Here is a 288358-nt window from a genome sequence, read left to right on the forward strand (position 1 = left end):
ATTTGCTGATTAGGGAACCAAAATACAATACTTAGGCAGACAGAGCCCAAAACACTTAGTAAAAATGTGATCTGATAATAAAAGCAAATATAAAACGAGCGCAATGTGATATAGCGATACCCAATTAAAAACGTACATCACTGTTACAATATTCTTCAATTTCGGAAGCATACATCTGAAGATAGTAAAGATCATGAATAACCCTGTGGTAATTTCTTACTGATTTTTAATAAACAGGTGAATGTATCTTTAGAGTAGACGAAACACATATTGATTGTGTTTTTACTTGAAGTACATCCCTTGAAAATTGACTATTGTTTCTCGTTATACAGTTCTCATATATATATTTACGAAATCGTTATTTTATTTCATATGCCATACTACCAGACGCATTAATAGTTTTATGTTGTGTCAAATGACAAACGAATAACGTTCTAAGCAACGCTGGATAGCATATGAATAGATTGAAAAAACCCAGAGCAGATTGAGAAAAAAAGAGTAATTAGTTTAAGTCACCGCTTATTTATTGGTGGGGCTTGTCTAGCTGGGATCAGGACGATAGCTTGTCAATAGTTGGACATCTCAGATGACATGATTCAATATCGATCCCTGTGATTCCGAACAATTCACTCTTTGTTTTCAATTAAATTTTGAGTCCTCACATTATTCTACACTTCTTATTCTTAAAATTAGTTCCTTCACAAGCCACATTTCTTATATATGATCACTGTTATTTTAAATCTCTTGTCATTCATCTTATAATCTCTAATGAGCTATAATGATGTGTTGTGGGGACTTGGGTCGATACACACTGTGCCAGGTCCTATTCTCGTTTTGGCTATTAGTATGACTATAATTATTGTTGAGCATTATGAAATTACTGTACATAATATCATGTAGTTTGATGTTTAACCGATTAGTAACAGGAAAACTAGGACTTAACACAAATATGCATCACTTTATTTCTGCATAATTCGCATTAGCAAAGTACAAGAAAACCCAAACGTGGTGAAATAACAATGGCAACTGTATTGGAAAGATTGACATGTGAAATATAGTTAAAAATTAACGAATAAGATCAAGGGATAAGAAGTACGGAATGATATTAAGTTCATGAACTTAAGAAAGATATAAATTAATCTAACCGGGTCAATGATAACAAATTCTTAGTTATAGCACCTAAAGTTTACAACTATGGATTAAGGTTAGTGTATTGGCATCAACTAGAATGTCTAGATCTCTTCACGCTGCTAAATAAGGTCGTATAGATCATCCGGATAAATACTGACTAAATATGTATGACAGATATTCTAACTACAACGGATACTAGGCACATCCAGTAGCCGTAAACCAACCAGGAACGAATCGTTGTATTGTATCCTCACTCCTTGACAGATAAATGAACATGCTCTTAACTCCAATTGTTGCACAGCTAATTAGTGATCAATTAATTTGAATTATGTCTGTATTGGCATATCAGGGGTAAAACTATCCGGGTTGAGAGGAATCCCAGTAAAAGTGAGGTATCAAACCAACTTAAGTTCCCCATTAAGTATTAACACAGACCAATGCTGAAGCAATATATTTCAATGTACGGTGACAGACTTACATTTAATCTATTATGCCGTTGTTAAGCACTTTTTCCTTTAATAAAGTTCAACACAAAAGTCGCAAAAATTTAACTGCGTTCTTTATATTAAATGGTAATGTAAGTACACTTATTTATATTAGGAAATTTTGTATGTAATTAGAGCTATACGAAGTGATACGAAAATCGTAGGGTAGATTAAAAACGAGTAAGATCAATGTATTTCATAATCATTATAACTTCTGACCTTTAGAACATAATTTACTATAAATGGTTTCGTGATTCGATAAAGTAATTAAAAGTAATTAGATAATTTCTATCATTTATTAAAATTAAATCCGAAAATTTGATCTATTTAGTCCCATCCTTTAGTTGATTAAACAATTTAAACTAAATCGATTTGTCCTCTGAAGTTACGGTTCTATTATATACACAGATTTGTACAAAACACATAATTATTGAATCACAAATTTATGAATTTCTAAAAGAAACACAGACCTTTAATGTTTCAATAAGGAATCCCGTTCTATCAACAAACAATGCAACAGGACCAGCTGCTACTAAGCCTGCAACTATTGTGATTGATCCACAAAACCCAGCAAACTGGTTGGAGTAACCTTTTGTACACAGAATTTGCTGTAGAAGAGCCGACAAGACAGTAAAATATCCGATACAGCTACTGAATGTAATTGTAACAATCCAAAATCCATAGAGCTTAAGGGGTGGACCAAACGCTTTCAAAAAGTTGCATAAAGAATGAAGTGAAATAAAATGTCTGTTAGAGTTGACTCGACGATTAGCTATAGCCAAGGTCGCCACATATGAAGGGGGTGTGATTGGTTTACCTCTGCGGACTAAAAATATTGACAACAAGAACTGAACAGCAACCAATCCCAAGGATATGTAATTGAAACTAACAATATCGGAAGAACTCTTGACATAATTAGGGGCAAACGCACTGCCCAGCAATATGCCTACTGAATTTCCAAGAGACGCAATAGTGTTTGCGGTGGTACGCTGATTATCGGGAAACCAATCGCACGCAAGACTGGTTGTGCAGAACAAACAGAATGGTTGAGCAAAAGAAGCGATTACTTGTCCGAATACTATCAAAATGAGACGTCCAGAGGATGAAATATTTATATGTGGTGCGCTACTCAAAACGCGCATGCACCCACACAATAAGTTACAAATGGCTGTACACAAAACAATGAAACGAACCCCAAGACGATCTATGGCATACGCTATTGGGAGACCAAGTACTATCGTAGTCAAAGGGTAAATTAGAGAAATGAGATTGAGAACCGTGTTACTTGTTGAGTAAAACTCGACAAAGTAGTTAGCAATAGGGGAATAAGATATCCACAAATAAGCATTTGTACAACTCAATGACGCAAATGTAAAGACAATTATCCATCTTGTTCGATACACGCGATAATCAGTCTCTTTCAAATGATTAGGGATGTCTTCTTTAAAATCCTCTTGATCATGACTCAAGACGGGCTGCCTAAACGTCATAACAAAAGGTTGATATTCGTAGATTGTAGATGAGTCACTAATGTTCACTGGTCCCAAGTGGGAATCATATTCCACCAAAAGAAGCGAAACGTTGTCTGAAAAAAAGAAAGAAGTGATATTTGAAATATGTATTAATCAATCAAGCTGTTCGTCAGATTATTGATCATCAGGATAACTGACTCAATGATCAACAATACATGCCACATAAATCCTAAGTGGAATCAATGAAAGTGATCTCAGAAAAGGTTCTAAGTGGTCTGAAGGTTGGTAGTACGGAGTTATCTTTCTACACCGAAATAAACTTATAAGGCTGGATAATACTAAAATGTCGACGTTTGGACAAAGCAAGACAGAGTGAAAATCGGTACCAAGCCCTGAACTGCCTAGAGATTTCTATCATGTAGGTCATACCTCCACATATAACCTTCCAAGAATGCTGATCAGAAAACGCAATTATAAACAATGACATCGAGAGATTAAGTCTTGAATCCTAGACAATTTGTACACAGAAATAAGATAACAAGATGTGTTAGGTTCAAATGCAGTGTAAATTCGAAAGACAGACATCCAAGGACTCAAAAAGTACATAGAACTTGGGTCTATTCCGACGAGTTGATGTTGTTCCATCAGACTGAAATAAATACTAAGCACAAGAACTGAAGAGAGAAAAAAATAACAAACTGAAAACATACACATTCACAGTGGAAAAGAATTGTTAACAATAACAATGACAAAAAGCTGACAAAACGTGAACTGATAAGTAATTTTAAAAGTTAGGTATTCTAACTCGGTCGGATGTCTAACAACAGCTTACGAGTAGATAAGCTGATATGAAAATTTATTATGATTCGCGTCCAACTTAAGGGTACGTTTTATGCCTGTAAAACGTATGAGAAGAGATAAAAACAAGAGAAATGTAACAAACGTAACCTCATGATCCAATAAACACATCGTATGGACTTACAATTAGTAACGAATTGGAAAGACGGCCACTGACTATGTTGAATTTGCTTGATTAATTAGCCTTGAGAAACAATCTATATTGAAGTAGTAAAACACTATCGAGATTTATGACAGATATTTCCTTTAAATAGAACAGAGTTAACACTGTCTTTCAAATTAATCGTTTCTTATATTGAAATCATGTATTCTCGCAAGTGTGTCAAACCTTAAGTTATCAATGAAGAAATATCATGGTTGATACAATTATTAGGGCAAAACATTTGAAATTTTTGGGTTACTAGATGTTTGGTAGAGAGACAACTACCAGGCGTATTATTTTAGTATCCGGTCTTGGTGGGAATTAAGCTATGTTACTATATTTAAACGCCAAATAGAACCTAACGGTGATCATTATAGGTTCTGTAGTGGCATTGGACCATAACCACATAATCTTCAAAGCTGAACACAAGACTACTCAGAAAATAGATATTCAATATTTAACGCGGAGAAATACCTAACGATGGAGAAGGCGCGAATTAGGAGTTGAATCTACTGGAGTTGATCGAGTGGCATGGCTTGGCCATGCAGGCGTGGCCTCTGCTGAATGTTACCTTATATCTTCTATTCATATTAAATATATTGTTCTTTCTCTAGCCTAACCTTGTTCTACATCATGTATTGATAATTGATACGATACAGTGAGTTGGTGTAGTCGATGGTGTGACATCCACGTAAGATCTTATAGATTAGGCAGTTATATCATGACGAATCTACAAATTTAGGATTAGGTCTATTATTAGAGCAGTGCTAATATCGTAGTAGACCATAATTCTACATTGGTGAGCCCAACTAAAGAAGCGCAACCTATTATTGCTAATCCTTGGATCCACCTTAACCTTCTCAATCGATTTTTGTTTGTGTAAACCCATTATTCTAATAGTCCTCTGATTAATGCTTACATGCATTATCGTAATGTTATATTGATTAGTACTCATAACATACTAACTCAATCGATACTAATAACCGGTTATCCATATCAATTAGCTTCGATGGTTCATTAACAAGCTTTAATAGCATTTACATGCTTCTGCGGAATAAACTTGTTTAAACATCTAGCTCTATCTAAAAATATTGTGAATATACATCGACTAACAATGCAATCAAGGACTAGATAGTTATCTGGATCTAATTCTTATTGTTCCTTCACTTAACACCTCATCCTGTTTTTAAACTATGCACTATCCTGTAATATCTTTCTTCTGACCACTGCCTGCCTAATTTCATATTTTCGAGTTTCATTGCCAAACAACAAGGATGACACTTCTCCAAAAACACACGATGGCTCGTTCAATAACAACCACACAATTATCTGGATTCATTCGATTGTTCTGATCCGAGCAAGTGGCAAAAACGTCAACGGCATCAAGCACCCTGGAAGTGATTGCCATACTGCATGTTTTATTCTGGATACTTTGGATCATTACTACTCCTCACGAATGACGTTATATATGTCGTCCACTGAATAATATAATTTTCAAAAATAATCCAGGCGAGTTTAACTAATTTACTGGACGATTTTTTTGTACTTAACATGTATATGTTTTCCAGTTGCTTGTGCCATATATTTGTAAGTGTTTTTAGGCTAAATGCAGGAATTTCTCATGGAAAGTTTAGAACGCATCATATTCCTGCCTGAAGTTTCACAAACATCAATGTCGAATTTACCCCAACACTGACTAAGGTTCAAGCCATTATCATAGACATGAGTTGGGAGTGTACTCCCCTGGTTACAACTTATGTTCTCCCTGATAATCACATGAGCATCACTCACTATTAATCATCTTGTAAAAACTTATTTAGCCAAATACATCTTGCAGCACCACATCACTTCATAATATGACACAGGCCTAACTGATTTTAATAACTTATAACCACTATATCTCAATTAAATCGTATTCCGCCTTATGATAAACTGCATACTTGCAACTAACTTGTATGCCCAATCAGCCAGCAAGTATAAATATAAATAAATAGTCTGCCGCAGATCAGAACATTGAGTCCAGAGCATGTCTCTTACGAATACACTCATGTTTAACGATTTGTTCCTAGCTATCTGTCCAAAATTCATATAGTTATCACTCATGTATTTAAATTTTATTTTGATAACCATTCATGTGTATTAGTAGTATTACTAAATTCTATCATGGTCAAGTAAAAATGAGGTTGAGAAAATCTCCACGTAACTAAATAAACCGTATCAAACTAACTAGAACACTAGTTGGAATTCTTCTCCACGGTATACTTTTGTTCCTTCAGTTAGCCTACTAATACAGATGCAATTGGAATTCAACTCATGTGGACAACTTACCGGCATAATCGTTATTTGATTTCATAATTTAAACCAAAACTAATATCAATATTAACATTTCTACAATATTCATTACTTTAACATTTCTAAACACAAAATACTTACTACCTATACGTTAAGTTATTAGCCAACATCTATTAACACGCATCGTTTTATTATTATTATTATTATTGTAATCCCATTTTTTATAGCTCAAATAATGTTCACCCAAATTTTCATTTCAAGCATGTTAAGCATGAAAGCAGATATTTTAAAATTATTACATGTATTTCCCGACCAGATGCTGCCGCCTTCTTTTGATTTATCTTTCAGCTTACTAATACCCGGAGGATTCTTATTATCCTTGGTAACCTCCGGCGCGCGACGATCCCATCCAATTTGTTATCGAACCAACATCACGTTGATTCTGGTGGGAGAGTAGTGTACTGGCATTGGACCATAACCACATAATCTTCAAAGCTGAACACAAGACTACTCAGAAAATAGATATTCAATATTTAACGCGGAGAAATACCTAACGATGGAGAAGGCGCGAATTAGGAGTTGAATCTACTGGAGTTGATCGAGTGGCATGGCTTGGCCATGCAGGCGTGGCCTCTGCTGAATGTTACCTTATATCTTCTATTCATATTAAATATATTGTTCTTTCTCTAGCCTAACCTTGTTCTACATCATGTATTGGTAATTGATACGATACAGTGAGTTGGTGTAGTCGATGGTGTGACATCCACGTAAGATCTTATAGATTAGGCAGTTATATCATGACGAATCTACAAATTTAGGATTAGGTCTATTATTAGAGCAGTGCTAATATCGTAGTAGACCATAATTCTACATTGGTGAGCCCAACTAAAGAAGCGCAACCTATTATTGCTAATCCTTGGATCCACCTTAACCTTCTCAATCGATTTTTGTTTGTGTAAACCCATTATTCTAATAGTCCTCTGATTAATGCTTACATGCATTATCGTAATGTTATATTGATTAGTACTCATAACATACTAACTCAATCGATACTAATAACCGGTTATCCATATCAATTAGCTTCGATGGTTCATTAACAAGCTTTAATAGCATTTACATGCTTCTGCGGAATAAACTTGTTTAAACATCTAGCTCTATCTAAAAATATTGTGAATATACATCGACTAACAATGCAATCAAGGACTAGATAGTTATCTGGATCTAATTCTTATTGTTCCTTCACTTAACACCTCATCCTGTTTTTAAACTATGCACTATCCTGTAATATCTTTCTTCTGACCACTGCCTGCCTAATTTCATATTTTCGAGTTTCATTGCCAAACAACAAGGATGACACTTCTCCAAAAACACACGATGGCTCGTTCAATAACAACCACACAATTATCTGGATTCATTCGATTGTTCTGATCCGAGCAAGTGGCAAAAACGTCAACGGCATCAAGCACCCTGGAAGTGATTGCCATACTGCATGTTTTATTCTGGATACTTTGGATCATTACTACTCCTCACGAATGACGTTATATATGTCGTCCACTGAATAATATAATTTTCAAAAATAATCCAGGCGAGTTTAACTAATTTACTGGACGATTTTTTTTGTACTTAACATGTATATGTTTTCCAGTTGCTTGTGCCATATATTTGTAAGTGTCTTTAGGCTAAATGCAGGAATTTCTCATGGAAAGTTTAGAACGCATCATATTCCTGCCTGAAGTTTCACAAACATCAATGTCGAATTTACCCCAACACTGACTAAGGTTCAAGCCATTATCATAGACATGAGTTGGGAGTGTACTCCCCCTGGTTACAACTTATGTTCTCCCTGATAATCACATGAGCATCACTCACTATTAATCATCTTGTAAAAACTTATTTAGCCAAATACATCTTGCAGCACCACATCACTTCATAATATGACACAGGCCTAACTGATTTTAATAACTTATAACCACTATATCTCAATTAAATCGTATTCCGCCTTATGATAAACTGCATACTTGCAACTAACTTGTATGCCCAATCAGCCAGCAAGTATAAATATAAATAAATAGTCTGCCGCAGATCAGAACATTGAGTCCAGAGCATGTCTCTTACGAATACACTCATGTTTAACGATTTGTTCCTAGCTATCTGTCCAAAATTCATATAGTTATCACTCATGTATTTAAATTTTATTTTGATAACCATTCATGTGTATTAGTAGTATTACTAAATTCTATCATGGTCAAGTAAAAATGAGGTTGAGAAAATCTCCACGTAACTAAATAAACCGTATCAAACTAACTAGAACACTAGTTGGAATTCTTCTCCACGGTATACTTTTGTTCCTTCAGTTAGCCTACTAATACAGATGCAATTGGAATTCAACTCATGTGGACAACTTACCGGCATAATCGTTATTTGATTTCATAATTTAAACCAAAACTAATATCAATATTAACATTTCTACAATATTCATTACTTTAACATTTCTAAACACAAAATACTTACTACCTATACGTTAAGTTATTAACCAACATCTATTAACACGCATCGTTTTATTATTATTATTATTGTAATCCCATTTTTTATAGCTCAAATAATGTTCACCCAAATTTTCATTTCAAGCATGTTAAGCATGAAAGCAGATATTTTAAAATTATTACATGTATTTCCCGACCAGATGCTGCCGCCTTCTTTTGATTTATCTTTCAGCTTACTAATACCCGGAGGATTCTTATTATCCTTGGTAACCTCCGGCGCGCGACGATCCCATCCAATTTGTTATCGAACCAACATCACGTTGATTCTGGTGGGAGAGTAGTGTACTGGCATTGGACCATAACCACATAATCTTCAAAGCTGAACACAAGACTACTCAGAAAATAGATATTCAATATTTAACGCGGAGAAATACCTAACGATGGAGAAGGCGCGAATTAGGAGTTGAATCTACTGGAGTTGATCGAGTGGCATGGCTTGGCCATGCAGGCGTGGCCTCTGCTGAATGTTACCTTATATCTTCTATTCATATTAAATATATTGTTCTTTCTCTAGCCTAACCTTGTTCTACATCATGTATTGGTAATTGATACGATACAGTGAGTTGGTGTAGTCGATGGTGTGACATCCACGTAAGATCTTATAGATTAGGCAGTTATATCATGACGAATCTACAAATTTAGGATTAGGTCTATTATTAGAGCAGTGCTAATATCGTAGTAGACCATAATTCTACATTGGTGAGCCCAACTAAAGAAGCGCAACCTATTATTGCTAATCCTTGGATCCACCTTAACCTTCTCAATCGATTTTTGTTTGTGTAAACCCATTATTCTAATAGTCCTCTGATTAATGCTTACATGCATTATCGTAATGTTATATTGATTAGTACTCATAACATACTAACTCAATCGATACTAATAACCGGTTATCCATATCAATTAGCTTCGATGGTTCATTAACAAGCTTTAATAGCATTTACATGCTTCTGCGGAATAAACTTGTTTAAACATCTAGCTCTATCTAAAAATATTGTGAATATACATCGACTAACAATGCAATCAAGGACTAGATAGTTATCTGGATCTAATTCTTATTGTTCCTTCACTTAACACCTCATCCTGTTTTTAAACTATGCACTATCCTGTAATATCTTTCTTCTGACCACTGCCTGCCTAATTTCATATTTTCGAGTTTCATTGCCAAACAACAAGGATGACACTTCTCCAAAAACACACGATGGCTCGTTCAATAACAACCACACAATTATCTGGATTCATTCGATTGTTCTGATCCGAGCAAGTGGCAAAAACGTCAACGGCATCAAGCACCCTGGAAGTGATTGCCATACTGCATGTTTTATTCTGGATACTTTGGATCATTACTACTCCTCACGAATGACGTTATATATGTCGTCCACTGAATAATATAATTTTCAAAAATAATCCAGGCGAGTTTAACTAATTTACTGGACGATTTTTTTGTACTTAACATGTATATGTTTTCCAGTTGCTTGTGCCATATATTTGTAAGTGTCTTTAGGCTAAATGCAGGAATTTCTCATGGAAAGTTTAGAACGCATCATATTCCTGCCTGAAGTTTCACAAACATCAATGTCGAATTTACCCCAACACTGACTAAGGTTCAAGCCATTATCATAGACATGAGTTGGGAGTGTACTCCCCCTGGTTACAACTTATGTTCTCCCTGATAATCACATGAGCATCACTCACTATTAATCATCTTGTAAAAACTTATTTAGCCAAATACATCTTGCAGCACCACATCACTTCGTAATATGACACAGGCCTAACTGATTTTAATAACTTATAACCACTATATCTCAATTAAATCGTATTCCGCCTTATGATAAACTGCATACTTGCAACTAACTTGTATGCCCAATCAGCCAGCAAGTATAAATATAAATAAATAGTCTGCCGCAGATCAGAACATTGAGTCCAGAGCATGTCTCTTACGAATACACTCATGTTTAACGATTTGTTCCTAGCTATCTGTCCAAAATTCATATAGTTATCACTCATGTATTTAAATTTTATTTTGATAACCATTCATGTGTATTAGTAGTATTACTAAATTCTATCATGGTCAAGTAAAAATGAGGTTGAGAAAATCTCCACGTAACTAAATAAACCGTATCAAACTAACTAGAACACTAGTTGGAATTCTTCTCCACGGTATACTTTTGTTCCTTCAGTTAGCCTACTAATACAGATGCAATTGGAATTCAACTCATGTGGACAACTTACCGGCATAATCGTTATTTGATTTCATAATTTAAACCAAAACTAATATCAATATTAACATTTCTACAATATTCATTACTTTAACATTTCTAAACACAAAATACTTACTACCTATACGTTAAGTTATTAACCAACATCTATTAACACGCATCGTTTTATTATTATTATTATTGTAATCCCATTTTTTATAGCTCAAATAATGTTCACCCAAATTTTCATTTCAAGCATGTTAAGCATGAAAGCAGATATTTTAAAATTATTACATGTATTTCCCGACCAGATGCTGCCGCCTTCTTTTGATTTATCTTTCAGCTTACTAATACCCGGAGGATTCTTATTATCCTTGGTAACCTCCGGCGCGCGACGATCCCATCCAATTTGTTATCGAACCAACATCACGTTGATTCTGGTGGGAGAGTAGTGTACTGGCATTGGACCATAACCACATAATCTTCAAAGCTGAACACAAGACTACTCAGAAAATAGATATTCAATATTTAACGCGGAGAAATACCTAACGATGGAGAAGGCGCGAATTAGGAGTTGAATCTACTGGAGTTGATCGAGTGGCATGGCTTGGCCATGCAGGCGTGGCCTCTGCTGAATGTTACCTTATATCTTCTATTCATATTAAATATATTGTTCTTTCTCTAGCCTAACCTTGTTCTACATCATGTATTGGTAATTGATACGATACAGTGAGTTGGTGTAGTCGATGGTGTGACATCCACGTAAGATCTTATAGATTAGGCAGTTATATCATGACGAATCTACAAATTTAGGATTAGGTCTATTATTAGAGCAGTGCTAATATCGTAGTAGACCATAATTCTACATTGGTGAGCCCAACTAAAGAAGCGCAACCTATTATTGCTAATCCTTGGATCCACCTTAACCTTCTCAATCGATTTTTGTTTGTGTAAACCCATTATTCTAATAGTCCTCTGATTAATGCTTACATGCATTATCGTAATGTTATATTGATTAGTACTCATAACATACTAACTCAATCGATACTAATAACCGGTTATCCATATCAATTAGCTTCGATGGTTCATTAACAAGCTTTAATAGCATTTACATGCTTCTGCGGAATAAACTTGTTTAAACATCTAGCTCTATCTAAAAATATTGTGAATATACATCGACTAACAATGCAATCAAGGACTAGATAGTTATCTGGATCTAATTCTTATTGTTCCTTCACTTAACACCTCATCCTGTTTTTAAACTATGCACTATCCTGTAATATCTTTCTTCTGACCACTGCCTGCCTAATTTCATATTTTCGAGTTTCATTGCCAAACAACAAGGATGACACTTCTCCAAAAACACACGATGGCTCGTTCAATAACAACCACACAATTATCTGGATTCATTCGATTGTTCTGATCCGAGCAAGTGGCAAAAACGTCAACGGCATCAAGCACCCTGGAAGTGATTGCCATACTGCATGTTTTATTCTGGATACTTTGGATCATTACTACTCCTCACGAATGACGTTATATATGTCGTCCACTGAATAATATAATTTTCAAAAATAATCCAGGCGAGTTTAACTAATTTACTGGACGATTTTTTTGTACTTAACATGTATATGTTTTCCAGTTGCTTGTGCCATATATTTGTAAGTGTCTTTAGGCTAAATGCAGGAATTTCTCATGGAAAGTTTAGAACGCATCATATTCCTGCCTGAAGTTTCACAAACATCAATGTCGAATTTACCCCAACACTGACTAAGGTTCAAGCCATTATCATAGACATGAGTTGGGAGTGTACTCCCCTGGTTACAACTTATGTTCTCCCTGATAATCACATGAGCATCACTCACTATTAATCATCTTGTAAAAACTTATTTAGCCAAATACATCTTGCAGCACCACATCACTTCGTAATATGACACAGGCCTAACTGATTTTAATAACTTATAACCACTATATCTCAATTAAATCGTATTCCGCCTTATGATAAACTGCATACTTGCAACTAACTTGTATGCCCAATCAGCCAGCAAGTATAAATATAAATAAATAGTCTGCCGCAGATCAGAACATTGAGTCCAGAGCATGTCTCTTACGAATACACTCATGTTTAACGATTTGTTCCTAGCTATCTGTCCAAAATTCATATAGTTATCACTCATGTATTTAAATTTTATTTTGATAACCATTCATGTGTATTAGTAGTATTACTAAATTCTATCATGGTCAAGTAAAAATGAGGTTGAGAAAATCTCCACGTAACTAAATAAACCGTATCAAACTAACTAGAACACTAGTTGGAATTCTTCTCCACGGTATACTTTTGTTCCTTCAGTTAGCCTACTAATACAGATGCAATTGGAATTCAACTCATGTGGACAACTTACCGGCATAATCGTTATTTGATTTCATAATTTAAACCAAAACTAATATCAATATTAACATTTCTACAATATTCATTACTTTAACATTTCTAAACACAAAATACTTACTACCTATACGTTAAGTTATTAACCAACATCTATTAACACGCATCGTTTTATTATTATTATTATTGTAATCCCATTTTTTATAGCTCAAATAATGTTCACCCAAATTTTCATTTCAAGCATGTTAAGCATGAAAGCAGATATTTTAAAATTATTACATGTATTTCCCGACCAGATGCTGCCGCCTTCTTTTTGATTTATCTTTCAGCTTACTAATACCCGGAGGATTCTTATTATCCTTGGTAACCTCCGGCGCGCGACGATCCCATCCAATTTGTTATCGAACCAACATCACGTTGATTCTGGTGGGAGAGTAGTGTACTGGCATTGGACCATAACCACATAATCTTCAAAGCTGAACACAAGACTACTCAGAAAATAGATATTCAATATTTAACGCGGAGAAATACCTAACGATGGAGAAGGCGCGAATTAGGAGTTGAATCTACTGGAGTTGATCGAGTGGCATGGCTTGGCCATGCAGGCGTGGCCTCTGCTGAATGTTACCTTATATCTTCTATTCATATTAAATATATTGTTCTTTCTCTAGCCTAACCTTGTTCTACATCATGTATTGGTAATTGATACGATACAGTGAGTTGGTGTAGTCGATGGTGTGACATCCACGTAAGATCTTATAGATTAGGCAGTTATATCATGACGAATCTACAAATTTAGGATTAGGTCTATTATTAGAGCAGTGCTAATATCGTAGTAGACCATAATTCTACATTGGTGAGCCCAACTAAAGAAGCGCAACCTATTATTGCTAATCCTTGGATCCACCTTAACCTTCTCAATCGATTTTTGTTTGTGTAAACCCATTATTCTAATAGTCCTCTGATTAATGCTTACATGCATTATCGTAATGTTATATTGATTAGTACTCATAACATACTAACTCAATCGATACTAATAACCGGTTATCCATATCAATTAGCTTCGATGGTTCATTAACAAGCTTTAATAGCATTTACATGCTTCTGCGGAATAAACTTGTTTAAACATCTAGCTCTATCTAAAAATATTGTGAATATACATCGACTAACAATGCAATCAAGGACTAGATAGTTATCTGGATCTAATTCTTATTGTTCCTTCACTTGACACCTCATCCTGTTTTTAAACTATGCACTATCCTGTAATATCTTTCTTCTGACCACTGCCTGCCTAATTTCATATTTTCGAGTTTCATTGCCAAACAACAAGGATGACACTTCTCCAAAAACACACGATGGCTCGTTCAATAACAACCACACAATTATCTGGATTCATTCGATTGTTCTGATCCGAGCAAGTGGCAAAAACGTCAACGGCATCAAGCACCCTGGAAGTGATTGCCATACTGCATGTTTTATTCTGGATACTTTGGATCATTACTACTCCTCACGAATGACGTTATATATGTCGTCCACTGAATAATATAATTTTCAAAAATAATCCAGGCGAGTTTAACTAATTTACTGGACGATTTTTTTGTACTTAACATGTATATGTTTTCCAGTTGCTTGTGCCATATATTTGTAAGTGTCTTTAGGCTAAATGCAGGAATTTCTCATGGAAAGTTTAGAACGCATCATATTCCTGCCTGAAGTTTCACAAACATCAATGTCGAATTTACCCCAACACTGACTAAGGTTCAAGCCATTATCATAGACATGAGTTGGGAGTGTACTCCCCTGGTTACAACTTATGTTCTCCCTGATAATCACATGAGCATCACTCACTATTAATCATCTTGTAAAAACTTATTTAGCCAAATACATCTTGCAGCACCACATCACTTCGTAATATGACACAGGCCTAACTGATTTTAATAACTTATAACCACTATATCTCAATTAAATCGTATTCCGCCTTATGATAAACTGCATACTTGCAACTAACTTGTATGCCCAATCAGCCAGCAAGTATAAATATAAATAAATAGTCTGCCGCAGATCAGAACATTGAGTCCAGAGCATGTCTCTTACGAATACACTCATGTTTAACGATTTGTTCCTAGCTATCTGTCCAAAATTCATATAGTTATCACTCATGTATTTAAATTTTATTTTGATAACCATTCATGTGTATTAGTAGTATTACTAAATTCTATCATGGTCAAGTAAAAATGAGGTTGAGAAAATCTCCACGTAACTAAATAAACCGTATCAAACTAACTAGAACACTAGTTGGAATTCTTCTCCACGGTATACTTTTGTTCCTTCAGTTAGCCTACTAATACAGATGCAATTGGAATTCAACTCATGTGGACAACTTACCGGCATAATCGTTATTTGATTTCATAATTTAAACCAAAACTAATATCAATATTAACATTTCTACAATATTCATTACTTTAACATTTCTAAACACAAAATACTTACTACCTATACGTTAAGTTATTAACCAACATCTATTAACACGCATCGTTTTATTATTATTATTATTGTAATCCCATTTTTTATAGCTCAAATAATGTTCACCCAAATTTTCATTTCAAGCATGTTAAGCATGAAAGCAGATATTTTAAAATTATTACATGTATTTCCCGACCAGATGCTGCCGCCTTCTTTTGATTTATCTTTCAGCTTACTAATACCCGGAGGATTCTTATTATCCTTGGTAACCTCCGGCGCGCGACGATCCCATCCAATTTGTTATCGAACCAACATCACGTTGATTCTGGTGGGAGAGTAGTGTACTGGCATTGGACCATAACCACATAATCTTCAAAGCTGAACACAAGACTACTCAGAAAATAGATATTCAATATTTAACGCGGAGAAATACCTAACGATGGAGAAGGCGCGAATTAGGAGTTGAATCTACTGGAGTTGATCGAGTGGCATGGCTTGGCCATGCAGGCGTGGCCTCTGCTGAATGTTACCTTATATCTTCTATTCATATTAAATATATTGTTCTTTCTCTAGCCTAACCTTGTTCTACATCATGTATTGGTAATTGATACGATACAGTGAGTTGGTGTAGTCGATGGTGTGACATCCACGTAAGATCTTATAGATTAGGCAGTTATATCATGACGAATCTACAAATTTAGGATTAGGTCTATTATTAGAGCAGTGCTAATATCGTAGTAGACCATAATTCTACATTGGTGAGCCCAACTAAAGAAGCGCAACCTATTATTGCTAATCCTTGGATCCACCTTAACCTTCTCAATCGATTTTTGTTTGTGTAAACCCATTATTCTAATAGTCCTCTGATTAATGCTTACATGCATTATCGTAATGTTATATTGATTAGTACTCATAACATACTAACTCAATCGATACTAATAACCGGTTATCCATATCAATTAGCTTCGATGGTTCATTAACAAGCTTTAATAGCATTTACATGCTTCTGCGGAATAAACTTGTTTAAACATCTAGCTCTATCTAAAAATATTGTGAATATACATCGACTAACAATGCAATCAAGGACTAGATAGTTATCTGGATCTAATTCTTATTGTTCCTTCACTTAACACCTCATCCTGTTTTTAAACTATGCACTATCCTGTAATATCTTTCTTCTGACCACTGCCTGCCTAATTTCATATTTTCGAGTTTCATTGCCAAACAACAAGGATGACACTTCTCCAAAAACACACGATGGCTCGTTCAATAACAACCACACAATTATCTGGATTCATTCGATTGTTCTGATCCGAGCAAGTGGCAAAAACGTCAACGGCATCAAGCACCCTGGAAGTGATTGCCATACTGCATGTTTTATTCTGGATACTTTGGATCATTACTACTCCTCACGAATGACGTTATATATGTCGTCCACTGAATAATATAATTTTCAAAAATAATCCAGGCGAGTTTAACTAATTTACTGGACGATTTTTTTGTACTTAACATGTATATGTTTTCCAGTTGCTTGTGCCATATATTTGTAAGTGTCTTTAGGCTAAATGCAGGAATTTCTCATGGAAAGTTTAGAACGCATCATATTCCTGCCTGAAGTTTCACAAACATCAATGTCGAATTTACCCCAACACTGACTAAGGTTCAAGCCATTATCATAGACATGAGTTGGGAGTGTACTCCCCTGGTTACAACTTATGTTCTCCCTGATAATCACATGAGCATCACTCACTATTAATCATCTTGTAAAAACTTATTTAGCCAAATACATCTTGCAGCACCACATCACTTCGTAATATGACACAGGCCTAACTGATTTTAATAACTTATAACCACTATATCTCAATTAAATCGTATTCCGCCTTATGATAAACTGCATACTTGCAACTAACTTGTATGCCCAATCAGCCAGCAAGTATAAATATAAATAAATAGTCTGCCGCAGATCAGAACATTGAGTCCAGAGCATGTCTCTTACGAATACACTCATGTTTAACGATTTGTTCCTAGCTATCTGTCCAAAATTCATATAGTTATCACTCATGTATTTAAATTTTATTTTGATAACCATTCATGTGTATTAGTAGTATTACTAAATTCTATCATGGTCAAGTAAAAATGAGGTTGAGAAAATCTCCACGTAACTAAATAAACCGTATCAAACTAACTAGAACACTAGTTGGAATTCTTCTCCACGGTATACTTTTGTTCCTTCAGTTAGCCTACTAATACAGATGCAATTGGAATTCAACTCATGTGGACAACTTACCGGCATAATCGTTATTTGATTTCATAATTTAAACCAAAACTAATATCAATATTAACATTTCTACAATATTCATTACTTTAACATTTCTAAACACAAAATACTTACTACCTATACGTTAAGTTATTAACCAACATCTATTAACACGCATCGTTTTATTATTATTATTATTGTAATCCCATTTTTTATAGCTCAAATAATGTTCACCCAAATTTTCATTTCAAGCATGTTAAGCATGAAAGCAGATATTTTAAAATTATTACATGTATTTCCCGACCAGATGCTGCCGCCTTCTTTTTGATTTATCTTTCAGCTTACTAATACCCGGAGGATTCTTATTATCCTTGGTAACCTCCGGCGCGCGACGATCCCATCCAATTTGTTATCGAACCAACATCACGTTGATTCTGGTGGGAGAGTAGTGTACTGGCATTGGACCATAACCACATAATCTTCAAAGCTGAACACAAGACTACTCAGAAAATAGATATTCAATATTTAACGCGGAGAAATACCTAACGATGGAGAAGGCGCGAATTAGGAGTTGAATCTACTGGAGTTGATCGAGTGGCATGGCTTGGCCATGCAGGCGTGGCCTCTGCTGAATGTTACCTTATATCTTCTATTCATATTAAATATATTGTTCTTTCTCTAGCCTAACCTTGTTCTACATCATGTATTGGTAATTGATACGATACAGTGAGTTGGTGTAGTCGATGGTGTGACATCCACGTAAGATCTTATAGATTAGGCAGTTATATCATGACGAATCTACAAATTTAGGATTAGGTCTATTATTAGAGCAGTGCTAATATCGTAGTAGACCATAATTCTACATTGGTGAGCCCAACTAAAGAAGCGCAACCTATTATTGCTAATCCTTGGATCCACCTTAACCTTCTCAATCGATTTTTGTTTGTGTAAACCCATTATTCTAATAGTCCTCTGATTAATGCTTACATGCATTATCGTAATGTTATATTGATTAGTACTCATAACATACTAACTCAATCGATACTAATAACCGGTTATCCATATCAATTAGCTTCGATGGTTCATTAACAAGCTTTAATAGCATTTACATGCTTCTGCGGAATAAACTTGTTTAAACATCTAGCTCTATCTAAAAATATTGTGAATATACATCGACTAACAATGCAATCAAGGACTAGATAGTTATCTGGATCTAATTCTTATTGTTCCTTCACTTAACACCTCATCCTGTTTTTAAACTATGCACTATCCTGTAATATCTTTCTTCTGACCACTGCCTGCCTAATTTCATATTTTCGAGTTTCATTGCCAAACAACAAGGATGACACTTCTCCAAAAACACACGATGGCTCGTTCAATAACAACCACACAATTATCTGGATTCATTCGATTGTTCTGATCCGAGCAAGTGGCAAAAACGTCAACGGCATCAAGCACCCTGGAAGTGATTGCCATACTGCATGTTTTATTCTGGATACTTTGGATCATTACTACTCCTCACGAATGACGTTATATATGTCGTCCACTGAATAATATAATTTTCAAAAATAATCCAGGCGAGTTTAACTAATTTACTGGACGATTTTTTTGTACTTAACATGTATATGTTTTCCAGTTGCTTGTGCCATATATTTGTAAGTGTCTTTAGGCTAAATGCAGGAATTTCTCATGGAAAGTTTAGAACGCATCATATTCCTGCCTGAAGTTTCACAAACATCAATGTCGAATTTACCCCAACACTGACTAAGGTTCAAGCCATTATCATAGACATGAGTTGGGAGTGTACTCCCCTGGTTACAACTTATGTTCTCCCTGATAATCACATGAGCATCACTCACTATTAATCATCTTGTAAAAACTTATTTAGCCAAATACATCTTGCAGCACCACATCACTTCGTAATATGACACAGGCCTAACTGATTTTAATAACTTATAACCACTATATCTCAATTAAATCGTATTCCGCCTTATGATAAACTGCATACTTGCAACTAACTTGTATGCCCAATCAGCCAGCAAGTATAAATATAAATAAATAGTCTGCCGCAGATCAGAACATTGAGTCCAGAGCATGTCTCTTACGAATACACTCATGTTTAACGATTTGTTCCTAGCTATCTGTCCAAAATTCATATAGTTATCACTCATGTATTTAAATTTTATTTTGATAACCATTCATGTGTATTAGTAGTATTACTAAATTCTATCATGGTCAAGTAAAAATGAGGTTGAGAAAATCTCCACGTAACTAAATAAACCGTATCAAACTAACTAGAACACTAGTTGGAATTCTTCTCCACGGTATACTTTTGTTCCTTCAGTTAGCCTACTAATACAGATGCAATTGGAATTCAACTCATGTGGACAACTTACCGGCATAATCGTTATTTGATTTCATAATTTAAACCAAAACTAATATCAATATTAACATTTCTACAATATTCATTACTTTAACATTTCTGAACACAAAATACTTACTACCTATACGTTAAGTTATTAACCAACATCTATTAACACGCATCGTTTTATTATTATTATTATTGTAATCCCATTTTTTATAGCTCAAATAATGTTCACCCAAATTTTCATTTCAAGCATGTTAAGCATGAAAGCAGATATTTTAAAATTATTACATGTATTTCCCGACCAGATGCTGCCGCCTTCTTTTTGATTTATCTTTCAGCTTACTAATACCCGGAGGATTCTTATTATCCTTGGTAACCTCCGGCGCGCGACGATCCCATCCAATTTGTTATCGAACCAACATCACGTTGATTCTGGTGGGAGAGTAGTGTACTGGCATTGGACCATAACCACATAATCTTCAAAGCTGAACACAAGACTACTCAGAAAATAGATATTCAATATTTAACGCGGAGAAATACCTAACGATGGAGAAGGCGCGAATTAGGAGTTGAATCTACTGGAGTTGATCGAGTGGCATGGCTTGGCCATGCAGGCGTGGCCTCTGCTGAATGTTACCTTATATCTTCTATTCATATTAAATATATTGTTCTTTCTCTAGCCTAACCTTGTTCTACATCATGTATTGGTAATTGATACGATACAGTGAGTTGGTGTAGTCGATGGTGTGACATCCACGTAAGATCTTATAGATTAGGCAGTTATATCATGACGAATCTACAAATTTAGGATTAGGTCTATTATTAGAGCAGTGCTAATATCGTAGTAGACCATAATTCTACATTGGTGAGCCCAACTAAAGAAGCGCAACCTATTATTGCTAATCCTTGGATCCACCTTAACCTTCTCAATCGATTTTTGTTTGTGTAAACCCATTATTCTAATAGTCCTCTGATTAATGCTTACATGCATTATCGTAATGTTATATTGATTAGTACTCATAACATACTAACTCAATCGATACTAATAACCGGTTATCCATATCAATTAGCTTCGATGGTTCATTAACAAGCTTTAATAGCATTTACATGCTTCTGCGGAATAAACTTGTTTAAACATCTAGCTCTATCTAAAAATATTGTGAATATACATCGACTAACAATGCAATCAAGGACTAGATAGTTATCTGGATCTAATTCTTATTGTTCCTTCACTTGACACCTCATCCTGTTTTTAAACTATGCACTATCCTGTAATATCTTTCTTCTGACCACTGCCTGCCTAATTTCATATTTTCGAGTTTCATTGCCAAACAACAAGGATGACACTTCTCCAAAAACACACGATGGCTCGTTCAATAACAACCACACAATTATCTGGATTCATTCGATTGTTCTGATCCGAGCAAGTGGCAAAAACGTCAACGGCATCAAGCACCCTGGAAGTGATTGCCATACTGCATGTTTTATTCTGGATACTTTGGATCATTACTACTCCTCACGAATGACGTTATATATGTCGTCCACTGAATAATATAATTTTCAAAAATAATCCAGGCGAGTTTAACTAATTTACTGGACGATTTTTTTGTACTTAACATGTATATGTTTTCCAGTTGCTTGTGCCATATATTTGTAAGTGTCTTTAGGCTAAATGCAGGAATTTCTCATGGAAAGTTTAGAACGCATCATATTCCTGCCTGAAGTTTCACAAACATCAATGTCGAATTTACCCCAACACTGACTAAGGTTCAAGCCATTATCATAGACATGAGTTGGGAGTGTACTCCCCTGGTTACAACTTATGTTCTCCCTGATAATCACATGAGCATCACTCACTATTAATCATCTTGTAAAAACTTATTTAGCCAAATACATCTTGCAGCACCACATCACTTCGTAATATGACACAGGCCTAACTGATTTTAATAACTTATAACCACTATATCTCAATTAAATCGTATTCCGCCTTATGATAAACTGCATACTTGCAACTAACTTGTATGCCCAATCAGCCAGCAAGTATAAATATAAATAAATAGTCTGCCGCAGATCAGAACATTGAGTCCAGAGCATGTCTCTTACGAATACACTCATGTTTAACGATTTGTTCCTAGCTATCTGTCCAAAATTCATATAGTTATCACTCATGTATTTAAATTTTATTTTGATAACCATTCATGTGTATTAGTAGTATTACTAAATTCTATCATGGTCAAGTAAAAATGAGGTTGAGAAAATCTCCACGTAACTAAATAAACCGTATCAAACTAACTAGAACACTAGTTGGAATTCTTCTCCACGGTATACTTTTGTTCCTTCAGTTAGCCTACTAATACAGATGCAATTGGAATTCAACTCATGTGGACAACTTACCGGCATAATCGTTATTTGATTTCATAATTTAAACCAAAACTAATATCAATATTAACATTTCTACAATATTCATTACTTTAACATTTCTGAACACAAAATACTTACTACCTATACGTTAAGTTATTAACCAACATCTATTAACACGCATCGTTTTATTATTATTATTATTGTAATCCCATTTTTTATAGCTCAAATAATCTTCACCCAAATTTTCATTTCAAGCATGTTAAGCATGAAAGCAGATATTTTAAAATTATTACATGTATTTCCCGACCAGATGCTGCCGCCTTCTTTTGATTTATCTTTCAGCTTACTAATACCCGGAGGATTCTTATTATCCTTGGTAACCTCCGGCGCGCGACGATCCCATCCAATTTGTTATCGAACCAACATCACGTTGATTCTGGTGGGAGAGTAGTGTACTGGCATTGGACCATAACCACATAATCTTCAAAGCTGAACACAAGACTACTCAGAAAATAGATATTCAATATTTAACGCGGAGAAATACCTAACGATGGAGAAGGCGCGAATTAGGAGTTGAATCTACTGGAGTTGATCGAGTGGCATGGCTTGGCCATGCAGGCGTGGCCTCTGCTGAATGTTACCTTATATCTTCTATTCATATTAAATATATTGTTCTTTCTCTAGCCTAACCTTGTTCTACATCATGTATTGGTAATTGATACGATACAGTGAGTTGGTGTAGTCGATGGTGTGACATCCACGTAAGATCTTATAGATTAGGCAGTTATATCATGACGAATCTACAAATTTAGGATTAGGTCTATTATTAGAGCAGTGCTAATATCATAGTAGACCATAATTCTACATTGGTGAGCCCAACTAAAGAAGCGCAACCTATTATTGCTAATCCTTGGATCCACCTTAACCTTCTCAATCGATTTTTGTTTGTGTAAACCCATTATTCTAATAGTCCTCTGATTAATGCTTACATGCATTATCGTAATGTTATATTGATTAGTACTCATAACATACTAACTCAATCGATACTAATAACCGGTTATCCATATCAATTAGCTTCGATGGTTCATTAACAAGCTTTAATAGCATTTACATGCTTCTGCGGAATAAACTTGTTTAAACATCTAGCTCTATCTAAAAATATTGTGAATATACATCGACTAACAATGCAATCAAGGACTAGATAGTTATCTGGATCTAATTCTTATTGTTCCTTCACTTAACACCTCATCCTGTTTTTAAACTATGCACTATCCTGTAATATCTTTCTTCTGACCACTGCCTGCCTAATTTCATATTTTCGAGTTTCATTGCCAAACAACAAGGATGACACTTCATCAAAAACACACGATGGCTCGTTCAATAACAACCACACAATTATCTGGATTCATTCGATTGTTCTGATCCGAGCAAGTGGCAAAAACGTCAACGGCATCAAGCACCCTGGAAGTGATTGCCATACTGCATGTTTTATTCTGGATACTTTGGATCATTACTACTCCTCACGAATGACGTTATATATGTCGTCCACTGAATAATATAATTTTCAAAAATAATCCAGGCGAGTTTAACTAATTTACTGGACGATTTTTTTGTACTTAACATGTATATGTTTTCCAGTTGCTTGTGCCATATATTTGTAAGTGTCTTTAGGCTAAATGCAGGAATTTCTCATGGAAAGTTTAGAACGCATCATATTCCTGCCTGAAGTTTCACAAACATCAATGTCGAATTTACCCCAACACTGACTAAGGTTCAAGCCATTATCATAGACATGAGTTGGGAGTGTACTCCCCCTGGTTACAACTTATGTTCTCCCTGATAATCACATGAGCATCACTCACTATTAATCATCTTGTAAAAACTTATTTAGCCAAATACATCTTGCAGCACCACATCACTTCGTAATATGACACAGGCCTAACTGATTTTAATAACTTATAACCACTATATCTCAATTAAATCGTATTCCGCCTTATGATAAACTGCATACTTGCAACTAACTTGTATGCCCAATCAGCCAGCAAGTATAAATATAAATAAATAGTCTGCCGCAGATCAGAACATTGAGTCCAGAGCATGTCTCTTACGAATACACTCATGTTTAACGATTTGTTCCTAGCTATCTGTCCAAAATTCATATAGTTATCACTCATGTATTTAAATTTTATTTTGATAACCATTCATGTGTATTAGTAGTATTACTAAATTCTATCATGGTCAAGTAAAAATGAGGTTGAGAAAATCTCCACGTAACTAAATAAACCGTATCAAACTAACTAGAACACTAGTTGGAATTCTTCTCCACGGTATACTTTTGTTCCTTCAGTTAGCCTACTAATACAGATGCAATTGGAATTCAACTCATGTGGACAACTTACCGGCATAATCGTTATTTGATTTCATAATTTAAACCAAAACTAATATCAATATTAACATTTCTACAATATTCATTACTTTAACATTTCTGAACACAAAATACTTACTACCTATACGTTAAGTTATTAGCCAACATCTATTAACACGCATCGTTTTATTATTATTATTATTGTAATCCCATTTTTTATAGCTCAAATAATCTTCACCCAAATTTTCATTTCAAGCATGTTAAGCATGAAAGCAGATATTTTAAAATTATTACATGTATTTCCCGACCAGATGCTGCCGCCTTCTTTTGATTTATCTTTCAGCTTACTAATACCCGGAGGATTCTTATTATCCTTGGTAACCTCCGGCGCGCGACGATCCCATCCAATTTGTTATCGAACCAACATCACGTTGATTCTGGTGGGAGAGTAGTGTACTGGCATTGGACCATAACCACATAATCTTCAAAGCTGAACACAAGACTACTCAGAAAATAGATATTCAATATTTAACGCGGAGAAATACCTAACGATGGAGAAGGCGCGAATTAGGAGTTGAATCTACTGGAGTTGATCGAGTGGCATGGCTTGGCCATGCAGGCGTGGCCTCTGCTGAATGTTACCTTATATCTTCTATTCATATTAAATATATTGTTCTTTCTCTAGCCTAACCTTGTTCTACATCATGTATTGGTAATTGATACGATACAGTGAGTTGGTGTAGTCGATGGTGTGACATCCACGTAAGATCTTATAGATTAGGCAGTTATATCATGACGAATCTACAAATTTAGGATTAGGTCTATTATTAGAGCAGTGCTAATATCGTAGTAGACCATAATTCTACAGTTTCACGTGGAATATGTTAGTTAAGGAAGTATTAAAATTGTCAGATACTCATTAGACTCGTCATACGTTTGATTCCCGTATTAGCGCGATGGAGTACTTCATGTTCGAGGTCGAACAGGGACCATCCAACGGCAGGTATTGCATAACTCTTTAGTCACGTGGGAGATTGGTTCTGTCAACTAGACGAATTGATTTGGTATTCCCGTGTATATGCTAATCGTTCGTTTTGATAATTCCGCACCAAATATTTGCTCAGGACTATCAATTACCAGAATTATATTTGTGTGTATAGATGTACTGTGTTCTGTTCTTTATTTGCGACTAATAGTCCGTTATTATTTAAAGACTTTCTATTTCCCCGCTAATATTAGGCGATTCAAATACCTATTTTACTCTGCGACAATACAAGATCCGTTGCGAAGTACTTTCCTCATATGGTGTGAACCTTAGGTTCATTTACAACAAATGGTGCCATTTTTTGCAGCACTTCTGTGGTAGTGCTATAGATACGATGCCAGGAATTGCGTACAAAACCCCTATCATTTGCATAAAACCGGTGCACAACAATGTGACCAGTAACAGCTGTTGCTATAATTCTGTAATACCTATCTACATCTTTTTGCTGCCTGTTGTTCTGCGCATAGCATGCTCAAATGAGTTGTTCTGACCTTTGGATAAATCACTTTGTTTATTCTTTTAAAGAAGCTACTCACACATCATGGCCTCGTCACCCATTTGCCCATGACGTTGACTGTTTCCACACGAAAGTTTAGTTTTTCAGCACACTCTATTCGTCACATGACTTCTGCTCATTTTTCTGTTTCATTATAGGTGTTGAGTCACTGTTAATGCGACGGAAACTGCTGTTTCTACCACTCCAGTTTGCAAGTGTTCGTTTTGTCTCTCATTATTCATCCAAACTAACGACTAAGCGAAATACATATTCGGTGGCACTACAATTTGTGGACGAACCACTCAGATATAAGATAAAGTCTCGAATTGTTGGCGGGAATTTTGTTTGTCCACTCGGATAAATTATAGCTGATGTTAATGCATGATGAAAACCCAAAATTCAGTTCCTTACCTTAACCTTCGGCTGTAAATCATAATTTTAAGTCCCCACACTAGTTTTTAAGCCTAATTAAGTCGTAGTTATTAGGCGGACACGCTCAAGGTCAGTCTAGAGTTGCCCAAAGGTCGTTCATAAGTAATAGTCCTGTCACATACTCCTTAAATACTTTCTTATTCGTCTCCCATTCCTACGATTTCATTAACGGGATACGTCGACAGAACAAACAAGATATGTATCTCATTTGCATCAGTATTATCATGCGAAGTCAGATCTCCAGCCAGAAAACGTGAATGTTTATTAATTAATATCTAGCCTTGATGGAATCACCACGCTCTCTGGCCGGAATGATATCACACCCACGGAATATGTGTTCAATTAAACACATTGGCGGGTTTTTCGTCATTTCCTTATTTACATAGGCGCTGACGAATATGTTAAGTTATGGCCTATTTCGGTATTATTACTAACACAATTACAGACGTTACACCAAAACTGTAGACTTGTTGCGATTTGAGTGCTTAATTTATAGTATCATACGTGAAGATCTTAACATAGTCCACGCTAACTCATCTTATCATGATAATCAGCAAAATGATATTCAGCGATTCTGGCGAACACATTTCGGGCTGGGTAGAATGTAATATATTCAATGCATAAGCAAAATGTTACGTGAGATGACCATGCCTTCATGTCCGAGCCATGACATCTCGATCTCTTGTCCGTGCATTGGCATTCACCGTTCTCGTGACTGCAGGCCGTTTTGGAAGTTGTAACTCATGGTAGTGTAGACCCCTTAAAAGTGACAAGAGTATGGAACGTTCTCGTCACTCCGAAGTATTTTGTTTGTGATCACATAAAACATGGATAAACCATACCCGCTACTTCCTATTGGTGAGTAGACATGGAAATCCTCGACTAGATGCTCATCATAAATCTACAAATTATCCAACTTTGAAGACATTTTGTCCTAACGCCTTTTCTTGTCACCGCCCACGTATTCGGTCAGTCCCAAACCCTAAATGAATACGAGAAGCTGTTCACTAAACCACTCTAAATAGGTTGTATCCTGACTGATGAGATCCAGTAACCAATGTTAACCTATCAGATGTTTTTTAAACGCTTAAACTACTCGACGTTCGTTAATTATTACTCGTTTGTTTAGCAAAGAACTTCTTCGAAACGCTGACTGACGATAAATTCTCATTACATATTGTTAATACATGACGAATAACTTGATTGAATAAAACCTAGTGTTTTACTGAAATGAAGCAATTTGGAACCAACTCCAAATAAACACTGTGAAACCAGATAAACGGATATTGTCATGAGGAATCGGGCAAAATAAAGTCTTCTGTCTCCTACTTCTTCAATTCAGAATAAAACCGTTTTTCTCCGCAGGTGTCTTGAAGAGTAACAAATTTTAACGATGGTGCAAACTTCAAAGAGAAGCTAACAGTCATAATATTAAGCCGACACTTCCGGAATGTCTCGTTTGTTTTGACATGTTTGAACAGACGGCAACAAACTGGCTTTCGACTATGTAAAATTTAAAGTAGTCTTTGTGTAATACGATACGAACTATTCATAAGACCTACATAATTCTTTACCTGAAATGTACTTGATGGCAAAAGACTTATGTGTCCTTATTCTATATGACCTTAAATCAAATTTTTGAGTCAAATTTGAACTAGAAGTCAACTTGTCCGGTGAAAGTTTTCGCCTTGATAGTTTTATTATGCATACTCGAAATTTGATCATAATTGTTTCCCACCTTTCTGAAAGAACTAACAAACTTTTAAACATATTGAGAAATAATTCTCTAATTTATTCCTTAGACCTGGGTCCAGATCTTGCGAGCAACACTTTCAAGTACAGGAGATACAACTGCAGGGTATAAAAGACTTGAAAGCGACCTCAAAATAACCCCTCAACATTCTGTAAATGTTAGAGCATATATGAAACACACATTTAGGTGGCGTTTTGACACACACACACGCATGCGAGAGGGTATAACGAGAAGCTAAAAGTAAAACGTAAGAGGTAGAATCGCTGGCAGATATTCTACTCTTTTCAAGTAATCGAGTACCAGGACTTTATTTAGGGACACAAATAACCTTGACTAAGTCCTCCAAAAGGCGATGAAACTTTGAAAACACAGATTATCATCTCACCTTAATTTACCACTTTTTTTATTTCCTCACATTTCAACGACCTCTATCTCCACTAGAACAAACTTTTGGTATATTTAAAAGCTTGTTATATGGAGGTCCTAAAGATGCTACAAGTATTCAACACTTTAACCAGTAACACCTACCAATATGATTCGTACCCACCAAGTGAAATCAAAAGACAGAAGCGAGGAGGTTCGAAAATATATTTGACAGGCTACCGATATATCGTGGATCAACTGATCTAATCTGGCTAGCGATTGCAGGGGATTTTGAATACGGCGTTCCCACTCGTGATCTAGTGCGGATGCATGACCGAGTGCCTTAGGCTCGGTGAGTCGATTAAAACTAATGTGGTCAACATCCAATGTCGAAACCTCACAGAGCTATTTATTTTGGAGATTTATTTACCGCTTTACTCCATTTAATTCGGTTCACAGTTCACCTAATCGTCTGAACACTCATATTTTTCCTATGACGTCACAAAACGAGGGGCAGAAAAACAAATAAACGGAATTATTTTTCCAAAGTATCATAAATGAAGAATGTCGATCACCTTTTACAGCACTTTTGGAAGAAGAAGTATTGTGTATACAAACGTTTGTTTGTATTCACTGTCCCAGTCGGTTTTGACAATAGTGGCAATCTAAATGTGCAATGCGCCTTCCGTTGGTTATCTCAGTAATAGTTGATGTAGTAGTTTCGTCTGCACTTAATATAAAAGAAGTTGATGTGGATGGAAATTATTATGTGCAGTGGGGAGATAACTTGGCCCTTACCTGTGCACAGGATACTCCGCCATTCGGAAAAGCTAGCATTGATTGGTTTCTCCCTTCACAACTAAACAGACCTGTTGGATATGGAAATAAAGCTCATGTTTACCGACAAGACCAGTTGGATTCTATGGTATTGGTTTTAGTTGTCCGATCTGTGATTACAGATGATTCCGGAACGTATGTTTATTTTGCGTATTGTTTTTTCTAACACTTCGTTAAATCAACAGTAGTTTATAAACTAAACTAAAACCCTAATTTTTGTAAATAATGAAACGTTAGTAACTACTCTGTAGCTTTTGGCTCTGAATATAATAGGAAATGTTGGTACAATAACAATAATGATAGGATACGCATACGAGCCTGAATGTATATTTTCTCACTGTAAGAGAACTCACTCTTCATTATTAAATCAGGTGTGCTATATTAATCACTGAAACCTATATCGGTGCGGGGACCTGACTTTTACTTGGAAATTTCAATGGATGATATTCGATTAGTGTGCTATGATATAGATCTGTATTTGGTCATTTGTTTCCGAACTTGTCCCAGGTTTTGGAAATTTATGAGAATATCCTTCTCAATTATTAATATGAAAGAAAACACGTAAGTCGTTTATGGATAGTTCAACGTTTACTTGAATTCCATGTTGCAAACGAGATATGATATGCCTACTACATATTAGAATCGGAAAAAGCAATGAAAATAACCCACCAGACACAAAACTTTGGGAGCTTCTTATCTATATTTTACTGTTAGTTTAAAGTCAGTGTTGGCATGGGCCTGCACATTATTCGTTTAAACAAAAGGTATGGGCACATTATTATTAATGTTGATTTGAAACAAGATTGTAGATCACTCACGTAGATGATCAATGTCGAATAATCGGGGTCGTACTCGAGTTAGACAGGAATAGTGTGATCATCAGTCAAGTACGAAGCCACACCTCGTAGTCAGCACCTAACATGGTTTACCCGTTCGTCGTATTAAGGTACTATTGCTGCCTTGAAGACCGTATAACACAAAGGACGTTATTACAAAATATATTAGTTAGAGTAGGTACAAGTAAAACTGTGACCACCACCTCATGGGCCAGTCCATGGAGTATGATTTACTGATGCGCGTTGGTTGTCTCCGACTTTGACGGGGATCGATAAACTGTTCGAAATTCAGTGACCCAACTTCCGGATGATTTGGTTAAGGCTCAGTGAAATTTTACCGACCCTATAAGATGTCTTAATCAGTGTCCATCTTCAGTCTTCGTCTGTGGGATTATTTATCCACTACTCATGAAGTTTTTAAAGCTTTTATTGGATGCATATACGTACGTAAATTAACTGGGTTAAACTTATTTTTGTAAATACGAAGTTTTTATTTGACCTTATTAAGTAATTCCTCGTAACAGTGCAGAAAGTAACGGTAAAATATGGTTACTAAGCATGCTACAGTCTACTAGTTTCCACAAATACGATGACATAATTTTTCGTAAAGCGATTTGCAATCTATTTTGCTTGCAATCTCAACATTTTCTGTCTTAATCACGAGCAACATATCAAGTAATTTATTGAGAGATTATAAACACTGCTTTCGCATAGGAACAATTGATTTTACCTGCTGAGTAACCGTATTTTAATCAACAGTCTAGATCGATTGGGGTTTGAATTATATTAATTTGTTTCAAAAGTTTTCACCGAAGTAAAATTTAGTTTTGAAACATAATTCCACTCAAGATCCAACTTAAAAGAGTTGATTTTGTAGTTTAATTCCTAAACCATGTACAAACTTACATTTGTATACTACAGATATGTTTAGGACAACCAAGTTCCATGCTTACAATGACAGCGAATTTATTATATAGAACGATATATATATATATATATATATATATATAATATATATATATATATATATATATATATATATAATTCGTAATAAGTTCATCTAACTTGTCTTGTAGAGTCTCGATGGTCTTGTGATTCATAGTTAGGTGTCTTGCAAAAAATAGTTCTACGCAGATTCACCCATTAAACAATATGTATAGTGTGAGGTTTGCAATCCTGGTGTTTGCATTAGACAGTAAAAACTGGTTAAATGTGAGCACTTTGACAAAGCATATGAACTGTTTTCAACTAAAATGTTTCTTTTGTATGTTATGTACTGGTGATGAAATGCAATGGCTAGTTTCGTAGTAACTTCCTTTTTTTATGCAACACGTCACAAAATAATGTTTAGTAGTCTTGACAAATATTCTTTTGCTATCTTTCGGTGTTCTACTATATGTTCCACAGTCATGATGCAATCTAGATTGAGGTCAAGCTGTCGGTTTTTATTATGCTTTCTTCGACGGGGTTAGACCGGTTTCATCTACGTAGTGCTTTAAGATAACTGATTACTGTTTATAATTCGTGATCAAAAATTTTATATTTATAACTTACTATCGAAGGTATGTTTGCCGTACAGGAAGACAGGAGGGAAATCAGTTTATTGAAATGGGTCGTAAAAGTGTCAATGTCATAGTAAGGAAGAGCATCGTGGCTACAGACTGTCCGAGAGATCAATGGATTCCTGTATTAGAAGAGAATACAAATTGTTGGGGCAGCGGTACAGACTGTGGGGGACCTACTGCTACAGTTCGATGCATAGTCGAGGCCTTTCCTGCACCTACAATTCACTGGCGTTTCAAAGGTGTTCAGCTAACTACAGGTGCTAAATATATCATAACAACTTTTGGGATAACAATTATCAACCCAACAACTGAAGATTCTGGTATATATACGGTGATTGCCAGACAACCACAACAAACTGCTGTCTTCGATTTGCAAATTTCTGCATTCAGGTACTGTCAGATTTTGCTGGTAAAAGAATAAATGATCACTAAAATGAGTTCAATAACCCTTTTATGTATGATTGTAGCAAAACAGACGCTTTCCATTTTTACTTCAAATACTATCGTTCTTTCTAATCCAAAAGATTGAAAAACAGCTGTTTTCCTGTATAACTTCTTTGTGGAGTAAAAAGGTTCACACATTAGCATAGTAAATAAAGAGAGCAAACAAATAGTGTATTATTCAAATAACTAATTCGAAACGAATAACTATCTGCCAACTGTCATACTCGTTTAATCACAATATACTTATAGGTCACCCAGTAATAACTAATACTCACTTGTTATGGAACAGGTTTGATGATCAGGTTTGCCTTCAGTAAATCAACATCATCGTTCAATACATTCCGTCTGAAGTGACTGGAAAGATACTTGGGCTCTGAAAAATGGTAAATTGAAAGGTCTAAACATTTCGTGTACATTAGACAGTTTGAAGTTTTTCGAAAACGTACTTTTCTCCCTTGATATTTGTGAGTTTATTTTTAATTTTAAAAAATAAACTGACATGGTTCTAAGTATATGTATTTAACTCAATTGTATGCTTGACACGTTCACAACCTTATTTTGTACTGTTCACAATTGTCCAACTTTCCAGATTGGGAAGATAGCATCTATTGCTTGATAGGATTGTAGTTTACAAGATACCCATTCAATAGAATTAACTACAATAATTAAAGAAAGCCAAGAGCGTTTTTAAGAAAGACGTATATTTAGAAAATTTTACGTAGAAGTACAAGGTTTGCGCGCAAGCCGTTTATCTATTATTCACTATGAACACGAGATATATATGTATGTGTATGTATGATAAAACGGTTGTGCAACAATAGATGATGGTCCTGATAACTAGCTAGTTTTATCACTGGGACAGATGCGAGACACGCGTGTCTACAGTTCCTGGCCGACATGGTTGTCAGTAGACAACAATTTACCGACACAATTACGAGCATTTCGCACACTGTGAAACCCAGAGCAGAGATAACTAGTGTAATCAATTTATAATATTAGATGGTTTCGTAATACTTTCTATTAGCGGTTGTTTATTTTTGCTTGGTAGCTAACCAGATCTTACTTTCATTGGCAACATGTTAGTCTGGATAGGAAAGCAGTTTTTTGAGGCCCATAATTGTAAAAAATTTATGGGTGTCATTGAAAGTCGACTAGTTTATCTGAAGATATTTTCTGAGCCATGATGATGTTTATCTATTCAGACTTATATCTCATACTTCTACAACTGAGTTACCAGGTTACTCATAATTTTCTCAGAAATTGTTAAGTTTAAAGATATTATTTGCCTGGGGGACGATGAGAACAGACATCTCTCAATACGTCCAGCATGGAGAAAGTTAGAAGTGTTAAAATCTCCAGCCATTATCTAATCTTTTTCTTCGGAAACAATATTCGAACATCTTTTAAAGTGAAATATTCTAGTTAGAAATAAGGACTGACTCCGTTCTTGTATTTTCAACAATACAAGTTTATTTCATTCATTGAATGATGTAAATACTCTCATTTTTTCAAAATTATTATTAGCCGTCCACGTATAACTTCGGGTCCATCAATCGTTAGGACATACAACAATACTTTTGTATCTGGCAGAGAAGCATATCTTCAGTGTTTAGCGTCTGGTCAGCCCCCACCTACTATCCATTGGTATCATGAACGAGACCCGCAAACAGAATTACAAAAAGCAAATCCTAAAAGGTTTTCAGTGAATACAAATTTTCGTGTTGGTCTACTGTGGATTTCAGAGGTATCTTATCCTGAGGTAAATTGATTCTATTTATTTGGTATTACCATCATTTAAAACTTAAAAAACAACTTATGAGGTTCCATACAATTTAGGTTGAACAAATGAAACTGTAAGTGTCGCAAATGTTGTTCTTCTGATCTTTTTAATGGCGAACGTTGCAAAGCTTAGAATATGATACATATAAATTCCATCTTTAAATTTTTACAATTATTGGTTATGACATTTGAAATAATAGTTAACTTTGTTAAAATTCTTCACTTTAAGTTGTGTTTGAATACAATAATTAATGTAGCTCGTATATTAAACATCAACAGCATTGCATAGAAATATATTTTTGTTTGCATAATATTTATACAATTCACTGAAGATAATCACAATAATCATTATGTTTCCTCATAATACATAGGATTCAGGCATCTATATATGCCGAGCTGTTATTCCTGTTCCTGCAACGTATTCTGGTTCCACTTTAGTGACAATAACTGAAGCCCAGATACCTATCGAAGTTACACTTCCTCCCACATTAATACCACTCACAACTATGCATAGTTACGTAGAACTGGGTAAGTATTTCTGTTCCTTAGCTTCCATACAGAAAATATTCTTGATTTATATATTTTACATTAATAAGGCTGATGAATGAGTTAAAAATGTTAATTATTTTCAAGCTTGGATTGTTTACGGTAGGACCAACAAGATACAAAGATCTTACTGAACCTGGAGTTAATTTACAGAAAAATGATATGAAAATGAAGTTATAAAATACATACAGAACATAGAAACATTTAGATGTTTCTCCGGGTTTTTTTTCTTTTCTGAGCTCGGTAGTTTGATTGTAAAGCTTTTGTTGTTGTTCTGGATAATATAGTCGCCGCTGATTATGTTACCCAGAATGGCAATGAAAGCTTCACAATTAAACCATCAATTTCGGAAAATCCAACACAACCAAAAGTACTCAAATGAGCTACAAATCTTTTCAGTTATTTAAATAAGCATGTGAAAACAAAATACATGATCATTTAGGCTCCTTAAATGATCAAGTTCTCTTACAGATTGAATGATCGTGCTAGAGCTTCATAGTCAGTAATATTATTTAAAAAATGTTAATTGCTGTTTCTATATATCAGTATGTCTAATGCATTTTTTGAAAAATATTTGTTATCAAATAAAAGTGGTCAAAGAACGATCCCTCAAAAACAAAGTACTCAAATTAATAAATATTACTATTGTTAATAGGTTCAAGATTCAGCTTCAATAAAATTTGTAAACGAATTTTAAATAAAATTCATATTAAAATTCAAAACTCAAATACAGACAAAGAAATTACAAAATATTTTTTGTTCTTATTCTATCCCTTACTTAATTAGTAGTGTTTTATATCTACAAAAGGTTAATCTCTCAGTATTTTGCACATGAATTGAAGCTTTTAAAGATCTTAAAGTGTAGAGTAAGCAGTTCAACTGGTGTTTTTATGTTGCTATGTTGTCTCAATAAAATAAGAAAATTTAAAATCTTATCGTTGTCCACATGTCGTAAACTTACTTACGCCTGTCACTCCTCGTGAAGGAGCATAGGCCACTTACCAGCATTCGCCATCCAACCCTGTCCTGGGCAATCCTTCCCAGCTCTTTCCAATTGTTATTCATTTTTTTCATGTCTGCTTCTATTTCCCGACGTAATGTGTTCTGGGGTCGCTAACCCCATGCCCAACCCTCCTCCTTTACCCCGGGCTTGGGACCGGCAGTAACTCTGGAAGAGCTACAGGCGGAGTTACATGTCGTAAAGTTCTATATAATTTATTTTCTTTTTCTATATAATAATCTCGTGTTCAAAGTGACATAATAAAAAATATTTTAAGATTAATGACTTAGCGACCAGTGAAAACTGAAAAGACACAAATATTTTTTTAAAAATATCAAGGCTAATTCATCAGTTGTATTGTTCACGTTTAGGGAATTTATGTATTTCATTGTCTAAATTAGAAAACTCAAAGTAATGACATAATCAATCAAGCTGGATACAGATGTAAGATTAGTGTTTACTTTCCGATTAGATTGGCTTTTCGAAGTCACTTTTTATTGGATTCATTTCTACTTCATTTACATACAGGTACGTTAAAAAATCTAATGTTCACTTAAAACTACTTTGAAGTTTAATTTGATATCATAGTGAGCAATCCCATCTTCACGTATTCAGAAATAACCTTGTTTGAATTCTGAGTTTGACTATTTCCGTCAAGTCTCTTTTAGTCTAAAACTTACAAACGGCTTTTTTTTCAAAAATATTAGGAGGTACTGCTACCGTGCAATGCCGAGTACGTGCTACAACGCCATTGGAATTATATTTCAAGCGTTTTAATTCAAGCACGTCTTACATAAGCGGTGTCCAACCTGGTGATAAACGTATTCGTGTGTGGAGAGAAAATGATGTGAATGATCCATTGAATCATGACTTATTTTTAACAATTAAAAATACGACGTGAGTATTTACTTGAAAAATGTTAATTTTTGTATTTATTCACAAAATATTCGATTAATACTTGTGTGAATTTGTATTTTCTACACTTTTGATATTCATTCTCTTTTGAACAGATGCTTTGATGTTAATAACATGTACAGTGGATTGTCATTTGGCTAGTGAGACCTGTAGGTCATTTTTCAAGTCAAAGTTTTCGCTTCAGTTTTTTACCAGTGAATCTGTTTATATATAGTGTGATCCATAAATGAGGCATCCTTTTTATGTACTTAAGGAAGCCCATATAATCTTCTAGTGATAGAACAAGATAGTCTGTAATGTTTGAACAGGTCATCATTGTTGACCTATTCATCTTTCATCGTAGGTTTTCTATTTACTTTTTTCTGCAGTATCTTCTCCAAAAGTTTCTTCAAAAACTTGTTTGTGTATGATAGTATGTAAGATAATTTTGTAATGTAAACCTTACGATCAAATAAATATGCACTCTTAGCCAAGAGTGTTAGTAATAGAGTTTCCAACAACTTTTTAGCAATTGTCTACAATATGAATTCAGAATGAATTTAGATAGCTATGATCTGTCGATATTTACAAATATCTATTCTAATATTTTATTTTTTAAGAAGTAAACTTTCTTTTCTTTGAATAATTCACATTAGATAGTTTCCATTAAAATGAATAGCTGATTTTTCACGTAATTCTCTCTGATGTTTGAGATTGATTTCATTTGATGTGCACCATGATTAATAATCATATTATGGTAAGTTCTGCTTGAAGCCAATGTAAACTCAATAGTAAACTGGTATATTAGGTATAAGTATCGAATATGAACAAAATATTTATTGTTTCCTCTGAAACAATCATAAAAAGTTTTAAGAGCATAATCATACTACATCGTTAAGAAATGAATGCTGTCAAGTCACTATATGTAAATGTTACGTCATCTACCTAATTACTGCAGAATACGGCGGTACACAACTATCGGCACTCGAACGTGTAGAACACCACAGTTGCAAATCAAAAGACGGAGGAAACAGGGGGAGCGATTATTGCTTATGAGTCAAAAATGTACAGAAAAACAGTGGTATATATTGTTTTTAGTATAGGCTATAACATCATTATAATCCAGCCAATCAGCAAGTAGGAAATTTATACGATTCTTCAATCATAGCATGCGACGTCGATATTATATAGGGTACTATCAGGTTCTGATTGAATGGAATCTCTTTGGCTCCTTTAGTGTCTTCAGAGGCTTCGTCGTGCTTTTTGGAGGCGTCCCAAATCAGTCTACAAACCAAAACTATTCCAGATTTTTTAGTTACATTCCATGTGATCTAGTTTCAATTTTAACTTCTCTAAATTCTAACCCCATTAATGATGCGACCTAAAGTATTTATATTTTCTTAATTAGTTTAGACGATACATGGAACTATAGTTGTCATGCAGTTAATCAAGGTAATTCTTCTTGGTGGAATACAACAATTCAAGTGATGCAAACACCCCAAATCTTGTTACATTCAACTTTAAATACAGATAGTGAACTAAGTGGATTAAGATTTGGTTGGCGGTATCAAGGAACCAATGTAACTTGTATATCACGTGGAATGCCACATCCAACATGGTACGTTTGTTTTACTGGTGATTACTGAGAGAATTCATCCAATTTTAGTCTTCGTGAATGAATTATTTGGAATATTATCCAAAAAACCGATTTTATTCTAATAACTTGATGTAGTTTTTTTTATAGACAATGAGGAATGGTAGAGTATTTTAAGTATTACATATTACTTCATAGATATATACTGTCAGCATTTTAATTTTTTAAATCTCCATTCAGTAGTTTAGAGTATTGTGCTTACTATAGTAACTGAAAATTTTGAGTTAAATCCCATGTGGAATTAATAACAGACAATTCTGAAACTCTGAGAATCCCGGGAAAATGCTTTACATATATTAGTTCGTGAAGCAATTTACTTTTAAAACATTCATTCCAGCAAACACTTGTATAAATTGATTTTTCTATTATTTCATGCTTTAACTGAGAGATTTTAATAATCACTACTTTTCAATGTTAAGATAATCAACCATTCACTATGACTCATCATTCAGAAGTGATGATCCTACTAAATAGTTTTCATTGTGAAAAACTGATCTGATCAGCATTAGTCGATAATTTGCTTTTATCATACTTTTTATTTCCAAGTTAATCAGGTTAATTTATGTAATAAAACTTGAATTCAATAATTTTTAATTTAAAATGTTACAAATTATTATAAAATGTTTCCCAAATTGACTGTTGAAATTCAATAATATTATGGTTAAAGCTTACTCATTGAAATATTGTCTACTGTTGTCAACAGGAGCATCAACACGCGTGAATTGATCAAGATTTACATATGACCAATCAATAAACGGTAATCGCTTTTTCAGAGCATATATATATATATATATATATATATATATATATATATATATATATTAACATTTTGGACAGTGATCGTGAGAACTAGTAATATAATCGTCTATCTTGATATTTTATTGTCGAATTGGCCCAGTACACTTTCGTTATGTCAGAACATTTTACACATAACATTTCATTGTTTGGACTTATGTTGGAGTTTTTAGGTTTCGTTTCAGTCTAAAATTTAATGATTGATGTGAAATGAAAATTTAGTTGATGATTATGTTGTTCAATTCAATTTAGGTTTTATCCAGTTAACTTTATTTTAAACGAATATTCGTAAATCTATGTTGTGCTTTGGTTTTGATCACCGCTTAATTTCATAAAAAGAATTGCCACTTTATAATTTAGACATGATAACTAGGCAACTGCAATTATTTCATTCACATATAGAGAATACAATACACCAAACTACAGAACTGTCTTGTAATCGTTATAATTACTAATCAGTGTATTTTTTCAAATTTAGGACTTGGTATCGTCGTGGTGAGCAAATATTAAATGGACAAAATTCGACATTTGTAATAATTAGTTATGATTATTGGGATCATAGTCAATCATGGCTCCAAATTACACCTTGTTTATACACGGAACATTTCATATATGATAATTATGTATGCAAGGCGACAAATATCAAAGGGACAAACGAGAGTAAGGTGAGCTTTCGACGGGCTTCCGTACCTGGACAACCGAGAGTAAGTTTTACTTTGCTTAACTATTCATAAATTATATTAAATAATATTACTTTGCCTCTTCTCTCGCTGTGTGGATATGGGGTATGGTATCTTGAATTAATATATATCTTTGTATTAGAAGGGGCTTGTGTCCAGTTTCAGGTTATGACAAATTAACTATATGGTTCGAATTATCACTTGTATAAAAAAAATATATTGATTTTACCCAAAACTGTGTTGAACTCAAGAATTTAATCGATATACAAAAAAGTATCCATTTTTCAACTGTTATCTGAAATCAAGTTCACATACAGTTCTTTCAGTTTAGAACGTCAATTTGTTGCCATTTTAGTAAAAAATTCAGTCGATCAATATTAAGTGATGATTTTTCCCTTGTTCCTTAAGTATTTACATTAGGATTGTGTGAAGAAATTTCACAACCTTCAACTTATAATTTAGGTTTTTTCTAAAATCTTGACTGTGCTTCAGTTATCTGGGATTTTCTTAGCCGAAAGTGAAGAGTAATATAATACCAGAAAAGTGCTGAACAATCGCTTCGTTCTACAATGGGACTCTGTTGTGCTCATGGTTACGACGTTACGTTAAATCTAACGTAAGGCCCTCAGCTTTCATGATGAACGCCTCATCCTTGTAATATTAGTTTAGAGTCAAATGATCCACATGTCATGGAGATCAAATTCCGTAATGTCATATCGTTTTTGAAAAAAGATTTAATTAGATTTTGAAATTCTATATGCTTATTCTATGTGTTCATTTGATAGTAAAATCAATATGAATTCTGCTTTGATAATTAGGTGTGTTAATAAATAAACATAGTTTAATTCAAAAACTCCTTTTGCTTTTTTTCGACTTAGTTAGAAAGCTATTCAGTCACACAGTCAACGATATTTTTTAATGTTAGTCCTCCTATTAACACTGGAGGTATGGCGACTTTAGCATACGAATTAACTTATAGAGCTTTTGGTGGGCCTGAAGGATGGTATGGCCCTGTTACATATCCATTAGATGGGTCAAGAAGTTCTGGTAAGCCAAAGTTCGAATTGACTGGTTTACTTGGTGATACTAATTATCAGCTAAAGTTATTGGCACGTAGCATTGTTGGACAAGGTATACCGTACAGTTTTTCAATCACCACGGCTTCTAGTACTCGTCCAGGTCCTGTCGAGGTATGTTGTACAAACAATTCAGTGTTATGTATTTGATTACTTTGCATTTTATACCGTTTCTGAATTCGTTTTTAAGGCTGATTTTAAAATTTTCCTCCTAGAATTCGCACAATGGAATTTAAGATAAATGTGGTACTGAAAAAAGTCTTACCTATGTCTCATTGCAATCATGTACCGATCAGTGTCAGATCACCCCTGAACGCCCGGAAGCAGTGGACGGCCATTCCGTTCTAGGATGGAGCTACAGAGCAGCGTACATCCACGACCCTGCACGTAGGATTCGAACCCGAAACCTTCGGTCTCGCGCGAGAAGGTCTAATGCCCATACCGCCGAGTCGTCAACCGATAGTGTTAATGTCTAACTTTAACCAATACACGATGTTGCACGACCATCTTCCATTGTCTTTAGTGGGTAATTGCCTTACACTCGACACATTTGAACTCCACTTGTCATGGCTTCTTACTGTAACTCCAAGGATTACCTATCAAAGCTAGTTACGCGTGAGCACATGATAATTTTCAGTATATGGTTGTAGATTGTTGAACGTCATTGAAGTCACGAAGTGATCTTCACAACAACATGCTGAAAGGTATCAGAACAATACTAACACATTGATGTCAGAATAATGCATTATATTTCCAGCCATGAATATTTCAATTAATAATAATTATAAGTGATGAAATTAAAATTATTATTACTTAAGTAAGAGATATGCACAAATACTTGGGCAAATCTTTTGTTCACTCTAATTTCTCTAGAACTTTATACAATAATAACTCTACTATGCAAGGCTGTCAACCGCTATATAGATTAAACACTGACTAGTCAATAACCTTATTCTTAATGGCTTGTTTTTGATTAAAATAGTGATTGTTTCATAATCTCAATAAAAACTTAACAATCTCCACAAAATTAACTAAATCTGGTTTCTACGATACTATTTTAATGATCATATTTTTTATTAAAGGAATTAAATCCTTAATCTAATAACTAACAAACTCAAGTAGTTTATAAAAAGATTAAATGCCTATTTTTAAATTATTATTGAGTCAATAGTATTTAATTTTAATAGCAGTACACTTAAACAATATTGTTCAGTGAGTATGAAACTTCGTTAATCTTATATGTAGAGGTAAATCTTATCGTAAGTTTTTTTATACATTGTTATCTAAATTTATGTTAACAGGAAATTGAGTGTTTTATTATGTTTACCATTTTTTCTACTTTTATATATTTTAATTACTCAGGTTATTCACTCAGCAACTGGAATTTATTCATATGGACATGTAGTAAATTGGATTCCACCAATGAGTGGTGGCTCTCCTATTCTGGGCTATAGAATTCGTGTTCGATCTGTCGACAATGACTTGAATTTAATTAGTATGGTAGAAAATATTTCACCGTCTAGCTCGTGGAAAGTGTATACACCATCGTTCAATAATCCTTATATGAATTATTATCATTTGGCTCCATTGAAACCAGATCAAACATATCAAGTATGTGTAAAAGTTATGTGAACCAATGTAAATCAATCATAAGAAATTACATCTCTTGTTATGAAATCAAGAATTAATAGTTAATGCAACGACTATAGGAAAATGTTGATGTGTTTTTATTAACTAATTTAACGTTTTACTGATTTTATAAATGCCTACTTAAATGTAACTTTCAGTAGGCAAATATTTTATCGTAAACATTTTGTCTACATGAGTACTTTCTTCGTACTTTTTTTAACATGATCTGTGAAGAGGATTCGGTTTCTCTAAGTATTTGTTATTATTATTATTATTATTTTGTTTGTAACAGAGAACAAGATAAACATCAAGCGGGTGGATGATAGTAAATTTTCCACAGCACAGATAACTATTTTGAAGTTGAGTGCTTATCAGAATTATTTGTCCATGGATCTCAACCAAATAGTATTGATCCATTGTCTGTTACAGATGTAACAATTACATAGGTTCGATTACCATTCGTATTAACTACCTGGATGAATAATAATTTAGCGTGGAACGAATGTTTTGGAATAACCCGGAGTAGCTTGATATATAATAAAATGTTTATTAGCTAAGGATTCTCACATTGGTACGTAGAAAAAAAGCCACTGTCTTGTTTCCAAGTTAGAAGTCAAGAACTCTCTCCTATAACCCAGCTTGTTGAGATAAGTCTCTTCCTACGATTGAATATTCAGAAGTCGAACCCAGTTTTTTAAGTTGAAACTAAATTTGGTGAGACTATAATATATAGACGACATCCGAGCGACAGTTTATGTTTAAAAATAATTAACGATAGATTCTTCACAAAAAACATTTATCTAAAATAATTATTACTGATGCTCTGTACATTTCTTGAAGATCATACGTAATTAAAACTGAAATGGTGAATATTTTTAACTCTGGTGGATGATTTTGATATAGTTTTCTTCTCTGAGATGGATGATTTGGTTACGACTATCGTACACATTCCAAAAGTTGATCAGTAGACGTACTGGTTTATGTAATATTATCCCTACTTTTTTTATTTTTTAATTAATATTTTCCAACTACAATGACATTTTTATTTTGAAAATAAGAATATCATAGAATATTCTTCGTTACTATTACTTTTTCTTAAACATTTGCTCATTTGATTCAGTTTAGTTATTATAAATTGATTTAAATTGACCTAATTATTGAACTAGTTCAAGTGAAATTCACTGGTCAATAGATAATGTTCTGTATGAGTTCTTTGCAACTTTGATAAAAAAAATTCATTATGAAGCTGTCAAATTTCAGTGAAATAGTTTTTTGCTTATCCTTTTAATCGGATTGTATAAAAAAATATGTTTATTACTTGTCATTGTTTAAGTGACCATCAGTATAAGCATTGATCAATGATCACCAATAATTAGCAGTCCATCTAAAGAAGTCTTTGAAGAACAAAAACGCTCAAAATGGAAATTCGTCATTTTACTAGAGGAAACAACTTGAAAAGCATAGTACAGTTAAAAGTGTTGAAAAAAATGAAAAATATAACTGGTTATTAATTACTAACAAAGTTCTGCACGAAGTAGATCATTTATTAAGAATTCTACTTTCATTTTACTTACCAGTCAGAATCAGTTAAAGATAAGTTACTTGAAATTCGGGATTTACTAGTAAAAATTTATGATTCAATAACACTCGGGATTATATATCGATGGATTTAAAAGCTTTACTAGTGAGGAAAAGGTTATTCTTCAGAAGAAAGCACCAAATGTTATATACATGTATTTTTAGACATCACAAAGGATCATTTTCAACTATCATGAAGTCGTCATGACCCTCAACGTTGAGTTAAGACGAGGATATTGCGTTTTCTTAGATTTGTAGTAACCGTTTAACTGATAGTGTCATGTAACAAAAATAGACTTCAAACACAACTTCATATTAATTAATTTATTTTTTTGTGGGTTAATATTATAAAGTGTTAATTATTTTATAATTTTCTTCATGTTAGTTAATTGTAGAAGCTTATAATCGCCATGGTTACTCTCTAGATGGTGTTGATATTAAACAATATGGTTATTTAAATCGCACACCGACATCAACACCTCAACTTCAACAAATATTTCCCGGTGAAAGATTAAATTATCAAAATTCTGATATATTATTAAATCCTATTAATTCTTTAATGAATTTCAAACAGTCTGATCTTGTTCCTATATGGTATTTATTTGAGACACCACCAGCTGATGAATTAGATTCTCCATCGCTTATATTCAGCCAAAGTTCATCTATATATAACTCCCATCAAATTATTTTATTACTGGGAATTCATACTTTCATTGCATATATATTCTATTAAGCAATAAGTCACTTGTCATACATTATCCCAGTTGTTTATCAGTTGTGGTAAGGCAACTCAAACTGATGTACGTACGTACGAAGTCCTACGTTGTTACTGACTGACTGTTTATCAGTAATTTTTATTCAATATTTTGTATTCAGATAAAACTTTTTTGTTGAATAATTCTTTGGAATAACTATTTTATGGCAGCTTTTGCATACAGGTAACTAATTTTGGCATTTACAATTTAATTTACGCTTAATCTATTATCCTTATTTTGTTTTCTTTTTAAATGTATTTATCTTTACTGCATGTATTATATTCAGTACTTTTCTATGACGTTTAATCATTGATTGAAATAAATTTTTATTGCTCAAAAATATTTAATTGAATTTTAATAATTATCGTCATGATTCTTCATTGTTTTTTATTCATAATCTCTTGTTGAACAGATGGTTTCTAAGTTGATGGTGTGAATCAATGGTTTGCGTGATTTCCTTACAAGTTCTAATAATAATAATAATAATTATTATTATCATCATCATCATTATTTTCATCCCATTTTTCTTGTTTTTTTTTCAATTTTCTCTAATAATAATAATAATAATAATTTTCGTCAACGTTATTATTTAGTTCTATTCAATTTGTGTGTATTTGAAATTAGTTAGACAATAGTTGAATAATAAGGAGCACTAAAGAAACTGTTGACTAAGTACTACTATAAGGTTTGGAATAGGTATCACTTATAGGGGGAATATCTTGAATTGAATAATAGTGGCACTGTCAAGCAATAGGTCTTTAATTTGGTTATCTAAAAGAATCCATTCGCTGTTATATCTAAATGTCCTGGATTCAATCCCTGGAGTGGGGATAGTCCTTTCCTAGATCAAAAAAGCTGTTCACCGTTCTTTTTTTAGTAGTTGTTAGTTTTGTAAGCTATTCATTAAGTTCACTATTCTCCAGATCTCCACGGTGTTTATCTTGTTCGGAGTAATTTAGCAAGATTCTAGGTCAGAAAGATATCATTCAGAAGTGAAAAAACCAATAGTTATACAAATAAATAGCACTGGGAAATGGGTGTACAAAGCCGTGAATTTATACGAATAAAAACCATTGAATACCGACTTAGCAGTCCAAAGGTTTAACATTCACCGCGAAATATGAAAATCATGAGCTCACTTCTCGGTGGGGTAGTAGATCCGTAATGCTGAAGAGCTTCATTCTAGGGCAGAATAACTATCTAATGCTCCATAGTTGTCTAACTTAGTTGGCACCGCGATATAAAGTATGAAACTCAACAATCTCCACAACACAGCTTAAAGCCATACAAATTGAGTTAGCTAGTCAGCCGGTCACAAACTAGAATGAATGAGAGATGAATATAAATTAATCCAATTAATCAATTTATATTTATCTTCAGGAGAGGAAATTAGCAACTTATTAAACTGCATCGGAATAATAAGAGATGTCAACAGTAGTGAATGACTAAACATAATAAAATTTGAAAAGTATATGATGAATCATGTGGGAGATCTAAATAACACTAGAAATTAAGATTTAGACGAACAGTATGTTCGTTTCAACCGATTCCAAGCTGTGTAACAAAAGTCTCATATTTCATGTAAGTTGTATATAATGAGGAGTCATCAATAAGTAGTCTTAATTTCGTTTGCCCTTAATGGGTACTTCAAAAAGGATGAAATGTACCAATATCCATGCTAATGAGAAAAACCGAACATTATTCTTCACGTGGATCTCCCGTTAAATCCAATCGATTCTGTTTAGTATAGTAGACGAGTGAGTTGTTCATGAATACAAGAGATAGATCATTAAAGTAGGGTATTTAAGGAGATTGTAGACAACTATCGAGAACCTAGAAACACTGTATCGCTGTTTCGTCCTAGTATGGGACTCCCAAACGGTTCTCATCGGTGACCCTGCAAAGGAAAATCAAAAGTCGGACCTCCAGTCTCGAGCGCAAACGCTTAATCTCGTAGGTGCGTACCGCTGAAGAGGCCCGTACTTTGACAAAACGGCCATCCAGATTTTCAATATTGGTATAGCTGAAATCAGTTCATGATTTAAGCTATGAATAGAATGTGTCGTTAGTAGTTGGACAACCGTGAATTAATTATGATTTTTATAGAGTTTTATATAGTGATTTATTAGGTTTTCTTGTAAGACAATATCAGTCGGTCAACAAATTCCAGCCAATTATGTTTTGTTAGATAATCACTTAAGATGCTTAGTACTTCGAAAAATATGTGCTTATTTTTGTTATACAAAATTGATTTACCTATTAATTCAATATTTTCTCATAGTTTATCATACCAAAAATATACAGTTAGCGTATTCTCTGCAAGTTTCTTGGTACTTAAATTATGAATTTATTAGCCTGAATTACTTTCTAGCATTTCACAACTGTTTTACATTAGTTTACAGAGTACACATAATTGATATGACATTGGATAGAATCCATAAGCTTTATGTCTCCAAGAGAGCACATTCTCATTAAATCATTTGAGTCAGAATCATGTTATTATCATAAGTAATTTTAATTGGTTTGAAATATTGAAGGAATTGAAGACAATGTTTTTTTGAATGGTTACTCTCTTTGAATGTGCGTATTAGGAAAAAAATATAAGAATTTTGAACACCTTTGAAAAATGCATCTTTAGTATTAAGCATGATTAAACTTTTGATTATTATAGTCGTTGGACATAGATTCATTTAGACGCTATATTCCCTTGAGTAAAGCTTATAGAAATAGTAATAACATATGTTATTCTTAATTTGTTACATGGATTAGAATGTTATAATTTTATTTATTAGCGGACTTTTCCGGCTTTATCCTATTTTATTATTATCAGGTTAATTTATTTTATTATTTTGTTTTAGACACTGAAAAGAAATGGATAGTTAACAAATTCAGTGCAGTTGGAAGTTTAACTAAGGAATAATGCATAAGTTGTTAGGATGAAGAAAAGTATTTTATGTTAATTTCTTAGTTTTTGACAATAAATATGGGTCAGATAGGGTGAGAGAGATAATAGTGCAATTGTAATTCGATCAAATGTTTAATGGAAAACTCTATTTTGTGTAAAGTTTTTTAGGAGGATATAAAGTGGAATGAATACGAAGTAGATAACTCTAAGTGGATAACGCGGTGGCATTTGAAGCGAACGGTACTGGGTTCGAGTCCCATAGTGAACATCAACTCGGAGATGCTGATGAGTCACAAAGAGGATGAAACGCACGGCCTGGATTCCACTGCTAGCCACTATCTATATTTGCTTAGAATGTTCGCTAATTAATGCAATATCGAGGCAATACGCACAGTATGCACGTATGCCAATAAGAGACTGTTCAATTGCAATCCTAAACATCACTGGGAAGATTCAAGTAAGCAATACCAAGTGAAATTAATCATGTATTGGGGAAATTATTAATGATGTTTAACCAGTTATAATAATAATAATAATAACGATAATAGTAGTAATACAGAGATTTGTGAATAAAGATAACAGTGAAAATTACATTTGACTACGAAAGGTCGTAAGTACAATAGTCAAATTATGCCATTCAATAGCTAAGATCACTACTCGAGAACAACTATATTTTCTCCATAAGATCACTACTGAATAGTTGACCTTAAATCAACTGATGCCTTGATACATGAATGAAATAAACGTGTCCGTTGAAACTTTCTTCATCTCACACAACTTGTAATACAGTCTGGTGATTTTTAAATACATTTTACGCCTTATGTTATCCATATTTAGAGATGCTGAATACAGACAAGTTGTTAAAATGGAAATTAACATTTATCCATATATAGATAGATACCCAACCACTATGATATAATTGAATAGCCCTGTCTTTTACTCGTATGAAATCAATCGTTTATAAAAGGTGTTTTTAGTATAGAATAATTGTATTTAAAATGACCAATCACAGTTTTAATATAGGATAATACGACTTTCAACTGCTCTACGACATATTGGACATGCAGTGACCTGATCACCACACCATTGACATGTAGCATGACCACACATGAAAACCAGATTTCGTGAACGATCCAGACATATAGGACATCGAATCTAAAATGTGCAGCCGGTATAAAAATATAATTAGTAACGTGTATTATAATAATGACAATTTTTAAAATAATTATTGTCTGTATTCAATCGCTAGTAAAAGAAAAGCTAGTGAATGACAGCTATGACGTTTACGCCGCAAAGTTATACTGATTATGTCAACTTACACACTGGTGTACTATTGTTAATTTGTCAGTGAATTTTGATTGTTTAACATACCACGTACCTAAAAAGTACAGTTCAGCGGATTTAAAACAGAATTTAAGCCTAAGTACTTTGACATTGATTATGATTCATTGTAAGCACTCCAGTTCTATAGAAGGTCAATAGTTAACCAAATATCATCCACCTAAGCTACAAATCTCCATCGTTTCAGTAAATTAAATATTATAATCATAAGATTTGAAATTCAGCAACCGAATAATCAAACTATTGATCAATCAAATCGACTTGAACCTATGAATTTTAACATAATCTAATAAATCAATTAATTATCTACAATAATGAAAAAAAAGCTGCTAGAATATAACGTCCTTTGAACGGTCTCTTGTTCTTGACGGTCAAATGTTAGTAAGTGAAGAAAACTACTTTCTCTGGTTATCTGAGAATCTACAAATATGAGCGTACAGATGTGAGACTGAAAGCCCTGGTGTAGATCGTGACAATCGGTGAGAGATTTCAAAGTCTTTACCTGGTACGTTTACATAGTCTTCGATTATCCATTTGTATTTTGAGGTGGGTTCAGCAGTCTGAACTATCTTCTCGTTTGGCCTTCAAGTGTTCTGCCTACGCTGCAGTTTTGATGTACTGATCCTCTTCTCTCCGTATGACGACTGTGACAGCCTTGGGGCCGCTTTCAGCTACATACCACTTTTAACCACTCGTTTGAGTAACATCCACTACACTGTGTTCGAGTCCAACCTGGGGGATCGTCAGTGCGAACCACTGGGGAGCATCATACTAGGACGAAACGGCGTCCGGTGCTTCCAGGTTTCCAGTGTTGCTCTAACATTGATCGGTCCATGATCTCAATGAAGCACAAGTATAATTGTCATAGAGAAAATTATCAAAAGTCAGATTACTTATCGTCTCATGATTTGTAATTATTAATAATAAATCTGTCATACAATACGAGTAATAAATACTTTAAGACTTACTTGTTCACGCATTACTTGAAGTTCATGTTTTAACCTGTCTAATTCACGTTCACATAAATGCGTTTTTAGACCCCTCGGTCGTCCAATAACTTCAGCTCGACTTCCACCTTGACGAAGCTGATTATTTGGTGTTATCATATTCTATAATCATACAAATAAATAATAGAACTGTAAAAATATTAATCATATGAAAAACAACTATGCTTGAAATGTTTCACTATTTGTAAGTTTTGTTGTGTTTTTAATTACGTGTATGCAACATACTTGTATAAGAAATATCATTCACTTGTCAATCTACATATCATGATGTATATAAACATAACATACCTGTCTAGTAGATGGATTCACTAATCCACTAAAATTTTGATGATCAATCGGAGACAGGTTGCGTGGGGGTTTAGCTGATGAGAAAAGAAGAAAATGTTAAGAATTTAAATCAAATTGTACATCACAGACCTCCCCAATAATATATATCAATAAAGAATTCTAAATTCTGAGATGCCAAATACCCTTAGGACCTGTACATGGCTTTATTCTTCTTGAAAAACAACTTAATCTTAACTTTAAATTTTTATGATTGTTTCTTCTAACAAATTTGTGAAAGAGAATAATAGATTGAAGTGTCATTGAATTGTATGTGAAATGTTTTGAGATAAATAATGTTTATGATGAATTAAGTAGGAAAAATTCTATCAGGCGTCAAAGTATTAAAGTACTTTCGGAATTGTTTCTGACTTTGATTTGGTAAGATGTCTTACCATACAGTCATTAATTTTATGAGTAAGATTTGCTTACTAACAGTATTATACAACCAAGTTCTGTTACATAGCATTCTTAAAATCTCAGTTACATTGTTATGTAAATTATTATAACAGATATTTTGTCATTACATATACGCTGATCTTGGAAAATGATTGATGAAATTTAGTCTGAGCCTTAAGTAAAAGTTGAGTTTACTGGATCTAAATGATAATAAGTTAATCTGGTGTTATACATCTTCATTTTCAGTGTAATTCATTCATTCGAACCTTTTTCCCTTACCAAAGAGTTACTTCTGAATGTGAATGAGTGACTTATTTTACTATATAATGTTGTATATGCATATATAATTTTGTACTCGAATAGAATGAAAATTTAGACCTGTGTACTTTTTTGTTGACATCATGAGATTGGTTTCTCTTTCATAACTTTCTAGGTACACTTACTTTTCAACTGTGCAAACTGACCTTAATAGCAAGGTCTATAAATATTTATATTAAAAGAAGGAAAAAGATTTTTCAACTATATTCTGTTAACAAAAGTAATCAATAAGAGTCTTTGTGTTTCCACCGTTTTTATGTTAGATATAAAATGGGATGTTGTAAAATGTTTGACCTTTGATGAGTCATTACAACAAAATTAGTTATGATGTTATCCTGCTGTGTTTATGCTTCTAGTTATTCACTAATTTGATGTTCGTTATGTTTATATGAATCACATGTACACACAAACAATCTAGTAGGAAAGATGATTACTAATATGAAATATTTCATTTCCTCTTCAAATCACTTATGGTGCAGAACACTCTCGAAACTGTACATTTGCTTTTCTCAAAGTTTAGTAAATATTGACCTTAAGGTAATAATTTTTAGTGCACTTGTGTAAAATACCAAAGCCTGTTGGTAAAGTGTTAAACCAGTTTTGTAATAAATTGTATGATGGAAAGTAAATAAACGGAATATACCGATTAAGACATTAAATAAGAAAGATTAATTCAGCGAATTCATTTTCAAAGCTATACAACAACATGTATATGTGTTTTTGTGGAGATTGTAGTAATTTCAATGGGTAAGATCATGAGTCAGTTGAAGCTAGACCACCATGGAAAACCTGGAAGCACTGGACGGCCGTTCCGTCCCATTGTGGGACTCCTCAGCAGTGCGCACTCACGACCTCGCCCCCTGCGAGATTCGAACCCAGGACCTACTGGTTTCGTGCGCGAGCACTTAACCACCAGACCACTGAGCCGTCATCCAACGGTGTTAATGTCTAAATTCAACTAATCCACGAAATTGAGCGACACATTCACCGTTGTCTTCAGTGAGTTACTATCTCACAACAGACCTGAAGTTCTAGTGAGAAGTAGTGACCAGTGGAGTTCAACCAGGTCTGTTGTGAGATAGTAACTCACTGAAGACAATGGTGAATGTGTCGCTCAATTTCGTGGATTAGTTGAATTTAGACATTAACACCGTTGGATGACGGCTCAGTGGTCTGGTGGTTAAGTGCTCGGGCGCGAAACCAGTAGGTCCTGGGTTCGAATCGCGCAGGGGGCGAGGTCGTGGATGCGCACTGCTGAGGAGTCCCACAATGGGACGGAACGGCCGTCCAGTGCTTCCAGGTTTTCCATGGTGGTCTAGCTTCAACTGACTCATGATCTTACCCATTGATATATATGTGTACTAATTTTTCAGGATGATCATAACTACAATAATTACAGTAATAGTGATAATAAACTTTTGCTAAACATGGTAACAATGAGGTAGAATAAACAAAGGTATAAAGAATAGTTATTTTAGTAAATAATTTCGACATGTTAAAGACATTCGTATAATAAATAAGCATAAATATTGTGTTAGCAATATCCTCATAACATTATTTAGAACCAATTATGTCCTAAAAAACATTTAGGTCACTCTTGAAATTTATCTGGAAATTATCATATTGATACACTTAATTGATTAATTTTATTTCCCATAGCAAAATTAGTTAAGGTAGACCAATCGGAATTATTTTGATTCTCTTGTCTGAATAAGCAGAAAGATGTTAGCCATCATTTTAATTATAAGAGTTAAGAAATTTGTTGGACTCCAACTTTCAGAGTCTCTTCAGAATTAGTACAACTGTCTTAAGATATCTTTGCAAAATATTAGTCGTATTATTGTGTGCAATTGTATTTCTGTTCCAGTCAGCAAGACGCTTATAAAATTTTTGAAGCATTTCTGAGTCCGCCAGCTTCTCATTTTCGCAGTCAAAAATATCTACGTATGAACTCCCGTTGATTCGAACTAACGTGATGAATGAAACGTACGACACTACTATTACTTCTGGGTTTTGTTTACTTTGTCCCAATAAATAATTATCTTCATTTGATTTTCCCAAGATGTAATTTTGGATTGATTACTACTAGTATTGTCAATAATATGATGTTTTTTAGATGGTAGCATCGTTTGTCCAGTGAACTAAGATACTATGGTTTTTCGATTAAATTTGAGATGAAATGTTCAAGGTAGTTTTGAAGATAACTCAATGAAGAAAACAGTCCTTTTGAAATCGATTAAAAATTTCGGTGACGATCGATTAAAAGTGAATATGTATAATAAAAGCGTTATAATTAAAAAGTTTCTTGATCGAATCATTCAATAGACAGAACACAGGGGCACAAAAAATAATTCCTATTTACAACACACTAATGGAAAACTGTTCTCATCCATATGACAACTGTATTATTGTCACTGGTCATTACTTAATTCAATCTTAGTCTCATTACCAATTAATGCCACCAAACGCCCTGGTATAGCCGGAGGTGGGGAGAGTTAGCTCTCCCTCTCAAAATGCTCTCACATGGTCACGCGTATAAAACCACTGTCACGGAAGCCCTACTCATTACCTTCTCGCGGCAAGGGTGTTGCTTCCGAAATTGAGAGGGTGAAAAGTAAGTGTCCAGAGCTTTAAAAGGGTTGGTGGATATGGAAAATCCACGTAGAGGAGTTGGAAAACCCTGATCACAAACCAGTGGAGCAAATTGGCTCCAGGATTCTGAGGGAACAAACGGCGTATGAACCATATTATTAGTCACCAGCTACCATGGGACCGCATTTTTTAACATTCCTCCATTGTCTTGTGGATCAGACCTTTAGGTCAAAGAATCGGAGTGTGACTTCCGAAAAAAACCCACCTGTTTCAGTTTGGGCAACCCGGACAGTATTCCAGCTTTAACACAGATCAAATGATTTGTGTGACGCAAATATACATAGTTGGTGCCTCCTTGTACTAATGTTTATGGCTTTGAATAAATAAATAAAGGAAAGTATTATGACATTATGCATAAAAACGCCATGCTTAATGTATTATCTGATGTCAAGCAACTCCGTACTATAAAAAATTTGCTCAATTGAGCTACAAATATTTACAGGATTATAATGAATAAATTTTATTTCATTGCAGTTTCACATTTGAAGATTTCAAGTGATTTTTTGTTTATTTCATTATAGTTTTCATTTGAACATTTATGACCATCTAAATATACTTACAATGAACGTTATTATGATTAATATTATTATTTTGTAATGTAATATATAATGGTCTTTCCCTGTTAAACAGATAAATGAATGTTGTCAGACAGAAAAAGAGGATAGACAAAAACCTTAAGGCATAGATTATTTTCGTTGAATGATAAAATGAAAAAAAAACTGAGAAAAGAAACAATTAATGATATGACTGATTAAATTGTGAAAGCAAATGATCTATGCTAAACAAACTTTATCAATAATTTTTGTGAAAGCTTAATGGTTTATGTAGAAAAAATAACCCGAAAATGTAATCGATAATGTGTTTTTTTCTGAAAAGTAGGAATCGCTTTTTCCGTAATTATCAGTTTAGGGGTTGTGGAGACTGTTAAGTTTTTGATTGAAATCATGAGTCAGTCGAAGCTAGAGCACCATGGAAAGCCTGGAAGCACTGGATGGCCGTTTCGTCCTAGTATGGGACTCCTCAGCAGTGAGCATCCACGATCCCGCACCCCTCGAGATCTGAACCCAGGACCTATCACTAGTGACTAGCTTCGTGAGAAAATTCTCGGAGTTCTGGTGAGAAGCCGTGACCAGTGAAGCTAATCCATGTCGGATAGAAACAGGTGTCTTCCTCAGTACAATGGAAGGTGGCCGCGCAATTTCGTGGATTGGTTGAGGTTAGACATTAACGCTATTGGATGCCGGCTCAGTGATCTAGCTGGTTAGGCGCCTGGCGAGGGACTGATAGGTCCTGGGTTCGAGATCGTGGATGATCACTGCTGAGGAGTGTCATACTAGGACGAAACGGCCGTCCAATGCTCCAAGGTTTTCCATGGTGGTCTGGCCTCAATTGACTCATGTTTTCTATAGTTGTTTAGAAGAAAAAGAAGATCAAGTTGAATAAAACCAGATCATTATTAAACTCATATTTTATTTTTATTTTTATTTTTTGAAATTGTTTAAATACTGTAGTCTATCTTTTAGATTTAAATAATTTTTATTTTTAATGAATAGGATCTAATTGATTGATAAATACATAAGATGAAAATGATCTATAATAATAATAATAATAATAATAATAATAATAATAATAATAATAGCAGTTTACTAATAACTAACAAATAGAGATGTAGCCTAGTAGTTTCGGCATTCAATTTTTAACCAATAAGCCCGAGATTTGAATCTTACTTGCCTTACTTACTTACTTACTTACTTACTTACTTGCTTACTTACTTACTTGCCCTTACTTACTTGCTTACTACTTGCCTTGCTTACTTACTCTTCACTTACTTACTTACTTGCTTCACTACTCTTACTTACTTGCACGCTTGCTTGCTTGCACTTGCTACGCACTTGCTTCCTACTTACCTTCACTTGCTTCGCGCGCCTACCCCCCTCACGCCACTCTTACTCACTCACTTACTCACTTCACTTACTTCACTACTCACTCTACCTACTTGCTTGCTTCTTACTTACTCACTTCTTACCACTCTCACTTGCCACTCACTGCCACTTGCCACTTTACTTACTCACTGCACTTACCTACTACTTACTTACCCTATCACTTACTTGCTTACCACTACACCTGCCTTACTCCTTACTTACCACCACTTGCTCGCACTTGCGCTTGCTTCCCGCACCACTTCACTTGCCTTGCTTCACTTGCCTTGCTTGCTTACTCACTTGCACTCACTTACTCCTCTTGCTTGCTTGCCTTGCACTCACTACTTGCCTCGCGCTTGCGCTTGCTTGCACTTACTTTGCTTGCCTTGCTTGCGCTTGCTTGCCTTGCTCACTCCTTGCCTTGCACCTTACTTCACCACTTGCGCGCACTTACACCACGCGCTTGCTTGCTACTGCGCGCGCGCGCCGCGCGCCACTTGCACTTGCACTTGCTTACTTGCTACTTACCTACCACTCACTCACTCACTACTTACTCATTACTACTACTTACTTACTACCACTTACTTACTTACTACTTACTCACTTCACTTTACTTACTACTACTTACTTACTTACTTACTTACTTACTCACTTACTTACTTACTTACTACTACTACTTACTACTACTTTACTTACTTACTACTACTTACTTCACTCACTTCACTCACTCACTACTTACCTCACTCACTTACTCTTACTCACCACCACTACTTCACTCACTACCTACTTACCACTTACCTACTACTTACTCACACTTACTTCACTTACTTTACTACTTACTTACTTACTACTTACCACTTACTTACTACTACTTACTTACTTACTTACTTACTTACTTACTTACTTACTTACTTTACTTACTTACTTACGCCTGTTACCCCTCATGGAGGAGCATAGGCGGCTCACCGTTATTCTCCAACCAACTTTGTCCTGGTCAATCCTTTCCAGTTTTTTCCAGTTGTTATTCACCCTATTTATTTCTTCTTCCAATTCTTGGCTCAATGTGTTCTTCGGCTCTCCTCTTTTCCGTTTCCCCTCAGGATTCCAAGTTAGGGTTTCCTTCGTGATGCAGTCTGATGATTTCTTTAATGTGTGCCCTATCCACTTCCAGCGTCTTTCCTTAATTTTCTCCTCAGCTGGATGCTGGTTTGTTCTCTTTTACAGTAGGCTGTTGCTGATCGTATTCGGCCAATGGATGCTGAGTATCTTGCGTAGACAACTATTTATAAATACTTGAACCTTTTTGATGATGGCTGTAGTAGTTCTCCACGTTTCAGCTCCGTATAGTAGAACTGCCTTGACATTCGTATTGAAGATTCTGACTTTGATGTTGGCAGTCAATTGTTTCGAGTTCCACATATTCTTCAGTTGTAGAGATGCTGTCCTTGCTTTGCCAATCCTCGCCTTTACGTCTGTATCTGAACCTCCTTTTTCATCCATGATGCTGCCCAGATGGGTGGTTGAGTGTCCACCTCTTCCAGAGTTTCTCTATCAAGTGTGATTGGGTTGGTGTTCTCCGCGTTGCATTAGAAGATCTTGCTTTTTTCTTTGTGTATGTTGAGGCCTACTGACGCCTTTACATCTGCATCTGATCCTTCTTGTTCATCGATGATGCTTCTCAGGTACGTGAAGGATTCTACAGCTTCCTTAGTTTTTCCATCAAATGCGACTGGGTTGGTGTTCTCCGTGTTATAGTTTAGGATGTTGCTTTTTCCCTTGTGTATGTTGAGGCCCATTGATACAGAGACTGCTGCTACACTAGTTGTGTTCATCTGCAATTTTTCGTGTGTATGGGATAGTAGGGCTAGGTCATCTGCGAAGTCCAAATCTTCTAATTGAATCCGAACTGTCCATTGTATTCCGTGCTTTCCCTCAGATGTCAAGGTCTTCATGATCAAGTCAAACACTAGAAGAAGGAGAAAAGGAGGGAGTAAGCAACCTAGTCGAAGTGTTCCACTCACCTGTTACTCTGTTCTTGAATCGTGGTTTTTATCTTGCCTTCTTTGTCCTTGACCGGTCGCTCTGGTTCACCATATTTCCCTGTCAGCTTTTTTCATCGTGTCATATAGTCGTTTCATATTTCCTGTCTCATATATTTCCACTGTCGTTGCTAGGTCTTCCACGTATTCTCACTTGTCAGCTTTAATGCTCTTCTTCACTTGCTTGTTTGATCCTGTGTATTCAGCTTGCGCTTTGACTTTATCTGTTCTTGTTTGGCTGTTGTTAATTGATATCTTCTTGTTCTTCCTTTGCTTGATCTTGTCCAGTGTTTCTATATAGATCCATCCCTTATGATGATGCTTGTTGTGGCCCAGCACCTCCTGACATCTTGGAGTTATTGTTTCTTTGATCCCTTTCTAGTTTTTTCTTCATAGTAGTTTCTTCTTCGAGTAGATATTGTAAGGCTTGGAACCTGTTGTTTAGAATGATCTTGAATTGATTGAGTTTTTCAGTATCTCGAAGGAAGACTGTATTGAACCTTTGTACTGATGTTTGTCCAGCTGTCCAATGCTTAATTAGCTTCAATTTCATCTTGGGTACAACCAGGCGTTGATCTGAAGGTATCTCAGCTATTCTCCCGTTTATCACGACTTCCATTGACCTTGTGAATTTTTTACTGGTGCAAATATGATCTATCTGGTTCTCTGTGGTGTGATCCGGTGATATCGATGTAGCTTTCTGTATGCGCTTGTGTGGGATTATTGTGCTGCCTATAACCAATTTGTTGAACGCACATAGATTTGTAAAGCTCTTCTTATTTTCGATTCTCTTTCCCAGTGCATGTCGTCCCATGAGCTCTTCATATTCGGTATTGTCCATTCCAAATTTGGCGTTTATGTCTCTTGACGGGATGGTCAGGTCCTTTCCTGGGCACTTCAGTACGACTGATTGCAGACTACCGTAGAGATGATCTTTGTTGTCGTCGTCGCTATCATTGGTGGGTGCATAACATTGTATAACATTCATTATGATCCCCTCCTTCTTTGTTTTGAAGGATGCTTTGATGACTCTGGATCCGTGAGATTCCCATCGTACAAGTGCACCTCGTGCTTCTTTGAAGAGCATTAGAGCAGCTCCCTGAGTGTGTGGGGTATTCTCCTCCTCGTGACCGGAGTACAGCAGCATCTCTTCCGTACCTAACATTTGCTGTCCAGCTTGCGTCCAATGGGTTTTACTGACTTCGCGAACCACCAAGTTGTATCTCTTCATCATCGCTGCTATTTAACTGGTCCTCCCGGTCTCCCACATTGTGCGGACGTTGTTGCTGCTCTTGTTGTTAGAAGGGGCATCGGCCTTGTGACTTTCGAAGAATCTCGGCTTTCATCTTGAGGCATCATAATTCTTCCTTCAACTCCCAGTGCAGAGTTTAAATGGTTTAATTTGTTTATTCTGGTTAGCGTTTTTTTAGCAAGGTTGTTTTCTACGTCATAAAAGTTTACATTCGAAAAAGCAATGAATGATTTCTGTTTTGTTGAATAACATGGATTCTTGACTTTAATTTCTTATTCTCGAAAAGATAATTAGAAAATTTTGGGTGTTTTTTACATCATCTATAAGCCTAGTTTCCTATTTATTGCTGAAATTTCAATGTTTTACCTACTCTACTTTTACTCCAACTGAACCAATATTGACAGACATATTGAAATTCACAAACTCTTTTCCGCATTTTCAGATCAATCGATTCTTTAAAAAACATGACGTAATTATTTAAAAATAAGTGTAAAGTTTTACTATTACTCTTAGTATCTAAAGTATTTTTTCACCATTAAGAGTTAAATTGAATTACTCAAATTTCTATTTATTGATTTTCTTTTAAAGCATTGTTTCAGCTCTTTGAGAAGAAATTAGCATAACTACTTCTCATAAATACCCCAAATAAATTATGTATTAGTATCATTAGTGTCATTAGTGTCATTACCAAGGTGTTACTTCATAGTTTCGAATAAGCTTAGCATTAAATAGACTATTAATAAATAAAAACAATGATATATTTGTAAGGTTTCAGTGATTAGAAGATTAGATTTCTGACGTTTATTAACTTAGTGCAATTCACTTCTTCAAAGAACAAAAGTAAACAACAAATTAATTTAAATGGTTAAGATCATGAGTCAGTTGAAGCTAGACCACCATGGAAAACCTGGAAGCACTGGACGGCCGTTTCGTCCTATTATGGGACTCCTCGGCAGTGCGCACTCACGACCTCGCCCCTGCGAGATTCGAACCCAGGACCTACTGGTTTCGCGCGCGAGCACTTAAGTGCAGTGGTTAATTAACCACTAGACCACTGAGCCGGCATCCAACGGTGTGGATTAGTTGAAGTTAGACATTAACACCATTGGATGCCGGCTCAGTGGTCTAGTGGTTAAGTGCTCGCGCGCGAAACCAGTAGGTCCTGGGTTCGAATCTCGCAGGGGGCGAGGTTGTGGATGCACACTGCTGAGGAGTCCCACAATGGGACGGAACGGCCGTCCAGTGCTTCCAGGTTTTCCATGGTGGTCTAGCTTCAACTGACTCATGATCTTAACCATTGAAATTACTACAATCTCCACAAAACCCATCTGAAATTAATTTAACTCAAGTTTAAATTGTATGAGGGAAACAACGCAGAATACTTATAGCAGGTCTGATCATGTTAATATTGACATAAGTGGATTTATTCTGGAAAATAACTTACATGAAACTAATTGATTCTGCACTAATTGCATGTCTGTTTGAATATTAGTTAAAACAGAGTTATTTGTTGGTAGTATACTTGTAATATTTGATGCGGTTGGATTTAATTCAGTTTCGATCGAATTACAAGAATTCAATGTAAACGGATTTGAATTGTGTCTAAGAGCAATTGTAGTCGATTGATTATTCACACCGGAACACGCTACTAATACAGGACATAGTGACTGAACTGCATTATCACACATGGGACAACCATCTAAACAAATGCCTCCAGTTAATAAATCATCTAGTAAACTTTGCATTTTATTTATCATCGATAACAGACGACCTAGTGGTACATTACGCCATAAATTTATATCATTTGTTCTATTAACAGATGAAAGTGATGACGTTGAAGGTTCTGTGGAAAATAACGGGTCTAATTCATCAATGTTTGAGTTCATGCTAGATTGTGTCGTAGAGGTAGCTGTTGGAATTGTTGACGTCCCTGATGGCAATGATGCTGATATATTTAGTAAATCAGTATTGTTTAAAGTAGTATTGTTAGTTGATGAAGTTTGGTTCCTATTATCGATTACATCTTCCTCTTCTTCATAAAAGCTAATATCACCTGTAATTTGATGAATAATTTCCAATTGTTGTACTTTACTTTTTAGACATGATTTACACCAAAGCATATGATTACATGGTCTAGCTAAAACGACACCATTTGATAGATTACATTCACAACAAAGTGAAAACTAGAATAAAAAATGAACATGATGAAAAGAAGATATTGATTATTGGGTCAAAAAAGCGATATTTTAACAATGTTATATGATATAAAACACTACAATAAACAGTCAGTCAGTATGTCAAATCTTTTTGTCCATTGTAAGTAAAATAAACAATTCAGTTGATAGTTTGCTTAAGTAATACTGTTGATCTGGCCACATTAAATAACAAAATGACTGCTTGACAATAAAGTTGAAATAAAAGTAAACTTTTGTGAAATAACAAGCTTTCTGAATACTTTATCTGTAGAAGTAATCATGAAATGAAGCTAAACATGGGTGACATTTGCTTAAATTACAAGCATTCTTTTGTGCAGAAATCACCCTAACTACTAATGTTTGTAAAAGAGAAAGTTTATAATAGTTTAGAAAAGAAGTCTGATGAGCTTAAGCAATTTAGGATGAAATGCGTAAAATTAAAAAATATGATTTATGACTAGGAGGATTTAGTAACCTCTTGAGAAAATATTCGTACTAATTTGTAGACTGAAAGTAAAAAAAATTGTCTGAAAATTTCAATAAAGGAATATTGGTCATGGATGATTAATGAAAATAAGTTACATGTTTTCATTCGGACCAGCTAAAATCCAAGTTAACCGATGATAAATAGTTTTTTTGCAATGAGCTCTTCACCCTAGCTCTACTTATAAATGGTAGAAATAACACGAATTAGACAAAATTTTGATTGAGAATTATAGTGCAATCCACGATGCGAATTTTGTCTTATATGAATCTCGTCGGATGGATATGCTTGTTTATGAATATCAAAGAGTTAATACAAACCCTTAAGAGTACTGAAAATGAATATTAAAAGTTTTAGATTATTATTGCCCACATTAATTTAATGAATTCGAGGTTAGTCAGGAACTATAATAAATTATATTGCGCAGTATAATTTCGCACTCGAAATATGAAATGTAGGCATCTGGTTTACCTGTTTATGCCCTCTGTCATCTAAGATCTACCAAGTTAAAACTGACTGAAACCAGATATTAAATTTCGGTGTATAAATCAGAAATTTCACCATGCTGTTTGTTATATTCGATATTAACTAGATAAGCAGTTGGTCAACAATCTAAAACAACTTCATTTCTATTTGATGTAGGCGTTGATGATGGCCTTCAAAATTACAAGAAAATAATTAAAATCCACCAATCTAACACATATATTTGTTAGATGGCATAAAAAGTATGGTCAAATAATAATATCCAGTTATTCTAGGAACTAAAAAATACGACACAACAAAACCAGTTGTTCCAAGTTAATTATTCAGAACGAGAATCCGATACCGCAGATTTACGAAAGTAAGGTCGATATGATTACATATTTTATGCTAACATAACTGTGCTACAAAAAAGGTGATATGTAACAATAAATTCTCAATATACTTATGATAAGTTTAATACTGTTGTTCTGAAGGCACAGTATTACCATAAAAAGATGTGTATTCTTATCTTTTAAATTCAGATATGGGGCTACCTGATAGTTAAATCTGTTGTTATAAATGTGTTACTAATTTCCTGCATACACTGATTGTTCGATATTGTATTTATGCCTAACTGAAAATACTTCAAATGAAACCTTTCTAAAGTATAGAAAATAGCAGATAACTCACTTTATGATATCCAGCGATTCGTTGTCTGCATAGAAGACATTTTTTAATCAAAGGCGTACATGTTTCACAAGTGATAATATGTCCACATGGTAGTATGACTGTAGCTCGATTCCTCTCAGAGCATACAAGACATTCACGCCATTCCAGGTCAATATCATCAAGTGTAGGTGGAAGCAATGCATAAACATTAGAGTGAGGCATATTATTACGTAAGTTATTTGGTTCAGGAATAAATTGATTTTCAATAGCAAATGGCTGATTTAAAGAATTTTCATTTCCTTGATTTATTAGTGGTGATTGTATAACAAAAGAATTATTTGATCCTACAACTGAACAACTTGGTAATAAGTCGGCTGGTGGTATTTGACGGTTATCAGTTTGGAAAAATGTTTCAACTAAATTCTCTTCATCACTATCACATATAGCTGAAAGGAGTGGGGAATTCGGTCGGTTAATATCATGTCTAGGACTACGATTAATTGAATCAGTATTTGAAGGATAACATTTAACGAAATTTAAAGCTTCTATATGACATTGTTGTAGCGCTAACTGTAAAACTGGATCTCGACATTCACGAAAAACATCTGTGACAAAATTTTCACTAATTGATTCCGTAGTAACATTATCTACATTGTCTTCTTCTGCACTTTCAGAATTTATGGCTCCTAGGTGAGATGACCATGATTCCGCACCTATCGCTGAAGCTAAACATGCAGCAATAAGTACATTGCGTGGAACACCTGTTTCTAAAGTTGCCTGTATTGTAGATTTTAAACGACGACATAATGCACTTGGAGATACCAAATTTAATGATTCAGTTGTAGTATTTCTATGCGGTTCATCGTCAGGATCGTTGTCTATTTCAATTAACTGTTCTTCATAATTATTTCTATTTGAGTTGAGTCGCAATTTATTTATGCCACTAGACAGTATTCCAGTTGAAGTGGGCGTTAGTGCAAGTGAATCAGCCATTCGAACTAGAAGACGTGCCACCGATGCGAGAAAAGGTACTAAAGCGACATCGAAACGTCGAACATTTACATTCTTTTTAAAAAATATTGGAAAATAATAAAACAGAAGAAGAAAATGAAAATTCAGTTTGGGATAAATAAATAATGATATTACCAGATAATAAATAGTATTCGCGCCTCAAATCTTTTCTTATGAAAAATAAACATCAGTAAGCACTGTCCATGATGAAACCAACTAGTTCAGTAGTTAAGTGTTTTCAATCAAATATAAAAAGTAAACAGTAGCCTGTAATAAATTTTGATTCTTTCAACTGTATTTATAGCATTACATCACCAATAAAAAATTCCGTACAATAGTTGAGTATCGAGTATGATAGATTTATAGTAAGTGCTTTTGTTGAGATTAATTTTATCTGTATATAGTACATGTCATGAATAGGTCTCAGCTGATGCACCAATTAAAACTAAAGGAAACTATAATATTACGAGACTTCATAAAAATCTATGAATCCTCTGTGCATCGGACCTAGGTCCTTCTGGTCTTTGAGATAACCAAACCAATAGGGCTACTGGGTTAATAATAAATGATACTGATTTTCAATCTCTTTTAATTCGTGGTAAAGTGAAACAATTACATAACATAATTGATGACAACTGTCTTATTCCCAAAATGTCTGAAATGAGGTGCGATATGTGTATAATTAAACAACAATCCAGTGGTTATAATGACTAAGTGTTCACAATGAAACTTAAAGCTCTTAGGTGAATACTGATGAGGAATTCCGTACTAGAAAGAAACATCTATCTAGTTCTCCATAGTATTCAGTGGTAACCCAAACGAGATAATTTCACGAAGAACATCAACTGAAAATGTATATTTAAGTTTCAAATTGGTTACGCGCAACATTTACTACTTTATTATAAAAAGAAAAGTAATGAATAAAAATCAAATTACATATAAACAAATTGAGATGATTATCGAAACAGTCATTACAGCAGATAACAAAAATGATGTAAGTACCATCACTTTGAAATTACTTGTTCCGTTTCTGAAAATATATGATTAATTGACAGTTACACTTGTATTAATTGATTGGACAATGTGTTTACACTTTAGACACGTTTTACTCATTTGTATCCGTGATGATTTACTTTCAAAAATCTGTCAACGTTTACATTTTAAAAGATCGAAATTTCCCATATATTATTTCAGACTATTTTTTTTTTACAGAAAATTCATTGAATCAATGATTTCATCATTCAAATCAACAAGTGTAAGAATTTCTGTGAAAAAAAAATCTTATTTGGAAACTCTTCAAAAATGTCTCTTTTAGTTTTTATTTATACTTTCTTTTTTTTCTAATATACTAAACAACACAAAATCAAGCATCTTAAGTTATTAAACACAATAAGGATTTATAGAAACACTTAAATGTTTGTATAAACATAAATTCTTTGAGTATTGTGAGTTGCGGAAATTTATAGAAAAGATGTAGGTGTCTGTTATTAAGAAATCAAAATTTCGATAAACCAGTCAAAAAAAAATTTACAGATGAAATCAACTGTTTTATAGTATTAGTATAGGGTTGTAGAGATTGTTATATTTCATTGAAATCATGAACCGATCTAAGTTCGATAACCATTGTAAACCTGGAAACAGTGGGCGCACGTTCCATCTTTGCATGGGGCTACTCAGAAGTGAGCATCCACGACTTTGAAATTGGAAGTTGGACTTTTAGAACCTAGACTGCTGAGCCAGGATCCCGTGGTTTTGATGTCTAACTTCAATCAACTCACGATGTTGTGTGACCATTTTCTATTATCTTCGATGAAAACTTTCTTCACACCTGACACGGTTAATAATGAGTGAATCAAGCTTATCAAAATCATGTCACATATTAATTCTAATGAATTTCGAACAATCTGAGCGCACGTTAACTTGATACAATATATACATATGAGAAATAATAATCAAACGAGACAAGTCAGAACATTAGAAAAAACAGACGATAAGGAAGAGTGGTTGAAATCACACCACTCACGATACTAAAAATAGATCAACAGGTATTAGCAACATATTGGGTCTCGACAAACTACAAGGTTTTCATCAATTTACAAAGTTTTAAGTGATATTCATTTTGCTTCAACGTTTCGTTTGTGTCCTTCATCATGTATTTGACAGTATTATCACAGCCGACACAACTGGCCCTATGAAATATGGTCTTTTATCAGAATTTATTTTTAATGTACTGAAAAGTAATTTTGAAAACTAATATACTCCCTTGTACATCTAGCCGTTTGATGAGGATTTCGTTTGGTTTGTTTGAATATATATATATATATATATATATATATATATATATATATATATATATTACAAGGGATTCTTGGCTGGTGATTAAGAATAAAACTAACTGGTAATGTCAGTTATGGTAATACACCGTAATACAAAGGTGTTTCACTGTTTTACGTTTGTTCTAATCAAGGAAACTACCATTTATGATAAACATCTTATGTCAATCGATAAGGAACCATGGGCATAGGCTTATGAGCACTTGCTACCAAGGTGTGAATGAAGTAATCTATTTGTCTTCTTTAATTACTGAAGTATGCAAATGCTTGAAACGATAATCATTTAGAAAACAGTGTTCGTACTGAGTTCAATATAAACCAAAGAAACATTAAAATTGAAGAACCATAGAAAAATGCTTTGTTCTCATTTGAAACTGTCGAGTAGCTTACAGTCAACATAGCCAACAGCATGGAAATCAAGTAGTTTAGATTTCGTGCCCGAAATGTGATCTACTTTAAATGCACAAAACATCGACTCACTTTAACCCCGGTGTAGTCATTTTTAATGTAACTATCGGAATATAAATACTGTATCCTTTATACAAGCATAACTGTTTCTCTTAATTATTAATTTGTCCGAACTTTCGGTTACTGTTCACTATTTGAGTTTTCTTCACGTCTTTGACAAACTATATTTACTCGTTTTCTATATGAACTATAATAATTTACACTTTAACAACAAAGTTTTCCTAACAATCTCTTTTTAACTGTACTTGACTATATCTATGCAAAGACTGTAGTTGAAAAATTTGCCGAACTTCTTCAGAAAATATAGTTGTCAAAAAAAATAAATCGTACAAGCAATACTACCAAGTGACTGAGTTAAAATTCGTCTGTCGATATTATTAAAGCTCATAGTGTGATGGAATTCTCATAAATCAGCTTCAGTAGGGATAAATGATCTGACTTTAAACTTGAGTGACGTCAAATTCCATGACTTTTAGTAAGTATGTCAATACATTTCGTCGACTTTTTTCATATAAATTATTGTATCAGTGTTTATGACTTTATCAAAGTGTTACTCATTTTAATTAAGTGGATTTATCACCGACTGTGTAATTCTCACTAGAAAAAATCATCATTTGCTTTCAAACGATTCTGAACACGGATTAAGAAATCACGCTTGACAGTTATGAAGATAGATCTTTGGGACAGAGAAATGTGTGTGTGATCCAGTTATGAAAATATAACCAGATAATTTGAAGGCACTTATAGGTACATATACTAGGCAGTTAAATATAAATGGTAAATTTCTGGCTAGTTTTTCTATTTGAAACATTTAACAGTCTCTTCTAGGACATGATAATCTGTGAAGTATTAGTTACAGCTAAATTATCATAAGGAATGTTATTTATTGTGTACGAAAAGGTGAGTTCCAATTCCTCCTTCAAACCATTAGGATTATGTGTAGACTGCGACAACTAAAAAAACACATGAGCTTAATGGATGAATAGTCTTAAACAGAATTCTTAATCCATTTTCCAATATTTTTCAATTAGATATACAATTCTCAATAAAAACAGCTTTGCAACTGACCTCAAAGTTAATAATAATATTCTTATGATGTCCTAATGAGTAGAAAATTGTATTTCTGACGTTTCATGACTTAATGTAAGTTACTTTTTCAGAGTAACTATGATCTCCAACTTTGACATTGAGACCTGCAAACCCTCGAAGTTAGCTTTCAAAGTGGATAAGCTGTGGGAGATGTAATACGAAATATGTACACTGTGTACTAAAACTTATCATGGCTGAATTTTTTAATAAGAATAAGCTATGATAATATGTATACCTTTACTGATTTTAAATTAACTGGAAAAGATAACAGCAACATGAAAATGAAAATGAATTCTCAGATATGAGTTTTCGTTCAGATATTCGAGCATACTATGTGTAAGGACTAGTTGTACTGTCCTGTTAACCAAGCCAAAGGAAATAAAATTGGTTTTTAACCTTCACGCTACTTTGTTGAAAATCATTTTCTTTTATAATTAGAAAACTATTTTATAAATAAAGAACTTGTAAAAATGAAAATGTAAGTCCCAAGACCATAGAGACATGAGTTTAAGTTGACATTAATAAGCCTAATGGCAAGTAATCATACAAAATCCTGGAGTTGTGTTCAACGGATATAAAGTTGACACAAGTTAGTGGCTGTTTATGCTCATCCGCCTTGTTGGGGTTCTAGACAAAAGATACTGGGTTTGACTGTGTATGTGAACATCAACACTAGAATGAAGTTACATTCATTTGACCAGTTCCAAATAGGATGAAAGGCTCATCCCAATGATAAATACGATCCAACTTATAAAGTGTTTATAAAATAAATAGAACCAGATTTTTGATTTCACAACGGGCGTTTTAATGGATGTATCAACAGTAGTCTTTAGTGAATTTTTCACTGAATATATTTAAATCAATAGCCTAGATGTCTGATAAAAATTGTAGTAACTAAACAAAATCCTTCATATTTGGAAGTATTGTTTAAATTAACTTACCTGAGACTCGTGTGTTTGTCCAAGAGCATTTAAAGCTAATTGCATTGGACTACGTCCTGCTCCACTGCGACAAGCCGCTCTAGCTCTATAACATAGTAATAAGCATACAACATCTGGATGTGCTTTGTGAACAGCCAAATGAAGAGGTGTAAATACAGAGCCTAATTTTTCTTCATCACATCCATTTAATGGAGACAAGCCAGCTGGACGACGAACTACAAGATTTGGACTAGCGCCTGCTTGCAAAAGAAGATCTACAGCTTCCATATTTCCATTTAATGAAGCCAAGTGTAATGCAGTCAAACCATCTGGTTGTGTCTCATCTACTATCCATGGTGTTGATGAACAATGTTCGAGTAAAAGACGTATAATCCTATGAGAAAACAAAGAATATATCAGAAAATTATAAAGAGCGTATTAATCTATGTTATTTTTTATTTACGGATGTGAAAGAAGCATTTCAGATGCTGGAGTCGTTGTGTATCATAGTTGAATGCACAATTTAAAAAGGGCTAATAAGTATATTCGATGCACTTTAGCTTTAGCTTTTACCTCTACTCCAGTACCTCAGCTATTAAATAAGTCTACTCGTGTTAACACCGTGAGCTGGGTAACTAACTGGCCATTTACTGAATTTCCTGAAAGAGGATAGTATAATATATCCAAAGGAAAGTGTTTTACTTTTTTATTAGTCGAAGTTGGTATTTTTGAATTGGTAGTCACTCAACCATTTTTCGTTTTTCTTTTGTATGGTCTACTACTTATTTTTTTACAAAAAGCACTTTTGTCAATCATCTAACTGAATGTATGCCAGTTTTTTATTATTTTAATTGTTTTTAAATGGATGTGTCCATACCATATATTGAACGGCGGCCAGTTTGAATAACCTTACACCAGATCATTCTAAATGTCAAACTGCTAACTTCAACTTCAGACACTAAAAGACCTAAACACTCTGTTGGAATCGCAAGTATTCAATACTATTGAAGATTTTATTACCAAAATATCAGCACTGTTATTACTATTAATTCTATTTTATCTAGTATGAAAAGCATTTCAGCATTACTTATAATACAGTTAATGATAGAATGGATCATGCATTTGTATCAGCCAATTAATTCAATTTACCAAAACACTGTTCTGATAAGACAGTATAAATTACAATACACAAATTGTACAGGTTTAGACTTGATAATCAACTTTAGCTTATTCGCATAAAGACTCTATAATCAGTTTATGGAATATTTTCATTTCCTAAATGAGATTCATGGTATCTTTTTCAGGATTAAACACAAGACTTTTCTCAACTTGTTTCGTTATACAATATGTTCATCATTTCAAGTTTGTTCATTAAACGGTTGTAGAATGGGTAAAAATTTTAAAAAATTATGCGTATAATTTCAATTGCATAAGTTGTAGTTATTCGAAAAAATTTTTTATTCATTGTCGACAGCTAAAGTATTAAAATAATAAATATCTTCTTATTCCAAATACCGGGCATGTTTGTGTATATTTCTCTGTACAACAAATTCTGTAGGTTATACATCTTCGATGTAGAAGCATGTATATGCTAATGAAAAAAGAACCATTGCTTTAAGCATTTTGTTTAATCACACCCATTTTTCATTTTTAGTCTTCTAGTGAAAGTAAGTTTTTTTTTCAGTCTTTCGTCTGACTGCCTGATAAATATGTAGATTATATTAGTTATTCCAACAGTAACAACAACCACAACCATAGTAAAGTAACCCTTCTTTATTGATGCATTACACAGTGCAATTTATGTCTGTCCGACAGATGAAACAGAAAAAAAGAAATATAAAAGGAGAAATAGGCAAGAGAATAGTAAATCATCGATTGAACGACAGGTATTAGAAATAGGATAAATAGAGTGCATACGGTTTGCTAGAATGTACCAATCAGTAATCAAGGTTGGAAAATTTTATTAGTTATTAGTAAGCCAGACAGCGAAAAATCGAATTTGAAGCCTAGTTTACACATTTTACGTTCAAATATGCACATTTCATATGAAAAGGCATGGCATAAAATCAAACATCAGATATACATGTACTAACCGGTTATTTTTTCATCAGTGTTTGTTGCCCTTATTTTTCTTTAATTTATAAGATAATTAAACGAGTAAAAAGCATATAGGTAAAACGTGTGGAAAGCTATTTTTACTACTTAAAATAATTTATAGAAAGCAAATCTAACTGAATAACTGTATAAGGTATCTATATAAAAATTGTGTTGCGATTAGTCATTGCTTTGGCAATTAAAAACCTCTGAAGTAAAAATATTCAAAATATTTATACCTCAAGTTCCTTTAGTCTTTAGTAGATGAAATCTTGTAGAAAACAAATTCTGTATAATGATCAGTCTTCAACTTAGTCTTCTATTTCAAGCAAAAAGTAACATTAGTTTCACATACACAAAACTGCACTAAAATTGAATTGGTTGCAGAAAAAACAGTGTTGTAAGTGTTCATGTTTTCTTTTTGATGTTTGAATCAAATTAACTTTCGAGGTATACACCAGTGTCATATTTTTATATGTCTGAAACGATAAAACGGTATAGTTGTCAATTATGTTTTACAACTTTTCACAAGGCTTTGGATATCTCACAATAATTGAGATATTCGCTTTAAACTCGTAGTAATCAATGTGAGATAAACGTATAGGTGCTGATATTGATTGACATGTTTAATGCTACCTTATTAGATCATTCATACTTACCGCTTATATGGAAAAGTGTTTCATTCAGTCAAATAATAAAACATTCAACTTCCTGTAGGCCTAACTGTTCTTCCACATGATTTGACAATAAGAAAAAATTTATGAAAACTCATTTCAAAATAAATTAGAGCATACAGTATAAACTGGGTTAAATTATTTGATATTTAAACAGCTGAGATCATGCGTCAATTGAAGCCCGACCACCACGAAAAATCTGGAAGCACTAGACGGCCATTTCGTCCTATTGTAGGACCCCAGCAGTGCGCATACACGACCCCGCTTGTGGGATTCGAACCCAGGACCCATCACTCTCGCGCCAAGCGCCTAACCAACTAGACCACTGAGCCGCCATCCGACGGTGTTAATGCCTAACTTCAACTAATCCACGAAGTTGAGCGACACATCCTCCACTGGTCACTGCTTCTCACTAGAACTCCAGGATATATATCTTGAAGCCAGTCACTAGTGAGCATATGTTGAAGTTAGACATTAACACCGTTGGATGGCGGCTCAGTGGCCTAGTTGGTTAAGCGCTTGGCGCGGGACTGATGGGTCCTGAGTTCAAATCCCACAAGCGGGGTCGTGTATGCGCGCTGCTGGGGGTCCTACAATAGGACGAAATGGCCGTCTAGTGCTTCCAGATTTTTCGTGGTGGTCGGGCTTCAATTGACTCATAATCTCAGCTGTTTAAATTACTACAATCTCCACAAAACCCCTTCTGATATTTGATATTTCTTGTTAAAAATAGAATTAATCTAATTATCTTAATCAACCACTGAAACTCAAGTAATTGAAGGCATTATTTCCTAAATAATGTTATGTGACAACGATATAAAATTTTTGTCAGCCGAATGAGATTAGCAAAGTCTCTCACTTTAACATCTTGCGGTATAATTTCTAAAATTATTGTGTTCAAACAAACTATTGGATGATTAGTGTTTAAATATGATTGACGATCGTCACTAAATGATATCTGTCATGAATGTGTCACATTAAACGTTTTAGTTTGTAATTATTACATGAAAATAGTTGGGAAATTTACTACCGTTAGATACAAAACATTGCACTACTACAAATCAGTTTGTTTTATATATATTTCACTTTTAAGGAGAAATAATGTATATGTAAAATCTCAGAGAATGAATTTGAAGTAAATCCAAAGTTTTGCCTGGCAATCTGGTCCAAGACTTTTCAAGGAAATATAATTAAACATTAAAAAGTCAAATAAGAAAGTTTGAACAAATGTTTCAAGATTCATCGAAAACCAATAATGACGAAACAGCTCCAAGAATTTAGATATAAAAAATAATGGTGAATCCATTTGACAGACATTTAAATCTACATGAATTATCACTATTTGAAAAGGATCTCAATTTCAATATCAAGAGACCACGACAATTGCCTTCTGAAATTGTTCCGTTGATCGAGCATGTTTAAAGCCATGTTCCAAGTGATCAAGCAAATGCTGTGAGGATTAAAATCTCAGCTGCGTTATTAAATCAAAAACCGAATGCACTTAACCTATCTAAAGAAGAAGTGTTTGCTCTAGAAGAGATACATAAACACAAAAATTGTTATGATAGGGGCAGGAAAGGGAAACACCACTGTTGTTATGATAAATTCTAATTATGAAAGAAAAGTCAACTAATATCTCTACAGTGGACCTAACGAAAAAAAGGTGAATAACATATGTAGAGCCATTTAAGTTGAAAGCCAGAACGGCCAAAATGCTACAGACTTTAAAATTCAAACAAGGATCATCTCTATGGTTTTCTCTGAATCTATATCTTATAGGCTACCAAAAATACATAAAACAGATGTCCCACTAAAACCTCTGTTTGCTTATATAAATTCGCCAACCTACAGTCTTTCTAGGTACCTAGCCAAGATTCTTAAACCATATGAAAGTGTAATCAAATACGGAATAAAACATCCTAATGAGTTAAATGACATTATCACCACTATTCCCATAGAAGATGAATTAATGGCAAGTTTTGATGCATGCTCATTCTTCACCAATATTCCTGTTAAGAGAGCCTTAGATATTATACATAATCTTTTAGATCCGAACATTGAACTTGAATAACGATGTCTGTTACGTCCCTGAAACACTAATAAAGCTCTGGATCTATGTTTACTTTCAATATATTTTAAAGGATAGTTTTGATGTTTGATTGTATTTCCATGAAAAATCTTGGACCAGATTGCCAGGTGAAACGTCGGGCTTACTTTAAATTCATTCGCTTAGATTTTACAAATACACTTTTCCTTATTAGTGTTTCACATCAACTTCGCGCCCAAATACCGTGAAACTATCCGATCAAATTTAGACGAAAGTTCTTAAATATTTTTCACTTCTGCTATAAACTCAACAAATTAGAAACAATAACATTCCTGTATTAAACTCGAATATCTTTAGTCTTATGGGATATATATTTTCAAAATAATACAAAGAACTTATCAATGACTAAATAGTCTGAACACAGGAACACATAACTGGGTCTGTCGTTTATGCTTAATTCCTAAAACGCTATGTATGCCCAATTTTGTCTGAAGAAACATATTTTGTAAGGCAGTAACTACAAGATTAAAATTCTGTACGGAAGAAAGTTTTAAGATGTTATCACTTAAACACAAAGTGTATTCGATTTGACTACGTTAGTATAAGCCTGTGTAACGTACATAAAAAGTACCCACCAATCATAAATATGTAAACGTAGGGATTAAAAGTTTCATCATTTTTGGTCCAATCAGAAATGAATTGTGCACTGACATTGGAAATAAGGTGAACAATCAATCTACATCTTAAACCAGTATGAAAGTTAAGGTCACTAATTTAACTGTATACACTTCGCATCGACAAACACACATTGGCATACACACCAAGTTTAGCTTGAAAACCCATATTCACTGAAATATGTATATATTGTGTGTTAATGGAAAATTGAAAAGTGTTTCAAGTATTCATTTTATTTCTCTCTTCTCTGTATTCGATATGTTCAAAAACGGAATGATGGACCTACTATATAATAATTTCATTGAATCCCTTGTGCTCAATGTAATTTCTTCTAGTCTTTGCATACTTCCCAATAGGCCATAGCGTAATTCAATACTTTACTAGTTTTTTATTAGAAAAAAAACAATGAAAAACTAGTAATGAGTAACTTATGGAATGTTGTGAAGTATGTGCTTGACTGGGACTAGTCTGCAAATGAGAAAAATCTTGTCAATATTTTCTTCAAGAAGATATTTTGGGAGGATAAACAATGAGATGACTTTTTAATTACTAGCAGGAGATAAGTAAGTGAAATATTTCATATGTATATATGTTTTTGATACTTTTAAAGCAAAGCAAAATAATTTGATTTCGATATTGAAATTTAAGATGTTTTGAACGAAAATCTGAAACAAATAGTTACTTTAACTGTGAATTAGCATGGTTTTTATCGGTATACAAAGTAGTATAACTAATAACACTCTGACATATATAACTTAATTGAGAGTATGTGTTGTTCTGAGGGAAATTAATTGTTTTAAAGATAATTATTTACTCCACATAGAAACGATGAAAACAGGACATGAAACTGGAAATATATATATATACTTTCTATGTCCTATTTATTTTTCATTGAATAAATCGATTCAACTATAGACAATTCTACTACCGAACCAGATAACAAACGAATTATGAGTTACATTAGTAATAATAATTTTTTTAACTATTATTATTATTGCTAATGTATGTTTTATTTTTTCTAACAAGGAACAAAATACTAATTGATTTTCAAACGATCAATGAGTAACTTGATTAGCAAGAACTGGTTTATGATATACACATATTTATGTATTCATGAAACATAATTTTCTAAGAGTACATTAGATTAGAGTTGATCGTAAATTCATTTCCAACTAACATCGAACTATTTCGATGTGTGCATAACTTGTTTATACAAAATACGATTAACTTGGTAGAAAATTTCTAATAGAAATGTACAAATCAATCATTCAATGTGTTAATATTAATTAAAGTTAATTAAACTGTTCAATCATTTAAATTTAGCTAATTCAATATTTTAAAAGAATGAAGAAAAAGATCTTTTAACATTACATTCACTACATTATAATTCTGTATTTCAGAGAAAATTATCTTAGTCTTCTATTTTATACTGTCTACATATTCTGACTAATTAACTTCGAAGTGTACAGATAAAAATATTTACATATTCTTTAACTGTACTACTTATATAAAGTTCGAGTTGTTTACTTTTATTCATTATGTCCTATTTATAAAGACAGAATGACAGTTAACGTGAACTTTCACTTAAAATATGTTTACATTATTTAAAGATAATTCACCAGCAGTCTAAAAAAAACTAGTAAATAGGTGAATTAATGAAAAAACGTTGACTTTTCTAAAAACGAGATAACAAGAACGTCAAAAGTTGAAAAAAACAATATGTTATACAACTAACTAAATTGGACTTATATATTTTTCTATCTTGATCTTTTTTACTTATTTATGAAAGGATTCAATAATGAATGACTTCAATTTCAAACTTTAAAACTTAGAGTAGTAACGTGATTATAACTAGTTTTTAAATTTTCTATGTACTGACAAGTTTTTCCGTTTCAAGGTTTTGGTTTCAGTTGTACCTTGATAGGATTCAAACGGTAACCTGGATTTGTGAATAAAACAATCAGTCTAACTTCATTAACAACAATTAATGTTGTTTGTAAACCTGTAAGTTGAGTTATATCCCTACCGATTCTATTATATATATATATATATATATATATATATATATATAGAAAGAGAGAGAGAAAGGGAGGGAAAAGAAAATAATGTAAAATTCAGTTCACAGAAGTGAATTATATATTCATGTCTACATTATTCATATTAATGAGATGAGATTTCATTTTCATTTATTTGTTTAATTCTAAGTACCTTAGAAGATTATCATATTTTTATGTTTTTCCCTTACATCAATAAGTTGAATTATATACAATATCTATTTTTAGTGTTGTCCTAATCAACTAAATGATGAAATATGGTTCAACATTGTCTAATGCGATGAGTAATTTCAAAATGACTATAATGATCGATAATAAACTGAATCATTCTATAGTAGTGAATATTAAAAATATTGCTGGGGAAAGGATTGTGAAAACAGATGGTTGTTTGGTGGAAGTTATTAACTAACAGCCATGTATCATTTTGTTTCTTAATTATACTGTATATTTGTATAAACCTACATCGTTATGAACGTAACATAAAATGTTCTTTAGTCTTTGTATAGTTCGCTGGTGTCTTGAACACCAACTAACTCTCATCGGTCATATTAGCCGAATGTTGTATACTTTTAATGCCCTTGATCAGTCTGCAGAAGTGAGGATATTTGTGGTAGGTGTATGGAAAAATTCATTTTATTATGTTAATTCTCACTTACTCTATGTAAGAAAGATTGATTCAAAGAATCTAGGTGATTCATAAAATGTCTTCTCATTCTTAAACATCAAGTTAATTGGCAATCATGAAAACGTGGGTTATATGGCTGACAAAACAAAATTTCTACAGTTTTTGTCACAAAAACTGGAATGTCTACGAAAAAAACACAATTATTCATGAATCAGTATTTCATTTTTAAATTGACATAATTCGAGTGTATAGTTTTAATTTTATAATTTATTTATCATGCATACCTATTATTTATTGGATTGGATGATTTCAAGTAATTACAATTGTGAAGCTAGTCTGAATTCTGATATTCAACGTTGAATTCATCAGTGTCAACCATAAAAAAGTAATTCTAAATATAATTTATGACCGATATTATTTTAGTTTCCGAATAAATTAATCTATTATTTAAAAAAATTCTGTTCTTATTACGTCATCAATCGTGACAACTTTGTCTTCAAACAACCAAACACATTTCACAATATTTTCGTGTCAGATACAATGTTGAAAACATATTTTGAAAACCCTTTTGATGGATGAGTTTTTTAGCCTAATAAAAAAATTCCCTTGTTGATTAATGATACTATATTATCAAGTCAGTTTCATTATTGATAACCGGAACAATGCATTGAATACACTTTGTGGTAGTTTTCTTTGTCATTGTGTTTCTTTCAACTCTTCAATAAAACAGTTATCAGAGTGTTATATTTCTTATTATGAAACGTGCTTCAAGACAGCACATTCTGCCAGTCATCCTTATTCTCTGATTATTGGTTGTGCTAATTCTCTACAGTTTGATATATTAATATTACCACATTTTTTATTAATATCTTTTGTGATTTGCGTTATTATTCATTAATTTTAAGTTGTCAAGTATATACTGTAGTGATTATAAATTCAATAGTATCCCACTGGAACATATTCTGAAAAGAAATAGCTAATGAGTTTTTCACTAAAAAAACACATCCCGAATAAATATCGATTATACTAATAAACCATATTCAAATTTGTGAACCATGAAATTTTTTAGCTTCAGTTTGTAGTCGTGATTGTGAATGAAAAGAGATTTCTAGTTTTCATAACTATCATGTTTTAAAAACTAAAATTTCATTCAAAAATAACAAGGGTAGTATATAAGATCAAATGAGTAAGTGTTTACAAACTAACAATAAAGGGGCCGATTTTTGTGCGATCTGTCTTTCTGATAAAATCTCACAATATTGTAACCGAAGTCCTATGTACTGTAATCATTATCTCTCATTACCATTGAAGTAAAGTACGCAGTAAACTTTGCTGAATATTTAACACTGGGTAACTAAATTCATTCCTGTATGGGAGATCATTTTTGTTAATCCAAAAAGATAGTTTTTTATTCAAGCCTAATATTTTGGACAAGTACAGAAGATTAGGCTTATTTATTATGATGCTAAACGTTTTTGGAAGTAAAAGGAATGAATATTATATTGATATAATTTAATTAATTACTTTAACAATATAGCTTATTTTTAAACGGTTTTAAGGTATTAAAAGCAGGGTGATATTGAATTGTTTCGTTCCAGTTACATTCTCACAAATGAAGTTCAATAGATGTTTCTGTTTAGTAGTTAAAGAATTCATATGAATTTTAATGCGAAACTTACAACACTCAACCCCCAGCTTACTATTGCGTACGAATAATATTTTTAAAACTAATTGTGCATAATCCATTTCTTAAGATGATGTAAAAGAATATAATACAATTAGAACTTCTTAGATTACAATTATAATGTAGTGAAGATTAATATTGCTTACTTATCCTAGAAATCTAAAATAATTTAAATGTCCAATCAAGTTCATTAGCAAAAGAAGAAAGTCAGTTTAAATTTCGTTGTATACAGTATGTGAAATTCTTTATATATCCGTCTATTGTATATATATAATATCTCATACCTAATATATTTTATAACATACCAATATTGACAACATAAATTTTCGTAAAACTAATACCACTGTAAGAAATTATTTTTTAAAAGATATATATGAAGATCATGTATCTATGTGTAAAGTCGAAACATTATTTCAAAGTGAATAGGAAACTATAAGAACTGATGAAATTGAGCTGTGAATTTTTAACAAATTACAAATCCAAGTGATTAAGAGACTGAAAATTTATAGTCCTAAACATCAATGGAAAGAATCAAACAACCAATACAAAAATGAGTTAAAAATCTAAACCGTTTAACTTTGCATGGTTGTTTTAATAATAAAGCGTTTTATGTTTTTTTTAAGAATATGATAATATAATTAGGTGAATATTACTCTTGCATAATTAGTCGATAATTATTATGAATATTTTCAGTTGGATCTGAATGAATAATGTAGTAAATTGCATATGAAGTTATTGGTAAAACAAGTGAAATGAATCAAAGTTGTTTGAACAACTAATAAGCCACTAAATAAGTCATACATACACTCGTCTGTCTTATAATATTTAAATAGCCTGATGTACCCTGGCAAATACTCCTGTTTACAATTAAGGGGAACATAGAATATAAATTTACCGGTTAATTCATGATAAGCAGAATTTAAAAAGGGTATAACCACCATATCTATCATTCATATATATATATATATATATATATATATATATATATATATATATATATATAGAAAGCTATATTTGACAGATAATTAAACATTATCAATTGCTACTATGATTCGCTCTTTATAATGAAGGCAAACGTCTGAGGAATACACATATTACCAATAAGACGTTTCACTTTTATTTATTAATTAAATTACTCAATATAAAATGGGAATGCTATAAAACTAGATGTTAGAAGAGAAATACACGATGGGATTTGAGAGGTTGGGAAGGAATTTAATCAATAACAGTTCCTATAAACTCAATGCAAGATATTTAATTCATTTGATCTAACTGAGTACTATGTAATAATTTCATTAACATTAATTAGTTGAATATGTGAAACATAAAAAAGATAATTCTATTTATTATTACTAAACATTGCGTATAGATGAATATTCTTTTAACCTTTAAAATAATTCTATCTTGTTTGGAGACTTCATCAATCGAATAATTCGAATATTTATAAATGTATATGGAATTATATATAGAAGTAACAATAAACATCAAAGAATGTAAGAACATCAAATAACATGATATTAAGTACTTTTTTATTATCTTCTTGTTTTGAGAATAAATCTACGTATTCAACACATGACAATCATACCTTTAAAAAAGTGAGCGCTCTTGGAACTATAACTTTTAAATTTCCAATTTTGATTACAATGATTATCTCAAATTTGCATTAGTTTACAGAGAATCGTAATCTGTAAATACATGAAGAGGGTAGTTAAATTATACACAGTTTCATCATTATTTTGTTAAATTAATTGAAGGATAATAATGGTTAAAGTAATCACCAACTGAATAACGGGTAAATAGCATAGATGAATTTTTGTTTTAAATATAGATGAAAAATACATGTTTATAGGCAGCTGGTACTTTAATTACAAGACTTGTTTTAGTAATAGTACAACCTGCAAACCTTTTATTAACAAAATCATATTTAATCGGTAACAGCGGGGTTTGAAACGATAAATATTTTGTTTCTTGTTGTAAAGTGAATATTAACATTCAAATGTAGGTATATCTAATGAATAAATTTTTAAAAGAATCGCATGTTTTGAAAATTTAGCCAACACATTTCCAAATGTCAGTGAATTCACCATGATCTTGTTGAATAAAATTAAATATTGAAATTATTCCACTGCTGACTATGAATTTAAACATGGTTTTAGAGGATTCATCTATTTTTTTGCTTTTTAAGTAATGAACCCTAAAGGGAAAATTATAATCTTTCAATGTAATTTATCTAATAACTGTAGAATTTCATTTGCAAAGAATGACATTTATGAAAATTAACATCAAACTTCTGAATAAATTATTAGTTTATATTTCTATTCATTTTAATAGGTAGATCATTGAACATAAAAACTAACCATGGGCTTATTACAGTTTTTTGACATTTCAGAATGATATTTTTATTGATAAAAAGTAATGAAAATAGAAATTCATTGATAAAATTTCAATTGGATACAAGTTATATTTTCTTAGTTTCACATGAAAAATGCCGTTTTCCGAATATATACGATATAATATAATCGAAAAATAGAAAGTTATGCATTTTTCAACTGAACAATTTTTCATTTTTCAAATTTAAAGAATGTGAAGTAAATTTAGTGTATATTACTCAGCGGAAAGAGTTAAAATAATTTTCCGCAATACGTTTTAATTAAATTTTTTGGGAAAATTTTAGAATTTTTCTTTTGTACTTAAGTATAGAATGAACGAAATGATAATATATTACAATTTTGATCATAGTTACTAAGGATTGTATGAAGTTGTATTTTATGAAACAATTTAGTTTTGTTCAGTAAAATAAAGAATAACGAAGATAACTTTTAGTCATGTTGTGAAAAAAACTAACAAATAGTAAAAGCAAAATAGATCGTAGTTTGTTTTTTTGTTTCAAATTAATTCATTTTACATTTTCTTGTCAACAAACGATTAGTGTAAATGTTGAAATTTTATAGTTGGGAAACTGTAAAATGTGATACAAGGATAGATAAATAAGCAAATTCAACATATTTTATTTTTTTTAGAAACCTTATATTGTGATTATATCAGAATTTCATTTAATTTTAAGGTAGTTTTACTACATACTGAACGTTTAAAATCCATAAGGACTGAATATTTGTTTTGTCTAAATGTGGGTCTCGTTTCCAGTTCTTACTAACTATTATATATGAGATCAAATATTGAATATTCAAGTAAAATATTTCAGTTGGTATAAAGTTGTACGCAACTAAAGCTTTAAACAGTTTTTCTTTCAATGTGATTAAAATGAAGCTTTATCAATAAGATACCGTCTCGCTCTTGACTTCACTGATTTCGTAAATCCAGGCTTCACTGAACTTTGTGTCTAGATAGTTCATCTTACCACGGTATATAAGTAACCAAAGATCAACTACTTGTGAATTTGTTTCTGTTTATTAATCAGAAATTAAAAGCTCGAGCATAAAATCTGTTTGATGTTATTTAATTTTTAGTGGTTCTCCTATTAACGTCAGTTTGGTATGAGAAACACCTCCAACTGTAGATAACCCTTGTCGAGTGAACTTTTGGAAGTTAAATGAAGAAAATTCTGTGAGAGGACGGAAAAGTTTTTATCATATCTTGTAATGGAAAGAAGATACCATTGAAATTTGGCTGCGTAATATCAACTCATTGTACATGAAATTCAAATTTCAAATTTATTTAAGTAAATTTGATTGTCACAGTTATTTCACTCAATCTTTTGATGTTTTCTCTTCATGTTAATATTAAGATAATAGTGTACGATACAATAAATTATAGTGTTCAATAGGTTTATAAAAGCTACTAAAGCATCCACTACTATTAAATAAAATAAGAAACTTCAGAGCGGCTTTTATTCTATTTAGTGACTGATGTAACTGAATGTGGTGGTTTACTTTTCGACTATTCTAGTCACTTGATTTGCTTGATGGAAAGGGTATTACAATTAAATTTATTCTTTCCATTATAATTCAGTCATTGGTCACTCAAATTAGTCATATGTCCAATACTGGCTTGACTATGGTTTCATTTAATAAAAACGACATTGAAATGTACATTTTAATAGTTGGATTCATGAGTCAGTTAAAGTTAGACCACCATGAGAAACCTGGAAACACGGGGCCGCCGTTTCATTCTGTTACGGGATTCCTCAGCAGTGCGCATCCACGATCCCGCCCCGTGAGATTCGAACCCAGGACCTATCAGTCTCGCGCGCGAACACTTAACCTCTAGACCATTAAGCCAGCTAGCATCCAACGGTATTAATGTCTAACTTCAAACAATCCACGAAATTGCGCCGTCCAGTGCTTTCAGGTTTTCCATAATGGTCTGGCTTCAATTGACTCATGAATTCAACTATTAAATTACTATAATATCCACAAAACCCCTCTCTGAATAAAATATATATGTTGTTTTCTATCATTATCACTACTTTTTTTCATTATTTACAAAATTCATTAAACTAAATCAATTTTCTTAATTATCATTTATCAATGTTTATTTACAATGTTAAATAATCAATAATTTATGTTATTGATAATTGAAAACTGTAATCGGTTATTCACTATTTATGTGATAAACATTCATAATGTAACTTAGAGATAATTGAATAATTATTAAAATGAAATATAGAATTATACATTCAATAATATTATATATATAGAATGATTAATAATGAAATAAATAATAAAAATATGATATAATGTCAAATAATTTGTGATTCTTATAAATAGTAGGAGTGCGGTATTGTAAAGCATTATAATGTTTTAGTATTTGGATGTATATTAAACAATTTTAATAAGATTGTTTATATATGTAAATTATAAAATAATTCATTGTATAGGTCAATCGAAAATATATTATTTATAATATTTATTTATTTTTAAAATAAGACATAATATATCAGAACATATATGAGATAAATAAAAATAAAGTGAAATTAAAGGTTAAGTAAAGATTGTGGTCCAGGACAGAGTGGGTCGGGGAATAGTGGTCGGTGGCCTATGCTCCATTAGGAGTAACAGGCGCAAGTAAGTAAGTAAGTAAGTAAAGATTGTGGTCTGTCCTTAAGTTAAATAATATCTACACAAAATAGTACAAACAACTTTAACTATTGACTTGATGTTGTTTTACTTGTATCTTCCAATTGTTATTTAAGACTGCAATTGATCAGTCTCATGTTGGCATATGTGCATTCTGTACGGATTGCCTTGATATAGCCATAAGTCACAAGCTTTTTAAGTAAAGAAGAATTTCACTGCTAGCCAATATCCACCTTTGATTAAAATTTTAACTATTATTTTTTATTTTTAATAATTTTAGACTACAAAGAAAAGTGGATGAGATGAATTCAATCATCTGATGGTTGAAGTTAAATGAAATTGCTGGGGAGATTTTGTTGAATAATATAAATCTTTTAAATATGGGCATTCTATCCACTTAACATAAAGTAAAAACACTGTGAATTAAAGGCCGGCTTATTATCACGTGATTTGTTCGCCAATCGAAATACGACTTATTCGATCCTCGTACTGTGCTAAAACAATGACGGTCGACCGATATGAGTAGCTTAGCGTCCTTATTGGTCCTTTGTCCGCCTAGCCCTTCAAGTTGAATCCAGAGCACAATCTCAGACTCCAATGTATAAATAGTATATTTCAAACATACTTGGTTTATATACCAGCCAAACAAACTGCATTACACTAAAAAATAGGAAATAAAAATTGTACAATATCTAGCCCGAAAGTGTCTGTAATTGTGGGAGACAGTAGTTAATAAACTGAACATAATTTAGGAACAGTAAATCGTCTATAGGTCAATATAAAGCTTATAGTAAGAGGAATTTAGATATACATAATCTAGTTACTGAATAGTTATACAATAAGAATATATATATATATATATTAGTTCATTAGTAGTTCTCAGACGTCACCCTTAATTTAATCTTTGCTAGGATATAACAATCTACCTTTCAAGCCCTTCAATATTGTATTATATTAATAGAAGACAGAAGACAATTGCCATAAATGGTTAGGTACTATTGGTCAGAAAACACAGTTCTGTTTAAGCATTGCCTTACATGAGTACGACCATGAGCATAAGCATCAACTCATCTTTGTCTGCTTCTAACGAAAATGATTACATATAATTCGACTGGACGAAATCTTAGATAGACAATAAAATATCATAACGATCTTTTTGATAGTGTATATTTACATCTTATTGAGTATCCCGTAAAGATCAATGTTAAGGAAGTAAGTACAAGACTGGAATTCAAAGAGTCTTAACATTCTAAATTGTTTGTCAGACAGATCGAAATGATTAAATACGGCATTAGGAAATAATGCATTACAGCTTATTCTGAGCTAAGTTGTTATTGTACGTAGCTAACCCAACCATTCATTGGTTATGCTTGTTACTATGATCGGATGTAAAAATGTGTTAATTGCTCCCCTATATAATTCAGTTCACATTGCTACATTCGGTTAGGTCTGTACGTACAATTCGATTGTCAGTTCATACACCTTGAAATAACTAGTACAGTTGTTAAATATATCCTAAGTGTGTCGGTCTTTAATTTTAAATGTATATTAACAACTCATAATGACTAGCTATTGTAAATCCATTTTTACTCAATTAAAACCTAATAATCTGTTCTTTCAATAGTCGAATCCCTTATAAATTTATTGATAAAATATGTGACATATAAGGCTGAATATCGGGGGAAGAAAGACTCGTTTCTTAATTATGCATAAATCATTAGTCTACGACATGAAAGCTAATTAAATTTATCTAACTAAAAAATATGAGAAAAATAATTCAATATAAACGTAATCCATATTCAGTTTAAATTTACTTTGTTACAAAATTTATGTCTTTATAAGATGACTACGAAGGTATATATGTACATATAGTTAGATAATAATTTGAAAATAAATATGGCTAAGTATGATTTCAATTGTCCCGTTGTTAGCATATGTTCATCATGTGCGGACTGCCTCGAAACAATCACTGTGACAAAACTGGAAATCCCATTTGGGACTCTTAAGCTTAATATACCTGTTGTTCGAATCTAGTCGATAATAGCAACAACTTAATTATTCAAACTCTTCCTAATTATAGTGTGAACATCATACCCATGGAGCAAGTTTATGTCTGTCTGAGCTCCGTAACTCAATGGATAACGTGTTCAGCTTTTCAAGGGAAAGGTACTGGGTTCGAGTTATGGTGCTAAAATCAACATTTGAGTGTAAGCATATCCAGCTGAAAAGTCCCATTAGGAAGAAACACACGTCCTGGAGTTCACTGCTAGCCATTATCTGCTTAAAAAGGCTTCTCGATGCTGTTACATTGGTTACGTTTTCTCCAGTTTTTCTAAGTCTATAAAATACATTATATGATAGGTTTTCGTGATCGAATATTGATTTTGTACTGGCTGCCGAAAAACAGATCAACAATGTTGGATTTTTTTATTATTGAGTAGAAATATTAAGTAGTAGCATTTTGGAGTCGGAATAAGTTTCAAAACTACCAACAAGTGTAATAGCCTTTTATAACATATACATACACTATATGAAAATGTGCATAAATATGCAGTTCGGGAAAAGTTTATAGACAAAAAATCTCTTGTCTTTCAATAACTAAAATGTTTTCTATATATTTCATATTACTTTTCCCTTGATAAATTACAATCCTGAAATCATTACGTTTATATCAGAAGAAAGTTAATTAAATTACGTTGTAATTTTCATTCGGCTGATGTAAATTAGCTAAACACAATAAAATCCCTACAAATACATCCATTACTGTTACGCGAAATAATTACTTTTTATAAGAGATTATATGAAAGTAGATGAAGTAAAAGTGTCTTACGTGGAGAAAGCGTTAAGTAGTAATTGGTTACAGAGCTGTAAATAGATGAACAAGTGGAGAAGAGATTGGTAGGCATGTGGAGACAGTGAATTTTCACAAATTACATATAAACGTCATAGATTACGTAATTTGAAGTTAAGGAAAAACCGGATTAAATGTCAGAGTAAAAAAATGAGCATAACTTGAATAGTCAAAAAGTATAAAATTGTTTCTGTCAGAGAGTAAAAATGAAAGTATGAAATAAAAATTTACATTATTCAATACAGGAAACTGAAATCATCAATATTGTACAAACTTGATAATACTGGTATTATATTTAAATGTATAAATTGTGTTTATATCACTATGTAATAAAACCTATAATAATAATAATTTTGAATGTGTATGTTTGTTGATCGTTTTTAATAATTTCATTGTGTTACCATCATGCTGACCTTGAGGTTAAGGACTAACAACCGCATTTTTGAAATACATATGAATAGTACAGTTCCATGTTGTTAGGATTTTTACAAGCGATAAAGTGTTTTAAGTAATGTTTTCTGTATGTAATTTTAAATAGATTCTTTTTGTTCACTAAATTCAAATTCATTAGATAAATGATTGTGTGTATACTCACTCATGTTTAGACAATGCAATTACCTTTTTTCGTTAATCAGGAACTTATGCAATGATATCAATCTTAATGGACAACAATATTAAGATGAATAAAATGAATAAAATTATTATTTCACTGAAGCATTTTATTTTTTTTAAATGGCTTTTTGTAAAAGATGATGAAGATCTTGATAACATAAACAATAGTAAAATATGTAAACATAAATGATAGTAATAATATTGAATCATTAATATTTCAGTAACAGAGTAAGTAATTTTTAGTATTAAAAAACGAAAATAGGACAAAACAGCTGTTTAGTATTGTCTATCCTACAGTGATTTTTAGCCAAATATACTTTGCTATATAACAAATAAGCAACAGTCTGTTTAGTATATCCTCAAAACATAGCTTATAGATACACTAATATACTGAGAAATTATTATCACAGTAATTCTAAAATGATAGCAGTTACTTAACCTTTTTGCAACGATGGGATAGATTTATTCATGAATACCCGTAATTAGTGTGAAAACGGCTAATATAAGGTGAAAGTGGATGAGCATCTCATTCTAATAAAGAGTTACATTTCAACCAGGAGATCCCAGGTTCAAACGGCACACTATACAGTATGATTTCAGCGACTGAAACATAAAAGTCACAAACAGTAGTGCATTTAATCATCTGTTTAGAGTGCATAGGGGGGGGGGAGCGAACAAAATCTACAAAGATACCGCCAAGTAACATGCATAGAATATCGCCTATTTAGGAAGGCACTTTTTCGTCTATATAAACAATATTCTTGTGATAAGAAAATTCAAAAATTCTCAAATTAAAAGACTTAAACGTCTTATTACGTTTGCTTACCGATAAATAACAATAGCCCAAAATATGTTCCTTTAAATTCATATATATATATATATATATATATATATATACTTAAGAAATTCGGTGGAAGTTTATCTAAATTGTAGGTGATACCATTAAAATTAAAAAAATGTTGACTAAATGCTAAATCAGAGAATGGGGCTCCCTAAAAATGCTCAGAAATTATTCCCCCATGGGTTGAAATAACAATCAATATTCTGATGGTCAATTCGTCGCACAGTAAGCTGAAGGTCTTTAGTCTGAACTCAGGAGGGCATTTGCGCGAAAAGTGTTGAGGATTTACAAATCATGATGATACAGATACCCAGTGTTCTTCGATTTTCCATGGCACTCTAAATGAGATTAGTTTATGAAGATATATATATTAAGAATTTTGTCTCATTTAGTTGTCTTTCGCCTACCATCGAAAATTACCGCCACATTAGAAACAGCAACTAGGATATAAAAACATTTCACGCTAAATTATAAATTTTTTTCTTCATTTTAAACAACTGTAGATAAAACTCTCACTATAGTATAATCTTATACACAGTTATACATTGGGAATTTCATTTAAGTCTTTTTTACTTTTGATTTTTCTGAAACTATTGAAAATATTATGCTAGAGTTATTTATTTACTTATGATTTTCTATAAGTGCTTTTAGTGAATGTTTACCATGTAGGAGCTAGTTAGATGAAACAATTCTAAGCAATGTCAATAATTCTATGAATAGGTATTTAAGTGTTTAAAGAAACAGTATAAAAAACAAAAACCTTATACTTGTCAGTAATACACTTTTTTAAAATACACTTATTCTTTTTATTAGTTTGACTTGTTTCTGTAAAAGAAAGCAAGCGAGCGAAAATAAAAATATTTTTCAATCATGCAGAAAATGCAATGAATGACGCTGTTTTCTTTCGCAAATGAACAATGTTAGGTTCATTTTGTTATGTCATATTATCTTACTACTTCGGACTAGATGTTTCTTACCAGTTTTTTTCGGAATAAGTAGTTCGCATCAAGGATAATCAAGTGATAATTAGATCATAGATAAAAGTAAGCTTTTGAAAATGCACTGTAACTCTAGTATATTGAAATCAAAATGAAAAAAGCAAATTATGGTAACGAAAGTCAGAATGTTAACTATAAAATGAGAATAATCGAGACCATGGAGAAAATACAAGTGTTGTTGTTAATTTGTGTTAAGAGACGGTATTTTTAGAGTCTTTGTGTAGGAAAACGAAACATACATTGAATTTAACGAATAGTTCTTTTACATGTTTATTGTTAGCTTTTGAAGTGAGAGGTTATCTGTCCATGTTCCTGTAGTTCTTCTGATAGTTTTTCTTTATTTTTCTGGTTAATATAGTGTATGAAATAATTTAAAAATGACTTTTTGACTTAAGACATACTTATTATTTTTGTATATTCAGGAATAATAAATTTACTGTTAATTACTTCGAGCCATTTTTTTATGTATAATATCATTTCTATTTTTAATAAACCACTTTAATCCATTACGGTCATTGGCTTAATGGAAGTTAATTTGATTGGTTTCAAACTAATTTGTTTACGTTGTTCAATGTTTTGAAAAAAATGACATTTCACAAATGTAACTAAAAAGTTTACAAAGTTAAAAAAATCACCTTTCATATTCAGAGTTCTAACAGTTTTGATAAATAAATACACACTTCAAGTATACTCACGGTATCCATAGTTAAAGAATGTTCGTCGGTAGAAACAAAAGTGGAATTCGACGAATGTGTCAGCTTTACAACTTCAGACTTCTGATTTATTATTATCCTATTATAAATAGTGTTGATTTCAGATGGTGGCAAAAAAGGGTAGTTACTAGTTTGGGTGATTAGTAAATACAATAGTCTAGACTCAGTAAGGTTTTACTGGCCCGGAATCTGACTCCAGTTAGATCGTTTCTGATACCTATTGAAATATACACGTCGCCAATCCTCGTATAAATTCATCAACTTAAATCGCCTTGGTGAATAACGAAATTAAATAAGTTGAATAGGAGAATGAGGTTTGAATACGTATATCTCGTACACTCGTTGATTGGAAAGTGGAGCAAAACAAAATGAAACAATGGAGAAGGCGAGTAAGCCAACTCGATTTAGCTAAGCGTGAATCGATATTTATAGTCAAAACAAAAATAAGTTATGGACATAAAATGAATGGGATAAGAAGTGTTCACACATAAGCTCATATAAAAATAGTCAAGGTTGATAAGCGAATAATTAACAAGGTTAAAACGTTACTCAAGAAGAATGAATAGATTGTCCTGTCCGGAATAAGTTATGTGTCTTGCATAATACCACAAGGTTATCTGCAGCTTTAAATGTCTAACTATTGTAACTATTTCTCAGATATACATTGATCCAAGTTGGATAATTTGGTTCACTTCAAATTTGAATGAGATCAATTGGACAATGTTCTGTAAATTATCTTTGACCATCAAATGCTCGGTATAATTATATCAGCTTCGAAAATTTGTATGATAGATAGTGTTAACAGATTTTGAAATCTTTGTTGGCTAAATGAAATAGGATTGTAAATCATTAATAAAGTTATGGTTACTTTAAACTTGGGATCTAAATTGATAAATTGTGCAGCTGTTCATCTCATTTGTATTACTAAGATGTATAGATTAGATCTACATTTCAGAATAATAATAACATTTAGTACAAAGGAATTATGCTTCATCTTATAAATTTGTGGCGTCTAGAAAAAGATGAATTCCAATAAACGTAAAAAATCAAAAATTTTCCGCCATAGTTGAACAGCAAAGCCATGCAACAGAGTTTATTCATTAGGATTACAGTGTGACTTTTAAAATCATGACATTTCTACGGTACAAATGAAGCTATCGTGAAGGCATCTAACCACATTAATAAGCTAGTTTGATGATCTTTTGGTGTTTGATTTCGGTTCATGCATAAAAATGTACTCGGATAGTAACCATTGTTGTTAATTTTATTTACAGAATATTTCAAATTGGTTCAATGTTTAAGAGATTTTGACGTAATACTCTATTTTGGAAACAGTTGTTCATATGAATAAATGACAATTCATAGCATAATTTCAAATACCTTGATGAACACATAGACTAAGCACAACTGTCATTAAGAAACAAGATATTATTTAGGAAAAGCTTTACAGTGCCGGTCATATGAAAAAGTATTTGGGGTAAAAACAAACGAGTTTTTTCTGGAATCATCAAAATTAATTAATACTAACGAGTGACCATGAAAACAAATAAAATGGAAGAAAATTTAGAATTTCATAATTTCAGAAACAATTATTTTCTTCTTGAAAATATACAAAATATAGAATAAGAAATTCTCGCAAATGACACAACAGTTGTTGCTATTTTGTAAGGAGTTTGGGAAATTTGAGAGAGAAGTTTATGAGTCATTCCTTTTCCAAAAAATTTCCAAAATCGCCACCTACGCATTAGAAAAACTTTCATATTAGCTAGGTAGTTGTAATTTAGTAAATAACGACTATTCAATCTTATTTAGTGATGAATTTCTTGAGCTTATGGACCAAAGTAGCTGCTACGAAGTATTTGAGTAGAAAAAACCAGATTTACTTTGGAAAGATATACAGTCTAGTCAAGTGACGTAAATCTCGATAGATTTTAAGAACTGAAATTCACAGCACAAAATGAATTTCATACTTCCATTGAAGTAAACAGATGATCTTACAGTCCAAAATACCAGCATATTAATGGCCAACAGTTGAACATTTCGAATTCCATGTATTAGGTCTCAGTGATTGAAACTAATACTGTTTACTTCAATTTAATCAGCGAGAAGGTATCATCAACTTTCACACAACAAGAGTGAACAAGAATCTATTATATGAACTTTAACTAGACTTTCAGGTCCAAACGCAGTTTTAGTAAAGACCATTCAACGACAAAACATAGTTTAAGACGGTCAGGAAGTTGAGAAAAACAGTATATAATAAATTATTTCAGGTTAAAACTTCATAGTATGGTGTATCATTGGTACAAAATACTAATCTTACAACACACTGATTATATTTTATCAGAAAAACTAGAAAACATACTTCGGTTATACTATTTTTCAGAATGTGTCAGTGTAGAAGAACCTATTCCATTTATTGATGAGATTTGTAAAAAGACTAAAAAAATTAGTCTGTTGATCTAATAGAATAGTTATAAATATTTAATTAGATGTAATTTATCCCTGTGCATCATTAAAACCGTCTCTTTGTTTAATTCGTTATTTCTAATAAATTAAAGGCTACTTCATTTTCAGTCATAAAAATGCTATGCGCAATAAAATAGTATGAACTAATATATGAATCTGTTAAACAATTTGTATAACTTAAAGTAATCGATCACAACACAAACAAAATGAATTACAGTTATTGCACTAATTATTCGAGAAGTCATTGATAACACTGAATTAAACAGAATATTTATAAACATTAATTTACTATGAACAAATATTTTTAAAAAGTAAGCAATTTTTATGCCAAATAAACAAAAATGGCATGGTTTGCATTTGCGGAGAGACATTTTTAAAATTAGGAACAAACTACTGCTTAAAATGAAAGTATGAATGATAATAATAATAAATGCGTAAGTGAATGATATTGTTCAGATGGAAGAAAACATTTTCAGATAACCATAACAATGAGACTCTACAGAAATCACTGGCTTTAATGTCGAAAGGGATATGACTCAATGAATAAAAAGTTTAAAAAAACAGAAATAAAAAATTTTGAAATCTCTATATTTCTATTACATTCGTCACTTTCTTTTACATTACATTAAACGAATTTGACAAGCTTGCCGTTAGTGTATTTCTATCTCTATGGTAATAATATCTGATGGAATGGTAAGATATATATATATATATATATAGTTTTAGATAACGAGTAATCGTTTCACGTACGACTTTCGGACATAATAATGAGTAGGATAAACTGTGTTTATCAACAGAGCCAGGAAATTGAACAGACAGACGAAAAGAGATAGAGAGACATGTGGATAGTACATTAAAACTCTTAGTCAATTTTTATTTTTTAAAAAGTATGTTTATACATATATATATATATATATATATATATATATATATATAAACTAAGAAAGAATGATGTGAGTTATCGGTTAGAAAATTCTAGGCTCATTTTATTTATCTGTTCAGTCGTTATTCACTTGGTTATTTTCAATTGTAAATCAGTTACTTGATGTGTGTAAATAAAAATTACTGAGGCAAATTTCTTGCTATGAAAAGAAAGTTCTGAAAGAAAACGAAATTTGGAAAACAAAATCAGTGGGAAGTTATACCAATTCAATGAAATGACATTAAAATTTTTAACTATGGAATATATATACTTTTTTTGCTAAAAAAAAATGGTAACATTCGTAATTTATCTTATTTACAACTCATAACTTGATTAATTTGATTCTAATGGTCTACAACAAAAGTCGCACCATTGTGTGTTAATCATGAATGTTGAAAAATCAAATTCTCATTCAATGTATATCGATTATTATTTACCATTTTGAGGAAATCATTCATACAATCATGATAAGTTTGGCAATTTAAGTAAGTTCATTACATAATAGGCATTTTTTTCAAATAGCTCATGCTTGAGCATATGAAAAGTTACATGAAAGTATTAATCTAAAAAAAATTTAAGAAAACTAAAAATTAATACACTTGAAAAAGAAACATCGTCAAGGTTAATGATATCATATTATACTTTGCAACAGTATGACCATAGATACTATTTATTATTCTAGTAATATATTTATTATGATTATTATTACTGTAGATGTGTTTAATTTTATTAATTCCATAAAAATAGCATAATAATGAATAATATAATAATAGCTTTTAAAATTTTGTATAGAAATTGTCATGTATGAATTCTTAGGTTTATCAAAGCCTTGGCTATTCATAAATTTAACACCCTTCCCCTCATGTGTATAACATTTTTCTTCAATTTCGTAGAATAATTATGAATTAATTCAGAATTTAATTCAAGACGTAAGATGAAAATATAAATCAAGGCTTTTGATTACTTCCAGTTAGTAGTACAATAAATTCTTGCTAACTTTAATGATATTCTCTTAAGTTTGATTAACTTGTAAGGTAATTTGCACAACTTTTTTACTATTCAAAAAGAAATAAATTTCATGATTAAATACAATTACACTTTTTTCTATAAAATATCAATTAGCAAAAATATGTTTTAAATGTAGGCTGAAACCGACAGCTGAATGCATTTTATACTAGTTTATTTATTTCTAGACAGAAATGTGAGCTGAATCGAACAAATGAAGTGTCAAAAGTTAAATGGATGTAAATATACAAAAAAGGTAATACTATTGGTCAAACTGAATTTAGTTAGCGTTAAATCGATTGGGGAGTAGAAAGAAATTGAAAATAGGACAAATGTTTAGTATATATTTTGTGTTTTATTTAAGACGCCAAAACGAAAAATAGACATGTTCTTTCTGGAAACTGTGAAAAGAATCATGCACAAAAATATGGTCATTGTGAGGGGAGGGGATATATTGAATATTGGAAGTGATTGGTGTTTATAGTGTATTGGACTATACAGTTCACTGTTAGCTACCTCTTGTTCGTTATAGTATGGAAAGCATAAGTAAGTGCATCTGTTTTTAGATTGATTTCAACATGAATAGTGGTCATTATAATTAAGTAGATAAATTAGAATCAATATTCTTGTACAGTTTAGATTTTTTTCTATATGCTGATTATCTTGGAACATTTATATCTTATCAAGATATAAATGTTCACAAGATCCATGCAATTGTAAATCAAAAGTATGAAAGATTACAATGAGCAGGAACTAAGATATTATTTAAATTAAAATGGCTCTTTTATTTGAGTAACAATCGTGTCTGATTTGATTAAAATCTCAGTTCATTCCAAAAACGAAATGTTAAGTAATATAAACAAATACTACTGAAATAACATCGGTTAATAAAATAACAATGAATTAATTTAATTCTAGACAATAAAACATATGAAATCTCATATAAGTGAATCCATCGAATTTTTGTCGATTGTCGAAGTAACTTTCATTGAGAAAATATTTTGAAAGCATTATTCTTTATAGAACAAAATTTTTCATTTGAATCAAGTGAAAATAATAATGGTAGAATAACAGAAATTCATTCATTTAAGGGACTTCCTTCAATAGTATTCCGCCTACCAACAATACCATTAATTATTTAGAAATAAAATGGTGTACATACTTATTATGAAAAAAATCATGAGTAATGTTGCCTTTGACATGTATAGATATAATGACATAAGACAATAATTATGCAAAAATAAATAATAAAAAATTCACACAGTTGGTTTCTTTCCTAAGTTTAAACAAAGCAGCAGCGAAAATATTTGATCAATACGATGAACCAACTGTATTTCTATGACTTAACTTTAAACTACATACAAGCTAATGAGTTTAGTTATTTTCAATTGTTATAACACAATAGTGGATTCGAAAACGTGTATTCCTAATAATAATGAGCGTTCTGTTTTGGACCGTAAGAGAAATAAGCGAAAACGTTTTGACAGGGTTTTTGTAATTGTTTGAAGTGATTTACATACATATTATTTAATATAACATCATAACGTATTATAACTAAAAATCTAGTGTGTAGAAAGAAAACAGACGTAAGAGATTAACTCTAGACTATTATTACAACTGGCTGAAGATAAAAGAAAGACTTGAAATATTTAGTTCACTTTTTTAACAAAAGCAGTTGAAGATCGACCGCCGACTCTTTTTAAACATAAAGTTCAGGCTAAAGTCTTCCATCTGTTAATGCATCTGTGAATCATAAAAGGGTAGAGTTAGACTGTTTATTGATCACTTTTGATACCTTAGGTGTATCCACGTTGTACCTTGTGTCAAGCAAGTGCTGTGCCTTCAAGTCGAGAGGTTCATTTGATCTTTGAAGGCTTAAGTTATTGAAAATAAACCGAATAAACCGGGTGGGGGACCATCTTTCGGTTCTTTCTCTGTACATGCTCGTACATATACAAGTAAGTTGATATATAGAATTGACGATGATATATGAAGGATGTTTAATTCTGTTTTTTTTATTGTGAACAGAATCGTATATAATAGAGTCGATTTCGCGGAGAATAATGTGCTGTATCTACCGCTTTTTTGTTTTTTGTTGGTTTTATCTATAGTTTTATCAGATTTTAAACTCAATAGAATGGAAACATGTTGATTTTCAGGTTTGTAAACTCCCGTTTTTAAAAAAAAAATTGTTAAAATGATTGTCTACTTATAGGTTAAGCACACAAATATTCTAGAAAAATGAGAAGAGTATAGAAACCACTTTTAGAAATAAAAGAATATCTCAGATTACCCAATAGAAAATAAAATTTACTGATTGAGTAAAGCTCAGATACGAAGCAACGAACAAGAGATGGTAACTAAAGTCATGAAAAACGTTACTTAACAGACACACGTAATACACATCGCCAACGCGGAGTAAGATTGACGGCTACATCTTTTTGGATGCATTAATTTAATTTTAGTCTACCTCAGTTACGTATTATAAATCCAGCCTTTTTGTTCATTAATTATCTCGGAAAGGTTTGTGATGTCAACACAATATCCATCATCCATGAAATTGGGTGCAATAGCAATACTTAAAATATGCTTTCTTTTAATTTTAACTTATATGAAATGTATTGAGAGATGTGCATCATAGTTTAGGGAAAAGTTTGTGAAATTGTTTATTTTCGTTTTGATCATGAGTTTCTCAAATGATAGAAAATACATGATTTTAAGTCATATTTTTTTTTGAAAACGATCATCAATGGTGAATGAGAATAGAATAAAGAAACAAGCTATTAAATAAATGTAGAATAAGTAAGATAATATTACATAAACGACCATTTATATCTTGGAGAATACATATATATATATATATATTTGAAAAATACATACCTGTACATTTTTTCCTAGTTCCTTGTTGAAAATTATTCCATCTTAAGAGAACGAACACTTCAGTTTTTACAAACGCGGAATATTTAATTTTAGTTTTAGGTGATTTATGGAAATAATGAGCGTTCTCTAAGCTGTGTGGTTCAATCATGAAAACTTTTTTTCAAACAGCTTTAGTTAAATGTTCGTGCGAATGATGTCGGGGAAGAGAATGGAAGTTTCACAGTTAAACCACCCAGCTAAGGCCGATTTCGCTGAAGAAATTCAAGCCATGGAGTCGCATTTTGCATCCGTAGAACTAAAGGAACAGGAGTATTAATGTTTTTAATATTCTCATGGAAATCTGGAATTTGCATGTAGGAATTAAAAGTAGATAAAATTGGAGAGAAGAATAGAATAATGTATTTTTAGCGTCCTGAAGCCTATGAAAACTTATTACATTTTTAAAAGTGTTAGTATATCTATTGTTGTATTACACTTATCAAATTGTTCTCTTTCTTTTTTCGAAAATTGAAGTTACGTGCTGTTCAATAACTTGCATAATTCAGCAAATTATTCCACATATTTTAAATTATCATTAGTATAAAGGGACTTCTGCAATGAAACTCCATAAAGGAAACCTTCTAAATTAGATCGAACTGGGTTCACATTCATGTGGAAAATTCGAGACGTAATAAAATTCGTCTGGCGATCACTACCCATGAATTTACATTGAATATACAAAAATGAACTATTTGAATTAACATAATTCCTATACTTTCATCAACATGAAAAACGATGACAAGTTATTTAGTGAGACACAAAGCAATTTTTTAATATGTGTTGAGAAACCTGTCAAAATTATATGGTTATATTGCATGTTTTTTTAATTTGCATGGAATTATTTTCCTGTTGTATTGTTGCTACGCTTATACATTTGTTGTATTATTTATTGAGTTAAACATATGTGAATAATAATGGACAGCTTACCACTAAATGCTGTTTGTTAGGGTACGAAAATCATACACAATCGTTATTAATCTTTTCATATACGAGCACACATATACACAGAATTAATACTAAAGATAATTATATACATATTTAAATCATGAATACTAACCTTAAATGGTGAATCATGATTTATTGTATGTGTAAGATGTGTCCTGTTATGAAATGAATTATAATTGTGTATGTTACTGTTACAAGATTTTGGTCCCTATCAACCAGCTATAGTGGATAGCCTCAACATCAAATTAATTGTCAGTTATTTTTTTCTGGAAATACTTTTTAATTTCATATTATAGCAAAAATTCATATGTAAGTCATTCTGGATTCCAGCTTTAATAAAATGATTTAAAATTCTCTTCATATGAATAAAAATTTTGAGATTTTTTCCGGTTCACGTCTAAGGACTTGAGTTTAAGCATGTTTTCAGTAAAAGTCTGACCATAATGGAGAATAGAAAAATTCAAAGCAAGTACTTATTCTTTTTATTATATAAATAAAAGTATGCAATACATTAATCAACTATTGATTATCAGTAAAATTTATCTGATATCTGTGACAGTTTATTAATTCAAAAAATATGGGACAGTGTAATGGGCTAGTTGAGTTGATTAGCTAATCGTTGAGATAACTATTATCCATGAACTACAAAAATAAGCATCTCATCCAGCGTGACAGTTTCAATCAGATAACAACACATTTTATGTGTTTTTGAAAGAAATGTTAGGCGATCAGTTTCATAAAACCGAATTCCTTGAAAATAGTTTAAACTTAACAGTTATCACTACGTTCGACTGTTTATAGCAAATTAGCAAAAGTATCTCGAATGTGTAGTGGATTTCACTGACAGTATAATCCCATGTTGTATTTATACAAAAGCCTATACATTTGAGCGTTATACAAAAGTCAAGTGGCTGCTCTCTTAAACTCCTGTGGGACTTGTTTGACAACTATGCACATTTTGTGACAAAGCTTCTTAATTTCGACTTGTTTTGCAGGACTAGTTTAACTAGTCTAAACTTAAACTAAACAAAATTAATTTATCCTATATATGATGGATGAAAGAAAGGTTGTGGCACCATTAGCAAGATAGATGTCAGATACAAGCTAGTGAAACATACATAATATCTCTTTCAGTAATTACAATTTGAATGTGGATTAAAAGAGAAATTTGTCGTAGTGATACTCAATTATTGCTGAAAATTTCTTACTGTAATAAAATTCACAGTATTACAAAAAATAAATATCACTGACGTCGTCATTATTATTAAGTCATTTGTCAGCTTCTTAAAAAAAACCGTAAAAAATGAAACTGAAATGCGTATATGAACAGCCATAATCTATTAGGTGTATTGATAAGCAGAAATGTGAAATAGACAAGTTTTTATCTAAACAAAGTAAAATTTGATACTTTAAACAGGTTTCTTTTTGTTTTAAATCTAATTATCCAGTATTTCGTATTCTATTAAGTCTAAACATTCAACCAACCTGTGAGACTAAAATCACACTAATCAAATAAAGCATTTAGTCTCAGTTCTTAAGGAAAATAATGTACATATGAATGTGTGTATATTTGTATAAGGGGGAAGAAAATCACATTCGTTCTCAGGTATTATCAACTTTGAAATTTATTTTGTCTTTTCTGGACAATTATTTTCAATGAGGTAAATTTTTTTTAAAATATCGTTTGAGAAATTTTTAAAAAAAATCATGGTTAATTTCTTTGAGCATGAAAAAATAAGGAAGAGTGAGAGAAGATAGAGATCTATTTAAACATAAAAGCAAATCAATCAGAAAACTGAAATAGATAAATAGTCCTGATAAACCATGCAAAAACATTCTGTTTATAAGAATTACATTGATAAAAATTAATATTTTACTAAATATAAAACTGACTTCGTTTCAATTCATGAATTCTTATGATTGTTTCTTAAATTATGAATCACAACTATGTCGCCCAGTCGATTATGTTTGTTCAATTTTAAAAAAAACATAGTACTCCGAATGAAGCACATTGTTTGCTAACAATGTTATAATGTTTGTCAAGCAGATAATTTATCATGGTCCCAATATATTTGCTCTGTATAAGGTGAACGGAATACTATTCATTCATTAAACAATGATCCCATTGTATATACATTAAAGCCCGAAGTGAATTCCCACTCACTGCAACCTGAAATAATAGACTTAAGAATATGAAACTGTTAATATATCTGGTTGTTTTCTTCATACCTAAGTAATTTATTATGGGTAAATAAATTTGTACTACTGTTAATATTTCTTAGGTTATGTAAGTTGAAATCTGTCCTAAAAGTTCAAGTTTAACCAGACTATAAATAAACATCATGTAAAATAGATCCACAATTCATTAAAAACTATCATTCCTTAAACTAAAACGTTATGAGCTAAGTTTCAGGTACCTATTATCAATAAACATATTTAGATGCTTAAGGGATTATTCTAAACTTACACCACTATACATTAGTGGGTTACTCTTTTAGAAATATGCTTGAAATTCTCAGATTCTTGAAGATATTATTGTTATCACAGTTCATGATTACCATAAATGATTTATCTGATGTCATATTAAACAAATTGTTTTATGAAAAGACTAAGTAAGCTAAACACAAGAATATGAATACTGTGGTATAACCTGATGTTGACATGTTTATAAACAACAAATTCTATTGGAAAAGTACATATATCACTTCTATTCTATCAGCGTGCAATATTTAATAAACAGATATTAAAAAAGAAAACAAATACCTATTTATTCATTTATTAAATGTTTTTTTTTTCGATGCCCATCAGACATTTCACATGACATGCAAGCTGAAAATATCAGTCTAAAAATAAATTGAAATAGAAAGGAAATTCATAGAACAATTATTTCCGATATGTCCATTTATAGTTATCTTGATTAATATTAAATACAATCCCTTATGATAGTTTAAACCTTCATGTTAAATCTTTCACCTAACATATGTAATATGTATAGCACTAAGAATAGTTAAGGAAAAATTAATTGGAATATTGTTCTATATAAACTTTCAATGTTTTTTTAGTATTTCTTTTACAATGCAAGAATTATTAAATAGATAGGATTGGTCTGGACTCAATTTATATACATAACATATGATGAGATTTCAATTGTATAGTTTAATAATTAATAAATAATTTAATTAACAATTTTATAAATCATGTTAATAATTTCTGTATTTTTCCTATTTCCGATTTATAGGAGTAAATTTGATCAATCTCTGTTGGTAAATCAAAACATTAAATGAATCATATGATATTCTCTATTGTGATGTAATTTTAATAGAATGTCATATTTATTATAAAAATTAATTACTCATTTATACTCAATACCGTAGTGGATAACGTGCTAATGTTTAAAACTGTGAGTTTATATAAATATTTCAAAAATAGGATGTAAATACATCCAACTGATAAGACATATAGAACGAAATGATCATATCCACAATAATGTTTTAAAAATAGTGTCATTTAACTGAATTTATGTTACATAGATAACAATAAATAATGTTTTGTAATGAAAGAGTTACTTAATCTAGACTAAATTATTCTATAAGATAAACAATAGAACGTTACGCACATAATTCTTTTGTTTTCATTAATTTTAACATATTTCAAAAAAAATTTACTATCAGCTGATTATTTTCAATATATGATAAACATGGAGTAAACAAGAATTCAGATTATTTATTCAATGGTAAACGAATGAGGTAAGAGTATAAGAAAGTAATTAAAAAGTGGTCAACCATTAAAATATGTGAAAGACATTAAATTTGGAATTTTTCAATGTAACTTTAAGTTCTCCTTAGTTTTGAAATAACTTTCATTATAAGTCACATAAAGCTGGTTTAAATGTTTTCTTTTAAAGTAATCAAATAACAAACAAACAAAACAAAACGCTCTGTGTTCCAGAAATGGTCCAAATTTGTTTATAATTTAAATATTCTTGATAATAAATTAAAAATATACCAAGAAGACTTATCACGATAATTAAATTCGAATAGAATTACTTAATATTTAATAAATATTTATTGTTTTCTTTATAACAAAATTGTAATATACATTCGCTGTCATTTACATGAACTCAACTATTACAATTACTACAACCTCCACAAAACCCCTTCTGATTTACATGATCATTAAAAACGGATTTTCTCAATGTTTGTTGAGTAATTTAATGAAATGTTTATCATCATATTTTAGAGTTAATTTGATAGTCTTTGTCTAACAATGAAATGTTATAAATATACGACTGAAAATATTGTGAAACATCGATATTTATATTGTTACTTTATGAAATTGAGCTAAATGCTTCACTTATTAGTTAACTTTAAACATTTGATAATGGTTTATGAAATATATGTTGAGCTATTTTAATGGATGAATAAATGAACAGAAATATTTCAATAGAGAATAATGAAGGATAAGAAGATGATCACAGAGTACATCTAAAAGTTCAAGTTAAAATTCAATTTGAGATATTGAACTATTTAACTGGCAAAACATATATTATTCTTCATTTTAAGAACAATCAATAAGAAAGAATACGATCAAGAGCACTAACTGTTCTGTTTAAAGTAAAAGGTTGTGTATCAGCTATTTATTTTCAAAATAAAATTTCGTTAGTATTGGAAAAATTCTTAAGAACGTCAAGAATAAATATGTTAAACTATTCAGTATATATATATATATATATAATTTTCCGTATGTCTGTTTGTGATGAGAGAGAAACGATAAGCATATAGACATGAATGGACGAGTATAAATTTTACGTTAGTGTTGTATGAGAGCTAGGGAAATCATATGACTTATTTAAGATACTGAAGACTTGGTACCAGTTTACTACGGAGATGCATTTTCATAGTATGTATTTGTTGGTATCATCTATGTATATTCTCGTATTAGGAAAGAACACTAATCGACGTACAATAATATTATTTTACTTAAAAACTTAGTGGGGAGACTACTTCACTTTAAAGCTTACCGATCTTTTGATGAAGAAAAAAAATAAACTTTATGTTCCGATTACCGAATACATGAATCCACTAGACATTACATACAAGTTAGAAAAATAATTTGTGATCTAATCCACCCGAAGTTTTTTACCCTTACCTAACTAATCAGGAGACGTGGATATCACATATAATATCTGATATAATTTTGACACAAATGAGAATAATTTTTTTTATAATACTCAAGTTGAGAGGATAACGAGTTATTGTATTTTTAACAGATTTATAAAAGGCTTTATTTATGATTTTTGGAAGATCCATTAAATTAAGATTACTTACTTTCAAAATTCAGAAGTTGATTAACCTGATCAAGTATTTTATCATTCAGGTAACTAATAACTAATCATTTATAAAATTAACACATGTTCTTTATGAAGCATAAAGTGTATGTTAGTAAAAATCACTTGAATGGAAATGATCAGGTTTAGTGAACAATCATAAAAGCCCTAATTAATAACTAATTATATCATAAATAACAAATCAATTAAACGTATTTGTTTCATATCTTACTAATCTATCCAGTCTATCCATAGACATAGTATTCACGGATTAAAAACCTAATACAACTAAACAAATAGAAAAATATAAATTAAATAAAACACAAATATTCATTTATTTGTAAGTGATTCTTATTCGTTTATAATCCCATAAATTTATTACAATCCGTATATCTTCAGACAACGATCGATAAGGAGTATAAAAAATATTAAATCGAGGACAAGTAAAATATCTCAGATAACAGAAGTTTATAGCGTGATACAAAACAGATAATAATGCAATTACATAAAATATTTTTTAGAGAAATAAGAAGAACAAAATTTACTCCCTTTTAATTTGCATAATTTAGAGTAGCCACTTAGTAAATATGTCTTCGAATCTAAACATAGACACGTATTATAATATATGGAGAATCTATTAATTAAAGAGAAATTTTCAATCATTCTAAAAAATAGTAGAGGAAACTTTATTGTGATCTAAAGTAATTACTTGTATTATCATCATGTTTGACAGTATACTTAAATTTTACGAAATTTTGAAATCATTTCATTTCATTTACTCATTTTTATAATAAAAGTATGTGAGATGAATGTTGGCTAGCAGTGGAGCCCGGTAAGAGCGTTCTATTCTATTTGGAACTCAATAGCTGGATGTACTTGCATTACAGAGTTGATATTCACTCCGGAACTGGAACTCAGTATTGTTCTCTTCAAATGTCACTATGTTATCCTAAACATCAATGAAAAGATTCAAACAACCAATAAAATAATGCATTAAATTTCACCTTATTGGACAAGTTAGTGGTTATCTGAACTCAGTAGCTAAGTGGATAACGCGCTGGTGTTTGGAGCAAACGGTACTGAGTTTGAATCACGGATATTCCTGTTCAAACAAGAGACCGGTCAATTGCAGTCCTAAACATCAATGGGAAGAATCAAACAATCAGTAAATAAGAACCAGGAAAATAATGACACAGGTATAATTTTTTCACTACAATTTGAAGACATATAAAACTAACGTTATGGGGGACTTGTTCTAGCAACTCATACATACGCTTCTATACAGTACTGCTAATTCCCGCTGTGAACTAGGTAACATTAAATAACTAGACCGCTTTTTGATGGTTTATACTTTGGTACTCAGCCGACTGAGACCTACTTGCTTTTACTTGATAATGACTTTTGAAGTAGATAAATTATGCAGGAAGATTTTTGAACAAGTTATGGAAATCACAACATTCATTTAAAGGATTATGGAATAACAACTGATTTGTTTTGTTTGCTAACCATTTCAAAAAGAAAACTTTCCAATATAACAACCATTATTTTGAAATATAATTAATTCAACATTGAATAAATTAAATTTTGTTCAATAAATGCATCCTAAGCTTAATAATGCTGTTACCATCCTCTAATATAAAAACAAACAAACTGTTTTAAATCGTTTGAATAACCAACAACTATGGATTCAGTGAATATTTATTTCTTCAAAGATAACTAAAATGATAAAATAACTTATAATAATACAAAACTATTTATTCTAATATTTTTTTGTTTTTTTGAATGCTTTAATAACATAGTAACATTTCATAACAAACAACTTAACACATGTGGTGTAGAATAAAAGGACTAAACCTAATTAATCAACATAGTTGTAAAAACAAAACAAATAGAGCCCAACAACTTTGCACACTCATCATTTATAAAAAAAAATAAAAAAAAGCTGAATGAAATTAATCGAAACAAAAAGACCTTTAGTGGAATATGTGTAAGGGATTCTGTAAAATAAAAAGAAACGTTAATTGTATTTATTTAATTAAAAAAATAGAACGAAAAGTTTGATCAGATATATATTTGTATAAATTACTCAACACAGTGATAAAATAGAATGTTTCCCTACATTGATATGTACGTTTTAATAAATTCACGACAATTTCTACAAACATGAATCAAAGACTAGTAATTAGAATCAGATGGCGATATTAACAGGATGGGAATTTAAAATTTTGAGTGAAATAAATCTATTAGTATTTGTGGATACTAAATTAACTACCATGGTGTAATAAAACCGCATAGTAAGTTATGACGACATCATCCAAGATTTACTCAGAAGAATTCTATTCATAGTTCTGTCTTTTAGTAAAAGCGAATTGTTTTTCGTACACATACAAAGTTTATTATTTTTTCTGGTAAGCGTTTTTTTAGCGAGTCAGTTTTCTTCGGGATGGGGACGCTAACCCCATGCCTAACCCTCCTCCTTTACCCGAGCTTGGGACCGGCAGTAACTCTAGAAGAGCTACAGGCGGATATGAAAAGGATGAATAACAACTGGAAGGAGCTGGAAAGGATTGCTCAGGACAGGGTTGGATGGAGAATGCTGGTGAGCGGCCTATGTTCCTTCGCGAGGGGTAACAGGCGTAAGTAAGTAAGTACAAAGTTTATTGAGTTTAAGTTCTAGATTTTCAGATATTCAAACGTAGATTAATTTTTCTGTTGTTAATAGGTAATCTTCGTCATGTACAGATTTGACCTAACTAGCTAGCAATATTTTGTTTGGACGAATCAACTGGCGTAAATCAAAAGTATAATAATTTTTGAAATAACGTAGTTTTTGTATCAGTCTGCCATCGCGATCGATCATTAAAAGTAGATAATCACGACAAGTCAGACAAATAAGCAATATTTCAATAGGAAATCATACTGTTTATAAACATTGACAAGTGGTTGTTTTGCACATAGAAATATTCGTTTAAGAATATTACTATTAAATCTATTAATCATAATCATGACGATCCTATAAGATCAAAGCCAAATTTATTTAGGAATACACGTATTTCGACTATCGTGACAATATTCCTATAAACCAGTTTCTAATCATTTTTACGATTTCTAAGTTGCACAGAATTATTTGTCTATCAATTAATGTCGAAATAGTTATACAAAGAACTATAATGTTAGATATTCATGATACTAACTCAAGTTGTTTGTGCCATAAATGAATCAACAAAAAGAAATATAATGAAATTCAACCAAATTTTCATATGGGAAATTTACGAAGGATCATAAGTCAGCTGAACGTTACTACACTGTTGATTTTAGGTGTCGAGAACTGTGAGGATAAGGAATAATACTAAGTCATCTGACCGACATGTTCTAACTTCAGGATAAACTTCCCAAAGAGTGTCTATTCAAGTAAACAAGGCTCGATCAATTAAATAGTCTTAGTTTTTTTAACTTGAAGGTCAATACGCTGAAGATATATACAGTCAAACCTATTTTCTAGAAAGGAAGGTGATATAACAGGACGAAACGGCAAAACCATGTTTTTAGAATATAATGTCTTTTATCAACATTACTTCAGTTTTAATTCAAGGGATGGTTATTCAGTGTAATATGTTTTTTATTCTTAGCGTGATATTCTTTTAAGTATAATATTGATTTAGTTCAGTATTCTTTGAATTACTGCAGTATTAAATTTATTCAGTATGACATGTAGCTAGGGTTTTTGTAGTAATTCTTTGTATTTTCCCCACATGTGATAATTGTGAATTGCTCAAGTATGAGTAAAATCAGCATATAAATGAGTTTATTCATGTATAATTATGATTTATTTTTGAGGCCAGATGAATCCATGACACTACTCTTTGTGTGTTTCTTGACATGTCGTGAGATTAAGAGTTTCAGTACCAGGAGCAAGCCAGTTAAGCACCCAGCAAACATAACAAAGACTGACATAACAGAGAAGACCACAACAGTAAAACTTTGTAAAAATTTAAGAAATTTATTTATTATCGATGAAACAAGATGGTTTGATTAGAATTCACTAGTTTTAACGTATTTACGTGATGTGCAAACCAACCAAAATGTAGTTAAGTTCTTAAACTATTTTTGTTCTGAAAGATGCAACGTTTTGCTGGAAACTAATTTTCTACAGCATATCTCAAGGGTATTACTATAAGGCTACAATTAAACGATTACTTATCATAAATCTATGGGGATATTTGCGCATTTAGTATACATCCATCTTCCTTTTACTGCCAAAAAATTCCTGAACATACAACTATTTTTTATTATAATTAACTTAATTTAACCGTTACATTTATTGGTAAATCAGTTACATTTTAATGTAACCATGTAAAACAGAAAACTCCTACTGTCTATAGGCTGAATTGGAGGATGGAAACTTAACATTTTGTAAACTGTCAAATCTATTCGATTCATATCTATATTATTTTGTTTTCTTCAGTAAAAAAGACTACATTGTCTTTGTGAATGAACAACAACCAATTGATAAGAACATCAAGTGAATAGCTTGATTAAACAATCTTCGTGAAAATGAACTGTCATTATTACATTACAATCGTATAGCAATCTACTTATAAAAAATATATTATTACAATGAATTAAAAGACCCCTAATCACAAACTTCGCTCTTCAAAACATAACTCCAAAAAGGAAAATCAAAGCTATTTTGGAAGATTTATATAATTACATGTGAAAATCTGTGAAGTAATTTTATAAATCATAGATTGTATAATTAGTAGCAAGAGTTTGTTTCTCCATATTACAAGATATTCAGGAATACATTTTAATTAGCATCTGTCGGTGTATGGGCTCACTGAACGAATCCCTCTTTCTTGCCAGTAGCTGCAAGGTGACTGGAGTTATGAAGTGTCAAATTCATAAACAACTTCGAAGTAAGATCGCTGTTGAAGTTTTGCTTAACAGGCCCATAAGCCTGCAAAAGGTCCTTAAAACTCAGCCCTGAATATGACCAGCATGAAAACATAAACCCTTAATTCGAAACAAGTGTCAAACTATTGTGATAAAGAGGATTTGTGAAAGTTACTTTAAATAAATAATTTGGCATTTTGCTATTATATATTACGGTAAAAGCTTTCGGTTTTATTTATTCGTGAACATTACAACACAACAATAGAAGTGAACAAAACCATCAGTACTAAACTTTATTATCAAAGATAGTAAGACTTACTCAGTACCACCATGAACAGTGGCACAATGTAAGGAATTTTGACCAGCATTATTAAGAATTGTTAAGTCAGGATTGTGACGTAATAACAATTCTACAAGAGTAGTATTTTGACTTGAAATAGCATCGTGAAGGGGCGTGTCGCCATCACAATCCTAAAATGCATAAGTAAAAATGAACAAATACTAAGAATTAGATTTAAAAGAACATAATACAAAGCTGCAGCTAATGGATTTATAAATAAAAATGTTGATAAAAAGCAAAAATGACACAAAACATTTTTTGTTGGTAAATGTTCAGTTACTGAAAATAAATAATAAATGACAGAACTGTGAAAAACGTAATATTACTTTTATTTATAACAATCAACCCAATGCTCAATTTATTTGAAAAAAAATGAAAAAAAGAAACAAAAAAATATTAATGTAATGGTTATAAAAATAACTAATGATCGTAAAATACCCCAAGGAAACAAGTTAGATTACTCTCCATATTTCTAAAAGAACAACAACAAAAACGTCTAAAGTATCAACAATACGCAGTATTCACAGTTGACATCCAGGTTATACATGGTAGTATGTAAATTATGCAGTTTAAATGGAAATTGTATTTTGATTAACTGTTATAAAATTATGTATTAGTGATAAGTAAAAAAATGTCAATAGTATTTATTCCTAATTACATTAGGTTTTGTAGAATTAATAATTTTAAAGATCACTTTTAATACATGAAGTATGAAGCTCATTAGATTTTCTATGACTTACTTACGCCTGTTACTCCCAATGGAGCATAGGCCGCCGACCAGCATTCTCCAACCCACTCTGTCCTGGGCCTTCTTTTCTAACTTCATCCAATTCTTGTTCATTTTTCTCATGTCTATCTCCATTTCTCGGCGTAATGTGTTCTTTGGTCTTCCTCTTTTCCTTTGGCCTTGAGGATTCCATGTGAGGGCTTGTCTTGTAACGCAGTTGGGTGCTTTCCTCAATGTGTGTCCTATCCACTTCCAGCGCTTCTTCCTGATTTCTTCCTCCACTGGGATCTGGTTTGTTCTCTCCCACAGTACGTTGTTGCTAATAGTGTCCGGCCAATGGATCTAAAGTATTTTGCGTAGACAATTGTTAATAAACACCTGTATTTTCTGGATGATGGCTTTCGTAGTTCTCCAGGTTTCTGCCCCAGTAGACAGTAGAACTGTCTTGACATTTGTATTGAAAATCCTGACCTTGGTGTTGGTTGACAGTTGCTTTGAGTTCCAGATGTTCCTCGGTTGTAAATATGCTGCTCTTGCTTTGCCGATCCGCGCCTTCACATCTGCATCAGATCCACCATGTTCGTCAACGATGCTGCCCAAATACGTAAAGGTTTTTACATCTTCCAAATCTTCTCCGTCAATTGTGATTGGATTGGTGCATTCTGTGTTGTATCGGAGAATCCTGCTTTTCCCTTTGTGTATATTGAGACCTATTGCTGCTGAGGCTGCTGCCACACTGTTCGTCTTCTCCTGCATCTGTTGTTGCGTTTGGGATAAAAGGGCCAGATCATCTGCAAAGTCTAGATCATCCAACTGCATCTTAGATGTCCATTGTATCCCGCGCTTCCCTTCAGACGTTGATGTCTTCATGATCCAGTCGATCACCAGGAGAAAGAGAAAGGGTGAGAGTAAGCAACCTTGCCTAACACCGGTCTTCACTTCGAACGACTTTGTCAACTGTCCTCCATGCACAATTTTGCAGTGTAATCCATCATATGAGTTCTGTATGATATTGACTATCTTCTGAGGCACGCCATAGTGTCGAAGAAGTTTCCATAGTGTTGCTCTGTCCACGCTGTCAAATGCCTTTTCGTAGTCAATGAAGTTGATGTAGAGTGATGAATTTCATTCAATTGATTGTTCCACAATGAACCGTAGAGTTGCGATTTGGTCTGTACACGATCTATCCTTACGGAATCCTGCCTGTTGGTCACGAAGTTGTGCGTCTACGCAGTCCTTCATCCTGTTTAACAATACCCCGTTGAAGACTTTTCCCGGTATTGAGAGAAGAGTGATGCCCCTGTAGTTATCACACTTGCTGAGATCGCCTTTCTTCGGTATTTTGATCAGAAGTCCTTCTTTCCAGTCTGTTGGTACTTGTTCCTCATCCCAAATCTTATTGAAGAGAATGTGGAGTATCCTTGCAGTTGCCACTATGAAGCCATCTTTATATCATAAACATACTGAATGAGTTTACTACTATTCATTTTGGGATACAACCTAGATAGGTATCACATTAACAATTGATAGCATGTTAAATCTCATAAACATGATACATTATTTAGTTGATAAGTAAAAATTTGAGTCTTCCAACGAATGACCAATCATATCTATTTATAATATCCATTGTTTAATTAAAACTACCGAATAAGTGTAGCTTATATTTAGCTTAGATAAGAATCAAGTACTATATTTAAAGAATAAGTCGAATCACATCAATTTCTATCAGTCACGGGTAGTGGTTTGAATAAAAAATATTCTAGAAAATATTGCAGTAGATGCTTTTTCAAAATTCATCAAAATCCACTATTCTTACAATTTCATTCCAAAAGCGATACCAGATGGTCTCAGTATTCAGAAAACGGGTACATTACGAAGTGGCGGTGAGTAGGTTTGGACAACTAAGAAGTATTAAAGAGGAATAAAAACGATAATTAAAGCTGGACTTTTCTCAAATGCATTTTTAGTTGATATGAATAATCCTAACTATCCGCAAATTATGATTACATGTCTTCACATCCTCCCTTCTTGAAAAAATGAATAAAAGCGTTATGAAAATAAGACATTTTATGCTGATAATTACATCAAAAACATCTATATCCGTTTCATCAGGATGCATAACGTTCTTTTTTTTCATTTGTGGAAGAAGATATATCATATGACCTTTCATTCCAATTTTCTTCTTCATTTTTTGCTTCAAATTCAACATGAAAGTTAATTAAGGATACAGAAAATATTACTGACAAGTAAGATAGAGAATTACAAAACTAAGTCATATATATTTTTTTCATTAGTACTTTTGTGAATATATATTTGATGTAGAAAAGAAACTGGAATTAATGGCACTTAAGGAAACAATTTTCTGTAAAATAAAACATCCGTAGCGTGTGAAGTAATAAATATTTCAGTAAATTTTGGGATCCAGTTCAACACAACGTGGTTTCATTTTTACTAATGAATAAAAATTTCGTAAAAAATGAATTTTTAATTTGTTCATTCTAACAATGAATTCTAACTTTCAGAATCCCACCATTTCAGAACTCGTGCCAGATTAATAAGTCACAAATAGACTCATCAGGCACGTAAATTATCTGTAAATTTACTTGTTCTCGATTTATTTAGATGTATCAAGGGATCAGAATACATGAAATTATATTGATTGGTATTGAAAGGATTGATATTATGCCTTTATTTTGGCTAAATTTTTATTCAAGTGATTGTATATTCGTAATATGCCAGTAAAAAGAAAATAAAATTTGACATTTTGCGACTCATTGTAAGCCACTTCTTCAGAGAATAAATAGTAAATGCTTAATTTTTCTGAAATTACCAAGTTAAACCTCAATAGTGATACCCAGAAATCTACACACTTAACTATTATTTTCAAAGTCCAGGGAAGAAATTAATGTGTTTCTTATCGCCATCATAAACCAACCTAATATAGACAACCCAAAGAAATTTAGGAGCGATGGACGGCCGTTTCACCCTAGTATGGTACACCTCATTAGTGTGGATTCACAACTCCTCAATCGTAAATATAATCCAGTACTTTCTGCGCCAAACCTGGACACTCAGCCTTCAGACCACTGACTTAGGATCGATCAGTGTAAAAGACTAGATTCAATCAATCCACACTACTTGACGACTATCTGCCATTGTCTTCAGCAAGTACCTTCCTCTCACCCGACATGGTTAGACCTCATCAGTCACAACTTCTTAAGATAAACCCGAAAATTTATTCTGATAACATGATTATCATACAATGTTTTGACTAAATAATGTTATCCATTAATCTTATTTTAAATTCTGTTTACCTCCCTCTTTGTTGTTTCTAAATTACCTTACTTAAAAATTAGAAAAAAGTAATTCATACCTTTGACAAATACGTAAAACCACAAATGAAAACTACAGAATACTAATTAAAATGCTTTTTTTCATTATCTGTAAATTATTTGATAAAATAGAAATTCAATGTAGAATTGAGAAGAATCTATATTATGTGTGAAATATCATCCCGAAAAACAAATAGTTCAAGTATTTATTGTATTGTATGTATAGGTCAGTTCTAAATTTCTGCACTTAATAATTTTAGAATACTGTAGGGAAGTGTATCCTATGAGAAAATTTGTTCAATTAATGAGCGATTCATTTGTCATATATTAATTGATGTGTTCATATTTTCGTGACATTGTTTGTGAGAGCTTTAAATCTTTAGTCACTAAAACAACACTTTGGGAAAAATGTATAAATGATATGTGTGTAAGTATTTCAAATCACCTAAAAGTGGAAACCCTTGACAAATAGCTCAAGTCAAACACATCCAGGTTATATTTCTGAATTAAGCTTTTAGATTAATCTTTGACGAAGGGCTAATATTTCTCTGACTATTTCCTGGTACTGTTTAAACAGTTTCATGTAGAACAGAAAGGTAAGGTAGTTTAATGAAATCGACAAAACTTTGATAGTTATAGAAAGTTGTAAAAATGTTTTCATCATTTTTTAGAGCATTATGTAGTTTAGAAACAGAACGTTACATCAAGCTGAGTTTCCGAACACCTATCAATGCATTTAGCAATGTACTCTCTAACAATCTCATAGGTAGATCCATTAGTTATACAAACTCTCCGGTAGACTCGGCATTATGCGTAGTCGAAAGACAATGACGAATTCCTACACTGTATAGAATTAGCAGTGGTTCGTCATTTTAACCCCAACTAGCATATTCAAAATTAGTTTTTCTCTTATTTACATGGCATTGTTTCAGAAATCGAACGTTAGCTTTAGATCTAGCACTTTTAATCTTATAAAAATCCACACTGCTCATTATCAAGTTTTATTTAAATACAATATACTTAGAAGCGTTTAAAGCAACTAATATTATTCAACTGTATGATTAAATGAATCATTGCAATAAACGCTGTTATTTTCCCAATTATTGTAAATCTTTAAAGCGAATCATTCAGTTTTTGAAAAGGATTTATTCTTATCACGGAAACAAAATGATAAAAGGCATTCTTCACGGGAAATGGATTTCAAATGATAAACCAACATGAAAGAACTACCTTCAGTTCTAAACAAAAATATCAATTTAATTATATAAATTCTTCACAAGTCCTCTTGAATTAATAGTATAGCTAAGCATATTTGACCGCAAGCAAAATTTTATCAGGCTGGGTAAAGATACAAAACGATTAAAACAGCAAGATTAACTTTTATTGATTATGTTTAAAACGATAGAAAAGGTGCAATTTTACGTCCCATCAAGCTTCAGCTAACTGAATACCATGTAAAGATATTCAGTTAAATAACTGGAAACAAGTTTAGTGGGCCCGTTGAATGGTTTTATGCTGAAGTAGATATTCACTTTGATAAAGGCGAAAATTGATCGTATTTTCTTTCATGTAGAAGAAAAACAAATAGGTTTTTCATGTTCAAATTAACACCATTTAAGTTATAACAAACGAGTTTAGGATAATTTAGTTATTTAGGTATACTTTTTCCATTTAAATAGCAATATAACAACTACTAGTTCAAAGAAAATAATACTATAACGGTTTTCTGAAACCAAAACTTTTCTTCTTGAATAAAATTATTTGTGTAAAGTTTTCTACTTAATTATATTTATGGAATTAAATGAGTCGATAGGCTATAACAGAAATGAAAATGAAACTAACTTAAATGAAATTTTCAACTCATCACTTATTCGAAAAAAGTTATACATTATAAAAAAAGACTAGTATGATTGCCTTAATTATGATTTGAATCTTAATCCTATTTAAGACGTAATTTAAATTGGTTTTGCTGAATTTAAAGTTAATTTAAAGGTAAAAGAAAATGAAAAAACGGAATAATTAAAATGATGTTTAAATTTGATACTCATATACGTTTGAAATTTTTCATTATATAGAATAGAAAATTGTCATTAACTTAATCAACAACTGGTTGTGTATAATTCATATCATATTGAGTAGAGGGATTAGTTCAGTCAATATAGTACTATGATTATTAGAACATTTTTAAATAGTTACTAACTACTGATATGAAATCATTGACTTTGTTTTATTCATTTAAACATATTACGGTGCTGAGAAGCTACTATTTATACATTCATCCCAAAATAATACTTTGTTGATATTACAAAATTCCTTGTGAATATCCTAAGAAAATATATATTTAGAATATGCAAAACATTAACTTTGAATATAAAAAAAAATTAATAAGTATTGAGTTATGTCTACTGTTTCGTCAACCGAGTAGTTAGATGATATTTTTCCTTATTTTTTTTTCAATTTTTAGAATATTCTCGTGAGAACAATGTATATTGGTTTAAAAACAAAGTTTTCGGAGATTCATTTAATATAATTATGCTATGTTCTCACTTCGAATTTAATTATATTACAATAAACCCACAATCTTTCATTTTAGTAGTGAGCGCTAGAATACATTTCACATTTTATGAATTTAAATTTTTTTCCAAAAATAAACAATATTTCAATAAAGAATTTATAATCATCAAAAAATGACAACTGTACATGAGGTCATGATCTAAAGAAAGGATTATTACGACTAAATAACTAAATAAAAGTCGAAAAAGGTTGACGTTAATCTGTCTATACATCACAATTCAAGTATTTTAAAGTGAAATTTTAATATTCCTATTTAATTTATCTATACAGTATTTCCGTTCCAATTTTGATTATCCAATTACCTTTACACATTAACTAATTCATGATAATTATTGAAGATGGATATGCACAACTATTACGTTTTGTTGAAATATTAACGAAACTTTATATATAATGTGGAGTTCTTCATATACTTATCCTATAATCATAGGAGTTTTGGATACTGATGAAAAACGAAATGTTCATACACCTTACATTGATGAAGAGTTCGTGCCAACTTTACTATTATTAAAAGTTTTTATTGTAAGCAGATCCAGGCCCTTTAATGAAGAGACGGCCAAAGTAAAAACTGGTTTCAAAATATCACTCTTTTTGTTACTAGACCAGAGATTGACATTTTAAGCATTGATAACCAACTTCTTAATACGTTCTTAACTACTTTAAATTACTGAGTGTTATGAAACTTATTAATATTCATAATTGGTTAGGTTTATTGTCGAGATAAATGTTGTTATCATAGTTAGAATTAAATTGAAAAACTGATATTGATGAGAAAATTTGTGACAATGCAAACAATTCAATGCAAAACTAACTTTGTAGTAATATTTATGAATATACTGAAAAATTAAATGCATAAATATTTTAATTAAACATATATATATATATAAACAGAGTGAGAGGTTTTCTGAATTATGTTTTCATAGATTTCTGCAACTAAATAAAAAACTGTAACGAATTTATTTTGCGGACTTTAGTATATATATATATATATATATATGGAGAGAGAGAGAGAGAGTTAGAAAGAGAAAATGGACATATATTTCTTAATGAGGAGATTATTAATTAGGTACAGAAACAGTTTTGCTTCTATATGTGAAAAGAAGTCAAATCTACTTTTGTTAGTGATATTAAAAGGAAATTGAAATTACTTTAATAATGAGAACAGACCCGATTGGGAAGATTGCGGTAGGAGATAACACATGTACAATATGTCTATATGTATACATATAAGAAAATACTGCGGTAACTAAACTGGGTATATATATATATATATGGATGCATTGTAGCTTAATAACTGTTCTCGAATAATCATTATGTAAATGATTTTCTTTATATATATATATATATATATATATATATATATATATGCGGAAGAATGAAAATTATTAATGAATATCTAGCAAGTTTTCATAATTTTAAATTTACAATTAATAACTTTGGCACAATATTTTCTGTTAAAACAAGCGTCTTCTCTTTTTTTCTCATCTAACAGCTGTTAAAACATTGATTGAAGTATAAACATTTTGTTTTAAAACATTGTTAAATTAAATAAAACATGTTAGGCGGTGTGTAAAAATGTCACTAAGGCAAAAATCTATTTTTGTTACCTTTATATCTTACTTAATGTTAATCTCTCTCACTCTCACTAAATCTTACATAATAATTTATAGGTGAATGTTCATTATCTTTTTGAGTTATGAAAGATTAAAAAAGCAAAGTAAAGCTAGTCGAAGGAATAGATCTCTACTGAAAGTCTGAAAAATATGTGAATCAAATTATGTTTCAAAGAAAATTGAAAATTTAACATATAACACGTGTGATGTTTTTGTGAAAAATGTTATGTTATGGAAATTTTCAAATTATGGGTCCATATTCAAGCAAAGATAATCAAAAACATTTCTTAAATAAATAGAGCAATACACTTTAAAAATAATTGTAGATGATTCTCATTAGTGAATGAAACAAACTGAAGGATTATGAAAACCATTTCTTCAGTAGTTTGCATCCATGACACCACCGTTGATTGGACGCGAGACGTTCAGACTTCGCAAACAATGCATAACTACTAGACTAGCTAGTCGGCATCCAGTATTGTATATGTCTAAGTGTGTTTCCTGGTTTACAATGGATGTTTAACTTAAATCGGTGAGTGATATCAACAATGATTAATTGATTCTTCATAATAGTTACGCAGTCTTCAAATTTTCATAAAACAACCGATTTAAGAAACTGTAATTACTGAATTTTAAATCCATGGAGACAAAAAGTACCACTCAGTAAACGATACTTATATTCAAGATTAGATACAAAACGTTTCTAAATGAGTCAAGATATATAATGACAGTTGTTTCAGTTATCCCTATAAGTTTACAATTTCACATTGGCATGTACTACGTTTTTATTTCTTAAAATTAATAAATTTCATTAGATTAATAAAATGGATAAGTTAAAACATTATAATGCATAAATGAACCTTTTCCTGAGTTTGCCTAAATTGCAACTAAAGTGCTTGACATCGTAAAACCAATTAAATTTTATAGGAATCATGAACTGATCAATGTTAAACGAACACTGAACACTTGAAAGCACATGACGACCGTTTTGTCTCAGTATGAAACTCTCCAACAGAGCGCACCTACAACACCGTATGTGGGCTCGAACCCAGGACCTTCGGTTTCGGTTTTTAATTGTGGTCTAACATTGATTGGTTCATGTCTACAATAGAATTCAACAATCACCACAACTGCATACTGAGAAGACTAATTAAAGTTTTGTTTTTATGATATATATATTCTAACGATACAGAAAAGCATCTTTTCACAAATAAATAATATTTGGTTTAAAATGATGGTGATAAAAACAGTGGGGAAAAAGTGAAGTTTTATATCCTTTTCATAACGTTTTAAAATTAATGATACTAACTAAAAAATCTCTTGGTGACTGTCATAAAATACATTTAGCTATCTCCTTTCTTACTATGGTACCTCAAAAGTGAGCAAGGCGTCAAGTTTATGATAATAATAAATGATTCATGAAAATTATAAGATGTTAAAACTACTTATGTGTAAATCATACATTTTGGTCAGTTAAAATTTTTTACGAAGCATCTTAAGAGATTCTGTCCCAAACGAAATGATTATGTGGAATAAGAAATACATTAAATTCAGTTGGATTTACCACAGTAGTGAAGTTAATTTGGTTCACATTTTTGTAATAGGTGCCATTCAAAGAAAATGTATCGATACCAGTCAGATATAAGTAAATTCGCCATCATTTCATATGGAGAATAAGAGATTATATTTTCAAAAATGAAAAGAATAACCCCTTAATATTCTTTATCTTTGCAAAAATTTTGCCAATGTACAGAAAATTAAGAAAATTATCTAAGAGCCAGATATTAAAAATAAAGTTAATTGTTATACATTTTAAACGTATAGTTTATCCAGACTAATTTTGAGAAGTCTATATAGAATCAAGACAAAGCTATTCATACCAACTGGTTATTTATTGAAACTTGGTGAAATTAAAAGGTTTTAATACCATACGGTATATCAATACACCCAGATTCATTTTTTATTACTGTTACAAAGTTAAGGATTCATTATCAATTGGTTTATGGACCAATTACGACAGTCATCTATCTTATTATTTCGTAGTGCATTTTATATCACTGAAATAAATACAAACTGCCTTTAGTGCTCAAAATCAATAAACGCGTAACTGTTAAATCACAAAAAGAAGTCCTGTAAAAGTGATTAGTAACAATTAAGTTTTTATATAAAATAACTTATCCTATTTAAACTGTATAAGGTTTTCTAGTATCACCAAATAGATAAGTACAATGACGTATTAAAGTACAGTTGTACCTTATGAGACAGCAGTATTTGTCGTACATTCAAGGCACAGCTAATAACGGAATATTATAGAATCAATTTTGCGACATAATTATCAGATTAAATTATTGGATGTTACATTGCCCTGAGTTTCATAATCGTTGACTGAAGGCAATCACAGGAAATTTAATACATAGGTTTTCTAGTTGATAACATCTATTGATCTCTGTTTCCTTTAGTTTGCAGATGAGCCTGATTGAATAAACACAGAAAGTGCCCAATTTACCTTCATCAAATATTTTTAGCAGTATCCATTCATCTGAATAAAAATAATCCATCAAATGGCTAATTTAACTAATACCAACTTAAATGACCATTTAAGATGGGTCTAGTAATAAGCTTGGATTATAATTACAACCATCTTCCGTCAACAGTATTTAACCTCGGACAGTTATGAACAATATCCATCTAGTGTTTTACAAGCTCAATCAATAACAATGTGAGAATAAATGAAATCGACAAAAACAAACTGCCTAACCAGTTGTATTGAGAACCTATCAGGTATCTTTATCCCAACGTTTACTTTTGCAACCAATAAAAAATATCTTGTAATCCGAAAATCTGGGAACTATCAGCAAGCTTCAGTTAGTAGTCATTTTCAATGAGATAAACTATAAAGATTTAAAACTAAAAGTGTTGCTACATAATTACTTGATCATTGTTAAATCATGTATAATTCAGTAAATGCGTATAAAGTAGGTGATATGGACTTATTTCCATTAAATTTATCTAACATACTAAATAAAAGATAAAGAGTAGTATGACATTGAAGTCAGAATTATATGCATGAACAAACAATTTAAGTAGTATTAACATATTTCAAAAGTGATATAACTAATTTCATAACATGTTAACCTTATGTCACCAATTTAAGCTAAACTGAAAATATTTTATTTTTTTATATTTTCATGTGATCATTTAAACAATATTTAATTTGAAATATTTAAAAAGTTTCCCTTTAAAAATGGTTCAACACATTTTTTAAAAAAAAAGAGGAACATTTGAGTTTCCTGTTACAAACAATCATTCTTTCATAATGCTCTTGAATATTTAGTCATATTTTTATGTAAAAATTTATCTATTTGTTGTGATGACAACATTATTGCACCTTTGAAAAAACTCATAATAACAATGATTCTCAGTTATTAAAATATATTTTTTTCGAATAAGAACTCTCCTTCCTATCAATGATATTCTTATAATAATAAAATGAATTTACAATGATATATTGCTTTTATCCACTTAGATGTTTATGGGTAAATGGTGAATCGAAAGACAAAAGCTTTTGTCTTGACATCAATTGAAACTCAATATATATCATAATATTATTAAATAGGTAAATGGTTCAAGTGAAATCCTGTATGTTCTAGTACATGCACTATTTTCTTCTACAATAGTAGTCTACTTTCTATCCCAGTCTTTGTCTGAACATTATTGTAGATGTTTTTATTCATCCGTTTGTTAGTGTTTTAAATGATTGAATATTAGTTTGTAAACTCTAATACCTTTTGCTTAATTGCAAAAATAAATTTAAGATAATAGTCGGTAGCGTACGCAATAATTATTTTATAGGTTGTAATGAATAAAAAATATTTTATAAATGAAAATTGAATTTGAATAGCTATTTTCAATAGAATATTCATTCGAATAAATTATTTTCGTTTAAAAATGTTTTAATTAAAAGAATCAACGAGCAAATATTGCGTGCTTTAATTTTATCGCTAATAAAACCAATAATTAATAAATGATTCTTTTATGTGTTCATTTACAAAGAAGATGATCGGATTATAGGAGAACGCTTTCCATCTTGTACTAAAGTTCTGACCTAATACAACCAAATGATGCAATTGGAGAACAGAAAGCCTTTTAGTGAGCACTATTTTAAAATTGTAAAATAGTTTATAAATCTAAATGTTGGAAAGCTTATGATAATTAGAAAACAGATTCATTATAAGCAAATATGGATAGTGGCTAGCAGTGGAATCCAGGACGCGCATTTTGTTCTATTTGGGACTCATCAGCTAGATGCACCTGCACCACAGAGTTGATATTTACTCTGGGACTCGAACCCAGTACCTCTCGCTTCAAACGCCATTGCACTATCCACTTAGCTACTGAGCTCTGATAGCTGCCTGCTTGTGCAATAGGGTGAAGTTTTTAATTCACTTGATGCTGTTTACTTGTATCATTTCTGTATGTAGATAAGATTAGATTAGATATTAGTCTTATCAACATACGTTCCGTTTTCGAATCTAAAATTCTTGAAACGAATAAGAAATAAACCAACTAAATTATAATTTAAAAACTGACTGCATTATATTGCAAGTGTAGGAAAATATTCTATGAGTCACTCTTCTTTTTATTGTTTGAAAAAGGGAAATATGCAAAAGTTGAATTTATAAGACTGATATCGTCACAAAAAGTTTAGGTAGATTTGACTTAATTTTGCTAAATACTTATTTAGTAGTTATTCGCTCATGGTTAATTTCCTATTATGTTTACATAAATAGATTCACTTTGTAAGTGATATTTGTATGAATAATAACTGTTCACATTGTGTTCTAACAATCACATCTACACAAATAGGTCATATAACTTCTTGTACATATTAAAGACAAAATATCAATCAAGCATTATAGAGTGTTCTTATTGTTAATCAGTAAGTAATTTAAATGATATGAAGAAGGACCGAATTGAGCGAAGAAATTTCTTTCCAATTAGTTTTTCACCATGGCTCCACACTAGTATATATATGTTTTACAATAATAATATAATACTCATCGAGTGGATACGTTACGTAATAATTACATAATGACATTCAAATTAACATTGAGTAATTGGAAGAAAGAGGATTTTTAATATTCAAAGTAATCAAGAAGTTGCTACGTTGCGTAATATAAGAAACAAAGAAGGAACAGAATTTTAACGGATGGTCAATAGGACAGTAGTTGCTTAAAAATCAAAAGATGAATGTTGAGAAGTTATAAGGTTCAAAAGCAATAGAAACAAAATTACAAAAATTTAAAAAAAAGAAGTGGAAGAAGTATGAAAAATAGTTCTTATGACGGAAATTTTATACTGAAGGCCAGGGCAGAGGAAGTGGTTGTACGAATTTCTTTTGGATGCAAAGGTCAGGTTTGTGAACATGGATTGCGATGGCTTCCGCAGTGCGCAAAAGGCGCACTCGTAAACCATGTAGTAGATTTGATGGAATATTGTAGATAACCTTAAAAGCTTTATTCAATTCGACTTGATGACCTGTGTCAACCAAGTGAGAGAGAATAGAACTTTTAATCACTTTCACCTGTCCTTTGCTTAGCCATGTCGGATGATGTTCTGTAATACGGGGACGGACCTGCCGAATTGTACGCCCTATGTAACTGGCTCCACAGGAGCAGTTGAAACGATAGATACACATAGATTTGGCGAATTCTGACAGTCTGTCTTTAATGGATGTTCTTATTTTCGGGTGGTTGTAGAAGATGACATTTAATTTGGCAGCATTAAACGTTTTTTGTACAGCTCTTCGTAGTTTCTGAGTCATGACTTCTTCAATGGTGTCATTACTCATAAAACTACAATTCATAAATGGCACCATTGAAGAAGTCATGACTCAGAAACTATGAAGAGCTGTACAAAAAACGTTTAATGCTGCCAAATTAAATGTCATCTTCTACAACCACCCGAAAATAAGAAGTATGGATACTGAGATGGTGGAGAAGATTTGTAGCTCAGGTGGATGATTTTGGTGGAGTTTTGTTCTCTGAGAACAAAACTCCACCAAAAGTATGGATACTTCCTATCTCTTTTAAGCGTTATGTTTTTTTCTAGTTATCTAATGGTATGATCGAGTTATTTAACACTGAACGGTGTAGAGAGAAAGAATTTATATTTGAAAATCATTTGTTTGTGGTCAATACTAGTAGCTTATGAATGTCCAGTCCATAGGTTTAGGGTATTCTATTTTTTTAATTCTATAAGAATATTCATATAAATCCGACTGTTTTTAGTGGACCGATTATATTTCCCTTATGACTAATAATTATTATTTGTTCCCAGATAATAGTCGTTTACCATTAGCATACCCTGACTAACATTCATGTTTTCAGCTACTTATATTATTATAACTAATGAAACTATTATTACTATTATTATTATTAGGAATAATCTTACTTGCTATCTTCAACTCGAATCATTTTCTGATTTACATTATTGCAATCCATGTAACTACTTTAACCCTAGGCTACGTTATTTCCTGCCTTATTTTCTATGAAACAATTTCGATTAATCAATCAACGTTTTGTACTTTATTGACAACCCCATTGGATTTAATCGGAAAATAAACTTTTTTATTATCAAAGTGTATTGTCAGAATTGTTCATTTAGAAATTCCACATTATTTCATGATGAATTCATGAATATATATACGTATAGACAGAAGGAAAACTAAGATTGCCTAGAAGGGGATATAACTTAATCGACAAAATAGAATAAAATGTATATAGTGCACAAAGTTGAATTATTATTTTGGTAAAGTTTGTCAAAGAGAATTTACAAATGGTTAACCACTGTTCATTTTCATTATCAGTGGAATATTTCTTTGAAATATCGAAAAGCACTAGCTTCAAAATGAGAAGTTTGACGCGAAACTAACATTCGATTTCATCTTGAATCTTTTAAACTGACCAAAAGAATTTTAGACTTATAACCAGTAGATCATTAATTTACACTTTTCAAAAAATACTAAGCAATAATCACGTATAAACAATAACGTTTGCTAACCAACGCTAACTTAGATAGTTGGTTTAAAAAAATAGGAACCAAACAGTTCGTTTATCGACGATTAAGACAAGAAACATAAGTTAGATAAAAAGTGAGAAACAAAAAATTAAATTGGTTGAGTAAATTTAGCTTGATGATCAAATAAAGAGTTATTCAAAAAGTGAATTTCTACACTGACTAGAGTCAAAAAATACTAATAACTAATCAAAAGTATTGAAAAAAATGTTATTTCAGCTTTAAAACATAATTTTAGCTAATCAAGAATACTTCATATATATTAAAAAACAAAAGCATTTACGACGTATTTATAAAGAATTTTTCATCAGTTCATAAAATGAATCAAAATTAAAATTCTCGTGAAATAGTTCTGGATATTCTAGTTTATGCGTTCAATTTTCAGTTTTTTCTTCTTCCATGAAGGAAATTTTTTATTTAGGGTCACAAATTATAATGTTTATTGTAGATAATATAAAAATGTCATGCTGAATTAGTATAAACTCGTAAAAAAATCTTGACTAAATACTTTTATTGTTCAATTTCGAAGCTCAACATAACAGTCTTTAGTTGCCCTATGTCTCAATTCATTTAGATCTTATGGTGATGATTGTTATGGAAATATACATGCCGCTAATCCTCGTATATTTTTATAGACTTAATTCGCGTTAGGTAATAACGGAATAAAAATAATTCAAATACGAGAATGCATTTTTGAACACGCATATTTCATACACTTATTGGTCTGGGCAGACAATCAGAGAAACGAAACGAAGTGACGCACAGCGGAAAGGGCGAGTGAGCCAACTCGTTGTGGTGAAGCGTGACTCGATACTTATATTCAGACAAAAATAAGTTCCAGGCACATAATGAATAGGGTAAGCAATTAACACACATACAATCATATGAAAACATTCAGGGTTAATAAGCGAATAAGTTACACGGTAAAAATGTGGCTTGTGAAGAATGAATAAATTAATTTGTCCAGAAGCTAGAATAACCTATGTGGGCTTGATATAGTGCCACTCCACTACAAGTTTGGCGGAAATCAATAAGATCTTGGTTTTAAATTTGAAAAAATCAAACGGTGTATGTATTGAATACCACTACTAATGGAACGTCAGTGTATGCAGATGTCCATTTACATAGAAATTCATCGCAATACATAATGGACAAGTTTTTACAATATTTAAAACTCAATGGAAATATCTACTAAAATAAACATCAGCATCCACACATTCTCATTAGACGTGACCTCTTTACCGAAAGTTAGACAGTTTTCTAAGAAATCTCAGATTCCCCTAAGTGTATAATATGAAACGTCTCACCGATATGATTGTGCACATAAAGCTCTAATTGTTTACTGAAAATTTATAATAGTGTAGTGATTTCTAGACCATGAGAAAATTGGAAGGACGATTTAGCTATATTCGTGAATTGCATACTTTATCAATTTAACAGGATATTCTACGAAAGTTAATATTACATTAAAATTTGAACAGTGATGATTCAATAAATTTACAGACAAACGGAATTTTTTCACTGTATTACTATATAAACAACTTGTGTAATAAACATTATTCTTTTAAGTTTACTTTTGTAAAAATTTCTTTTACTGAGTACAGATTATGAAGAAAAAATAAAGTGGAATACAAAGTGCTTACAATAATTCATAGTAATTAAAGTTTTTTGTATGCAATTTTCCATTAGACTGTTACGAAAATATTCTCAGTAACTTAATTCACAATTCAACTGTAAATGTTTCATCGTAAAATATTTTCCTCAGTTGCTTTCTTAGTAATGTTAAATCAATTTAGTGGACAAAATTGACGCTACCTGTTCATATAATGAGAATTATATGAAAAACATTACGAAAAATATTTGATCTTTCTTGGCTGTTGAGATTAGCTTCTTCGTATTAAGACAAGACTTAACTGACTGAATAAACAGTAGTGAGACTTTGATATATGCAATATTTACAGAAAAGTAATTAAAAACAATAGATGATATTTCAGATTGAATTTATGTTTAGTTAATAATCATATACTTCGAAATGGTTCAAATATGAGTCATATATTTGATAATTACTATTATTCAGCATTTTCATTAGCCTTAGATATTTACAATTTAGCTTTTTTTTTAGTTCATTTTATATTGTTTGTTTGAATCTTCCGATTAATGTTTAGGTCTGCAATTCATCAGTCTTTCATTGGAATATGTACATCCTATGATGATTGCCTCGATAATGGTAATAATAAAACTAGGGTGACTAAAATAGCTTCGTATATCTTGTTTATTTATTACACAGACAGTAACATGAGAAAATACAAAATAATTTATTTATCATAATTTTGAAATGTCTTTAGGATGTTTATAGAAAAATTGGTAATCATCACATTTTAGCACCAGAATAAGTGAAGAGATGAAAGGAATTTATTCTACATTATACATTCGAAACTATAATGTCATTAAATGTTCAATCTAGTTTTTATTCACCTGAAAGAACAGTTATCAAATAACATCTGTATCTTTTACGGATAAGGTTGGAGAGGAAATCAACTCACGGCATAAATAAATATCGTGATAAGTTTGTAAACAAAAAAATGCAACAAAGTTCAGAATAATATGTTTAAACATTGATTAAGAAATGACTGTCTACGTGTCTAAAACTTAAAGGTGATTCACTAGGCTAAATATTAATCCAGCTGGTAACCAGGACTGCTCGAAGACAATTCACGAGACAAAACTTAAAATTAATGCTTTCACTGCGTTCGATGCTAACACTGAGAACAATTTATGAACAAACTAGGCTGACAGCTCTTATTCAATTAGTAAATTTAACCATTTTTTCGAGAGCAATTTACACTATTTAATGACCTAGAAGTTTACATTTTTGTACTCGTAAACATCTTTAGGAGTAGATAGGAGAAGTTTCACTTAAGTTCATAAACAGCTCAACCCTACTCAGTCTAGATGGCTATAAAGTCAGCATGAATAAATCATTTTTAATAATCTGTCGTGTTATTAATTATCCGTCGAAACCCATGAGACCGATAGTCCTTTAAACGACAAATATAATACCAATATACAAAAGAAGGTCTAAGATTTACTGACAAAAGAAAAACATATTCCTACCTTAGATAATTCATGCCCAGTCTTAATTAAACGATCCTTAACGATTTGTTGATCTTACGCTAATACACACCACGAATATTTACATTTCATGTACCACAAAAGATATGGACGTTGCCACGGTCTATGATACCCCTCACCAAATGTACTACGCACAGTGAAGGAATCTTTGCGATATAATTCATGAGGCAATCGTAAATAGGACATCCAAACGTCTGCATAAAAAACTCCATCCTTCCAACCAAACTACTAGCTTATTTTTCACGTATTCCTCATCACTTCTAACCGCTAATACCAGTATACATAGAGAACCCTACTCGGAGTACCATATTATCTGACATAACTGACGCCACTGAAGCCATACAACAACCACAAACTAAATGATACAACAGTTTCCTACTCCCTTATATCCTGACTATGTTAAATTTTTCTCTGCTGTTCTGTTCGTACTTCTATGAGGAAAGGATATGTCATCAAATTAAAGTATCGAACTAATGTCCTGTATCCAAGACATGTTAGGTCGATACCTTGCAAGTTTTTAAGGTGATTAGTAGGCAGCCGAACTCCGGTCTTCTGAACTTTGCTGAAGCCGTTGCTATCAGGCGTCAAAATCCTGACCTATGTGTTCAAAAGGAGATGGTTATTAATCTTTCCTTGCCATGATGATAAATATTCATTCGTTGCATCCTAAACACTTTTTTAAACTCTCTCTTGCGTTTATCACATTATTTAGTTTTTATTTCAAATATCTTCCACATTAGTAATTTCATTTTATTGACTGGCCTTTACTCACTTTATTCCTATCATCGTTTACTCATTATGTAATCACTTGTTTCTGGCCCTTTGAACTGTTGTCACAATCAATGTTGTAAACTTTTCTTTTACATAAGGTATACATTTACAATATTCAGTCCAGAAAATTTATTTACATCCTTGCTATACTAATATGTCTTCAACATAACTTCCGACTAAATACTTTCACGTAAGTAATTTAAACCCATTTTGTAATTATGATTTCAAATATCACAGGTTGTAAGCAGCTGACAAGAACGAACGAAATAAAATGAAATCATGCCATTAACAATATGTTGTTAAAATAATATCATTATATTTTTATACTCACTTGTAAATTTGTCAAAGCATTCATTTCTTCCAGTAGGCATTGTACCATTGGTATGTTCTGTCGACTGACAGCCAAATGTAATGGAGTTTGCCGTAATGCATTTCTAGCATTTATATCCAAAATTTCTTGATCGTCAAAACGATTGTTATTTTCATTTGTTGGAGAATTATCGTCCAGATCGACGAGATTTGCTTCGACCACATCATTTTCTTCTGAAATATTTACCAACCTTGATGTTATATCAGTATGTGGCCGCATTAAAAGTCTTAAAATATCAATATTTCCACTTTGAACTGCTGAATGAATAGCTTCATTATCAGAAGAATCCAAATTCCTACGTCTGGCTCCATATTGTAACAGTAGGATAACACAAGCTAAATGACCAGCTTGACAGGCAGCGTGAAGTGCGGTCAATCCACTAAAAATTCCATTCACCTATAATAAAAGTTTTATCAGAAATTAGATAACAATTATTCAAGCCATGGACTTTTTTAACACATAAAATGAAAACGTCATGCTCCAAATAGTTCAGTAACAATAACTCTAGGTGGAAAGTAATTCTATGAACCTCCAGAACAAATATAAATGAATGTTAATATCAGTTTTTATCACATAAACTGCTATTAAATTTAGTGAAGTGGTAAACTGTTGACTAGAAAAGTGAATATGAGGTCACTGAACAATAGTGGGATTCGAATAAGACTGCAAAGAACATTCATGAGACTACACTAAATTTTCAAATGTCTACTTATTATATATATTGACGGGTTGACTAGAAGGATAATGCTATGAATAGAGCTTTCCAATAAAGATTAGATTCAAACTTTCAAATTTTCTATTAGGAGTAATCATTAGATACAATACAGCTCGTAATATAACCACTCAATCAATCCATACATAACATTACGAAACTTTGATAATGCTAGGCAGTTTCTTATCAACTGATTAGACGTTTCATATCAAAATTATATATATGTATATATAAACTGCAGTTATTTAGCTTACGTCTACATTATGATGCTGCAAAAGACATTTCAAGCGTTTCACATTTCCTTCATTGGCTGCCTGAATTAAATCTTCAGAATTGTTACTGTGAGTTTGTGCATGTGAACAATCTAGGGGAAAAAAGGCAGTCAGGTTAGGGAACTTATATAGCAGCCAATTATATATATTAGTGAATTGTATTATAAACAAATACTAATTCGATCAAATGTCAGAAAGTAAGTAGCTGTTGTTTAGTTAGAACTAGTCAGCTTCACAATCTACTATTGAACTTACACTTTTTACTAAGTGAACTCTGTTTGAATAGGTCAATAGCTCCAACGACATTCTTCTGTTTTAATAACTGTTAGGTGGATTACTTACTTAAGCCTGCTACCCTTCATGGAGGAGCATAGGCAAGTGGATATGTATTTAAAAGTCTATAAATAGGCACTGGCACCAACAGAGCCATTAGAACATTTTCAGCTAGCATTTATGTGCAAGGCACCACAAAAAAGCACACCTAATAATAGTTGATAAACATACCCTATCTACTTAATAGATATTATCAAAATGCACATAATATCAATAATTGTTATTCAAGATAGAAAGTGATCTTTTACATAAGTCTGCTCTTTTTTATTAATTGTATCATTAAGTTTAGCATTACCGAAACACAGATAAGGAAATCTTTATGGATTAAGTACAGTGAATAAAAATGCACCGTTAATAATTATGACAAGTAACTCTTACTAGGCATTTCCATGTTTGGTTGTTCGGGATCATCAGCTGGAGGTGTATGAGGACTCATATCTAACGGATTTTCAGCAAAAATAGGTTGTAGTTGATTGTAAGTACCATGCACTGATCGTGGTCCTGCTTCACTATGACGTTGTATTCTAATAGATTGTGGACCCGTACTATTATTTTCCCGTATAACTTCATCTGGTAATGTTGTATATCCACATATTAAATCTTGATTAGAAGAAGAATTATTATGCAATCCATCTCTGGTATGCAAGGTGAGAACTCTCCCACGATTAGTGATAGCAATCTGTTGGAAACAGAAGTCTAAAGTTTACTTTATGAGATACTGAACTAGTAATGCTCAAAAAATCTAGGTAAAACAGTTCAGCAAAATCATCAGTTTAGGCCTTCCAAGGTTTTTATCACTAAACATTATTTAGTTCAGTGTATTTTGATTTTGGCTAGCAGGAGAATTCCGGATGTACGTTTCTTCCTATGTATGACTTACCTAAGTAATTCGATCAATATCCACATTTGGCAGTAGAGGTGATTCAGTCTTGAGTATCGACAATAGGAGTTTGAAAACTCTTGCAAATTATCAGCACAGAACCTTGTGAAGATTGCTGAATGAAATTCAGATCACGAAACAACGTAAGCCAGACAAACAATAATAATTGGAGAGCAGAGTCAAATGCTGCTTTTAAGTCAAGAAAATCTATCATAAGCATGCCTGTGTTCTAAGATCTGACGAATGGTGAATATGTGGTCGATGCAGCCACGGCCAGGTCTGAAGCCAGCCTGATTTTCTCGTGTTTGCAGTTCATGGGTCTTTGTTAGGCATCCAATAATTATTAATACTAGTATTTTAGACGCTATATTAATCAAACTAATCCCTCTATGATTACCACAGGATGATTTTAATCCTTTCTTATATATTGAGACGATTAGTGATGACGACTAGTCAGATGGGATTACGTCCAACTTCCAGATCTTAGTTAAAATTTTAGTCAGTCCTATCGCTAAAACTGAACCACCATCCTTAAAGACCTTCAGATCCAATCCATCTGGATCAGTTGCTCTTCTTCGTTTCAGATTAGCTATAGCTATTTAAACCTCAGTTAGAGTCGATGGGACTACTTCAATGTTCCATACAGGTTGTTTCGGGAAGGTGTGCAGTTTTACAGTAGCTAAATGCCATCTGAACTGCTTTTTAAAGTGTCCCGTACATCGTTTTAAACGTCTGGACTAAGTGCTGATAAGATTATCGTCTTTTTCCGAGATCGTCTCACTTACATTTGACTTCTTAATTCCGGTTTCTTTTATTGGTCTGAAAAGCTGTCTGGTGTTACCTAAAGCCTCTGAATTTTCAGTCTCTTTTGCTTTCATTGCCCATCACTGCTCACGATCGTTTTGTAGCCTTCTGTTTAATCTAGATTTGATTTGTTTTCGCTCATCATCGTGTTTATAGTCCAATGGGATAAGTTAATGAAAACCTATTAGTGCAATAGATGTTGCTGAAATCCGCTACCTTACAAATTGCCAAAATAACTATTCATTCAGTATGTAGCCTAATAAGGGTTAAGGGATGATATAATGAGGATGAGTATCAGGAAACATGGCCAAACATTGTTTTAGATTCCTCTCATAAAAAAACCATAAGGGTAACGCTCGGAAATACGTTTAGAAAGTATTCGCCTCTAGGGTCGAAATTAATTCATTTTTTGAATTGTCTTCAAGCTTATGTGTTTGTTAGTAACCTATATTATGAATTTTAGTAATTCATACTGATAAAGTTCTAAAACTCGAACTAAAAACGAATAATTATGATCGTATAGGACCTTTGTTACATCGTCGATTTATGAACTTCGTAATGTATTTCTAAATTTCCGAGATAAGTTGGAGCATTTACAGCCTACTAATGAGTACCGACAAGCTCGGTATTGAAGGTCAATTTATTTCGATAACTCCATACAAAAATGATAGCCCTTACCTATTTATTTCACATACTATGTTAAGATTCAAAGATTAGCTACATTAAACATCTTGAATAAACATATTGAAATTTTGATTGAGATCATGAATCGATCAATGTTAGACCACCACTGAAAGCTTGGAAGCCTTGAACGGATGTTTCGTCCTATTATGAGACTCCTCAGAAGTGGGTATCCACGATCCCCTATGAGGGGTTTGAACCCAGGACCTTTCATGCGCGAACGCTTCACCTCCACTGAAATTTATGATTTACATTTCCGTAAACTTTTAGCCACTGAAAAATTTTCAGTGAGTTATTCCCGCAACGTATTGTGAAAAACTACCTATTTATCACTGTTTTGTTGGTTGAATATATAGTACTATACAGAGACTCACTCACTAACTAATATAATACTTTTAATAGGAAATTTTTAAAATATGGCCAAATAAGTGTATTTTTCATTTAACAACTTGAACTACTGATGAACAGCTAGTAGTCGAATGTTTTTGACAGATAATATCATTCATATTTAGGCTATAAAAACACATCTAAGAAATGAATGGAGATGATATCTCGGAATAACCATATCTGAGTGAAACCAGTTCATCGGATTTAAATCCCCTAAAGACTTGCAACCGCGTCCTTTGGTACACCATAAGTCTTTACTCACTAAACACAAGGTTACGAGATCAATCTTAAATCTGTTAAGATACTGATCTCATGAATATTTAAGTAAATTTATTCTACCTATAAGCTTACTGTTTTTACTCTGTATTCTGCAACGCACCCCACTTACTTTCGTCTAGATTTCAAATACTGAACAAAATGTCTTGTGTTCAGTGACTTTATTTTTATTCACTTCTATTTTGATCGGCTTTGAGTTAATAATTCAACTGTCCCATCAAACATTGTATCTCAGAAACAGTGATGGACCATTAAAAGAGAAGGCATCTCATAAAAGTACTCAAACAAATAGGTCCTCTGCTTACGAAGACCAGCTGTTTGTAGTTCGACATTAAAATTAGGAAAAGTTATTAATTTCGAAGAACATTAAACTGCAATACTAACAACTTGGATTGATTAAATTGATCCGTACTAATAATAAGGAAATTACTACCTTTACCAATTTCATTATAGATAATCCCCAGCCATAAATGAACCTTGTCATTTAAAATTAGTTTGCCTCTGTGTGTAGATGGCTTTCCTTTCCTACAAATAATGGATATTTTGCATGTATTACCTGTTAAAATAAATGTTGTTTAGTGAATATTTAATAGACAAATGTTATTCACTTTCGTTATAAGTATGATAAGGGATCAATCGATGTGTATAGAACTCATTTAGATGAATTATCCAAGATCAAGTCTCACTTATTTAACAAAGTGTTTGCATTTTTAACAGAAAAATACCAACAGCCAACATATATGATATTACGACTTACGCGTGATTGAGAATTTCTACATTGGTTGTGCGAAACAGAAGAAATATTAAGTTCTCGGGCATTTTGAATAATTCTGTGATCATTTGTTGAACACTGTATGCTTGTTGGTCGGCTGTCGCGAACAGCTGTCGACAAATGGTCGTTATTATGTGACCGAGAATGATTTGTTGAATGATTCTGGTTTACTGGATTTGAATTACCCCGGCTTGTAGGTGCCGATGGATTTAAAGAATTGGTTCTTAAGAAATCAGTCAATAGGGTACGGGCAGTTTGACCGAAACTTCGTAGACCACTGGTACTACTTGGTATGTTAGCTGCACGTGGAGAACCTGGTTCTTTAGTCTCTCTGTCTGTAGACCAACCATATTGTGGTCGACTTAGTCGTGAATGTGATCGCCGTGAAGTAACATTAGTGCTATGCGAACTCTCGATTGAGGAAGGCTGTAGATGAAGTCTGCTAGCAAGAGTGCATACGTTCAAACAGCTGGATGCTGCAGGCTCTTCGTTTGATAACACATTACTGTTTGTTCTATATCCGGTATCTGTATATTGTCCACTATTTGAAGAACTATATAATGTTCCATCATTCCTAGAAATTCTACTCCGATAAACGTATACATCCTCAACATTTCGAGTTGTTTGACGGCGACGAGACTCAAGATCGTGAAGATTAGTCCAGTTTGGAACCACAGGACCTCTTTCTAAGTCATGTCTCGTTGCAAGTGATACTTCACCGTTTGATTCGTCAGGCACACAAGCTTCATCAAGATATTGACTTAAATCAGCAAGAAGAGGAAGGTGATCAACATAATACATCCCACCTTTAGAGGGTCTTATTGCCTATGCATAAAATACAAATTCAAAAACAAATTAAAAACAATTATTTCGTGTTAAACAAGTTTATATTTCAGCGAAACATTCGCCATGTATATTTACTTGAAAATGTAACCAGTCTGGTGAAAATTTCAAATGAAACATACATTTTTGGTGAACTAGTTTTTAAGTTTTCAAGTTCAGATTCTCTAGGCTAACTAACTGTTCTGTAGGGCCTTATAAATTCTAAGTGATCTTTTATATACTTTATTAAAGAAATCCGAAGGATGATAATAATCGCTTTACACCATATATGGTTGTCACAACTGTGACAAGACAGTCTGAAATCATCAAAGTAATTTGCAGCTGTTTACATTCTCACCAGTTAGACTCACTATAAGCCAAGATTGTCATTTATGTGGCTTTCAATAAGCACACAATTAAATAAGGATGTATTCTCTTTTGGAAAAGTATGTACTTACTTTGAGGTCAACTAATCCTCCATATCCAACTCGATAAACATTATACGCTCCACTATCCCAGGCGACCAAAGCTGCTGAACGCGGTGCCCATTGATACCAATCTCTTCTACCAGTTATACGCCCCTGTGTAGGCAAAAGGATTGGACCAGCAGACGTTTTTTCGTTGTTTGAGCTCAAGTTGGACCTGCAAGCAATAGCTGACCCTGTTGGTCCTAGAAGTATCGATCCACTTGATGACGACGTTAGGGGTGAAACACAATCTTGACTATCCCAGCTCCAGTCTATGCCGCGAACAACTCGGGCTTTAGGGAAAAGACCAAATGATTCTACACGCCTTTGTTTCAAACGTCGACCAACAATAACTCTATTAGTAGGAGTAAAAACCAAATTTTTAATTGAAATTACTTAAAAAGTTCTAAAGCTTATGAGCTATTAAAAATTAACATACATTTAAACAAATATTGCTTCCTGCTGTAAGATACCTCCAAAGTTAAGACCAGAAGATAGAAAACAATATGCTTCAACCTTAAGCACTATGGTGATGTAAATAATATTGTGGTGTCTTATAAACATGGGTGTTTCGTTTAGTGATTTTGTTTTATTAGCTTTTCAATAGCTGATTAAAAAATTAAATGTAAACATCTTGCAGTATGTCCTGGAATCCAGTTAGTTCTAAACTGTCTTCTCTTCTGATCTACAAGTGTTCTTTCTAGGCCACACCTTCGAACTTACTGAAACTCTTTTCTCCCCCTGTCGAATGCGACAGCTTCCAAGCCAAGTTCCACTACATACTGCTTACAAGCAATCTTGCTAGTAGTATTCATCACATTTCCCCCATGTTCAATCGCAAGCGTGTAGGCCTTCGTGATTCTATCGTCACTGATTCTGATCTGTCAGTCCAATGAATCCACTTTTGAGGCTGGCTAACATTCACGCATTTCTCCCTGTTACCTTTCTTGATGGCATACACCGGTCTGGGTCTTTTGATGACCATATATAGTCCTTCTCAATTGGGCAGCGGTTTTCGTGAACCAAGTTCGCCTATGGCTATCCCCTTTCGTTCTCTACATTTAATCTTATCTCCTAATGAGAAGAGATTCTGCTGTTTCCTTTGATGTTATTCGTATCTCTCCATGTTTATTGTTTTTTTTCTGTTGCACATTCATCGCTGCTTGTCCTAGCTCATCCTTCCACTCCTCAAACTAGAACCTCTATATTTGCGACCACGTCTTATTGTGCCCTAGCAGTCACGATGTTCTACCAAACACCAACTAGAACGACGAATTTCTGGTGTTTTCTTGGACTGAAGCACGATAGACTAGCAAAATCATCGGTAGTTCCGTCTCCAAGTTACCTCTTTAGTTGCCAGTCATTCCTTCAGTGAGACGTTATTTCGTTCTGTTAGCCTGTCGGTCAGCAGATAGTATAGGGATTTTCAGATATTACTGATGCCCAGCTGACCTAGGAGGATTTTTAACTCGTCGCCCTGAAAACATGCACCTTAACCTGTTAATATCATTTTCAGGACGCCATGATCCGCAACAATGTGTCGAATGGTTGCTTCCGTCACCGTTCTTCCGCGTTGATCCGGAATCGCAACCGTGTTCAACCAAAGTGTGGAGTGATCTGTCATCGCTAACATTTACTGATTTCTAATCGATGTTTGTGGAAACGGACCTATGATATCTACTGACCATTGTGGTATCCATCACGATAGTAAACCTAATGAAATTAAGTGATGTAAGCAACTCAGTGTAGAGAAAATATAATACGCGTTACATACACTGATTTATCTGGCATCACCAAGGACTAATTTGTGAATTTTATAATTTAACAATATTTCTTAAATTATTCTCTTTATAATATCTAATTTCCTCCAATTTACTTAACTGATAAGTTAGAGATTTCGAAGTCACTAACTAATTAATTTGTTGATAACTTAAAAATTCAGTCAAGAAGTAAACATAAAAATCACTCAAGAGGTACCATTTAAAACATTCAGAATTCGATAAATGTACATTAAAATTATCGTCAGTGCTTAAAAATAGTTGGTTTAGACAATGTATAGTCTTCTGTAACTTTTAAATACTTGAATTTAAAGAAACCTAACAATCATTACTTCTACTTATGATTGTTTTCATGAAACACCCATATTATTAAAATACTTAATTACATAAATTATAAAATACTAGCTTATTAGATTATTGTTTAAATTCATTAATAATTTGTAGAATATAGAATGTAATTGATTTCCATATGGTTAAAACTAGTTTTTTTGTTCATGAATCATCAATGACAACCTTATTTCAGATAAAGTAACATTAACGATTCATTATTGTAAAATGACTATTTAACTTGAAGTGAACATTCTTAAAGGCTACATTTTACATTTTTTGCAATGTATCATGTCAAAAACGTTTCAACTGTGTTAACGACAAACCGAACAACAGTTATAACCTCATAGTTATTTGACTTAACTGTTACTTGTTTCTCTCTTATGAAAATCGAGATACTTATCACAAATCAAATTTTCTGCACCCACCAATGATAGCAATGAAGACGATAAAGATCAGTTTTTCGAGAGGCTGCTCAAGGAAAAGACTTGACAGTCTTGATGGGAGATCTAAACTCCAAAATCAGAATGAACAATACCGGGTATCATGGGATGATACGGACTGACTGGAAGAAGAGAACAAGAATGGTGAGAGATTCGCAAATCTATATGCATTTGACAAAATGTTTATAGGTAGCACAACATTCTCATACAAACGCATACACGAAGCCACGTGGGTTTCATCGGACTACACTGCAGAGAACCAGATAGACCATAATCGCACCAGTAAAAAAGTTCACAAGGTCAATGGGAGGCGTGAGAACCAGGATAGGAGCTGGAATAGCTTCAGATTAACACCTGGTTGTGGCCAAGATGAAAGTGAAACCAAAGAAGCATTGGACAACTGGATAAACAGTAGTACAAAGGTTCAATACAGTGTTCCTTCGAGATACTGACAAACTCAACCAATTCAAGGTAACTCTCAAAAACAGGTTCCAAACCTTCCAGGATCTACTGAAAGAAGAAACCACTATGGAGGACAACTGGAAAGGGATAAAAGAAACACTAACTTCAACGTGTCAGGAGGTGTTGGACCGCAGCAAGCGTCATCATAAGAAATGGATCTCTGTCGAAACCCTGGACAAGATCCAAAAAGGAAGAACAAGAAGACAGTAATTAACAACAATTTGAAACAACTATATGACACGATGAAGAAACTGGTGAGGAAATATAGCAAGCCAGAGAGACTGATCAAGGACAAAAAACTCAAGCCAATCACTGAGATTCAAGAACAGAAGAAAAGATGGGTAAAGCACTTTGTGGAACTTTTGAATAGTCCAGCTCCACTGGACTCACATGACATCGAAGTAGCACACACAGACATTCATATGGATGTCACTCCACCAACGGTCGAAGAAATCAGGATGGCAATCGTATAAATCAAGAGCAAGAAGGCAGCAGAACCTGACAATATACCACCTAAAGCATTAAAGTCACACATAGAAACAATTGTAAACATGCTTCACGTTCTATTCATAAAGATTTTGAAGGAAGAACAAGAGCCACTGACAGACTGGAAAGAAGGACACCTCATCAAGACACCAAAGAATGGAGATCTGAGCAAATGTAAGAACCATAGAGGCATCACACTTCTCTCAGTACCAGGAAAAGTTATGAGCAAGATATTGCTGAATTCGATGAAAGATGCAGTAGACACCCAACTTCGAAATCAACAGGCTGGATTTCGTAAGGACCGGTCGTGTGCAGACCAAATCACCACACTACGGATCATCGTTCAACAATCAATTGAATGGAACTCGTCACTATACATCAACTTCTGTGATTATGGGAAACCATTTGACAGTGTGGCTAGGAGACTTATGGAACCTTCTTCAACACTATGATGTGAGTAGCTGGGAAGATCCTCAACATCACCCGGAATTCATACGACGGACTACAGTGCAAATTCGTGCGTGGAGGATAGCTGACAGATGCATTTCAAGAGAGTATCGGGGTCAGACAAGGCTGCTTACTCTTCCTCCCTTTATTTTTCTTCTAGTGGTTCAATGGATTATGAAGACCTCCACATTCGAGGGGAAGCATAGAATACAATGGACAGGTTAAATGCAATTAGACGATTTAAACTTCGCAGTGTAGTAGACTCTACTCACATGTTTGTTTGTAAGTAGTGTGTGGCAAAGCAAGTTCACGAAGCTAGCATAGTCGTTAGACGGAGAGAAGAGGTTCAGCATATCAAAAGCATGGCGTAAGCAGAACCCTCGAAGACTAGACGAGAAGACAGTCCGGACTGCAAAAGATACAAATTGATTATCAAATGCTATGTATACGTAACATACAAACACTGTCATTTCTCTCGATGAACAGTAATTGATTAACAGTGAATTAGCAGTTACGCAGAAATAAAAAGTCGAATTTCAATTAATTTATGACTACAACAAATAGTTTCCGTCCAAACATTGCTTTCGATAAAAGTGATATTAGATGAGCGAAATAAATATAAAAAATGGAACAAAGAGAACCCAGATAATCAAGCTTCCCCTATGTCTAACCGTTTGTTGGATTGATATGAAAAACATGACCGTCAAGTGATTAATATACAAATTCATGAGGATGTGAGTGAAGAAAGTTTTGTTACCACAAGTTGAGTGTGTACGAACTGGGGATAAAGTTAGTAGATAAATACTCACCTAGTTTTGTATGGTGCTGTAATCCTTAAAAATTGATGAGCCAGCGAATGCTTATCAGCATGATAACAAGTTGAACACAAATCTGTGCTTAGGCAAACTACACATTTCCATCGAATTCCATAAATTGGGGACTGAAATCACGGATTAAAATAAGTTGTATTTATCATAATTTTGAAACAAGAATAAAAGAAAGCAAAATGTAGAAAAGTGTACGGATTCCTTAATCTTTTCGGGATATAAGTATATATAATAAGAATAAACATAAATGTTAAATTGGCAATATAGTCACTTTAGGTCACAGGTTTTGCCGCGTAGAAAACGAACGATTGGGAAGCGAATATTATTAATATCCTGAGAACGACGATATTTAAGCAACGTTTAAGGAATCTGTTTACTAACTGATGAATTAGAGATGAGCACAGCTCTTGGAACTTAGAAAGATGGTATCAATAACTGTTTACTAACAAACAGAATTCCAGTTGGTAGTCACTTGGACAAACGAGATACAGTAGGTGTTTTTGAGTCACTTCAGTAAATTAAAAATAAAAGAACTTCCCGATTAACTTTTATTGGTGAATGTTTTGAGGTATACTCATATGTAGATAAATTGGTGTAATATTATTGTCGGTTATTTAATTTGTAGCGGGTGAATTACCAGTGTGACTTCTCCGTGCTCAGTTATCACCAAGTGTGATATTAAAATGCCGGGATCGAAATCACATTTATTCGTTGTATTCGTGGAATATATGAATTCCTTATCTTTTACAAGATTCATATAAAACCTCACATTTTTACCATATGTGTAAAAGATTGGTGTTCCAAATGTCATTCAGTCGATTTGTTCCAAGAAAAAAAGTTGGATTCAGAGGTCTTTGCTGATAATTAGTAAACGAAACTGTGATAGAATCTATGGCTAAATATCAAAAGCTGGTTATCTTTCTCTAATTATGGGAGAAACAAAAGCATCTATCCGGAAGACTTATTTAAATTTTACTGTTTGTATGAATGACATGGCAGTATAAAATAGATGATATTACACACTTGATCGTTACATTTCAAATAATTACGGTAGTCGAATCAATTGTGTGAACAAAATACACGGTTTATCATGGTTAGTGACAAAAATAAATAAGAAAATGAGGATATTTCGTTTAAAACAACGAAATACACAAAATAGATAAGCGAAAACAGCAAACTCTATCCATTATAACATTATCATTGGATGGGTGGATTTGTTTATCATCTGCATTTACATGCGGGTAACATTAAAGACCATAATTAATAATTCAGACTGAGGATAATTCAAACTAAAAGCAAATGGAATATCAATTCAGTAACCTGAAATTTAATTCGGAAGGCAGATTATCCGCATACATATTCTTGTTGAAGATGTCATATTGTTAATTTCCACTTATTTGGCTGAAGATAATTTACTACATCAATAGTGGTATCAAGAAGTGAAGAAATATTTTTTGTCAATTTCACTGATTGTTTAGTGGGATCGATGAATACAAGGTAGGACAACAAATATGGGTTAAATTTAAGGTTAATTCAACTGTTAATTTTATTTCGAACCTCATGACAACTTTCACAGATAGTTCCAGGATGCTTCGAACCTGTTGGTGCATTATCCAAGACTCGTAAGTCAAATCCAAGCACACCGCAGCGATAATTTGCCACAATTCCAGAATCCCAAACAACAATAGCTTCTCCAGACGTATCAAATCGTCTTACGGAACCAACGTGACCTTCCCCTCCATCCTAAAATTTACATGAAAAAATCGTACCTCATGAATTATGTCTTTATCATTTAAGTTCAATGGTTCAACTACCAGACATTTTATTCACAAACATCTAAACCATGTAACCAAAACATTGTATATCAAATAAAATGTAAAACACAATTATATGAATGAAAAATATTCTTTTCAATAATTTCTCATCAGGTTGAAAAGAATATTCTTTGTCCATATAATTGTGTTTTAATATAATGGGCATTTTTCAGCGATTAAAATGAAATATAGTTTAGGGAAGTGTAGAATTTAAAAAGTATCACCACATTAACACAAATTTCGGAAGCACGAGGTGATTAGAATAACACCAAAGTGAAAGATCCTTTCGGCAAGTTTGATCGACACAAATAATAGTTTGAGAGCCTGTACTTACTAAACGCGTTCCACAATAGCCCAGCAAGCCGAAAATCAGTTCGGAACCCAGTAGTACTCTTCCATCACTATGACGTTCAACAGTAGATGAACTTCGTTAAAATAACAAACATTAATTACTACAAATAGTATTATAATAACGTAAAACAGAACGCATATTGAATTCTTTGATTCAGTTGTTGAACATCCAGATTTTCAAAGTACTACACCACGGACTATATGTAAACAGATAAACAACGGAAACCAAGAAGCTCTGAATGGCTGGATTGTCCTGATATGAGACTAATAGACAGTGTTTATCCACGACCCAAACCAACGATGTAACTTCCGGCCTTCATGTATCATAGCCCCCTATATCATAAAAGGTCTGCGTTCCATGTTTGATAACATTCCAAGGACATTTAAAAGAAAAAAATTCAGGAAGATTGTTCACTATTCAAAACTAAAATAAAACTTAGACCGGCATTTTGGAAAGTAATCCTAGTACTTGTGCTACTTTAGTGAGATAAAATGTAAAACTTTAGAGCATCTAGAGCTTTAATGAGTAAATGTTTAGTTATGTAGATAAAGAAGACGTTTTGGGATAATAATGTCAGTAGTGATAAGGTCAAATTGTTTATTAGAACTGTTACCGACCATAAAGCCAATCACTTTTTAAAATTATAATGTACAAATGCAAACCCTTACAAAGTTTAGTATTTCTGACTGCCAATCATTCACTTTATCACAGCTTTCACTTGTATGTTTTTTAGTACAGAAGCCAGCTGATCGTTATAAGATAACAACAGCCACTGAGTTTCAATCATTCTCCCAATTAACTGAAAGTCTCCATTATATAATGTTCATCAACCATTTCAAGTGGGCAATGTGGCCCTGATCAGAAACATTCGATCAGTCACGGAAAACTAACACTTGTTATTAAATTAAAAACATGTTTCATTTATTAAGACCACTGTGATTTGAAATTATTTTGTCCGGACAAAAGGAAGCAATCATTCACAGAAAAGTGAGTCTACAGTAACTAACTTGTATAAAAGCTACCAGTCAGTCGCTTAGTAACTTTGTCCCTGATGAAATTTAAGTGAAGCATTTTTGCCACTCGTCCTATGACTTAAAAACTCGGTTACAATCTCACTAATCAAAACGAAATGAAATAAAATTGTGTAGTGCAGTTGTATACTCACTAAAATTATATAATCACTAGCATTGGTGATCATATTTTTTGCATATATTATACATATTTTCCCCCGATTTTATGGAAAATTTTATCAGTTTCGGAGAAATCTTGGGGAAGCTGCATTAAAACTTTTATAGAAATGAAACCAGGATCTCGAAATTCCCCTTGGTCTTGGGTGTAGATCACCGACGTAGATGTTCTACATCGAATGATTGGGGATCTACTCGAGTTACTGAGAGCACCACAGCATTGGCCAGTTCATGACATACGATGCGCGTTGATTATTCTTGACTTTGACAGTTATCGATTATCTGTTCAATATTCAGTGACCCAACTGCCGGATGATTTGGCTAGGGCTCAGTGACATTTCCCTGGCCCCACAGGAGTTCTACCCTAAATTTCAAGTTATTTTGAGGAAATCCCCAAGACTATTGGAAACATCTAAGGTTCTCTCCAAAATTTCTCCAAGAATTTTCAGGAAATTTGAAGAAGTCCATTTACGTTCTTCGGTAAAACCCCGAAATTTCTAGGTATTTTGAGGGATACCCAGAATACGGACTCACTTGAAAGGTACTCAGAGCTTGTCATGCATATAAACTTTCTCAATTAATCTGGCAAAATAACACAATTCTAAAATAATTTAGCAGGTGTTGTCAACACCAGAATGCCTTTTTTCGCACACATACCCAACTTGTATAAACGTTCCCTATGAAAATAAATGGATGATTTTTGGAAGACGGCGTAGTATGAACATGCAATCACAGTTAATTCACCTTAAAAACAATCCTATTTTAGCAGCACTCGCAGTAACAAACGCGAAATATAAGCATGCATTGCATCAGTTAAACCTGATGCTTTATAGATGAGGTTGCATATTAAAATACGGAACAAAAACACGCGAATTTCCGTTAATAATTTACATCTACATAATATTTGTAAATTCGGTTGACGTTTTTCCACATATGGGGAAAAACCTCAAATTTAACCAAACTACCCCAGAATTCCTCCACAATCCGAAAATATGTCAAGCTACAATAAATATGACCCACTAACACTCGCGTTGTTCGAAATCTGTGATCGCATACACAAAAACGATGGGGCTCATTAAGGCTTAGAATGAATTAAATATATGCATAAAAGTAGATCAACGTCGTTTATTCTATGACCATATTATAGTGAATCATACTTAAGTTTGCTGTTCGAACAACCAAAATATCTTGTTTATAAGAAATATTCTGACAAGAAAACTTATGGGAAATAATCGTAAAGTCATTAAAAATACTTGTTTGTTCCATTTCCAATCGGGTCCACGAACAACCCTGCAGCCAACCCCTGTACAATATATTCCAGGATCATGTAGTTCATTTTCGGAACCATTTTCTTGTTCGGAGAATCTTGTCATGTTTTTTTATGCTGTTATAAAACAGGTACAATCTTATTCAGGAATAATTATTTTCTTTCAGTGTTTAAAAATATTCTATTAAGAGTGGAGTTTTGTTGAACGTTTTAAACAAGAAATTGAAAGTTCATATGATATAGTGACTGCCATAGGCAGCTAAGATGTCGCAACTGAATAACTTTTAGATACTGCTCTCATCTGAACTTTAATAGCTTATTTGGCAACCTGATGGAGTACCCTGGAGATGTCGAATTATTACGCTAGATGTAGAGATAGTTTTGAATGATTTCAACTAACTGTTGACAAACCGGACGAACTGAAGTACATGAAGAAATTTGTCAACTTCATCTTGGATGTTTTTTTAAACATTACCTTATTTAAGGTAGTAATTTATAATCAGAGCATAAAGTAGTGGAGAGGAAATATGTCTAAGTACAACCTTGAATGACACTCGTCACTCTCCTCCGATTCACATACAATTCACTGTGAAAGTCAACTGAGCGAGTTCGCTCAAACATCAACACCAGTTGGCGTTAGACAGTTAACGCTGAGCTGTTGAACTGAGCTACAAACTCACCCCTTAGCTATCCAAGTTAACTCGCTTCCTGACAAGTGTACTATTTATGTAAGACTGGCATGATCGTCTCTTTCTTTAAGTAGGATTATTTATCTGAGGCGTGCATTAATGAACCCAGTTAATATCCTGCTGATATCATCTCAGACTTTGCAAGATAACACACATCGGTTGTCTTGCCTTCAGCATTAGTTGCCAGGCTGAGAAATCATATCCTGGACTGTCACCAAAGAGTGGAAAATAACAAAAGTCTTTTTGGAACGGCATTACTACCAAATATAGTGATCTGTATGGTGAGGAATCCAGGAATATATTGTATGGGGTTAATCAAGGCACTAGAAACTCTGCGATGCTTTGCCAGCATCTATGTTAAGTAAAGTCATTTTCATTACTTCGTACAGACGATTTATAAAGATTTTCGTTTACTAACGTAAGAAGAAACCCCCAAAGCTGGAAAGAAACTGAACTCTGATGAGCTTACGGGAGTAGTAATTATTCAGAATACATACTTAGAAGCTTCATAGTTCGTTTTTTGAACTCGTGTAGCTACTCACTGTGTATCTGCTCTGCAACTATCACTCTTGACTCTACGTCTTAGTTGTGTGAAGTATTTTTTCTACTTAGGAAGATTCCAAATGCCGCTACCGATAGATGCAGGTCAGTCATTCGGGATGTTTCTTTTCGTTTGGAGAACAGAGTTCTCACCTTTTCGACACAATGTATGGAGGGTTTGTAGTGGCATTGGACCATAACCATACAATCCTCAAAGCTGAACACGAGACAACTCGGAAGATAGATATTCAATATTTAACGCGGAGAAATACCTAACGATGGAGGAGGCGGGGAAAATGTATTGAATGAATTAGAGTTGATCGGATTGCATGGCTCGGCCATGCAGGCGTGGTCCCTCTGAATGTTACCTTATATCTCTTATTCATATTAAATATATTGTTCTTTCTCTAGCCTAAGCTTATTCTCCATCATGTATTGGTGATTGCTACGATACAGTGAGTTGGTGTAGACGATGATGTAACTTCCACGTAAGATCTTATAGATTAGGCAGTTATATCGTGACATATCTGCAATTTTAGGTTTAGGTCTATTATTAGAGCAGTGCTTATGTCACAGTAGACCATAATTCTACAGGTTCATACTATTCAGTCATCAATTCCATAGTGCCACAAAAATGGTGAACATGTATGGATCTTCAGTAATCTAATAAGAGATGTGAGGTAATTGGTATTGAGCTACCTTGAGGTTTGTCTTGGTTTGTAACATGTTGTTGAAATGACTGTAGACTAACGAACTTACCCTTCGCTAACATCAGTATTATGCTTTGAATAGCAGTTGTTAACCTACAATCACTAGAGTGCCAGCTAACTTACACTCTGCCAATCTTTACTTTTTGAATTTTTGTAATCTGACTTAAGTCTGTGGTTAGAATAGTGGTCAGACAGACGCGATTTTGATTGCTAGTAAGCCGGATTAACGAATTGAACAGACTGTTTTCGTTCTTAGCAATTTACCTCTTTTTTATCTTACGTAATTTTCTGAATCTCCATTTTTCCACCTATTATTTTGGCTAAATACTTGAAAATGTCGAGTGACTTCAGAGCTTATTTGCAAATATATTGCCCGAACATGATATATATAAGTGACGTTACAACACCTATGCAGTGTAAGCTTACCTAGCAGTTCCTATTACCACTACATTAATTGTTCTACCATTTTACAAGCCTGAAATGAACCTGTACGCGGACGAGTGAGAAACTACTATGTAGTCCTCTCTAAACTATTACATGAACGGACATGTGAAAGCTGTCTCTGCATATGAAGGCCAAACCAATCTTGACCACTTGTTATTTAAGGTCCCCCCGTTAAATTCCGTGGATATAAACACCTCCTCACACAAATCAGTTGAATCCAGTTGATGATAAATAGTAAGGTCGCTTGGACACATTGATTTGAGAGTTTTGTATTCTCCTGTCAAACTTAGTACGTTTAGGTAGTGTTGTACATTAATAATAAGCTTACATATTTGATGTTGCTTACATAACGCTCTTACTAAACCAGTTGAGTTCACTCAGTTAATTATAGATGATCTGTATTATCTGAAATTTACTTTTATAGCCTATAGATCTACACGGACAAATCCAATAATCCTGGTTGAACTTCAGAGGCAGTACCCGACCTCTTTATCCAGTATATGTGTTTGAATCTGCTGTGACTATATCAACATAACTTATATTCGTGCCCTAACCACCCCTTTTCTGAACCTATTTGACACTATCTGTCAAAACGTTTGCCAGATATGTGAAGGCATTTACATAATCAATGTATATTTAGAAGCTACATTTATTATTCCAGACTCTGGGATGATCGAGATAATAATAATTGAAAGATTTAAGACCCCAAATCAAACAATGTCAGACCTAGATATATTTCATAATCAGACGGGAAATTATTACATATAATCGAAAATCAAATGCAAAATTGTTTTTTAACACAATTACAGGAATGAGTACGTTATGAACATTTCATATTGATCGATCCTGGGCTTCAAAAAGGAAGAGTAGACCACCAAACAAGTATACAAAGAGAATATCAATTTCAAACAAACCAAGTTTAAAGATTCAACGAAAAATCACGTAAAAAATCAAACGAATGGGGCAATAATTGCGATAACGGTTTATGATAAGTTAACTACTTCATGAATCTTTGCAACAATGAGTTTTCGGAGCCAGATGGTTGTCCACAACGTTCCTAAATACCGCATTGACTAAACTCAATAGCTTTTTGATTTTCTGCTCTATTTTATTGACGCATTTTTGTGATTATTTTAAACATTCCTGATTCGTTTCCACGTGTAACTGTTTTATTTAGTTTTATATTTAGTTTTCGACATACGTTTTCATGAGGGAAATAACGCTTAACAAGTTTATGTGTTCCGTCTCACCATTTTTTTAATTGTGTGCCCTTAGAATTTTTGGTATTTCGAATTATTTCAAATGTAGTATGAACTAGGAATCCCCGGAATAACCCAATCGAATCAAGAAGTATTAGATGGGCACAAACGGATGTAATGTATTTAGAATTCGAAATCAAGCATTCAACAAGTACAATGGTATCATTAGTTCATTCAAGCACCACATCCACCATAGCTTAAATTGGTGTCTAGGTGTCTGTAATTGATTGTACATCTTCTTCTCAAGTTCATCCTATGTCTGTCCGACATTGTATTGGATAAAAACTCTGTAGTATCTAGAATGTGCTCATTAGTATTGGAACTAACAAACAAAATCGAAACAGACTCACCTGGAATTGTATACAATCAGCATGTCGGTTTTGTACTGAAATCATTAATATCTAGAATTTGAACCATAGATTTTTCAACACTATTCTCTCCCACGAAATAATGTTGGATCTTTATATCCCCAAGTTATGAATAATGTGGCTTCATTTCAAACATATTTCTCACATTGGTTAGAGTAAATATTAGAAGTGTTTTTGCGATAAGGATAAACAGCATTTGATATGAAATCATCTGAATTGTAATCAAATTCGAGGTCATTTAGTACTCGTGCTTCTCATTGAACAAGTTTCCCACAAGAAACAAATGCATTATGAGGACAAATAATATTTGATTCTTCTGAAATAGTTTCCTCGAATTTATTAAGAATGTCATTACAGGATAAAGGATCTTTAGAAAAATCAGCATCCATCAAAACTACGCCACGTTTTCGATCATAATTATGTTCACTCAACATATTTTCTTTAGATTTGTAAGAAATTTCATCAGAAATATGTGAATCATTAGGAAAAGCAATATCTGGTACAATAACATGAGAATTCCGACAAATTGATTAGAAACTGTTGTCTTACAAGGATTCTGAGTTTCATTTAACTCCAAACTGCTATATCACTCTACACTGTCTTTTGAAATCGTTGATAAAGACAAATCATCATTATGAATACTCGACTCAGAATCAGAATTACAAGACTTAATATTGGTTGCAGTAAGATGAACATTAGTATTGCAGACTGACTAAATATGTCCAATATCACCACATTTAAAGCACTTAGAATTGCCAAATTTACATGAATTAAAAGAGTGGAACTTGCCACAGGACAAACAGTGATCAAATTTGTGCCCATCTTCGTGAACTGCATAGCAACTCCTCAATTAATTATCTGCATAACCTTGAGTATGCACTGTGTTCGGATGACGTAGTAATGTAGTGGAATTTTTTATATCTTCATGAATCACTTTACGAAATCTTCTTTTATTGTGTCCGAAATTTGAATACTTAACATATTCTACCAGCAGTTCCTTGAGAGTTGTATAAGGAAGTGAGACAGGCTTTTCCGGTATAGCCAGAGTTCTTAATAAGCTATATGATTCTTTTCCGATGAATGTGAGGAAATGTGCCACAATATTAACATCCTCATCATCTTCCTTGCTCATAGCCCAGATTTCGAACCTTTCAAAATAATCCTCGAAAGCACCAAAATTTGAATGTATATCCGAAAATTCCATCACCGGCTCCATCGCGACGCCAATTTGGTATTTCGATTTATTTGAATTGTAGTATGAACTAAGAATCCCCGGAATAACGCAATTGAATCAAGAAGTATTAGATGGGCACAAACGAATGTAATGTATTTAGAATTCGAAATCAAACATTCGACAAGTACAATGGTATCATTAGTTCATTCAAACACCACAGAATTTCATTTTATTTTCAACAAGTGTGAAAAACGTTTATTTGGTTCTTCTAATATTATTGTGTTGTTAACACGCACGAGATACTGTAATTTATCAACGTAGTTGGTCTGTAACGATGACTGTGTTTCCTTTGAGTAAGACGGGAATGAGACGACCTATTAGCTCACGTCGGAGTTAATCCTCAAAGTTAATACCTAACATGGACCACCCTTCTTTAGTTTTCAAGTACAGTGACCACTATGATAACTGTATAGAACAAAATTATGCTTCCAGATTAGTTGTAGAAAAACCCAAAGATTTAAGTCACCGGAAAGCAACATTGAAGGCCTAATTAGAATGCTCCCACTGATTTTACTTTAACCACAGTATACGTATAACACGTACCATAGATGCTTTGAAGACTGTACAACAGAAAGGACGTTATTACAGAAATATTGTGGTTAAAGTAGGTACAAGCTAAAGTAAGACCACTGCTGCATGGGCCAGTCCATGGCGTACGATTAACTGATGCGCGTTAGTTGTCCTTGACCTTGACGAGGATCGATGATTTGTTCGATATTCAATGACCTAACTGCAGGATGATTTGGCTAGGGCTCCGTGGAATTCCCCTGGCTCTACAACATGAAAAAGATATTGGTCAAAATATCCAATACAATAGCAAAGTGTCTTACTATGTTACAATGTTATCGCCAAGTAACTAGATCTCTGTAATGTTTATTGATATAGGGAAAGTCTTTATTTTTTCTAGATCGTTTCTCCTTACCTTCATGAAGCTGACGATCGTAACCAACCAAGACTGGTATACGGATGATCAACGAACAGATTTGAGTTCGTCCAAACTTCCAAGGTTATTAACATCTTCATATACTAATATAAGGAATAATAAAGGTATTTTCGGTTCGTCAGTCATTAATAACGTAGAACCTGGTACGTACGTACATTATTTTTAGTTGATGCACACCACTATCAAAGATGGATTAAATCTTTAGAAGAAATTGCAGAATAGTAGAGGTAGTGACAGTATCAAGTGGAAAAAAAAATATCAGAGGTCTAAGACACGACTCAAGAAAACCTTAACTATTAATTTAAAAGAAGCTAAGAATTTTGTTAAAGACAAAAACTGGATTGACCTGTGCTACTGCAAAATATTTTGAGCCATGTCACCCAAAGTCTCTAACAGTTTGTTATGAAAGTCAAACACGTGTCAACCAAATAGTCATATAGACTTATAGTCTAGTCCGGTGCTAGTACATCTACATTTGCTACTATTATAATAGATCTAATCCCAAAATTGTAGATTTGTTATGATGTGACTACCTAATATATGAGATCTTACATGGGAATACCACCATTTTCTGCACTGACTTATCCCATCGTGATCATCAGCAATATAATGTTTAGTAATTCTGAAGAACACATTTGGGCTGGAAATGGAATAATATATTTTGATGTTTATAGGAGTCTATTACGAGGATGATCACACCCACAAGGCTGAGCCATATCATACCGACCAAACATTCCCACTTTCGCCATCCTCAACATCCTCCAAGTGTTACATGTTGAATGTCAATGTCCTCAGTAATTATATGTTCAACCTCAAGAATCGTGTAGCTAGTAACCAGTCCTACTACACTCTGCACTTGTTAACATAGCTCACTTCAAATGTGAATGACTTCATCGACCGGTTGCGTGTGTTGATCTGGTTGCTCTTAGCTGTCTTCCAACCTACTTCCGCACCAAACAACATTACCCGTCTCGGTAGGCAGCAGTCGGACATACGAAATATGTGTCCCAACCACCTCAGTTGGCGAGGATTTGCCACTTCATCAGTCTACTTGTCACCCTTACCTAGTACGTTATTCTTAATCCAGACCTTGTTTACCCGGTGGCTCCAAAATCCACGAACGATGTTTCGAGGACACCTATGACCGAATACCAATGACCAGCCGATATCCACTGTTCTTTATGTTTTACACCCATGAAGTTGAGCGGATCAAATTGATGAAAGGTAAACTTGTCCTTTGTTCAGCAAACAGTTGTTTCACCCAAGACAGGTGGAAAGGTCAAAACTCTCAGCTACTTTACTCCCTATTATTAATTTAGGCTCCGATACAGACCAGCCCTAAATCAACATTGTGCATTCGGAAGGCAAAATCTACGTACGAAAACCCTTACATTGTTAACTAAAGTGATTTTTTAAGTTCATTCCCCACAAAACTTTTTTTATGGTAAATAAATGCACAAATTTTATATTTCAAATGAATGAAGTGCTAAGTTGGTGAAGATCCTAGACTATACTCTATTTTCGTGAGCTAGCTGCCAATTAAACAATTTAGCCAATTACTATAAAGTTAACATTTTAAAAATCTCAACGATCACATAGTCAACTTGCTTGTTCACTATTCTGCACGATCGTCTCAGTGATCAACCTATATATCAGATTAAAGTTCTATCATAAGAAACTATAGTCTAACACTTATGAATTTTTCTGAAATAAAGAGATGGTTTCGTCATTCAGAAAGAGGATGGATTGGATTACACACAAATTAACTTGAGTCGAATGGCACAGATGTGCCTAGCTATAAGCTCAGTACGTGCTTAGATTTAATTTATCGAATTTGTAAGCCACTGATTACTTCTTCAAGTACTTGGAACAATAATATTTAGTGGATGGAGTGTTTCCTCCCTAAAAAGTTCATTAAACTACCGCTAAACATTCCGCATAGTGACTTGGGAGGATAGTATGGATCCTAATGTATCGACAGCTTGTTCTACCAGATATACAAGGAGAAAGATGTAAATAGAGCGGATCATAGGCATCTGATAAGAAAACACTAGTCATTAGTTCCAGAGATTTTAAATTTCTGTCCACAACCATATTCATAATAACCTCGGAGGATTCACCACACATCATTAACTGTCTTCAATGCTCTCTGAATCACAGTAGAATCTTCTCCCAAAAGCCGGAAAAGAATAAAGGGTAACAGTAAAAACTAATAAGTAATATCCAGGAATTTGTAAGTCGTAAAAGTAAATGTCGAGTAATCCCGAAACCATGTAGCCTTTCTATATGATAAGCCATATGGAAAACTTTCTACAATATCAATAAAACATGATAAAGATCAAAAGAAAAACTTACACCATGATAAATGAACTTGGGCATTGTTTTATTAACTATTCACCATACTCATCAGTACATGTTCCTCGCAAATTTGTTAGAACATGTTAGGATCTGCCAATTAATACCAAGATTTGAAATATTCCCATATTGTAAATTTAGAACAACATATATAGGCGAACAATATTGTTTTCGATTAGATCCTCATCAGACTTTAATATACAGTAATATTTATATGCATATACGAAATTATTAAACCAATCAAGGTAGTATTTGAGTCAGTGATAACAATGGAATAGATTACATGATAAGTGAAAAGTACAAATTGATAGTGTGTTAACAGGTACACTAGTTTTGATAGGAATAATAAAGGCTCAAATCAATGTTACATAATCGGAAATAGGTCAATGATTAGAAAAATATAGACAGTGAGATAACATTTATAAAGTTATAAGGTGACGTAATAGGAAGTGTTCAGATAATTGAACCGTGAAACGTATATTTGAGAGAAAACAAAGTGGTAAAAGGGGGTGAAGAAAAATAATAAACGGAGAGAAAGTTTGAAAAGTAGTGAATAAATTTATTCATTAAGGCCAAGGGAGAGATAAGGGTGTTACAAATTTCTTCTGAACACAAAGACTTGGATTGTTGGCTCGAACTCCTATAGCTTCTGCTATGTGTAAGAGATAAGATCGAACACCATAAGGAAAACTAGTGGGAATACGACAACAAAAAGCTATAACTGCAGTAGAATCTATTAAAATATCAAACTTTTCGTAAAGTTGTATTACTTGTTAGTAGGTAATTACCTCTTTGGTTTAACCGTAAGACAGTAATATAGCATTTTTGTATTTACAGTGAAGTAAACTCTAATCTACTTAGCAACTGTAAAAAAGTTACTTTAAAATATATATCAATAAACGGTATCAATGTTTATAGTGAAATTATCTTAAATATTTACGATACCGTGCGAACAGTTTATAGTTCCGAAATATTCTCGGAGATTTATAGCCGCAATTACAAGGCACTGCTACCAGGTTTCCAACGCTGGTCTAACATCAATCGGTTCATTATCTCAATCAAAAACTTGATAATCTCCACAACCCCTATACTGGTACTGCTATATTAGGTAGAAAAAACTGTGACATATGATTACATAGCAGGTTCATTATAAATACCTACAAATAAGTATAGGTGAGATTATGTCGACTCAATACAAAAATCCCAAAAAAAGGGTATTAATTAACATACATATATTATGAGTCATATTAGAGTAGACAGAAATTCTGATTGACATCAGTTTTTCGATCATCTGATTATTAAGAGCCTCAGAAAAATTAATATGAATTCCTTTCTCGTCGATTAGAGACGAAAATACTGTTATTCGAACCAACAAATGGAGAACAAATTTTTTTAAACATGGATTTATCCACTACTTCGAAGTAGATAGCTTTTTGAAAATGTTGTGACAGCTAATCTTTTAAACTTATCAGTTGGTCTTCTATTTACAGGATTTACACATTGTTCGATTCATTATGATTCATTATAATTCAAAGTTCACAATCTATTTATTTATGTTAACTATTGGAATAAATTACCGGTAATTTTTTCGTATAATTAGGAAACTTTTTGGCCTTTCTACTAATCTATCCACTTATTTTTTAAAGTATCATTCCTGAAACTTGTCCTTTGACTCAGTTCGAAGCTGACACAAGACCACGATGTATGTTTATTACATTTAGATAGTTTTTTTACTAGCCAAAGAATACCTGAAATAACTGATTAATTTATAAAGATTTTATTCTTATTCAAAAGAACATCATCGTTGTCAGTATTAATCAATGTGAGATTTTGAAATGTCTCTACAATTTGGGATCTATAATAAACGATAATGAAGTCGTATGATAATTAGAAGTATTTGAATTATAGTACGAACTAAGAATCCCATAAATAACGCATTTGAATCAAGAAGTACTAGACAAGCACGAACGAACTGCATTTGAAATTCGAAATCAAGCATTCAACAAGTACAAAAGAATCATTAGTTCATTCAAACACCACAAGTCGAACATTTGAAAATAGAGATATTCAGACTTGAAGAGAAGTAAAATCAGAAAAACCTATCTGAACTAAAAACGTTTCCTTATCGGCTCAAATTCTGGTAAATTTTAAGAAAAGCCAAGCAGTGAAAAGAAAATTTTAATAACTTGTCTGTCACGTGTAAGTGATATTTTCTACGAAATATAGTATAGATAGCCAATTGGTCTCTCTTGATTGGTAATTATTGATATTCTTCATGTACTTGGTATTAGTGAATTTCCATCAATCAACTCGGCGATCTAGGTAGCTCAGCATCGGGGTCTACTTTAAATATATACTTCAAGGTATAGAAATCTTTATCCAGATTACTGAACACTACAAGTGTAACTTAGCGAAGCTATTGGTCATCTTACAATATTTTTTACCGACTGATGTTACCGATATTTTCCTGAACCCAGTAACGTTGCTTCACTATCACTCAAGCTTCAGTTAAAACAGCATCCACATTTAATGGTGAAATTCGCTACCTACTAAAATTGAAAAAACATAAAAACTGTTTCAATCAACTGTCTGCATATAATGTGGACTAGCGAAACAACAAATTGATGAGCATTGTATCTGAGGTTGAATTCCATATAACCATGATAATTACAGACATGAAGTTTACTCTATGATTATATGTTTGAATGAATCGATCATATTTCTTCTGGATAAATTATAAATAAATCTTACAAGGTTCAAAAACATAATCAGACACAATTAATAATGTTTAATGAAGAAACGAAAAAATGTGTAATGAACTGAATTAATCTTATTAATTTATGGTTAATGATTAAAGATAATTATCAAACGGAAGGGAAAAATAAGTTATTAATTGATTTTCTCTAGATTTTTTTCATTCTCGCTTTAAATTTGCATATTCCGATTAATTATATTATTGCTATCACTAATATCGAAATAATTTTTTCGTACATAAATTGTGCAATGTAGCTGTTCATCGTAAGAAAAATAACAGAACCTAGGTAACTTCGAAATATTGTGGTAATATTTTATCGCCTAAAACCAAATTATAATAATGTTTAATGTTAGAAAAGGAACCTGCTTTCTCGTCTTCTTTGTGGAGCTCAACTGTCATAAATGTATATGACTATAGAGAATAAATAGAATCCCGTGATATTGGAAAACACATATGAATAATTCTCTATACCTTAACTTACGGAGTGAATAATTGCACCAGGTAAAAATCGTCATCTAAACATTTATTCTGTATAATTATTTGTACAATACTTAGTACAAACGAACAAGAAGTATCAGTTCCCAGAGGAATGTCAATTCAGTCAGCTAAAATAACACAAAACTCAAGTTTATAGCTTACTCTCTTTTACTTCCAACCACCTAGCACCAAACATCTATCTGTTTAAACTAAAGAAGTGCAGTAAAAGTAACAAATAAACAAACATAATGAAAAAGGTGCCTCAGTCGGTAAATGGTTCTGTTTTTAGAAAATAACGATCACTTACTAACAACACCCAGTATGACTCTTATGAACAACAATTTACAATAAGCAGATACTCTAGTAAACATGTACGAAGTCTTCACTAATCTGATACTCTGAAAAGCTTATCTTACAATGAGAACCATTTTCAAAAGAGATCTTGATATATAAGAAAAAGCATTACCATTTGAACGAGACAATATTATTCGAGTCTTAAATTTAGAAATTTGTACGACCATGAGAATCCAGTTCGAATTGGAACTATTGCCTTCGTTTAGACTCTATCCAATCGAAATTATCTAAGAAAAAGTTATTCGTACCTAACTATCAAGAAGTATCCACGATACTCACCTGTTAACCTAGTCAATAATTCATCTGCTTTCCTCAAATTCCATTTAAACTTAGGGGTTACCGCAGCCAGTATATTGTCTCATTTGAGATAAGCTTTAACAAACAAACAACACCGATAGTAGACTTTTGGTTCAAACCAGTCCTAAAGCTGTCTTGTACTAATTTTAAGTGTTAACAACTACTTCTAAGTTATTCAGATGGCTGTTAAGTACAAATTAAAATTAAATTAGAGTTAAATATCATAATAACCACGGGACTTATTAATTTATTAACCAACATTAGGAGTATGGTCGTAACTGGCAAGAATTTCTAAGTTGCGTTTCTACTGGTTAGCAAAACGTATGTAAAGTCACCAGGTAATTGATGCTCCATATAAAATATGTTTTCAAATAACTTTTTGTCACAGTCACAAGTAATACAAATGTGCTTTTCGGTATTTGAATAGCTTCTTTTTTGGCTAAATTACTTTCAATGACTGGTCATCATTCATGACCGACGTCTAGTTACTCTCTACTTTGCTAGCAAACAAATACAACATTAGTTGCACCAAAGAAGCAGTTTAGACAGATCTGTACATAAATTTATCTGTGATAGTGATTCATAAAGTTATAACACCAGAGATGATTCAATGATTACTTCACTGTCAAATGACCGTTTGCACACAACAAATCATTTCATTATCTCACAAACCAGTCTGAAATATTAATTAAGTCTTATTCAACTTGAGTCCTACAACTGTAATCAAATCATTTATATTTAGGGAGAAAACGCAAGTACTCTAATAATCAAATATAAATAAAAATTTGAGTATTATTGTTAGAAATCTAAAACTGTAGTAATAATAAAAGCAATGGTCAGTATGTTGATAAAAATCAGCCGAAGTAACATTTGGTGCTTGATCGTTTTGACCTTCAGCTTTTAGAAAACTCCCTATCTAAATTATTTTTAAGAAGAGATAATACGACCACCTCATCGTCAGACAAAATCCGACGGTGTAAGTGCAGATTAAGTAGCTTATTTAGACCACCTGTCAAACTTTCACCGTGAACACAATGAATCTAACATAATTAATTTTCCATGAAAGTTGATGATTTAATCCTGTCAAGAGAAACCAGTCAAGGACTTTGATTGTTTGCCTAAGGAAACTCATAACAGGACGTTGGAACTATTTATTTCCAGTGACTAAAATAATTACATGCATAATTTCGTTTTAAACACTTTGTACGTAAGTAGCTTCCAACGTTTATGAAATTGTATGTTTATATCTTGAAGACAGTTTACATTGACTAGTCACAGTTTCCATAAACAGTAAAACACTAGATAATAACTCATCTAGTATTCATATTCTAATTGAATAGTGCATTTATGAACTCAGTTATCCAAATCTATTCAAACTATTTTAGTAGGAATAAGAAAATTTTGTCATTTATAACCCATAGGATAGAGTGAAATTGCCTTAAACTACGCTTTTATCTTTTATACAAAAATTTTAGATACGCTGAAACTATATGTAGAATATGACTGTAACTCAGGAATTATTTTCCGTAAAATTTCAATAAGCATATGAGTCAAAGAAATACCTTCAATTTCTGATTATATGATCTTAAGTTATTTAGATAACTTAAAGAAAAATATTTTTTTATCAGGAAGGAGGTTTTATGGAGATTGGAGTAATTTAATAGTTGAATTCATGAATCAATTAAAGGAGTCCTATATTAGGACACAACGACCATCCAGGTCTTCCAAGTTTTCCATGATGGTCTAGTTTTAATCGACTCATGAATTAAAATATTAAAAAAATATTTTTACCGAGATACTAAACAACATTTTTATCGCTTTCTGTAAACGGAAAAGAAAACTAAATACAGTATTTTTAGATTAGCATCGCTGACGAACATTTTCACTGTACATTAACTAATAACATGTATTTAAGTGTATAGCAATTATTGTAAATTATACAACTTAATTTAGAATCATCACATGCAATTAATCTAATACATATCATAATGAATACTCATACTCAAAATATACTCGAGGAAACGAAAATGTTGACTACTATATAAGATGTAATTCATCGTCTATAAATATTCATATATTAAAAGATTAGTACATCATGCATGACATGCACTTTATGTCATGTATTAATTTTAATCATTAGATTTGTAACACGTATAATGTAGTCACTCTGATAAATTAAGGATCAGATTAATTTCACGGTAGTCATCAGTTTAATGATAAATTTGGAAATATTTATAATGAACATGAAGTGAGAATAAATTCGTTTATTTCCAACCATTTTCTTTTCTATCCAATCAAGCTTTCTTTCAATTAGATATTCATTGTATATTATTTTAAATAACACTACTAAGTTGAATAACAGGAATATCTTCATTAAATCACTGTTTGAAGAGGAGAATAGAACGAAAATTATTTTTAAGTCATAAATTATCATGATGTTTTTACAATTTATTTACAAACTAGTCAATAGTGTCGTTGACATTTACAGATTAGTATTTCTTATATTATTTAATTACAAGTTTTATTCAACTGTTGACCTATATTCTGTAAGAAATAAGAAAATTAAATTTAGGTAGATAAACATCCCCCCTACCCAGATTTTATTTCATCATTATGTTAGCTTGTAAACTTGTCCGAGTGAACACAGTACATATAAGGTGATGATTACAATTGTATAATAGAAATAATAACAAGATTAGAATACGTTTACATTCTGGAGACTTAACAGATTACAACAAACTAATTAAACAAATCTGATTTGATTTGAAGAAAATGAAAACAAGTTAGATACAATACGAATGATCAGAAGTTTATACAACGACAAATAACCTAACATACTTGTATAAAATCTTCAATATCTCTAATTACGTTTAACTTTACGGGTATCATTGTGTTTCTGGTGTAAGTCTGTGTTACTGTGACATAGGTGAATATAAATGGATATACGCAAAATTCCACAAGAGTACACTTGAAAGAAAAAATTGTTGAACTAATTACTAAGTATTTGATTAGATCAAAAAGTTCAGAATGGAGTAAAATACGAATATATATATATATATATATATATATATATATATATATATATATATGATGAAATCATAACAGATGAAAAGAAAACCTATCCACTTCTGTTTGTACTATTGCTATGATTAGTTGAGTAATATTCAGTGATGAGGTTAAGTTTCTATAGACATATACAGATATAAACAAAAAGAAAATGAATTAGATAATTGACTTGATGATGATGATGATAATTGTTGTGTTCATCTACTATGGACTAAACGTAATGTATATGAGCGACTTTTGTGCATTCTCTCTCTCTCTCTCTCTCTATATATATATATATATATATATATGTAGGTATGTCTTAAGAAAAATTTAAGCGTTTCATCGTTTACCTCACGCATAGTACAGAAACAGCTGTGGACCTAATTATTATTATGACTTAGTGTAATAAGTAACTTAGAAATCAGTTTGACTTTATTTCTGTGAAAATGTGCATCAGAGTAAAAGCCAACATTAACAGCTGTATAATTGACCAAGTTAATTTGTAATCAAGGTAAGGATTAAAAATATTTTGGGTGGTCCATTTATTTAATGAATAAAATTAATATTAACCGACATATATAAATACACAAATACGCATATGTCTAAACGGTAGTAAATGACTATGTATTGAATAAGATATATAATTACCTGTTTGTCGAATAATATTTACGAAATAGTAAATAACTAGGTTAATTCCTATGAAACATTAAGTTTTCTAGGTCATAGGGAAACATCATTGTCATTCAATTTTTTTTAAAAAAACAAGGGGAAAAAACATTTAGAAATACGTGTGAATACGGATTTGTTTCTTTTCTTTACCTTTTCAGACTTGATAAGAAATTTCAGTTTTCTGGACATTAATCTTCTCGATATACTTTAACGTTGTATAAATCGAGTAATTCTTACTGTTTTTCTTAAAAGAATGATCTTGGATATCAATTATATATTTAACTGAATTAACTTTTCCAAATAGTGTCAATCTTTTTTATGTGAGAATAATGGTTCGTTTTCTACTACAGAAATTTATATATAGATATCCTTAAATATATTGTATCTATATTCTGGTAGTTCAGTAAATTTTAACGAAAGGCATTTGTAGAAATGAAATTAGGATGGCCTATAAATATATCGATTATTTTTTAAATCAACAAGTATCTAAGATGTGAATTTTCAGTATGGTAGTAGAGAAGTTTGTTCGTTCTCAAGATTTAATAATAGAATTACCAGTGTTTGTTCTAACTCCTTAAAAGACAATATCCGCACATTCCATTACAGGAATCGGTTAAACTCATGTCATTCTATATGGCAAATTAAAAAATAATATATGTTCATACATTCCCAGTTATGATAAATTACTAGCATTATTAAAATTTTCATAGTTAGATGTAATACCAGTTACTAAGTAAGAACCGATTTACAGAATAATCTCAATAGAAAGTCTCACTTTGCACTTATGGCAAAATTTACGACTAACTGTTCACAATTTCTGATCACTCCTAGAACATGAAAGTTTTCACTGTCTGACTTCATTTTATCAAGTACATCTACTTATCTCAACCTTTTTATATTTCAGTAAACATTGAATTACGCTAGACTTACATATAAACACCATACAGATATAGAAATTAACCTTTGCATTAAATTACCAGTTTTAAATTTTTCTTAAATTAATGACAAAAATAACTGTATACTTATCATATCTCGTATATTTCCCTAATATATTTGAACTGTTAATATTAAACATTGAACATTTAATAATTCTTAATAATTTCAATAGTTGAGATCATGAGTGCATTGAAGCTAGACCAACATGGAAAACCTGAAAGCACTGGATGGCCATTTCGTCCTATTGTGGGACTCCTCAGCAGTGCGCATCCACTATCCAGTCTCGCAAGATTCAAACTCAGGACACATCAGTCTCACGAGCGAGCGCTTCACCACCAGACCATTGATACGACAATGTTAATGTCAAACTTCAACTAATCCATGGAATTGAGCGACAAATCCACCATTGTTATCAGTGGGTTACTATCTCACAACAGACTGGATTGAACTCTACTGATCACTACTTCTCACTAGAACTCCAGGATATACATCTTGAAGTCAGTCACTAGCGAGCAAATGTTGATTGGCATCAGAAGGGGGTTTTGTGGATATTACAGTAATTTCAATAGTTGAGATCATGAGTCAATTGAAGCTAAACCACCCTGGAAAACCTGGAAGCATTGGATGGCCTTTTCATTCCATTGCAAGATTCAAACACAGAATCTATCACTCTTGCACATGAGAAAGTTATTTTATTTTCTTTCTGTTATTATTATTTTTCTTCCTATAATACTAAAAATAATAAATAGTGTCAATATAAACCAAAAACTACATATATTTATGAATAAGTATAAACAAATGAATTGATAAAGTCAATTTACCTACCATAAACATTTCACACATTTTTAAAGGTGCATAAGAAATGTCAAATGATCTTTATTGTTGTCATAATGTTTTGCATTAATTACTTTGTATATATATGTATATATACTTTTTTTCTATCACTTATTATCATAATTATTATGAGAATAATAAAGACAGTAATTGTACAGACTTTTAAGAATTTCTAGTTGCTCTACTTTTTTTATTTGTTTACTCTTTATTTATTCATTAGAATATTGAATACATTTTTTTGATGAATCTTATCTTAAAGAGTTAATTTTTGAAAAAAAAAAAGAAAGAATAACTACTTATGCATATCATGGTTTTGAATATTTTCTACTTCCTTCACTTACACTCAGTTTGCTTAATTTACACTTATGTCTCCCTCCCTCCCTCTCTTTCTCTCCATATATATATATATATATATATATATATACATATATATATATAGTATCCTAATAGAGACTTTCTTAATATACGGAAACAAAAAATGTATAAGTAATTCAATATACAATTTTCTAGTACCATATAAACAAAATAAATTAAAGGTGCATATTGTATATGGATCATTGTATAGGTATATGAATTCATCTGAAACATGTTTTTGAAAGATTTAAAACAGTATCATAAAAATATTTTTTGTTTATTATTGTTATCTAACTCTTAGATATATATAAGTACTAATTTTGTTCTTCCATATACACACAAAGATTCATAAACATCGACTTTTATATTTCCATTTACCTATCTTTTCACATTATTGTGATTAAAGCTAATAATAATAATAATATTTGACTAATAAAAAATTTGGCGACAATTAAATATTCAGTTTACTTCTTTCTTTTTTTTTCTTGTCTCTAATCAAAATGACATTTGGGGATTAATAAACGAGGGAATATATATATATATATATATATATATATGAAAAGATAGAGAATGGAAGCTGAAACAGAATAGAATGAATAAAGTAGCATAAGTGCATTTATTCAATAATTCAATATATCTTCTTGGTCTTTAAACTTGGCAGAAAGAAATTTACGATCAAATAATGTGGGGTCTTTCATTAAAATTTTTAGAATATTAATAGAAATATGTACCTAAGATAATATGTCAAATTTATGAGATTTTAAGCATATCTCTTTCAATCGAAAAATAAAACTGACTACAAAAGAATAATATTGAATGTATCCTATAGTATATAATGAATATACCTTGTTTTACACAAAAAATATCTTCTATTGAAAAACATAATGCAGGATGATGTTCTACGACGTAAAAGTCATTATTTGATATAATACAGTTATTTAATTCATTCGAAAGTCAGAATGACTTTGGGGGGGGGATCTCACAGATAATAGAGTTCTTCACTTTGAAAATTAAAATTGAATACTTGGTGTTTTGAAGATAATTTAAAATTTTAGATTCAACATTCCAAATGAGTTTTTAAAAGTTTTAATAGAATTATGTCACCCTAAAATATGTTCCGAGCCAAGTGACTAAATATCTACATACTTATTCACCAGATGATAGCACTTACAAACACACAGTTCTTAGTGAAGTATACATACATATTTACTAATTCTACAAAGTGAATAACTATTCATTTCTTCAGATATAATTTACTTTGAATGTATAGCTTTAAAACTAATATATACAGCAACGTCTATAGATCTTTGGTTAATACACGAAGGATTCTGACGAACATACAGAACAGCTTGAATATCTTACTACATCTTATTTGGTTTCGATATGCATAGAAAGCAAGCTTAGTATTAATGATCTCGGTTTATATCAATCCTTAAACAAAAAACTAACGATTCTTGACTCATTCGAAGAACAATAATTTAAAGTTACGGTCAAGTATATCTACATGTCATAAAAAAAGCATCACATGCCACAGAGTTAGAAATATGTCGAACTGATAATTCCAGTCTTCTGAATGTTTCGAGTAACTATGCAATAGTTTTACTCCCTCTAAATATAAAATGTTGCCCCAAGATTGGTCTAAGTTCGTGCATACGGTAACTAAAGATAGTGAGGTATTCGAAAATGTTGAATACTTCACCTATCCTGAAAGATTCTTCAACTTGGTTGTTTTATTGGCTAATTCATAAAATGAATTTGAAATCCTCTTTTATTCATCCCTAGATCCCATTATCTTTTACCCAGACCAAAGATTCCTTGCCCCAAGTAAGATAAAGTGTACTGTGGTGATGTTTATTCTGTATATATTCATTATTGTGAAGCATGACTTGGAACAAACTTAAGTTCCTGGAAGTAATATCAGCATTCGGTGTGATAATTGAATACGTAATCCCTAGGTTGGTTAATAGTACAACATAATAAGCGGATATAGGTCGATGAGAATGTAAATATTTATGGACTGTATTTACCAAGATATATGTAACACTAACTTATCCACCACTTGGTGATTTCAGTCCACGGAGTCAACGATTTTCGGGATACGTTGTGTCAGTAGGGAGAGATTTGTTTCGGGTTCACTCAATAATCATAATCAATTGCTAGTTTAAATGAGTTGCGTGATTCAAAAACAATTGAAGTAGAGTAGATGCATTGTCGTCTATTTTTCTTCGGATATTTAGTTTCAGTAATTTTTCCATACTTTTCATTACCATACTCTATTCCTTGATTTTGAAGCATATTTTCTATGTTTGGTTTGTCACGTCACCCTTATTACTCTACCATATTTTCCACTACTATAATATTGATTATGTTAATTTCATCTGATTGTGGATAAATTGATATGATAGATTAAACCAATTCCTATTTGTGATGAACCCTTCATTAGCCATAACTTATTGATTGATTTCATTAGACTGTTATTTTGAACTGAAATCACCGTGCATAGAATATGTCTATTTAATGTAAACTTTTCCATTGTAAGGAAGTCTAAAATACTTAAAATCAACAGATTTAACGAAATGAAAGAAAATGTAATCATTATTTAGAATGAGAAAAAGCTTACTTCAATACTATAATACACTAGTTACATTTCTAGTTATGAATTGAGGAATCAGTAATTTATCTTAAATATATGAATAACCAGAAAATCTGTATACAAGTTCATTTAAGCTTCAATTATAATTTAGCTTATTTAGTAGAAATATATATTCATTCATTAAGATAAACAAGTCTATAAACATCCTATTTTAATTTTGATATAAATATATACATATAAAGAACAAACTTGAAAAGATCATTACAACTTTCTATTGACAGTTCAACAATTTCATTATGTAAAACAATGTCTGATTTTTTTGTACTTCTAAAGATAATTAAGTTGTGTTAAAGAGATACGGAATTGTTTAAACTAATCTTAACAATGCTCTTATCATTTTAACCATTGTTGAAATAAATGAAATCCTACAGTTAATCATAGTTGGATATGTAGACGTTTCGTATTTAGATAAAGAGAAAAGATATGAAACTATATATATATATATATATATATATATATATATATATATATGTAATCTTCATACCACAACATGTGTATCCTCATATGTTTACCATTTTGCGTTGATAAATAACAATAGTTTGTTAAACTGTACAACTCATTCTTGTGATAAAAATAAAAAAAGATTTTAAATAAAGAAATTATAGATATCTATATATCGGAACAGTTTAACTAATCTCTTAATATATATATGAACAAAGGATACTATGAAATATAGAAGAATGAACTAGCTAAGTTTTCAACTCATTCTACTTAAAGAATTAGTTTATATAGAATAAAACTTTGTTTCATCGAAAAGAATAAACGATGAAATTTTATTTCATTATTAGCTTTGAATAATTACTGTTTTTCAAAAAAAGAAAAAAAAGAAAAAAGAAAAATAGTTTTTAGTGAATAAGCTTTCTTAACTTCAAATTTTCTACTTGGTTCATTCAACTTGTTACTATCTTAAGATATTTATTTCATGGGAATTTCATCAAAGTGGATTATAGAAAGTTAGTAGTAATACTAATAACGATGTAAAGTTATAGTTTGATTATTACATCACTCAACTTACAACCAGTCAATTGTAGATTTAAATTCTTCCCAAAATACTTTGGCTTGAACAGTATTATTGTATTATCTCCCACATAGCAATATGCCTCTCAGTTTTTATTAGTAACTCAGTTAAATTACTTATTATTACCAAATTGATTAACGTAATTTGTGTTCTACTTAAGAATGAAGGTCCTTTGTAACTAATATGATTTTAAAGCAATTAGTCCCTTTTATAAATTTCGATAGAACAATGAGAAGACGGAGTTGACCTGAAAAATGTGATGTATTAGCGCTATACATTTCGGACAATCTGGTCACACATATACTTGTCAGGGCATTTTTATATGAAAATTGATAAAGGTCAAACAAATAAAGGTACAACTAATATGATTTTCAAATCTCAATTAAAATAATCTAATCCTAACGGCATATATATATATATATATCAAAAGGAGTTTTGTGGAATTTATAGTAATTTCAGTAGATAAAATCGTGGGCCCATTGAAGCTAGATCACCACGGAAAACCTGGAAGCACTGGACAGAGATTTCTCCTAATTGTGGGACTCCTCAACAGTAAGCATACACGATCCCGCTAGCGGAATTCGAACTCATGACCTAACAGTCTCGTAAGCGAACGCTCAACCTCTAGACCAATGAGCTAGCCGGCATCCAATGGTGTTAATGTCTAACTTCAACTATATATATATATATCGATAAACTGCATCTTGGTTAATCAAGATTCATAATTTATTACTCAATCACAAATCACTACTCACTTGGTATTATTTGGCTTGTATCTTCCCATTGAGGCTTAAGACTGCAATTGATCAGTCTTTTACTACCTTCATATAACATAAGAATGCTATTTCTACCAACTTTCATTCAATTTATTTGGAATTTTCAACCAAACGATTTACGTCAAACATCAAATATAAATTCCTATTGAATGTTTTAAAATAAAATATTGTGTGATTCAAATTATGAATCATATTCTGTTTCCTAATTAGAACCGTAAAAATTGAAAACAACACTATATACCACCATGTATAAATAGATGTCCTAATTACATGTCTTAGTTCATGTATACACAAACCTTAAAACTAAAAATTGATGTTTATATAACCAATTATTATACAAATTACAATACTGGAAATGATTACATAATATGATATTTTTCTTACGTAATTAGTTTCGTCTTTTTTAAAAAAAAAACCCAAACAAAAACAACATTGAACAGTGGTTAATCCTAATCATTTAGCTGTCCTTATCAATTTATTCAATGGAATAATATTTTGGTTTATTTTCCATAGTTTATATTATATAAATTATGAGAAATTGGTTGGTGGCTGACTGACTGACTATAATTTTCTTTTTTTAGACGGATCAAGATTGTCAGACATAAATTCAGTAATTTTTAATTTTAGTAAAAAACATAAAAATATTGATAAAGTGGAATGTTTCCTAATATTAGTTACATTTTGATTAGTATATTATATAATGTTCTATAATGTAGTACAAGAGGAAAATGTATTTGAACATTTTGCCTCATACCATGTCGTGTGTGTTTTTTTTTTCAACAAAAAAACTATATTACATAACTGGTATTAACGAGTTAAATAAATAATTTTCACCTTTAAATTATGTCTGTATGGAAGAATCTTTATGTTTGGAATCATTATCTAAAAAAATCCATTAGTTTGTCGTTGTTAGTTATGTCCTCTTCGTTTTGTAGCCAAAAAAAAGAAAAACGGGTTAATGTTTTTAGAATTGGGTTTGCCGAAATTGTTTTGATTAACATAATCATTTACTGTTGTTTAGTTTGTTAAGAATCTGGTTGTTTTTTTTGTAAGTTCTTTTTAATATACTACTTATTTGCAGTTTGTGTTTCGTATTATTTAAATTAGATATAATATGTAATGTAGCTGAGTTTCATTAGTTATTAGACAATAATTATTATATAACTGAATTGACTTTTACTGGTAATTTATGTTCTTCATGATTAATTGCATTTAAAGGATTCAGTTTTCATTAAATTCAGAGATTAGGGATTGTTGTTTCGAATTGAATGAACGTGAATCGATTAAACTTAAAAATATAGACCATAGGATTTTTTCATTGTTAGTTAAACGAAAATTGATTACAGTGCTATTTCAAAATTCTGATTGTGAATGCATGTAAAGTTATGAAGCTACTCGATTGATAGTTTTCATAATCAATCAAGACAAGTATTTTGTTTTTCTCTGGTTTAGTGTAAACTAGTTACAAAAGATACTTTTGAGTTGGAAAAAACCTACAAACAATCAATAATTGAATAGATAGGGAAGTGTTAAAACTAGGTAAAATATCCTTTAACTCTTAAATTAGAGTTTGTATCATTAGTTACTAGAACTAGAATTAACAAGATATTTATTTTATTATCATTCTTTCAAACCTCGAGAAGTAACATTTTTAAATGAACTTGTAGTGCCGGTTACTTTTTTCAGCCTATAGAGCTTATTCTAGCTTCCAGACAGGCCAATCTATTCATTCATCTTGAGGTATATTTTGACTTTGTCAATTATTCACTTATCGACCTTGACTGTTTTTATACGAGCGTATGTGTGCACTTCTTATCCTACTCATCACATGTCTATGACTTGTTTTTGTTCGGCTATAAATATCGATTAACGCTTGATTAAACCAAGTTGGTTCACACATCTTTTCCACTGTGTGTCATTTCACTTCGATCTCTTCTCTTCCCTTCGCTGATCGTTTGTCTGGATCAATGATTGTATGAAATATACGTATTCGAAATTCATTCTCGTATTTTGTTTATTTAATTCCGTTGTTCACCAATGCCACTTAAGTCGATGATAATATACGAGAATAGTCAGGATGTTTATTTCGACAGCAATTATTTGGTAGCAATCAGAAACGATCCACTAAAGTCTTCACAAATGATTTTGTGATTAAAGGTTGAATTCAAAAAAAGAGTCTTAATGTTTATTAACATTCTTTCAAGCATTATAATCATGTGATGAATAAAATGAAATTTACTGTCATTTACTGATGTTCAGTGGGCACTAATCTGTTAGGATTAGAATATTACAGACCGTAAATCTACAAACTAAAACACTTTAATTTTAGATGTTACATAACTTTATACATGAATCTTTAAAAAAAGGTGTTAATGCTGAAGTGATAACAATAGTTAATACTGATACCAACATAAATTGATTGGTAAATCTAAATAAAACATTCATTAGTTTCCTAATAAATATACAATAAAGCCTAGTTCAATTTTGATATAATGAATTAAGATACTATACGAATATTTTTCAAGATTATAACGAATAATTTGACAAAAATTGGCGCCGAGTATAGAGTAGATATTATATGTGAAAATCATATTTGAAACAATCTCAGCGACTTAAATGTAAATAATTCCAACGTTTCGTCCAGCAAACTTGTTTGAATCCTGAAGAAGTCCAAATAAGTTTACTGGACGAAACGTTGGAATTATTTACATTTAAATCGCTTAGATTGTTTCAAATATAATTTTCACATATAATTAAGATACTAGTTATTATAGTTGACCAAAATAATGACAATAAAATAAAAAGATACTTTAATAGGATAAAGTTCCCTCAGAATAATGAAACAACACTAAAAACTCCTCTTAAACATCTTTCTTGTTAAATTCACTTGGTATTGTTTACTTGAATCTTCCTATTGATGATTAGGACTGTAACTGATCAGACTCTTATCGGTATCTGTTCATTTTGTGAGGATTCCCTCGATATTGCCTTAATTCACAAGCATTATAAGCGAAAATAGATAGTGGCTAGCAATGGAATCCAGGACGCGCATTTCTTCCTATTTGGGACTAGTCAGCTGGATATACCTGCATCTCAAAGTTGATGTTCATTCTGGAACTCGAACCTAGTACTGTTCGCTTCAAACGACATCGCGTTATCCACTTACCTACTGAGTCCCGATATCCAGTGGTGTTTGAAGAGAAGGGTACTGGATTCGAGTCCTAGAGTGAACATCAACTTTAAGATGCAGGTACATCCAGCTGACGAGTCTCAAATAGAACGAAACGTGCGTCCTGAACTCTACTGCTAACCACTGTCCATCTTTGCTTATTTTTATTATTTTAGTATTTTCAAATTTGATTAGTCATAGCATAAAAATTCATTATTATCATTACTTGTTTCTGTATAGTAATTATAAAATATAGTCATTTAATCATTTGTATAATTTGTTTATTATATATGACAGGTTAACATTTCTATTTAATAGATGATATTAGCCATCTTCTCCATATATGCTTATATCACAGTTTACTTAATAAATAGAATGATGATGTTTTCGAATGAAACTAAGTAATACTTTCATGAATTATTGTTATGTTTATTAGACAAAAATGATACAGTCTGGGTGATTAACTATTTACCAATATAAATACGTAAATTCTTTTTTACTTTCTATATTAATGATGATTAATCTAACGGTTTGAATGATTTGATTAGACTAAGTCAAAGGTGATAAGTTAAAAAAAATTAATAAAGAACTAGGAATACTAAACAAATGTTTTGGAACTATTTACAATTCAAAAATGTCTTTAATACCCCTTATTATGTGTAATTCAAGTTATTTATCAATCGTGTCTGATATATGATTATTGTATCTACTAATATAATTGCTCTATAATTCAATCAATGGATAGTGATTTTTCACAAGTTATACTTTACCTCCAAAAAAAGTAAATGCATAATTACATTTCAAAAGTAACATACTGAACATAAGTTTACGTTTGCAATCTTTTTTAAGAAAACTAGCTACTAAAGTTATTTAAAAAGTTAGTGTTTCCATAGGGAAAGTAAGTTTCATCATTTAAAGTCGCTATGGGTTTATAGCTAGTGTATTAAATAAGTTATCACTAAAGATTTTTAAATTTTAAATCACTAAAATAACTTAATACTTATGTAAAACTCTTGTTAAACTTCAACTATGAAGAAGGAGATGACTTGGTTAACATTTATGATTATTACAGAATAATTTCAATGGTTAAGATCATGAGTCAGTTGAAGCTAGACCAACATGGAGAACCTGGAAGCACTGGATGGCCGTTTCGTCCTATTGTGGGACTCCTCAGCAGTGAGCATCCACGACCACGCCCCCTGCGAGATTCGGACCCAGGACCTACTGGTTTCGTGCGCGAGCACTTAATGACTAGACCACTGAGCCGGCATCCAACGGTGTTAATGTCTAACTTCAACTAATCCACGAAATTGAGAGACACATCCACCATTGCCTTCAGTGAGTTACTATCTCACAACAGACCCGGTTGAACTCTACTGATCACTACTTCTCACTAGAACTCCAGGATATACCTCGTGAAGCCAGTCATTAGTGGGCATATGTTGATTGGCATCAGAAGGGGGTTTTGTGGATATTATAGTAATTTCAATGGTTAAGATCATGAGTCAATATGTATGTATGATTAATAATTAAAAATTATAATCTTCAATAAATAAAATAATACAGGAGTATTAATTAAGTTGTTAAATGTATCTTAAACACTAAAAGATACATTAACTTTCGTCGTCACAATCTAATGAAATCAGTATCTTTGTCTTCTACAACCTTTGAAATTCGATTCACAAGAAACTTGTAAATAATAAGACACAATCGAAAATTTTAAATATAGCTAATAGACTATTTGATGTTATCACGAAATAGTATATTCTTAACAGTATTACTTTCGAATCATGTAGTTCCATATTTTTATTTACAGTGTTATAACCAAAAAACAAATTAACTCAAGACATTCAACAGTCATCTTTAAATATGTTTACACTTCTGAATAAAAATTTTTACTACTATGCATACTTTCACCAATCATGGTACATGCATCATTTTTTAAGAACATATTCCAGACTTATTTCACAATAATATGTAACATGATTTACTGGCAGAGGAATTCGATATTATGAACCATGTATTACGTAATAGGCACAACAGATTGATTCTGCAACAACAATTAATCTTTTTAGTCTCAGTCAAAGGATTTTTTTCCTGATCACTTAAAAAAAACTTTACATTCAAAATCCATGTAATGTTAATCATCTTGGTTCATCAGTAAACTCATTAATTTATCCATTATGATTGTATTCTTATTATTAGAAGTACCCACCTCAAAATGGCTTTTTTAAATCCAAAATCAATCTATTACTAATCAGTAATCAAACAAACAAACAAAAAACTATAAACCTAAATATATTTCCATGTACATCACATTACTACTAAGATACTGTTTACTAACATGTGGTCATACAATTATTATTTGAATGAAATAAATTGTTTCATTCCGATAAAAGGCATGTTCAACAAGTAACTTTGATTTGTTTGTTTTAAATCTTTCTATTCTGCTAATTCTCATGTCAATATTTTGACTGAATTATTATAAATTATTCAGTTTAAATGTAAAACAATTAATTAATTTCTTTAAATCAAACGAAATATTTAGAAGAACAACTCGAACAATGATAATAATAACGAATAGTTAGCCCATTCAATAATAATTAATATTATGAAGAAAAAGAAAATCATTCTTTAACTGACCATCTGTTATACAAAACAACTGTGTTTAATCAGGTATAACTAATTAGTACATAGAGAAATGTTTTTAAGAAGAAAAAAATAGGAATAGTTATTTTCATTTTATAAATTACACAAGAAGAGACAAATTACACTCGGTTAGTAGACAATACTAGACTTCAAGTGATTGTGAAATGTAGTAAAATGTGAAAGAAATAAAGGATATATATATTAAGATAATAAAAATTGTGAATGGAACGAACTGACGGAAATTTTACCCATCATATCTTTTATGTCTTCCACTACTTAGTATGTTTGAACATGTGTAAATATGTGTCTCTCTATGTGTGTGTGCGTGTGTGCGTGAACGTACGAGTGTCTTCAGTTTGTGTTAACTGGACCACCAATATAATTAGTTAAATAAAAATCTAAATGAAGAAAAATTAAAGCAATGAATTTCTTTTCCATTTATATGTAAATATTGTTTGAATGGTAATTCCCTTTTTATTTTTTTCTTAAACCATTAATAAAAATCACTCTCTCTCTTTATACTGATAATTAAAGCTTATTTACGCTGAAAAAACAAAACTTTATGGTCTGTTCATTCATTCATAGACAATTAGTGTACAATACAATTTAGAAATACATTAGTTTCAATGTGATGTAATTAGTCAATGAGGGCAATGTATGGATAAGTACGTTGTTTAGAATATATAATGGTTCATTTCATTTTATTTCTTTACAAATGTTCGACTAATCATAATTTCTATCTAATTTATTTTCATAACAGAATATGAAAATTAGAAATTTATTTTAAGTAATAAAATTTAAAGAAATTAGCAACTCAATTGAATAGGGAGTAATCTAAAAATGGGAAAACAATTAGATCAGTATAAAACATATATTGCATAGTTATTACTTGTTAATTTATCTTATAAATAACAGAACAAAATGTCAACTATTGATCAATACAATTGAACTTTCTTTTAATCTTTTCTTATCTGTTTTTGGTTTATTTATTTATTTTAAGACATAGATATTGGTACAAGGAGGCACCAAATACATATGCGCCACACAAATCTCATTTGATATGTGTGAAGGTTGTGATACTGCCCGGGTGCCTAAACCGAAGCAGGTGGTTTTCTTAGGGGGTCACTCCCCGAGCCTTCGACCTGAAGGTCTGATTCACAAGGCAATAGAGCATCGTAAGGAGATGCAGTCTCATGGAAGCCGGTGACCAACAATTTGGTTCATACGCCATTTGTTCCCGCAAGATACTGGAGCCCATGTGCACCGTTGGTTTGAAATCCGGTTAAAGCGCCGGACATTCGCTTTTCTTCCTCTCATTTTCGTAAACAACACCCATGCCACGAGAAGGTAGTGAGTAGGACTTCCCTGGCAGAGGCTATATACGCGTGGCCATGTGAGAGCATTTAGAGAGGGAGAGCGAACTCTCCTCACTTTCGGCCGTACCAGGGCATTTGGAGTCTGAGGACCGCCTCCGGGTGGTTATGTAATTAAATAGCCAGATAGATTAAGATATTATTTATCATTTTGATAATTAATTACAGTAGTTTTAGTCAGATTACAACAATAATGAATTATAAGTAAACACAGTTATAATCTTCTCTCAATACTTTAATTGATGTGAAAGGCAAATTGATGAAGTATAAATTAAAGTATTATGAGTATTGAGGAATATGAATGTCAGAATTCGTAGAGTTTACTTATGTTAAACCAGTCTCGTTGTTTTGTTTTATAAATAGTAGAAATCGAACTTACAGACAAATGAATAGCTGAATTTCACAACTAAAATTTACTGAATTGGTTAGTAACTCATTGAACAAAATCAAATTTGTTTGTTTTTCACTTCCGGAGACTGAGCGTGATAGTTTCATATGGTGGCATAAATATTAAATTTAAATACATGTAAAAGAATGTTGTTTTACAATCCTGAAACTTGAAAAATTGTTATTTTGATATTCACAAGTTGTGATGAGATTATAAACGACTATAAGAAAAGAATGAAAGCGTTCAATATAGTTTTCAGCAAATTTTTATAATGTATATCAATAAGCACAGCAGATTCACTTCGTTATTGTATTTGTGTTCAAATATTATTCAAGTTTGATCTTAATGAACATAAATCGTGAAATGGATGCGCAGTTTTGAGGATGCCACGAGTAAAATCAATCGAGTATGTTTGTACTCTTTTAAAGGCCTTTGTGCCTCTCATCAAGCAGTGAATTAACTCATGTTTATACAGTCGTCACAAATTAACTGATCTTAAGGAATATAGATCATTGAATGAAGGTCAGTAGTCAAATGGTATCATTTTCGGTGTAAAAAATGAAGGTGCCTTTTTTGTCATATATAGACTTTACAAAAAATTTCACATCTATTTCAAAACAACAGTCAAATCTACACTGACTTCTAATAGTTTTGTATTTAATTGGAACAGAAAAAAACTTATAGCTGTGGTCTATGTTGAAAATCCGGCTGTTTTCATATAATATTTTAGTTGACTTATACTGTACTCAGCATAGTGAGATTTCAAACAATTTATTGTGAAAAATGTTCTTTCGATGATGCTGATCTGCCTCTAAAGTTACAGAATGAGTGACTAAACAGTAGAACGTTTTAAAGTCTGAAAGCTTAAGATTGTTTAAGGAAAATGAATACACCTTGTCAACAATTAGCATCAGAATTTGGATCTATTATCCTAGATTTAAACTGTATAACCCTAATTCATCAAATAATGAAAACATACAACCATCAATATTTTACTCATACTTTTTAATTAATGAAACTAACGTTGAAATTTAACCGATTAGATAACTGCTCAACTAGTTACTGATTCTATTATATATTCATTAGTTTACCTGCATATTTCCCCCATATGTTTGCAAATAACTAACGGAATTCCGTTATTATCCCATAGTTTTCAACAAAAATTTGATTTATTTTTTACTTCAGTACAGTTTATTTATTTTAATCATGAATCTTTATAGATTTATATAAAATCAACAAGGGAAATGAAAATAAAATTGATAATTGAATTTCACAACTGATGAATAAATAAATCAATCATAATGATAATCTCAGAACAAGAGAAGAAAAAAAACTATTCCTAAATCATCCTCATAATCATGAACATCAGTTAATAATATTACTGTAACCAGTCATAATAGAAACCAATAATGTTCGTTTTTCAATTCAAACAAAGCTTTACCAGTACTTAATTAAATGTTATCACAAAAACCTATGGTTTGTATTTATTTCTACTCAACTTAATTAGTAGTATATAAATGAATAAATAATCAGAAATAAGTTATGCTTTTTGATTCATATTAAATAAATTTCATAATTTGATTTTATTTATTTATTTATTTCGTTATCTCATTAGTAGTTAGTTGGTAAGTATTCACTTGATTAAATTTTAATGACGAACAAAGACTGGAGAAATAATTTATGTCCACGCACATTTGTGACTACGCGTATATCGTCTTATTTCAGTTATACGACTCAGCAGAACAAAAAAACGGTAGTAGTAGAAAACCATTTATCAAATCTTTTCTTTGATTGGTTTTACTCCTGTTGCATTATTTGTTTTGTTATTTTGTGTGTATTTGCTGAATAACACATTTTTTAATTTGAGTATTATGGTATAATCTTCAAGTAGAATGAACGAATCACATACTTTATATATATATATATATGCTTTTATGTGACTACCATTGTAGGCATACTGACAGGAAATCTATTTAATCAGGATGAGATAATCTATATAGTTGCTTAATTAAATATCAGTATATATATATATGGATATATAATTATATCAAAAAATAATCACCAATTTTAATTAGTATATATGTATACACATACACAGTTATAGTTATGATTGGTAATAATACTATCATATAACATATGATGCTGAAGGCATAATTTAACAAATCATTACAAATGAAAAGCCACTTATCTTCATCGGCTGTGGTTTTTCCGCATACCGAAAAAATAACCTTATCAAATAGATAGATAAATTTATGTTTAAGTGGGTAGGTGATAAGTAAGTTATAGAAGGAGGAATAAACAAAGTTTAATCGAGAAAACTACCACAAATTCTTACTTAATAAGAAATTATATAACAAACGATAGATTTATGGGAATGGCACAACAATAATTTGGAAAATCTCTGGACTTAAAATGAAAAATAAGAGGTGAAGATGAAGTCTATTTCCTTTATTATTATTATTACTCTTATTATTATTATCATCATTATTATTATTGAAATAATTAGATTGTAAGCAAACAAATAAAAATCAGCAAACAAAACATTCCCTGAGGGCCTAATTACACATACACAGGTTATAGTAAGAAGAATATATATATTCGTAATAATACTTGCTAGCTGTGTTTTCTGTTATTGTAGTTGTTGCTACTTTTTCCTTGATTAAAAAATGTGTTAAAAAATTGGGTTGGTACAGTATTATCAACAACAAAAAAAGTTCATTTAAGAATAAGCTTGAAGTTGGATAGTGTGTTACTTTCTTACTCTGTACTTTTTTCCTCAGTATTTTTTTCTTAAATACTCCTCATTATAACATAGGTGATGAAAATATTCTACATAGAAGAATAAAAGAGAAAAACAATTTGATGTTATATTTTATCTTATTAGGATTAATGTTTTTAGGCTCTTCATAGTTTCCTCCTTCCATAAATAATTGATTACAATTCCTGTTTTTAATTATCCACTTCATTAAAAATGAATTACGCAATTACATAGAATAAATACTCTTGTAGAAATTCTATCATTAACAATAATAATAATAATAAATACAGATAACAAAGTAAAATTATTGCTTATATTCTTGAAAATATTAGTAGTAATGATGTCTAACATGTTAAGAATTAGATGTTTGAATCTTGTTGTAAAATTTATGTTTGGAGTTTGAAGCAATTAGTCTCTTGATCTTAACTCAGCTGTTGTGATATTGTACAAAAATGTAAAAGATTGTATACTAAGGTTTATTAAAGCTTTAGCCATATGAAAATTCAAACTCCCTTTGTGTATTCAAAAATAGTTTGTTCCCACCCTAAGCCTACCCTGGTAATATTAGCCTATTATCCAGAGTGACGAGGTTTCAAATTGTTTTCACATTATTTTCTCTATTATCCTTGTCTCATCCTACCCTCCATTTCTAGTCTATTTGACATGTATGTTATGTGTGATCAGATTGTTCGAAATGTATTGCGCTAATACATCACATAGTTCTGATAATCTTATTACACTATCGAAATTGATCTTAGAAGAGTAATTTATGTAAATACTGTAACATGTTTTTATAATGAATATTCAAAGATTCATTATGGATGAAATCGAAAGCACTGATAGTTGTGATAAAAAAAATTCAGACTTAAAAGTATAACGTGGATCCCGTCATGAAGGGTACTCATTGTTTTTGCTCATTCTAATGCATAAATTTTTCTTACTACTTAACGGGTTTCATTAATTTAACGATCATTATGAAAGCATCTTATAACCCCAGTTTTCTATGCTTATTGAAATAAACGGTTTAGTTACATTTTTTGATAGCTGATAAATTACTGTTTAGGCATGAACATAAATAGGATCAACGATTCTATCTTCATTTATGAAAAAATCAACGATAATTAGGAACATTGTGTATAAAAGCAGAGAATCTGAAAAAATCGGAAGTAAAATAATTGGTGGACTTCATTAAACTGTAATAATGTAAATAAATGTTACCATATTTTATGAAAAATTAATGTTAGCCTCTTAGTCAAAAACCCAGATTCTAATAGTAAATAGTATTCTAGCCAACTGACATTCCAGATATTGTTTTGTTCGAACTCTTAGGAAACTAAGACAATTTCTACATTGGCTTTCTTAAGAGTTTACTTTAAGTAGTTCAAACTCCTTTGCTAGAATATCTCTGTGGCACTGTTTAATGATGAAGGATAATGGTAATCATAAAACTGTGATTAATATTTTAGGGAGCACTTTTTTTAAAATAATTTTTCCGTACATCATCTCTTTTGTTCAGTGAATTGAATAGTAAGATCGTTTGTTATGATTTTTAATTTGATCTAAGCAGTCAACAAAGTGTGAATATACAATCATTCTCTAGTGATATTTGAAGTGTGAGTAAGCTTGTACATGAAAGACCCTGTAACAAGGTATATATGTATGTTCATATCTTTACTAAGATTAGAATAATGATACATTATGAACTGAATTGCCTGCCGACTTTTCTTAGACATCAAACTATAAGCGATGGAGTCTCTTTATACAAAATTCCATTGTATTTCCGGATAACATGATCAGAGACTAATTTAAATGGACAGATAAACATGATGTTGATGATCAGTTTAAGGATGGATCAAACTTTAGATATCAGTCATTTAGTAAACGAAACGACCAAAAATATAATTAATTCGAATTATTCATATATTTGACTGTAATTCAACCCAGAATCTAAGGTAAGTTGTTATCATTGAGGAGCATACCCTTTTACGTTTAATGATTTGTGGCACATTTCACAATTATTAGTGTATACCATCATGTCTCATATTTGAGGTTTTACTTGAAAACTGATTGTTTAAGAAATGGTAGTTGAAACGTGTGGATTCAGAAGTTCATTGTTTACTTCTAGTTGTTCACAACTCAACTCATTTACTGAAAAACTTGGTCTCAACAGCTGTTTTCTTTAGGAATGGTCACAATATTTTGAGCAGAAAAGTTTGCTACATGTCACCAAGTGCTTTGTGTTACTTCTAATCAATAGGAATGCGAAATTAAAATGTCAACTATGGGTGCCCTAGCTTCATTTCTATTTATATGAAGACACTAAGAATTTTATTACATCAGAGCAACTTAAGTCAGTACATTAAAAATAAAATCATTCAACAATGAACAATTAGTATTCATGCAACCTTATTTTTCCATTTAAACCATTCAAATGCACACTGTAGAGAGATTATTTATCAAATTAATACAGTAGTAATAATGCATAAAACATCTAAATTATTATGTAACCTAACTAAATTCTCAGAATAGGGATTTTGTGAAGATAGTAGCAATTCAATTCATTAGTCGATTCAAGCTAAACCATCATGGAAAACCTGGACGCACTAGGCGGCTGTTTCGTCCCGTTTTGAGGCTTCTCAGCAGTGAGCATCCACGATCCTGCCCCTCGCGAGATTCCAACCCAGGACCTATCGGTCTCGCGCGCGAGCGCTTAACCACTAGATCACTGAGCTGGCTGGCATCTAACTGTGTTAATGTCTAACTTCAGCTAATCTACGAAATTGAGCGACACATCCACGATTGTCATCAATGAGTTACTATCTCACAAGAGACTCGGTTGAACTCCACTGGTTACAGCTTCTCACTAGAACTCCAGGATATACCTCTTGAAGCCAGTCACTGGTGAGTACATTATGATTATTAGGAGAAGGAGGTTTTGTGGAGATTGTAATAAGTTAATGGTCAAGTTCATGTGTCAAATAAAGCTACGCCATTCATAGACAAAACGGCCGTCCAGTACTTCCAAGTTTTCTATGATGGTCTAGGTTTAATCAACTCATGAATTCAACTATTAACCAAATTTTTATTGGCAGAAGTATCAGAAATCTAGTTAATGGTTTCATAAGTTCGTGTTTGTTTCTTCTATATTCACAAGGAGGCATAACAATTAAAAGAATTATAAAACTGATCAGTATGAAAAAATCATTTTCGTTATAAACCATATTTTAACTAATATGTATGTATAACTTTTTAACTCAGAAAATAAAACACCTATTTATTTGCTACTTCACCTAAAAGATGCGTAATAAAGTTGACCTTATACCTCTCAATTATAAGAAAATTCTATACACCAAATAAGGATAAAAATTTGTTATACACTTAGACAAGAAGTATGTTTTTTTTATTTATTTTCTCACTTCTTTTTTTTTTCTTCAAGAGGACAAAACAGAAACTCATCAATGAAATGATAATAAAACACCTCACATTTTAAATTTTACATAAATAATCATCAACTATATATATATATATATATATATATATATATATATATATATATATATATATATTGGTTAGGTTAATTTATTCAACAATGTTCTCAACTTTAACTAAGTTATCTCTGTATTTTATATATTATTATTTATTCAGTTAAAGATAGAAAGACCTTAGATACTTACATGAATACACACATCAAATGTGAACAAACAATTAACGAGTTTTCTGTGAAATATGGTCAATTTTTTAATACCATTATTATTATTATTATTATTATTATCATATTTTTATTTTGCTTCATTTTATTCTTCATCTAAAATTATGTCAGTATACGAATTAACTATTTATCTATTTATTTCATTTTAGTGAGTTAACTTTATCCTTATTAGAATTACACATACATACATACAAACAAACAAACATACAACCAAGTACAACTATTTTAGTACAATTAGTTCAAGAAAATAACATTTCACAATACTACTTAATTCAAAGTTTATTTAATATGTATAATAAATAATAAAAAAAATAAAATAAAATTAGATTGACTATATGAATAAAACGAATTTCTGTATACCGTTTTCTCTTCGCTATACTTCTCTTCTTTTTTTATTTATTATCTTATTAACTCATTCGCTTATTTACTTGTTCATCCTCTTTATTAATTCATTAAATTAGAGTAATAAGTGAACAAACAGGTCATTAAATAAATAATTTAAGTATAGTTAATGTATATAAAAAGAAAATAAACAGTTTCAGTTATACATAATTATGTTACAATTGTTCAATATGTTTTTCCATAAATATCTACTATCTATATTATATACATATATATTTTGTTTATTTAATAAAAAAAAATGCTGATAAAGTAAGGTAGGAATGATTAAGAGAAATAAACAAATTTACCAGTTGAATTCATGAGTTAATTGAAATTAGATCACCATGGAAAACTTGAAAGAATTGGACAGCCGCTTTGTCTTAGTGTGGGACTTTTCAACAGTGTGTATCCACGATCCCGCTCGTGGAAACTATCAGTCTCATGCGCGAATGCTCAATCTATAGACCAATCAGCCGGCCGGGATTCAACAGTGTTTATGTCTAACTTCAACTAATCCACGAAATTGCACTATCATCCACCATTGTCTTTTGTGAGTTACTATCTCATAACAGACCCGGTTGAACTTCACTGGTTACAGCTTCTCACTAGAACTCCAGGAAATACTTCTTGGAGACAATCACCAGTGTGTATATGATGATTATAATGAAAATAAATAAATGAGTAAATATAAAATGAATAAACTAAATAATAAGTTTGATAATCAAACTTAGAAACGATGAATTTCCTTTCCAGAAAACAAAAACTCTTCTTCATCTCATGCACTTGTATCAACTATGGTCAACTTCATTTTTGGGATATGTAGTTGTTCTTTTTTTTTAATTTTTAGATCCCGGTTAAATTTTTATGTTGTTAACTTTTATTTAAGCGAAATTTTTAATGAATAATAATAATAATATCCTAGCAAAAACCGTTTATACATTTGGAGCTTTTGTAAAGAGAGTAAAAAATAGTGATACTGATAAGAGAGTAAACAAGTACAATCACCACCATCTAATCTCAATATATAGTGCCCGCAATGTCGAGTCACCTAGACTGGTGGCCACATTGCAACATCATCGATAGCATTCGACCTGCATTAATAAGGACTAGACATGCATGACATTGATCGCCACCGAGTGATCAATCAATTGAAATTATGATTATTTTTTTGTTTGTTATTTACATATCACTGAAGAAAATAAGTGAAGAGAAAAAAAACATTTCGAAACTGTATATTTTCTTATATTTTTATATCCTTAAGGCTACTAAAACAGTATTGTTAAATAAAGTAATATGGTTAAATAATTTCACTTAATGTTTATAAATATAAATAAATAATTGATTATACTGACTATAATTGATCATATTCCACTTTAATTTGGTTTCAACTTCCCTTGAGCAAAATTATTTCTTCATTACATAACTAATATATATACATAAATCATATGACCTACGAAAAGAAATAATAATAATAATAATGAATTACACAATGGTTTCTTTAATGATAATTGGTAATGGTTATACAGAAAATATCAAGGATAAAACAAATCATGACTGTATTTAAATTAATGAAGCCTGACAGATGGTCTTATCCAATTTTGGAAATTGGCTGTAATTATTGTTTAATAATTTTTTTTAATAAAAAAACCCGAAGAATTGTAAAGAGTAAAATGGTTCATTTCACTGTTCGGTATATTGACTAATTCTACTATGGAGGTCCCTCTATTCAATCAAATATTATCATTTGATTCTCTCGCAATAGGAACTAAATCAATGGACTTGACTGTTGATTAAGACAGTACAGATCGTAGGAGCGGGGTGCAAACTTAGTTGTAAACAGGTTAACAATAAAGCCAACAGAGCTTGATTAATCATAATCTTGAATATAAACATTTAAAAAAGGAAATTCTAACCAATTTATGTTTATATTCCTCATTGTTCAAAAGCTATTTATATCGCTAAATGTTATTATCCAATAGTGATTGCAACAAATGGATCAAACTACGGAAATATACACATTAATAAAAACCAGAGTCTGTAACGCTGAGATATGAACATCTTCTTTATTTACAGTCTATAAAAACTGGATTTAACGAGAAATTTCTATTGAAGACACAACACACTGTATAGGTGTTTTTGGAAATCAACGATTTGACAAACTAATTGTTTCCATAAGTGATATCTGTTGAATATGCCAAAATAATGAATGAATCAGAATTTCTTGGCATTACAAATATTGAATGTATACATAAGACTATGCAACAACATTCATTATATTTTTTTGGAAATTAGAGGACTGCCCAAATAATAAAAATTATCCCAACATATCTTTCATTTATGTAAACGTTGATGGAATAAATCTGTTGATCTGCGCGTAGTTCTCAGCACAGCTTTGATTAAAAAAATGGAACTGATCTTAAACATAAGTAAAGATTTTTAAGCAGGTCCGAATGGTGGCTAGAAGTGGAATTCAAGACGCGCTTTCCTTACCATTAGGGACTCATCAGTTGGGTTAATCTGCATCGCAGATTTGATGTTCATTCTGGGACCCGGACCTAGTACAGCTCGCTTCATACACTATCGCGTTACCCATTTCGCCATTAAGCTCAGATAGTCAATGACTTGTGTAATGGGATGAATTTTAATTCATATGTTTTGGCTACTTAAATCTTCACGTCGATGTTTAGGACTGCAAATGACTAATCCTAGGTACTAAATGGAGGATTTAATTAACCAATACAAATGAATAAGTACGATTCACATAAAAATACGTTTTCGTATACTGCTATGTTTGATGATCTATAGATCTGTGTATCCTATTTACAGTTGTTTGATATAACCGACGAAAAGGGATCTCAGGAGATACGATTTCAAGGTAACCTATAAAAACTGCCGACCAGTCAGTTTTTCATTCTCTCCTGTCATGCATCATTGATTGTACTATCAGTAAATTAATATTAAACAACTTGCATTCATACAAATATCCAGTTGACTCAGGTAGACCAGAATGTAATATCATTCTGAACAAAGTACTAAAAAGAGGAAATTCTCATAAATACTAAGCAAAATGACTGAAATCACCAACCACAATATTTCGTTCCATTTTATGAAGTAAACATACTTGATGATATGACTAAGCTAAATGTCCCGATCAACTTAAAAACTAGGATTAAAACCTTTTATATAATAAGTCTCTACTCACATAAAAAGGTTAACCACAATTATTTAATATTTGAGATAGTATAGTTTTTGAGTGAAATTATTAAAATTTAGATATAATCTTTATAATCTGTCTCGTTTATAGATCTTAGGATATAAATGAGTTCAGTTTGTTGTATAAATAAGCTATTATGAAATGTATTACATTCATTGTTATATTTTTTACTTGGCCCCTAGTTACAGTAAAAAGTTATGAAATAAATAATATTTCAAACTTTATCTTTCAATGATTTTGCATCCAGTTTTGAAGAAAGGGGTAGTGAAATTTATGAATGTTCAATTATTTACAAGTTACATAACCCTATTCTAAATTTTGAAGTCTGTTTTCCTCCAATAAACTAATTTAGTTTCATACTTTTACCGATGTCTTCACAAATAACCCTCTTTCAAGATATATATCTCATAACACAATTTATTGATTCAGTGGTAAATTGTAAATTAATCAAGAATATTCCCAGTGATTTATTCCATCATTATGAGATGGTGGTTGAAGGTAGTCATCAGGAAACCCTGGACTTAGGTTTCGTTCTACTTGGCAGTCGTCAGCAAGGTGTACCTGTAATGTTAAGGGGACTGATGCTCCCTGACAGATTCGATCAAGTGTCACCTAGTTTGAGAGTCAGAGACGTTACGGGAATCAAACTTAGTTTCAAGTGCAAAAATATAATTAAGATGAGAGTAAATCAAATATAATAAATCATAACAATTGACCGCAATTTTTGATCACTAAAGGAATTTCGAAGTGAATAGTACAAACTATAGTTAATAACTATTTGGACATTACTTCCTTCCTCCTGTTACCGCTTTGGAAGCATAGGATGTGGACCAGCATTTTTTACTTATTAGAACATGCCTATAATTAATCTAATGAGATGAATGATAATCGTTTAAAAATAACAATCTCAATGGTTAATAGTTTGCTTTTTCAAAGCTAGATCTTAATGCTTCATAATTTATGTTCTCTAAATGATTTAAAAAGAAATACGACTTAGTTTGCAAAAAGAAATAACTGATCTAATCAGTAAACTAGTCGTTGTTATGTTTTCCGTAGAATTATCCTACTTATCAAGAAATAATTTTTTATTACGTAAGTTCTTTTTGTTATTTTAAAAGATCTTCAGTCAATCAATTAGCTACAACACAGAACCAGGCATATATATGCATTGGTCCAGGTTGCCAAACCTAATGTTTTTTATAGTCATTTTCATAGGTACCATGGTATATATTGAATATTTCAATAAGTAATTCAATAATGTGGTAAAACTAAAAAAAGATCAAATTCTTAAATAACCTTATTAAATAATTCACTTGGTATTGTTTGGCTTGTATCTTCCCATTGAGGTTTAAGATTGCAATTGATTAGTCTGTTATTGGCATATGTGCATACTGTGCGTATGCCTCGATATTGCCTTAATTCACAAGTTATTTGTAAACAATGATTGTTTTCAGTAATTAAATGAAACTTTTTTACAATACTGTGATTTTCGACTAATCTACTATATTATACAGTGAAAGATTAATACAAAAATGGTATCGTAATCTAATTATTTCATTTAACTTCTAAATAAATAAAACTATAATAATGTTATTATTTGAGCTAAATAAACGGTCAAGAATTAATTTTCATCATCAGGTCTTATATAATTATTAGATAAGCTTCTTGAGAAACTTGTATTATCCAGTCACTTCTATTTCAAGTGACATATTATCTTAATTAGTATTTTATACATAATAAGGTTAATTTACGAGTGTAAAAATCTATTTCGTTGACTGATCATATTACTTTCCGATGTCAGTTGAATCGGAAGTTTTGGTTGACAGTTCGATCTCTTGAACAATTACTTTTTATTTGTACATTACCACCTAACTGTCAACATTTTGTTCATTATTTGAACAAAAATAAAATCCTTTACTCATTACTAAAAATTAAAACAACCCCTCTTTTATGTTAGATGCTTAATAATCGATTTATGTGCATATTGTAACAATCAACTGTTCCATAAATACTATACACTTAAAAATTAAAAAAAGAATGTATTCGTTATCCAAATAGGAAATCTAATGATACATTTTTGTTTTGAAACTACACCTTTGAATAAGTATTCAGTATGATTGTTAATAGGTGCTGAAAATTTATGATTATAGTATATAAAATTATTGCTTGGATAATGGTCTAAATTCCAACACAGTATTGTTCGATTTTCTATCATCATTTCTAAGTATATCTATCTAAATAAAGACTGCTGTATTCAATATAAAAGCCTTAAATTATATACTTCAATATGAAATAATATTTTCTAAATAGATTCAAGAAAAAGTATACAATACTTATGAACATTACATAACTGGATGTAGTTGATTTCAGTGCCTTGATTTTCCTAAACTTCTTACTATGAACCTGATATTAATTTCCATAAACTGGATCCCTATTTAATGATAAGGAAATTCAGATTGAGAATTGTAATTTATTGTAGATTAAGTTTTTTTATAAAATAAATATAATTTATTCAGTCAATAACAAATAGAATTTATTAAAGCTTAAACCCTATACTCTTTCATTAATTATACTGCTTATTATTATGTAGAAAGAGAATGAAGGAATAGACCATATTCATAAAGAAATTTATTTTATGAATTATTCACAAGTTCTTTCTTTGTATTATTATTTAGTCATTTATTTATTTAATTATTTTTTCATTAATAATTTATATATGACAGTGATAATTATGATGATAATAATAATAATAATAAAAGAGTGATAATTGAATTAGTTTATTTTTCCATAAGCGACTGACAATTACAATCATCGTCATAATCAGGAAACGACTGATTTAATTAATCTGCAATTAACTAGTTAGTTAGTTAGTGTCTTTAGTTATACACTAAATTAGTTAACATAATTAATTAGATAATCTCTTAATGATCATTTATTTAGTTATCTACTTCAGCTTATTATATTGATCATGACCGAGTTACATCAAGTGTATGGAGTTCTATTTCCATTAAAAATAAATTCAATATTAAAAAAGAAAATGACATAACTATTATTAATTGTTGAAATCATGAGTCAATTAAAGCTAGACCACCGTGGAAAACCTGGAAGCACTGTACGACCATTTTGTCCTAATATGAGACTCCTCAGCAGTGCGCATCCACGATCCCGCCTCTCGCGGGATTCAAACCCAGAACCTACACAAAAACCCCTTTGGTAATAATCATCTACTCACGAGTTACTGACTTCAAGAAACACTCCTAGAGTTCTTGTGGGAAGCCTTGATCAGTGGAGTTCGACCGGGCCTGTTATGATATATCAGCTCACTGAAGACAATGGTGACGGTGGCGCGATTTCTTGAATCGGTTGAAGTTAGACATTATCATCGTTGGATGCCGAACGGCTCAGTGGTCTAGTGGTTAAGTACTTGCGTGCGAGACTAATAGGTCCTGGGTTCGAGTCTCGCGAGGCGTGGTCGTGAATGCTCACCGCTGAGGAGTCCCATACTAGGACGAAACGGCCGTTCAGTTCTTCCAGGTTTTTAATGGTGGTCTAGCTTTAATTGACTTATGATTTCAGCTATTGAAATTACTAAAATCTCAACAAAACCCCTTCTGATATTAACAATTGGTATGGTGGAAAAAAAATTTGCTAAAAGATTTTATTATCAGAATATAAACACTCTTGTAGAAAAATACAGGTAGTAATTGAAAAATTCTAGATCACACAAAGTAAGAGATAATTATGGGATTTTCGCTTAATAGTTATAAACAATGGATAATTTCATATTTACATAATAATTATACTGAGGTATTTTTTTCTCCTTAACAAGGTTAGATCTAACTGAAGTAGTAAACCAGAATTTGTTAGTCATGATTTGTTATGATCCATTATATCGAAATGTTTTTTTCCAAAACATAAATCACTCACATGGTATTGTCTACTTGAATCTTCCTATTGATGTTTAAGATTGCAATTGATCAGTCTCTTATTGATATAGGTGCATCCTGTGAGGATTGCCTCGATATTGCCTTAAGTCACAATCATTATAAGTGAAGGTGGATAGTGGATAGCAGTGGAATCCAGTTTGATGCGCGTTTCGTCCTATTTCGGACTAGTCAGCTGGATTTACCTACATCTCAGAGTTGATGCTCACTTGAGTCCAAGATTAGTGGAATAAAGCAATTTCTTTCCACGTAATTATTTGTTCATCAATGTTCATTAATTGAATTATGGAAATGAGCTAGTCAATTTTCACTGTGTACAAATAAATATATATGCGTGTACCTACATAAGTCTAGCCATAGATACATTATGCTGATTACATTACATACATATATAATGCTTGTAATTCAAAGTAATATCGAGACAATCCGCACAGGATGCACATATGCCAATAACAAATTGATCAATTGTACCCCCTGAACATTAATGCAAAAATTCAAACAAATATTACAAAAATGGATAACGCGATGGCGTTTGAAGCGAATAGCACCGGGTTTGAGTCCCAGAGTGGGCATCAAATCTGAGATACAGGTAAATCCAGCTGACGAGTCCCAAACAGGACGAAACGCGCGTTCTGGATTGCACTGCTAGCCACTATCCATCTTTGCTAATAAAAGCTCACTCATTCGGTATTTAGAGCTCTACTGTCTTAGTGATATACGCTTGGGAAATCCATCATTCTGGTGTTTTGTATAATAACTTACTCATGCAACACTCTAGTTAAAAGCACATTAAATTAAATAATAAATGGGAACTTCGTAATGGATTGATATGTTGATTGATACCAACTTCTTAATATATCAGTAAATACTGTGGAAATAACCATTTAAAATCTTTATATCCTTTGGTAAGTACATAATTTGTTCACTTGAAGTTAATTTGCTATCTCTTTGAAATCGGTCATTTTTGTAGTTAAAAGAACCAACTAATCTTGGCTAAACAATCATAAAAAACTAGGAAACATTGTAAAACCTTTTTGTTCTGGTATATAACTCAGTAGTGTACATCCAAATCCTGATTGAACTACATTGATCACATGAGAAATTTCTCCTTAATGGTTTTCGTAATATAAAAGAACATTTTGACGGTTATATTATTGTGGTGCAACAGTTATCAAGTTAGTTTAACTAAGGATCCTTGAAATTAATGGATTTTGAAAACTGAATATATATATATATATATATATATATATAATTCATTCTAAATGTCCTAAAGATAATTAATTTTACATTTTGACAAGTGTTTGAATATGCGAATATGAATTTGAATGCCGGTGGATTATAATTCAATGAATTGTTGAGAATTTGAGATTTTATCTTCCTAAAATCAGATTGGTACAGGTTCTTGTAAATGTGCTGAACACTAACAAGGTTTCTACCAGACCAGATTTTAACCATTACGTCAAACAACTCCACCTGGATCTCCTCTGGGGCTACTGCCGATCCCAAGCTCGGGTGGAGGAGAAGGGTTGGGCACGGGGTTAGCAACCCCATCCCGTAGAAAACTAACTCGCTAAAAAACGCCAACCAGAAAAAATAATTCAAACCATTTAAACTCTGCCCTGAGAGTTAGAATGCCTTCATTCAGAAGAGTTATGAAGTCTCATGATGAAAGCCAAGTTCCTTCGGAAGTCACGAGGCTGACCCTTCTGACAACCAGATCAACAATTAATCCAGGTACATGGAATGTTCGTACAATGTGGGAAACGGCCAGGACAGAGTGGGTTGGAAAATACTGGACGGCTGCCTATGCTTGATTGGGGGTCACAGGCGTAAGTAAGTAAGTAAGTCAAACAATACCCAACATAAAAAAGAACTTGAATTCATCATTTTTCTTTGGGTTTAAAATAAATTACGCAAATTAGAAAATAACTCCAAATCATCAAATATTTGAATTGAGAACGTTGAAATCATCTTCATAATTTATTGGTTATATATGATTAATTTATTTGTAAAATACAATATTCTACACAATGTAAACAGGTTAGAAACATAAAACCTAGAAAGAGAAATATATGCCTACGCTTAAATGAAGTGTTCTCATTGTTATCTCCCCCTTGGACATATTTTTGAATAGTAAATAAGAAATACATTTTATTTAAATAAGCTATACGTCTGTCTTTAATTATAGAAGGGAACAAATTATTTTTCTATATATATATATATATATATATATATATATATATATATATATATATATATATATATATATATATATATATATATATATATATATTATATACGTTTGTATATAAATACGTATGTAGAAATACACAAGAAACACTTGCTAATTTAAATACTGAATGTGAATATAAATATAGTTAGTTAATTATTTGTCCTCCCTTTCGAAAGAAAATGTCTGTATCTTCTACACTTATTTTTCTGTCTTTGTTCCATTTTTTTATGTCTTTTCTCTTTCTCATCTCAATAATCATTCTACTGATTAGAGAATAATCCAGTCATCTAATTATTTTTGAAAATAGTATTATTCACCCACCTATCCACCAACTTATTACTATTCAATCTTATTTAAGATCTAAGGATGGAAAAAAATAAACACATAATTGTCTCTATCTATATATGTATATGGATATACATAAATATGATTATCTGACAAAGTTCTTTCATCGCACAAATATTTATATTTTCAAAACAAACTAATATCGTACATCAACATATGCTTATTTTTTTGTCAGTATATCAGTAATATTAATGTGATTGTATACAAAATTCTCTTATTATCGTTAATAACGATAATAATATTATACGTATTGTTGTTGTTGTTGCTGTTACACACTGTTAATGTTGTGCTATTTATATTTTTATCAACCTCTTCATGATGTTGGTGACATGACAGACATATGACATACACTATACCACGTACATGAATTCGTAATAGAAGTAATGACATAACATTAATGCTACTACTACTACTAATAATAATCATAAATATAATCATACAAATATTTATATAAATTGTCTATAACTATTTAGATTGTATTAACTCGTTCACATGTTATTAGAGGTAGTCAATATCATAATCATTTTATTGCCCATATAAACAAAAGATTAATACTTTTTACTTTATTATAAATTATTAAAGGTAAACTGAATCAATTATCAATAGTACTATAATCTTTACAAATTCTATGACAATATTAATATAGTTCCATTTCTTGATAATTAATCAATAAAGTGAACTGTTAAAACTGAATATATAACACTATTGGAATTAATTGGTATTATTATTATGGATTTTTTCTCTTTTATGAGGTAAGTTATATGGAATCTATTTTATGGAAGGTTTCTTTTATCCTTATTTTTAAAATTATGATTTATCAAGATGATTTGCGAAGGATTTTTATCATGAAATGACATCCGTTAGGAAGTAATTTATTAAAAGAGATCACTAATAGAAATTTTGTTGTTATCTAGGCTTTATTAGGTGCTTAAATTTACAATAATAACAAATATTGTAGCCCAGAAAGTTCAGGTAGCATGCTTAATATGTGTTAAAACTTAAGAGTTCAGTGATATTACTCTGTCTTTATCTAATATCAATAAGACGTTATTGTTTTGTTTAGAATTCAAATGACCTTGCAGTTTAGACCTACTTATCTAGACCTCAGTAAATCTGTTCAGTGCTCGGAAGCTTTTAACGACTGTACGAATCGCTATTATTTTCATCGTCATAGTAGTTCATGTATTCGATTTGACTTAACGGATTTTAGTTAACCATCTTATAGAATGAATCCATAAAAATCCACTTTTATAGCCTTACTAAATGTTAGGCGATACAGGATGTATCATACACTAATTTTCAATACTGATCAAAATATAGTCAGCAAACTATTTAACTTAATAGTATGCTGTTGTATCCTAACGAATAATAAATGGATGGTTACTACTAGGAATTATTTATGGACTGTTATATATATTCTTATTGCATAACTATTAAGTAACTACATTATTTTCCCTTATTGTAAGCTTTCATTTGACCTAATGGTTACTATTATACGATCTACTGTTATTAAGTTATTCCCAATTTATTGGTTAGAGCCTCTCAAACTCACAGCCACTTTTGACTTGATCGTGTTAAGTATTATTTTTAATTTTATGTGATGCGGTCTGATTTGCTTGTATACAAACTGCGTTTATCTGAAATACATAATCCATACAGTGGAAGCTGAGATTGTTTTCTGGACTCAAACGGGCAGGGCAAGTCAAGAAGAACCAATAAGGACTTTGAGTTAACTCTAGGTTACTTGTACTAGTTAACCTGCATTGGCTTGCTGCAGTGTCAAGATCATATAAGTTGGTGTTCTGTTTGGAGATTCTGTCACGTGATGATTGGTAGGGCACAAGACGTAACATGTGCTACACATTATTTTATATTCGACTGCACCAATTTTTTACAAGACTAAAGTTCTTATATCCAAAAGAGAATTGACATGAATCATGCTTAATAATGAATAAACCAATTTATATAATCTGCATTACAACTGATTTACTTAGTTATTTAAATATTTAGACCACTAATTTACTACTTGAATGTACACTTAAATAAATTCAGCGAATTGAAGCCAACTATAGAAATGTTTCCATTGTAAGGCTAATGAAAAATCTGATCATAGATTTCATCTAAAAATTTTGAACAACTTCTATCTATTTATTTAAAAACAAATTAATTTCGAGTTGAACCATTGGCTTCTGATTCATTGGTTTAACGGCACATAACTTTAGTTACTTAAATACTCTGGTCTTAACCTCCATGAAGTGAGGAGTCATCTATAAGAACAAAATAACCATTCATTCCTGTCTGTCTTCTAGTAGATTCACAGATGATAACAACTAATAAAAATATTTAACTTTGAAAACGAAAACGACATTCGTTAATGATTAGAAAAACTTTCCTCATAGAATTTAGTCTTAAGAACTTTTGTTTAAAAACTAACACAATCACTGTGAATACTTAGATAGAACCTGTTTAAGATCTAATAACACTTTTTTACAGACTGTCTATTGTGTCAGTTATCATCACCTCTAATGTAGGTTCTGGAAATGAATGATCCCATGGCTAGATGTTACGGTAGTGAATGTTGTTGTTTGATATTTATCGAAATTAAAGGAAAAGGTGTATCTTTAATTTATGTTGTAATAAAAGATTTTCTCGCGTTACTTCAGAGTAACATCAGACTTAGTGAATATTTAGAATTAAAAGGTTGTATTAAAGAAACTCGGCAATCTGTTTATTTAGTTTTTTAATGTGAATACGGAAATTCCAAGGTATTTCAAACAACTTATTCCCGATTGATTTGAGTAGCTTGTTGTCTGTTGAATCCATTTACTGTTATTGAGGTGCATTAGTAGATGGTCAAGAAATTCATTTAGAAGAAACACTTTTGATTCCGTGACATGTTTATTTTGGCCAGGCCCATTACTATAGGTATTTATGACTAAAATCATTTACTTCCCAGGTACATGCTATTTTCCACATATGCATATTTATTTCTACACTGAGGAATGGGATTTGTAGCATTTCATTTAACAGCTAGTTAACATTTTGGTCATAAAGAACAAACCTTAATAGTGCATTGGAAGTCAACTTTCAACAAGAGGATGAAGCCGTTTGTCCTAAAAACTATTAACTAATGCTTCCCGTTTTTGCTCATATAATCTATACTTCACTATAAGATTCGTATATTTGTACACCATAGACGGTGAGGAGCAATGGAACGGTAACTTAAGAGATCTTTTCGTTTATATTCTTGATGTCAATAATTGTCAATTTCAAGCTTTCACGATGTTGGTATGTATAGAAGAAAGACGTAATTTAAATATCAATGAACATGAAACATTTAGATGTTGTAGATAACCTAAGTGATAGTATTTTAATATAAGCGTTGTAAGTTAAAAATACTTCTGTTCGCACAAGTTAGAGTTGTTGTAGGTAAATATATTTAATTGACCGAAATTCTTAAAACAACTAAGTCTGAAACTGATAACTCCAGAATGAGAGAGAACAAGGTTTATCTTGTTTATAATATTGTGTGAACATAATCGAATGTATCTACAGAGTGATCACATTCTATGGTTGTGGAAAAATTCTGTGAATCATAAATTTCTTAGTTCCTTCATATTTAACTGGAATAATTTTATATTTACTACTCTATTTCGGTTATGTCATTTCTCTTATTCTATTAATTTGTTCAGTTATCTTTTATGAAATTTTATACACACCGTATTAACTCTACATTGATGTGAAAAGTCACGTTTTTCTTAAGTAATGTGATTTACGTATGATAGATTATCTAACATCTTTATATAATGTGATGTGTGCTACTTATGTCGATATTAGTATTATATAACGTTGGTCAGGAATCAAATGACTGGCAGCAGAAGGTCGAGAAGATCGGGAAGGATAGAAAGGGAACAAAAAGCAATTGATATGGAAATGCAGGAACAATGAAGTCTGAGACGATTAACTGATATTTACAAAAGGAAAGGTCAAGTTTCAGACAACTGACTGACATTTTGCAAATTAAGTATTTTCTGTATGGTTCTCAGATTTTACCAAGATGCTTTGTAATTTTTTATTGAATTACATTCGATTGTCCTCAGTTGTGTTCTCGTTCACTACGATAGTACTGTGCTCTTTAACATTTACCAATGAATTGTCAGAAAAATTTGAGGTTCAAAATGTATGGTCAAGTTTTATAATATTCTCAACTACTAAAGTATTGTGGAAATGATTAAACACATAATCCCCCTTTTTTATATTTATCTTAATTTTATTATAGATCTTATAAATTATCTGGATATAATCAAGTTTCTTTGGAATATGTCAGTTACATGCTTAAAGTCGTTCGACACAATCATGACTAACTTCATAGGAATTTTATGATTCTATCACGTTTCTTTATTGGTCTATAGTTTTAATTTGATAATAGGGATTATTATATCAGTCCATGGTTTGGAATTAATTCTTGTAAAAACATACATTAGGCTATAACAATTTCATTATTGCTATTTTAAATCAGAAAACAACCAATTGTTTATATCTGACATACAGGGTGCGTGTATAAAGTTTTCTCTGTCCGATAGTGTAAATGATGAAAATATATGAATATTAAAAGAATGTTTACTTAGTCTCTGGTCTGTTTTTTCTACTAAGTACTTTTGGCCTAAAATTGTTGATGAAATGAAGAAATTTAGAGAAATACTATGACGTAACAGTCTCAACTGACTACAGTTGAGAATGTAAGTTGTTCTACCGTAATCTGTTAACTTTAATATATCACGTTTGTCATGAAATTTGAAGCCTTTTTTTTCTATAAAAGGTGATAAAATAGTTTTAAACTAAGTTAGTAAAACAACTCATGTTTCCTGGTTTCCAAATGGTTGAAATAATACTAAAATTGAATAATCTTCATAAACCTATCTTAATGATACCTTATGTTAAATAACAATTCCGTACATTACTTACACTTTTCATATATTCTAGAAGAATCACAACAGAAAGTTGAATGGAATCATAAGGCGCAGGATTCACTACATATTCCTGTTCTGCATAACTTAAAGCTGCATTTCCGATGTTGAAGTAGTTCGCAAAGAAGTTTACTAATTCTCCATAGTATATTGAAGTATAACTAAAAGTAGCTAATAAATAACAGATAAACTGTAAAATAAGTTTCCAAAAAAAGAATAAACAATCATTCTATAAATAAGAATAATGTAAAATTAAATCAAATAACCACTGAAATTCTAAAATTATGCTGGTCAATGTCTCTCACATGCCAAAATAGTCACTTTGTTCCTTCGGAGAATGAAGATACATGTAATGTTATCTACAAAATGAGTTAGTTATTGAACGAATTGAGCTACTCTACCCAAATATGAATACAAATAAAAGGTGAGAAGGGATGGCATACATAATCACTAATATAATGCATCCAGAAATACTGTAGAATGCAATTAGATTTTAAAATCAATAAAAGGAAATTTCAAGAACCGTGGAGAATTTCTGGAAGTATTGAGTTCAAATCAATTTTCAGTCAACAGACACGTCTATATAGATCACATTTATCAATCTGTGTGGGGATGGTTGACCAATACGTCCTAGATTAAAGCTTGTCATATCATTAAAAATGTTTAGAGTAAGCACTGATGATATTGTCCAGTGTAACAACATAAGCTTCTGAACTGAAACACAACACTTTTAGAAATATTCACCGGAGCTAAGTCGTTGCCATAACTTAAAAATATAAATAACAACTTGTTCCATTGATAGCACTGTTTGTCTTAGTATATATACTTAACACGACATTATTTTTTGTATATCAGTTGATCCAATGATAATTAAAAAACTATGATCAATAAAATCTTAATCCTTAGACTAGTAACAAAAATACAACCCTGTGAGTTCATTAAATTCAGAAAAATCTGATGATTAATTTGTGTTTTTATGTGTCAACTATATCCTTTTTTATGTAATGTTGATAAAAAACATGGAAAAAGTTTATTATAATTATGTGATATCTTTTGATGTTAGGAATATAAAAAGACAAGTACAGTTTACTTGTTACATATAGAATTAGAACCATTAAAAAGAATTAAGGATACAAGAATGTATGTAAGTCAACAATTCATAAAACATGAATTAACATGACATTAATATCACAAGTTGATAGATGTACGATTTCTAATAAATGAATTCTGTAATATATCAACATCTTTCAGTGCTCTCTCCCTCTCTCTCAGGGAGTAAAATTGAATAGACAAGTTAAAATAACCTGAAAAATAACATCTTTTGTCATATTTTCTGACAATAAACTATAACAGCCAAAACCTTAAAACGATCTACGATGAAGCTTTTTCACATTAATATCACTAAACATACTACCAGTATATAATATTCTCAACTATGCTTACCCAGTAATCTAATATAAATTGTTCTATTATGTCATTATAAAACATTAACGAAAATTTGATACATTGGATTCTTTAAGTTTACCAAGTTTAAAATGCAATTAACATATTTAATTATTATTATTATTATTGCTAGACTGATATAACCTTTTAATCTGATCATTATTTTCACAAAGATTGATTTTTAAAAAAAAACAAGCAAAACAAACATTGATCATATTGAAAAATATAACCAGATCAGGATGAAATGACCTAAATTTAATGTAATAAATAAAAAGAAACAAAAATGAACTCAGTTTCTACCAAGTAGGAAAAATTTTTTTTGGAATTATAATCAAAATTTATTTTTAATCATTTTTGTTTAAAATTAACATAGTTCAATTATTATTTATTTACTGAATAAATTATAATTTAAAAATTATATCACTAAACCCCCACCCCACCCACCTACCTACCTACTTACCTGCTTACTTACTTCCTTCCTTTATTTCTTTGTAAATAAGACGTGTGTAATGAGAGTTATTTTAGTTTATTAACTCTATGTTTAGTTTGTGGTTATAATTTCGGGTTCAATACATGAACTATAAAGATTTGCATAGTAATAATAACAATAATAATAATAATAATAGTAATGGTAATAACAATAACATTTTCTTACTTAATTACAAAAATTAAATTCTCCATAGATAATAAAATTACCTGACAGTTCATTATCCTATTAGTTAACGTTAAAAACGAAATAAATAAGAGATTTATTTTCAAATATCCCCTACCCCCCAAAAAATATTCAAAACTATCCACACATAAGCATGTTTACGTAATATTATAGTTAGTTAATTTTATCCAAATAATCAAAATAATACTTATATGATAATCATAAAACAAAACGAATAAGGAAGTCATTAATTTAAAAGATTAAAAAGGGTAACTAGTTATTTGAATAAGTTTTCTTTCTGTTGTTTATTTATCAACAGTTTAACGATAACTAATTAAAACTATGGTAATTATGTTTGTTTACTTTTTTAGTGTGATTATTTTAATGTTATTACGATGGTTATATTAATCACTAATAAGTAGTATAAAATATATACGGTTCTTTAAATGAAGGAATTTATTATTTTTCTTTTGATTTATCAACAATCTACTAATCTCACTTAGTAGATATATCTATGTAAAGTTTTTTTTAGAAATGAATCGATTAAGTCTGGAATAATAATTAGGATATTTGATTTATGGGTAATTAAACAAATATTGAACAAGAGATCATGTAGATTCATTATGCATTAATACACGATTAAAAATCACTGCCAATTTAAAAAACATACCAAATGAATTGATAAAAACAAAGATATATAAAGTTGTATGAGAAACAAAAGTGTAAAGAATAGGAATCACAAGAATTGTTTAAGAGTTTTTAGTCATAAAAACAAATATTTGAGTATGGTGAAATTAGCTAACGACATCATTCACAATTGATTGATCACTGGGTGGCGATCAATGTCATGCGTGTCTAGTCCTTATTAGTGCAGATCGAATGATATCAACCATATTGCAATGTGGCCACCAGTCTAGATGAATCAACACTGCATGCACTATTGTGAGACTAGATAACATCATTCCTTCAATTTTTTCTAGAAATACCTGTCTATTGAAGTGTTCAATAACAAGATCCACATAATGAAGAACACATTATTTTCAGCATTGGAAACTCTCCTAACTTAAATCTAAGAGGAAAAATATTAATATATAACTGAAACTAGTTGAAATTTTTATCACAGTAACTATATAACTTATAGAATAAGAGAATATACTTTCGAACTTCAAAAAGACTAACTATGAAGATAAATAAATATGATTTTGCACTTTAGTTATAATTTAAGTTGATTTTGAAATTCATTTAATATGAGCAAGATATTCCAGTAAGTAGTGATCCCTCAATTTGCATGAAATTTGTCATTACATGGGCGAACGCCTTAAAACACATTTTTACTAAGTTTCCGAAATGTTAAACTTAAACTAAAGGTGTTATTATCCGATGTATGATTCTGGAAACGATCACTGACTTGGTAAACATTAGTCAAACATTTTTCATACTACAATCCATTACAAAGTATCGAACAGTTAACACAATATAATTATAAAGACTATCTAAGTAACCTTTAGATTTTTATCCCCTTCACAAACAGCTCAAATTAGATATCCAAAGAGTTAAATTTATATATACACAGACTGACGGACAAATACTATGAATTTTTCAGGGTTCATGGCCGGTTTTTCTTCCTGAGAAGTAAACTTATTTTCGACACTCACTTACGCCTTTTACGCATCGTGGAGTATAGGCCACCGGCTAAAGGGATCTCCAAATAACTCTATCCTGCGCCTTCTTTTAAGTTGTTCCCGAGTGCTAAACATTCTTTTTATATCTCTTGTGATGCAGTTTCATAATCACCGTGAAGTGTGACCCATCCACCTCAAGCGTTTCTTCTTGATTTCCTCCTAATCTGGAAGCTGGTATGTCGGCTGCCACAGAAGATAACCGGTAATTATGTCCGGATCTAAAGCATCTTGCTTAGACTGCTATTTATAGATACTTGTAATTTCTGGCATAGTAACTAATGATAGGTGAGTGCGTATAACTTTCTCCCTGAATTGTTGAACAAGTCGCACGTTTAATCGCAACACTTGAAGAATTTCTTCCGGTCATCAACATTTCAAACCCATTAAGAATCTGTTCTCCTACATAATGTTCCTACGACCAGATTCTGATAGAAAGTCTTCTCAGCAAGAAGTTCATTTCTTGTTAATATACAGGTCGTAATAAATTCGGACATTTAAACTTATCGTAAAATTTAAAACATCTCATCTATTGAATTTCGATATAACCAGAAGTTACAGAGTATACGATTTTCAAAATTAAACCTTGAACTGAAAATATACTATTTTTCGTTTATATTCTTCAATGGTTAGACGAATTCTCTCTATTCTGTACTAATCTGAGCCATTAGAACAACGTTAAGTAATGATCAGCAGTAAATTAAGTACATGTTAGCACACTGAAAAGCAACGTTTAATAAAATAGAAATCCATGAGCTTAACAGAACACGTTCCAAAAAAACTACATCCCAGAAGATAATCAATAGTTTCACGGAACACCGTCTGGTAGAAGGTGGCCTTGAATTAGATAATAAAAAAGTACTTAAGGTAATCGGTCAGACGTACAGAATTATTTTATTTTACTCTGTCAACGACAACCAAAAGTACGAAATCCAACTACTTTATTTGGCGTTATTTGTTTGTCAACTTCAACTGCCCTATTAAAATAAGTAGGTTTTAGGACTTATCCTGTATTCTCTCTCCAATTTCTCAGTTCAAACCCATTCCTTTCAGTCAGTGTTGTAGGACTTTCCCGTTCAAATAAGCTATTATCAATACACAATTTGAAATTCAACCTCAGTGTAAATACTAATGTCCCTTTTTGTAGCCTTGTATCATGTTAAGCCATAAAACTGTCGACAGTATTCTAGAAATATTGTTCACTCATTTATCCTTCAAAAAACCTTAAAAGCTCATCGTTTAATTTGTGTTAAACTCCATACTGTCGCAATTACGTTAGTTTTTTTATTTGATATGATGTTTGTTTACCAACTAAATCATTACAAGTTAATGATTAGTTCCTAATCTCAAGAGTTAAAATGATAATAATAACCTTTTTCTCTTGTATATTTGCCCATTTTGTCTTGTATGTTGTTAAAATGCAACAATTTCAAAAAATTTGTTTCACATTGCAAATCTCATTTTTGTATTCCACTTAACCACTTTTTGATAAACCAGATACATGAAATAATCGATTAACCTTACTACTACGGAAAACGTCGGTGTGGGTAATTGGTGCACGCAATGGCGTGTTACCTCAAACAACACCGTATGTGGAGTTACCGGCAGACTAGGTTGAATATTCATACTTAGCCCCCAAATGCCTTAGTACGGCCGAGGGTGGGGAGAATTAGCTCTCCCCCTCGAAATGCTCTCACATGGTCATACGTATACAGCCACTTCCAGGGAAATCCTACTCATTGCATTCCCGCGACAAGGGTGTTGTTTACGAAATTGAGAGGAGAAAAAGCGAATATCCGGCGATTTAACCGGGTTGGTGGATATGGAAGATCCATCTAAGGGAGTTGGAAAACCCTGATTCCAAACCGATGGTGCACATGGGCACTAGGATCCTGAGGGAACAAATGGCGTATGAATCAATCGTTGGTCACCGGCTACCATGAGACTGCATCTCCCAACATCGCTCCACTGCCTTGTGGATCAGACCTTTACGTCAAAGGCTCCGGGTGTAGCCCTCTAAGAAAACCATCTGCTTCGGTCTGGGCACCCGGGTAGTATCAAAGCCCACATACAAATCATTTGATTTATATGGCGCATATGTATTCGGTGCCCCTTTGTACCAATATTTGTGTGTTCAAATAAAGAATAAATAAATAAAACAACCGAAAAATATCTAATATTTCAAATTTTATATCAAACTGGCATTTGATCACTTACCCTGTTGATTATTTAACTTGAGACTAGTTTTCTCACAGAAACTTTTAAAGTATTGATTTATATTGTATGATTGCGTTTAAAATAAAGTAAGTTTGTCCAAATGTTATTCATGAATAAAAGGGTAACTTAAATTTCATTTTATTGTGAATCACATATCAATGTTATACACTCCTGAAAGAGCAAATATCAGCTTGATTATTTACTTGTCATACTATGAATACATATGTAGCCATTGTTAGAGGTTATATATATGCCACCAATTGAATAACAGTATACATATTTCCAAATTTCTTTGATTAACTATTCATCAATATTATTCTAGGATGTCCGAAACTATTTTGCATTGTCATCATGAATTAATCTTAGCTAGACTACTTTTGAAAATCTGGAAGCACTGGGCGGCCATTTCATTCTAGTATTAAACTCCTCTATAGTGCGTATCCATAAGTTCGCACGTAAGAATCGAACTCAAGACCTTCCATCTTGAATGCGAACGCTTAATCTGTAGACTAATGAGCCGAAAACAGTTCACGACATTGCGTGACCATCTTCCATTTTTTCAGTGGGTGACTGCCTAACAATCTCAATGCGATTCAACAATCTCCACAACTTCACACTGAAAATTAAACTGCACTGTTCGGATATTTTTACTTCCTTAAACTTCTCATTTAAATTCAGGCAAAAATTTACCTAGGCACATAACCTTCTGATTTAAAAGTGGTGTTAGTGAAAATCATGATCAGCAGAGTGCGAAACTACTCTCTTTAGCTATCATAAATCTTTCAGTTCTCTTAAATAACTTGATTAAGTGAGACTACAAAGTGATGAATAAATTTTGAGATACATTTTACTTTAGTACTGAGTTTATCGCACTATGGACTGTCCATTCACACTAAGTAATATAAAACAACACATTGATCCTATCAAACAATATAACGTAAACGAAAATACCTTAATCATATAATTCACCATATGAGAAGAACATGTTATAATCGTTATGGTTTCAAGTCACTAATTTATTGATAATAACACGTTTGACATGAAAATTCAGTGACCACATTACGTTCATAAGGAATGTAGGCAATAATGCAAAGAAACAAGTGTCTGGGTTAAATAATTAAAACTAATCATCTGAAAATAGTAGTAATTACTGATTACCCTTCATTTTAGATAATTTTTAAAATATAATTTTCCAAAATGGCCTAAACTAAATATTTTCATTTAATTAACTATTATTATTACAGAGAATAATCGGAGTTGTGTTATAGCCCAGTTTTTTTTCTATTGTTGTTGAGCACAGAAAATCACCAATTATTATTCACAATAAAGAAATTCTTGTCCACGAACTCATTTATTTCAGTAAGATTTCTATATGAACTGGGAGATTATTTGAGTAATTTAATATTTTATATCAAATATGTAGAATATTTGTATTTTTTTTTAAAATCGACATACTATGACTGAAAACGTTCTACTTAATAAATATCAGCCCATAGTTTGTAATTTTCCTCTTTTTAACTGAGTTTAAAATGATCCACATAAATTGTTCATCATAACTATTTTATTTTAATAGTTGAGATCATGAGTCATTTGAAGTCAAACCACCATGGAAAACCTGGAAGCACTAGACAGCCGCCTCGTCCTATTGTGGGACTCCTCAGCGGTGCATATCCACGACCCCACCTCGCGAGATTCGAACCCAGGACCTATCAGTCTCGCGTTCGAACTCCTAACCTCTAGACCACTGAGCCGGTGTTAATGTCTACCTTCAACTAATCCATGAAAGTGAGCGACACATCCACCATTGTCATCTCACAACTGACCCGGTTGAACTTTATTTTTAGTAAACAAAAAAGAAATATATGGCTAATTGATTTGATCTTCAAAATTTGATTTCAATGAATTAGTCCTTTTTAAATATCCACTTTTTCCTCTCATGTATAAAAAAGATAATCTCATTATAAACTAGCCAATTATCACTTAATCTCAGTTAAGTGACATAATTAAAAATATTACCGAAAATCAACTTCATATGATTATTAATTCTCATCTAAATTGTGTTCTCTACTCAAAACCTTTTTTTAATTAAAAAAAGCATCATTAATTTTATTTAGTGTGGTAACATTCTTTATCTTTTATATGTTTTACTAAAATTAACCAATCTATTGTCTAAATGAAATCTGGTCTCAAATGAATGAATATTTTAATTTATTAAGTGTTATTAAATAAGTGAAGAAATACACAGAGGGAACACTTGTCTTTCTCATTTAAAAAGAAAAAGAACACTTTTCTCAGCCAGACATTTTATTATATGATTTCATCTTGTTCAAATCATCATAATACAGTAGATAGGATATTTAATTATTTTCAAAAATATTAGTGATAAGCACAAAACAGTAAAGAAGAAAAAGAAGAAAAAATGAGAAAAAAGAAAAAAAAGAAGGGCATCATGAAATAACAACTAAAACGAATTGATCATTTTAATTTGATTTATTTTAAATTACATTGTGATTTTCTTTTCTTTACTTTTCTCTCTTTTTTGTATTCAAAATCTATAAGTGGTCAGAAGTGACCATAAATTTCTAAAAAAAAGTTTTTTTCAGTAGGAAATAATTTTTTTTATTCAAACGTCATTTTAAAAAATTATCTATTTCTTGATAATTAAATAGGATTGAATGAAAATGGTACTTGAAAATAATGTATAAATGTAAATGTATTTTTTGAATTAGGTGCTTTTATCGGAAGTTGGTATTTATCTAAGTATTGAAATACAGATTAATCTTTGCTTTGATTCAAAAGTATAAGTCATGTCGTAGAAAGCTGAGATCTATAGAGATAACCAAATCAGTAATGAAGTAGTAACATATTACCAATATTGTGATAACAATCTTGTTGTAGTGAAAATTAATTGAGGTATTCTGATTATCTACATGAATCTTATAATGGGTGGCATAAAACCAAAAAGATATTTTCGTAGTTATATACTTTTGATGAGATAACTTTTATAAAGAAATGGTTATTGAATGTTTGTCAGGTTTGGTGATTCCCCAACCAGTGAAATAAATGTTGAAATTGATTAACAATCAATATAAATCACTCCAGTAAACTTCATATTAAACATACAACAATGATCTCTTTCTAGACTAAAAATATCCAAAGCTAACAAATTAAATTTACAACACATCTAAAGGTCTTCATATTCAACTGGAAAAAGGTTATATGCATATAATCATTAAGAAGTCAAGTCTCAGAACTACAAGCTGCTAATTAATCTTTGATTGTGATCATAAACCGATTGATGTTAGAACACCATTGAAAACTTGACAGCACTGGACGTTCGTTTCGTCCTATTGTAAGACCCCTCAGTGGTGCTCATACGCGATCCGGCTCGCGAGATAGACCGTTCAGTGCTTCTTGGTTTTCAATGGTGGTCTAACATCAATCGGTTCATGATCTCAATCAAAAACTTAATCATCTCCGTAACTCCATATCGATACAGCTAATTAATCATTTCCCTTACATCGAGTCACCAGCACTTAAAACTCCATTTATTACTAATTTCCTTATCTCACAACTGTTCATTTTTATAATAAACATTTTTCTATTCTTTTTTTATCAACAGAAATTGATTGAAATCATAGTGTATATTTCTACTGAACTAGTCTTAATAAATAACTATCTTAAACATTGAAACACGACTGTATAATCTATGAATAAAACATTTACAAAATTAGCATTTAGCAAACATTCAAATCCGTATTCTTCCTCTGGTCAACTAAAGTATTCATCTTCATTAACTATGCTTAAACAACAACAATCACAAACTAAAGAGTCTAACGGAGTATCAACTAATTCATGCCTTTATTGTGTTACAAAAACTGCACATCCAAGATTAGGACGAGGTGAAACTTATATTTGCGGTTATAAACCATATCGTTGTGAAATATGCAATTATTCTACTACAACAAAAGGAAATTTAGCGATACATCAACAATCGGATAAACATCTAAATAATCTTCAGGTAAGATTTCTTTAGTATGAAATAAAATTTCTTTACATTCGTTTTGTGTAGTTCACTTTATGACGTCAACGTTTATTCATTTCAGAAGAGGTTTTTGTAGATATTATAGTAATTTTAATAGTTAAGATCATGAGTTAATTGAAGCTAGACCAACATGGAAAACCTGGAAGCACTGGAAGGCCATTTCGTTCTCAGCAGTATGTCGCTCAATTTTATGGATTAGTTGAAGTTAGACATTAACACCGTTGGATGCCGGCTCAGTGATCTAGAGGCTAAACGCTAGCGCGCGAAACCGATAGGTCCTGAATTCGAATCTTGCGAGGCGGGATCGTGGATGTGCACTGATGAGGAGTTCTAAGATCGGGCGAAATAGCCACCCAGTGCTTTCAGGTTCTCCATGGTGGTCTAACTTCAATTGACTCATGATCTCAATTATTAACGTTTGTCCATTTATTTATGATGACCTTAATATTACGATTCAGTAGTCGCCACGTTGTGTTATGATAATAGAATGTTTTGGAGGTAAAGTAGTTGTCTATTACTTTGTAGCTTTAACAATATTTCAGACCTATCTCAAAAAAACTATCGATTTCCTAGGTATATTTTTCCGTTATTCACACATCATAACTAGAAAATTTTCAATCGTATGCACATGTTTTTTAAACGTTCGTTTATAGTTTTTTATTTGCTGTATTTTTAATTGTAGGAGCACGAACAAACGATGTCTCAAACAATATTCAACACAGCTGATACAAGAAGTAATCATAGTGAAAGTCCTGATTGCACTCGGCATCAACAAAATAATCTGCATCAAAATCTTGCCCATCTAAATTCAGCCAGTAAAAAATCAAATTCATCATGTGATTTGAACATTTTAACTGCACAGTCATTGTCTGAAAGACGAACAGTATCATCGTTGCAACAAAATATGAAACTAAATCAAAAAACTGTTGAATTTCTTCAGCAAAAAAATGAGAATGAAAAAGTCATAGATAATATAAATATAAATAAAGCCATTACAAATTTTCATGAACTAGGTTTAGCTAATGGTGAAGATAGAATGCATCAACCTAGCTATTCTTCATATTCATCTTCTGTTATTGATTCGTCCTCTTTTTGTTATGATCATCCATTGAAAACATTCATACCTCTAACATCATCTCATGATAATCTACTATGTAATCTTACTGAAACAGCAAATCATCCATTAGCATGCCAAGTATGTTGTACATTTACAACGGATAATTTAGATGTCTTGATTGAACATGTCGAACGGAATCGTGTACCGTTTGACTTAGACTATGTTACGAATTTAATAACTTTACATACAAATGGTTTTTGGTTCTGTAAACTATGCTCTTATAAAAGTCCTTTAAAAGCTAATTTCCAATTACATTGTAAAACAGAAAAACATGCGCAAAGATTAAGTTTTCTTGTACATGTTTGCGAAGGTGGTTTATGGAATCAGTCACGCATTCTGTCAACTTTAAATATTTGTGAGAATAAAATATTAGATATCAGTAACAACAATAATATACAATGTTCAATTACAAAAGGACCGAATTATAATATATCATCATTGAATATAACGACTAATCTTACTACTCATAATAATAACAGTAGTAATGTAGGTAACAATAGCAGTAATTGCAATAATGTCAAAAACAATTTCACTTTAACATCATCAATACAGTTGTACTGTATAGCCTGTGATTTATTTACAACTTCAGTGCATAAATTCCGATTACATTGTCAAACACTTAGTCACATCGGAGCTGTGAAGATATTTACACATTTAGTCAATCGACGCAATTATCTATGGAATATCTTAGCTTCTTTAAGTTTGTTCTATGTTGATTTTTTGAAGTCTCTTATAGATGAAAATGATAATGATGACAAGACCAATAATACACATACAGACTCTTCCCTAAACAGTATGAATAATTTGAAATATCAAACAAAGTTCAATAAGATTTTATTACAATTATCGTCAATCCTTACAAACTTACAAGTTGTTTATGTATGTCATAAAAATTATTTACCGTTCATACCATCATTGACAAATTGTTCATCCCCTTCATCTAGTAGTCCCAATATTAATTTAATGTCATCTGACAAATCATCTCAACAACCTATCACTCGTTTTAAGTCACTAACAAGTGCTTTAAATCATTGGCATGTTAGTGAACACCAAAGATCAATCGCCAAACAAGTATGTTAAATATTATAGAAAGTTTAATCATTATCAGTTCTTGTTGTAACTTAGTGATTATTCTCTCTTTAAATATGTTTTATCAGTTACTTGTGTATTTTATAAGATACATTTTATTCGAGATGATTCTTTGAGTTATTTCCATTTTCTTATATGATAATCAAGTATACTGTGAAATATTGTCTAAACTGTCAGACACCATATTCATATACCTAAGTTAGCGTCAAACAATTGCCAGAAGACCACTTCCTTTGCCAACACGTTCAGTCATCAGTTATCATTCATGCACACATACATACATGTACACTTACTTGCTGACCTACCTGCCTATCTTTTTAATTAATTAGTTGGTTACCTATACGTGTTGCATTTCGTGGAGCATAGAACGCCGATCATGGATCTCAGTCAGATTTGTTATGGGCTCTCCTTTCCAGTTATTTTCAAATGCCATTCATCCTTCTAATATCTGCCCCAAATTCCCATATATATATATATATATATATATATATATATATATATTCCAGACTTAATAAAGGTCCTAACTAATCGTTCTAGAGTGATTTACTTGGATGACACCATTGTAGATGAACTGATTAATATTCGTAACCTACTTTGTAGGAATGGATACCCAACGAAATTTATCAACAAACACTAAAAAGAGATGAAAATAATAACAAAGGTACCTATCGTTCCGATGAAAGTTCTGTTCTCAAAATTACAATTCCCAAATGGTGCTGCCAAGGAAATTGTAACTCACAGGTTAAGAAAGGAGGTACAGAAAACATTTAATGCAGCCAGACTGAACGTCGTTTTCTACACACACACACACACACACATACACACAATAAGAACCGTTAATAAAGGTAGATTGCCTGAATTCACCACATCCTCATGTACTCACCAATTCAATTGCTCCTGTGGAGCCCGTTACATAGGGTGTACAATTAGGCAAGTCCACCATCGCACAACAGAATACCATCCTTCTTGGTTGAGCAGAGAACAGCTAAGAGTGATTAAGAGTTCTATTCTCGCTCACTTGATAGACACAGGCCATGAAGGAAAACTGCATAAAGCTTTTAAGGTTATCCACCATATTCCATCAAATTTGCCCCTTAGTATACGAGTTCGACTTTCGCACACTGTTGAAGCCATTGGAATCCCTGTTTAAAAGCCAAACCTATGCATCCAAAATAGGTTTGTACAAGTACTCTCTCTACCTTGACATCGGTATAGAATTGAGTTTGTGGCAGAATTTTGATGAAACCTTCTTCTTCAGAAATATTTGAACTAATATCTATTTTCTTCTATTTTTTGTATTTTACCTATTTTCAACATTCGTCCCTTGATTCTTATATAACTACTATAATACTCACCTCTCATCAAAATACTTTATTAGTTCCTTTTTCTTATATATTTTGCAACGTACCAAATGCTTGATTTTTAAATAATTACCTTGATTATTGTAATCCCCTTTCTTCCAATTACTCAATGTTATTTTATAATCAACACGTCATTATATAATTATTGCATAACAAAACTACTCAATGAGTATTATATCATTATTGTAAACCATACATGTTTATGTTAGTGTAGAGCCATGATAAAAAACTAATTGAAAAGAAATTTCTTCACTCGATTCGTCCCTTTTTTACCAAATGTCGATATGAGAATTTTCACCAGACATATTAGACTAAAACGTTTGAGTGTTCAAAATACAATTAACTTGGAAATTGTTTTATACCATTTTAACTACTGTTGTACCATAAAATGATAGTCTCAGAAACTTTTGTATGAATTAGCATTAGTTGATTTGATGTTCACTTTAATAAAGACTTCAAATTGTATTTTTTTTAAAGTATATTTAGCTTTGGAACTTGATCATATCATTTTATTAATGTCAAATACCATTCATATGTAGAGTAAATCATGTCAATATATGAAAACATGCATATTAATAGATAAACACATAAATGAATATACAGTAGCTAAAAATATGGAAATATCGACATATTATTCTTTCTTACGTGAAGATATCCTTTGACCCAAGACTAATAAATGATTACAAATTCATGATACTCAAACAGTGACCATTTGACGACATTTAACCGTTGGGAACTGGTAACAATACAGATTCTTACAAACATGGCTTTAAGAAGTCTAAAAAAATGATTATATCCATATTGGTAGTAGTAATAATAATATAAATGTGGTAAAATGGATCAAAAATAAATCCTAAAGTATTCAAATGTTTATTAAATCATTCAAGAAATTTTTAGCTCATTTAATTCATCGACACATATTAGTATAGGACTAATTAAAACCCTATCGAATAAAACATTCAAACCTACGGGTTATTATTCTAAATACAAATCTAAGTACTTACAGTAAATCAGAACGTTGACATCTTTGCAAAACTCAAAGGTAATTCAGGATAATCTACAAAATATTTCTAGATTAGAATTTCTTCATCATTAAGTTCGTCAGTATATTGCATAATATAAACTGGCATAAATTGTGATTACGTAAATCTCCTCCAAATGCTTTCAACAGTTCAGAATCTGGTTCTATTCTGTTTGATGCTATTTAGCACAAAACAAAAACAATGAAAAATGAATGAGAACGAATCCCAAGGACTCATATCAAAATATCTTAGATCAGTTTCTGTGAAGTGAGATTTATCTACTTCCAATAACATGTAACATCATCAGTTTGGTGGAACTCTGATTTCTGTATCATCGTGTTGCACATGAGTTAACGTTTGCAATATTTAAATGGGTATTTTGTTGATATTTGCTCACGTTAAGTTCAGCTTTCGTTATGGACTAATTTCAGATCAAGAACTTCTAAATGATATGGAACCCTAGAGAGTTGTTATACCCTATTCTAAACATCATTATCGTGATGATCTATAAGGGCTCTAGATTCATCCTCACGTGTGATTGTGGGGATGCAACACAGAAAAGTCTTAAATGAGAATCAAAAATAACTGTTCAATGCTTACTGGTCTCTAATAGTATCTCTAAGTGACGACACTTTTCATAGCATCTCTGTCGCCTTTGCACATCAAGCTTCGTTAGTCAGAGTGATTCCGTAGGAAAATATAGATATTAAACTATGAAAATTATTAGCTGGGTTCGAGTCCCAGAGTGAACATCAACTCTGAGATGCAGGTACATCCAGCTGACGAGTCCCAAACAGAACGAAACGCGCGTCCTGGATTCCACTGTTAGCCACTATCAATCATTGTTTACAAAAAGCCTGTGAATTAAGGCAATATCGAGGCATACGCACAGTATGCACATATACCAATAACAGACTGATCAATTGCAGTCTTAAACCTCAATGGGAAGATAGAAGCTAAACAATAATAAGTAAATTATTAGCTTTGGTTCGAAAATATGTCTACTGACTACGAAATTCAAAATTCTGTGAGAGCGAAATTTATTACACATTAGTCACTGAAATAATGAAAAATACTCATTACTCGGTCCTAGACACTTGATGTAAATATTTGTTTATTTTTAGAACTATAAATGCCGATTAAAAATTCGTTGTCCAAATGATCAGCACTTGTAAATTGCAAACTGCCACGTCTTCATTGACTAATTAATAGTAGCTTCTTAGAACTACGCATGTAACACATTCAACTATGTACAGATTGTCTGGATATTATAGTACACTACAAGTAAAGAAATTAGTATAAACTGACCACACATGATAGAGAATTAGCATTCTTATTTTTTAGTAACTATAACTGAAAAGTCATAAAAGCTTGTTATAAGCTCTACTTAAGCGATCAATCATTTGGATTGTTTTTGCAAAATAATTTCCACTGTAATACCTGTCTTTAGAATCCCTATATCCTAAAAGTCTCAACTATTCTACTGAGTAATAGTCATGTGTTCATAGAAAAGTTAATCATATTTTAATATAAACAAACTCAAACTTGGTCTATTAAAATGTTAACAAAACGGTTAAATAATGACTAATTTCAGGTATTATAGAACAGTTGCATATCTTTCGGCTTCGAGCTAATAATTCAATAACCGATGTTATTCTTACCTATAATCTGAGCTTTTTTGATACTCCTAGCTATTGCGAGTAATTTTTTAACCTTACATTAGTAACTTAGATGGATTTTAAACATCGAGAGATCTAATACTCTTGTCAACATAACTTTGAATGAGTTTTGAGTATAACTTACTGCATAATTGTCGAATACAAGTAATGGTATAATAATATATTTAGATAATGGTTAACCAAGTAATTTACGAATCATTTCTCATCCAAATCTGGGCTTTCCAGTTGAAAGAACTTACATCTCAGTGTTAGTGTTCTCACAATGTGCTACAGTGAGGTATTCACTAAAGATAGGAATATACAAGCGAAGGCTGATCAGTATTTAATTCAGAATAATGACTACAGGATAACATGAACCCTAATGAATAAAAAAAATCCTTTCCATAACTACTTTTACAATATCAATTTTAACCCCTCATTCACTTAATAAAATTTTAAACTAGTAAACATTGAAATAGGAAAATATTTAAACAAGAATTATGTAATACGACTTTCAGTGTTCAAGCAGTAATTTCATTGGTTCTTCAATCATGCACAAGCAAACAGTTCAGAATATTGTCAATGGAATCAACTTGGAAGATATAATACACAAGATATTTCACAAACTTCAGTCAACAGTGAAAGTTCGTGAACTTTCTGATACACATAAATAAACTCATCTATGAACCATACTGGAACTAAAAATAAAACTTGGGGGATAAATTTTTCCAATTATCCATTAATTGAATAAATTTTAAATCCTGTGTAAAACAAAAATGTTTTTCACATATGATCGTTCGATGAATAACACTGGCAAATGATATCGTCCTTATTATGTACATTGAATTCTTATCCTTGACTCCATTTCTTAGTCCATATGTGCTGTAATTCGTCCACCATTATTACAGATGTTCTTTACCTCGCATTTTAAATAAAGTTATTGGTAGTTTTATATCGCGTACTAGCTTCAACTGGACAGTCATCAGATACCCACTCAGTTATTTTGATGCAAAGCCTTCGCAGTGTGTCCTGATGGTTCTAAATTTTGTCCCTGATAGGGTCACAGATCCCCGCTGCTGATGAGCTTCATACTAGGACTAAAGAACTGTCCAGTGCCTGTTTTTGTCGTCAAACAAAGTCATTCCGTAATATAAAACTACAGATCCAGCAATTTCCATAAATCTGATAATAACAACAGCTTCTTAAATATCTACTGAAAAACTAATTGATTATATTCTGAATAAATTTTAATCGGAATCAAATTAAACCGAGTAAATTTACAATCGATAGTTCAGTCAACAAAAGAAACAGTATTCACTTGATGCTGTTTACTTGTATCTTCCCATTGTTATTTAGGACTGCAATTGATTAGTCTCATGCAGACTGCCTTGGACCACAAGCTCTATTGACAAAGATGAATAGTGGCTAGCAATGGAATCCAGGACGCACATTTCGTCCTACTTGGGACTCGTCAGTTGAACGAAACGCTCGTCCAGGATTCCACAGCTAACCACTATCCATCCTTTTGTTATTCACTAGTTTGACAAAATTGGAAATCACTTAAATCCCCTTAAATTGATTAGTTATAATATAATAACCATAGTGTTCACTCATTGTTTCTTAGTGAAATTTTTTCAAACCACTATTTCTATATTTATATTTACATATATTTACTACCGTTCAATAAACACATAAAAATTACTAGTTAATTCAGCTATATATAGATAACAGTAATGATAATAATCCTATGATTTGACCATTTCGAATTGGATAACAAATAGTAAGCAACCTATAAATTATCTTAATCTTTTTTATCTTTTATAGGATAGTTTTTGAAAAGTAAAATTATCCACAATTATAAATGAAAATCTTTCAATAGTTGTATACATGTGTATTGATTGTTGACTTAAAATAACCTCGGAAAAATGTTTACATTAATTTCTATGGCGAAAGAAAAAAGAAAATAAGGAATTAAAATAATAATTTTAGTATTTATCTAATAAATAGAGTCGTTAAAAAAATATTTATTTTAGAAAACTTTTGAAATAAATATAAATGTTAAAAGTAAAATGTTTAGTTGTGTGATGATGATGATGGATCTGTGAACATGTAAATTATCACACGATATTACTGATTAATAAAATAGTTTTTATATTCTATTTAACATGAAATGGTTAGAAGTAATCAGTGGAAAACTCTGTCAAGAAGATGTATGTGTAAAGCTAACAGAATCCATACACTCTAAGATTTCAAAAACATCGATTTTTGATTTACACCATGTTATATATATATATATATATATAGTATCTGAGTGCACAGATAATTTTCTCGAATTGGATCAGTCATCAACTATCTTGAATGTAAATCTGAGTTTGTAGTAAAGCGCTGGAAGTCAACAGTTGTAAACCATCCATGTAATCTTCAAGCTGTTCATTGATCCACTTGAAAAGAGTAATTTTCTTTAACGAGTTGTTTTTAGGAACCTTTTAAAATTTTATGGATATCTTAAGAGTTTAGCTCAAGGTTAACCAAAAATTATTGTACTTCATTGTGCGCATTTATTGGACCGACCACATATACAATAAGTGATTGTGAGATAACAATCACTTACATATCGTATATGGATTGTTATATATTACTACACACTATACTGCTTTGTACAAATACTCGAAGAATAAAACTACTTAAATAATAACTACTTTTGATTATATAAAATAATGTTGTCCAAATGTCGCATTTAAATTTTGTAAAATGGTTTGTAAGTGAAATAATAAGGTTTTCACTATTAAATTCATTTAACAGAAAAATATTTAAATTAAATTCGTAAATCTGTGGTTTGTAAAATGATAACAAATTCTATCATTTCACATTCACAACATCAAAGAGATTAACACTGCCTCAGTCTCACGTATTTCGGTATTGTAATCCCAATTGTTAGTTGGGAAAAAACTGTTAATCCAAGATTTATACTATCATCCACCAACAATATGGAAAAATTACTTCTCCAATGATTTGAACTAGTGTCGTAATCTGAGACGTTATCATTGAAATATTACATAATTTACTCTTGCGACGATGATTCTTGATGTTATCAATCTTTCTAACTTATAGACGCTAAGCAGTGAAATAGATTTTTGAACATAAAATAATGATAACACGGAAGGTCTTAAATGTTATCACAGTTACCGCAAACTCACACATCCATGGAGTTCAGTATTGTGAAACTACTTCCCAATGTTCAATTAATAACCATTCGAAAAACTAGTTGTATAATTTGAAGACAAAACTCAATATCACTTAAGTCTGTTAGAAACTCAAAAGGTTAAATAACATTTAAAAGTAACTCATTCTTTTTAATATGATGCTAAGTATTAAGTGACCTATGACATTGCCTCGTCAGATTAGCAATTAATTTTAACTGGTTGAAGATAGTCACCATAAAATTCTAGACTCAGTTTTTTGTGCTATTTGGTATTTCTCAGCAAGGCATATCTATAATTCTAAGGGAATTGATACTCTTCAGTGAATTTAACATCGTATAAATGAGCTGTCTAAAATGAATCTGTAAGAGTGAGATATTGAAAGAAATTTACCATTACCTACTTACCCAATCCTTTCAAGAACCATATAATTCATTTAAATGAGTAGTTTAATCCTGAGAAATATAAAGTTGGTATACTGTGTAACATCAACAGTTGAGATCATGAGTCACGTGAAGCTAGATCACCATGAAAAATCTGTAAGCACTAGACGGCCGTTTCGTCCTATTGTGGGACGCCTCAGCAGTGCGCATCCACGACCCCACCTCGCGGGATCCGAACCCAGGACCTATCAGTCTCGCGCCAGGCGCTTAACCAACTTGACCACTGAACCGGCATCCATCAGTGTTAATGTTTAACTTCAACTAATCTACGAAATTGAGCGACACATCCACCATTGTCATCAGTGAATTACTATCTCACAACTGACCCGGTCGGACTTCACTGGTTACAGCTTCTAACTAGAACTCCAGGATATACCTCTTAAAGCCAGTCACTAGTGAGCATATGTTAATTAGTATGAGAAGGGGTTTTATGAAGATTGTAGTAATTGCAACCATTGAGATCATGAGTCAATTGAAGCTAGACCACCATGGAAAACCTGGAAGCACTGTACGGTTGATAGGTCCTGGGTTCGAATCTCGCGAGGTGGGGTCGTGGATGCGCACTGCTGAGGCGTCCTACAATAGGACGAAACGGCCGTCCAGTTCTTCCAGGTTTTCCATGGTGGTCTAGCTTCAACTGACTCATGATCTCAACTGTTGAAATTACTACATTCTCCACAAAACCCCTTCTGTTACTATGTAACAATTGTAGAGTATGATAAAATGATTTGTTTGCAAAGATTATTTTCACTTGAAACCAATTACAATCTTCTTCTAAACAATGTTATTCTTATTCATAAATGGTCATCTTAATTATATAATACTAATGTTTAAAATAATGAACAAAAACTATTTTTTTTATTTTTATTATTACAGCAATTATTTACAGACCATGAAAATGTATCCCAATATAATCAAATTAATGATTCTAATTATTATTCAAATGAAATATTTGATATACATTGGCAATTAAATGATATTGAAGGGAATATTGAAGAATTACCAACAACAATTATTAAAATCTTAATACCAATCATTAATGAATCAATAAATAAACAATCAATGAATTCTAATGAATATAATACATTAATCAATAATTCTATTATTAATGATATTGAATTAATAAATTCAAGACAAATGTCTAATTATAATATAAAGAATACAATGAATAATATGAAAGAGAATGAAGAAAATAATTGTAATAATGAATTAATATATGATAAGATGAAAATAATTGATTTATCTTATGAACAAGATTCAAATAATAAAACTGATCAACAATATGAAATGATTGGTAAGTTGATCAGAAATGAAATAATGAATTTAACTTTTTTTTTTTAATATTATTGCCAATTCAATTTTATTTAATTTAAATAGATCTATATATATGATATAGTTTTTTAGGTTGATGAAGCTCCACTCGGTAAAGTCCATAGACTTAGTTAGATTAAAATCATCTTTCTGAGGCTCAAGAGCCCACTACATAGACGTAGTAAGTAAAGTCTACATGCATACCGGTAACATATAAGTTTTAACCCATTCATTCTTTGGGATGCACACAAGTATACTTACTCTATGAGCAAATAAACGTTACACGAAAACTGATAATTTACAGGTTTTCACTCATACATCTTATGACATATATATATATATATATACATATATATATATATATATATATATATATATATATATATATATATATATATATAGGTATACTCACTCACCTGCCTGATAGATAGTATCATTTCGCTTACCAACAAATGTAAACTGTACTAACAGTTACATTTACGTCAATAAGAAGTGAGGAAGTATCACTGTTGAGAATATCAAATCACTAACAGTTTCAATTTCAAACTTATTACAATATCCAACATTAATCAATCAAAAAAATCAGTAGAATAATTAAAAATAAAAATTATGAGTATTGAACATTAAGAATTGAATAAAATTAATCAGAAAGTAATCTCTGTGAATTTAGAGAAATCACGTTAATCAGCTACTACTTAAATAGGAAATGCTTCTGGTAAGTACATTTCAACTAAATATATTTCAACGAATTGTACATATATATTTTTTTCCCTTGTTATAACATGGAATACCACTTATATATAATATTTAGCCTCATAAAGAACTCAATTAATCAAAAATACAACAGTTCGATGATTCACTGTTGTTTACAGCCCCAGATTATTTTGTTGTTTGTATTTAGTCATTTAAAGTGTAAAGTTACTTTACATTTGTCTCAACTATTACATAACATGAGTACACAATAAAACGATAAATGAAGAGTTTTAAAAAATAAATATTTGAATGAATATATGTTGATGGTTGAGAATTAAATAGACAGCTATCAATATTTTGTCTTGATTAATATAAAACCAAGCTACAATGCTCAATAACTGTTTGATGAATATCTAGTTATAGATTAAATGAAAGCCTAGAATTTCGTGTAGAAACAAAATAAAAAAGATAACTATAATTATGATTATCACTCATTGGTTGTCAATCTAATAGTATAAAATATGTGCTTATTAAATGTAAGATAAATCTCAAATTAGATAACTACCATAATACTTCTAAGGAAAATAAAAGTTTATTTAACAAATATTCAATTCGAAACGGTAGTCCAGTGCTTCCAGGTTTTCCATAGTGGTCTAGCTTCCACTGACTCATGATTTTAACTATTGAAATTAAAATAAGATAAAAAGCCACTTTTAATTGTCAAATTGCTATTCAGTTGTTGTTTGTTTTGTTTTTTTAAAATAAACATTAAACTTTTATTATGGAGCTTTGTGTCTCAAACAAAAGAAAGATTAAATTAACATAATATAATTAAAAAGTAAATCATCATTACGTTTAAAATAATAAATCTATGATGAATTTGAACAATTTATAGAAATCTTTTACACAATTTAAAAATAGATTTCTTTATGAACTTATCTAAACTAGAAAATTATTTTATTGAAATCATGAAATGATCAGTGTTAGACTACCATTTAAAATTTGGAAGTATTGAACGTCTTCAAAAGTAAGTATTCACTATCCCTCACAGGGGGACTCAAACCTATGACCTTCGGTATCGTACAACCATTTAACCCATAAACCATTGAACTTAAATCCAATAGCATGAATGTCTAATTTTCAACTAATTCATGATATTGCATGACTAATTTCTTCAACCACATACTGAATAATTATTTAAATACTTTATATAGAATCGGGCTTAGTGTATTAAATTTTAATATGATCAACATTGATACCACTATGTCAAAATCAATTCATTCATATATGTTTTTTTTCAATTTGAGTTCATATATATTATAACATGTTGTTTATCAAGTGTTGTTAATGAATTCTACCTTTAAATATCGAAACACAACTGCATGAAAGAAGAATATTCTTTTCAATAATTTCTTATCATGTCCTCTACAATTATTTTTAATCCAAATTAATAATCTATAAAATTGACCAGTTTTAAGGTAGAGTACATCATTTAAAATGATGGAGAAGATTGGTAGCTCAGGTGGATGACTTTGATGAGATTTTGTTCTCTAAGATAGATAGTTTAGTCGTGGAACTTTCATCGTTCTTTTGAACGACATCATCAACACAAACGTCTACTTCATGTTCAGGATTAATAATTTGAATTTATAATTGTAGAACCTGATGAGAACTTATTGAAATGAATATTTTTCATTCATATAATTGTAGAATGGGAATTTTTCAGACTCGAAATATTAGTTAATTGATGCTTGAGGTTCCAGATCTCTTGAAGATTATTACTAACTATTATTTATTTCGTATTAAATAAGATGTAACATGTTTGCAAATATTTTTTTATTACTTCAGGATTTCTCTTTTTATAATTATTTCATCATTTTAGAAGAATTTAATATACATTAGTCCTTAAAATGAATTTCTTTAGATGTTTTCATTTTATTTAGTTGAAAATAACCAATATGAACTTTGACACAGACATTGACCTAAATATTTTCAAAATTGTTAAATTCTCTTTTTCTTCCGAATTTCAGCCTCTTTTAACTAATTTGCTTTTCTATCTTGTCCTGAGTTTCTTATTCAATTTTATCTTTATTTTCTTCTTATATTTTGACTTTATATAACTCAGCAATTTTTGCCATTTAAAAAAAAAAATTTTTTGTCTATCTTTCAGTTCACTGTCCATGTCCATATATGTGTGTTGATAAGTGAGTGGATACTCTGTCCCAATTTGTAATTAGAAAATAATTAAAAAGGAAAGAAAAGAAAACCTAGACGATCGACACTTTATTAAATTGCAGTGCTAATTGCATTGCCTAATATAATGATTTAATTTAATAAAAGAAAAAAAACAGTTGACGAAAAGAAGAGAACATTAGTTGCAATTAACGTGTAAGTGTATCAATAAGAGAATAGAAGTATAAATAGTTCCACAGCTTTAGGGACATACATAAATAGAAAGAGGGAAGGAGAGAGAGAAAGGAATACTTCTTACTGTGGAGAAAAATAAGACTTTGGATAGAAAGGTAAATAGTTTTTAAATATCAGCAATACGTGTAGATTCACCTGAAGCTATACAATAAAGAAAACTGTATAAACTTAAGAGACTGGTTATTTAATTATCAATTAATTCCGAAGTAATTAATTTGAAAAAAATTATTTACTGTAAGCACACTTTAGATTTGAGAAGTAAACGAGAGGAAAACAATTAGTGCGGTGTTATACATATAAATTGTAGGCCATTTATGTAAAGAATCTTTCTTGTTTGCTTTTTCAGTATTTTTCTTTCTTTTTAACTGGTTTATATCCCAAGATGAATGTTTCTCTACTTCACAATGGTTGTTTTCCTTTATATGCGTTTCAATAGTTTGTGCACACATACGTACATACATATCTCACTCTCCTCGAATCTTGCTATTAAATTTTCTGTTATGATTGTCAATGTCTTAATTGTAATTATGTCTTCTTCTTTGGGATAAAAAAATTATTGCTGTAATTGGAATAATTATCATAGCAATGACCAATAAATTTGGATGAGTAGACAAAATTAAACTATTTGTTTTATCTATGTAGTTTATCCAATACTTTCTATGCATATCGCTATGAATGAAATTTCAAAACTAGACAGAGATTGACTCCTCTAAGGATTTCAGCTCATTGTTTTTAATTATTACCTTTATTATTATGAGACTGAATTTTAATGACAGAGATTTTTTTGAATTCAGTATTACCATTCGTTAGCATAATCAATATTAACTTGAACTTGTTCCATTCACAGTTCATAGTTTATCACTGGAATGTGATTAATTCCATAGCAAATGTAAGTTAACACTAAATTGCAGATTGTTATTGTTTATAACATCTTTGGATTATTTAAAAACTTTTTTGAATGTTGGAAGTGTTCAAAACTTTCGATTCACTTCATTCGAACACTAGCCAAAGGGTTAGTTTGTCAGATAATTATGTAATAATGATTATGTAAATAATTTCTCAGTTAATCCTAATAATAATGATCATAGGGAATGACTGTTCATCTGTCCATAATTCGAAATAGTATTTTAGATGATGGAATATATATATGAATAAGGAAAGGATTAATTGTTGTGGTACTTAAAACAATTGCTTACTTAATTTTTGTTAATTCATATGATGATATATTAAAGATTAAGTACAATAACTAATAAAATATTACAAAGTTCCATTACTTATTCAAGTATTGAATAGATAATTGAAAGAGCTATTTCTTAATTAGGATTAGTGAGATTATTCACTTTAAATCACTGGCTACCAGTATAACAGTCTAAACCTGATGCACTTACTACAATGCTTTCAGGTCCCAGGTTCACTTATTGACGTGATCATGAACACACACTCATAAGGTATTCCATACTAGAACAGTGCAATTCTTCAATGTCTCCTAGTTTTCAGTGGTTATTTAGATGAAGCTAGTGGTATAAATAACCTTCAAATAGTTTCGAATTTTTCGATTATCAATTCTAATATATTACAATTTTTACAATTCATTTATATAATAGTTATAAACTTAATAACTACAGATATTCAATACTGGGATAAATAGTATTAAATGGATCTTGACCATTGGTTAGAACATTTTATGTATACTTTTAGTAATATTACATTAGATTAGTTCATTACGACAGCGCTAAACTACTACAGTTCAAAACTCATATAAAGTAACTTTTCATTGAAGTACAAATATGAGATATAATTTCGTTATGCATATGAATTTTCAATAAAATCCAATTATTTTCTAAGCCCTAGACTGTGAGTGAAGTTTACAATAGCAAGTGTTGAAAAAGATCGTCACAAACTAATTGTATGTATCTTATTCTGAGAATATATATATTATTAATTAGTGAATAAAAAGTAATCAATTGATGAGATATTAAATCTTCATCGACTGAGATGGTTGGGCCAAGTGTTACGTATGCCTGAACACCAATTACCACGTCGTGCAATGCCGAGTAGTGTTGGGAATGGTTGGAAGAAAGTTGGGGGCTGCCAAACCAAAACGTGGCATCAATGCTTAAAGTCACTAACTTCTAGTCTGAGCCATGTTGGTAGGTGCAGACTATTTGGTTGGGGTCGGCGTGACTGTCGTAACCAATGGTTGGAGACTCTTGGTGACATGGCCCAGAATCGATCACAATGGCGTAGGTGTATACACTCTCTGGCTTCCATTAAACTATGAGATTAAAATTGCTTTTTATCTTTCGTTCTACAAAATAATTCTTTTTTTCTGTATTATATCCTTATACACAATCTTTCTTTTATATATTACTACCATTGAAGTAACTACTTCTATGAATCCGGTGTTCATCTTGCTGTGCCAATGCGGTATGGCAACTTGGATCGATGCATATATGTACCTGGTCCTATGTTGTAGCTGACTGACTGAATAAAATATACATACATTTAGATTTGATGTTTGTTAGCAGTTAACATTATAGATAAATATGTACTCTTCCTGTTGATAAAACCATATATTTCTTATGATTAAAGAAAAGCGTATAACCTAAAAGCGGAAGAAATTACCTCCTTTCTGTCTTAATTTCATCATAACCCAAGTGTATTGTCAATTTTTCAAAGATAAAAATTAAAAAACAGGAGTAAAATCATCTCTAACTACTCATCAATTTTCAAAATAAGATTATCAATGACTGATGGATTAGTTAAGCGCCATCTTGTGGAATTTTCGAAGATTTTTTTAGACATTGTATATAAGACCTCTAGATATAATTCTTAAAATTTGACTGTTATGTTCTTTTTTTTATATAATTTGATGTAAATTATGATTCTTAATTGAACAAACAGTAGTCAGAACGGTTCTGCTAAGAACTTGCAAAGTTATGAATTCATTTTCGTTTTTATATTAGACAATGATGATGAGGATTTACATGAAATCTAAGCAAGCCATCGGTAAAGGGTATCATGTACTCATATTACTTGACAAATAAATAATCATAAAGTAAATAAAATCATAGATATTATTTCATTAGAAGTATAAATTCTTTGTTCCAAGATATCAAGTTATTGAATTATACAATTAGTAAATTTCGACTTCAATGTACATTATTCAATAATATTGTAATTGTCTTTACAGAACAAGTTTCAACCACAGTTCAATACTCAGTTTTGATGTATATTGAACTATATATCATTATTTGTTCATTTTTTATACTGTACGATGGAAAGTATTTGTAAGCAAAATGTATACGTCTAATTTTTGTTGTGTTCTTTCGCTTGAGCTGAACCATTAAATTAAACATTTCAGAAAACACACATTTAGTTGAAATTGTCCAAAACAACAATGAAAGCTTTAAAGTCAAGCAATTCGGTTTAGAGAATGTAATATTATCATAATACTGTTGAAAAGTTGATTGTAGGACATCAGTTCTCACATATTTGTTATCAGTTACGTAATTTATTTCACAAAAAATAAATACTTACTTACGCCTCTTATTCCCAATGGAGCATAAGCCACCGACCAGCATTCTCCAACCCACTCTATCCTGGGCCTTATTTTCTAGTTCCTTCCAATTCTTGTTCATTTTTCTCATGTCTATCTCCATTTCTCGGCGTAATGTGTTCTTTGGTCTTCCTCTTTTCCTTTGACCTTCAGGATTCCATGTGAGGGCTTGTCTTGTGACGCAGTTGGGTGCCTTCCTCAATGTGTGTCCTATCCACTTCCAGCGCTTCTTCCTGATTTCTTCCTCCACTGGGATCTGGTTTGTTCTCTCCTACAGTAGGTTGTTGCTAATAGTGTCCAGCCAACGGATCCGAAGTATTTTGCGTAGACAATTGTTAATAAACACCTGTATTTTCTGGATGATGGCTTTCATAGCTCTCCAAGTTTCCGCCCCATACAGTAGAACTGTGTTGATATTTGTGTTGAAAATTGTGACTTTGGTGTTGGTTGACAGTTGTTTTAAGTTCCAGATGTTCTTCAACTGTAAATATACTGCTCTTGCTTTGCCGATCCGCGCTTTCATATCTGCATCAGATCCATCATGTTCATCGATGATGCTGCCCAAATATGTAAAGGTTTTTACATCTTCCAAATCTTCTCTGTCGATTGTGATTGGATTGGTACATGCTGTGTTGCATCGGAGAATCTTGCTTTTCCCTTTGTGTATGTGAATAATAATTAATTATTTAGAACTCTATAAAGTAAGATTTCACATATACGAATATTTGAAAATAATATTACAATCATGCAAATATCTTTCTACTTAAATTTTCTCCCCCTTTCTATTCAGTTCTGTTTAAATAAATTGGTTAATCACACCACTTTTTTTCTTAAAATTTATCATTGATAATACATTTAAAATTTTAATATTATCGTTCAATTATCAATCAGAGTCATTTTATATGTTATCAGTCAATCGTCATTATTATTAATAGATATATATATTTGTTTATTTCAAATGCATAACCTGTCATCACTACAGCACACCCCCTTTCTTTAAAAATCATCAATGTGTCATAATCAATTTAAGGGAGGGTGTTTTTTGCATAAACTATGCGGTCAAAATGGGATATATTTGATATATATATATTTAATAAAACCAAAGTAACGCTGTTTATTTCTTAATGCATCCCAAAACTTTTATTTTTTTTTACATACAACTGTTTACTGAACCTGTCAAGAAAGATTTAAATGAATAGATATTGGATTTTTTAAAAATAGTTTTCTTTAATCACTAATATGAATAACCAGGAAGAAAACGATGAAGTTGACGATGACAGCTATAATAAATTACGCCTCTCCCTTCGTGGATAAAATTTAATAGAAATAAATGCATAGGTATATAAGTTGATGAACGATTATCACCGTCATTAATAATAATAACAATAATAATAATAATAGGGCAAAATATAGACGTTGAAGGAAAACTTTTTACATAAAAACGAAAATGAAAGGATATATGTACTTGATTAGTTTACATTAAAAATATGTTGGTAGACAAATAAAGAATAATATAAGATACACGTTTATCAAACAGATCAAAGATTTCATTTATAGAAAATAACCACAATCAGTATAAAAGATAAAATAAAATGAAGTATAATGATCAAAATCATCATTAATAATTGAAACATTGAAAAGTGTACATTTCAAATATTAAACTATCAATCACGAATTTCTTTTTTAAAATAGATTTGCACCTTTATTTTATCATATATAAAATATTTGTAATTATTTACGATGTTTTTATGGTTTAAGGATAGAAAACTGTTGGATATGCATTTCTTAGATGAATGATTTATTAGTTCAACTTTTAATATTTGGAAATAAAGAGTAAGAAGCAATTTCAATGTTGTACTGGGACAGTACGTGTATATAGATTAAGCCATTTTATGAAGTGTATCCTAATGTTTGAGGTTAAGCTTTGCTTACTTAATCCTGCTATCCACCATAGGGCATAAGCCACCGATTACAGAGAAAATAAACAATTATTATCAGTATGGAGATTTGTGGAGATAGTATTTTCGCGATTGAATCCAAGAGTCGACTTTAGCTAGTTCAGCGCTTCCAGGTTTTTAATAGTGTTCTAGCTTAGATCGACTCGTTGATTCAACTGTGAGAATATATAACTACTAGCCATTATTTTAAAGATAGTTATGTATTACGAAGCTTTTGTTTTGTTAAATCTGTTTAATGATTGGGGCAAGAATTAAAATTTGATAGATATATTTAATGTAAGTAGAATAAATATTTTAAAGAGACTTTGGTCAATAAAAAGCTCAAGTTAATTTGTATACGATATCATTAAATGATTTAAGTAATAAAAAGTTTGAACCGTCGACAATGTTGTTGAATATACTAAACCCAAATAAGATACCATAAGCTGAAATAAATTTACGAGTTGAATAAACAACTTCATATTTATAGTTTATCAACTACGCTCTCAGTTATGTAGGTTTATTGTCCTAAAGTATGTATATTTATACCAGAATATCATTTATAATTGTTGTATAACATTCATGAAATTACCAGACTTGTACATTAATAGTAAGGGATATGTACAGTTATAATCTATTATTTCTAATTTTTTTTATAAATAAACTGGTTAAATATGGTTACTAGTTTCATTCTTATTTTCCATTCCTAATAACTTATAAAATAATCATTTGAGATTCTGGTGGCTAGCAATGGCATCCAGGACGCTCGTTTCATCCTGTTTGTGACTCTTCAGATGGATGTAAGTGCATCCCAGAGTTAATGTTCACTAAGGCACTCAAACCCAATGTGGTTTTCTTTAAACACCATCGCGTTATCCACTTAGCTACTGAGTCCTCACAGCCACTTGCTTGTGCAGTGAAGTGAAATTCGAATCATTTTTGCACTAATGTTTAGGGGCTACAATTGATCAATCTGTTAGTGGCATATGTGCATCCTGTGCGGATTGTAATCAGCATAATGTATCTATGGCTAGACTTATGTAAGTACACGCATATATATTTATTTGTACAAAGTGAAAATTGACTAGCTCATTTCCATAATTCAATTAATGAACATTGATGAACAAATAATTACGTGGAAAGAAATTTCTTTATTTCACTAATCTAAGAATCTAGATAACGTTAAATGTATAAATATAGTTTTTTCATAATATGTGATATTCATATCGGTTTCTATGGCTTTTATCCTCAAATGAATTGAACGATTCTTAGCGAAGGTGGTAATCAGATCTCTACTACGTCACCATCATTTTTTAAAATAAATATTTCTTATCACTAATTCTTTATAAATACAATATTGTATGTATTAATTATAGTAGCTAGAATAGTTCACATTATGGATATATAGAAAGATAGAGAAAGAGACGATAAATATGAAGTGTACTAAATCCATGTTGTTTACATTAATACAAACCAGAATTTATACAAAGCACACTTAAAAATAACATTGATATAATTCAAGACAGACAGAGAAGAGATAATTAAAAATTTTATATTATTTACTGGGAGGCTTGAAAAATTAACTGGATATATCTAGTAAGTCAAAGAGAAAGAAAGAAAGAAAGAGAAACGGAGGGAATTACAGCTATAGAATAACAAAAAGGACTAAAAACCAACAAAAAAATGCGAAAACTACTAAGGGCAGACACACTGACAGGGCAAAATTGACATAGTTCACTTAATCTATTTTTATACTAATAAATAATCATAGCTAATAGAAAACTGCACATTAAAGAAGACAATAACACTAACTACTACATAAATATGTCCACTTTCATTCGTTTGATTAGTTATCGGTTATATTATACATTGCTTCTAATATGAATTTTAATCTTAATTTATCATAAAATATGTTATAAGTAATTTGTTTACACATTATCCTCTTCTTCTTCTTCTTCTTCTTCTTCTTATCTATTGCAACACCAATAACTCTAAAAATGTGTAAGAACATGAATGAAAGAATCCAAAATTTAAAAAAAACACAAAGATGGAAGGTGAATGCAAAAATAATAGAGGATAACAATTTGTTTATATTGAAAGATTTTCATTTCTTTTCTTTTGACTTTCTATACAGACATTTCTGTGTCTGCATCTGTATGTATGTATATATATATAAATGTATACATAATTCTTAACTGATTAATAATAATATTTAATTAACCTTATTTGTTAAGATATGATTGATTTGATGGTTATTTTCTTATTACTGTTTCATTTGTTAGTTTGTGTTTTAAAATGAACAGGTCTCTCTATAAATACCGAAATCAGTTTCAGCTTTTTACTTACCAATGACTTGTTTCTAGATAAATGTATAAGTGGAATTCAACCAGGCCTGTTGTGAGATAGGAACTCACTGAAGACAATGGTGTACGGTGGCGCAACTTCGTGGATTGGTTGAAGTTAGACATTAACAGCTTTGGATGCCGGCTCAGTGTTCTAGTTTTTTAAGCGCCTGGCGCGAAACTGATAGGTCCTGGGTTCGAATCCCACGGGGTGTAGTATCGTGGATGCGCGCTGCTGAGGAGTCCCATACTAGGACGAAACGGCCGTCTAGTGCTTCCGGGTTTTCTATGGTGGTCTAGCTTTAATTGACTCATGATTTCAACTGGTATAAGTGAAATGTTATATATGACATACAAAAATGAATGAGTTGTGTTATGTCACAGATTAACTGAAATGATTAGCTAAGTAGTACGTAGTTCATCAAGAAACATAAATGTGGCGGGTTCGAAGTCGTGCATGGTCATCAGTATACACTGCTAAATAGTGTTAAGTAATATAAAAAACTGTCATTTAATGATTTTTTGATTTTCAGTCATTGTCACCTCTTTCTGTAAACTATTTTATTGTCTGATAAGCTCATACTTAGAGTTTGTTGTACGTTGTTACTACTTATTCACTGAGAATTCACTAGTTAAGTATCATTTATTTTGTTTACACTTATCATTGTTGATTGAATTATATTCATGAGGGAATAACAAAACTAAATGAACTAATGTCATCTTGCATTTTATGTAGTACAGAATATTTCATAATTTTGCGAATATATTTTCGATTGTTAGAAGAGAAAAGGATTCTCAACAATAAATGGTTGGGTGATGGCTGCCAGAAGATGACAGAAACTAAGACAGCTACCCTGTAGAAATAGGTTTTTTTCATCTAACATAATAACACACTTATGTATAGAACATTAATCATAAGAATGAAGATGGTCAGAATTCATTTAAGGAATAACCCTTGTTCTACCATATCAATGTAGTACTGACCTACTGGAAGTTGTCAGTATAATGTTTAAATTGCTACTTATTTAATTATCATAAGTTATTTATTGTTCAGTGTCAAGTCATAATAACATGTCTTGTCTTGAATAAACTTTATCGCGTAAAAACATTTATTTACAGCTTTATATTCAAAAGTTAACAAAAATAACCCAACAACTTTCAAATCTTCAGACCTTGAATTCAAAACATTCATGAAGAAAACGAGATGAAAATTGTCAATCTTAGTAGTTTACATTACGGCTATCAAATGACTACTTAGCAAACACAACCCAGTCATATGTTTTTGTCTGTCAAACTCTATCAGATCTGAACAAAGATTAACAAATATAATTCTTTACATTTTTTGCACAAATGATCGACACAAACTCAAGATCAAATTAGACTACCCCCTTGGTATTTTTATAGTTGATCAAATAAAGAAATATGTTAGGCGTACAATGAATATTTTCTGACATAACAACTAGTGCTAAATGTTACTAACTTAAGTATTTCAGTAGTTGTTCTCTTCAAATCTATCGATTTTATGGAAATCATATATTCAAAAGTATTGAGTAATAAAAATATCTCTAGGAGTGGAAGAAACTGTCACATCCTAAGACATAAAATGAAATGACCCACTCTATGAATGTAATACATGAAGTGATTCAAAGTAGAATACAGTTCACAAAAAGATCCCTACTATTATATTTTAGTGTTAATTAACATGCAATCTAGTTTTTATGGCTAATCAAACACACAATGTCATCTTTAACGAAACGTATTCTCATTCACAAAAACCAACTTATCATCGAAACATGGAGGACCTAAAATCAGGTCATAATAGATATAACTTTCTAACTGTATAAAAATCTTCACATGATTGAAGTGGTTCAATGTGAACAATAAAATTTCCATGAACTATAAAACTTTTCGCCTTCTCATTTAGCCTAAAAGTTTTCCTTATTATAGCCAATTTTTGTCACTAACTAAAATACCACTAAAAAACCAGTGAATTTTGAACTGCTATCTCTTTCCGGTACCGAACTCCTTAATAATATCGAAATACAGATCAGACATGAATCTTTAGATTACACATACAGTGCATGAACTTTAGATCATTGTTATAATCAAATGTATCATACTTCTAATATCAAATTATTCTCTGTATAATTAAGTAATCAGTAAGTAGTATCATTGATCATTAAACTTTTATTAAGATTTTCTTAATCATTTTATTATTGTTGAATTATTTTTCTTTCTTTTCAATTATAGTTAATAATAATAATGAACAAATAAATAATAAGAAATTTAAATTATTATCTGAATATATTGGTCATTCAGATAGAAAACTTATTTCATCATTTCATCAAATTCCAACTGTGAGTCATTATTAATTTAATAAATGTTAATTCATTAATTATTTCATTCCACGTTTTCTTTTTCTTTTCTTTGTCGTTGTTGTTGTTGTTGTTGTTGTTCCCAGTACATTCAAGCATTATTATTACTTAGATGTATATTTGTTATACAAAATTAATCTAATTTATTTCACTTTAAGGTTCAATGAATTTTTATTAATAGCAATTATCAATGAACTATTCTCTTCTTTTTTTTCTTCTTCTTTTTCGGCTTCTTTTTTATTTCAATAATAAGTGTAAGAGATTAATGAATACTGAAGTTGACTGAGATATTGCTTGTTTTTTTCACATTACTTGAGTTCGAATATTTACAATTAGCTTTTCAATTTTCTAAATTTGATAGATCTATGCAAAAAGTAAAACTATATTGTTAAGTTTTATATGAAGCAATTAAGTTATCTCCACTAGTAATTACTCAATATTTACCAGTGATGGAGATATTTGGAGATGGGGTTTAGATATTGTCTTAAGATTCATAAAAAAAATATTTATCTAAAGATTAGATAAGAACAAATAGAGAAACAGAATAATAAAAAGAAAAGGTAGGATGAAATTCTTTATAAAATTTCTAAAACAATTTTTCCCACATATATAAAGTGACTCTACTATGATGGTTATCAATCATGATGACGTAATATGTAATTATTGTGAATTAAGTTGAATCATATTTAAAACAGAAATAAAACATCACCTATGGAAACATCTCATAAAGTGAAAATAGAATTTTGACTCTAACAAAAAATGTTAACCAATTCAATTCAGTGAAACGATTTGGTTAATTAAGAAAAAAAAACATTTAGTGACAATTAACTCTATGATACCTAATTTCACTGATTTATTAACTTATAGCTGAGAAGATTCTATGGTGATTAGTTCCATTTGTAGGTTATTCATTGATTCATAGATCAATCTGTGATTGATACATTTTACAACTTATTTTATTATTGAAAAGAGAGTTTTCATAATCAGAATAAAAACCTACTTCAATCATTTTCTAGGAGAAATTTTTTTTATCATCTTGGAACTATATGTCATATCCAAGCTGATAAGTTTATTATGTAAATAATTAACAGTAGTGTAAATTAAGGTAAGAAATAAGTAAAATACGATTAACTATGTAAGGTGCCTTTCGATACGATTTATTTCAGTGTATATCAGGTAAATTTTACACTATTTTTACTATGTGATTCTCATACAATAAAAACTTTCATTGTGGACATTTTTTACATTGATATCTGAGGGAGAAATGGATGAGTTAAATATACAAACATATATTCATTTCATTGGTTGAAACCATGAGTTATTTGAAGCTAGACCACCATGGAAAGCTTGGAAGCACCGGACGGCCGTTTCGTCCTAGTATGGGACTCCTCAACAGTGCGCATCCACGATCCCACACCCCACGAAATTCGAACTCATGATTTCAACCAGTGAAATTTCTAAAAACATCCACAAAACCCCCTTCTGATTATATATTCATTTGTCATTCAATTGATATGCTTTCATCTCATAATGAATACTTACACCTGTTACTCCTCGTGAAGGAGCATAGGTCACTCACCAGCATTCTCCATCCAACCCTGTCCTGGGCAATCCTTTCCAGCTCCTTCCAGTTGTAATTCATCCTTTTCATATCTGCTTCTATTATCCGACGTAACGTGTTCTTTGGCCTTCCTCTTTTCCGCTTCCCTTCAGGATTCCAAGTTAGAGCTTGCCTCGTGATGCAGTTTGACGATTTGCGTAATGTATGTCCTATCCATTTCCATCGTCTTTTCCTAATTTCCTCTTCAGCTGGAAGTTGGTTTGTTCTCTCCCACAGAAGGCTATTGCTGATGGTATCCGGCCAATGGATGTTGAGTATCTTGCGCAGACAGCTATTTATAAATACTTGTACTTTCTTGATTGTGGTTGTTGTAGTTCTCCAAGTTTCAGCTCCATACAGTAGAATTGCCTTGACGTTCGTATTGAAGATTCTCACTTTGATATTGGTTGAAAGTTGTTTTGAGTTCCATATGTTCTTCAATTGTAGGAATGCGGCCCTTGATTTGCCAATCCTTGCCTTTACGTCTGCATCTGAACCTCCTTGTCCATCGACGATGCTTCCTTGGTATGTGAAGGATTCTACATCTTCCAGAGTTTCGCCATCAAGAGTGATTGGATGGCTGTTCTCCGCTTTGAATTTGAGGACCTTGGTTTTCCCTTTGTGTATACTGAGGCCTACTGATGCAGAGACTGCTGCTACATTGGCTGTCTTTATCTGAATCTGTTCACGTGTACGTGATAGGAGGGCTAGGTCATCTGCGAAGTCCAGATCGTCTAATTGGTTCTGAGCTGTCCATTGTATTCCGTGTTTTCCTTCAGATGTCGAGGTCTTCATAATCCAGTCGACCACCAGAAGAAAGAGGAAGGGAGAGAGTAAACAGCCTTGTCTGACTCCCGTCCTTACTTGGAATGCATCTGTCAGCTGTCCTCCATGCACTACTTTGCACTGTAGTCCGTCGTATGAGTTCCGGATAATATTGACAATCTTCTCAGGAACTCCGTAGTGTCGAAGAAGTTTCCATAATGTCCTCCTATCTACACTGTCGAATGCCTTTTCATAATCAATGAAGTTGATGTATAGTGACGAGTTCCACTCAACTGATTGTTCGACGATGATCCGTAGTGTTGCAATTTGGTCTGTGCACGACCGATCCTTTCGGAATCCAGCTTGTTGATCTCGAAGTTGGGCATCTACTGCATCCTTCATCCGGTTCAGCAACACTCTGTTGAGGACTTTCCCTGGTATTGACAGTAGTGTAATGCCTCTGCGGTTTTCACATTTGCTCAGATCTCCTTTCTTTGCAATCTTGATGAGGTGTCCTTCTTTCCAGTCCATTGGCACTTGTTCCTCCTCCCAAATCTTTTTGAATAGAGGGTAAAGCATGCTTGTGGTTACTTCGACGTCTGATTTCAGTGCTTCAGCTGGTATGTTGTCGGGTCCTGCTGCTTTCCCGTTCTTGATTTGTCTGACGGCCATTCTAATTTCTTCCGTCGTTGGTGGGTTGACATCAATAGGAAGATCTGTGTGTGCTACTTCGATGTTCGGTGGATTCATTGGAGCCGGCCTATTCAGGAGTTCCTCGAAGTATTCTACCCATCTGTTTCGCTGTTGTTGAATTTCAGTGATTGGCTTGCCTTCTTTGTCTTTGACCGGCCTCTCTGGTTTACTGTATTTCCCTGATAGTTTCTTCGTTGTATCGTAGAGCTGTTTCATATTTCCTTCTCTAGCAGCTTTTTCTGCCGTCGTTGCTAATTCTTCCACGTATTTCTTCCTGTCGGCTCTAATGCTCCTCTTCACTTGCTTGTTTGCTTCTATGTATTCAGCTTGTGCTTGGACTTTCTCTGCTCGTGTTTGGCTGTTGTTAATTGCTGTCTTCTTGTTCTTCCTTTCTTTGATCTTGTCCAGTGTTTCTATAGAGATCCATTCCTTATGATGGTGTTTCTTTAGGCCCAGAACCTCTTGGCACGTTGAAGTCAATGTTTCTTTGATGCCTTTCCAGTTGTCCTCCATGGTAGTTTCTTCTTCCTTCAGTAGATCTTGAAAGGCTTGGAATCTGTTGTTGAGAGCTATCTTGAATTCATTGAGTTTGTCAGTATCTCGAAGGAAGGCTGTATTGAACCTTTGTAGTGCTGTTTGTCCACTTGTCCAGTTCTTTTTTAGCTTCAGTTTTAAATTGGCTACAACTAGGTGGTGATCTGAAGCTACGTCAGCTCCTCTCCTGGTTCTCACATCTTTCATTGTCCTTCGGAATTTTTTGTTGATGCAAATATTATCTATCTGGTTCTCTGTAGTGTGGTCCGGTGAGATCCATGTAGCCTTGTGTATACGTTTGTGTGGAAATATTGTGCCTCCTATGACTAATTTGTTGAATGCACACAAATTTGCAAATCTTTCTCCATTTTCGTTCCTCTCTCCCAGTCCATGTCGTCCCATAATATCTTCATATCCAGTGTTGTCTATTCCGACCTTGGCATTTAGATCTCCCATCAGAATGGTGAGGTCGTTTCTTGGGCACTTCTCTATGATTGACTGCAGCCGCTCGTAGAATTGATCTTTAATGTCGTCGTTGCTACCATTGGTGGGTGCATAACATTGGATAATATTCATTAAGATCCCCTCCTTCTTTGTTTTGAATGATGCTTTGATGATTCTGGATCCGTGGGATTCCCATCCTACAAGTGCATTTCGTGCTACTTTGGACAGCATAAGAGCAACTCCCTGTGTGTGTGGAGCATTTTCCTCTTCGTGACCGGAGTATAGCAGCATCTCTCCCGTAGCTAGCCTTTTCTGTCCAGCTTGGGTCCAGTGGGTTTCGCTGATTCCCAGTACTGCTAAGTTGTATGTCCTCATTTCCGTTGCAAGTTGACTGGTCTTCCCGGTTTCCCACATTGTTCTAACGTTCCATGTACCTATAAAAATTTTTGCTCTGGTTGTTAGAAGGGGCATCGGCCTCGTGGCTTCCGAACGAACTCGGCTTTCACCATGAAGCGTCATAATTCTTCTAAGTGAAGACCTTCTAACTCTCAGGGCAGAGTTAAAATGGTTTGAATTATTTTTTCTGGTAAGCGTTTTTTTAGCGAGTTAGTTTTCTACGGGATGGGGACGCTAACCCCATGCCCAACCCTCCTCCTGTACCCGGGCTTGGGACCGGCAGTAACTCTAGAAGAGCTACAGGCGGAGTTCATAATGAATACACCATGTCTTATTTTTTTAAAGATTAGAGATATCCGTTAGGCTATAACCTGATAATGTTGTAGTATACATTATTAAATAGATACTGAATTATCTAAATTTGACATACATTACAGTATTTTTGTATAGATGATCATTTAATGTTGCTACATTTGGCTGAGGAAATACGATAGGATTAATTTATCTAGGTAAATTTAATTTTACGACCATCTTCACCACAAAATTTAATTAACTGAAAAACCATGACATGAAAACTAGGTATCTCAACTTTGTTTGGCAATACATGAGAGAGTAAACTTAGGAGTTACAGTCCCAATATTCAATGAGTATAATATCTTCAGATCAGTCGTTGGAGTAATGCGATTAATAACTAATTTTCGAGCACTTTCAAAGTATAGATACATACATTTATTCTATCCCAATGTAGTTTATTTTCCAAAGAAAACTTTGTTCAATTAGGTAAATACCGAAAACGACGAACAATTTAATAAACGTTTCGTTGACAAAATTAAGAAGAAAAATCGCAGGTCCTGTAAGCATAATGAATATATATGCATGTGTGCGCAGAAATGAATGCTCAACATCAACTATCATTTAATGAGTTAGTCTATACCATAGAAAACTCAGTCAGCGACAAGTAGGTGTCATTTTTAATAGTACTCAAGTGCGTATGAAAATGAATTTATTTACTGGATTTTAAATGATTTCGTTTTTAAAATGTAGACAAACATTTCTGAAGACAACCATCTACCTACATTTTCTGCCACTGGTTCTAACAACGTTGGTGACATCAATATCCCATTCTCACCCACCAGAGGAAATGGTGAGCAAGCAACTGAGACTGAAGGTAAGTTACTTTTTGTAAAATGTATTGCAATTAACTGATAATATACATAGGTATCTGAGATGCTGATTATTTGCGAATACTTAGCTTTACTACTTGTTACTTATTAAGTAACCATGTAATGATACAAGATATATAAACAAACTTACCTATAAATGGAGTGTATTGTAGGATTACGTGAAACGAGTGAGCTACACATTTTAATTCTGAACATCTTACTGTAAACTAGAGGAGTAATAAATAATGGATTTTATGTTCGTCGATGCTGTTTTGATTCACGAATTATTGAGGATATTTCTACATACATTTTTTAAAAGAATATATGAGTTTTGACTAAAAGTGAAATCCAGGACTGACGTTTGGTCTTATTTGGGACTTGGCAAATGAATAAACCTCAATTCCAGCGTTTAAATCCACACAAAAAAGCACTAATGAATCAACATATCAAGATATACCTATGCCAATACGGATTTAAAAACAGTCCTGATTATCAACTAAGAAATAGTTCATGTCATTACCAAGAATGATATTTCCATACATGATTACCATAACTAACGGGAACATGTATGACTACTTTCATAAAAAAAATAGGTATTAGTAATAATTTCTAAATAAACGTTGTAAAACGTCAAAATTAATTCTCTTTATGATTTCTACCACAATGTGAAATAAACACACATACAGATTTTAAAATAAGTGACCAACTTCATCAAAAGTAAGATTGGACATGAGACTGTGGGAAAATTTGAACTATCTATTAATTTTTCTTTCAATAACTTAATCTTCCTTTCTTAAAATACAAGATTAAACATTACTTTTTTTCCTTTTTCTATAATATCTACTTAGCTATACGGTGTCATAGTCAAATTAATAGCTCAGCAATTGATCAAAACTTTACAGAAGATTTAACAAATGCTACGAAATATAAATTACAGTAAGATTTTTTTATTAAGTACTTATTTTCATAAACATAAAGCTTTTTTTACTTTGTCTACGTTTATTATTTATGAATCTACTAAATAGACAGTCTTCTCTGGAGATCGATTTCAACCCCACTAATCACTAATGTTATATTTAAGACAGATTCCTGAAACTTATGTGAAATTGCCACTATTATAGTTTAACTATAACCAAAGTAGTACATGTATCATGAATGCTATTAGACTATCATTACAAAGTGTAAAAAGTTGAGAATCCATGCCACTGCATTCGTGCTCATTGGTCTAATATTGTTTTGTCAATCATAAAAACCGAAAATCTTGATTTCGATCTCACTAGATGTTGTGAGTATGTACTGAAGAGATGTCCAAAAGCAAGACAAAATTACTATTCAATGCTTTACGTTTTTTAATGTTCCTCCGTGATGAAAGTGTTATTTAAACCTTAAGATGATTCGTCATTTATTACTACGAATTTATTGTGCGTATATTTAGTATTCACTTCAATTTCATCTACCATGTCTACAAGATTGTAGTCAAAATTAATTATCATAGCAACTGTGTGATATATGTGTTTTCTTTTTAATTTGTTTAATTTAACTATTATTACTAAACAACATGGTAACACCATCGATGCGTAAATTGGATTTTTCATTTGGAAAATTATCCAATAATAAATATACCAAGTAAAGAAAGTGTTTATTTATAGTGAATGATACTACTGAACTTAATTACAATCATCACTGAACATATTAGGTGTTAATAACTATATATAAACAAAAAATTAAATTGATTTTGACTAATCAACTATATCAGTCATTAAAAAATTAATTCCGCCTACTAATACTTCTTCAACAGATTTCTTAATGCAAATTAAATGAATTATAAATGAGGATAGAAAAATAAATGTTCAACCAAAGATATAATTGGCTTGATGTGTATGTGTGTTTTAATGGAGTTAATCAAGCTCAAGTTGTATTGTCTGAATAAAGTTAACAATGTAATCTGAATTCAAAACTAGATTAATAATCTTTAAGTGATCAGTAATTAAACAGTAACTTAGATTATGAAACTAGGTAATACTGTTTTGAATCGTATGGAAAATATCAGTTTTTTCAATGGTGTAAGCACAGTATTGCTGGTGAGTGTTGACAAGCATGAAATTTAGGTTCAGGATTGAGTATGTACTATATCCAATCATTAAATATTCAATCACAAAATATACATATCATATATAACACCCATTAACGAAATATGTATTTGTACCATCAGAAACTTATCAACAGAGCTTCCATTATTGTTTTCACTATTTCATAAGAATCTGAAGTTAGTTTACAGTGCAGACTTATATCAGTTGGAGAAATATCTAAAATCGGAGAAGAGTGAATAACTTAGTTTCATACCTAATAATGTTAGGTTTGATCCAATTCCATTTTCGTGTGTGCATATTTCGGAGAAGTTTAATACCACATGTAAACACAGTGATACAACAAGGAAAATAATATATTTTGCCCCATTCTTAAGGTCATTTATGTGCTCCTCTGATTACATAACCATATCATTAGGAAAAGTCATAAAATTAATCTAATCTATAAAATAATATGAAGAAATGATTCATTAGAAAATGAGGAATTTAATAGTTGAATTCATCAGTCAACTGAGGCTGGACCGCCATGGAAACCTGGAAGCAATGGACGGCCGTTTCGTCTCAGTATAGGACTTCATCCATGATCCTTCCCCACGCAATTCGAACCACGGATAGTAACTCTCTGAAGACGACGGTGGCGCAATTTCGTGAATTGGTTGAAGTTATACATCAACACCGTTGGATGCCGGCCCAATGGTCTAGAAGTTAAGCATTCGCACGCGAAACCTACAGGTTCTGGGTTCGAACCTCGTAGAGCGGGAACGTGGATGTGCACCGCTGAGGAGTCCCACGGTGGGACGAAACGGCCGTTCAGTGCTTTCAGGTTTTCCACGGTGGTCTAGTCTCGATTGACTCATGAATTCGACTATTAAATGACTAAAATCTCCACAAAACTCTCTTCTGATAAAAGAATAATTATTTGTTGCTATTCATTTTACTTTGAGTTCAAATATACATCAGTTAATTAATCTTGATTTTGATGGAATTATGTAATTGGGATTGATCAAATATCCAATGCTCATTATGTATATGTACATTTGGTTGTACAGATTTTTTTTAAAATCATTCAGTTTTGGCGGGTCATTTCAAGTTACTACATAATTTATTTATTGAAGAACAGCTATAAGTCAATTAAAAGCTTGATACATGAACGTCAAGACGTTTTAGTGACAAATCTCTGAGCCATTTGCTTAAAAGAAAATTAGCTGGTAATTAGATGATTTAAAACATCCATCAACCTACTATGTAGATAAATAAATACTAATAGTTCATTTGCATTATAAATATGATCTAATCGAGTGATAATTATCTAGAAAGATTATGTTTATTGTGACAGTTCATTCTAATGAAGATAATTATCCTTGTATCGTTTGAAAGATATCATGATTAATCAACTGGTTAATTAAAACGACAATTTACTTGAACAGAAGGGTAGATGCAAAGATAAATGAAAGTTATCAAATAAATAAATAAACATAGTTTATTTATAATATAGTTGATGAAATAAATGTAAATAGGGTTTAAATCAACATTTTTTAAGGAAAGTAACGATTGATCAATGAGTACTAATCAGTTCATGTATTTCTAGTCCCTAGTGTTAATCGAATTAGGATCTCACATGACCAAGGTATTATGATGCAATCAGTGTTAATGTCTCTAATTGTGACACTGGGTTCGAGTCTAACTAAAAGCATCAATACTGTCAAGTTTGCAGATCCATTTTGATAGAAGAAAATCTAAGGCCATAGCCACATAACTGATTGGTTGTAACAGCTTAACATTGTATCGAATGTAAATAAATAAAATAAACAAGATAACACTAAGCGATTGAATCTGTGTTTAAACGATTCGTACGTTTTACTTCTGGTAATTAATAATATAAGATAACCCTATGTGAGACCATAAATGAGGAAAATCGAAGTAGAACAAAAAATTTGTTTCATACTCAGTAATATTGTGTCATGAAACTACTCTTCATATTTCCGTCTTATTAAATATACATAAGATGATTTGATCAAATGTTCTGACCTAAGATCTTTGTGTATACTCAGATTGAAAAGCATCAACTGAATTGAAAATATTACTCCAAATAAATCCCCTTAATCTATACCAATTAGTCGAAGGTGAAATAATTATTCTCTGACGTGATAATTACTACTCATCTCTAAATAATCAATTGAATATTTTAAGATTTTGTTAAAATTTCAATGTTGGATGCAGTCAATTATTCGCCTGATCAAACCAAGAACTTATCATTTTCATAAAAGTTTCCTATAATAACTTTTATTTTAAAGAAAATATTAGTATTTGAATTTGGAATAAATTTACGACTACTTATAAAACTTATCAGTATTGCAAACTCATCAATCTTGAATCTCATTCATTATACATTGATATTAGATAGGAGTATCTAAGACTAAATTCAATTAGCATATAGATCCACATAAAAGTATTTGAAATGGGCCATTTTCTTCTAAACACTTCAATGAATTTATTCATCGTGTACCTATAGATGCTTATCTGAAGCAAGTATTCAAAATATTAACAATAATAATAATAGAAATTCAAGAATCAGAGGTTAAAGGTGAAGGGTTAAGTAAATACAAACCACTACTTATGAATTAATCAAAATAAAGGTCACATTAAACACCGCTTCATTTTGATATGTGGGTTGAATTAACTAATATTTAAAAAACTACTGTGAAATATTCAACTATGGTTTCTAAATAACTCCATATCAATGTCAACTATTTAAATGAGAACGGAAATGTTTTCCAATGAAAATAGATTCAATTTTAATGAACTGCATATAGATTAAAACAGAAAATATACACAAATGATCAGACACTATTTACTTAACATTGAATAGACTCATTACATTTTCACACTTTTCTATTACTAGTTGGTGAAAGTTGTTAATCTGAAATTTATTTGAATATTTAAATCAAAAATACAATTTGACATTCAAAATCAAACAAACAAACCAAAAATACAAACAAGTTACTAACTAAGTAATATAAACTACTTTAAACTATTAATTAACTAACTAAATACTTAAACATGTTTATAGTGTTACCTCATTATTATTATTATTAATTATAGACCATGTAATGAATTGAATAGAACAGTTATTTCAATCAAATCTCTTACTAATGATTGGCCGACTAGACCAAATTCGGAACCAATTTTAAAATTAACCAATCATAATTCTCTTGAATTTGAAATCGATTCGAGTAAGATAAATGTAAGTACTCATATTTATGTATATTTGTATTACATTAATTTACATGTTTTTATTTTCACTTATTTAAAGCATGACTTATTATCTCTAACTAGTAAATAAATAAGTTTTACAACACATTGGGTTTTACGACTCCTCTACTGAGTATTTTATGATTAATTTATGCATGAAAATCTCAGTCCATTGTCTAAAACTTGGGGTTCATAACATTTAAATATATATATAGATAGATAGATTGTTTTAACACCAGTACATTTTGTTGAATAGAGAAAAAAAAAGTTAATTAAAAATCGATTTCATAAGTTTGTAGACTGTCAACAAAAAATTCAATATTCTCAATGAATTATCTTTGAATTATATGATAATAATACTGTTATTAAGGTATTTAAACAGTAATTTACATCTTGTGGAACTAAAAGTTCATATAAATTTATGTTTGTTAAATGTACCATGTTCACACATAACTTGAACAACTTATGAAGAACTTCAAATGAGTTCTTTAGTAATTACTGTCAAGGTAATGTAATCAATAAGATTAGTTATCTATTACGAAATTTATATATATATTCTACAGTTGATTTCAAATATAAACAATCAACTTTAATAACATCTCATTCATAATTATTAGTTGTTTTTTTAATTCACATTAGTGTTCAGTAAAGAACCATATGAACACAAGTAAAATCGAATAAATACCCATTCAGCCGATCATTTGTATGAATATCTCTGTATTAAACACTGACATACCATATATGAACGTGAAATACAGTACTTGGTAATTATAAGGAACAGTGCCATGTCAATAAATATTTATATCATGTATTTTTATGTAGGTGGAAAAACCTTAAATGGACAAAGAGCAATCTCCAAACTTTCTTTCTTTTAGAAAGAACGTCTGAAGGATGAATGAGTCCAAATCACTGTCGCGATCCAGCATTTTGAATTCTTGATTTGTCATTAATTTATTTGGATTGATTGTTCAGTATTTTAATTAAATAACAAAAGAAGGGTAGATGTTATGAGAAAAAGTATTTTTAACAAGTCATTTATAACTCATTCACTTGTTGACTATTATGATAGTCAACGTGAAGAGAACGGCTGTCGAAATATCCTGAGGAAACTGAGACTAGGTTTATTTAAATAAATACATTTAATTCAGGCTATAAATAAGGATGTATGTATAAATCATGTGGTATATTTTGTGGAAATCACTAGACAATCTCAAATGAGTAAATATAGACAACTCCAAATTATATACTGACTCTCATCCAATATACCCCATGGATTGTGCTTACATCTTTGCTTACAATAAGAGCCATCGGTATCTATTTCAATAAAGTTAGCCTTAATTTCCCCAGGATGTTTATGCAACGGCTTTCTTTACGTTGACCATCATGATAGCCAACATTTGAATTAGTTATAAATGACTTGTTCAACAATATTTTTCCTTGTTTAATATTTTCAGAAAAGTATTGGGTAACCTTATGATATCTAACTTTAATCCAACGTAAATGTCGAGATCAATCAAAGTTATATTAGAAATATTTCAGACACTCACAATCATACTTTGGTCGAGTTTTAATTATTAATGCATTAATGCAAATTAATTCAAGTTGTTGATATGAATCTCTCAGTGATGCTAAAGTTAAGTCACTCACTTTGTAAACTGAAAATCTTCTGTTCGATCCATGGACAAACTTATCACTATAAATTTTTGAAAATTTTCATACTATGAAGATACAACTATCTCATTGTCAATAGTAGTCTAACTTAAGTTAGTTTTTGTGAATATAAAGTACCATGAAATTTGAAAATATTTTTTTATAATGCTACTCTTTTGTGCTGCTCATATTTCAGATTTACAAAGCGAAAACCTATCAAAATCTATCTGATTCAACAGTTATTAATCAAGAGTAAGTGTATCGATTTTCGATTTTAATGCACCAATTGAAGTGAATCCATAATTCTCAACGAATTAATAACCATCAATGATATTTTATGTATTAAGCTATTCAAAAATTTTCTATCTTGATTTATCAAGGCTGAATACAAATGAAATTTTCATGTTGATTGTGGAGTAGTTTCAAAACAATCAATCTTTGAAATTAAGATTGCAAAAGAACAAATTCTTTCTTTACCTTTAAATTATTAATAGAGTTCAATTTATTAATATCTTTGAGAGGGAATTCTATAATACCACGTTTTCAAGATAAAACAGTGTATGTTTACTATCAATAGACGAATTTCGATATTACGTTATTTAAAGACATCGGTAGGAAGCTCTGTATATGAACTTCGGACAATTTCTAGTAATTCTCAATACATTGTTCCATGGCTATAAAACTTGGTCTATGAAAGTAGGAGACATGGGTAGTATGAGTATTTTCGGTCACGAGTGTCCTTAGAGCGTATAACGATCAAGTGAGGAGTTTCAAGGTTAGGAATACGATACAAGGCCATGGTGTCGAATCATTTTAGATTGTGCATCTTTCTTAACTATTGTTATTGGAAAATGTGTTAACTATACCTAACCATCGACTTCCTCCAATGACAATGTAAGCTGGTGTACGAAAAATATGGGAGCAAATAAAAGTATGACATCATTCCACGAAGTTATTGACTTTTTATCTGATCTGTGTTGGCAGATATATGCTATCTGGTTGGCGCCTGTATGATTACAGCGATCAGCAATTAAAAAAGCTGGATGGGGTGGTTTATCATCGGCCACAGCAATACGATTTTGTCCCTCCTTTGTCATGCTTCAGATCTTCAGTCCTCGTATTTCTTTATATATACATTTTTCATTTCATCTTTCCGAACCACATTGTTACTCCTTAATTCTTTATTATCATTGCTACTGCACTTTTTCTATATCTTCTTATCTCGGCAATTTCTTTATATTGTATCTATACTGTATGGCGAATTGAACAAAGATACTTATGCCCCCGGATACGCCAATCACAACTAACTGACCGTAATAAGTCGTATTTGCAAACTTGAAGAAACCGGTATCTCATACTAAATTCAAGCCGGGACCAAATAAAAATATTACTACTGGGCTGTTCAATCAGTAATTGTAGAACTTAGAACTTTTCACTTACTGATTGTCGAGACTAATTTATGGACGAACCAATCAGGTATAAGATAACAGGTCTCGCATTTTGGCACAAAATTCACTCAACCATTTGGCCAAATAGAGTCTTGGTATTATAGCTGGTGTCAGTTGCTGATAAAAACCCTAAATCTAATTCCTAACATTAACCATCAACTGTAAATCATAATTCGAATCCCTCACACTAATTTATAAACCTCATTTGGTCCTAGTCATCAAGTGGACACTCTCAAGGTCATTTTAGCGTCGCTCAAAGGTCGTCCATAAATTATAGTCTTACTGTATTAACATCTGAAAACCACATTTTATTTAGCAAGTACGAACCAGGTGCTCTTCAAAATTCAGTTATATTAGTTAGCTTCATGCGGTGCATCTCTCATAAGTTTTATCACGATAGATTAATACTATTATATGATAGGATATATGTGCTATTTGAACACTCCTATGAATATACCCTGGACGATAATGCATTAATTCTGTAAAGGGCAGTTGCTTGAACTTTGAATCTAGTGAGATTATAAGTTTTCAAAGCATATAGAATTTCAGCTAGATTTTAGCTTTTGACATTATCATTGAAATGTACACACAAGACACTATAAAGTCTCCATGATAGTTCGACATAAATTAGGTTTTCAATCCATATAAAAGCATATTGTTTAAATCAGTTTCCTAATCATGTCAATACAATAACATTATCTCCCCTGTTTTCCATTTGAATCAAGCCTTATTAACAATAATTTAGTCATCAATATGATTATGATTTGTAACTGAGTCATTAATCTGTCTATTCATTTTGTTATTAATTGTAATTATGCTTTCTCATTTTAAATTCTGTCGATAAATACTTACTGGTGATAATAATGGTTTCTGAATGTTTTCACCGCTTAACATGTTTAGCATATCCACCAGCGTTTATACAAACATATACTGTTTATTATACGTTATGAGAAAATGAAAAAAAATTTAGATAGAATATAGAGATGGGACAGGGAAGAAGTTAGTGAAAAATAAACAATACTGAAATTAATACACAGAAACAGAAATAACAAACAATTAACACTCAATTCCTTTTCTCATTTTTTTTATTATTTACCTACTTCATACCGACATATATATTGTTATTTACTTTAGTGTTGAAAATTAGCTACTGCCATTATTTAATACTATGATTATTTAAACTATAGATTAAATGTTTGATAAGCGAACAGTTAAACATTTTAAATACATATAAACATACAACTATACGTAAACAATTGACCCCTGTTCGAATAATCATAATCTCTCCACTGCTGATTTTAATCACTCACCCTCTCTCCCTCTCTCTCTGTCTCTCTATATATATACATATATATATGTATATATATGTATACATATGTATATATATACATATATATATATATATATATATATGAACCCTTAAGGGTTCAAGACTGGTTCCCCATACTTGAATTTTAAAAAAAGTCAATGGCAAATGATTACTACGTGAATAATGTTTTTTTTAACTCATGGATATGTGTGTGTGTTTGTTCTTTTTCTTTAAAAAGCATGTAAATTAATTCAAAGGATTATAAATAAATGCACTGAAACATCTGTTATTTACACCACTAATTATTATTAAGGCAAGTAAAACATTGATAATCATAACAATGTTTACAAAATACAAACTTTGACCTTATTTTTTTATTAATATAAGTGGAACACAATGATCACTAATCATTCACTGCCAAACTTTCGTATAACAACTTTCACCACCACCATCATTATCATCATCGCTCACATTCCATTTGTACATATGCAACTTTCATAATGAAACCTTGTATATTTATTTATAGTGTATGTATAAAATATTTTTGGGCATGTCTAAGTGTTTATCACTTATATATCAATTAAGTGTAATATAATAATAATAATAATTAAGATTATTTAACATTGTCACTTATCTTTCTGATAAAGGAATAATGAATTATATCATCACCATCATCAACTATCTTCCCTTCTATTCACTCCTTATGGATTACTAATCAGTTAGTTATCAGATCTGCCTTTTTTTTCTATTATCCAAAACTGATAAGATAAATTGTAAACATTTAAGATGAAGAAGGTATCAATAAGTATTATCATATATTTTTTTAATTATGAACAATAAATTGTACCAAATTAGTGATAATATTTTATTATATAATTAATTATTTACTTTGTCTATAGTCTTAATAATTTTTTTTATAACGAACATAATAAGTATCAGAAAGGGTTTTGTGGAGATTTTTAGAAATTTCAATAGTTGAAATGAGTCAATTGAAGCTAAACCATTATGGAAAACCTGGAAGCACTGGACGACCGTTTCGTCCTATTATGGGACTCCTCAGCAGTGCACATCCATATAATAAGTATTAATCTTAGTATGGATTACCTTGATAATTCTGATATGATTGTTTTGACAGGCTACATTTTTTGTTGTTGGTATAATTACTGAACTTCAGTGTAGTGTTATGTTTTATTGTTACTAGAGGTTGTTGCTATTTAACTGAATTCCAAAATGAAATGCATTAAATTTTTTAAAAAAATTCGTATTGTTTGTTAAAATAAAAGAAACAAACAATCACTAATTACATAGGAAATATTGAATAGGAAAAGAATCTATCGGTCATTGAGTTACTGAATAATTAGACAGTAATTGACAGGGTTTGATGAATATCGGTTTAATATGTTTACTGGATTCATCACCAATGGATGACAGTTGGAGAACAAGTAAAAACTAGGAAGCACTGGACAATTTAAAAATTAAGTCAGCTTTCATGAAAGCTCTTTAACTAAACTATTTTAGTCAAATTACCAGTGATTGACTTCATTATGTTCCTGGAGTTCTAGTAAGAAGTTGAAACTGGTAGACTTCAGACATATCTTTAATGACTCATTATCATTATTATCATTAACTTCATCGACTTAATTGTTCCCCAAATCCCTTAGGAGTTTATTCGTAAACGTTCCTGATATGAAATCATTTTATTTAACTTATCTAATACCTTAAATTATTATTTAATTGTCTTACTCTCTATTCACAATCTAATCCATTTTTAATAATCTAGTTCTATAAGCTTTCTGTTACATCATCAATACTATTTATTATTCATATGTTCTAACAGAAATAATACTTAAGATCTCAGACATATATATACGATTGTACGGCTTGATAATAAATTTGTCGAAAAGCGATCCCTTTACTGAACTTCATGTGTTTAGAGTGGGTCATTTGTCACAATGATCGCTTCTCTATATTGAGACCGAAGTAATTTCACTGTACTTCAACTTAATGGCTCTAACTTTTAAGAGTTCGTCACTAAAACTAGGGATACTGGGTTCAATTCCTGATGACGTTGTTGACGTTCGTTGCTGAAGCGTCCCATACTAGGACAGAGTATTCTAGTTTCTAAGGATACTCCAATTGAATCGATTTATAACGAATCTAATTTACAGTTGTCAGCTATCAGGTTTGATAACTGAGTGCATATTTCAATAGAATTCAGAATTTACGATGAAAGAGGTATTCTTAAGTGATATAAATTCTTAAGATTACTCTGTGTACACTGGGTTTATACTCTTTTAAAATTTCAACAATTTTTTAATTTAGTAGTGAGCTCAAAGTACTAAAATGATGTCTCATTTCAATCTGATGATTGCATGGATTCCAAAATACACATGGATCTCACTTAAAAGCGCTTAATAGAGATATGAGGTTGTCGCATATTTTATATTCCAGACTACCAAACAAATTTTTGTAAATTGTAGAATTTCTATCCTCTAAATCACGAGTTGTTCTTGATTACAAAACCATTAAAAGCCTGGAAACATTGGACACCCGTCTAGTCCTAGTCTGAGGATCCTTAGTAGGATATTATCACGATCTCGCTTTCAGTAATTGGAGAGTTTCATACTAGAATGAAATAGCTATATAATATCTTCAGGTTTTCGGTGGTTGTCTGGCTAGGTTCAGTTCGTGACTTGTAATACAGAAATTTAAATATGGGGGTCTATGGAAATTAGTTTCAGTTGTAGACAGTTTTTAACATTGATTGACGTTAGTCGAAGTAACATTAAAAATCATGGGGATTGAACAAAGAGTTCTCTTTAGAGATATCCCTGTCGTTGAATTCCCTAAGCTGAAATGTGTTTTTAAATTGCAGTGATGATAACGATGATGATTAAGGTAATAATTAATGATTTCATGTATAAGTGTATCTTCTTATTAGTATTGATCAATAAAGTATGAAGTATGCATGTGTAGATTTCGAAATTCCTTTTGAATTACTTTCTAACTTGTTGAATATTAAGATATAATTCACTTGGTTTTAAACAATATTGATTTATATTCGTTCTGTAATTCGGTCAATCACCATGCAACAATTAATCTAACTTTGAACACAAGGAATTATTACTAAGCATCATACAAAGACGGATGATTCAAAGTTGAATGCATCAACATGTATTTGGCATATCAGTTATAACAATTTATTCAATCGATATAATTAGTAAATAATTAAGAAATTATGTTAATACGTTCTAGTCAAGTTCAATACGATAAGTTCCTTTGCTAAATTTAGACTATCCAGTTAGGAAACGAAGTTTATCAGAACTATTTGGTCATATTAATGCAATATAATTTCGGACGATGTGAGTGCAAACTGAATTTTAGCTATAATTTGGTGATTTTAAGAGATTTAATAGTATGATATCAATTACATTTTACTGATTAATTAGTGGAGTTAGATAAATAAAAAATAAGTGAATCTAAATAAAGAGAACTATTTGAGAAGGGAATTTTTCAAAAGATTTTCATCGTTTGATGTTATTGTAAACCAACTTAAATCCAGCTTTAATTACAGAGAATTATGTTCATTGCTTATGAATATATATGATGTTAATTGGATCTCCTTGAAATTACCTTAAACGGCCAATGTCTTGAGTTCAATTCTACATAGCTTAATGTATGAACACTGTTCTGGGAACAAGATAAGATGATTACCATCTTATTTACAATGATCTTCTTGGTGATTTCAATTTAGAATAAAAATTCACTTGTTTCGGGGACACTGTTGAAAATAAACTCAAAATCGGATTAGCTTATAAATATTTTTTTGTTAGGTTGATTGAAAATAAGTTTATTGGATTTCAACTTAAGAAATGTTACCTTAGCATCACCAACTGATGCATTTTTTTAGAAACTAATTCTTTATCAAGTAACTTCGTGGATTAGTTGAAGTTAAACAGTAACACCGTTGGATGCCAGCTCAGCGATCTAGAGGTTAAATGTTCGCACACGAGACCGAAGGCATTAGGTTAAGATCCGTCGTGTTAGATCATAGATGCGCAGTGTTGAGGATTCCCATGGTGGGACGAAACAGTCATCCAGTTCTTCCAAATTTCACTGATGGTTTCACATTAATCGGTTCATGATTTTAATGAAACGCAATAATTGCTTGCATTTACTTAATATTTGTAGGATTCATTGTACTTCTCTAATTTCTAAACAGTTACACATAAATTAATAAATTTAATAATTTTAAAAGATTGAAGACTAAACAAAACTTAAGAATTAACCATTAATAAACGATCACCAGTACTGACTCATGAACTCAACTAGTGAAATTGCTATGATATTCACAAAACCCTTTCTGATATTAAACGGGGAATCGTCTAAAAGATTAAATCTTTTAATGATGATTACGACTTATTGAACGCAACTCAGAATGATTTTTTTTCATTTTTTGATTGTCCTTTTAACATTCATCATCATCATATTATTATTATTATTGCACAACATAATTATGTTTTATAATGATCCAAATATTAATGTAAACGAAATGTTATTCAATAGTTGAATTCATGAGTCAATTAATGCTAAACTACCATAGAAAACCTGAAAGCACTGAGGAGTCCCATACTAGGACGAAACGGCCGTTCAATACGCCCAGGTTTTTCATGGTGGTCTACCTATAATTGATTCATGAATTCAACTATTAAATTATTATAATATCCATAAAACCCCTTTCTGATTATAAATGTTCTTTGTTATCTATGGACTTAGAATGTAATAAATAAGATAATTCATCACACTGAAACTAACTCTATGCTAATTTGAATTTTATTGGGATTTTAATTAAAAACTTATTTTATGAAAGTTGAGAATAAAATGGTACTAACTGATCACCTAACAATAACCAATATTATATTATTTTATTCTTATTCTGAATCGAATTTGATCAATCTATTTAATATGTGGTAAGTAGTGTACATTAATTGATATCACAGTGAATATTGCTTGATTTCAGGTAATTGAAAATGTCTAGCAAGAATCTATGAACCTTGGATCCATGCTGGTTTACACTTATCAGTGAAGTTTATCTTCAATGTTAAAGTAATTGTCATTCGGAGTTGCAAACGAGATGCTGCCATTGAGTTATAAGAGCTACAAATGTATACTTATTTAAGACTAAGACTATGGAGTATTAAATAAAGTCATGCTGTCTAGAGATCAGTATCGATCATATTATTTTGATCAAACGTGCATACACACCTTATGGAAGGTTAAAAATGATACGATTTCTAAAGGAGTTAGAAAACAGTGAATAAAATTTCTTAACATTCCTAACTTATTCCAAAACATTTTAAAACACTATGCTTTTTATCAATATCATTATTTAATACTCTTCACATTATTATATGGAGTTTATGAAGATTATCGGATTTTATAGTTTACATAGCTTAACACCCGTTGTCGTCTTAGCATGGGATTACATAACTGTACCAGCGGCGACCCCACTATGACTTAAACATGTAGACTATTAGATGCCAGTTCACCAGTACAAAAATTAAATACCCACCACGGGACCTGAAAGTTTTCAGATGACTTCCCGGTGGTGTCATGAATGCACATTGTTAATGAGTCATATGATGTAACGAAACACTTTGCCAGAACATGTTAGTTTTTAATAGTTGTTTAGCTACAATCACTCCGTGATGTAAGCTTTTCAAATTGAAAGTAAACATTTAAAGTTCTTCATCATTATCAGATAGCCTTCGCTTTTATTAAAAGACTGTGAACTATAAAAAAATTTGAAAATGAAAAAAAATTACGTCTATTTGCAAGTTAAATTAAATTTTACTTCCCTCTTTGTCGAAATTTTCCAACTTGAAAATCTCTTGTGAGTTGTACAAGACAAAGACCTGATTTCATTTGATTATTAATGAATTAATTACACTATTTTTATCTTGATAAACATTTCAGGGATCTAATCATAACTATAATCATATTATAATAAAATAAATTGGCGAGAAAATATAATCCATGACAAGCTAATTCTAAATTTAATCACAAAAATAACTAATGTATACATTTTTGTATTAATATATATGTATATATATATGTGTGTGAATGGAGGGGTGGAGGGAGGGAGTACAACTGATTAACAGAATCTACACAATTATAAGACGTAATCAGTTGAAATTAACCAGATGCTATAAATTCTTTATGGTAATCATTTTGATTATTCAATGAATGCTAATTCATTTAATCTAATATTATTGAAAAGTATTATCAACATTGATATACACAATACTGTAAGACAAATAATGATGGATATTTATATTTACCATTGCTAAATAGTATAGAAATATCGGTGCTTAGGTTCATGAAACTTAAAATCAATTCCGAGATTATATTTTCGTTGATAAATGATAGTCCTGAACTCGAATTGACCACATGTGTTGTGTTATTCACTTTTGTACTGTATTTCGATGAGAATCTTTCGGTCAAAAAAAAAATTAAATCTAGACTTTGAATAACTATCACTTAATCAAACAAAGAATGAGTTGCCACAGATAAGTAGAAAAAGTTGTTTCTTAAACATTAAGATTTATTAAACTGTATTCATGAGTTTAGAATATTTATATATTAGTTGAGAACCAAGGAATTCATTTGAATTGAACACCTACGATCTCACATTGAAAGAATCCAGGATATACATAACAAAGCTTGATAAATTTTTTCATTTATGTGACTGTTTCACTTTGGATGTGAACGACTTTAGAAAAAATGGATATTTCATAATACTGTTTGGTAAATGATTATAATTTAGTTAGAGTTAATTGATTCGCGTAATTCGTGCAGAGGGAGACAAAACTAAACTATTAAATATCAATGTTATTTTATGTAATTTTTTGTAATGAATTCATCGAATTACATTAAGACTCAATATATTGTCTGAGAATTAGTCTATATGCACAAGCAAGTGGCTATCAGGACTCAGTAACTAAGTGGATAACGCGATGACGTTTGAAGCGAACGGTACTAGGTTCGAGTCCTAAATTGAACATCAACTCAGATGCAGGTACATCCTGCTGACGAGTCCCGAATAGGAGGAAACGTGAGTCCTCGATTCCACTGCTACCAACTATCCATATTTGCTTACAGTTTATATATTTGTTTTAAATCCACAAAAATTCATAGCTTATTCTGTTTAACTATAAATTTTCCTAATCGAGTTATAAATAAAATATTTTTTAAAATCAAAAACTAGCTATCAACAATCAGACATTATTACTTGAGAATATAATCCTATTATTTATTAGGTTAACGAGTCAAAATTCTTTTTTATTCGGGTCATCTAGTGAGTTTATGAGGCACTCACTACCCAATAATCCGGTTCTCATTCTAATATTCATATCTAACTAAAATGAACTAATTAATGATAATAATTACTCTTAAAAATGGAATTAAAACAATAAAAGTCTAATTTGATAATGAACAAATACAAACAAATCACAAATTAAAATATTTATTTAAGTGAATTTTTAATTTAAATGTGGGTTTCTCTCTTTTTCTCTTCATCTATTATATGTGAGATGCAGTCAACCGATATCATATATATATATATATATATATATATATATATATATATATATATATAAAGAATTGTTTACTTCATTAAACATAACTTGAGATTTATCTGTTTACTTTCAATTCTGTTACTCTATTTATTCATTTATTTAATTATCAAACCAGACTACTGACCGGTTAACCAATCCTTTGATATGTACATGATAGTAATATTAAAGAAAATACATGAATTTATTTAGTTGCTAAGATGGTGGATTGATAAAATATATTTTGAAAATAATGAGAAATATTAAAAACACTTTCATATAATTACTATTTAGTTGATTACCTCAAATGATCAACTAAATTTTTCATTATTATTATTATTATTATTATTATTATTATTATTAAATATCATTGAAATTCAAATAAACAACTTTTACATAAAATGATTACATCACTAATCATAATGATTAACATTGCTTTTAGATAGATGAATATTTGTATGTTTGTGTATGTATATATATATATATATATATATATATATATATATATGTTTGTTTAATAAATTATTCTTAATCATATGAACACTCAATCGTTTATCACTAGTTCCATTTTAATTACTACTACCCTTTATTTAAAACTATTGGTTCAATAAGAATAGATGAAGGGTGGGAATGAAAAAATTAAACAGAGCGTAAACATTTAAAAAGATTTTTCTTTTCATTTCTAACTAAATTGATTCATATTTTTAGTAATGGTGATGACGATGATGATGATGATGATGACATTGATGATAAAAAAGTTAGATAGATTATTTAAATTAATTTCAAATTTCATTGGCCTTTTTATGAAGTCATTTTTATTTGTGTGTGTGTGTGTGTTTATATATGTGCAAGTTTATAAATGTGTGAAGATCTAAAGGCTCCCTTCCATTTGAATAGATTACCCAATCAATGTTATATTAATTTGAATAATGTATGTATGTAGATTGTGTATATATGTATATCATGGGTCCTCACATTAGATTTACCTATAAAAATATGTTAAACAATATCGAGTCAACTAGTTCAGTTAACATGGTTGAACACATTTGATCATCATAATCATTATTTACATTTATTAGCATTAATTCATGGTATATAACGTGACTAATTGAACAAAACAAGTTATCATTTAAATTAGACAATTAATAACATTGACAACTGATATTAATTAATATTATTGTGGAACATTTTCGAACTTTGACTCTTGGAAAAATTCAGACTTTTATTCCTTTGTATTTCGATAAACCAAATCATTGGGAAATAAACATTTATGCAATTTTGGTAAGTTGATTTAATGTATATTAAATTTGTCGGATTTCTGTCTCATTTTAAAGAAATTTGATTATCATTGCATAATATCGATTTCACAATGGTTATCAGTCATTTTAGATAAACTAATATCAAAACGTATCAGATAAATTCATCTAACCATCAGACTTAAGTATTTTGTGGATGTGAAAGTTTCAGAGGAAATATAAATAATGACTGAATATTGTTTACTGGCTAAAGCATGCGTTTTTGATTCGCTAATTATCAGGTTTGAACCTAGCGTCACTTTAGTTTCGACAATCAGATAATGTCAATGTAGCTTATACACAATCATCTAGTGAATGAATTAATTGTATTATTGATTTATGTTCACTGACTCCACATGTGAAACAGGTGAAATATGTACTCAATGGTTAGAAAGTTAGCATATCGAGTGGCACCTTGACATCATAATACTTGGATAAAGAAAATTCATAGGTTTTTGATATTCAATCGTGATTTCCTCCCAAGTAATGGTTGTATACTATAAAACATGTATAGTGGCATTCACAGTATGTGTCCAACTGTTTTATACACAGACACCACGAGTGTAAGTTAAAATTACGCCAGGATATGTCCTATTTGAACGTAGAAATCAGTCAATAAACTTGTTGACTGTGAAATTATTCCCTAGAAAATTATGTATAATTTCTGATTAGATTCTTGGTTGATACGACTCGAAATCGATAACACTGTCATGGAGATATTCACTTAATATCTTTCGGACAGCAAGTTTCATCCCTATCTCAAACAACTGAGTGTTTAAGTTAAACATGTAAACTATCAAATATCAGCTGAAGGATCTAAAGGCCATGTACTTGTCGCGAGATCTAACGATCCTCTGCTCTATGTGTGGGTTGAGGGCGAGGAGATTCCGCTCACCCTCTCGAAATGCTCTCAAATGGCCTTAAGTATACAGTCGCTTCTAGGGAAGTCCTATTCACTTTCTTCTCGAGGCGAGGGCGGATGCCCAACACCTCAACTAGGTTGGTGGAAACAGAGTGTCAGATGAAGGGAGTTGGAAAACCCTGATTCCAAACCAATGGTGCACATGGAATTCAGTATCTTGAGAGATAAACGGCATATGAACCTATTGCTGGGATTGCATCCCCTTTCGCTAATCCATTGCATTTTGGATTAGGCCCTCAGGTAGAAAGCTCGGGGTATGGCCTCCTAAGGAAACCACCTGTTTCGTTTTGAACACTCGGGCAGCATTCCGGCCTTCACACAATTAAATGACTACTACTGGCCTCATTGTTGTGCGGCGCACATGTATTTGGTTCCCCCTTGTACCACTGTGTTCAACTAATAACACAATTAATCTCATTAATAACTGAACAAATTAGGTAGCATGATATGATTCTGGGAAAAGTAAATCAAGTGAATTTTTCCTTCAATTTTTAAATTATACACTTTAATATGTAACAACTAATTTATCTTTTTTATTACTTGCTTTCGAAATTTGTATTTTCTATGTTTAGTATTTTCGTTATCAGAAACACAATAAACACAACTCTCCATAAATTTCGCTAGTTTCTTTTTATTGTGCCTATATAAAGTGTACCAATATAATCCGATATGCATTTGTACTAGTCCATACGACTAATAGTATCATTCGAAAACATGTACTTCTTGAAAATGAATTCTCATTTACACATTATTTATAATGATATCCTCAATTCGCCTTAAAGAAGTGACTCATTGGTTATAGTACATGATTTTAAATTACAAAGTAGTTGTTTGAAGTGCATGAAACTAAACTTACATAATATTATTCATCTAGTCTATTAAATTATTCTCACAATGTAAATAAATCTACATTTCACGGCTTATAATTACACTGGTAAAATAATTTGCATTAAAAGTTATATTAGATAACGTTTAATTATTGAAAAATAAATAATTTGTAGTTATTTGGTTGTAGAACGTAGTACAGTTTGGCAATAGGTTCTGTCATCAATTGATTTTGGTTAATGATACAGATTAACTGAAGGTGATCATTGCATACCAAAATCATAACCTAGTTTGAAAATACTCACAGCCCATATGATATTATTTGTCTCTCCATAAATTGAGTGTTATAGTAATTGAGCATATATTCTTCTATTGTATTTTTTTTCTTCTCAGACTACGTCCCCTGAATAACGTTCAGCTAATTATTTCTCTAAATAGTTCCAATATGGAATGTAGCAACTTACATCAAATCTTATCCTGTTTGCTACTCAAATATAGTTCAGTTATTAGATTTTTTTCAATGTAGCATTTTATGGAGATTTATGTAGTTTGATTATTATAGCTTTTATTTTAAACTGACACTAAGTTATTGAAAACCATCGGGTGTTCAATAGCTGTTTGAAACTCCTTAATCATGATACTCATTGGTAACACTGATAACACACTTAATGTATCAGACCTTATACCTCTTTATCACTTAGTAATTCTTATCAAAGTTTATTCTACTCATATAGTCAGGACCTATTGTTTCTTGTTTTAAACTTCAATTGATTTACGCATGCTCTCATGAACCATTCAGAGATAAAATACTTTGTAATTTTCCGTCAGTTTTATAGAATGTATAGGTTAGAGACAAAAAAGCAACAATAGCAATCCTTACAATATATACTTGACTTCAATTCGTGATGGTTTGAATTAATCTGCTGTTAATATTTTCTAATGAACTTTAACATAAGTGAATCCTGTGCGAATTTTTACTATTCACTCGTTTTTTTTTCACAAATGGATAGTGGTTAGTAGTAAAAATAAAACGCTAGTTTTTTCCTACCTGAAACTTGTTAGCTGAATGTATAAACACCCTATTATTAATGTTCACAGCGAGAATCAAACGGTTGGTGCGTTATCCACTGAATTACTGATTCCAGAAGGCTACTACCTTGTTAAATGAGTGTGAATTTAACTTACTTTTAATAATTTGATTTAAATTGCTGTTCGACTCCCTCTGTGAACATTAAGATGGGTGATGATACATCCAGTTGAGTCGTCCGAAATAAGACGAAACAAGCGACCTGGATTCTACTGCTAGTCTCAACCTATTAATGTTGTGAAAGATGTACACTTGATTAGACTATGTGTTTCAATATGTATATAACATTATGATTGTTATTATTACTATTATTGTTATTATGATTATGGTCTGAGCTATTTCATTATCAACATCACTACCAAATTTTCAAATTAAATAAACAAATAAACAGAATAATAGATTACAGTTATTTTTATATGATTAACTGTGTAATATTTAAAATTTCATTTAACAAATAAATGAAATACCTCAAGGCATATAATAATAAGAATAAGAATCCTTACTCAAATATGAATGATCTGTTTACCAATTATTAATAAGCAATTGGATATATCTTGTTAAGTTTATCAACATTTTCATAGATTGGAAATAAAATATCATTATTGTTTATAAATAAACTACTTAACATTAATATAGAAAATGATAGGATGAGTATATTATTATTATTACTATTATTATTATTATTATTATTATTATTGTTATTACAATCATCATTATTCATCTGCCTGACATTATGATACATCATGTTCTATTTATCATTACATATTACATGCATCATCTTGATTTCATTATGTAGACTTCTTAACATGTTTCTAATAGATATTTATGTAATTTACCAACAAAAAATAATCATCTGATTTAAAATAATCGGAAATAGAAAACAAATTCAGTAAATTCACTTATCTCTTCTTTGTATAGTTTGTTCTGTATACTCTGCCTTCTTACTTACTTATTATCTATGCTTTGTCATTTCGTTTTTGTATTTTCTCCGTAAATACAATTATATATATATATATGTTTATTGTCTATTATTGTATTTAGATCTAATAGTGTAATCTTATACTGTTATAATAAGGATAAAATATTAGCGGTAGTATAAATGATTTGTTAACATTATATTCTCTATTAACACTTGTTTGTGAATAGGTTTTTCAATAGGGTTATAGAGTGGTCAATAGTGGGATCTAGAATTTGTGTTCTGTCGTATTTGTGACTCGTCATCCGGATGTACCAGGATTCCAGTGTTGATGTGTCATTCCGGAACTTCTGGTTTAAACGTCAACTAATTGTTCATATAGTGATTGATATAAGTATTGAGGTATTCCTCTCAGGATGTATGTAACCCAAAAAAGACTAATCAGTATCAGTCCTCAACACCAACAACAGAATATTTAATAAGCTTCTAATCTGAGTAGAAAGTAATTGACACAAGGAAGAAACTCAGTGACGATATAACTTACATCCTTATAAACCAGGATAAGCCAGGAAGATTTGTCAGTCAGTCAGTCACCTACAACGTAGGACCAGGCACATATATGCATCGGTCCAAGTTGCCATACCGCATTGGCACAGCGAGATGAACACCAGATCCATAGAAGCAGTTAATTCAATGGTAGCAATATATAAAAGAAAGATTACATATAAGGATATAATTCAGGAAGAAAGAATTGGTTCGTAGAAAGAAAGATATGAAGCGATTTTAATCTCATAGTTTAATGGAATACAGAGAGTGTATACACCTACGCCATTGTGATCGATTCTGGGCCATGTCACCAAGAGTCTCCAACCATTAGTTACGATAGTCACGCGGAACCCGACCAAGTAGTCTGCATCTACCAACATGGCTCAGACTAGGAGTTAGTGATTTAAGTCAAGAAAGACCACCATTGTCGGACGCCGATAAGTATGCCTGTGTTCTAGAACCTGACGAATGGTGAATATGTGGTCGATGCAGCCACGACCAGGTCTGAAGCCAGCTTGATTCTCTCGTGTTTGCAGTCCACGAGTATTAGTTAGGCGTCCGATAATTATCGAGGCTAGTATTTTAGATATTACATTAGTTAAACTAATCCCTCTATGGTTGTCACACGATGATTTTGACGCTCTCTTATACATTGGGACGATAAGTGATTGTGACCAGTCAGATGGAATAACGTCTAACTCCCAGATCTTAGTTAAAATATTAGTCAACCTAATCGCTAAAATTGGACCACCATCCTTAAAGACCTTTCGAGCCAAGCCATCTGGACCAGCTGCCCTTCCCCGTTTCAGATTAACTATAGCCTTTTGAACTTCAGCTAGAGTTGGGGGACCCACTTCAAAGACTTGTGAAACCTACCGATATCACCCCATGGAAGAGGTATCAGTATGATCAAATGCATGGATTGAATATTTGTGAACATATCCTTACACTGAAGAATATACTGCTGTTATTCTTAAAACACTTGGAACGACATTTCTATATTTCAAAAGCTTTAGAACCAATATTTCTTAGTTAATTTCTCTCAAGCGACCAATCTGTTATATTATGTCAATGTGGTCACAATACATAAGTAAACAATACAAGCTCGTAAATCATCTACACTTTCGTGTGCTGACTGTCTTTATTGTATGTATATCAGAATTTCTATCAGAATCCTCAAAACATGACAAATGGTAAGAAAGTCTATCATATGATGAAAGAATTTTACGAGTAACTATGAAATAAATCCTTCAATCAAAGCTCAACAGATTACAAACTGTTTCATATAGTGGAAGAATTTATTTGTAAAATCTCAGCGAAAGAATTCGAAGTAAATCCAACGTTTCGCCTGGCAATCTGGTCCAAGCTTTTTCAAGGAAATATAGTCACTACTTATTTGTTCACGTATTCATTTATACACTTTTTTATTTATTATTTCAACACTAAATTTCATCCAAACTAACACTCAAAAATGGACAGTTTTCATCTAGTATGACATTTCAGTTTTTAGCATCTCGACACCATGACGAATAGCTATCAAATGAGTTAATTTTCAATATCAATTTTATATGGAAATCTTAAGTCTTACATTAATATGATATTCATCTAAAGTGTAACGAAACTCAGTTTATTAATTCTTATGTCAACATTAGTGTATCTAACAAGCTGTTCAAAGTTAATTAGGTGGATTGAAATTTAAACTCCGACCCATTATATAGAGGTGAATTACACTTTGATATGTAAGTAATGAACAAACTGCTTGGTATTTCAAGCAGCTTGTAAAAAAAATTACTCAAAGATACTCTTCTATGAGTACGTTATAAGTGGAGGACATTTTCTCATTTGTCAGTAGTCACATATAATCTGATAAAATATGTTTTGTCATATTGTATTCTTTGTTTAGTATGCTTCTAGTATGGAATTAACACAACATTAAGCAAATAATGTCTTGAACGTTGTTAATTATTCTAAAATTACTTGACCATGTTTTTTCTTTGTTTTAGATATAAAAATATTATGACAGCTAATGCATTTTTATCATCTAATTGTACAGTTGAAGATAATGTATCTGCTAGCCGTTTATTTTTACCCAAAGAATTACATATATCAGATGAATGGAGAAAATCTGAACAACGTTTGACCGCTTCAAATACATCAAATATGTCATCACCTATACATAATTTTAATATATGTGGTACATCAGTAACACCTATGGAATTATTTGCACAAATGACAGCTCATTATAAACAAATCTCTGAAAATTATAACTACGCACAATCAATGGAATTATTTTTAACCAATCCATCAGTAATAACACAACTCGCTTCAATGAATATGAGTAAAATTACTGAACCAGTATCGACATCAACTTCAATATCACAACCACCCCCCTCTTCTCCTTCTTCTTCTGCTTTTACACTTACACCTTTAACAGCTATTTCTAAACCATCAAACTTACCGCCAAAACAAATCGATGATACTGATTTACCAACTAATCACAACCGAATGTCAACCAATGATTTTTTCCATGAGTTTAATATGTTGCCTAATTTGCATAGTTTATTAAAACAATCATTTGAATTAATAAGTTGTGACAGTTTTTCAAATATACAAAATGATAAATATTTTTCAGAGGAGTTGTTAGCGTTTACTTTAGAGGTAATTGTAAATGATAAAGTATATTATGGTAATATTTATGAAAAATTAAATAATCACTGGTTTAAATTAGAGTATATACGTGAATTACAAATGAAAAAAGGCAAGTTGTGTACATATTGTTGTAATGATAACTATGATGATAATAATGATGACGATGATGATAACGTTAGCAACGAAATGAGTAATGATGATGAAAGAAACAGAAAATATCAAAATAAATCGCATCGTTTTCTATTAGAATCCAGTTCAGAATTACACATAAAACTACAACATTCTAAACAGATTTCTAATAATAATAATGATAATCCTTTAACTATTATTTTATCTAATTCATCCGTAAATGATTTAGTTGAAAAATTAAATTTACTTATTTCTAATTCTGCATTCTCAGATTTATTTCATTCAAGCTTAGAAAATCATTGTAAATTACAACCATCTGTTAAATCGAGTTCTCCAAATCTATTATCGATGCATTTAAAACATATACAATCAGATAGTTTTCAAAATATGCCAAAATCTGTATTACAAACAAATGAAATTGAATTCAATGATACTAATACTTCTGCATCATTTATAGTAGAACAAAATTTTTCAGCAAAAAATCTTGCCACTGACAACAATACTACTAAAAATGATATAAGTAATATATGTGATTCAAATACTCCATTATCTTTATCAGTGATTACTTCTGATCAATCCAATTTACTTCATAAAGATATAAAAGATTCAATAGTAAATAGTCCATTTGAAACTATAACAAACAATATTTGTTCAAATAATTCTAACTTATTATTAAACTATACTTTAACTAATAAAAATGATCCTAATGAGAATAATGATAATAATCAAATTGATAAAGATAATAAAATGAATAAAACATTCACTGAATCTTATTTCAGTTCTATAAAAGATTACAGTATTAATAATTCTACAAATCTTTTACCTAAATTATATTCAACTACTCAACATGAAAGAACTAAATTCATTGAACCATATGAACAACAAATCACATCATCATCATCATTATCATTATCATCATTACAAAAACGAAGTCGTACACGTTTAAGTGAATCACAATTAAATATATTACGTTCATATTTTGATATTAATAATTCACCATCAGATGAAAAAATTTATGAAATTTGTAATAAAACTGGTTTACAAGAGAAAGTTGTTAAACATTGGTTTCGTAATACATTATTTAAAGAAAGACAAAAAAATAAAGATAATCCATATAATTTTTCAATACCACCAAGTACTAGTTTAAATATAGAAGAATATGAAAAAACTGGTCGAATTGAAGTACATTCAACACATTCAATGAAACAACATCATAAATTATATCATTTAAACATTGAACAAATTGATAAACAAAATAATAATAATTTACAATTTGAAACGACTTCACAAGATTTAACTAATTCATCTAATATTAATAATGATATTGAAAATGAAAATATAAACATTATTGGATCATTGAATTCTCCAACAAAATCTTTAACTTCAACAATTAAAAGATCGTGTGAAATGGAATCATTGAAAAATATTGATCAAATGAAATGGATCAATCAAAATAAACGTCAACGACTACAGAAAGATATTCAAGATAGTAGTATGAACGATGAAGTACGTCTCATTGTTAATGTTATATATATATATATATATAGCTAGTTGGTTTATTTGATAGTCTTCTAATTATGACACCTCGGCATTGCGAACTATTGAAAGTAAAGACCTTTTTTAAATAACAAACAATTTTTGCTTAGTGTAAGTAAAAGGATCAGAGAGTAAGCACCTATTGCACCTTTATTATTATTTCCTGCAAGAAACAATACCATCAAACAATGCAACAACCCAGAGACACTTTTAGTTTCCACCTATGGGAGTTGGAAAACCCTGATTGCAAACCAATGGTGCACATGGCACCAGGATCCTGAAGGATAATACGGCGTATGAACCAACCGTTGATTACCGGCTACCATGAGACTGCATCTCTTTACGATGCTCCACTGCCTTATGGATCAGACCTGTAGGTCGAAGGCTCCGGGCACCCGGGCAGTATCACAGCCCTCACACAAATCTCATTTGATTTGTGTGGCGCACATGTATCTGATGCCTCCTTGTACCAATATCTATATGTTCAAATAAATAAGTAAATTGTTTTTAATTAAAACATACACTTATTATTGAACAATAGAATATGCACTGATGATGCATACTAAAAGACTAATTCAAATCAGTCATAATCAACCTAGAATTTATCCATCATTACAAGTTATGTATGTTATTTCACATTATTATATATCGGAGGAGAGAATTCACAAGATTGAAATTAAATCAATCAAAACAATAATATTGATGACAGTAAAATGCTTAAAATGGAAAATATAGTTTTTAGAAAAATGAATATGATAAAGGAATAATAACGCAAAAATGAAATTAAGCTTTTAGTGACCCGAGATCTGACTCCAGTTAGATCATATGAATGTTATTGAAATATACATATCGTCAATCATCGTATAAAATTATCGGATTTAATCCGCTTTAGTGTATAACGGAATTAAATAAGTCAAATACGAGAATGAAGTTTTGACTATGTATATTTTGTGCAGTCATTGATCTGGGGAATGAAGAAAAGAGAGCGAAGCGAAATGACAAGAGGTGGAGATGGTGGGTGAGCCAACTCGATTTAACCGAGCATTAATCAATATTTATGGTCACACAAGGATAAGCTACAGATATGTGATGAGTATGATAAAAAGTGTACACACATACGCTCATATAAAAATAGTCAAGGTTGGTAAGTGAATAATTAACAAGGTCAAAACGTGACTTAAGAAGAATGGAGAAATTGGCCTGTCCAGAAGCTAGAATAAATTATGTGGGTTTTACACAGTACCTGACACTACAAGCTCGAAATCTAGTGAAATATAAATAACGAATGCAAATGTACGACTGTAACCAATTTTTCCCAGTATCAAAAATGTAACAAATTTTAAATAGGATAATTATCTATCATCTTACATTATTCATGGTTATGGGTACTGAGTATAGTTTCCTCTCAAATAAGTGCTTTTTTGTCTAAAACTGAATTTAATCTATTAAATGTACACAGTAGTTTGTTTAAAAGAATTCTATACGGAATCCGATTTTATGTTCAGCTGTTAAAAGACGTAACATTACAACTTTTCATTTGCCTACTTTTTCTAGAGACCTACATCAATTGTATCGATTGAAGATTCAGATGTTATCTATAATTACAAAAGAAATTTACGTTCAACAATGACAACAACCACAACGACAACTCCATCAACTGAAAATACCGATGGTGATGTTCATTCATTTGTATTAGCTGATAATTCAAATAATTCGCATGAATCACCGCCATCAATTACATCGGAAAGTTCTCCATCTATTTCTGAAACTCCATTATCACCAAGATTACCCATGATACCAGAGTTAGATAATCCTCAAAGTGTTCTTGCTGCACTTATTCATCTTGGTCATCATAATCGTATTCAACAACAATCAAAATCCGAAAGTGAACAAAAATCAATAAATCTGTGGGAGTTTCCTTACTTCTCATCAACATCGTTATCATCTTCTATTCGTGGATTTTCAAATGGTACTGAAGTGTATACAGATCCAAACAAACTACATTGTCAACTAACATCACTTATGAATGCATCATTAAACAGAACTATGCCACATTTTCAGACCTCACCAGATTCAAATGAAGCTCCATTGGATTTAAGCGCTAAAACAACTCCGTCAGTTATCGTAAATTCTACTGGTGATAATAACTGTCAAAATAGTTCATCTTTTATTCTTGAACAAAATGCACAGATAATGGATAATGAAGATAATAATGACTTTACAGCTAATAATCAAGATCAATTTCTTTCTGTCCCATCTTTAATTCAAACAGAACATGTTTCTGGCGTTTATCGTTCAACCAGTACAACCTCTAGTACAAATGGTGGACGTAGAAATAGAACTAGTATTACAGCACTTCAATCTAGATGTATGCATTCGATATATAATTATCATAAAACTCCATCAGTACATGAATGTGATCGATTAGGTGAAATGATTGGTTTGTCACGACGTGTTGTTCAAGTATGGTTTCAAAATCAACGTGCAAAAGAAAAGAAAATGGCACGTGTTTCATCAGGACAATATAATTTTTCAGTAAATTCATCTTTATTAACTGAAAAATCATCACCAATAGATTCTTCTTCTTGTATAGATTCAAATTATTGTCAAATATGTTCAATATCTATTCAGAAATCAGAAATAACAAATAATTCCATGCTAACTAATCAACAAGCAACAAATGCTTGTAATCAGTCAACAAATTTTACATCACATGCATCATTTGTAGATCATCTTTTCTCAGCGGTTCATTTGAAAAAGTTATTACGTTGGTGTACAATGGATACTACTTAATTAAATTGTATAGCCATAATTATTGTATTGTATATTTCTTCATACATCGATTTACATTTCATAATCCTTTCAAACTTTGTCATATAATGACTGATAATTCTCCTTTCTTAATTTTACTTCCTCTTCGTTATTTTGATGATGCATAGGAAAATGAACATTAATTACCTTATATTGATTAGTAAAAATGCGTTGAGAAACCCATAATTCACTTTCCCCCCATTCTACCCATTGCTTTTTTTACTGATTTCTATTTCATTGTTCTATCAAATTTTACTTTACCCTGCTGTGTCTATTATTTCGAGAAAAAGATCCATTCTTTTTCAAATAATACCAAATAGTTGAAGTTGTTGCAGTAAAACCATTTATCAGGAAAGTTTCTTTTAGCAACAAATCACACATTAACGACAACATTAACAATGATACTACTACTACTACTACTACTACTACTACTACAGATTATTAATTAATATGTGCATAATATCTATGATTATCCTTTTTGTTTCTTTTCTGATCTAGTAAAACGTTTTCTTTTACTAGAAACGTTTTACAACAAAAAAATACCTCATGTTAATTATTTCAACAATTAATCTCTGTAATTATATATGAATTAGTAGGGCTTTTTTCCGATTGATGGCAATACCACAGAAATGCGTTTATATATATAAATATATATCTATATTGTAAAAAGTCAAATTATACAAAAGTGTTGTTTTAAATGTCCAAACTAATAGTTGAATGATGTGAATACATTCACTGTTCATTGATCAAGGATATATCAATGTGTAAAACATTATTATCAACGCTAAAATATAGTTACAATTGTGATGAAACTCTTTAGAGTATTATAAAGTATTTAGTTAGGAACTATTGGTCAAGAGTAGTGTACTTTCTATTTTAATGCTCATAACAATCTGTTATATTATTCTCTTTATATACTTTTCGACAAATTTGCTACACTAGCTTAGATAGATTTGCGAAAGAAAATATTTGAGGAGTGAATGCCTAAATTCATAGGGGAAAAGTTTCTACAAAAGAAAAACAGGGAACATTTTGAATTTTCTGAAAATGTCCATCATAGACGATTAGTAAAACAGTAGTAGATCAGTATGTCCAGATTAATCCCATGATGAATATACAAACTAATTTGTTTGATATTAGTATGGGGATTCGTAATTTTAGTATTTTCACACTTGAAATCACGGACTGATCACCACTGAAAATCTGGAAGTACTGGATGACCGTTTCGTTCTACGATGAGACTACTCAGAAGTGATCATGCACGATTCTGTACGTAAGGATCGAACCCAGGACGTTCGGTCTCTCAAGCAAATGTTTAATCTCTAGACCGTTGAGCCAGTATCCAACGAAGTTGACACATAGGATTGCATAAGACTAAAGATTGATTGAAGTTTAATTTCCTCGCACATGTTCATAGATGAGGACTGTTGAGGAGTCCCATTCCAGGATGAAAAGTTTGTCCATTGCTACGAAGCTTTTCAGTGATGGTCTATCTAGAATCAGTTTGTGATTTCAACTTTAATTCGTTTGGTATTGTCTCTTCTGACAAAATATTTACTATTAAGCAATAAAATGCACATAACAATAAATAAGCAAACTATGAAAGATTATTTCCGTTTAAAAAACATTCTATTCACTTGTAAGACCTATGTTTTAGTGCAGAGTCATGATGAAGAACTAACTAGAAAAAAATTTTCGCTAGACTTTTTTTAATATTCCACTTAGATTAGTTAATATATTAAACTTCATAGAAATAGCGGTTCCCAGTTTGTCACTAAATACAACATATTCATTAAACTTTCAACAGTTATGTATGTATGAACACTTTACTGATTGTATCAATACAAATGTGTTGGAAACTCAGATTTCCCCTTACGTAATATCGTCAATAAAAGAACACCGAAAATCACTTATAATATTAGTTGAAAACTACTGTTATTTCATTAAAATATTCAACTGTATGAATAGAGGATATTTGTATCATATTTTATAGTTACGAATCATAAGGAATAATAAAAGCCGGAGACAAATTGATTTTTTTATGGTAAAGAATGTGAATCTATGATTGTAAGAAGAAGAATCATAGCACCGCTTATAGATACTTAAACGATTCACATTCAATGTATAGGTTGATGAGCTTATAGACTGAATGAAATTAAAAGAATAATATTCAGAATGAATATAGAACAAGTAGGACGAGAGAAATATTATTATACCAAATATTAGATAACGTAATTTATTAGATGATATACTTTAAGGATGAAATCAGCGTAAATCGGACTGTTCGTATACTAAAGGGATAAAAATTAATCAAATCAAATCAGTTTGAAAATTCAAATAATTAGGAGCTTTAGAGGATATAAGTGTAAGATTTGTTAAGCATAAATCAAATCACGGTAATAAAAAAAGTTTACTTCACTTCCATTTAACGAAAAATTGGTACCTCTTCTGTGATTAGAATAAATATTTCTACTGTTATTTAGACAGTTCGTACACAGGAAAATTGTTTTCGACACTATATGATTGTGCAGCTTCATCGATTTTCTGGTGAATAAATCTAGCATAAAATTTGGGAAAAAATGACATTAGGATTCGTCCACAAGTAGTTGACGGGATATGTAGGATAAACTATTTGGTCCAAACGATGTTCCGCTGAATATCTTTCGTTAAAGCCACTGCAGTGTATAAGAATTCAGATGGGGAAGGCGAATTTTTTTGTAAAGCAAAATTACAGAGTGCCTTACTAATATATGAAAACCACACATTAAATACATTATTTGTACATCTTCCTTCTGTTGTCTCTTACATGCTTCATGATCTTTCCAATTCTGTTGTCATTACTATTACTTTCTGTTTCCCCTTCTATTCCCTTCAATTCGATCTTCTGTTAATAGACCCTCAACTTCCGATTGCTGCTATATACTATTTATATCCGCACTACACCACTACTGTCATCATTGACATCATTACTGTTTTGGGTTTGTATCAAACTTCAATAGAACCACCATTCGGCTTGCTATTTCAGATAACAGGGTTGGGAGAACCGCAGTTTACGTCACTAAATCTCTTCACACTTTTGAGTCGCTTGTAACATTAGTATAAGCATAAACCAATGAAATTAAAGTAGAGTTGAGGTTATTAATGTCAACAAATATTGACTATTCCAAAAACACGTAAGCCAACTGACAATTTTATGAAGTTCCTGATTAAAACAATAATACAATTAACTGATCACACGTGGCACAAATTAGCAGAGAAAATGTCTGCAAAAAGTATGTTTTCCATCAGATTCTTTAAATAAAACTATGACTCATGGCGTTTGTAAGCTTCTTTCTTACATCATTAGTCTCACATAATCTACCTGTATCTATACAACCAGGTAATATTGTTGGTCCTAATATGAAACAATAAACTGATATTATTGAGTGATGTTTCTAAAGTATATAATTATTCATCCCATTGTTTTTTATACACCTAACTTTCAGTTGCTTCTATTATAGCGAATTAGAACTAAGCAATGTTCAGCCGATCTCTGCCATCTCAGATAACTAACTGTGCAAATCCAAGCATTCAAACAAGCAAAAATAATCGTTCATGGTGCCTATAACACAATCTCTTATACATTAGTGCCCATAAGATTGAAGAACCGTTTTTACATGTGGTATTTTTTGGAGTCCGTCTACCATCATTTGCTGATCACTAAAAACTTTCGAGAAGCCCCATCCAGTTCATTACATGGTGGAGGTTATTAGGTGAGAAGAATCAACATTACTTGTACAGGAAACAGTCAACTCTGTTATACAAAATGCCTAGTTGAACATGTCAAATTTATGTGGTAGCAATGTTTCGTGTGTCGAAGTTAACTACTTTTTAATGTTGTTAGTAGATTGACAATATTTGTGGAAAATATCGGTGCTTTAGAGTTCAACATGGTGTGGTCGTCTACAAAGATATTTACTAAATCAATCCAGATATGTCACATTTAAAATGACATTAACCACTTGTGAAGTCCAACGAGAAAAAGTAAGTTTATACACAAATTTAGCAGTTAGGATTGCAAAGAGTACATAACCATCTCATTAGATAACCAAGAACCAATAAATCTAATTAACGACTGTCTGCATTATGTTATTTATCTTGAATCTTGCAAACACACTGACTTCCTAAAAATAATCCATAATTCATACAGTATCCGGATCATTTCTCTAAAGGAAATCTTCCAGTTACAATGGACAGGAATGTGGGACACAATTACAAATTAATAATAAACAACAGACTTTTGCAAAGTAATAGGGCAACCAGTAAAGGTTAATAGAAAGAGTACCTAACTGTTAAGGGCTTATTGCTATTTATAAACAAAGCAGCTGAGCAGGTTGAGAACAGAAATAATGTGTTCTAAACCCTGGTGCTTGAAAGTAATGGATGATTGGTTTATGTTTGAATAATATTATTTTAGCTATACGATTTAAGTTAAAGTTCTCACGTTTAGAATTTCATAAAATTCTAAAACACGATGTTCATCAGATATGCATGGGATTTCGAAATAAGATGTTATCCTAAATAGATTTAAATTTCAAGTTTTCTTAAGATTAAAAATAGATTTCAGAAAATTTACAAAAATACTTAATTTTAGAAATGAAAATTTATTGGTGAGAGTTGATAATGACAGAAACAAAGGTTATGCAAGCAACGAATATATTTGTTTTTTACGATCGGTATAAAAGTAGCACAATTTCAAATCCCAAATGCTGTCCTAGACAGAGTAAGCATATGGCTGGTTGGAAACAAGAAAAAAGATCAAATAATAGTAATGAAGTGTGCTTTACTAGTCTTACCTGAAAAGTAAAATTAAAAATAATGTCATGGTATAAAAGTGAGTATTTATGAACCTCCCAGAAATACGTCTTTTACCTTTGTCATGAGGAATAAATGCTCTACATCTTCATTGAGCCGGCTTACATAACGTTATTAGATTTTTAAATCAGTTCTAAAATATAAATTTATGTAGATTAAGAACACAAACGTTTTATTTGTTGTTATCCTCACACAGTAGGTACACGTTTCTCTCAATAGTAGTTGAATATTAGGGAAGTAACCATTAGGGAACTGAACGTCCTTGAGTTCAAGGACCAATTTGACCTGAGAAAATTAATATTATCAGAAAAATTTGTTCTGAACCAGGTACTCGACTTAATCTTGAAAGTGTCATTCTGTTAGCTTAATAAACGAATTTGTCAAGATTTTAGTCATCATATGCCGATATTATCTATTTATTTGGATGAGAAATCTGATATTCTCAAAGGATGCACTGATTTAAATAGGAGTATTCATATCTTGGAAATTGATTATTACTAATAAAAGCGTTCCAAGTGACGAAGCCTTAGCTGGCTATAGCGTACCTTGACCAGACCTCACATACGTAATTCACATTAGTTGAGCGGCGCCGAGGTAATTGGCAATACATTTCAATTGATAAGAAAGTTCTTCTTTGGACTGAAGCAAACTAATATCTCCAGTTAAAAAACGGTGCATAGGGGGGTGCAACAGATAATCTTGAAACCAATGCTACCTCGTTTCAACATAAAAACCTTCCTATCCTTCCATGCCGAGCTATTTTTCACACGTTTAGAAACATATAGGATGAAGCTAAACAGAAAGACTGTTGTGGAGCTTCAGGAAGATTTGACTAATTTGACATAGTGGTCTGAAATCTGGCGAAATAAATACGTAGCGACAAGTGCATCATGATTCTGAATGTAAATCCATGTGGAATGATGTAAGTCTACTTATTATATGGATGAATGGTGGTAATGAATTTGGAGTCCTTTAGAAATCTCAGCCTGAGAAAACGACTTACACCTGAATATGAACTTTCACATTCTAATGTCAATCGATGGAATCCTTTTCTATAAAACCTAATAACAACTCTCTCTTTAAGTACATCATAAGGAAAATCCCATTAAGAGAAATACCTTCGTCACCCGGACTAATAAAAAACTTCTTACAACCTATTTCTCCCAGCCGAAATCAAAGAAAAAGTACGGACTGTATTAAAATATTACTTTTATACATTTCGGGGGTATATGTAAACAACTTAAAGAAACAGAATGAAAAAGAACGAATTCAAAAGATATCCAGTCACAACAAGGTCCCATTAGTTTCGGAATGTTTTTCTGTGTAGGGACATGAACCCCGGTAAACATCGTAGAAAAATAAAATAAAATGATTTTGCCTGAACAATGTGTTCTCTAAGTATATCATAACAGTAACCATTATTACATACGTACATCACAAGGCGTTGAAAACAAAGTGTTTGAAACTAAACAAGGGATATTTATCTTTTTAAGTTTGTAGAAAGTAACGAAAAAGACAAAGATACAATACAATAACAAAGCAGATACGCTGCACGAAATGAAAACCACATTATTCGCCCTCAATATAGAGCCTTGGGATTGGATAACAATTAAACAAAGTTAGATACATAATGAAAAATAATCTCATTTAGTTTCGTTTTAGTGAAAACCAGTTGATCTGTTTCTGCAACTCATCGATCTTTCTATCCTTCAGTGACAAAAGGCTCTCCAGTTTCCTAAGTTTGGCATGTAATATTTCAATAGTCTCATTCAAAGTTATGCACTGCTGAATTTTCTCGTCAAGATAGACACGTGGAACATATTCAGAACGTTTTGTTAATGTACACTTTGGTCTTTGATCATTCATGTATACATGCCCATTTGGACTATGTTCCCGTGCAACAGATGTCATTCCAGGGTATTTGACAGGATGATCTAATGAAGGTGGACGAATTCCTGGGAGAGACTGAGAATTCCCCATTCTTTTGTTTCGGGATTTATTCACAGGAGATTTTGACTCATCACGGACTCCACGAGCATGTGGATAGCGATCCGCCTCGGGTCGATAATCATAAAATTTGCCTTTATCATCTGTAACTATTCGCTCAATTCTAGTTCTGAGTAACAATAGAACTTTTTCGATAGTTCCTGGCTTGGCAATAGATAAACTTTCTATGACGTCATCCGAGAGCTCAAAATTTAGCTTTTTGAAAACTTTCCAGTTCAAAAGTTGCCAGTTTTTACGTTTGGATTCAACAGAGTTACAAGTTGGGAAGTTATGTACGTCTACAAATTTAGGAAAAAAATACTTCATAACTTCAGCCATCAGAACACCATCTGAAAAATCACGAGCGATATTTCTTTTGATTCGAGATAGGGGAATCTTGTCAACCCATACATAGAGATCCTGCAGTAGCGCATCATCCATATCCATTCATATTGTTTTCCCAAACCAAAAGTATGCATAACAATCACTATGTTGAATAACTCTCCGTTATGCAGACAAACAAATTATTTTAGATTGGGTCACGTTACACCATATGTTGCTATGCCGTTTCACTATATTAGGGCAAAAAAGCCATGATTTTAGTCGTAGAGTTTCGTTATACATCGTTAACATGTTACATTGTTTACGGACCACAAAGTAAATGTGTTACACATATCAGATAGATCTTGCTGTCTCAAGAAAACTGGCTTCGAATATACCTGTCGCGTTTACCGAATTCTTGAGTCTCTTAATGTGATATTTGTGAATCAGTCCTAATTTTTATGAAGTATATCCCATATTTTGAAGTAAACTATCTGACGTCATCACTGTTAAATTATTTTTTGATTTACGAAACATGAAGCACTGATTTTATGCAAGTAACATGTGAGAAACGTATATACATATTAACTTGGCAAAATGACAACCCATCTTTCATACGTCTTCTATTGAACAACTACTATGATTTTTATACTTGCACTTATGTTGACCATAATTATCGCATGAGCTTACGAAATTGTTTGTTTAGTTGTTGTACCCACATTTCTATCGATGTACTAATTATCATTATGATGACCACCATGATTTTATTTCAGAACGCTTTTGCTCACCGGCGATAAAATGGTTGCAAATGCTCCAGAAAAGGTTTTCACGGAACAATGAAAAGTATTTTGGCAGATAACGACAACCTACATGTGAAATTTCCGAGTTTAAGCTTCCAACTAATGGGTAAAAATCGCATGAATGGTGTTCTTGTGAAGATATATTCCTTTTAGCTAGCGAAATACGATCCTAAGCCGCTCATCATCCACACTCAGTAGGAGAACTTCCACTCGAAATATCATTTGTGTTCGATTTCACTGACCAGGTCATGGGATAAGCACGTTGGTCACTGTCGTAGGTGATGTTTGTCGAATGATTGGGGCTCACTCTAGTAAAACGGGAGTGGCTTGATCAACTAGCTGACGTTGAATTCACACTTCGCGATCAGTACCTGACGTGGGTTTCTCTTTTGTCAAATTTGGGTACTATGGCTACTTTGGTGACCGTACAACACGAACTACATCACTATAGAAATATGTTAGTGAAGGTAAGTACACGTCACAGAGTTCGAACACCATCGCACAGGTGAGTCTACGGCATGCAGTTGATTGATCAGCGATGGTTGTCCTTTGTCTTGACGACGATAGGTGACCTGTCCATATTCAGCGATCGGACTCTCAGATTATTTCATCGACCCTACAAGCACTATATAATGAAATAAAGCTGTATTCATTCACTTCACATCTCTGTCAGAAAACCACATATGTCTTACCAATGAACTCAAATAATTGGGTATCAAATCACTGCTGATTGATTGGCTCACTTCATATCTAAAAAATCGACATTTTAAGGTCAGGGCTAACTTCACTTTCTCTCAGGCTATGGAATGTCCTAGTGGGGTCCCCCAAGGTTCAGTACTAAGGCCTCCTCTCTTCTTCATTTACATGAACGATCTTCCACAACAGGTCTCATTTGAGTTATTACTTTTTGCCGATGATGTGAAACGCTGGAGAGAGATACGCAACCAAGAGGATATACTGGCACTTCAGTAGGATCTGACTTGACTTCAAAGTTGGTCAGATGACAACGGACTTACCTTTAACACTTCAAACTGTAAATTAGTCTATCTGAAACATGTTGCAGTCTACATTTACAACTTAAGAAACTCCTCGCTAGAAGTATCCCAAGTTGAAAAAGATTTATGTGTGCTGGTACTCTACTATTTGAAGACTTACGCTAACTGTGACAAAAATGCCTTGCGAGCAAACCTTGCACTGGTAACATTGAAACGCATTTTCGGCCAGTTTTGACAGAAAAACTTTCCACATAATCTTTAACAGTTTTATCCGTCCCCATTTAGAGTACGGAAACATAGTATTTCCCACCTCACTCCAAAAGAATAAGGACATTTTAGAGCGTATCCAAAGGCGAGCCACGAAATCAGTTCGGCGACTCAAATCCAAGGCTTATTTAGAGCGCCTCCAATCACTAAACCCTTACCCACTAGAGTACAGGCGTCTTAGAGTTGACCTTCTAATGACTTACAGTAACCTTAACACTTCTGGACATCCCCTTAAACACCTTCCTAAGTTTAGCTCCAACACAAACCTAGGGGGTAACGCCCATAAACTAAAGACGCAACACAGCAGAACGGACTGTAGTCACAACTTCTACTTCTTAAGAGTTGTCAAGTGCTGGAGCTCGCTGCCGGCTGAGCTAGTGCAAACGACTTCCCATGAGTCCTTTAAGAGGCAACTTGACCTATTCTTAAGGACCAAAGATAATATCTTACCATGATTTATCAATTTCTTTCTTCCTCTATTATTGTTGATATACCTAGGTTCCTGCATGGAGTTATTGGTGGTCTACTGCTACTAGACACGGAAGCCCGTTAGGCGAAGGCTTCTTCTATTCTGTCCGCAACTATTTGAACCATCTGAACCTTGGATTGCCGAGCAATGTCATTTCGATAAATTCTCCCCGCATTCACCAATACTAATCTTCCCTCCTCGTTAAATGTTGAATATGAATTGTTTCGGTCAATTTATGTTCAGCGTTGAGGGTCGTATGGTTTGGATTGATGATACTACAAGGTTACGGTTTCCTCGCAGATACTTGTACCCTGTACAATCAAAATGACATCATCAGAGTAAACTATTAGGCCGAAAAACGTATGCATTTACGAACTGGAAGTTTAGTCTCAGCGTGATTTGCACTTCTCAAACTTTTTCCGTGTTCTTACGCAACAAGAATACTATATTTCATTCAAAGAATTCGTCCTGAGCCTAACGTTTAGCAGATTACCTTTCTTTTTGAGTTTCATCCAACGTAATAATTAACTAAGATTTTGCCTTAGGTTACTGTTCCGTCTTTATAGCTTTTAATACCTGGGCTAGTTTTAGCATATCCTGACTCTTTGTAACACTCATTTTATCCGTTTTTACCCATTTTGGGTGTATTGTTTTTTATTTTACGATGGTAAACTTTTGCTAGCATCTATCTAACAAATCATATTTCCCCATGGTCATGAATAAATCACGTAAGCCCCTCGGTAGGGTTTTGCTGTCACTTGCAGTACGTAATGGAACGAATTTATAGGCTGGTTTCACGAAGTATGCCCAGCTCTTGCAGTAACTGCTCACCACAAAATAAATAAGTGGTACATGCAAAAAGGATGCTGAAAATTTGCTGAGTAACATCTTCATTCTCTTGACAAATTTGTGGAAAAACGTGTCAGGAAATCTGATAAATGGCAGTCCAGAAACGGACAAACAAACAAAAAGGTATAGTGAGGCGAAGAAAAGTGTCTTTGACAACATTAGTATTGATGGGGCACGTATCGGCACAGATAAGGATATGATGAAATTCAGCATCAACATAAAATTGGTGGTTTTAGACTCTCTCAACAAACTTGCGTCCACCAACACGGGCCCCATAACTGCGGATGTAGTCCCTAAAAATTCTGTGGGCAACTGGACCCCGTCAGCAGATTTAAAAAGGATCGGGCGTCACCGTCAAAGATGTTGGATACCCCAGATCTTGTAGGAGGATCAACTAGAGAATTAGCCGTGTAATCTAGCCCTGAGGTTATCAAACCAGCCAGCAAAGAGCCTGACGCGGTTACCCAAGCTATAAGATTCTACACTGACTCGTCCTATAGTGATAATCGGCAATACGTTGTTTAACACTTTTGAAGGACACATATGAGCTAGGGATAGAACAATGTATGTGACGTTTCACACGCCAACTCCTAGGATGTAACTCGAATATCGATTACACAGATAGATGTAAGCACCTCTCTTTAGAATCTTTGTCACCGTAGGCTAAAGAACAATTTAATATTTCTCCACAAAGCGATATATGAGCTCTCCTTTCTAACCTCCTGCCCGACTATAACCCACGACCCAGCCTATAGACTAAGAAACAACGCATATACACTACTTACAGTAAAACACCAAAAACAAACGCGTTGTAAGTTTTTTACAGTAAGGTATAGTTTATTGTGGAACAGGCTGCCAGTGCCTATCCGTAACTGTGATACGTTTACCAGATTCAAAAAGCTAATAACCCTATTTCTAGACTCTAAAGAACTTCAACATTTCCTCGAACTCTCGCCCACCAATGAGGCACTTTATTACGGACCGTCCAGCATCTAGACAGAACAAGAATATAACGAGCCCGACTGTTACTAATATGAATATAACCAAATCACAGAATATATGGCTTATCCTTTTCCTATTATTCATTGTTTATTAATCATGGCCTTATGATCCTAACCCTCACTTTCAGTTCCCAAATCTCTCTACAGGTTAAATGTACATTATTATTCCTAAAAGTCATGCCTTTTTTTCTATTGCAAGTAGACAGATAACTCACTAATCTTATGGATGCTGATCTACTAAGGCCGATCATACAAAGCTCAAAATTTGGCCACAAAGTCTTGTGAGCTTCTCAATGTTTTATTTTTCTTACCCTAAAATCTTTTTCTTTTTTCTTTTTTTCCTACATTATTATACCCTCTCATATCCTTTGATTTGCTATTAGTCCTTACTTCTTTAAACCGCTAGTTATCTTTATAGCAGTGTGATATACTATGTGGGCATCTAACCCACAAAACAAACTTTTTAACTATCTGATTTGCTTGTAACATGAACCTAGTAGAGACAGTGTATTCCAACTATGGGCTTTGATTAAAGCAGTATTCATACTTACCACAAACGTAAGAGAGCCTAACATCACAAAAGGAGGGATTATGGCGTTACTGACCAGCAAACATGATGGTGAGGAGATAACGTCAATCCACCCATGTCTGTAGGGCAGAACATTTTGTTTAATTACGGCTCCTCATGGTTTAGTGGGATGTCACGAACTTGAGATATTAATGCTGATTTATCACGCAAAATACTTCTTTAAATCGTGTTAGGAACGTTGAATTGGTTTCACTTCCCACCAAGTAATCCTATTACAAGCAAACTGGACAATTCGCTAATATACGAAGCCTACTCAAGACCCTATGATACCTAAAAAAATAATAATACAAAAAAATGAGAAGGGCTCCAATAGCTTTGATAAGAAAGAAGGATAGCCAATTGTATATCACAATACTGTTTTTAGCACTATATTTTATAACCACACATAATCCCATACTCTAACCTCCTTTCTGAATCGCCTCCATTTGTCAGTTGTATGTCCACTCATACCTTGTTTACACTTATTTTCTTTAACCTATTGGAATGCTCTTACTTAACAAATACCTTAATAAAAGAAAACTAGACTGAGTAATCATACCTTAAACATTCCTTCATGAATATTGGCTACTCTGCCTCTCGTGTTTTCTTTTACTTGCTCCTCTTTCAGCTCCCTTGGGATATGGAACGGGCGACTTCATCCTGCACCATCGTTAAAGCCTTAGATATTCCAAAGAGACATGAGGTCGCGATTTCTAGAAGCTCCCACCTTCAATGGACCTATCCTTGACCATCAGTTGCACATTCGCCACGCAACTTTCGTGAAGCACGCTAACTGTGATACTGACTAAAACCATCTACATTCATATCTTATAAATTATCAACCCAGATGAGTAATTTACTACAGTGGATATTGTATCATTTGTAACAATTCGATCTTGCCTGTAAACTGGCATGCCTCATGTAACACACTGTTATTTGAGAATGAATTATTATTATTATTTGTTACAAGGGTGAACACTCCTGCAAAGGCAAGCCATGCCGTACCGATAATCTGTTGCCGCGTTCACCACCTCCAAGTGTCACATACTGAAAGTAAGTCCTTTCAGTAATAATACGTTCAGCTTCGAGAACAGCATGGTTAAGAACCAATACCACTACAACCTCACTACTGACACTGGATACAATAATTGCGTGCTGGAAGAATCACCTCGCGCTACTCGTCTGAAATACACGCAAACCTTGATTTATGTAGATTTCGAATTTCCTAAAGTCAAGTTCGTTGACCACGTGTACATTGAAAACGACAGCTCTACTAAAGGTCGACTCTTCAACCTCACTGAAGGTTCGGAATTATCCAAAACTCCGAACCTAGCAACTCAGTGAACAAGTCATGAGATCCCGTCACCCTTAGACGGCATTTTTACAAATGAAGAGTTACTAAATGAACAACCGTTAATCCCGTCTCCCTTGGACAAAAGTAATTATGCTGTCACTGCCTTCGACTTTATCAACAAATATGAGGTGGAACATGCTACTAACAACAGGTGTTGGAATTACAAACGGTTAGATGTTTCAGGTTTACAGGTCAATCTACGGCAGGTCGTCTGGGAAGCCCATCCAAAACCTACTGCGGACACTCATTGGGATTTCTTAATGCACACGATCTTATGTGCCACATAAGTCTGTCCTGTAAACGGTCCCCCAAAATTAAAATCAACCTACAGCCGTCAAGAATCGTACTTTTCTATTGCTGATCTGAAAAAGGCACTGATGAGTGGAAAATAAACGAACCAGTGACAACGGCAAATATAGGCAGTTCAAGCAAGCAATGCACAAACGTAATAACAGAAGTCGTGTTTTAATATCAGATAAAGCTAATCGATTAATTTGTATCTAAACCGTAAAGCTTATTCCCACATGCATCCTCCCTTCGACAAGCCGAAACATGCGTTTCTTAATGGTTAGGTCCAAATGACCCAACTAATCACGAGGGTGACGCCGCCAACCTTGTGACAGGACAGTACTTTCAAACATTTTAACCACCACATACGAACTATATCGGTAAGAGCTTAATGTGCAACTCAACAGGACGCCTATAATTAGACCTGGGCGTTAACTCGGTACATCAGAAACTGCATCATCTAATCAAGGACACTTCTTTTAGCCTGAATATGGCCAATTCTGGTATTTTGAGGGAAGCGGCCTCAATCTTGGCAAAACCGCTTAGCGTGATATAATCAATCCTACGAGCCGAAATACGGCACCAGAAAAATGGAATCTGGCTCACATTACGCCAATTTTTAATGAAGGTCGACGTAGCGAACCTTCCAGATGCCGGCCGGTAGAATGTTTCCCAATACTTTCAAAAACTATGGAGCCCCTGTTATGCAGCGGTCTGTGTGATTACTTAATATCCCCAGACTTCTTTTCACACCAGCAGCGCGGTTCCAGGAGGGATAATTCTCGTATAACGAATCTGCTGACCGTAGTGGATAGATGAGCAACCATCCTTGATCGCAAAGAGAAGGTTTACATCACATACCTTGATTACTTGAAAGCCTTCTATAGGGTTAATCATAGATGTCTTATCATTAAGATTAAACGGGTAGGTATCAAATGACCATTAATTGTTTGACTTACTTTGTATCCAAATAGTCGACTTTTTATGGCAAGTGTAAACTTTAGTTTTTCTCAGGCTAGTTGGGTTCACCCAGAATTTAGTACTATGACCTCTTCTTTCATTAATTTACGTTGACGACCTTTTTCGGCAGGTATCGTCTGATTTATCACTTTCGCAGATAATGGGGAATTCTGGAGGGAAATTTGGGACCAAGATGACAATATAGTGTAGTATATTACTTCCAGGGCACGTACACGTCATTTTTAAAGGTATGACCCATAATATAACATTGGATTGCATTTAGGATGCATCATAATCAAGATTGTTAAATAAATGAAACCAATATAAATAAAAGACAATACATTCGTGCAGATATCCCAGAGAGCTGATGATTAGGTTTATGTTTTAGTATTGCACTATGAGTGCAGTTTTGAAAATCTTTTGAAAAATGACACCGCTTACACGTTGCACATCAGGTCCGGAAGCGGCACCGGTGTGTTAGAATTCGGATCCTGCCAAGTGTTTATGCAACACAACTTCTTAAGAAGCTAATGGTTGTTATGAAGTACATTTATGGGGCCTCGGTATGAACTATGACCTTGAAAACGCATACGGTAAATTTGTCTCGGGCATGTGGGGCTCCGTAGTTGTGCATTGAGAGCATAATGCTGAAAACGAAAGATCAACAAAGGAACAGCAAGGCATTTGGATATAAACACTAAACAATGATATAGTGGAACAGGTAAAGGTATGATAAGTTAGTAGAGAACACTCATACTGGCCTCTGTTGCTGGAGTAAAATGTGGTTAGGCCCTCGGATAATAAAACACAGTAATAAAGAACAATGAGTTGTAACATGAAACACGGTGAAACGGGTTCAAATAGTGGAAGTGAAGCAAACGTTAGAACAAGGAAGACTGTTTACTGGAATGAAAAGTGCATCACAAGTAAGTAAAGTTAGAAAACGCCCATAATATCTTTTACTCTTTTTTACATCTATTTTCGCCTGATGCCGGCTGTTGAGTCATAGTTTCAAAGTTTGAATTAGCATGTTATGGGTTATCTTGGTACAATAGTGAATTCAACATAAAGTTGGAAACACAAGTTTGAGTTGCGAGCTTAAAACGAAATGTTCTGTCCCACAAACATGGGTGAATTGAAGTCATTGCCCTTACCATCAATCCTCCACTCTCCCTCCCCCTGTGATGTAAGACTCATTAAGGTTTATTTCTAGGTAAATATATATCTACAGTATACATAAACTAGCACTTCAGGGGGATTTGACTTGACTTTATAGTTGGTTGGACAACAACAGACTTACATTTAACACCTCAAACTGTAAAGCAGTCCATCTGAAACATGTTGTAAACAACGCATACAACTTAGGTTACTCCACTCTAGAGGTATATCAAGTTGAAAAATATTTAGGAGTACAGATACCCTATGATCTGAATTACTACGCTAACTGCGACAAAAATGCCTTTCGAGTAAAAAATTTGACTTGGTAACGTCGAAATGCGTCCCACTTAATATCCAACATTTTTATTCAGTCCCACTCAGAGTATGGAAATATAGTGTTTCTGCCTTCACTCAAAAAGGGTAAGGATACATTTAGATGTATCCAACGGCGAGCCACAAAATCAGTTCGGGGACTGAAATTCAAGCTCTATGAAGAGAGCCACGAATCACTGAACCTTTACTCATTAGAGCATAGGCGTCTTGGGGGAGGTGATGACTTACAGTATCCTTAGCAATTCCGAACATCTTCCTAAATATCTACTTAGGCTCAGTCCCTACAAAAACCTTAGGAGTAACACCTAGAAACTGGAGATACAACATAGCACAACTGATGGTATGCACACTTTCCACTTCTTAACAGTAGTCGAATGCTGCAATTCGCTGCCGAGTGAGCTAGTCCAATCGGCTTTCTAGGAAATCTCTAAGAGAAAATTTGACATATTATCCGGGAATAAGGACAGTATTCCGTTGTAACCTATTAATATCTTCTCTCTTTTACCATTAAATGTACCTAGGTTCCGAATTGACTGCATCGGTGATCGGCAGTATTATGGTTTAGTTTGTTGTTAGTACCGCTCTAATAATAGACTTAATCCTAAAATTGTAGATTTTTCATGATGTAACTGCCTAAAATATAAGATCTTACATGGAGGCCGCATCATTGTCTACATCAACTCACCAAATCGTAACAATCGCGAATATATGATGGAGAAAAAACTTAGGCTAGAATTAGAACAATATATCTAATATGAACAAAAGTTACAAGACGATGCTCAAGAGTGACCACGCCTGCAAGGCCGAGTCATGGCATCCGAATAATTGAATTAATTGAATTCGTCCCTCTCGCCTTCTCCATCGTTCGGTTTCTCTCCGCGTTAAATGCTGAATATCCTTTTTCCCAGTTGTCTGGTGTTCAGCTTTGAAAACTGTGTGGTTTGAGCCCAATGCCACTACATAACAAAAAACACATTTTTTCGAAAATTGGAAATGGACATCCAAAAGATGAATAGCAACTAGGAAGTGTTGACCAGAACAGGGTTCGATGGAGAATGCTAGTGGGCGAACTATAATCCTTCACGAGGGGTAACAGACGTAAGTAAGTAAAGTACCACAAATGTAGATGAATTTTCTACGTAGATGATTAATCTTTTCCAGTAAATATCTCTTTTTTAAACCAGTACTTGAATCATCAATTTACTACCTTTCAAATTCTTAATATTTTAACTGATATATTTATCTGTAGTAGTATAAAAGCATGTTTTTACATTTCATGTTTCATAATGTTCACACCCTGTACTATGTCCCATTGTTCTTATCAATTGCAGTCATTCATATGAAATATAGAAACTGCGACAAATCGGTTCAGGTTGCCACACTATGAACTCATAGAGTCGAAATTGTTAGAGCTTAACTCACAGTCCTATTATTAGTAACAGCGTGTGTTGATCCAAACAATTTAAGTGAGGATCAAAGAAGATTGGGAAAGTATAAGAAACTTTTGGGGCTCAAGAAATTGATGAACATGGATGACCAATGCATCTACACCTTTCAACCGATTCTGAACCATGTCACCCAAAGTTTCCAATCAAAGTCGCTCAGACCAAAATCAGGTAGTTATTATCTATAGATTAATTACTAACTATCGCTGTTGAACGTTTAGTCTTTCTGCTGAGAGGTCGTAAATTATCTATTCCTTTGACACTTCATGCGATCTAGATTCATCTCGAAAAACTAAACAATTGGATTATATCTAAGAGGTTACATTTAACTCAGAGTTCATCAAGAGGAACTGTGTCGTTGCAGATGCTGTATTGAAGGGAGAATTTAACACGGTCATCCAACAAAAAGATATCTATCTTGAGGACATAGCTTAACTTCAAGTGTGTGGTGATGGTCCGACGATTCTTAGGGGAAAATTCAACTTGTTACTCAAGTGTGCCTCGATTATTTCCTTTGATTTTACAACCGTACATGAAATCTTAATTAAGGACAACCATTTATTCGTCTCGAATTCCTGTAAAAGAAGTACCCTTTGATTTAATCTTTTATGACAACTCAGCATTCGAGCAGCTATGAAGCTCATGACAGAATGCTTCACCAGGCTACTCATAAATGCAGATGCAAAAAGATGGTACGAACATGCATACAGTGTGCAAACAACGTAGTTCAGGGACCCTAAGTCCATGGATTAAGAAAATTTCCAACACGGCGGAGGCGTTTCCGATATATGCGTCCACGTACTATCAACCTGGTTCCACCATCAAAATCTTTAGCACATATATTCACTGTTACAGACCTGCTAACTGGATAACTCATATCCTGTTTGTTTCGGAATTTACCAATTGTTTGGTCACCAAAGTTACTTTTACTAGGTTGGCTAAAAGTGGACAACGGAATCCAAACCGATACGTCAAGTTTTGCGAGTAATGCATGGCGAATCATGTACCAACATTCGATGGCTTACTTTTACACCTCCATATATTTGCTCGTAAAATCCACTAGTTTGTAAAACCGTCTATCACACTGCACCTTCTCGGTCGTTTGATTTATGCGTTGCTGAGATAAACTACTGAAACAACTTCGCATGGTTTTATTAAGATTATAAAGCGCGAGGAATTACAATAATAATGACTATCAGACAGATTGAAACACGAAACTCAAAAACAACATTGAATATATTCCGTAACTGCATCACTAGAAAATCGGAATGTGCATTTCAAAGAGAAGAATTCAAACGACGTAACCTACCAATAATATGAAGACTTAAAAATATGAGTTCGTAGTCGTTTTGGGTTCCATTTTCAAGGTTTCAAGTGTGAAAATCTCTCCATATATACACTTGTAATTTATGGTGGAGAAGATTTGTAGCTCAGGTGGATGATTTTGGTAGAGTTTTGTTCTCTGAGCTGGATGGTTTGGTCGTGGAGCTTTCATCGTTCTTTTGAACGACATCATCAGCACAAACTTCAAATAGAAGTGAAGTGTTTGAATTTCTCCATATGTGTTTCAAAGCTTGTTCTGTACACCTCGATGTTGATTGGTTCTTATTGACCTTAAATTTGTCATTGTTTACTTCTTTGTTTTGGTTGTGTCTCCCATTGTTTTGATTTTTGTTCTTATGTTCGTGCATGATTTTTCTGATTGGTTGATAAATTGGATTGATTTCAATACACTTGTTGATTGCTGATTGACCTGAGTGCCAGGCTTCTAAAAATTCTCTGGTGTTTTTGGAGTTTCCTCTGTCTAAGATTTCCACATTTTTCCAATCGAATGAGTCTCCGCAGTTGTCCACGTGTATTGATATAAGTGAGGAGATATCATGCCGTTTGACTGTTGATTGATGTTCATGTAGGCGAAGGTAAAGGGGTCGTCCGCTTTGTCCGATGTATTGTTTTTCACAGTTGACACAATTTATTTTTTAGATGATGTTTGATTTGTTTTCCTTTGTTACTTCATCTTTTGGTTTGCATAGGATTTATTGTAGTGATTTTGTCGGTTTGTGTGCCACACCTATTCATCCTATAATGACGTTAAGTAGTTACTGCTAAGGACTCCTGAAGAATGAATTCGGATTAGGAAGAGAATAATATATTTATTATGAAATGCAAGAAGTCACATAGTGGTGACAACTGAATGGCCAAGCCATGTCATACCTATCAAGTCTTCCCCCTTCATTATTTCTGGTCTCCTCTTATTAATAAATACTGAATCCAAATCTTCTCGTATCTACGGCTTCAAGGACCTTGTGGTTGAGAATCAATGTCGAATATAGAACGTGCCTTGGAGATTGAATTTGTACCTTGGTCTCTACTTCTGACAAGAATATGCTGAATAACACCAAAATATTGGACTGAAGGCATCAAGAGCGACTTACAGAAGTATCTTTTATTGACTCTAGCAAAGTCCTGCATAGCACACTGCTAATTTGAGCAATTTTTGGGACTCAAAAAAATTAATTCTCAGCATAAAAGTTTTAGTGGAATGCAAACAAACAGCTTTTGTTAATTTCGACTTATATGGCAGGTAAACAATGTCTAGAGTAGTGTCAGTGAGCACTTTTTTTGAACTATTATTGTCATGTTTTCTGTAAATGAAACTCCAAGTTTCTTTTTTGAGTATCACCCTTGTTATACACTGACAATATGAATAATTAGAGAACGGACTGAAACAAAAAGGATAATTCAGAGCTGCAGAATGATGTAAAAAAATCGAACCCAGAGTTTGGTGTTTTTTTCAACCATAAACTAACGCCAACGAACACTTTATGAAACAGTAAACTGTATATATATGGATGGTAAATAATGTTAATGAATTGGTTTTCCAGACGTACTAAAGATGCCACACTCATTTTGAGCTTGGCAGCAGCTTTACATGTATTTCATTCATAACTGAAGTGTACCAACCCAGTCAAATCAGAAGTCAGAAATGAAGGGGTTCGAAGGCATATTTGGAAGGCTGTCAAGATGTCAGGAATCGTTTTGTCTAACCTGGCTAACAGTTGTATGGAGTGTATAGCATGGCACATTCACTTGTGATCTGGTGCTGACGCGTGACCACGTGCCTTTTGCCAGGTCATGTCCAGCAAAATTGATAACGCCAGCATCAATGTCAGAGACTTACAGAACTATTTATCTTGGGGATTCGTTCACCGCTACAGCATCACAATCAACATGATTCTTGAGGTCTCAAGCCTACTATATGTCGAGTGGGTTATCAAACAAAACCCATTTCACTTGTTACAGAGCAAGACTGAAAGCGGTCCAGTCACATTCCTTGTATTATCTAATTTGTCTCCTAGTTCAGTGGGTTTATGAGGCCACTCCAATTAGTTCACTGGAGAAAGACGGAAATGCTTGTCAGGAGAAGACACGCTTTTCCATCAATTCGTCAGCCAGAGAAACTTCCTACATCACTGCGTTATCGAAGCCTCATTTTCCATAAATTGCTAAGAAAATTAGATTATCTGAAAGACCTTCTTGTCCAGGATTAAGATAGGTCATATGGTACCACCACCTTCAAAGTAAAACGATGTTTCAGACATTTTACATTATGTATAAAATCCAAAACGAGGGCACTATATAGGAGTTTTATTCCGAATACCGATGGGATATACAATCAAATGAAGTTTCTGTTGAGGGTTTTTTTAAAATACTTCGATCAACCAATCGCAAAGACACTCGGCACCCACAACCACTGGCGCGAAAACTAACTAGTGTGCTACGAAAGTTTTTTAAGGATGACACTCTTTAATAGTGGGACACAAAATGTCTTTAATTCAGTTAGTATTGGTTCAAATAAAACTATGAGTTCTGCACAAAAAACAGCCGAAGTCCAGTCTCCTCCAGGAGATACAGTATCGTGTCTTCGCTTCAGTCCTGAGTCCATGCAAACAACCTTCTTGGCTGCTACTAGTTGGGATAATCGTATTAGAATTTGGGAAGTCCAAGCCAATGGTTCTACCATTCCCAAGGCTGAGCAGATGCATCAAGGGCCTGTATTTGGGGCTTGTTGGAGCACTGTAAGTTGCACTTCTTTTATGTATTTCAAACGTTTTCTGTTAGGATGGTTCGAAAATTTTCAGTGTATCAGCAGACAAAACTGCGCAAATGTGGGATCTTGGTTCAAACACTTTCGCGCAAGTTGGTGTACATGATGCTCCCGTTAAAACTGCTCATTTTATTACCGCTCCAAA

The 288358-nt window shown here is 31.9% G+C and overlaps 6 protein-coding genes across 9 annotated transcripts in view; 3 read left to right on the forward strand and 3 right to left on the reverse strand.

The window, feature by feature from the left end:
- The window catches only part of MFSD7_1 (Major facilitator super domain-containing protein 7), a gene marked incomplete at its 5' end in the record, with an annotated part of 8042 nt that extends 1620 nt beyond the window's left edge, over positions 1-6422 (reverse strand). The window contains 4 exons of one of the 2 annotated variants that reach the window (XM_051218818.1): positions 1-71; positions 2087-3201; positions 4071-4116; positions 6417-6422. The exon at positions 1-71 is cut by the window's left edge and continues 238 nt beyond it. In XM_051218818.1, the coding sequence (XP_051072123.1) occupies positions 1-71; positions 2087-3201; positions 4071-4116; positions 6417-6422 (1238 nt within the window). The remainder of the gene's footprint in view (positions 72-2086; positions 3202-4070; positions 4117-6416) is intronic. The other variant, XM_051218817.1, reaches the window with a different exon arrangement.
- A 23584-nt stretch (positions 6423-30006) lies between these two features.
- NCAM1 (Neural cell adhesion molecule 1) lies at positions 30007-46541 on the forward strand. Its single transcript, XM_051208714.1, has 10 exons — positions 30007-30373; positions 32637-33029; positions 34608-34842; positions 35234-35390; positions 37116-37305; positions 38711-38920; positions 40230-40455; positions 41310-41621; positions 42870-43118; positions 45100-46541. Exons 1-10 carry the CDS (start codon positions 30078-30080, stop codon positions 45445-45447), a joined length of 2616 nt encoding a protein of 871 aa, XP_051072125.1. The 5' UTR covers positions 30007-30077; the 3' UTR covers positions 45448-46541.
- A 2806-nt stretch (positions 46542-49347) lies between these two features.
- Positions 49348-144662, reverse strand: MIB1 (E3 ubiquitin-protein ligase mib1). The gene is made up of 15 exons (XM_051211991.1): positions 144361-144662; positions 141312-141497; positions 139737-139867; positions 134976-135339; positions 133681-134520; positions 130274-130574; positions 129545-129654; positions 128540-128974; positions 108962-109113; positions 69281-69653; positions 63460-64503; positions 61073-61811; positions 51011-51084; positions 50684-50824; positions 49348-49529 (listed from the first exon to the last, which is right to left on the reverse strand). The coding sequence occupies exons 1-15, from the start codon at positions 144478-144480 to the stop codon at positions 49389-49391; spliced, it is 5151 nt and encodes a 1716-aa protein (XP_051072126.1). The 5' UTR covers positions 144481-144662; the 3' UTR covers positions 49348-49388.
- A 61255-nt stretch (positions 144663-205917) lies between these two features.
- ZFHX3 (Zinc finger homeobox protein 3) lies at positions 205918-266439 on the forward strand (the record flags this gene model as incomplete). The annotated part of the gene is made up of 10 exons (XM_051218819.1): positions 205918-206229; positions 206936-208441; positions 217020-217437; positions 230663-230769; positions 236264-236387; positions 237231-237318; positions 241572-241702; positions 243866-243929; positions 261336-263616; positions 265201-266439. 10 exons carry the CDS (start codon positions 205918-205920, stop codon positions 266437-266439), a joined length of 6270 nt encoding a protein of 2089 aa, XP_051072127.1.
- Positions 266440-272958: 6519 nt separating this feature from the next.
- Positions 272959-273770, reverse strand: SPEF1 (Sperm flagellar protein 1; the record flags this gene model as incomplete). The annotated part of the gene is made up of 1 exon (XM_012941290.2): positions 272959-273770. Exon 1 carries the CDS (start codon positions 273742-273744, stop codon positions 272959-272961), a length of 786 nt encoding a protein of 261 aa, XP_012796744.1. The 5' UTR covers positions 273745-273770.
- Positions 273771-287848: 14078 nt separating this feature from the next.
- RAE1_1 (Poly(A)+ RNA export protein rae1) overlaps positions 287849-288358 on the forward strand; it is a gene marked incomplete at its 5' end in the record, with an annotated part of 8053 nt that continues 7543 nt past the window's right edge. Inside the window, 2 exons of one of the 3 annotated variants that reach the window (XM_051211992.1) lie at positions 287849-288184; positions 288228-288358. The exon at positions 288228-288358 is cut by the window's right edge and continues 42 nt beyond it. In XM_051211992.1, the coding sequence (XP_051072128.1) occupies positions 287903-288184; positions 288228-288358 (413 nt within the window). The other 2 variants (XM_012941289.3, XM_051211993.1) reach the window with 2 other exon arrangements.

This window comes from Schistosoma haematobium, chromosome ZW (assembly GCF_000699445.3).
Source record: "Schistosoma haematobium chromosome ZW, whole genome shotgun sequence".
In the NCBI taxonomy this organism is placed as follows: Eukaryota; Metazoa; Platyhelminthes; class Trematoda; order Strigeidida; family Schistosomatidae; genus Schistosoma; species Schistosoma haematobium.

What these genes read in the sequence shown, in the direction of transcription:
- MIB1 (XM_051211991.1), bottom strand. Translation starts at nt 144,480, where the DNA reads ATGACAAGATTCTCCGAACAAGAAAATGGTTCCGAAAATGAACTACAT. An exon ending in ACCAAACATGGAAATGCCTA is followed by an intron (nt 129,655 to 130,273) that starts GTAAGAGTTACT and finishes TTTTTCCCCTAG; the next exon opens with ATTGTTCACATGCACAAACT. An exon ending in ACTGTTCATGGTGGTACTGA is followed by an intron (nt 69,654 to 108,961) that starts GTAAGTCTTACT and finishes GTTTTCTCATAG; the next exon opens with GATTATACGTCTTTTACTCG.
- NCAM1 (XM_051208714.1), top strand. Translation starts at nt 30,078, where the DNA reads ATGCGCCTTCCGTTGGTTATCTCAGTAATAGTTGATGTAGTAGTTTCG. An exon ending in ATTACAGATGATTCCGGAAC is followed by an intron (nt 30,374 to 32,636) that starts GTATGTTTATTT and finishes TTACTATCGAAG; the next exon opens with GTATGTTTGCCGTACAGGAA. An exon ending in GCATAGTTACGTAGAACTGG is followed by an intron (nt 35,391 to 37,115) that starts GTAAGTATTTCT and finishes CAAAAATATTAG; the next exon opens with GAGGTACTGCTACCGTGCAA.